The sequence below is a fragment of the Anopheles moucheti genome, chromosome 3, assembly GCF_943734755.1.
Source record: "Anopheles moucheti chromosome 3, idAnoMoucSN_F20_07, whole genome shotgun sequence".
Classification (NCBI taxonomy): Eukaryota; Metazoa; Arthropoda; class Insecta; order Diptera; family Culicidae; genus Anopheles; species Anopheles moucheti.
This window is the reverse complement of record NC_069141.1, coordinates 3160463-3415983: the sequence shown is the minus strand read 5'-3', so window position 1 is coordinate 3415983 and position 255521 is coordinate 3160463. Positions and strand designations below refer to the sequence as shown.

The 255521-nt window shown below is 44.3% G+C and overlaps 20 protein-coding genes across 23 annotated transcripts; 13 read left to right on the top strand and 7 right to left on the bottom strand.

Annotated features, from left to right (window-relative positions):
• Nucleotides 1-13898: 13898 nt before the first annotated feature.
• Nucleotides 13899-53782, top strand: LOC128300431 (polypeptide N-acetylgalactosaminyltransferase 5). Its single transcript, XM_053036477.1, has 10 exons — nt 13899-14383; nt 35992-36247; nt 39517-39646; nt 42703-42991; nt 43168-43364; nt 43440-43617; nt 43859-44039; nt 49361-49500; nt 49676-49909; nt 50023-53782. Exons 1-10 carry the CDS (start codon nt 14192-14194, stop codon nt 50194-50196), a joined length of 1971 nt encoding a protein of 656 aa, XP_052892437.1. The 5' UTR covers nt 13899-14191; the 3' UTR covers nt 50197-53782.
• Nucleotides 53783-57734: 3952 nt separating this feature from the next.
• Nucleotides 57735-58603, top strand: LOC128305243 (transcription initiation factor TFIID subunit 10-like). Its single transcript, XM_053042609.1, has 3 exons — nt 57735-57962; nt 58083-58147; nt 58222-58603. The coding sequence occupies exons 1-3, from the start codon at nt 57840-57842 to the stop codon at nt 58451-58453; spliced, it is 420 nt and encodes a 139-aa protein (XP_052898569.1). The 5' UTR covers nt 57735-57839; the 3' UTR covers nt 58454-58603.
• A 241-nt stretch (nt 58604-58844) lies between these two features.
• Nucleotides 58845-85812, bottom strand: LOC128305242 (uncharacterized). Its single transcript, XM_053042608.1, has 6 exons — nt 85401-85812; nt 68817-71069; nt 67380-67665; nt 67165-67305; nt 66800-67022; nt 58845-63059 (listed from the first exon to the last, which is right to left on the bottom strand). The coding sequence occupies exons 2-6, from the start codon at nt 70952-70954 to the stop codon at nt 60892-60894; spliced, it is 4956 nt and encodes a 1651-aa protein (XP_052898568.1). The 5' UTR covers nt 70955-71069; nt 85401-85812; the 3' UTR covers nt 58845-60891.
• Nucleotides 85813-87470: 1658 nt separating this feature from the next.
• On the top strand, nt 87471-90153 carry LOC128305611 (mitochondrial import receptor subunit TOM70). The gene is made up of 2 exons (XM_053043144.1): nt 87471-87690; nt 87948-90153. The coding sequence occupies exon 2, from the start codon at nt 87968-87970 to the stop codon at nt 89678-89680; it is 1713 nt and encodes a 570-aa protein (XP_052899104.1). The 5' UTR covers nt 87471-87690; nt 87948-87967; the 3' UTR covers nt 89681-90153.
• LOC128305610 (eukaryotic translation initiation factor 4E-binding protein Mextli) lies at nt 90153-96952 on the bottom strand. 2 transcript variants are annotated; one of them, XM_053043141.1, is made up of 10 exons: nt 96926-96952; nt 95615-96133; nt 95250-95548; nt 94998-95178; nt 94773-94844; nt 94208-94268; nt 93640-94129; nt 93149-93569; nt 92919-93034; nt 90153-92066 (listed from the first exon to the last, which is right to left on the bottom strand). In XM_053043141.1, exons 2-10 carry the CDS (start codon nt 95718-95720, stop codon nt 91851-91853), a joined length of 1962 nt encoding a protein of 653 aa, XP_052899101.1. In that variant the 5' UTR covers nt 95721-96133; nt 96926-96952; the 3' UTR covers nt 90153-91850. The 2 variants fall into 2 exon arrangements, with proteins under 2 accessions (XP_052899101.1, XP_052899102.1); XM_053043142.1 differs by lacking the exon at nt 94773-94844.
• A 446-nt stretch (nt 96953-97398) lies between these two features.
• Nucleotides 97399-99396, bottom strand: LOC128303184 (kelch domain-containing protein 3). Its single transcript, XM_053040050.1, has 4 exons — nt 98180-99396; nt 97913-98108; nt 97698-97838; nt 97399-97631 (listed from the first exon to the last, which is right to left on the bottom strand). Exons 1-4 carry the CDS (start codon nt 98910-98912, stop codon nt 97571-97573), a joined length of 1131 nt encoding a protein of 376 aa, XP_052896010.1. The 5' UTR covers nt 98913-99396; the 3' UTR covers nt 97399-97570.
• A 1173-nt stretch (nt 99397-100569) lies between these two features.
• On the top strand, nt 100570-105516 carry LOC128304236 (DNA-binding protein D-ETS-6-like). The gene is made up of 5 exons (XM_053041396.1): nt 100570-100936; nt 102940-102987; nt 103900-103986; nt 104055-104154; nt 104989-105516. Exons 1-5 carry the CDS (start codon nt 100570-100572, stop codon nt 105500-105502), a joined length of 1116 nt encoding a protein of 371 aa, XP_052897356.1. The 3' UTR covers nt 105503-105516.
• Nucleotides 105517-107056: 1540 nt separating this feature from the next.
• On the top strand, nt 107057-111626 carry LOC128301446 (acetylcholine receptor subunit alpha-like 1). Its single transcript, XM_053037933.1, has 5 exons — nt 107057-107294; nt 108169-108286; nt 108375-108444; nt 110503-110826; nt 110910-111626. The coding sequence occupies exons 1-5, from the start codon at nt 107210-107212 to the stop codon at nt 111531-111533; spliced, it is 1221 nt and encodes a 406-aa protein (XP_052893893.1). The 5' UTR covers nt 107057-107209; the 3' UTR covers nt 111534-111626.
• Nucleotides 111627-111976: 350 nt separating this feature from the next.
• LOC128300550 (uncharacterized) lies at nt 111977-112390 on the top strand. Its single transcript, XM_053036651.1, has 2 exons — nt 111977-112174; nt 112251-112390. The coding sequence occupies exons 1-2, from the start codon at nt 112045-112047 to the stop codon at nt 112388-112390; spliced, it is 270 nt and encodes an 89-aa protein (XP_052892611.1). The 5' UTR covers nt 111977-112044.
• A 19-nt stretch (nt 112391-112409) lies between these two features.
• Nucleotides 112410-112625, top strand: LOC128300551 (uncharacterized). Its single transcript, XM_053036652.1, has one exon. It carries the CDS (start codon nt 112410-112412, stop codon nt 112623-112625), a length of 216 nt encoding a protein of 71 aa, XP_052892612.1.
• Nucleotides 112491-113718, top strand: LOC128300548 (tubulin-specific chaperone C). The gene has a single exon (XM_053036648.1). It carries the CDS (start codon nt 112640-112642, stop codon nt 113687-113689), a length of 1050 nt encoding a protein of 349 aa, XP_052892608.1. The 5' UTR covers nt 112491-112639; the 3' UTR covers nt 113690-113718.
• LOC128300549 (ATP synthase subunit g, mitochondrial) lies at nt 113711-114412 on the bottom strand. Its single transcript, XM_053036650.1, has 3 exons — nt 114349-114412; nt 114225-114274; nt 113711-114089 (listed from the first exon to the last, which is right to left on the bottom strand). The coding sequence occupies exons 2-3, from the start codon at nt 114262-114264 to the stop codon at nt 113830-113832; spliced, it is 300 nt and encodes a 99-aa protein (XP_052892610.1). The 5' UTR covers nt 114265-114274; nt 114349-114412; the 3' UTR covers nt 113711-113829.
• Nucleotides 114413-114449: 37 nt separating this feature from the next.
• LOC128304244 (non-structural maintenance of chromosomes element 3 homolog) lies at nt 114450-115571 on the top strand. Its single transcript, XM_053041402.1, has 2 exons — nt 114450-114804; nt 114868-115571. Exons 1-2 carry the CDS (start codon nt 114577-114579, stop codon nt 115369-115371), a joined length of 732 nt encoding a protein of 243 aa, XP_052897362.1. The 5' UTR covers nt 114450-114576; the 3' UTR covers nt 115372-115571.
• Nucleotides 115572-115653: 82 nt separating this feature from the next.
• LOC128303454 (cytidine deaminase-like) lies at nt 115654-116643 on the top strand. The gene is made up of 3 exons (XM_053040407.1): nt 115654-115831; nt 115891-116099; nt 116183-116643. The coding sequence occupies exons 1-3, from the start codon at nt 115771-115773 to the stop codon at nt 116381-116383; spliced, it is 471 nt and encodes a 156-aa protein (XP_052896367.1). The 5' UTR covers nt 115654-115770; the 3' UTR covers nt 116384-116643.
• On the bottom strand, nt 116606-119889 carry LOC128303453 (protein HIRA homolog). The gene is made up of 5 exons (XM_053040406.1): nt 119648-119889; nt 117597-119584; nt 117417-117531; nt 117109-117358; nt 116606-117027 (listed from the first exon to the last, which is right to left on the bottom strand). The coding sequence occupies exons 1-5, from the start codon at nt 119682-119684 to the stop codon at nt 116652-116654; spliced, it is 2766 nt and encodes a 921-aa protein (XP_052896366.1). The 5' UTR covers nt 119685-119889; the 3' UTR covers nt 116606-116651.
• A 533-nt stretch (nt 119890-120422) lies between these two features.
• LOC128300922 (protein brunelleschi) lies at nt 120423-125876 on the top strand. Of its 2 annotated transcripts, XM_053037173.1 has the most exons (8): nt 120423-120754; nt 120827-121610; nt 121662-123356; nt 123423-123800; nt 123870-124070; nt 124188-124354; nt 124446-124653; nt 124729-125876. In XM_053037173.1, the coding sequence occupies exons 1-8, from the start codon at nt 120562-120564 to the stop codon at nt 124976-124978; spliced, it is 3876 nt and encodes a 1291-aa protein (XP_052893133.1). In that variant the 5' UTR covers nt 120423-120561; the 3' UTR covers nt 124979-125876. The 2 variants fall into 2 exon arrangements, with proteins under 2 accessions (XP_052893133.1, XP_052893132.1); XM_053037172.1 differs by having other exon boundaries at nt 120827-123800; nt 123870-124354.
• Nucleotides 125877-128629: 2753 nt separating this feature from the next.
• LOC128305690 (V-type proton ATPase subunit H) lies at nt 128630-132252 on the bottom strand. 2 transcript variants are annotated; one of them, XM_053043265.1, is made up of 8 exons: nt 132117-132252; nt 131751-131832; nt 131260-131665; nt 130571-130798; nt 130166-130300; nt 129534-130096; nt 129345-129458; nt 128630-129276 (listed from the first exon to the last, which is right to left on the bottom strand). In XM_053043265.1, the coding sequence occupies exons 1-8, from the start codon at nt 132163-132165 to the stop codon at nt 129198-129200; spliced, it is 1656 nt and encodes a 551-aa protein (XP_052899225.1). In that variant the 5' UTR covers nt 132166-132252; the 3' UTR covers nt 128630-129197. The 2 variants fall into 2 exon arrangements, with proteins under 2 accessions (XP_052899225.1, XP_052899226.1); XM_053043266.1 differs by lacking the exon at nt 130571-130798.
• Nucleotides 132253-133033: 781 nt separating this feature from the next.
• Nucleotides 133034-133664, top strand: LOC128305796 (tRNA-splicing endonuclease subunit Sen2). Its single transcript, XM_053043406.1, has 2 exons — nt 133034-133081; nt 133375-133664. The coding sequence occupies exons 1-2, from the start codon at nt 133051-133053 to the stop codon at nt 133662-133664; spliced, it is 321 nt and encodes a 106-aa protein (XP_052899366.1). The 5' UTR covers nt 133034-133050.
• A 3665-nt stretch (nt 133665-137329) lies between these two features.
• LOC128304430 (zinc finger protein 391-like) lies at nt 137330-155928 on the bottom strand. Its single transcript, XM_053041619.1, has 6 exons — nt 155703-155928; nt 147043-147325; nt 145549-146042; nt 142098-142263; nt 137687-137770; nt 137330-137603 (listed from the first exon to the last, which is right to left on the bottom strand). Exons 1-6 carry the CDS (start codon nt 155892-155894, stop codon nt 137446-137448), a joined length of 1377 nt encoding a protein of 458 aa, XP_052897579.1. The 5' UTR covers nt 155895-155928; the 3' UTR covers nt 137330-137445.
• Nucleotides 155929-190068: 34140 nt separating this feature from the next.
• On the top strand, nt 190069-203391 carry LOC128304126 (zinc finger protein 177-like). Its single transcript, XM_053041266.1, has 5 exons — nt 190069-190260; nt 198536-198818; nt 199819-200312; nt 200724-200889; nt 203099-203391. Exons 1-5 carry the CDS (start codon nt 190069-190071, stop codon nt 203389-203391), a joined length of 1428 nt encoding a protein of 475 aa, XP_052897226.1.
• The last annotated feature ends 52130 nt before the right edge of the window (nt 203392-255521 follow it).

The window sequence follows — 255521 nt, the reverse complement described above, 5'->3', positions numbered from 1 at the left end:
TTTTGTCGACTTATTTTCGCTCCATTTGAAAACTGATCCCATTTCGATTGCATTTTTACATTTTTCTCGCATTTCCTTCAACCCGTGCCCGTTTACGGGTTTGTTCTTACTTTCACAAACGGCACTGCTTTTAGTGGGTGGAAGTTGTGTAGAGAGCTGTCGGCGGCCGATTGGAACAAGGCCAATGAAAATGTTGAAAACTGATTTTATTTCATTAGTATGCTTTCGGTTCAGGCCGAGGGACAAAACAGTGAGTCTCGATTGTTTCGGGCCTCCAGAAATATTGTGCCTCCCCGTGGACTTGATGTTTATTGTGTAATGAGCGAAATGTCCGTCTATAAACCACTTGTCTGCATATTATTGTTTGAAAATCAATTTATTTTCCCATCAGCAGTCCGTATGGTAAATAAATAAAACGATATTCCCACAGTATGGTTTAGAACTGTACCATTAAAGCAACGAGTAAAAGTTAATAGAAGTACGCAAATAACTTATGCCGTCTAACCGGAACAAAGCCACAATGGTGCAGTCGGTTTTTGGCAGAGGGTTGGGCCTCGGTTTTGGGGTTTTGATTTTTTCTTTTCCATTCCTTTGCCCCGTGGTAGACCTTTTGGCCGGTCGGTGGTGATTGTAAAGCTATTTTTATATTTCTTCCACTTTTCCCGAGTGGGTTCCGGTCCATGCAGTTCCGGTTTTTCTTTCCGATCAAAGACGTCATTCGGTGGGGGGGGGGGGGGGGGGGGAATGTTGATGGTGGTTCCGTCTGGATCGTGTTGTCGATTTTCCTCGAACCTCTCACCACAGAAACCGGAAGCCGGAACGAAACCGAATACCGGTGCCTTAAGCTGTACGTAACGATTGCCTGTTGGTCGGGGCGCTTTAGAAATAAAGAAAGAAAAATAACTGCAAAAAGACAACACTTTCATTAATATACATTTTCTTCTACTGCCCTAGCGGGCCGTCCTCGGCCAAAATGGAATTATCTAAAAAAGGAAAAAGGAAAAGGACATGAGCACTACCTCCTGCAATATGTGTGCGCAAGTGGCGTTGGTGTTGGATATATCGAGTTAAAATAATGATATGCCGTTCATTGACGTCTTGGTTTAGTGTTGCCATTGTGTATCGTTCGCCTGTTAGTACTGTGTCCTCAGGTTTCCCGGGAGTTAAAAATGCTGCTAAAAAGACCGGAAAAATACTTTCAGAATCGTTTGGCTGTTTGTTGACGTGCGGAGTTCGCAATCGTCTATGATGCCGTTCGATAGGATTTCGGGGGACAATCATTACTATTCATTAGCAGCAAGAAGGTTGGACGTACATGCGTCGTTCCAATATGGAGAATACCGATGACGATTGTTACCGTTGCTTTGGGATGCATTTTCACATAGCATATATTGGGTGTTGATGTGTATCGACTAAATTAACATCTTCTGGCACTTATGAATACGACCTCCCACCGTGAAGGCTTTGGACATTAGTTCCATTAATTGAGTTCTTTGTTGGTAGATGCGTAAATATCTTCCGATGGTCTATACTGTCAATCGACATCTCTCTTTGCACGGCATTAGCATCCATCAGTTTTAGACATCAGTAGCTTTGCTGTTTTACCTTTAAGCTTGAGCGGTAATGTGTGTAACTGCGCATGTAACTTCCCATGCGTGTTTGAATAAACGGCTGCGTGTGCTGCGGCTTACCATACTCGTAGCCCGGTTTAAATCGTTCAAGTCAGTGGCTATTTTGTGAGTGCTAATGAACCATCAAAATGCTTTCTATCCACCTGTACGGTTGTGTGCATTGTAAACGTGTCATTGATTGTTAGTTCAGGAGAGCTAAAGGTATATCTTACTCCATGTTTAACTGTTCTTTTTGTCTTTGCTTAGTACCTATTGGTTGTCATAATTGAGTTACAGAGCATAATTTATTGCTTCAAGTTCAAATATATAGTGCATCATTGATTGCTGTTATAATTTCCATTTGAACGTCCGGAACGCCACGTAAGTACAACCACAGCTCCATTGCGCGTCCGCCTGGTGGTAGTGGTAGTGTGAATGTTTGTCTGACGTGTTGCCGTTTGACGTGTCTCGCCGGGTCGATGCGCATGGTTTTGACGCTCACGCTGAGTTCAGTTCGCACGTGCTTTGGTCCAAGCTGTGGCATGATGTTTTGCCTTTTGCGTATGGAGTTCTCGCGAGTTAAATTCCTTTGCAGCTGTAATGAATCTTTATGGTATGTCTTGTGTGTTGGCGTGTTCGTAGAGTAGCACGAACGATAATCCTATTGCAATATGGAGCGATGTTCTGAATTGTGTGTGGTGGAACAAAAAAAAAAAAGGACCTTTCTTCCTTCCCGCGGGACTTCGAGCGTTTACCGATGTTTTATGCAATTCTGCAGAAAAAAATAAGCAACCACCCCTTTTGATGGAGATTTGTACGCAGATTTGGACCGCCAACAATCGGGTCGTTCAGCGCGCAACCTAATGGTATGGAATGGTTGAACCGGTTGCGATCGGACTTGGTATCATTCTACATCGCTCCAGAGTCTAATGCACTATGCGATGGTTTAGGGCGGTCTTTGCTAAGGTCCATTTAGGTAAGAAGTACATTTTATTTTATCGGTATCGTCCCTTCGTACACCAGCCCAACCAATCCGTGGTGGTACTTATGTGAAAAACCCACACGGTATGGGCGAGTTCATAATGTTTTGCTACCGCACTGCTACACCTTTGCGGTGGCCATATCGAAACCGGCTCTCTTTTTCGACCGCGTGGCAGCACCGCACCATCCGGGTGCCTTCACAGTTTTGACGCTGGAATTGCCAACGAGCACGTATGAAACCTGTTTCGAAAGTGTGCTGCTGCCCCGGTTCCGAATCGAACGAACTTGCTTGCTGCCCGCGCGGCATTCGCGGTGTCTCGCGCGGTGGCACAATGTTGGCGAACTTTATTTATTTTAGCGAGCTTTCTTTCCCAACCGATCACACACACACACACACGGCTCGTGCCATTTTGTGTGTTGCTGTGTGTTAAGACAACCCCTTGTGCGTATTGTTTATCGTTCCATTTCCAGCCTTTGCTAGTTGGTGATCTCGTTCTAGTTCATAACTGTGTATTCAAATGCGCTGACAGTACGCAAACAACCACACATACACACTGTGCCGGTGACTGATAAGACCCCGGCACGGTTTAAACGGAGTGGAAGAATTTTTATGTCGCGCGCGATGTGTGTGTTTATCTTTGCCATGTTGGCCACACACTATGCGAGCAAAATACACACCATTAACTTCTGCCCGTTGTTATGCATGATGTTGTTGTGCGCATATGGTTCGTGGTATAAGGGCAGATAACAAAGGACACTATGCCTTCGCAACGTAACTTCGATGTTCTCTAACGTTGAAGTATTACTTTATTTATAATTTCTACCAGTTCCGTTAAAGCCAATGCTTATTGTTATCGCAGTCGACCATGTCCATAGCAAACGAGATTATTTCCACCATCTTAAACGCTAACACACATACACATAAGCCGCTGGTTCTAAACCACCCCTATTCAGACGAATGAACACGTTAGCAATAATGATTAGGAAAGATTCGAACCTTATCATCAATTCTTAATCTTTCACCATCCAGAAGTGATCGATTGCGGTGCATTGTGCTAATGATAATCTACGACCTGCCCGAGTAGTACCTTATTCGCTCCAAACAGTCCGCGTAGAAAACCTGCAAGTGGCAAGCGGGCATGGTTAAAGCCGAAGCATTGCGAAATGTGTCTTGTTTCATCGACAGCAGTTGGGTGCTGTGTCTGAAGCTTTTACTATTAAACCTTTCGGTGCCTAACGCGAATATGGAATGGTTTCAAAGTTGCCAACAAGTGTTTGAAGAATTTATAATCCAAAATCCAAAAAAGTTATCGAAACATTTTACTGCATAAATCCAAAAAAGTTATCGAAACATTTTACTGCATGATTGGGGCGGCCCGGTGGCATGATGGTAGCGGAGCCGGTCTTCACACGAACGGACCGGACCAAAATCCCATCCGGACCAATCCCCCGTAGCAAGGACTGACTATCCTGCTACGTGGTAAAATAAGTCGATACGGCCAGGCCGTTCTAACGAAACAAAAAAAAAAAAAAACATTTTACTGCATGCAACGGGCATTCCTTGCATTAGGGGTGGTTTGTTGCTTGCTCCGAATTGGAGGGCGCTCTGCTTGTATCTCGGAGTATCTCGGAGATTGTAAACTTTGTTATGGAGGTCCAACTCGAATGAATGTCCAACAATTTATCAAAATATAACCATTTCTGCATTAAATTATGACTGGTCATGTATGTTTTAGTGATGCATTTAATTCAAACTTATGGGAATGTATACCATTATCTAATGTTTTGTAAAATGTGCATTTTTTGAAAGGGTTCCTAGTTTCGAGACTAGGAACACTTAGCTACTTCTTGATTGTCACTGAAGGGTTATCTACGGTTAACCGTAGATAGGGCACTAATGCTATTGGGCGTGGAGAGTAACATTTCCGTTCCGCACGTTCGACGTGTACAGCACACGTCACGCAGCACTCGCCGCTGAACTAGAGCAACTGGTTATAAATTTTCCGCTCGCGCTGTATTGTCAGTATCAGCGCCAGCGATGATATGATGCCATCGGACGCCGTGAAATTACGACCACTACGGCTGACCCCCGCCGGAAAGTGAATCTTGCTTTCCGTAGCGCCATGGCGGGGGGACACAGAATGGGGTGGCTCGTTTGTAGTGATTTAATGTGAAAGGATGACGTCCAAGTGCGTCTTCGATTTTCCCTCTCCTGGCGAGCGTTTATCCTCGCGTAGGTTTAGATCGGCCCCGTCCCATGCCGATTCTAGCCAGCGAAGATTCGTGTTCGTTAAGGATAGAGGTGTTAAATGCGTAGATGTGTTACGCTTTTACGGGTCATGTTTGCTACTTAGCGATGAAGTTTTCCCCGCTCATGGTGGATTCGCGCGTGAACTGGAGAAGCGTGCGCAATAGTAGCCAAGCGTCATAAATCGCGCGAAAATGACGCTCGTCATTGATCGCGATACGTTGCGATTCGTTTTCTTTTGGGACGCTTTAGGCGCACTGACATTTATTTGCAGGATTTATGGTCTCGATGCTTGCAATCTAGCGGGATTCGATGTGCGGTTTGTGTTGCGTTGAGGGTGCTCAATTCACGCGATTTATAGCGCACCGAAAGCCCCAAGGATTTGGAGGATTGTGCGCCTGTTCGGGTTTCATTTTTGCTGCATAAAGCGACCAGTGTCATATGACGCTAACGAACAAATCAAAGCAATGCAATAGCTCGAAACAATTTGATGCAAAGTATAGCTTAATTATGTAATATCTGTTTGTTACACTTACCGTTTCGTTCACATACCAACAACTTCGATATTATGTAGAAATATTTGCAACCTCCAACTTTGACTCTATTTCCATAGCTCGGGAACGGGAAGAACGACAGGTATGAAAATGAAAAATTTATCGATTCATCTGCAGGGTTGATGGAGAAAAAGGAAAGGTCTATATCCTTCGAGCGATAAACGTTCCAGAAAATAGATATGCCGGTAATGCAAGTGTCCCTTTCCCCCTTGAATGAGTTCTTCAAGAATACTTCGTCCTGTTGTTGTGGACCTGTTTGATATGCGGGAACAGTCAAAGTTGGGCCCATTTTGATTATTGTTTTGCTTGTGTCCTTTAAGCCCTGGTAACCGTGATGAAAAGGTGATAGGCAATTCCTGCTTTAGGGGTTGTATAGTGCATATTGAAAGAGAAGGCAGCCATTCCGAAAAGTATCTGTTTGGGATGTGACTGATGGTTAGCATGTTTTCGAGGTCGGTTATTTGTAAATTTCGTGCATTACACATCTACGGGGGTTGCTATTTCGTAACTGCAACTAATAAAAGAACTAGATTAAATAGATTATGAGAAAATAAAACAATAAATTACTAACTATGAACTCTCAAAGATACAAACAATACAAACACAAATAGAAGTATAGGAAGATGCATAAAAACAACACAGAGACACAAAAGGAGTGACAGAAAGCTTATTTTATGATATGATGATGCAAACGTAACAGATATCCTTTCTATTGATATTAAGGCAATGTCTTGGTCACGCTTCACATATTGCAGAGAGGCTCACGTATTTTGCATAATATGAGGCACCTCTCGGATATCCCTTTTTGTTGAAGAATAATAAAAAAGGAGAAAAATAAATGTTGTTCTCTTTTGAATTGAATAAGTGAAGCCCAAGAAAGATAAAGATACTCTCGTCGTTTCATAGTTTAGATTATTTAGAACGTCAGGCAGTCCAACCATTCTTCGCATGCAAGCGGTGTAATTAATTTATGTCCCAGCTTCGCGTGCCTATGGAAACGCATTCTGTCGCGTTTTGTTGTAATTAAGCCTATAAGATGCGTGCTGCAATGCATTCGCCTCGAGGCTAAGTACGAGGACGACAGCATTACAAATGCCAGTCATGCCAAGCCGGCTTACGCGCTCTGTATGCTGTGGTGAAAATGTTGAATTATGAAGCTATTCCCAAGAAACCAGTCGGGGTAGGTAAAAGCATGCATAACGAAAAGCAGGGGAAAACCTGCCTCTTCAGTCCTTCCATAGTGCCCGGTTTCGAAAGAAAATCAAACTGTCGCACAGAACAATCCTGCCCGGCGCCGTCTGTAATGGAATGGAGATTTTTCAAATATGAGCATTCCTTACACGATTTTCTTTGCTGCTTTTCATCAGTTCCGCTACGTCCACGTGGCATTCCTGTATGAAGGCTTTGTTGCAAAGAAGCAGAATGGTTTTTGTGCTTCTTATGAGAGCTGTGCGGCCCTTGAATAGGAATACGAGCGTAAAGAAAATTGAAATGATTTTGCTGATAGTTCACAAGTGAAACACGGCAAAACTGCTGAATTGACCGATATTGGGCTTGATGGAAAGATTTGAATCTCTTTCAAAAGTAAAAAATATAAAGTTTTTCCATTGTTATTGTTTTCCTTTTGATAGGCCTGCTCTTTTATGCCATCTTTAAACCTATAACACGTTTTGTTGACTGCTTAGATGTGACTTTAAATTCTACGGACGAATTATAGAACAGAGAAGTTGGCGTTTCTGTTGACATGTTGAATGGATTTCTACTTGGTGTAGCATATATTCCTATTATAGGTTATGTAATCCTTGGGGTTTAGATCTAAAGTAAACAAGTATACTTTCTTATATTAAATATTCAGTGGTTAAAAACAGAAGAAACCTTTTATTAACCGGTGAATCAGGTTGTAGGACGTAAAAGAAGTTGATGTTCTGTACGGAAATGCAGTGTTTGCTGTGTGTTTTTTAAAACGACCGTAACGAATACCTTTTAGCAGACGTCCTCGAATCATGTTTCCGTAATGGAACAATCCGTTCGGATGCCATTCATCTGTCCGGTTTGAGGTACTCCTGTTTGAAGGCGGACAAGAAATATACCGGCAGTGCAAAATTTCTAGCTGAAATTGCTGCAGATGTACTAATCTCGTACTACTTCGCTTAGCGCGATGGACACGGGAATGGAAGTGGCATAAAGGAACAAAAAATCATATGACTGTTTCCATTACTTTTCACATCCTTATTTTTATCAAGTTCTCGATCAGCAACTAACCAGTAGTTTTGCTGCTAGCGCTGGACAATTGCTGAAGTGCACACTAATATATTGGCCTGAAACTGAAACGAACACGTTGTTCCGGAACGCCAAAGGTTGCATCGGAGAGGTGGCTTGGACGGTTTGTGTGTGAAATTTTCCTACCCAGCACCGGTAGAGATTCTTCCCTATTTTTTTTTGTTTCCATTCCAAAGAGTTGATTATGGTACTCTCGAATTTTCGGTTTCATAACAGCCTTTTGTGGCTATGGCACGCCTGCAGAATGCACTCTAAGTGCAGTAGTGGGCAGTAACGTGAAGCAGCTGTAGTAATTTATTAGATTTCGAACGGAAGCAATATCGTATCCGTGCTCCGGTTAGGAAGAGATGTAGCTGACAATGGGTTTTGGGTTTTTCGAAGTATTGTGAACGCGCACAGTAACATCTGTTGGTCTAAACCGGCCGAACCAATGTATGGCTCCGGAATATAGGAACATTGTTTGTATAACAGATTTTAAAACAAAAATCCCATTGCACTGTTCATCTTCAAAACGTTACATTGGTTTAGATTGTTTAATTAAATGGCTTTTGTTGGAGGGTTGTATACAAAAAACCCACAGTATGAGGAGGTTCAGCATACATTGCTTATCGCACATAATTTCACAGTGTAGCTGATAAGAAACTTTGCTAACAAACAGGCCACCACCGTCCATAGTTGTGTACAGGTTGATTAAAGTTTGTCCATGACTGTGCCCTGACTCGGTTGTGGTTTTTCCAACTATAAAACTTAATTTGTTTCATTTCATGTCCACGTCGTTAGAAGTAAGTGCACAAATGCGTTGTCAAGGACGTTGGGTTCCAATTCATCCTTGGTTAGAATGCGAAAGTAACATTCGTCTTTGTTTTTTTTTTCGTAAAGTTTATTTATCTTTCGGATAGAACTGCTGAGTGTGTCGAAGTTGATGAAGAAACGGTTTTAATTTACATACCACAGTAGATAAGTTTGCTTTTTACCGTCTTTGGCATGTGATGCGGTCCAGATAGAATGGGACAACCGGTAAACGTTGGAGCTCCGCTTTGGAGATTTTTTTGTTTCAACTTTTAAATTACATATGATAGTCGTAAAGCAAAGAACAGGACAGTCAGGGAACAGATAAAACAGCAAGGTATATCATTCTATGGTCATATAATGATAAACTTAGAACTTAATTTAAAACGGAAATATTAATGGGAAGACAGCTTTAAACGAGTTGTTTACTTAGTATTACATCAATGATTTAATTCGATAAGCTCATAATTTTACAGATTCTTTTATTGAAATCATCAATGAACAACATCAATGCTTCCAACAGTACAAAAACACAATACGTTTTGCGCTGTTGGTACGTGAGGTAGTTTAACATTATACAAAAAAAAACTCCGCTTAACTTGTTTTTTTATAGCACTTCGAAATGGTGCTACGTGGTATGATCAATATTTAATAACATGTAAAATATGTATTGCGCTATGTTGCTTTCCATGCCGTTAAATATGCATCGCACAAAGAACACTTCATACGCCTAACCGTATAGTGTTGCTATTTGATCCGATGTAGCCTTTAAGGTAAAATGTATCAATTTAATTCCCAGCGATTTAATGACAGCCAGCATTTTACACCTCGTAAACCACTTCGCAAACTGATATGATTACCACAACGTACATAAACACAACATTACTCCACAAAGCACAATAATCTCATCAAAACTTCACCGCAGGAGACCTGCGTAAAGAATAGGGGGCGAGTAGTACGTCTGTTTTAGACGTGTGTTACTCGGGTCTGTTGATTCGGTATGTTCAGTAAGTGTATTATTTAAGGCCCTCGTCAACTATTATGTTACTGTCATGCATGAATGAAAGATTGAACATGTGAATACCTCGGCTCTATATAAAATTTCTATTTTTTGGTCGGAGGATTGGTATTGGTATGGATCATATTTAAAAATATTTTTAACATCCACAATAGCACTACGGCTAGATCAGGGGTCCACTTTTCACGAATAGGGCCAACTAGTAGAAATCACTTTGAAGCTGCTGGCCAGACATTCCAAACGAGGTTTTAGACATATGATCTTTTCCAAAAAAAAATGATGATCAAAATACTTAGAATAACTGCGGAATGTGAAAAACTCGTTGCATTTCATTCGGATTTTAAAATCATTGGCAAAATTTTGCCATCCTCCAGCTCTGTCACATGTGTCCTCCTACCACACTGCCTTTACCCGAGCGTACTCGGTTATCGATCAAAATTAATTGGTTGAGAAAAGATGGCCAAAGAAGTTTGATTGAAAAATGTTGACAAATACGGCAAAGATATATTGCCTTATTGTTTGTGTTGTAAGGTCTTTCAAACATTTCTATTGCGCTGGGTAACATCTATTACCGGGCCGTATTTGGTCCGCTGGCCGCACTTTGCCGTTGCCTAATCCAGAAAATCAATTTATCTGAAATAAACAGCACTGTTAAACAGACAATTTTTTCAATAGAAAATCAACTATAATTAATTGAGACTATTTAGAATTATTGTGCCAGATTTCTGTCCCGATTTGACTAAACTCCCTTCTATGTTGTGGGAAACAGTAAGTCAATGTGCGGCTTTTTTGCTCGCGCTAGTGCATTTCTGCTTAAAAATTATCCGCCTTACTTGACCATCCAAACAAGTGCAGCGCTTTGGTTTGTAGAAAAAAACCCTCAAAGCTGAATAGACGTGCATTGAAACCGTGTACCGGTGCCTCGGCGTTTGTAACTATGCTTGCGCTCCGGTGGTCATGTATTTGCATAAAATTACAACCGTCGTCGCGCGGCTTTTATTTAAATATCTTCAATCTCCTGAATAATCGCATCGCATATCCAAACCCACAGGTAACGCAGCACACACTAGCACAAAAAAAAATCCCCGTTATTCGTTTTCCACGATGGATGTTTTATGTGCTTTGTGGCAGTTTTCTCCGGCCAAAATCGGCCCCCGGGAACACTGGCTCTCGTCGTTCGGTTCCACGTTGTTTTGGTCGCGCCGCTCGTCCGTACCGTTTGCACCGGGGTGATTATTTTTCCTGCTGACCTACCTGCCCGGATGAAACTGTTTTCTCTTACATTTGGAGCTTTTCTGGTCATAAAAACCACCCCCTCCCTGAACCGAGCTAAGCTGCACATTTGCTGTGGAATGCATTTTCTCAGCCGGTTGGGTGGGGGTTTTTTGTGAGCTTTCATCCGTCGGTACGGTATGCCGTTCTTTTCCCCTTCCCTTTTTTTTGTTGCCGGAAAATGGTTTCTAGGTTTAATGGTTTAGATTACCCGGTACCTTCATACCTGAACAGACTCAACGCGTAGTGGGATGCAGTTTTCTTTTGGTGTGATTCTGCTGTTTGGTAATTCTTGGCAGAACATTTTTTTGCTCTTGTGAAATAAAATAAACACGTAGAGTAAGTAAATTTACCTTTTCATTACATGTACAATAATGGAACAAAAAACTCTGTTCGTACTGTACTTTAGTGTGGCTACAATTGTCAAAGAATGCACACTTAATCACAATCTATCACGAACTGATCTTATGTTTAGAAATGCAATTATTTTTGTTTACAAATTTAACGACCTTCTGAAATTTGACTATTTTTTGCACCGCGTTGTTCTATTGCGAAGGATCTGTACAGATTAGCTAATGGATATAACGACTATTGTTAAGCTCAGTGCTGAACTTTACATCATGTGGCTGAAGTCATTTTCAGGCTCCAATTATGATTTTCTATATAAGGTTAAATAGATTTGTTGAACTCTTTTACTTATCTCTTTGGAATTACAACGGATGAAATTCAAATATCTCAAAAGTTGCCACCATCTTGAAAGTTAATAATCATTGTTTGGTATTACCTTGATTGCACAGAATGATAAAATTTGATAATTTCTCAGAAACATCTTTCATTAGTCCGTGTGCATTCCATTACGTATCGTTAGGAAATTAAGAAGATGACACGGAAAGATGTGTTGTCAGCAACTGGCAAATGATTTGCTTGGTATGGGTTCAAATAATGGTCCACATAGCACGATTAGACGATACGCTTTCATTCCTACCCTCAGTGCCTGATTACGACAGGTATAGTATTTATTTATTCGATGCCTGTGTAAATAACGATTAGGCCAGGAATTTTTGCTGATGAGGGATCCTTTTGCAGAGCACACGTTAGCGTTAGCGTGTTTTTGTTTGTAAAGGGTGAGGATGATGCTCAAAAGGTGATCTCTCTCCTTTCCTTATGTTTAGAGTAACTAGTAGATTATCTGACAGCGGCATTTGCCGTACATACTGATTTCTGTTGGTTGTGATTTGATTATTCTGGCGAATCGCATCTGCTAGCGTGATAAGCATTATAATCAGCTCAGAATGTTATTCATCAAGTGTAGTGCATCATTTAATAGATTGTGTTGAAAGGTCTGAGAAGCATAACTGCTCAATTTTTTTTGGAAATGAAAATTTTATAATGAAAACAAAGACTTGTTATGAATGTTTAAAATGAGTTCTTTAAACTCTCTCAATATAAACATGATTTTTAATGCTTTCTTTTGTTTAATTTATTTCCAGATTCGAGATACAAGAGCAATCTTACACTGCAATAATGCTATTGGACATCGGCAGAAAATGAGAATAACCAACTGTATTGTTTTCTACGCTCAGAAATGTGCAAACAAATCGTAAACATTCACGCGACACGATTTTATTCACGTTGGAGAAGTGTGATCATGTGATTATCACTGAAACAAAAGTTAATCAGACTTTAGAATGGCTGTGAATTAAAACCACGTTCATCATCATCACTTTTTGGACGATAATCATCATTAACGCCAGCGTCATCATCATCGTCGTCAGCAGAGCCAGCACCATCAACAGATATGAAACACGACCAACGTTGACCAACAGCGTGTGGGCGGTTACGGAAATCCTCCGCTACTAATTATTCATCGGAAACGCATTAAAATTCATTCGGGCGGCCACATGGTGCTGCTCTCAGTGGCCAAATATGTGTGCGTCTATGTACTCTTTGCTACTGGACATGCTATGTACTACCGCTTTCTTCGTAATGACTCGGCAACAAGTCGTTTAGTTGAAGCCATTCAAAACCAAAAACTGGGAGACCGGGGTGCATGACGGTTAGATTCAGATTAATTCACTTTGTATCATTCTCCATTGTTTCGATGTCGTAAAACGGCCTTTTGCATGGACGTTAGGTTTTGTGGCTTATTGCACATAGGCACATATCCATAAATATGGTAAAGGAAAACAAAAACATGCGTTGAAACATCGGAATTCATCTGTGATGAAAGCTTTGTTTCAGACATCACATGTACAAAATTGACAGGCGTCCATGAAACATCTTTTCCTTAGAGATTTTTTTTGCAATCAAGTATTTATTATCCAACAGCTTCGTTTACTCAGGCAAACGTGCTTTATGATACAGAATATGCATACGTATCTTTCATAATAGCAACACAATTTCTTAGCATTGCAATAATTCAACAATTAGTGTGTAGATGTGAACAATTAAGGAAGAACTGAAGCGAGGCTAACTAATGATACCAATTTTGCTATCTTTTTTAATTAACTTACAATTTTTCTATTCTGTAATGTAATTCTAAACGTAACGTGTAACATTGCATAGCTACCGATATGTATCATAACATATGATTTATAGCATTATTTGACTTGAACGATGGGTATGTTGCAAATACCATTCCGTACTCACTTCGATTGCAAGCACTTCATTTTTGTGAGTGCACTCCACTCACCGGAAGTGGCAAGAAACACTATATCGTTTGCGTGGGCATTGTTGGTGAAAGTGCAGTTTTTAAGTTTCGCCGCGGTATGTTGTGTTGTCTTGAGGTAAATATTTAACTTACCTTGTAAACTTTAAATTAACTTCCGGGGAAGAAAAACGAGCCAACTTATCACAAGCATGCCCGAACGATAGCTCGGCTCCGGCCGGCATACCGTGCTATTTTCGCTTAGATTAAATAAACATTTAATGTTACGCCTGTTGAAACTGGTTGAATAGGTGTACTGAACAATCAATAATGTTTCTCTTTCGTTTATCTACCAAACTATCCATTACCATAGCTTCCACAGTTTTTGAAAAGGTCGAAAATGTAATGAGCGAATGTTTGATCGTGCAGTGTGTTTATCTATAAGTGTGCCACAGCTGTGTTTATGGAGTATGCAAGGAGTGAGCAATGTGTAATTATGTTACTAATGAATGTGCAATAATGTTCAGCAGCAGTGATAAATTGTAACAGTAAAACCACCGAAGAGAAATTTGTACACTTCTCTTCCCGAGGAATCTTTTGTGCTTGTGCGACCGAAATTGTTGTGTTCCGTAGCAGTTAACAGGCGTGCACGCGTGCGGAGTGTTAATGTTGATGTCTATTTAGTGCTTGCGTATGTGTGAATCTGCGTGCCGTTTGCTTGCAGAGTTCATCACATCTCCGTTCGGTGGGATAAGTGAATAGCAGCGGCGGAGAGAAAGTGTGAAAATTAAAATGTCCGTTGTCAGCTTAAATAGAATGTTTCGGGGGAAGCTTCGCACGAATACCTGCCGAATTGTGGTGCTGACTTCGCTCGTGTGGCTGTTGATCGATGTGATACTGATAGTAAAATATGCCGACTGTCCCAGCACGGGCGGTGGTTCCAGCTGGCTTTGCAAACGAAACAGTGGAACTTATGACGTGGAGGTAAGTGACACAGTTTTTTTTATTAAATCCTTTTATGCATCAAAATTATACGATTGGTTAAGATGAAAGCAGTTTTTTTTGGTTATTATAACTATTTAAAGGTAATTTCTAGATTGCTTTTACTATACATATTAATCATGTCCCATATGTTGATGGAAAAGTTTTATCTGTAGCAGCAAAAACTTATTGTTGCTTTTACGAACAAGTTTATCGATTTATCATTTGTTCTATGCTAAATATGGATGTTAGAAAGATATTTTTGTCAAAAAGCAACAAATTTAACCGAACCGTACTAAAAAAAAAATACAGGAAAAACCAGATGGGACATCGTTGATTCGTTTTATCTTTTGGTCTGGGAAATGGATGTGATGCTATCGATCACCGTACCTTTCGAACCGGAAAGGATCATACCTTTGTGATAGGGGGTAGTGGACGCATCGCACGGGTGTGGATGTTGCATGTATTTTTAGGTCGCAATATCAGAATCGGAACGGTATCCGAATGTTAGTCCTTTTGCGTATTCAAGTTGCGGTACTGCTCAGCAACCGAGAAAATTACATAAATCAATAACTAAACCCTTTTATCACTGAACCTGAAGGTGGAGACTATTAATGTACGTGTGTATTGGTGTATGCACAATTCCGTTTTTCGAATCCTAGGACTCCTAGGAGCCATTTGATTAATCTAGGAAAGTTTCCCACTGACCTGGGTTTGATGTAGCATACGTCTGGGAATGGAGCTACAACGATCGATGGATAAACAAATCTCGAACTTTATATTTTAAGGTTTGATTGTTTTGTGTCGGGCGTTGTCGAATAATGCTTTATTCTATTAGTGGTTGAATGAACAAGATGCGTATTGATTTAATCAAATAACATGTAAATTTCACAATAGCAAATTGAATGTACACCAACGCTGTGATCTCATAGCACAAACTTTATCTAAAAACGGCCTGGCGTGGATGGAAGATTCTAAAACAAATTAATAACCCAACATCTTGTGCCTACAAAAGGATATGCTGGCAATGAATCTAATAATTGAAACAGCTGCACAGCAACTGACCCGGGATGTAAATTTACTTAAAGAGCATTTGTGTAAGCATAAAAGAGAATATAAAAGATAAAATGGGCAAGAATCGTAAGCAAAAGTGTCCTGCACATTGTCCTTGTTGTGCCAAGATCGGGTTGTTGTAGGGCGAAATCTCGTTGCGGTTACACCGGGCTACAAGTAATAATAATATTCTCTCTTGCACTAACTGTGTGCGGGACGAGCAGAAGCGACTGATGCAGTAAATGTTGATTTCACAGAGAGTTGTATGAGTGGGCTTCACGCGCCAAAGAAAGGTTACGGTTCAAAAGAAGTCCCTGACTTCATTAGCATAAATTATGAGTGGGAAGGATACGCCAGTTGGCTTCGTTCTTATGCGTTTTTTTATTTAACTTTATTTTATTAAGAAACCTTTTTATTGTGAACCGCTTATTTGCTGGTGGATGTTTTGCAACGATGTAGCTTCCTTCCTTCTAATAATATTGCATTTAATTTATGACGTTAACATGAAAATGGAAATGTTGAAGTTGCTTTTCAATAACTTAAGACTTTTGTTGTTCAGTTCGACGGATTGATTTCTTTGTACTGTACTACGAAATGACAAACAAACATTTCTATAAACACTTTTATAGTTTACGGGTTGTGCGAATTATGAGTGCACGCAGAGTAGAAATTAATTAAATTGTTAATCTTTTTATTATAAAACAAACGAAACACCCCGGAAAGGCGTTAGAAAGAACGTATAAAACGATAAGGTGAAGATGAATGAAGGTACAATTGCAACATTTCATGTTTTCACATTGCTTGTCGGTGCTCTGTTGTGTGTTTTGCCAGCGTTTCGCCCATTCAGCATATGCTCAATGGCACCTTTATGCTCGGAATTATGCACGTACCCGGGTAGCTGGAGGGATTTGGGCGTGCTAGTTCAAAAGGACACTCGAGAATGAACTGTTGCACCACCACCAGGCTGCTCCCGGTTTCGGTCGTGCTTTACTGGCCTCTGGTAATCAAGTTATTGCAACTGCACTCGACGCAAAATGCATCCCCCACGCATTAACGCACCTCCCCGCCACACACGGGTGTGGCAAATAGAGACGCAAATGTTTTGCCTTTTAATTAGTGCGGAAATAAAGGTACACATAAACGCACAGTGAATGCATAATTTTCCCGAAGTGTGCACACTGTTGAGCGTAGAGCAGTGTGTGCATTGGCCATTAGCGGTCGCCTGCAGGATGTTCACGCTCACCAACCCCGTTTGTGCTGGCTTGAGCTGACATGGCTTCTTAACGCACGAGCCCGTCGATTCGTGGAAGGATGTTGTGCGTCAAAAACACAGTCCTGCGGTGGCCGGACTGCAGGTGGAATGTTGAAAGTGCATAACAGTGATGGTAGTTATACGTCAGCTTAACTTTTGGTTTCAAAATCATAGCATTAAAATGGGTTTGTGTGTGTAACAACAGGAACAACAAGTGTTAAGCATAGCTCGGATTGTTATTAATAAGTAAACTGGAGTTAATTTACCGAGTTCCATTTGCTTCGCAGGCTTTCGTAGGATCGACATAAACGAAACAGAAAGACTAATTATATTCATTTGCTCTTGTGTTGTTCATATTGTCGCTTGTTGCTGGCATCCCAAATATACACTAATTTTTATATGGTAGATTATACCTTAAAATCAAAAGTACCAAAATTACTTAAAATGCTTTTAAAATGCGATTTATATTTAAAACCGTAGAGGTTTGTTGGAAATTTCTTGGGAAACATCGTCTATAAATCGTTATCTTAGCCATTAGCTGCTGGTCCGGTTGTAAATAAGAGGTAGTTTGAGGATTCTAGGCTCAAAACTGCGAAGTAACTAGGGGGAAGGCCAAGAAAGCTAAATTTCCCAGTCACCTCTCCCAGGATCGCAGAGAGAAGAAGAAAATGTAATCTAAAATAGCATATCAAGATATTTTCAATTTTATCATTTTCATAAGACAAAGTAACTGATGTTATTGTTTGTTCTTTTTTTTGTGTGTAAAATAAACATAATGTCAACCTCGCACTGTACATCTGCTGATAATGGTACTAATATTTCAATAATATCATAATTGCACCCTATTACTCACAGAAGATAAAACGGCCGAAGCTAGACAGCTAAAATGCTTCATCGGGAATGCTTTTCATCGTATTTATCTGTCTTTGTTCATAAGAAAACGGGCACAGCGAACAATTTGCTCTCTAGGGGCGTTCTTTATGCTGTATTCACAATTTAGACATGAAGTGACACTCTACTCGTATCTTCTAAACAGGCAGAGGATGCCTGAGAACGCTGAGGCTGGGTTATGGTTTCTTTGAGATAAAAAAATATATAAATTTCTGCTTGAAAAAGGCACTTTGAGATAAAATGACAAACTCGCATCCTTTACACCTGCGCGTTCCTTACCTCGAGAACAATCAGGCCACAAAACAACAACCACGAGTAGTAGTAGCAGTAGCGAGTGAATTATGATAATTTTTTCCACCCACCATAAAAGAACTCTACCCCACAGCTTTAAACCACGTCTGTTGTAAAACATTAAACGAGCAGATTAAAAAAAGGTAGACCGGTGAGAGAGCGGTGGATAAACAAGTACTACGAGGTAGGAACAGAAGGGCAAGCAGAGAGCAGTTCGTCCTTTGTCATACCGTTTCGGCAGGTGAGACAGCCGATCAAAATGAATCTCTGGCACCATCTTCCTTTCATCAATTATGAAGGTGGAAAATAAAGAAACACAGAAGGAATCAGTGGAGGATCAATCCCCTTGGAGGCCCACGGAGGAATTATAGTAGGGGCCTCTAATTTTAAAAACGATGCAGGAGGGACGGGGAACATTGAGGGGACTTGAAATGAGACAAGGCGAAAAGCGCAGTAAGAAAGGGCCTACTCCGCCTACCGTTTGATCCGCCGCTGGGCCGCCCCTAATCATCTTCTTCAAATGGTCCGCCAGGGCCATCACCATCTTCGAATACAATATCGGAACCGGCTATATCACCACCAACACCAGTTACCACTGTATCTGTACTCTTCTAAATGGAGCTACAATCATACGTGCGCCAATTTCGAGAAGCAGCACGTGGTGGAATTTACAACTACAGCATCCAAGAAGCACTTTGCCATCGAATTGGTTCGCTCGCAGTGCTTCCGGGAGGCCTATTTGTTGTGGCCCCCAACACGGCGAGGCCCTAGGCGACCGCCTACTCCGCCTACCGTTTGATCCGCCGCTGGGGGGAATTGTCGGTTACATAGTGCATTTATTGTTCACTTGTTGGAACTAGGTCCTGTTAGGTTGTTAAGTAACATTTTTTCACGATAATAATTAGAATTAGAACAGAGGCAAAAAGGTAAAATATTACAATGTGGTGCAAAAATTGTGAGAAAGATTACAACAGGATAAAATACGGGCACCGCTCCATTCGTATCGTGTCAACGTCCCTTACGTATGACTTTAAAGTTAAAAAAATGTTAAAAGTTGATGTTAAAGGCTCAACGTGTTTTGTTAGCTCTGATCAATCCTAACCTCATCGTTATCAGTCGGTCTATTATCGGGAAAGCAACTTTTTACGAGGAGGGAATGATTGATGTTCCACTGATTAAGCAATGTAGCAAGACTTATCTTGTCAAACGAACCTCCGTAAAGGATGGCATCAATTATTCGTTTGTCTTATGCCGGTATTGGTTGCGCTCGGTGGATGATAAGATTAAAAGTATTTTATTATGATAGGTTGGGCGCAGTATGGTTATTTTATGTGTTTTATATTTGAACCGATTCTGCGCCAATGCCCGTTTTCCTTGGCTGGAGAATTCTCATACCACTCATCATAAATTGATCGTAAATTGGTCGGTGCGATTACAGTAAGTCGGCTTTATCCGGCAAATAAAACGGCGCTGAGAGGTTTGCTTCGAGCGGAACAGTCTTCGGTCACAGTCTTTCATAGCTGTAGCAGTGATGCATGATTTAAAATCGTAATGAGCGTTGTAATGTGCGATGGATATCTCAGTCATGGGAGCTCTTAGCGGCAATGATACTGTCAACTTCAGCATATAGTCAATTAAAACGAAGATACGTAATGTAGAAACTGATTATTAAACTGCATGCGTGGTTAGTACTAAATATAAGTCCGTTTTTAGAGGACATCTTCTAGCAACTTCATCAAATGACCACACTGAATGTAATTTTTATTATCATTAAAGTTTAAGACACACCATATACATCATGCTGTGACTGTAGTCTAAAACACTTTTCTCAAAAACCCATTTTTAATAATCACAAAAAGCCAGCCACCGACTCGGGGCACCGTAAAGGCTACTTCTTAATTAACAAGATCGTATTCTTTAATTAGTAGCTATGCCTAGAATTGCGGGATGCGAAAAGTTTCGTATTCCTTCTCTTGTCCTTTAAACAGCATCACTTTTCGGGTACGTGTTCGTAGTGGCCAACAAACCAACAGCACTGCCACAGTTGCACACCCTATTACGGACAAATTTACTCTGAAATATCGTTCGGGTGATTGTCAATTACCATCAACGGGTTGCAAATTGGATTTGCTTCATAAAGTTCATCTTGTTTCTCATTGCAAACCCAGCCACCCACCCACCCAAGCTGCCGTTTCCGTCAAAGGCGAAATGGCAAATGGTGGTGGTGGTGTCGCGCGATCACACGAAATGAGTGAAGTTGCTCATGCCTTCCATCTTTTGTGCTGAAAATTGGGCAATGTGGACCTGGGTGATGCGGTCGGGGAAACAATGTTTCGTTTAATTCACCTTCTTTTCTTTTCCCATGATTGCCTTTTTTCCTGGTGTTTTAACTCCCACTGCACTGCAGGGTTCAGTTCATTTTTCCGCCAGATGTCACCAGCGTCTGGACCCATTGGTTGGCTTGATACAAGTGTGCTGGTGTTGCTACGAATAGACAAAAATTCAATCAAAACTTTTCCCTGCCGGGTCCTCTCGCTTGTGAAAGGCCATCAGTGAGGCGTGAAGTTGAGAAGAATACGGTGCTGTTGACCATTCAATGTGGGCAGCTATAGCTGATGAACAGTGGATGTGCGTTAACTAGGAATGGAGATCGAGTAGTGAAAGGCGAGGTGCTAAATCTTGTTTCGAGTACTTAAATTGCGATAGAAATTGCAATTCTCTGCTACCTATTCAAAAAAGTGAGGGCTTTATGCTTTCCTGAGCTGAACACATTTTGAAGCAGCTCGAAGGAAACCTGGGAGCGGATGTATGCCATTTTCAGATGTTGAATTGGAACTTTGGAAATGCAGATGTTGTTTATGCCAACTGATCGTTTAAAACTTTCTTCTACTAATTGACAACCGAAAATAGGATACCCGCACACAGGATTGATTTTCTAGATAGGGTTCAAAGAAGGTCTACCTCTTCATGGTAGACCTCTTGAGGTTGTTGTACCACTAAAGAAGAATAATACTAAGGATTTGTCGTTAAATTAATTATTGTTTCGTTCACTAAAAGTTAATACAAATTTTTCACTAGTCATAGAATAGTCATTGCAAGATCGTCAATAGTATTGGCCGTGTGTTTTCCAAGACTGCGATTGAACAACAGAGTGGAATTGCTCCAATTATTTTGCCCAATCGCCTGTTAACATGGGAGAGCAGCGATCTAATAAATGTTCCATTCAATACTCAAACAGCAAGAACAATCATCGCACAAACGATGGATGATCGGATGATAGAAAACAAAATGGTAAATGGTATTGTTGAGCTCTTTCATTTCTTCTTTTCAACCACCGACAAGCATCATCATCATGATCGTTGATTATTCCGCAGCATTAACTCGATTGACTTACAGCCGCCATGGCGTAAGAAGATGTGTACATGTTGAACAGTAATAAAAAAAAACTGTGGGTGGATTCTGATAGCGGTGTACGGCAGCATTGTAAAAAAAACTTTGCCATTCTTTTTGACCGGGATTTCCAATTCTACCATTGCACCTGATCGGATGGGCCGATTAATCTGCGTGATGAAAATGGATTTTAAATGGCATTAAATGGGCTATGCTTCGCTGAACTTGATTTTATGGCAGTTTTTTGTGTATAAATTGCCGTGCCAAAAGAGATATTATTTGGTATTGTTAAATATTTAGACGAAAACAAAATTGTTCTTTATTCTATACAGAAAACGATAATTGATAGAAAGAGTACTTTAATAGAATAGTATTTCACCTCCAGTTTTATATTATCAATAACAATACTTTTGAAATGAAATGCTCATTGACACAATTAACTCTGTGTCTTTTTATCTTATTGTTCGTTTAAGTTCTTAAGTGCAATTTAGTGCTTTAAGCGCTCATTTAAGAATGTGAAAATATACTTTACGATATTACAGTCATAGTTTATAAAGTTAGATTAAGATGAAGAAAATTACTCTTATAATATAATAAAGGAAACACTTTAAAGCATTTACAAAGGTTTAGGTAACAGATTGATGATAGAATTTAACCCTTGTTGGTAATACTAGGTGCGTTACGTGTCAAATGGGATTTAGTGGTTAGCAGTGTGGTTGGCGATTTATTATAAATGTATCACTTTTCTCCGCCCTCCCGGGGAAGCGTACTAGTTCGTGGTTACTTTATAGTGGCATAGGAATGCTTGTTTCATTAACTCCGTGTCGAGTTTGTTGCCCTTCGGCGATGTTTTGTGGATGAATTAATGATGCATTTTTGATGTTATGGACACTAATTTATTGCGTCCATTGCGGCGTGTGCACGATGCATTTTTAATTGCAATGTGTCGAACGATATGGACAAAGTACTTACAAAACCTCGCTGCATCGCATCATTCGCTGTCTCACATTAACACTACGGATGAATAATTGACGATGAGATTATGATGGTGGAAGGTACTTTTGTAAGATAGTATCATGTTAACATGTTCGTAAAAATCAAAATCTTCCTGAACACACTTGAATAAACACTTTGAGCACTGTTACAATTGTATACGTCTAAACCACATCGAACACATACACTACAACTTGGGCCTTAGTTAAGGATACATTTTAAAATGTTGAGCATTCTATATATTACGAATCCCCGAAAAGAAAAATTTATACCAATCACTAATCACGCAACAAACTTCTTAAATTTCACTTCTTCTTAAGATGAAGCACTGCTTGAACTGACGTGTCTCTTGCGGGCATAGGCAATGGTCTGAAGTCGTTTGCTTGAATTGGACGATTTAATGCACTTGTATAAATAATCTGTTACCACCAATACGATCTCGTACTGGGTCATATGTATGCAGGTTGTGTGATTTTTTTCTTTCCAATACGGTAAAGAGTTCATTACTCGGAGACTTGACTTGAAAAGCAGGTTGACGGCCATTTTATCGAAAGATACAGATCAGTTAACAATTGGCCCTTTAAGACATAGTGTGTTCGGTTGTGCGTGCTCGTTGCCATGTTTAGCCACCGGTTTATCATGCAGCGCCTAATTTTTCTGCTAGTGTTGCTTTGCTGCATAGAAGGCTATTACTGCGAGGAGCCACCTAAGGGAGGGAAAACGATTCCCGCTCCCGATATTTCGCCACTTACAGATGTATTAAAGGAACATATCGATAGGTTCAAACTGTTGCGTGATGATTTGAAGAACCTGCAGGAAAGACAGCAAGGCCAAAATCCGCTCGCATTCTTCCGCGAAACGATGCGCATCATGGAAGGGTTACAGACGTTGGGCAAAGATTGGAAGGATATCGATCGTATGCAAAAAGATCATAGCCGGAATTTCGAAATCGTTCTGGAAGAGATGGATCCAATGTGTGGCCAAGTAAAGCCCCGTGCGCCTTTCTTTGAAATTAAATTACGTTGCAAGTATGACAATTTGGGTGGCAATCCGTACTACATTATTGGGCCGCTTAAGCAAGAGCAGATGAATCGCGTACCGTTCGCGTTGGATATTTACCACGATTTTCTGACGACGGCCGAAGTTAAGCACGCAAACGAAACGCGCCAAGTCGAACCAAATGTGCGCCGCCGCCTAAATACGCTCGTTCCAAATTTGTTCAACGTGGCCGTGCGGGAAGCAAGCGAGAATGGTTACAATGGTTCGAACGTGAAACACCGTGGCTTCAGCATGATTGTCTACGTAAGCTATCACGCCGTAATGATCGGTTATCTAGAATTATCAAGTTAATTCTATTCGTTTTTGGTATTTTAGCTGGAATCGTACATCAATTCAGGCATAACAATATTTCCCGAAGGTATATTTACGGTGGCACCAACCAGCGGAAGTCTCGTTGTGACTAAGGCGCATCCCTCGATCTGTCCGTCCGGTAATCCTCTGAATGTTATTACCAATTTCAACGTTAACTCTAGGAAAACAACGATGTAAAATGCTTGTTGAACATTAGGTGCAAATAAAATCGTAATAATAATGATATTCGTAGCACGGTTTACATTTGGGTGTTTAACTAACACATCACCTTTTTGTAGAATAGGAGATGACCGTATCAGCATGATCAGTCTATGACTAGTCGTAAAAATTATGACCCAACAAACAAGGTTTTTAGAACGAAATCAAATCTAAATCTCGTTAAAATTAAGACGGCTCCACACAAGGTGAGCATAGTTTAAGCTGCATGCTTGAAAAGAATGCCATATGTTGATTAAATTTGACATTTATTGAATTTTACTTTATGGGAAAAACATGTCGCGCAAACGAAACTTTAATGAAATTTGGCTGTTGATAATCAAATTACCTTTTCCGACATTGTCCATGACCTTTCGAACTTACTTATCACTTCGCAAAAAAACAACTTCGCGGTCTTGGGCTTGCACCAGGAGTCCTCTAATACCGCTCCCGGTCGAGGGCAGTCATCTGCGTATCCCGGCAAAATGTGTCCCAAATACATGTACGTGTAAGTAACAGCTGTTCCGTGGTAATTATTCATTTAAATAGGATCTTAAATTATTTCCTACCGGTCGTATACGTACCATATGAAAGAAAAGAAACGTTTCAATGCACGATGGGACTATGGCAAACAATGCGTGCAACACAGAGCAAGCGCAAGCGAACATTACAATTCGAAATGATTTGAAAAATTGAAACATAAAACATTTGATTAAAGGAAAAAAGTTTGGCATAAAGCTTTTTACGGGCTTTTTTGTTGTTGGTTGGACATTCCTGTTAATTTATACTAATACTACGTAGAAAACTTGAATCAACCTGCTCAAGGATAAATTAAAAATGAAAAACGAACGCAAGTGAGGATGGTCTGTGGTGCAAGGAAAAAGCAAATTAAAGAGCAAAACGTTGTGAAATTCATTTTCGCACTCTCGAGCCCACGGCATCAACGGCATACCCCGGTATGAGGGGTTTTCCGTGTGATACACGTGGAAGTTGCTGGCGAAAGAAACACAACTGTTAATGCGAGTCAAGTTGTGTTGCGATGGTCTGAAAGCGAATGAAATCGCTGGAAGATGGGGGAACGGGGCAGAACGTTGTGTAAATCGTTTATTTTGCTCATTGCAATTTCTTTCAATTTCCCTCACACTAAACACTGAAGCCATATCTACGGAAATATCGTTTGGGATTGTCACGTCGGGGAGTGAGAGTACTCGTGCCACCTTAACGAATCAAATTGCGCATATAACGCTGTGCTTGCTTCGACTTTACGCGAGAAGTAAAATATATTGAAAAAGGTACTGTTTACTTATTTGTGGAATTCTAACATTCTAAAGTAAAGAGTGGGAAGTTAGTTACAAAACATTTACTTTACTGGTTTGATAAAAAATAGTGATCGAATTGATTTCATTCGCTATAGGAATTTTATCCAGATTGATAGTATTCCTGTTGTTAACATGTAATATATTACGTTGTGTAAATTAATCAAAGTGGGAAAAAAAAATCAATCGCGAAAATTCCGGCGACCATCACACCACACGTGACAATTCCGTAGCGTCCTCACGCATAAGCGACATCTTAACATGTACGGTACGGTGCATAAAACACGATCGGCTGTGTTGATTTTATGTTATTTTCACAGTAAGATTGAAAGCAAACATTAAAAATGTATTGGCATAAGCCTTTACGAGACCCCCGACTCTCGAAACATAGTAATAATTCCGTTCATCATTCTAAGCGACAGAAATGGCCCCTTCAGCCACGTTTTTGCTGCCTGTGTGGACCCCGAGGTTACACATGGCGTGGTGGGACCCGTTAAACATTTTTATTTGCATTTCACCAGCCGGCGGGCTGTAACAATTTTATTTCAATTTTTGCCTTCATTGATGAGTCGCGCTCTGGATGGCTCTGGAGCCTCAGAAAAATGGGAAGCGCCGCGCGTACGCAAAACCATTCATCTTTTTAAATAAAATTTATCACCATAAACTTCTGGCATCTCCAGGCGCAGTGCGCAGCCGAGTATAGCGCGCGCGTTTTTTTATTTGTTGCTCGATTGCTTTTCACTTGCGGGGGATGATTCGCGTTTGCCGCTGAGTAAATGTTTCCCGGTTTTGGTCGTGGATGCCGTTCGGCAGGAAGCCACGATACCGCCGTGGTGGAAGATTTATTTCGTTCGATTTTCATTTCATTCGACTATAAAAGATTCTTTACTTTCCACAGCCACCGCGCATCGTGAGTGAAATGTGGGGCCGTGGAAAAGTGAAAAGTGTTTTGTCAGATTCTTCGACGAGAGTTCTTTTTTTCCTGTTGGCCTCTTCCGTAAGCAATTTACCCAATGTGACTTTAGACTCGCAGGACGGCACATCAATTGCTGCACCGCTAGAAAGCGAGATAAAATGATGGCCGAAAAGCTCTTAGGCGTAAACGCGACAATTTCATTTTATCGTTCGTCAGCATTCGCCAAGTGCGCTGCGAATGTCATTGCGCTACCATTACAATAAACATTTATATAGTGATCGGGCCTATTAGAATGGATTTGGTGATGAAATAGCGGCTGAGAGGAATTGAAGCGCATCAGCATAATAAAGTTTCGAATATTTTGCCCTGGAACCGGGGGGATAACGTGGAGTAGCTTTAGGGAATGCGAATTGCTTCCGTTTGCTATTTTTGGTTATCAATACGGCTATTTATTCATGAAATGCCATAACTTGTGCAAATGTTAATATTTCAATTCATGCTTCAATTTTCGTTGCAAAGTTATTGTGACAACTTCTTGTTTACAGAACGAACACTGTAGATATATATTGTTCTATTTCTTGGAGAAAACTGAAGAACAGTTGTTTGTAGAAGAATGCCCCAGTTTTGTTAGAATTTTGTAGGTTTTCTGTTTATTTCCCACACCGACCGGCTGTGGAAATTTATGTTTCGAAGCGCACCAAATGTTTCATTCTTCCTGTCCATTATACGTCAATTGTTGTTTCTGGTTTCTTTTTCGCATTTCCCTTCGTGTGGGAGGTGTCATTTGGTTATGTTTTTTTTGTTTTTGTTTTCGAAATGAGCGAACTAAGCAAATCGCATAGATCCTTCCTGCAGCGTTATGATGTAATTTGGTCCGTTTTGAGAAAGTTTTTGGTTGGTAAATTACGTGGGAAATGTAGCTGTAAACCGTACCGTAGGTTGGCAGTTTCGGTGAAGTTTGCACATGGAAGATTGGGGAGAAAAGAACGTTGAAAATACATTAACGCCCATAAAGGTGGTACGAAGCCTAACTCGTATTATGCAAAACTCTTGCCGTTAATGAGTTCCGGAATTTTCCAACAGTGGTAATGTCAAGGTGGATTACGTTTAGGGTTTATGTTTTTTTTTAATTGTTTTTTTTTATGTAAAATGCATTGTGTTACAAGCGTAGTGAGCTGCAATTAACTTGATTAATGAATTAAACTTGAAGATTACCAAATTTCGCTGAAAATCCTTCGTCGAGGTCGCCCAAACGAGCTGGCCCTTAGTGTCTTTAGTGTATCACGCCTTCATCGACGGTAACGCCATCTATCGGAAACACGGCGAGCCTGATATGGTACAATATTATTTATACTTAAAGGTTTTCCAGTTAAATAACGCAAAGGATTGCGTAATGCATTCAGCATTTTAGGCGACTTAGAAACAAAACAGAATGTTACTCTATCTTCATACATCCAGCGATCCAGTTCTGGATCACCTCACTGAAACACAATACACGTATGCCGACTCAACAAAAAGGCACGTTTTGGCCATAATTAGATGATGTTTATTTAGTTCATTAATTAACGGTGCGTTTGGGTTACGCAGCTTCTTCCGTTGAACAAATTCATTTCGGCTAAGATTTTCATCTCTCGTTCGTGCTTGATATCGACTCGGCAGTAACACTTTAACGGTATAAGAATTTGTGATAGGTTTTACTCTGAGATGATGGTGATAAGATGGCTTATCGAGATTTTGGGCCCTTTGAGACTTTGAGTTCAACTTCAATCTTATTGTGCATTATACAAATGGATAAGAAAATTCTAGTCGTTGCTTAAAGCTAGCAACTCATTTCTATTGCCTTAACCATTTTTCATGGTATGTGAAGCATTGAGTGCAGATTAATCGTAGCAAAATGTACATTGCAATGCAATCAAAGATTCTTCACACTGTTTTTTCTGTACATGTTGCTAGCAGAAGTACGACGGGCTGCATTCGCGTCAGTTTATTAGGTTACGCACAACGACATTGAAGCAGAGGGAAACTAGAGCAAAACCAAGGCCCCCATAACCTTGGTTACAGTGTGCAGCAGCGTTGCGATGAAAACGCATCCTCTTGCATCGACATATTGCTTAACAGCCCTTGTACAAAAGTGTTAGCCGAAGAACGGGTAAATATGCAGAGCGTAATCATAGCGGGCAATAGGGAACACAGTGCTACGCGGTCATTATCGTGTGCTTTTGCTCTCTTTTCTCAGCAAATGAAAGCATTTCTTCTCACGGGCTTATTTTAGCTGATGGGTTGTGATTTCCACTGGCAACACGTTTCATGTTATCGCTGCTATCATCACGCTACTAGGAAACGTCATGCGAAAGTAGCCGGCTATCTAACGACAAAATGTATTGCATGATCATGCGCCACTATGCGCCTTCACGATCAGCGGGAATAGTATAAAATCGTTCATATTTCCAACCAGTATGACAACAATAAAATGCAGACCAGCACGTTCTGTGCTGTATACACTGTAAGCCAGGAGTGTGCTGCAACGCATCGGTTCATGCAGACAGCTTGGAAGCAGTAAAGAAGACACGAGAATCCTTTTATGTCCCAAATGAGGGTAGTTATCACCTAACCCGGTGCTCAAGAGTCGCAATGATGGAGCTTAAATTTGCAATATAGCCTCATACCTTTCACATGTTCTTTTTCGCTGCTTTCCCGCGATTCGAACAGGAGCATGGTGGTTTGGTGGTTTTTATCATTTTCCAACCCCTACAATGGCATTGTGGGCCGTTTTGTTTTGTTCACTTTCTTTTCTCCATTCTTTTGGGCTGAACTGGAGAAGAACTGTGGGTCTAAATTTCGAAGCTAAACCCACAACGAACGAAAACAAAAAATCCCAAAGCAGTAGGGATAATTCCCTAATGAGTGATAAAAAGCTGTACTTTATGCTTTGCTTTTACACTTTTCTCAACAAAGAAAAACTGCGGAAAAAAGGCTCGAAAAGTCGTTCGATGAGTGTGAGAATGGGATGAGCTGCTTCCGATCGTAATGGGGGAAGTTTTGTGTGGAATTAATGCTACCGTTGGGGATGATGATGCCTGGTGCTCCACTTGTGCGGTATGTGCTATGGTTCTAACCTTTGGCTACGGCGGAACAGGCATTTTCGCAGCCGGTACGTTTTGAGCTTTTTCGTGTATCCCGGCGGTTAATGCGGTTGATATGCTGCTTGTAAGGAGAGTGTGCGCCCGGTGCAACAGTGTGCAGGATGTCAGCCAACCCAACCGGTACATTAGGGATTATGCCGACATACGTGGTATGGCTTTGTTGTTCGTGCTGTACAGTGTATTATGGGTGCATAATTCTGATTGCTACCTTTTGTCCAGGATAATGCAAATCTTGCAAATTTATTTATATTTTAATGGAATTTTTTTTTAATAATGTTTTACAGTTCAATGAAGTGCATTAAAAGTTAAATAGGTAGTAGTTAAAGTGAAATAAACTAAGTTGTAGAATAGGAAGATCAATTTATTTAATCTCCGTTGTTCGGTGAACTGCGAATGGTATCAGCGAATTGTTCCCAACAATAAGCGAACAATAGGAAACGCACGAAGTTAATAAACAAATGGAAAGCATCAAACGATAATTGATGGGATTATAAACTTTGCAAGCGCGTACAATATTTCCGACTAATTAATTGCAGTACGAACGAACGCACAGCGGTATAATAGGCATCCGGTGCCTGATATCACATTCATTGCACAGCCGAAATTGGAAGAAGCGCACCGAAGGGATTAATATGGCACCATCCTCTTTTCGGGCGCTTCTCTTGTTTACTATGATGGACAACAGCTTGCGGCATCAATGACGGCACTGCAAAACCGGATGAAAAGATGCTCAATAGGATAAAAAGTCAACAATATGTCGGTGGTGCGTACCCCTTGGTGTGTACGCATGATGTGGTAAATGTGTGACACGGAAAGCCGATCGCAAATGTTGGAGTTTCGAGTGGGAAAGGTGCTTCTCTGCTAGCGGAAACGTTGCATGTGCGCCGATGTATCTATACATTCTATTTCATATGAGAAACATATTGGATCAACGCTAATGTACAGAGGTTTCGATCCAAAACAACAAAAAATTGATTCCGTACGAACAGTCAACAAACGAGCGTAAGCGTTTTTCCACAAGACGGATGCACCGGAATCACGAATTCAAAATGAATCAAACCGTCCCGTTCGCTATCTCCGACCGGGGGGCACTCTGATGCTGCGCTCTGATGCAACTGTTTATCATTGTCAATATTGTGGCTTGATGACTAAAGGACGCGCTGCTTGTTATGGCACGATGTGCATGTGCCGTGTAGAGCCGGCGGTTGTTGCGCTATCAAATAGGTGGAAAGGGATTGCTATGCACCGTGCCACTTGCTGGGGCAGTGGTAGTGGATAAAGCTGCATCTGATTCGACTGCACAAAGGAAGAGGAAGCCTTTTGTTTGTGTTAAGCGTTTCACAAAATTGAACTATTGTGTTTTGGTGGGGTTCGAATTTGCAATGATGATACTTAAAGAGCGAACCTTATGCAAAACGATGTGGCCTTTCCTTCACCCGGGGAAGATGAAACGTTCTCCGACAAGAAATGGCTGCATCTAAGCCTTTTGCTCTGTAAGATGTTGAATCGAGAAGAAGTCCTTTCCAGAGCACTTTGCATGCATAACGTCAGACGCTCGAGTAAAATTTCACATCTTCTGCTGTTTGTGGTTCTTACATTCCTTGAACTCGGCTTTTCAATCTAACCTTTTGTGCCCATGAATCGCATTATAAAGGATTGATTTTATATATTACTCACATTTCAATGTGTCTACTCAGAGGCGGTTTTTCCAGCAGATGAAGTACAAAAGTTTTAATTACCTGCACATCGCTTCAATGTTACAGTAATCCCCAGCGTGCATAAAATGGCAGTTGTGTGTTGTGTTGTATGGACAGCAGATGGATTGCGTACATCGTTTCGATTCGGAAACAATTACTCTGCCATGAACAGCTGCCGCATTGCAATCGATATTTGTGCTGGTCCAATACCAATGTGATGGTGGTTGGATATTGCCTCGCTTGCACACATGCAACACGCAATTTGATGTGCAATAAATAGTTTTATACGGTGCGAGTTGCTTAAACTTTCCGGTTGGAAAATTTCTTTATCACTAAAGCTCAAGAGATAATTTAAGCTTTTCACAATTTTTTATATTTCATAGATTTAGGCAAAAAATAAAATATACGGCCTGGCCGTTCTTCGGTTAAATAAATAAAAAAACAAAGATTTAGACAAAATCCTCGGAGATCTTCGCATGGTATACTTCATTTGATAATAACAATTTCATCATTAGTCAATAAGCTGCACATCACATCATGTTATACTCCTCTGTTGGGTAACAAAAGTGATATATACCACGATACCTTGAAGTATAACATTCTCCAACAATCTATTTCTACACAGAGCATAAAAGAACGAGGTTAGCTCCAAGAGTGCACTCTAATCTCATCAACTCTATGATGGTTGCACAAGGATCTGCACTGAGTAAACTAATTAATGAAGATTTACCAACCAATTTAGTCGGTACGTAACTGTTACGAAATTGTCCCTGCCAGCGAGCACTGCAACGACTTCTCATCGTTGGCATCACAGCGGAAGTGGCATTATTGTGACATTCTTCATACGCCGAAGATGTGTGCATTTTAACTAAGTAACGCCAGGTGAATATATCGGGCGTGGAAATACCCGTTATCTACTTCACAAAATTTGACCCGAAGCCGTAGACTGTGTATCTGATCTTTATCATCCCTGCCTGGAATATTTCAGAATAAACGTAGCTTCAATTTAACGCCACACAAATGCAAATGCTCCTGGGACGACGGGGTTGCACTGCGTGCTTTTACGTTAGAATCACATGCCTTCTTGCCTTCTAGCAGCAGCAACATGTGAACCGAACAGGTCGAGCCGTGTCATGCCTAGCTATCTCGAAGATTGGATTTATTAAATCAGCACAGTTTCGCCATCGCCGGTACACAGGGCTGACAGGATGCGTTAACGCCTCGTTTTCTTAGTAATTTCACGACACTGGTCTATTTCACACGTATGACCCGAAATGGCCCTTCACTGTTACGCCGTAATCTCTTCGCATCTCGATGTTGTGGTCGTTTTGGCATTGCATGAAGCAAAGACGATTAAGTATCGAATGTGAGCGACACGTTAGTCACATGTGAGAACTTTATTTTGTCGTCAAGAATAAAGATTATAGAGTGTGTGAAATTTAGTACTTTTGATTGCAGAATGATTTTGCGTTTATATGTGTTTCATTATAACAAAGATAAATTATATTTCATGATTATGTCCAACAAAATGTCTCTTATAGCTTGGTATACGACATTGTGTTAACTTTATGCTAAGCAATCATTATAAATGTAGATGCTCTATAGTAGGCTCTAGTCTCAAATTCATTGAAGTAATCTCATTCCGTGTTCACAAATTCTTACTGTAATTAAGGACGAATGGAAGTGATTGATTTTTTGCCCCAATTTGAACATTGACATGCAATCCGCTTGATGGTCATAGTACCGGGAAATTGAATCACTTACATTTAATTAATTGACCTGCAGCTGAAGCCAACGTGCCATGGTAGGGTTGCCATTTTAGTGATTTCAGAAATTTAATTTATTTCCACACTCGGCCTCCCATCGGCACATCGTGCCGGACCTTTACCCTGGCGGCTAGCAGCGGCACCCTGTTTGACTTTAAATATTGACCCATTTTGTTCCGCAAACACTCGTTTGTCTCATGATTCAAATGGATGCAAGCGGTTTCCGGATAGGCTAACAATGCAAGACCATGATTAAAGGGGCAGTGAAATGCGATTAAACAAATTGCTCATTATGTCGAATGGGCATTTTTGGTGCAACGAAATGAATCCGTCGGATAGAAAAGCGGAACCACAAAGGGTTTTGCATGTAGATTGCATTGCGCTTCCGGATAGACGGATGTGTGTTTGTGTTTGTCCGGATGCTACAGTGCGCCGTGCGGTGCCGTCTATTGGAATCCGGTACACTGGCTAACCCCACAGAGCGTTGAACAATTTTCGGCAATCATCCAATGAACTGAGAGCCATGTGATAGGTGTTGCTATTTGTCAATCTGGGCTGATGTGGAATGAGCTTGGGCGCGATCCTTTAATTAGGTTTTAATTATGATTTTGGGAAATTTTCTCCCGGTGGTGAGATTCGCGTCCATTTTAATGTTTATAGCTCATTAATATTAGTGAATGAGGAATGCAATTTATAAATTTACATTTGAGCCAATTATGCTCGAGCATTAAAATTTTTACAATGATATTTTAAAGTATTAGCACAACAACTACCGGATCAGTTGTTTTGACGGGAACACTTCGGTTTCGTTTCCCTAGTCTCTAGGATTAACCAATTCTGCCATTGTTGATACATAACTTTCACATGCCTTTTGTATAGTACGAACTCCAAAAAATATTTATAAACATAATCGATGTCTTTGAAGCTGTTTATAAAGTGACCATGAATGACATCAATAGAACACGCTTAAAATGCCTTCTAGCAGTTCTAAGGCTATAGAAAGCAATGATTTCCAAGACAGATTGCTTATGTCAGTCTTGGGAATTTTAACAATATATTCTGATACACACAGTACCTACTACTCGAGAGGACATACGTGAGAAATTACATATGTGTCTTGTGTAACCGCAAACCAAACCAGGAGGATTTATTGCCAAGCACAAGCACCATGAAACAAGCTCCATGAAAGGTAGGACGCCCCAATACAATTGAATCTCTTATCCCAGGAACTGCTTTGTAATTCCACGGCTGTGCGCAATGTTTGATTCTGTGATCATTGATTTATTTGCTGTAGGCTACACAAACTGTGACGAATCACGAGAGTAACTCAACGGCAAGCTTTCGGCACCTGTAGATGCTGTTGGATTACCATGAGAAATGTGAATAAATGCACGTGCATCGTGAGAACCACTTTGAGCACAACCCACCAATGGCACAAACCATTGAAATCGAAACGACAGGATATCGTGGCAAAGAAAATTAAATTTCCATGTGAATTTATTGCACCGGATAACCAGTCCGGTAAGTCTAGATGGGTCTGCAAGTCTAGAATCTAGGTGAAGAATATCTTTGCTGGTCTACCTCTATAGAACGCTCATGAAAAGAGGAAAGAAACTATTACAATTGCATCGCTATCAACCGAGATATATTCTATTTTCGGTGTACTGTTTCGTGCACTGTGGAGAAGAGCTGGGCTTATCCACATTTCAAAGTGTCTTCAGCTGGAACCTTTTTTTAAAGGCTTAAGCTTATTGGATTTGCTTTCCACTTAGTTGGGAAGGTGTTTCTGAAGCCGACAATGTATGGGATTATTGTGCTCTATCTCCTTTTCTTCTGTTGAGGTTCTGTCTTCGATTCTTCAATTTATTGGAACGAATGTTTCCCTTCTAAAAAACAACAAGACGAATTGTTAGGTAGCACAACTTGACGCAAACAATGCTTGCGATGTGTAATATGAATACAAAAAAGGAAAACTTATTCAAAACTTTACGATATGAGCTTTTTTTCCTCTTCATTGCACCCTCGACAGCTCGTACGATGAAGGCAAAACCTCAGAAATGTGCATTAAGTGCATCTCATCCGAGCGTAAAGTTGATGAATTATTTATTTATTCACTTACTGGGATTCTCGCAACGGAGCGGATGATAACCGGAGATGTAGAAAGTATCCCAATGGAAGAAGCTCACTGACGGAGCTGGTCATTTGGTCAAAGTTTCATACGTGTTGCTCGCCCTGTGCGTAGCCCGCTCAGGGAGAGTGGGTTATGCATCCCTCGATGCGTTTCAATTTATATCATCCGAGTGGAAATGGTTTGGAAGTAAAGTTTTAGTGAGCATGCTATGCAAAATTTGAATAAGCATCATTTTAAACTCAAGATCTTGCCTCGAATGATTGTAATCCAACAACGAGCGGAGCTCAGCACAAGGATCTTCCGCCATCAGGAGAAAATAGTTGGATAAAGTTTTGGTTTGCTTTCAGACGTTTATTTATTAACCGTAACAAAGATTCGCATCCTATCGGAAGTTTCTTGGTGGTTGCTATGGTTTCAGGATTCATTACTCGAAGTTTAACTTCAAACAAAGTTGGTAATAGGTTTAACGTTAATGTTCCAAACGGAGTACGAATACTTTAAACGTTTTTAATGCTTTTGTTTCTATTGCTATTCTAGCGATCTAGTCTTAAGCCAACGAATGTCAAATATCATGAGCCAACACTGAGAAGATGTGTTTATTGGTACCCATAGAACTATTTAACGCAATAATTGCCATCGTTGGTACGAAACCTCATTTACCACCGTGCTAATTACTTCATTAAAATTTCCTACGCACAGTTTTCCCAGCCAGGCAAGCAGTGGGAGTGTGAAGTACATTCAGCATTATGGTAAATTGTAGAATTTCATACTGCAGATGTTGATGATTCGGGTGTATGCTTCGATAGCGCAGCGTTCTTCGCTATTTGAAAAGCTTCTGGCACGATCGCTGGTGGTGCCGACAATATTTGGTCACATACACACACAAATAATTCCACCTGTGGCATCTACCTGTTAAGAGTTAAATAATACCCTCCGCCTTACAGTGGTTTCATCTTGCAACTTCAGAGCATTCATGCATGGAAGCCATGCCTCATGTGGTCTATGTTTCATTACGCAAACTATCTGTTGGTATTTATAAAGTCAGTTTTAATTAAACATTCCTCTGCCAGCCAAGAAATGTTTTAAATTCATCTTTAGCCAGTACTTGCCAGACAGTATCAGGCTAACATATAATATTCTTAACCCTTAAGCTTATCTTCGATTAATGTTCTTTAATTCCGTCTGTTTTCGTTGCATTTTGCACAGGTACCACATGCAGCAGGACAGTCGCAACAGCAACGGCGGGCGGCGGCCCCCGAGGACGACGATCCCATCGTGGACGTGGAGGAGATTGACACCAACTCGAACAACTTTGGTGACCCGGGTGGCTACGGTGGGGGTGGAGGTGGCGGTGGCCACGATGCCGACAGTTCAATGCCTCGCACGTACCGGCCACAGGAGCTGAAGAAATGGCGACCGGCACCAACGGTCGGCGAAAATTACGGTCGACCCGGTGAAATGGGTAAGTTCGGGGGCATGTGGAATGCGGTTCTGTTCCGCCACTTTGGTGTCTAGGGATATTAGAGGGATATTCGCTACAAATGATGTGATATGTAAGCGAAAGGAAAATAGAAGAGCAATGTAGTGTGACATTGGGGATTTGGTGGCGCACTGGTACACGGTGTGGTGTGGGTTTTGCGAATGAGTAAGCTTAACTTTTCCCGAACCCCCAGCGGGGACCAGATCATTCGGGCAAGTTTCGGTCATGGTTGGATCAGGGATATTTACGGGTCCGTTGTTTCGTTGTCTTGGAATTGGTTCTTTCCATTTTCATGTCTTTGTTACATGCAACAAAGAATATTGTACTTTGGTGAAGTGGTACACTTATTAGACGAAGAGTCGTTTAAAACGATTTGGCAACGCACAGGAAGCACAGTTTATCACAAATTGTGCTACCTTGTAGCGAGCTTGTGTGAAAAAAAAAACATCTTTTGTCTGTAGCTACGTATACCGCGTACTTTACTGTACCGGTGAACCTTACAAAGCCTGACAGAATTAACCCCTTCCACGCTCCAATCGCTAGGAGACGCATGTGATGTGCCGGTCACATTTTTCCGAATTTTCTCCTACACTAAGCGAACGAGATTTTCCATCAGCTCACAGGAACAAAAGGCCACCGGGGGAGACACACGTTCGGACAATATCAACCACAGCCAGCGAGTAACCAGAGCATTTGGGAGGGAGTTGCGCGCGGTGGTGTGAAAAAGTTTTCCCATTAATTCCGTCTCTTAACGTGCTCCGTTGGGCTTTTGTGTTTTCATCTTCCCATTCACTGCCAGATCAATCGGTGTGTGTGTGTGGCTCGGTAAAAGGTAGCCCCCATTTGGGAACCATCGTCGTCGGGTGTTGATGATGAGAGTTCGCATCCATCCCAAAAGCGATGCTGCGGTCCACTACCAGCAATGTCGCGCTAATTTTTCCACGATCCATTGTGTGGCGTCATGCGGCGGTAGTAATGGCTCAATGGTTGGATGGAAGAATCACTTGAAGTGTGTAAAATATGCTATGGCTTGTCCCCGTTGTGGACCATGGCATGTACGAGCCTGTATTTGGAAAATTGAAACCAAAGCTCCTCAACTTATCGCCATTCTAATGGAATGAAGAGTGTACTGGTAGAATTCCATAACAAAATATGGTTTCAGGCATAGCATGTGCAGTTCCATTTACATTATCACGCCTTATTACCTTTACACAAAGTTATTTCAAACTCAAATATATTTTCTTTATTGGTGCACTGTGCCTGTTGTAACGTCAGCAATTAACGTGCGCTTAAACACAAAACGACCCCAAAACTAGCTCCTTTAGAGGAACACAAGGCGGGCAACGGTTTGCTTAAGGCGAGCACTTTTATTTTATTTCTTCCAAGAAGGTCGACCGGGCCCATTTCGCAAGCTTATCTAGTTGACTAGTGCGACACTAACGTGGAAAAGCTATATTCTCGTGAGTGGCAAGCGAGCGAACGCCTCTAAAGCTTTGCCGTATGTCAAGCAGCAAGTGGGAAATGGATAGCCACTTCAGTAGTGGTGCCATCCCATCTATCTAGCTGTGCATTGTGCGTGAAGTGATAAAGTGATCATAATTTTGTGAAGGAAGTTATCCTTCTCCACACATTTCTGCTTTGTTTGTTTGTTCGTGTGTGTGAATGGGGGGATAGCTTACACCACAAATTCCTGCCGTTGGAAAATTTGTTCAGAGATAACCCCGGATGGCTTATGTGGCTGAGCAGGAGAATTAAGCAGGCAGGTTACTTACTATCCTTCATATCTCGCTGTCACATTATCGTCGGTAAACGAACGAGTTCGGGCAGAATTAGGAGTGTGTATTAGTTTTGGGAAATTCTTGGTCATAAAAACCACCATATTGTCACGACTTGAGGGAAAAGTGATGAATTTCCTTGAAGTTTCAGATACGTCTACCTATAAACGCAACTGCCTGCTTCTGAGGGTTGTTTAAAGTTAATTCCCAAACAGGAACCAGAGGCACAGGTTGACGAGTAGACCGATAATTGTGTGATGAAATGTGATACTACAGGTATTCTCCTGGGAGGAACTTTCTTATGTCCTATCGAAGATCGCTCCGAGCTCTTATGCATTCCCACCACCATGGTGGCGTCGATTGTTATCCTTTTAATGTGTAGTTCAGCTCTGTCCCAAGGCAGAGACTACCACTATGGAATATGCATTGATTTACCTGTTTTGTATCTTCTATCGAGCATAAAACCTCCCGCTCCTGTCGTGTGCAAAAAGCAAAGCAGATTGATTAAGAGCATAATTTATCGCTCACCTCCTGCGGGCATTTAAACACGCAACCTTCGAGCTCACACACATACCTTGCTCGGGCTGCCAGGTACGAGGATATCGAGTCCCGCATGTGTACGTTGATCCTTCTGCCATGACCCTGCGCTGTCAGTGGAAGACAGCCATGCACGACGCAACAAATCCACCCAACCTAGGGAACAGTCAGATGCCATAAGCATTCTTTCTTGCTGATTTCTCCCGATGCCCGTCCACCGTGTCACCATGGGACACGGGGTTTTTCGTATGGTTATTTTATGCTTGGCTGTGAGCTAAAATCAACATTTACCACAAAACCAAGTACCTTCAGTCCGTTGGGTACTACGCCCAGAGAATTCTAACCCTCCCCACGCTCCACGCCCCAACTGTGTGTGTGGCATTTTCCGTGGCCCCGAGAACATCAGTGCCAACAGCCGGGGTAGGAATTAATCTCGTCCTCGTGTGTTGGCTAGAGCAGACCCGCTTCATCTCTGTCCAGGCGGTGCTGTGCGGTTGGTGTTAGTCGATCGTACCAAAATGTCATTAATCACTCCTTCACTCTTTCCGTGGAGACGAAGTTTTTTTTATTTTCTTTTATTTCCCTCGTCCGGTTTCAATACAGCCAAAGACGACAAAAAAAAACAATGAACGCTAAAATGAAAATCGCATCGAACCGGAAAGAAAAGCATATCGGGAAAGCTCAGGCACCCGACGAGCGTGTAGCGTGAAGGAAACCGCGCGTTGCCCATGTCCTTGCGGTACCTTGGTTTTGCTGCGGGAGTCGGGAAAACATAGTCTTAATTTAAATCATGTTCTGCTCCAGCTTCCCCAATATCGGCTTCCCTTAACGCGCAAAGTTGTCCACGTTGTTAGATCGTCATTTTTCACTCACCTTTCACACAGTACTCGCTTTAAATTATGTGTCTTTTTTCACGATTTTTGTTCTCTATTTCCGCAGGTAAACCGGTTAAAATTCCGTCTAACCAGCAGGAGCTGATGAAGGAAAAGTTCAAAGAGAATCAATTCAATCTCCTCGCCAGTGACATGATCTGGCTGAATCGATCGCTCACCGATGTACGCCATCACGAGTAAGTATGGGGTGTTTGTGTTCCGTTGGATGGTGACCGGGCGGGGTAGAGGGAATTTAAAGCAGAACGACGAAGGCGTGCTTTAATTCGGCGTGTCCGTTTGCTGCAGTAATGTTACTGTCGAGCGGATGATACCATAACTTTAAGCGTGGAATGAACTTCGCCGCGCTGTTGGTCATGTCTTTTTGTTGGCTTGGCAATTTAGCTTTTCCCTGCAACCTGAAAGCGATTTCGTGCGTCATTAAATCGATTCAATGGTGGAATTCACCATCAATCTTGCATGATTTATTGTCACGTTTGGAAATAACTTTCTAGCTTTCCGGGGACAACTCATTTGTCTTATTAATAGTGCACTGTTATTGCACATTATTGCAGCGTGGGAACTAAAAATACTTCGTGGAACAAATTCCGTTTGCTTGTTCAAATAATTCCATCTGCGATTTAGACAATAACTGCAAAATATTCAATTTGGGAACTTTTGACAGACAACAATATATCGACTCAAGAGAAGGATCTGACAGCTCCCAATAATGTTGGCCAATTGAAAACCCCAAATAAAGTATATACATTCGTCATATTTACAATTTTCCATTGCAAAAAGAATAGGCACTTTGTTCCACACAGAACGGAATGGAAATGGATTGAATTCTGTAGGTAAATAAATCTACCTGCCTGTGCAACAAATGCGATACATTTGTCATTCTAATCGTGCCTAGCTATCGCTTTAGGTTTTTTTTTGTTACTTGTACGCTTTTGTACTTGAATGGTACAAAATAAATAGTAACATAACGAATGCAAATAATGGGTATCCCATACATGACAGATGGAGAAGAAAAAAGCGACCGAAAAAGCTTAACGGTGCTCCGTAAATAGATGTTGAAGCATCTAATAACCGTCCATCATTTCATCTGTTTCGGTGATGACACAAATTTTTCACCAAATGTGGAACCAGAACCCTTCAAGTTCACCATCCCTTTACCCCCCCCCCCCCCCTCCCTCTCCCTTCTCCACATAGATCCACGATACAAGCGCGTTTCCCAAGCGTCCTTCAGAAAACCAACTTGGTACGAAACAGATTTACCTCACTTGAAACCTATAGGTTACGGTCGGTGATGCTTCTTTCCAATTTAGCAAGGGAAGTGGAAATTGCTTGACTGCATTTTTTTTTTTCGGTTTTGATGTTCGTGTGTGTCCCTCCTCGCATAAAGGCACTTGTTAGTAGTTCTGCTAGCTGTAAATAGACACGACGAGTCGAAACTAGCCTGCCCAAGCACAAACTTCCATTTTTTTTTCTCTCTCTAGGCTGTAGCGTTGAGCGGATTTTGCAAACCTGGTTAAAAACCTATCCATTATTCAAACCGCTCAAATTGGAAGGCGGCATTGTACACGTGGACGTGCGAGTGCGCCGAAACGATCTGTAGTGCCACATCGGGCCAGATAGATACGGAGGATGGAGAGACACAGGGCGACGGTTTGATGCGCGTGTAGACAACCGCGTAGGAAGACCTAGTGCCGTACCCGAAACGTACCAAAGCGGCAACTCCACCGTGGCACTAGGAGGTATCGTCTTTACCTCCGTGACGTGCGATATATTTCGGTTGTCTAGCCGTACGACCAAGGACAGGACGGGCTTGCATCGCCACATGAGTTTCGTGACATTAATGCTAGCGTTGTTGCAGGCACGGCGCTCTAAAACATTCCACTTTCTAACGAGATGAAGGGAAAAGTCCGTAAAAGTTGACTTAACGAAGTCAATCTTTTGCTGTGCTCGTAACAAATCAGCAGTTTGCGATCCTGCCATGAAGATACGTACGTAAAGCTCTCAAGTGTATCAACAACAGGTCCCCGAGCATGAATTTGTTTTTTTGTCGCTCCCTTCTGTTCAGATTGCACGGGACCAAGAGCATCGGTCTTTGTTGGGTTATGTTAAATATTAGCTGCACGCTGGTATACGGTACCGGAAAATGACAGGTTTAGCTACAAAAAAAGCTACTTTTCCTTCCCCCGGGAGAGACGGTTGCAAGAACATTCTTATCACAAACGCGTATCGTCGTATAGGGAATCCCCTTTATACCACCCCATCAGGACTGTGGAAAAAGTGTCTCTATTCTCCATAGCATTGCGCCTTGTTCCTGGCACCTAAAGAATGCTAAATAATGTGCGATTTCCATTGCCCGGGTATGTGCGAGTGTGTGTTCGGTTGTGACGTTTCGACATGGGTCACCATCACCGTCCATCACCGCACACCAACAGTTGGCCAGTTGAAAGTCACCGTTGAAATCTTGTCCCGTGTACTCTCTGCAGGACCGACTCACCTTGCCTGGCGGAAGAATGTTTCACGAACCCTTTTGTCGATTTGTTTGCAAAGTGTTAACCCTATCGGGTGTAGTTTTCTCCGTGCTACGCTCCGGAGCGCGCTGGTGGCAATATCTGGCAGTCAGCAGATGGGCTGGTGCGTTGTTTAGGCATTCATCGTAGAGGGCTTTAGCACGAGATATCTCTAGAGATGGAGGTTTTCGCTTTTTTTTTTGGATGTCAGGAGGTGTAGCTAGTTCGGTTTTATTTATCGGTTTTAGTTACCAAACAGACATCGTACTGATGTTGGGCGCTGGATAGGATTACTGCATAGAACTAGGTTGATGATGGATGAACTGTACACGGTACGCGGCGCAGACCTGTTTTGCAGGGTTTGCTAGTTCTAGTTGAAAAGTTGGAGTATTCTGAACATTTTTGAAGTTGAAATCGAATGTGTCGACGTAGATATGGAATTCTCTGGCACTTTTACGATCTGAGATCGATCTTGCTCAAGGGTTTCATGTCTGAGACACCGAAAGCTTTACAAATATGTAAATTGAGACCGGAACGGCTTCAACTTGCAAAAGTTCCAGACAATAGAGAGTCCCTTAGGGTGTAAAACAATTATTCTTTATAGTTGCAATTTATAATTATTGCTAATTACAAGTTTTTTTTTTTTTGCATCCCTTGCAATAAAAGTAATTGATCTCATGCAAGGAACTGTGTGTTAACATTTTACGTCATCCCTTTTCTCCCATTAGCTGTAAAAAGAAGCACTATTCGGCGAAGCTGCCAACGACCTCGATTGTGATTGTGTTCCACAACGAAGCCTGGAGCACGCTGCTCCGTACGATATGGAGTGTAATAAATCGGTCACCCCGGCCATTGCTGAAGGAAATCATCCTCGTCGATGATGCCAGCGAACGGGGACATTTGGGCCGCCAGCTGGAAGAGTACGTCCGCACACTGCCCGTTACAACGTTCGTCCTGCGGACCGGCAAACGATCCGGTCTGATCCGTGCCAGACTGCTCGGTGCCAAACACGTCAAGGTAAGATTGGGGAAGAAAGGGGAAAGGGCAAAACGGTTCAGTTTGTTACCGTTCTGAAAGCATGCCAACACTTCAAACATTTCCAACGCCGTAGGGAAGTAATGTTTTGTCATGGATATAAAAAAAACATCGATTTTAAAATTCACTTGCTTCTCTTGGTCTTTTGGCACACACAGGGACAAGTGATCACATTCCTAGACGCGCACTGCGAATGTACGGAGGGCTGGCTGGAGCCACTGTTGGCGCGTATCGTACTGGACCGTAAGACGGTCGTTTGTCCCATCATCGACGTGATATCGGACGAAACGTTCGAGTACGTGACGGCGTCCGACCAGACGTGGGGTGGATTTAACTGGAAGCTAAACTTCCGATGGTAAGACCCACGATTTGATGCTTTCGGGCTGTGCTGACAAAATGCCATTAATGAATGATCATTTCCCCTGTGCAGGTATCGCGTCCCGGCACGGGAAATGCAGCGGCGCAATCACGACCGAACAGCGCCGCTTCGGACGCCAACGATGGCAGGTGGATTGTTTTCGATCGATCGGGACTATTTCTACGAAATCGGCTCGTACGACGAGGGTATGGACATTTGGGGCGGTGAAAATCTGGAAATGTCTTTCCGGGTAAGTATCTGTTCCGGGAGACACCCGTGTGTTTGGTACTGTTTTGTTTTTAGGTTTCCTGGAAATCTTGCCCCCTGAGACCGTTGTCTTATCGCACACGAATAGAAGCAGTAGCAGCAGTAGCAGCAGTAATAAAAGCATTTACTTATCCGCTTTTTTATGTAGAAAAAAAAACCATCCATCCATCCATTTGGGGACACACTGTGCAAAAAGATAATAATTAAATTGATTTACCCATCAGATATGGCAATGTGGTGGTATCCTCGAGATCGCACCCTGCTCGCACGTTGGCCATGTGTTCCGGGATAAATCACCGTATACTTTCCCCGGTGGTGTGGCAAATATTGTGCTGAAAAACGCGGCTCGCGTTGCCGAGGTGTGGCTAGATGAGTGGAAAGAGTTTTACTATCAAATGAGTCCAGGTTTGGCAAAAGTTTCTGTTTTTTTTAGTTTAGTTGTTGCGCTATTCTTCCTCCAATCTACTAAAATCAGTCGTTTTTTTAATCTAAATCATATCCTTCCTCACCCCTATTTGGAAATCATTTCATTCGTTAGACTCTACTTCATAACAGTTTTTCCTTCTAACTACCCGTCATACTTTAAAAGCAAAGCTTCTTTCTTCGTATCCTTATAATCTTTGCAAACATACGACAATGTTGGTGAAATTCGTAAAAATTCTTTATTCAAGACCTTGTGTAAACCCTTTTGAATGGGTTTCTGTGTAAAGATCTTGAATTTTTCATTTGTTTTGACTACTTTTAGTTATAAAGTCATAAACGCAGTAAACGCATAATTGTACTTGCGTGAAAGTTTAGGATGTAAGAATTCTTCAACAAATGTCACGACTGATTAGAAAGACATCGTTACGCAACGGAATTAACACATGAGTGTGAGTGTGTGTGCTGCTTAAGTTGGATAAATAACTCTTCTTGCTACGTGTGTAGCTGCGATTTTGTTAGCATGTTGGTTAACACTTTGAAAGATAGATAGATGTTTTTAACATAATGTAATATAAATTCACGCTGTGTGCCATTTACAGGATGGGTTAGTCCAAGTCCCCACTCGTCGCTGAAAACAAAGCTGCTCCAGTGATTTATTGTCCAACAAAATGGTTTAATCGTACCATTGACTATTTTAACTCTACTGTAGACTAACCTATTAACTCGTTTGATCTCGTTCTTTTTTTTTCTTTTCCCTCCTTACAAAATTGTCGTGTTTTTATTGCGTGCCTTATTGCTTCACCACTTAACTCCAATCGCGTTTTGCTACGTGTTTTCTAAAACAATCACAACTCCCCGGTTTGCATCACATTGAAACGCGCCTAATGCTGCAAAAATGGTTAATATAACAAAAAAAAAATCACTTACAAATGTTGCTTAAAAATTGTTAAACGCTCGCGGATATGTATTATTCCCTGCGCTTGGATTGTATTTCATCCTCGACCTGTCCACCGAAAACGGAACCAATCAATTGCATGTCGATGGAAAATATTGTGCACCATCCATCATATCTACCGATAAAACAAAAATACTTCAACTATAACATCCCCCGTCCTGTTACTGTGTCTCCGGTGACTGTGGGTTTCATCATTTCCCACCTTTTTTGTGTTATGCGAACGTCACAAAACACAATAATACCTCCTGGATACTTTATTGGACATTCCCGCTCATCACCATGCATCGGAAAACGTAATTCCAACTCACTCACCGTCCGCCGCCTGTTGGTGTATCTCTGCTGCTGCATCTCTGTGTGTGTATTAGGTCTGGATGTGCGGTGGAACGCTAGAGATTGCACCCTGTTCCCGCGTAGGACACGTCTTCCGGAAGTCAACACCGTACTCATTCCCGGGCGGTACCTCGCAGATAGTTAACAAAAACAATGCACGGCTGGCCGAAGTGTGGCTCGATGGTTGGAGTGAATTTTACTACAACATTAACCCAGGTTCTATTTCTCGTTACCGATACTATTTTTCGTCCCCCTTTCTTTTTTTAGTTCTATTAAACTGCTTGTTCGGTTTTCCGTTCACTTTTTGCCGTTGCTGGCTCGCACCGCACAGTGTTAGTCGAACAAACACTACAAAAAACCATCAACCAAATGCCACAAAATATGCCATACACCATTTTGTTTTGCACCATTGTAGCAAAGTTGTGTTTTCGTGTCGTGTTCAAATTCGTTGTTTTGTGTGCTTGCATGTGTATTTTTTCAATGTTGGTTGAAAAATGAATGTTTGTTTGTGTATATAAGTTTTTGTGTCACGTTTACCTGCATGTGCGTTTAAACAGCCTAACAAAACATACTTAATATATAAGCGATAGGATCTTAATGCTTTAATCTATAATAACAGCAAATTGACAAACTTTTTATTAAAATACGTATTGTGGATAAGTTTAGAATAATTTATTGGGAATAATTTGATTAACACAGCATAACATAAAACAAGACTGAACATACTTATTCAAGCTGTACATAGGTTACATTAAAGATTTATTTAAAATAGTAAAACAAATTGAAAATATAACTACAAGCAACTGTTTTTTAAACTGCCTTTCTAGCTCCGTTTTGTTCGCTTGTCTCAAACCCCGACTGTTGGATTTGTGCAAACTTTTCTTCCATCAGAAACTAAGCTGCACCGATATAAGCTTCTGCTTCGGTCGAAAAAGCTTACCGTGGGACTAAACGTTTGCGCCCGGATTGACATTTTTCGGTCCTTGAAAGGTTAGCCGCTAGCGAAACAAACTAGCAAAACCATGGACCGTAAAGCATTCGTTGGAATTTTTGACCTTTTTTTTGTGAAGTACTGTCACGCTGAGGTCGACGGGTGGCTAGTGCAACTTTTCTACAATGCCTTACACTATCTTTTGAATACGTGAGTGTTCGTATGATTTGTAGCGAAACGCGCGCCGTACCTTTGCGGAGGTTGTGTGAGTGGTATTTGCTGTACAAACAGCACGGTACCGATTACGTCCCGGCCCCGAGTGCATCTGGTGGCACTAATTGACTTTTGCACTCGAGGAAGCAGAAGCCAGTTGAGTTATGTAAAGAATGCACTAATACAATCGGCACTGTTTAGATTTTAGAAAGCAGCAGTATTGAAACAGCGAACGGCAAGAGAAAATTGTTTCCTGTGTGTGTGTGTATATATTTAAACTAGGATAGAAAACATTGGAAACATTTCATTCGGCGAGAACGAAGCGAAATAAGGCCCCTTAGCTATTTTCCCATAGGATAATCAAAACATACACATACCGTGCTTTATTTCATTGGAAAGTGGAGAACCGTATTGACGATGAAATACAGCATGGAAGAAAAAGCAAAAAAAAAACATACTCCAGAAAATCACGGATCGGCAAGTTGTCTGCTCCCGGTGGAATTCGAGAATGCCAATAGCTTAGAGGGAAAATGCCAAGTGAAACAAACAGAAACAAAAAAAAACACATACACTTTTCTGGCGCTTTTTTTCACTCTCACTCTTCCGGTGTGTGCGCTGTTTTGCTGAAAGTGTGTTTGACGTTGGTGAGAAAAAAAGCCCCTGCCCGGCATTGGAAATCTCGTTAAAAAATGTGTCGCGTTTCGATGACAAAATGTCACCAAACGAAACAGTATAGGACATGCACGTGGCAAATAGGACAAAGCGATGTAGAGTAGCTTTTTTCACAAATAAAAAACAAAAATGCACGATGTACGATAGAATGTCTTTCGATACATTGGTGGGGATGAATAATAAAGCAGAAATTTAACCACCTGCCCATATATGGCCTATATATAGCATGTGCGAAAGGGCAGGTGCCGCATGTCGGCGTGCCAAGGATAGTGCCAACTTCCAAAAATCCCGTCAACAGATGTCAACGCGAAGATAGACAGACAGAAATATTATCCTTAACTGATGAATTTTGCTGGAAGATTAATATGTCAATCAAATCGGTGTCTGGCCGTGTGAAATCATTAAGTGGCGCCGAGCCGAACGGCCAAGTGGAAATTATTGCACACAAATTTCAATCGCAACACTACAATTGGACCATCTGTTCCGTATCGATCTCTGTTCGGTCTGTTTGGCATACGGTTCTGCTGGTTGTGCATATTTTACCTGATAATGGGGTTTACCAGCACTGGTGGTAATTGTACAGGTTAAGTGCATCCATAGTATGGCACAATATTGTTTATTGGACCATGCATGAAAAGCACTGGTTCTCTGTATTTCTAATTTCAATGGAGACGCCTGGTGTTTTAAGGATTTTTGAATGCATTCGAATGCATAAGAACATTCACGATTTTCGGTGTCTGTCGATGTATAAATGTTACAAATAACGAGACAATAAATTATGTTTTTGCTTACCGTCTCTATCTTGCCAATACATCCATCAATCGTAATTGTAAATATTTAAATTTGCGTAGTGTGTGATAATCTAATGGAGACGCCTGGTACTGCTCAAATATTGAAGGAATCGGGTCTTTTGTTTTCCTTTCCCCGTGCTGTGCCGAATGGGCGTAAATTAATTCACCCTAATCATTTTACTACACACAAACACTCTTACTGCTGGTAACGACCAATACACTTGGAGTGCAAAATCCTTCCCGATAGCCAATGTCGTTAAGCGAGAGGAGACCCTTGGCCCTCATGTTCTTTTATCATGGTTAAGGAAAGGGGTTCGATTTTTCTGTAGATGCCCTCTGCCTTTTTTCACCCTGGGAGATGCAGCACACCCCTTCCAGCATCGTCACATCGGTTTACGAGATCTATTCGCCACCACTCGATGGTCCTTAAGAGTAATTGGATTTTCAAGCCAAATTGTATTTGATTGAGAGGTAACTCGACGCAAGACGCACCGTTACGTCCGTGCCATTCAAGGTGTTAGGATACAAAAAATGTGAATAATTCATTTGCTTTCCATTTTATCCCGATGGTGGCTGTGTAAGGGCCCAACCTTACCGGAAAACTGCACACAAAAGCAGCATTGATTCATTCGGTTTTTTGTCTGTTTTGTTAAATGTGTTGAAGGTGTTGGAAGCTCGTGGATTGTTTTGTTATTGGCTTTTGTATGTGGTAAATAAAATATTGTATACATTATTTGTGAACAACCCATTCTTCAGTGGTGCACCTTCATGGAGGATTGACATTATTTCTCAGCTCAAGTTTATTGTTAGGGAAACTTATTTTAAGTCACAATAAATTTCTTGTACCTGACACAGACATGTTAGTTTCATATTATTGTGTGCGTCAGTGACAGTACTTTGATAAATACATCGTATAAAGCAATATGAATTGTTATTTGTAGACGTGTGTACAAATGTATCATACAAATCAATGCAAAGGTTCACACTGTACATCATATCATATATGGCAAACAGTATGTTCGAATGATGTGCTTCTTGTGTTTGTTTTTTTTTATCTCAGTACGTGTGCATATTTTGTTGTATATTCTTTTTATATCGCCTCTTTCCTCTCCTACCTTCATTCCTTCCAATTCAAAGTTTCACCTTCCCATCCAATCTTTGCTGTCCATCGTATAAATATGTAACATCGATTCGTGTCCGAATGTGTTTATATATTCTTTGATATCTGTACTTTGCACCCTCAACCTCTTTCCTACTCTTTCTACCTTGTAACAGACATTCATAAACAACTATGCTGTAACATATCCATGCTAACATTTGCTAACAATAAACTGATAGAATGAGATATGTTTTATACTAATCTTTGCTTCCTTTTCCGCGTTCAATATTTTCCACCGTGACACGTTGACAGGTGCTCGTAAAGCATCTGCCGGGGATGTGAGCGAGAGGCGGGCCCTTCGGGAGCGGCTAAAGTGCAAAAGCTTCCGCTGGTACCTGGAAAACATTTATCCTGAAAGTCAGATGCCACTGGATTACTATTTCCTTGGAGAGGTAAGCTTCTAGCTGTCGTAAGGAATAAAATGCTTCTGTGTAATAAGCGTGAAAACCTTATATACCTTATTGTACTTTTATTGCAAATATTGAATATTTTGGTACTGTGCTTCGATAATCTAAAAGATGCATTTCAAATATCTTGATAACTGATTACTATTGTATTTTTTTTTAGATTCGCAATGCAGAGACTCGCAACTGTCTCGACACTATGGGACGTAAGTCAAACGAAAAGATTGGCAGCAGCTACTGTCACGGTTTGGGCGGCAATCAAGTATTTGCGTACACGAAACGACACCAGATCATGTCGGACGATAATTGTCTCGATGCATCGAATGCCCTCGGACCGGTTAATTTGGTCCGGTGTCACGGAATGGGCGGCAATCAGGAATGGATATACGATGACGAGGTAATAGATAAGTTTCATATGCTCCTTTTCCCCCTCATACGGTGAAAGATAATCCATATCAATATCAGATCAATTTGTGTCCGCGCTGCTAAATTCTCGACATCTTCTTCCAGGAAAAGACTATCAAGCACGTTAACAGTGGCAACTGTTTAACACGTGCCACTGTCGAGGACCCATCGACACCGCTGCTGCGACCATGTAACTATTCGCTGGGTCAACAGTGGCTAATGCAGTCCAAGTTCAAGTGGCAAGCACACAACGACAATCGCATCGGTGAGGACAGATAAAACGCACTGTACCGTGTTCGATCCGGTACCGTTGCTGTTGGTCTTACTGGTCCCCAGCGGCGGCAGCCCGGCATTATCGAACGCTACGGAACTGTCTTCGGTAGCAACAGTAGCATCAGTAGCAGTAGTAACCGCAAATATCAAGCAACTATCAAGCGTCTGCACATCGGTACCGGTATGATGCCAACACGTTAGATGCGGAAACCCATGCATCGCCAGACTGTCGGGTCTATCAATCGTAGCGTATCGTGTAAAATATTGAAAACGGAAAGATACGACGAACACGAACTCGTCTTGCCATTCGTATCGGTGTCCCTGATGCATCACGGGTACACTAGAGAGAAAGTCATCAAAGAATGACGGGAGTAGCATCCCGCTCCCTAAGAAATAGGCTCTAATAGTATTGAGCTCAACGCAATGCGGCACAAATATTTGTGGAATGGCGCACTAATGGGCTCTCCCCCACGGATATGCTTCTATCAGAATTCCATAATAATTGTAGCATAATTTTATCGTCTCCCTATCATAAAATATTTAGTTCATGGTTTACGTACAGTACTGGTTTTTTAATGGTCAAAATGTTATAAGTTTGTCACAGTAACTGTTTGTCACAGTAACTGTTTGTCACAGTAACGTGTTGTTTCATCCACAACCGGTGCGTTATGAGTTATTAGATCTTAACACCGATTTTGCAACAAAGAAAACAACATTTTTTTGTTAATTTTTTTTTTTCATCTCACTGACAGCTAGGATGAATGAGTGTATCTTTGAGCCATATTACGTGATGTTCCTGAAGAAACACATCTTTTTTTACGTCAAAATCAACTATAACTGTCGAGGCGCGGCTTGACAAAACTCACGAAACACGTGTTTAATGCTTTCAAATGTTGGTTAAATAATGGTTAAACAATTTAGTTCTCTAGAGTATGTTGACTGTTTATTATTCTCCGTAAAAAGCTGTACACCCTCCATAAGAAAACATATCAGTTGATATTGAAACAGAGAATGTGATCTCGAATCATTGTCTGAAAGATTAGATTAGAGCGTCATGTACGATTCAAACAAAAATCACACAGTTTTTAGTATAAACCAATTGAAATTTGTTCGTTTGTTTCTCAGTTGTCCGTTAAACATTGTGCAATGTCTGACAAAAACTAATACGGTTTTAATTTTGTTTCTATGTTAACAGTTTACTTGAAACACGTGAAAAACTGGAACAAAACCGGAAAAGTTGGACCATTTGCATTTAGAAAACTAAAAAAAAAAAAGAGAATGTTTATCGGTAACGATATTTCAATGCAAAAGAGGATGATGTCGATAATCGAAAGTGTAATCAGTGTTTTCTCTTTCGTTGCGTAAAGAAACATACACAAGAAAAAAAATGCAGAAACTGCATGTGGAATTGTTTAAATGCTGCTTTGGACACGCAATCGCTTCTTCATTAAACGATCACGCGCGCAGAGCTGTGTAAGTAAAAACAGTATCAATCAATGTACATAAAACATTAAATGAAGTAAAAAAAAGTGAAAGATAAAAGACGAATAGAAACAGGACAAACTAACATAGTAACATAAAGCGAAGGAGAAATAGAAAACACATCGCTATCGAGCGGGGAAAAGATATCATTTATTTGTAGTAAACTGGGGAGACAACGTTTGAAGAATAATCTGTAAACAATAACAAAACAAGAGAAATGGAGAATGATCGTAGAACTCGGTCTTGTTAACGTAAAAAGCAGAAAGTAGAAACAAACAAACGTGATCAAGACGCGTAAATGCATTAGTGTATAAGAGGTAAATGTGAAAGAAAGAGAACACATGGTCATGATGAAGCGTGACCGAATGATATATAGGAATAGTAATTTGTAAAAAGGAGATATTAAGCAAGACTTCTCGTGGAGCAAAACGTGTGTGTGTGTGTGAAAGCGCAAGTATCAAAGTGAAAGTAAACAAAATCAGCACACAAAGTGGCGCACAATCGATTCAACCATTTGATATGGGCAAGTGAAACGCGAACTTCAAAATACAGAGAGCGACAGAAAAAAAGGTTCCCTATCCCGAACCAAACTGCTGCCGGCTGAATATAGGATAGCAGGATAGCAAAATGAAGCGAGAACGCATAGCATTCACACTTTAGGGATTAAACAATCAATAAGTTGACGCGCGTCGGTTTTAATTCCTCAATTAGGGGAGGCTTTTTACGTTACACTTTGATTGCAAACAAAACGTTACGCAGCACAAATGTTTCATGCGAATGCATTTTATGCGATATTATATTGTACGTGTAATCTTATACCAGAAACTACCAAAATTTTCCGCACTATTCACAAAAGAGCAAACCCGGAATCGAGCCGTGATCGTTGATCGGTAAAAACAGTCCTAAAGTTAAGCAGGGTTAATACGGAAATGATCGTGAAACATACATGTGCTATCGTTAAGGTTACGGTTCGGCGTACAATCCACATGGATTGTGTAGTATCATTTTAATGTAGCGGATCACTCGCGCTCACTCGCTTTTTATATGGTTTGTGCTTTAGAGTTTATTAAGTGTTTTATTTTACGTTAATTGTCTGGAAGCGTTGCCAAGCAAGAGAAAATGATGCGCTTGTCAATCGGCTAGCGACTGCTTGTACTGCTTCAGTTTCACATTGTTTTGTTCTCAAGCCCTTCAAAGCGAAACAAAAAACCAACTACTGTTTGCTTTTATTTTGATTAAGCCTACGTCTAATTCTTCAGGGTGATGGTGTGCAATTTATTAATGTGTAAGTTGTTTTTTATTATAAACACAATTTCAACATACCCTTCATGCTTTGCTACTTGTGTGTACGTCTTGGTGTGAGGGGGTTTGCATGGCACTAGCATGCATGAAACTATTCTTTGTCTATTTTTAAGAACCGAACAATGCCCGTATAGCTCTTTACAACTTTACACGCTCCTCTTTTAAGTTAGTTGTGCTTATCATTTTGCAGCAACATAAATGTCTCTAAGGACACAGGAAATGCTTCTTGTTTTCAGTATTAAATGTTTAACTTAAAAAATAATTCCGATTCTGTTCGGGAAAGCTTAGCATATCTACGATGATACATTCCCTCTATGAAAATTGCAGTCAATACCGGACTACCTACGCAACGTACAGCATTTGCATTAACTATTATAATTCGTCTTTTTTGCATATTTAGTATCGCTTTTATTCCGCGGCGCCTTAACCAATCGCCAACCGTCAGATTTCCATTTCTCAGAGGCAACATTATGTGACTGTTTTCCACAACACACACTATGCAGCAGCTATACTGCAATAAATATATACCATGAAATGCAAAAAACCCGGTCCAAAATCATGTAGGAAACAAGAGGCCGAAGATGAAGAAGGGATAGTGCATTCCTCGTGAGCAGGAAATAGATGGAAATGGCATCATTAAAAAAAGACCAACTACTAATAGCGTAAAAAAATGAAAAGAGAGTAAAAACAAGAGAGATATAAAACAGTATCAATCACGGCATATCATCTAGAACGAGTTGATGTTGTTATATACAATCGGTTGGGATTTGATTGATAACAGCAGCGGATGTGATCAGGAGATGAATGTTAGGAAGGAATGATAGTAGCAAATTGCAAGAAAGTAGAACAAACTCTCCCGACCGTGCAGTGGGTCAAGATATCCATAAGATGAATGACCATTGTTGGTCAACTATCAACCTTCCAAACTGTGTTGCGCAACTGAAGTCCGAGGACCTTCCATTTTCTTTCCCTGTTCATAGTATGAAATAATTGCAAGGTTTACGTTTGTTTTTTTTTTTCAAATACAAGTCATTTTTATTATGACCATTTAGTTAAACATTAGTAGCACATTAGCAACAAACCCGAAAGGAACGCAAAACATTTTGTAAAACGCGACAGTGAACAGAACAGAACAAACAACAGAATGTGTAAAGACTATAAAATTGTACGCCCCGATAAAAAGAATCGTTTAAATCAGTCCCGAGATGCGAAACGATGCGAAAGCTGGTTCTGTCGTTAAAATAATGTATGCGTATGTTCCTGCAAGGAGTGTTTCGTATTTTTTTTTTGTTTATTATAAGACAACTAGAGACATGTGGGATGCGTGAACCAGGAAAGAGAAACTTTGCTTTCAAAGAGAGATGTGATCTAACAAATGGTTCGATTCGGGTGTGTGTTTTTGTATCCTTAATGATTTCACGATGATCGTGTCCGAAATTATCTTGCCAACTTTAATGTGCGTTTGATTTGAACTTTTTCATAAGTGCAAGAGCATCAGCATGTTGGTTTCCGTCCCGCGCAAGTATCAAGCATTGAATGTGCTTCAAAAGCACGATCGCATCCATTCCTTTAAGTGCCGAGCGAGCGATCAGTTCGTCTACCAGCGCGCCATACCCGAGCACTGGACGATGCTTGAAGTCAACCTTTTGCAGGAACATCAACACATCGGACGTTGTTTGTACGTTGCCTCTTTGAAACACCTTCTGGATGATGGCACCGTACGGATCGCTGTTGTATGTTACGAGTGTGTTAAACTGCGTAACGGCCATATGGATGCGACGATCGTGTATATAGTTCGCTACCAGCTGGATGTAATAGTTCACATTCTGTTGCCGCTGTTCGGCCAGTTTGGATACGGTTTCGCTCAGCTGCTTCTCCGCCGCGGTGATCTTGCGCCGTAAATCGGTCAGCTGGGACCGATGCTGCGGTTTGATTTGATTCGCTAGTTCCTCCAGTTGAGCAGTAAGATTCTCCTTGTTTTGTTTATAACGATTATCCATAATCTTGTACTGTCTTTCATCGATCGTAATCAGGCTTTGCTTGAGCTCAAGATAGCTACGTTGCAGATGGCCGACGGTATAACGAAGTCGCTTAAGCAGTCGGGTACACTGAGGATCGAGTTGTGGTGCAACACTTTCCATTGTTTCTTCTGACTCTTCCTCCAAGTCGTCTTCTGACGCTGACTGAGGTTCACGTTCGATATCTTCCACCAAGCTAGTCAACGAATCAAGCTCCTCTTCGGGCAGTGTGCATTTACGTGCCGGGGGTGTTCTTCGCCCTGCTTGTTGCGACTGCACGGGTACACTCGCCACCATCAGTAGACCAACCAAAACCAGGAAAATGTGTAGTATCCATTGCGATGTACGATCGTTTCGGTTAGAGTAACGCATTTTCCCAGAGCTTTGCAATCTTCCTTATTAACGCACGAAATTTCACGAAGAGACTATTTTACACCAACCAAACGCCGTTCGATTCGCGATGATAGATGGTCGTAATTGTGGTTTGCTGATAACCATTAAATGTAGCGATAGATTCAAGGGAAATCCCCGACCCCGGGATGATTGAAAGATGAGTAAAACATACGAGATTGATAAGGATTGAACGAATGAGACGCTATTATTGGGTATTAACGTTCTTGTCCAATCAAAAATGTCGCTTTTCCCATAAATATGTTTAAATAAGTAAGATTGAACAAATATATCCGAACGAAACAAATGCTTTGGCATATTGTCTCAATTAGCACAGGGAGTTTGAAGCTGATAATATCGTAATAGACTAATTTTAACTTGCTTAATTCGAGGTAAGATGCTTTTCGGTACAAATAAACTTCTTTTTCAGGTTTTCAAGTAGGCAACCGGGCAACACGGGTATTTTTTTAATTTAAAACTGCAATTCATTTTGATTCATTGCTTGTATTGACCTGAAATTTTCAGTAGTCTCCCAACTTTAATCGTTCTTTCGTCTTTCTAGCTGTTCTATTTAATTATAAACTCATGTATTCAGTGTTAATAAATCTCTGTTTTCTCAGAAAGAAGCTTTGTGGTAAGCATATGAAAGTATTTAAACGGTAGAAGTCAATTATGCATGATGAAACATGCTCAATTTGAGTTTTCGTTTTGCGCAATGAATATCACAATATTATTTAGGTTGATATAGTTATCAAAAACTCGCGTATTAATCTTTTGTATCCGGGACACCACAGGTGTACTTCAAGCCATCAGGTTAGGCGTGTGTTTCACCATCATACAGCGTATATATTGTCGAACTTGTAGATTAACTTTTAATACCATGCTTTAGGAAAACTTCTTAAAGCTTACTAGTAGGAAAATCATATCAATCATATCATAGTTTATAATACAGATCGTTTCTTATTGAAAAAGCAGAACCACTGCCGTGAACAAAACTCGTACTTGCTTTATGTGTTGTTTGTTTTGATTCGAGCGTGTGTATGTATGAGTACAAAAACGAGCGACGAAGCCACGGACTCTGCGAATTCAGCTTGCGAAATCCCATACAAAGCAGCCGTTTTCCGATCTCTGACACCAAGAGAGCATGTATTAGCTGGAGGTAACATGTATGTCTCACCAGCGTGCATTTTTTGGTACTTGGGTCATCACTATGGGCAATATCAAACTCATGACCGAACGTCTATCACTATGGGCAAACTATCAAACTAGTGACCGAACGTCTAGCCACAATTAATATTATTCTTAAAACTATCGTTCTGTCAAAAAGATCAATCGGATTAACCTTTGATTAACCCTTCTGTAAAAAGATTAATCGGTTTAAACTCTCTGATAGCACGATTGCGCTCTACGCACGATCCTAAAGCGAGTTTATAAAGGAAATTTGTGTCAATATTGTTTAATTTTCCGAAAAATCGTGTGCATTCAAAATAAAGCTATGGTGATTAATCCGTACTCTCCCGTGAAACGGAGTGCTGTGCAAAACCAAGTGAAACAAAATTCTCAAACAAACATCTTTTATCCCTTGTTGGTCCTAAAATCCTATCGTTTATAGCACGCACATACTTATCAACTTGGAGTAATTTCGTGCGGTGTTGATGTTTTCTATTGCTAAAAATTGAATAAACACATTCTTCTTCATAAATTTCGGATTATCACAGTATTTTGTCCGAAATTTACATACCGCTAATAAAATTTATCACTATGGTCGTATGTAAGTAAAAGATTAATAAGTACCACGGCCCTAATCGATTTGGAAAGTCGGCTGTGAATCTATCTGAAAAAGATTAATCCGATTTATCGTTTTGACAGAAAGATTAATTTTGAGAATAATAATAATCGTGTCGTTTGCCCATAGTGATGGCCCATGATGATATGCACACATGTTATCAACATGTCACCTCTTGCTAATACATGCTCTCTTGGTGTCGGAAATCTGAAAACAGCTGTTTTGTATGGGATTTCGAATCAGCGGACGGAGAGTTTAAGCGAGTTGATGAAGGATGCTTCCCATTTCATCCATCTCACTTGCGCTGGCGATCGCTCTCACTGGTTTGACAGTATGCAATGCAATAGGGATTGGCAAATTTATTCCACGCCTAGTTTAATTATTAGAGAGGTTTTGGAATTGGGTAAATTGGGTAACAAACTCTACGGTTAACAAAGTAAAACATTTTACGCGTAGAAAGGCATTTCGTTTTTCCAAAGAAAGGCAAAGGGGGTTTTCCATGTCCATATTTGACAACAATGTCCCTCAACTGTCATTTGGAATATTTGGTGAAGTGACTGACAGCAGCTTTATTTACCCACAAATAGAAACTGTTTGCAAGGAGCTAGGTGTCTGCGTTAACAAACTTTCGGTCGAATTTCAGTGGTAACCCCTAAACGAATCCAACCAAAATGGGTGATAATTTCGGTATACATCGTGGCCCGAACAAGAAGACGGCAGATATGGTGGAAGATCGCACGCAGGGGCAGATATTGAGCGATTTTATGATGCAGCTGGAAGATTACACACCGACGGTAAGATGATGGCCGCCGCACGGTGAACCAATAGCTTCAGGTTCACCGTCATGGAGGCGAATGTGCTCAAAACCATCGACAATACTCACCTCCGCTTGTTCTACCTTGTTTCCTCTATAGATTCCCGATGCAGTCACTTCTTACTATCTCAATTCGGCCGGTTTCGAGGGAGCGGATCCACGGATGTATGTCAAACAAACAACAGTGCTTCCTGGGTGTAGCAAAAAAATGGTCATCAATTGTGTTTTATCCATTTCAGTGTACGCCTCATTTCGATCGCTGCCCAAAAGTTTGTATCGGACGTCGCGAACGATGCGCTGCAGCATTGCAAGACACGCACGAACAGTGCACCCAGCTCCGGGCACGGCTCGTCCAAGAACCAGAACCAGAAATCGTCCAAGGATCGGAAGTACACGCTCACGATGGAAGATTTGCAACCGGCATTGAATGATTACGGTATAACTGTGCGTAAGGCGCACTATTTTGTCTAAAAAGCAACAATATGGTCGATTTGGGAATTCGTTGGGGCGCCATGTTGTTGTCATTCAGGAGATGATTTTTTGTTTTTAAAATACTTTTCTACTTTTCAATTCTTGAAAATTATCTGGATTCCAAATAAATAAACGAAATAAGACGATCAACCAGGTTGTAGTTTATTCGAATGTTGTGATATATGCTGTTCCATTTTTTCATTTCTTCTGCTACACGTCCACTACCAGCATTTACATCCGTTTCATAATTGTAGTTTTAATTTATTCATCTGGTTTTTTCCGTTTTGTAGTTTCTTGCGAATTTTCTTCCGGTCTATGTGTGTGTGTGTATAAGATGGATGTTTGCTTTTGCACTTGTTTGTAATTTTCCAGCATTTTGATACCGTCGTAATTTACGCTTTATTTAATTGTCCATCATTTTGCCATTTTGTTTTTTTTTCCTTTCACCCACGCTTGTTTCCGTTTTTCCAGCCAGGAATTAAGAATGTCCTTGCGCGTTCATCAAATCAGCAGCAGTAATGATAATATTCCAACATATTTTCACACAGTCAGTGAAGTAGTTTTTGGTAGTGTGGTAGTAGTAGTAATGGTAGTTAGTAACGGTCATATGCTAGTCTCATCAACAGTGCAAATTCTGATGCGTGTGTTTCTTAACATTTCCATTTTGTGTTACTCGTTTAGTTATCCGTATGTTTTTGCTTTCCGTAGTTCAACAATTTACCATCACTTGATTTAGTGTGCTTTTTTCGCTATCTGTTTTGTTTGTTTGTTTGTTTCCTTATTCTTTTCCTCTGTTCTCTGTGTGCTCTCTGTTATTACTTTATTAATGAACTATTTAGCAACATTAATGTTTCGTCCGCTTCTAAAACTTCTCTTTTTTGTAACAAATGTTTTCTTTTCGTTTTGCATTTTGTTGTTTAGCCAACCCGCCTGGGGGTGTGCCAGGGGCGTTTTAGAGGATTCTGTTTATAGCATCCGTTTGTAAAATTAATTTCAATAAGAATTGTTAAATTTTCTCATTTCAGTGTCCCTGCACAGATTTTGCTTGCACATTCGTTTCTTTCTTTCTTCTGTTTTTCAACTCTAACCTTGTGAAACAAAGGAAGAGTTAAATAGTTAAAGTATACACGCGAGCGCATCATCATTCCTGATAGTTTGGTGAATATGAATTTCAATTTGTGTGTGGGTGTTTGTCTAGTAATTTGCTTCATTTCTTCACCTCTGTTTTGTTTTCCTTTTATCTGCATTTGTCCACCTGGTAAGTGATAAAATGAGTTCTAATTAATATGAAAAGATTTAATACATATCTGCCTTTCTGCCTTGTCTTAATCCTTTTGACTTTTTTCCCTTTTCCCTCATTCGCTTTTCCCACTTTTCCACCTCTCTCTGCGCACAGCTTTCTTACTCTCCGGCGTTCCCTGTTTTTTTTTTGCATATCAACCTTACCCAGTGTAACGTTCCCATCTCGTCCGCACAAGGAAAAGTGTGTAATTTGTAATCTAATATTTTGTTAAACCCAGATCCCATTTGAAATTCTATCACGTTCAGCACGCATCTAACCCCCGTCGTGTGCCATTTTTTAACCCTTCTTTTCCTAGTTTATTATAAACAGAGATATAGATGTATATTTATATTTATGTATGTATATATAGGTATGTATATGTATAGAATCATAATCATAGTAATAATGATAGTATTATCTTTCACTTTCACGCAGTCGCATTTGCATGTAGCTGTGTGGGCATTGAGTGGGAGGGGGGTTAGGAGCACAACAATACATTCTTGTTTTTTTTTAAGGAAGCATTGTTTCTTCCCCTTTTTTGTTGTCTGGATATATGTGCATTTAAATTCTGTTCTTTGTTTTTAGTGATGCACGCCATCTTGAAAATATGTGATCCGTTTGTTTATAAAAGCGCTCTCTTTTGTTTCATTTTTTTCTTCTCACTAACACACACACATGCACGCCACGGATCTTGTTCACTGAACAAACACAATCCCCATATGCTGCAAAGCAATAATGTGTGATCTCATTGAGAGGGGATTGAGTGGTATGTTCGATTTTTTTAAGGTCCATCCAAGCAAACGGATCCTTCTCCTTCCGTATGACATTCTGAATCGGCCTTGGAGATTGGGAGTTTCTATTGTGTACCCTCGTACCCTTTCAATTTCGGTTGCCAAATGGGGTCTCCTTTAAGGCCGGTCCTTCGCTTTAAGCGACCCACATTGTTTGGTACGGTTTGGGAGAATGTTTGTTTTTGATAGGAATATTCAAATCTTCCATCTGAAATGCGTTACGCTACTACCCCCTATTTCCGTAGCTTGCTTGGATGCGATATGAAATAGTGTGAGCGTGTGATGCGCGTACATACAAACATACATCCACATTTCGAACTAATGCTCGGCGCTCCTGAGTGCGCTCCTACAATCATTTCCTACCACTAATGCTTGCATTTCGTACTGCTACAAATACTACTATTATCATTAGCATTGATATTTGACTCGATAGGCGACGCTGGTGGTGATGGGGACACGGACGATGATACCGATGATGGAGACGAGGACTTTGATGAGCTGCCACAACCTGTTCCGCCATTCGGTTCAGTCGACGACTGCCAGCTTTTGTTCGGTAGCGGCGCCTCAACACTACTACCACCGGTGGCACTTTCCTTGTTTTCTACTGCTAAAATCACATGTTTACCACCGTGCACTTTAGCTGGCTGCTGTTGTACCAGTGGACCACCCACCAACGGGGGTTCCTCCAGTTTTCCGCCACCGACTGAACCGGACGCGCTGGAAAATGTGGACGAAATGGTTGAACCGGTCTGGTTGGGGGAAATCGTCCCCGGGGCCGGTTCCGCCATCGAGGTCGTCCCGTTCATTCGGCCCGAAGTAACCGGCGAAACTGTGCGTGGCGGTAACGTATCGAAGTAGATCTCCGGAAGGCTAGTACTCTGCTGGATACGATTGGTGCTGGAATCGAAATGAAGCTTGTGGATCTTCTTCACCGGATGGTGATTGTTAGATCCTGCGCCACCTCCAGCCCCACCACATCCGCTCTGTGCCATTGCGAGAGACACTGTGGTCGGTGCACCGGTCGGTGGTGATCCGGACGATGAGCCTGCCGCGCGACCAAGCGTTACCATCGTGTCAGCTGTACGATGCGGTTTCTTGTAGCTGTCGCGACTTGCATTGGTGCTGGTGCTGCAACTGTTGTTACGACTGCTGCTGCTACTGCTACAACACAGATCATACTCATCGTTCACCGGAATGTTGCCACCGTGCGGTAAACCCACCATACTCTGTGCTCCTGCCGGACCACCGCCACCATTTGCGACGCCTCCACTAGTACTACCTGCGCCATCGATATTGTTGATGCTCTTGCTATTGTTCCCACCGCTGGCACTGTTTCGCCCGCGTCCACCCGACGTCCGTCTCGTTTCTCCACCAACAGTAGCTCCCGTATTGATCACCTCATTCATAATATCAATCTTCGAGTCATAGATCAACTGCCGTATCTTCTGATTGCTGTCCTGTATCATGTCCTCCAGCGAATAGTGATAATCGTTGTCTCCGGCGAGTGACGACGTGGTAACAGCTGCCGCTGCCGCCGCTGACATAACTGCCGTCGGTCGGTGATGGTGTCTGCGGCTAACGGCACGTCCGGCCATCCAGCCGCTACCACACGACGGCGCCGAACTCAGCATACCACCGAAGTAGCTGCTATTGCTCACACCATTATTCAGCTTGTTGATGTGTATGATTTTGTAGTGTGATTCGCGCGGATCGTGGCTTAAGTTTTTCATAAGCAGAGTCTCATACTCGCAGGCACTGGCTGAACCGGATCCACCACTTCCCGAACCGCCACCGCTACCGTTGTTGCCGTTCAGCGGTGCAGCCTTGCAACCGAGCAAAATTTTCCTCTTGCGTCGATGTTTCCGATTGTTCTTAAGGCTGTAGTTGTGATGATCGTCGTCGGCAGAGTCTCCGTCCAGTCCGTCGTTGTAGTGCAGTGACGTAGCACCATCGTACCCGGCACCATTCACCGCACCGACATCCATCAGCAGAGGGCTTCCGAGTATTCCGCCACCAAGGTCGGGTACGGGCAGATCGTCATCGTTCGCATAACCACCACTCAAACGGTTCGGTTGCTGATGGCAGAGGCGATATTTGCCGAGATGCTTATCGTACATAAACCTTGTGGTTGGTTTGATGATCGATTTCAACGGAATGTCGGCTCCACCGATCGAGCCACTACCACCGATGATGGATTTAAACGATTTCGGTGTATCTCCGGCGGCCATCAATGCCGCGCCGAAGGGCAGCTTGCTGGCCGTCATACCCTCCTCGTCATCTTCACCATCCTCCAGTGCGTGCCGCCCGTTAATGTAATTGATGTGGATGGGAGAAATCTGCGGTTCCGGGCTGGCATGATCATCATCGTTCGGCGTGAAGTACACCGACGCTTTGCTCTCGTCGACGCTCTTGGTGGAGAAGTTTTCGAGATACTTCAGCGCGTAGTCTGAACTTAACACCTTCGTTGGAGGATTTTCGTTGCCTTCCATCTGCGACAGCTTCTCGATCTTTGCCTTCAGATAAACTTCGAATCCTGCGTATTACAGAGAAGCAGACAATAGAGAGTGAGAGAGAGAAGATAACAACAGATACTATTAGCGTCTGGACTTAATTATGCACTACACCACAATATCATCGTATGTAAGCCGTTGGATTACTTGCACCGAACACTCTTCTGCAGCGACTGGGCTATGGAGAATAGGAGGAGGCTGATGAAATGATTTAATTTACATGTTTGCTAACACCAGTAGAGATTACTTCTCCTACCTTTCCAATATCTTACGTTGAAGTATTTTTTATGACAGCCACCACCATTATACTAGCATAGCTCAGGAGTACTATTACAATGGTAAGTAAACATGCCCAATGGAGCTCGTTGGTTCCACATGCAACTAGCAAAGAAATCGGTTATTGGCGTGCTCAATTATTTATATTATAAATGATGCGTCAAAATTTATTGGATAAAATTGTCTTGTTTTTTTCAACATTCATGAAATTTTTTTGTGTATTTGGCAGTTTTTAACCCCCGTAAGAAGATAAGGAATAGTGAATAAAGGGTGTCCTACTGCCAGCTTTACAATAGCCCAGTATTTCTCGGTGGGTTCTCAATTTGACTCCTTGAGGTAGATCTGGACTCCCGTTTACCAGCTCGTTTGCCAAATCATGTATTTCTAAGCAAATTTTGTAGAATTCTGTCACCTTAATTCCTACAGTTCGTCAAATTTATGCTCGGAGGCGAATAAAAGTAGCCTCGGATTCATGATGTGTCAATAAGGCTTCGTCAGCAGTTGATGCTGAGACGATTTTCCAAGGGAAAAAAGGGAGTTCGTGTTCGTGCACAAACTCTTTTCACGACGTTGTTTTTAAGGTGACGTCATTTTTTTCGATAAATTTGGCATAGGTCAGAAAACATTGTAAACAGTACTACGCTAGAAACTCTTCTACTCAGATTTTCAAAAGAAAATACGCAATAGGTAATATTCGATTATCTTTTTCTTTTAACCCTGTTGCAAGTATTTTATTTGGGACACCTTTTATACTAAATTATGTAAACATGGAACGATATTTATCAACTTATGAGGTCTTTCTAGCACATCCAGTGCTCTTGAAAAATGTATATATAAATTCAAAGAAAACAAAATCATACGAGACATAAACCTTGTACTGTTATTAGATATTGGAGTTTATATTGGATAGTAATTTCACAGGCAATTCCAAAGCCAAATTGGTAACTATATAGTCATTAAAAGAAAAACGTAAGTTAAAAAGCTCCCTGTACAAAAGAGTATCTCTATGCACTTGTCACATTTTAGGATGTTTTATACATATCCCTGAACAAGAAAAAATCACAGTTACGGTTCTTATAAAATATTACATAAATAAAAATAAATCTCGAACTACGCAACGAATGCAACTAAAGAAAACATGTACACTAATTGAACAATACATTATGCGCACTGAATAACTCATGCTATAAGAAAAGAAAAGAAATAAAAACAACCGTCCCAGAGTTTTGCCCGGGGACGACTATCCTTCAGGTGATAGATCAGCTGGTTATAGTGGTTGTGTCAGTGACGGTGAGAAGTTCAAGGATTTTTCCGTTCCTTGCTGAGTGTGCTAGCCAGTGAGCATTGAAGTGTAACGCAACCAGAAACCTGGTTGTGCAGAGCGCTATATTGATTGCCAACAGAGAAATGAGGAAATAGAAGTGAGGTGCGCGGGTGAACTAATACCACCCACCTCATAACAGCTGCAACTGGTTCGGCATGTAAGCTTTAACCCGTTGAATTTTCTTTATTATCCTTGTGGCAACATGAAATGGGTGGTTGAGCAACAGCGGAGAGAGAGTATAAACAGGACGTACTAGTACGACTGGAACGTTGCTTGATGTTCACGACCACCATTGTTGCTGCACAGTTTGTGAGACAGGAACGTGGGGAGGTCAAGGTTAATGGTTTCTGTTTTCGTAATCGAGCTGTTTATTGCGCCTTTCAAGTACCCGTCGAAAAGTGCGACAGTACACGGGGCACGAGGGAGAAATTGGCTCGGGAAAACTTTTCATACAAGCTATGGGACATGTGCTTATAACGGGCGTACTAGCGTACGGTACGGCTACCTGCGAGAAAACGTTTCCTTTCCGGTGCTGGGTACAGCTTGGTAAATCGCACGAAAAGGACATACATTCTACTGGTATCAAAACGTAAACTAATGGCCCGTCACAACCGTATGTCGTTTTTCCTGCGATTGGTGTAACCGTAATATATCGTAATAGCTGAGAAGTACGGCATGAATGAAGCAAAAGCGAAACATATTTCACAGCTGCACCTCGGCTACCCGCTTGCAAATGAGTCGAATGTATTGTACGAACCACATGGAAACACGGACCCGGTAGTAGGGATGTTAGCAACGATTGATTAAAGATGAAAGCATTGGTTAGAAAAGCATGATTCATGATACATGATTCATACATCACAAGTAATTGAACAATGTAGCAGATCGATTTTGCGTATGAGCATCTAAAACACGACGATTATAGATAATTTGTGACTCATCACAGGTTTTAAGCGATACTGACATATCTTACAGTTCCTATCCCCATCATGCGCTTCGACCTGGACCACACAAAGTGGCAAAAGCACATCACCGGCGTGTTTGTTAGATGATTTGATAATTATACACAAGAAGGTATGGTCACTGGACACACACACACAAACACACAGCCAAACATTAACAAACATCTCCAGCTTCGAAAGACTATGCATCCAGAGTAATTGAAGACCCGAAAAATATAAAGATGCAACATGATAGTTTAGAAATGAATTGTAGGATAAATATTATCGTCGTACGTTACCATGAAACATCTGCCAAACGGGGGGCTTTACTTTATAGTAATCCATAAGCCAGCAAACAGCAGACTTATTAGAACGTGGTTGTGGACGGATCCGATACGTTGATTCGTGGGAAGTATTGTTCGCGCGTACATGCTGCGGGTCGCATTTGGGTTGTGCTGCTGCTATCGGTCGGATTTGTGTGCTCACTGGTTTAATCGTAAACAAAATTGCGGTCCCCTCGCTCGGGTGGTATCTTTTCATTGTAAAGTTTTTCCTGGCGTGTGTTTTCTAGTGTTTACTGTATTATTGATTACTGCTTAATCAACCAACGAGAGCGACGACTCTGCGAAGTTACTTTTTGGGTAGTTTCATAACATAATAGCACCAAGTTAAAAATGTTGAATAAGGAAGTAATTCTAGAACTTGGTGATTTGTTGATTTCTTCCCAGATCGTAGTGTGATTCTTTGGTATGTTTTTTGTCCGACACATCGGATATCGCAGCAGTCCAACAAACAGAACCGAGCATTACAACATGGTTGTCAGTCGACCACCAGTAGTCAACCAATATTGAGCCGAGAGGATGTACACACACAGTTGCAGTGTTAAAAGAAAAAAGAAACGAAAACGAGAAAAACAAAAGAACAACCATTCCATTCAGCGCGAATGGGACATGGTAAGCGTGTCGGAATGGATAAAGGTTAATAAATGGGCACAATAATGTTACTGACAAATTCTATCTACGAGGCACTGTGTGTAGTGCGCTAGCTACGGGCTACGGGGCTAGTAAAAAGCGCTTATTACAATACAAGCTACCAAACAACGTAAAATCTTCAACTTTTAGCTTCTGCTCTTTCGAGCAAGAGATACCATCACACCAGAACTTTGGTGGTACACACAGCTCTGTGGTGGACGGTATATGGTTCCTTCGCGCTAAACACTCACCATCGAAATCTTCATCTTCTTCGTTGCGACCACGGCAGTTCTCGAAGTAGAAACTGGGCAAATTTTCCAGCACCTTGTTGAGCGTTTGCTGTTGGTACTTGTAACCTTCGCGCAATCGAAGCGCCTGGTGGGCGCTGAACTTTCGGATCTTGTTACGCTGGAACACGTAGTTTTCCCGTACCCAGGTCAGCTGACCGGTGGAATAGTCACGTACACGGCGTACCTGTGTGCGGAATACGTAATAAGCGTGAAAAGCATTCGGTAGAAACTAATGATGCAGTTGCTAGCCCTCGCAATAAGATGGATACGACTATTCGCTCCCTCCCGTTTTCCAAGTAACAATTTACAACAAATAGCCCACTTACCTGATCGTAGTACTGATCGCGCAGTGTAGTCAGATGGTGTGTTCCAATGTCACGAATTTCTCGCAGATGTTTCGCTTGCGTCGAGTAGCTGCCCTGTATCCAGTCAACCTGCTGCGCGCAGTTGTCCTTAATGCGATGCACCTGCAAAACGGAAAGCGTAACAAACCTATAAATAAAGAAAGATTCCTTTCGCAAATTTCGCCATCTGTACGGACCTGTTGCGTGTAGTTGTCGCGTAAGCGCTCCAGCTGCTGGCTCTTGTAGTGTTCGATGTTATCGAGCATGGCGTAGATCTGGCGCGCCTTCGAGGATGTTTTGTCGTTTTTGTAACAGTAACTGCAACAGTTCTGACAGATAAGATCGATGATGCGGAAGCGTATGAAAATGCGCCGAATGCCTTGGAAGATCAGCGTCAGTGCAAGGAAAGCGGCTGCCGAGATTGCACCGGTAATGATGCTACCTATCTTGACACGATAGAACACGATTGGATCGATGTAGAGACTAAAAATAGCATCCAACGTACAGAGTGACATCGACGTTTACATGTGGAAGAGAGGAAGAGAGAAAAGGCGATTTATTACAATTATCGAACACACACAAAAACACCATGCCAAGGCCACAAATCACCATCCTTCTTAAGCTTCTTCATGACCCAAACCGTGTAACATGCATACCCGGTATGCGAACACGATAGCATATAATGAATCAACCTCCTTTTCATTCGCCCCTGTGCGCGGTAGTAGATATAAATTATTCATTTTCACGATTGCAAAAATCAAAGTCAAATTGGGAGTGCAGACTATCGATAAAATTCTTGCAAGCGTTCCACATATCTGAAGTACGACACGCAGAGTACAAGTGGAAGAGCAGAGAATGCGAAGAAACACTGCAAAGCCATAATCGATTTCCATCCGCTGATGGGGCCTTGGAAAAGTGAATTGGATATTATATAAAAGAACTTCGGAAACGGCAAATTAGTTTTAGAAATTCAAGTTTTGTGAAAAGTTGCGTTAAATGAATCTGAATTTGTGTTGTGCTTAATATTTGGGAAGAGTCAATCATATTTTACTCAATTTTTACTCAGGAGTCGATGCTCAACAGAGTCATGAATCCTCAAGATGAGTATTTCAAAATATTGTGTTTATTGTACATTGTAAAACTTATTACAGTGTACAAAAATTCTTATTTCAGGATTTCATAGAAGTTCACTTCCAGACAGATTCATTAATCTTGGAGGAATCATTGAGGCTGCCGATTGTGTGTAGGTAGCGTAACGTCGGTGTTAACACGATAGGAAAGGTTCAAAATCTCATCGGAACGCTAATTAAGTCAAGTAAGAGGGATTCTTTGTGGATTCGTGAAGCTTGACGATCCAAAAATCTAATGGATTCATCAATAGAGAATAGAGGAATAGAGATTGAAATTGATTTATTTTCATGAAATTCCATCAGATTGACCCAACAACTAGTTTCATGTATAAGAAATTATAGAAAATATATTGGAGAAACTTGAGAAATAATTATCAGAAAAGAATGTTTCTTGAATTTCATTAATAACGGTGTTTTTATATAACCAATCAAATTACATTAATTTCCACATTATTGCTTGCAAACTCTACTAATAATTCAAAAGAACGGGAACAAATGACTTACCGAATATCAGCCGTGGCATTGCCCATGATATTAATAGCATAGCACGTGTACAGTCCACTATCGCGCCTGGAAATGTTGTGAATCCTCAGAAATCCATTCTCAAGCAGCGTTATCCCTTCGTGAAGCCCATCGCCCGTCACGTTGTCCATCGTAAGCATTTGAAATTCGACCGCTTGCTGATACTTCCGATTGCCACCACCATGGCCAGCATCGTCATCCGACTCAAACAATAGCGATTTTTGATCCTGCTCCTGGCTGTGGCGCAATATCTCGTTTTTGGGCGTTATCCAGATTATGTCAGGCGGTGGATTCCCGGTAAATACACACTCCAGCACGGCGTCGGACTTGAGCAGGTGCATTCTGCTTTCGGACGCTTGCAACAGCTCCGGCTTGAAACAGCTGATATGCTGCAGAACGCGCACAATATCACCTGGATACCCGTTGCGGCACTTCAGCTCGGACAGGCGCAACAGGTCGTAGATTTTCTGCGTGTTGTTCTCCGCCTGCAGTTCATCGATCCAGCTCAGTATCCAGTACATGTGGCAATCACAACCGTAATCGTTGTCGAGGAAGTTAGCGTACTGCAGCTCGTGCAGTGTGCGTATTTGCTCCGGGATGTACATGATGTCGTTGCTGCCAACGTCCAGGTAGCGCAGCCTTCGCAGCTCGCCAATTTCCTTCGGCAGGCTTGTCAGTCTATTGTTCGACAGGAGTAGCGTTTCCAGGTTCGGCACATTGCGGAACACGCACGCTTCGATCTCCTTCAGTCGGGTGTTGTTACGTATGGATAAATAGCGGAGGTTACGCAGAATTTCCTTGTTCACCGTGTGATTGTTGCGCGACACCCAGTTGCTGAGCGATTCCAGGTTGGTCGCGTCCAGGTGTAGCCGGACCAGGCCGCGCTGGTTTGCGAAGATCGAGTTCGGCAGCGAACGCATCAGGTTGTTGCTCAGATCCAGCGAACGGAGTGACCGGAGCGCCGAGAACACGGTCGACGGCAGGATGTAGATTTGGTTTTGATTTACATTTAGGTAGCGAAGCTCGTCCAGCGTATCGAACGCGTTCCGATCGATAAAAACCAGCTTGTTACCGGATAGATCGAGCGACTGCAGCCGCCGCAACCCGTACAGCGCGTTCTTGGAGATCTTTTCGATAATGTTACCGTTCAGCCGCAGCACACGCAGCTGCTTGTTGAGCAGGAAAAAGTTGTCCAGAAACGAGACGAGCATGTTGCTCGACAGGTCGAGCACTTCGAGCGAACGCAGCTCTTTGAACACCTGGAACGGTACCACGTACAGCCGGTTGTGCGCGAGATGCAGCTCTGTCAGGTTGCCCAGCCCGGCGAAACTGTTCCGCGGAAGATCATGGATCGTATTGTTCGCGAGATTCAGCACCCGCAGCTTGCCGAGCGGCCGGAACAGGTGCAGCGGTAGCTCACCCAGCCGATTGCCGTGCAGGTCCAGCTCGACCAGGCTTGACAGATCATTGAAAATATCACTCGGAAGATTGTGTAATTGATTCGCGGATAGCTGCAGCAGCTTCAGCCGCTCCAGTCTGCTAAAATGGTCTCTCCTTATCGTGCTAAGTAAGTTTGCGCTTAGGTCTAGTATCAGCAGGTTGCTGAACTTCCGCTCGTCCCGGGCAAATGTCAAGGCCACCTGCTGCTCGGTCACGTTGCTGTTGCGCCAGCGCACTATCTCCAGGTAGTTTTCGTTCTTTAGCGCCAAATGGTCCGCGGCCACGCTCTGGACCGGGACCCGCTCCAGCAGGATGCCCTTGTACGAGTCGACCGGCCGCAGGTACTCCTCGTTCACCGCCCGCAAGCTCGTATCGGAACAGCTCAGCACCTTCAGAAAGCTATTTACATCTTCGGTGTCATCATTGTAGGTTGGGTAGTCGGATTGAGACGGCGAGTCCGCCGTCGGCACCAGCGGCGTCAGATCGATCCGGTGGCGACCAACGTCGGCATCGACGTCTATGTCTTCCGCGTCCGTTTCCAGCGCGGACGGTAACGTCGCGAAATAGCTCACCGAGACGGTACCGTACGAGGACGTTAGGGCACATTTTGTCTGATCCGTCACGCGTACAATGAGGAACAGCTGGGTTAATATCAAGACGACTTGCGTATGCAGATGCATCTTGACTGTGGTGGCAATAGTTTGCAGTAGGAATCGCTGTCGTGCAGATGATTACTCGAAAGTCGTTGATTCCATTGAACTACCAGAAACCATTGAGGCATCTTTTAAACTCTGCCTGCAAAGAAACAATGTAATAAACAGAATCATTAGATCCAAACCGTAGGGAATAGTTTATTGATTTACTTATACTTTTAAAACGCGTTTAAATATTCTGCGCGGTGAAGTTAAGTCGACATTTTAGATATACGCAACAGCCATCTCCCAACTCACGAAAGATTACCGATATTTTTAGGAATACAACTCACGCACACTTTTCTTTCCTGCAAGCAATGTCCTAAACGTCTAAACAAAACACAATTTTCGTCACATGCAACGTGGAGCAAAACAAAATGGATTTGTTTTTCCCGACGCACGCACATAAAACGTTGTTTGCCACAACAAATAGAACTGCGGAAAAAAGCCCACACCCGCGGCAATCGTGCCACAGAAAAAGATTCAACACATTAGTATTCAAGCCTGACACACATAGGTCCTCACGTTCCACTCAAAAAGCAGCGAAGCATTTTTACGTTTAGAGTTTTGCGGTTCACTCCAAATCGCAGAGGGCATGGTGGCGGATGGCTATAACGATTCTCCATCTCCACACGTTGCATTAGCATTCTAGTTGAGATTGAAGGATATGTTGGCAAATTTAAATAGCTTCACTCTTTCACAAATCCCACGGTGCTGTAATATGTAGCTAAATTTGGAGCCATTTAGAAGTTGGAAGCATGCTTAATGCAGACATTAGACATTGCTGCGGTAGTTCCGCGCTAGTCTCACCACAATTATTTGTTTATTTTTCCAACCATACATTTCGACTGTGTCATAAAATATACAACAAGTTTTGATAATCACAACGTAACTCGGATTTCGGAGTAGAATAGCAAGAAAACTGTATTTATCTACATCCAAATATATGGATTACTATACTTTCACAAACCCCCCAACAAATATTGCCCAACTGTGTCAACAATGTAGCAGCAAACGTTCCGGCTACCCGTTGGTAAAACCAAAATCAAATAAAACACCATTCTTATCACGCCCGGTTAGTGTCAATTTTATGGTTGGCATAATAATTGGTTCATCTGTCACATCGCCCCGATCGTGGTTAATAAAATTCCAGCTCCCGAACGTCATTGCCAGCAATCGTCCAGAGCTAGCGCTCGAGACATTTAAATTGTCAACAATGGCAACATGGGCACTACTACCCGGCGGCAACAGTGGCAGAGAAAGCAATGAATTTCAATTTACCACACAAACCGAGACTATTTCGTAAAACATTCGATTCCCACGGCTGTGACGGTGGAGCGAACGAAACAGAGCGAACAGATGGTAATGGATACGATCCGAGCCTTCCGGGTGGATTTGTTCCGGAGTCCTTTCGCTACAGGAAAATCACCGAGTTCCACTTCGTTAGCATCTTTATTTTACTTTTCCTCCCACCGTTAAAGGTTCCGACCAACTGATGACATCGCGCCCAAGTGTGCTGGTGTGAATGTTGGGAAGGGGTGTTCTAGCCCCTAGTCGTATTCTTTCAGGGTTCAACGGACCGGATCCGTATGCGACAGGCAGAAAAGGAGATCGATCGATTTTTGGCATGCCTATTTTGCCGCAGGACAAAGTCAAGCGAAGGTGAAAAAGATCACACGAGGGCGATGTGTGCACGGCGCTCTCGGTGTGAAGTTATCACACTTTGCGGTTCGTTTAGAGACCCATATAGACACTATGACACGTAGCAGACACTTAATTTGTTACTGCGGTTGTAGAGAGAGAGAGAGAGAGAGAGAGAAAGAGGGAGAGAGAGAGAGAGTAAGAGATAGAGTCGGAAAATAGAGCAAAACAATCACCTAAATCGTATGAAAACGCACACGATTGGATCATTAATGGTTCTGTGGGCAGTAGCGTATGTGCATTTATTTGATTTGAGTAGAATTCAATTTGTCATTTAGCAACTCCTGGAGAGCATCAACACAGCGTGTTGCTCCTAGCGTTTAGATCAACCTCGAACACCCCGGATAATGGGAGTTCTGGCATGGAGCAATAAATAAATTAATGCCAATGGTGGGCGGTGTGTGCATTATAAATATTGAACCGAGACAAATCACTACATCGAAATGCGGAGAAATGCCTCCCGAGTTCCGAATGCCTGATGATGATGTATTTTCCCTTCAAATATTGTTTTTGTGTCATACAGACATTCCATATTGATAATTCCAACGAATTACGCACCATCCTTTCGCATCGGTCGGATACGGTAATGGCGGTGGACTGTAAACATTTCGTCAATCTTCTATGTAATAAACAATTCAATAAATGCCATTCCTTACGGGAATACGCTGGACTTTTTTTTTATCACACGTCATTAAACCTTGCACATGAATAGTCGCAGACAGAACGTTCGTGAGTTGTGGCAAAGTTTGGCATTTGTCACATCATATTACTTATATTTGATTTAAAATTTGAAATTGGACCTCAAGAAACAGCTCAGTATCTACAAAAACTACTAACATATGCATGAAAACATCATGAAGTCCTTCAGTGATGTGTTCACATTTTACAATCAATAAAGCCATTATGCCAATAAGCACGTAACACATAAAGGTCATGTGTTATAGACTTGCACAGTTTTATGTAATTAGTCTAGTATTAGTCAACTGTGTTTAAAAACGATCGAGAACATCGGGATAACAAATTACCAAAAAGAATATTATCAAATCAAGAACTTTCTACACGTGTATGTTCTTATTTCAAAATACTTTCGATGGCATATGTCACTTAAATGTCACGTAAATGTCACAAGGACTGATATGAGAATCAGTAGTGGCACAATTGTAACCGATGTACAACTCTAAAGAGAAAGAAAAAGTCACCAGAGTAAAAATAAAATAATTCTACTTCCTTTTAGAATTACGTGTACATGGTTCTTTAGATGTCTGTTACAATCAAAACTTGAGCGCCATACACTTAATTATGCGGAAAAACGTGGGACGATACACGAATGGAATGGAAGAATTTTCCTAATTTGTACTCTTGCTTGTGAATTATATCAAATCGGCATTAGGCAATTAATTTCCACGCAAATATATTCAATTAAAATAAATATTTCCCAGTGCGCTACTGAACCACCGTTTCAATTACCGCCAACCGGAACGAACAGGTATCGAGAATAATGAACGGAAATCATCCAATAGATGGCAGCACGGATGCCTTCCTGTATCAGAGATACCAGGCGTCCCCATATAAATCAGATTGCATGGTGAGCGTTGAGTCACGTAACGCCATCAGCTGGATGCAACCGGCAAAAGAATAACTTCCGCGAAAGAACCTGCACAATATCCAGAAGATGAAAATGTTTTGTCGCTTTATATATACACCTAGAACGACCAGTTGAAGGAAATAAAACCTTTTGCAAGTTTCCTCTCAATAATGGCTAGTCGTCTGGAAAAAATCACGTCCACAGCAAGTTCGAGGGGATGAAGGCCGTACTGATTATGAGACCTGATAGTTTTTAATTAAATGTATCTTCAAACTTTGGTACTGGAATCAATCTGTGCTTTTTCTTGTCCATGTTTTCACTCAGCAGCTGCCAGTGTCGCTTACTTAAAGAGAAACCTTTCGGTTGCTCCGCGGTACTTACTCTTATTTCACTCGGCAAACAAAAAACGCCGATACTTTCCGCTCATCAACCTAAGTGGAGGGCTAAACTAATCAAATAATAAGATGCGAATTTGCTAACACCATTAGCTGGGACTCATTAGTCGTGATTATGCTTTGATATCGGGTTTCGAAAGCGAATGTTATATCCCTCCGTGCGGTATCAACGCCACTGTTCAATAGGGTTTCATTTACGGGATGATTGATCAACCAGAAGCATAAAAAATACACGTTCGAACGCAATGCGATGTGCTTTAAAAATAGCAAACGAAAAAGAGCAAAATAAAATGAAATAGCAATTGTTTACTATGTAAGCACGACTACAACAAAACTGGCTCTACCGGTGGGCTATGATGTGATGTAAACGAAAACATGACCATGAAAAAGCATGTTTTTTGTTCCCATTTTATGATTCGCCCGTTGTAGAATGTTCCTGAAATCAGCAGGGAGCATAAGCACCGGGAATACACTTAACCATGACCCTTAAAATACAAAAGCCGCCTGAAACACTCCTCCGCACCGTGTCGGCGCAAACGAGTATCACTTTTTTTGTTTGCCTTCCAATGTCTTTTTTGCAACAGAAAGATGTTTAGATTGATCTGGAATGTGCTAGCGTAACGGGGATGTGTTAGTGACATGGAATGGTCATACACTTGTGATACACTCCAGCGCTCGTGCAAGAAAAGCTATCGTTCCTTTTTATCGTAAACGACCAGGCGCCTCCATAATTCGATAGTGCGCATGATTCTGTTGTGCGTCCTCCACCTTACTGCCACCGGTACCGGACGCGTGGGTGTTTAAAGTCAGCAAAGCGTGCCCTTCGGTTCGCCGTGTTGGCGGTACTGTGTATTAGAATGGCAGCAGCAGCTCCAACCTACCATCAAACACAATCGAATGCAGGTTCCACCATGGAAGCGCTATTTTCCCCTCTGGCTCACACACGGGTATTACAGCAAGGCGAAAAAAGAGAACCACTCTTGTAGCGGTGCAATGTACACTGGAAGCAAGTGCAATTGCGGAACAGGATGAAATCTTTTCGCTTCAGGTAGCAACAACATTGGCAGCAAGCGTTTCACAATCATACAGTACGGCCATGAAAACGAATGGACGAAAGCGCATCGTCGTATCCAATAACAGCGACAGGAAATTGTTCACACAACGTTTGATTATCACTGTTTTCTCCCATCGAGCTCTTTCCCTTTCATTTTCAAAAGATTTTATAGCTAATAAACTAATGGAATGTAATGGAAAATCAAGTTTTTTTTCCAATTCGCTGTTTTACACTTGAAAATATAAACACATTGATGATACGTATCATCATCAATGAAATAATGAAGAAATGAAAGAAAACTGAGCTACATGTTCGCAGACAAGACTAGAGAGCACGAAGTTAATGTTACTTTTTCCAACCGATATTATTTCAGAACATTAGAAAACCATGTAGATTAATTATCCTAAACACAATTGCATTATCTTCATTTGTGTTACTAATTAATGATGATGGTTATCAGTTACGATCCATTGCTATCAACAACTTGTCCATGTTAATTAACGTTTGTGTTGATACTGATCTTATGCAACGATATGAAAACATTAAACCTAGTGTGCAAACATTTCGTAGAACCATTATGTGCGGAACTCTGTACCAATATGACATGCATTGATATGGACATTACAGTCGTAATGTCGTTGCACATTACAGTCGTAAATGCTTTTGAACATATTGTTTCATCAAGCTAATTAGTTTTTGCTAGCACTGGACATATTTTATTTAAATTCAAGAACCAAAATGAATAAAAAAAAAGGAATACATTCTAGAAAACCATAAAAATTCCTGCTAACCTCCACTTGCTCAGGGAAATCGGCTACGTTCTATTTTAGCTATATTTCCAAACTATATTTTACAAGAACTGTGAGAATACCAGTTACCATTTCCGGTCATATGAATATGTCACGTTTCATTTGCAACATCAGGGACCCGTAAAACGAGGATGACAAACCACCAACAAAATAACACTGACGAGAAAGCTTTTACGGATGTTGGGTGACTGAAAATAGACTCATTCGCTACCTTATCGTGAGCAAATGACCGACGCAACATATTTATTTTATCAGCATGTAAAATAGCATAACATTTAAGTGCTTTACCACATTGCTGTCGTACATTATGCATGTATCGCACAGAGAATTTTTAACCTTTTCGTAACACAAAACACTTTATTTATATATCCGATATTCTTATGCATAGCGCTCGTCCAATACCTGCAATGCTCAATGCAAGAAGGGAACGAAATGTACCAGCATGATAAAAATAACACCTTTCAAGAACGGACAAACCATGTTCGGAGATTGATTCAGTGCATGTTGTGAATTCAGATATTCCACTGTTTACGCCACTGTATGGTTAATTCTCGAACCTTTCGCATCACCTTAGCAAAATGGTCCCACACCCGTCGTTCATGTATTCACAGTCACGTCTAAAGATTTTAGTGTCGCACCTCGTCATCCGGGGGAGAGCCAAAGGCCTTTAGAGTGGTTATTGATTGTACCATAACGTTATCAGCACAAGGCAAATAACAAATATAAAAGCATTATTGAATATAGTTTCTAAATAATGTTCTAATGGTCTAACTGAGGTAAAGCTGGAGAACATCCATGGGCATTTATCATTCTTGCATAGAGATATCAACATAATGTGTCGCTCCATCATTTTTGTGCAAGGCCACCACGTAATGTGTGGCGTCCTACTTTTACATTTCATAACATTCAACCTCCACAATTAGAGAAAGAAGCAATTGTGATAACATACCCCCGGGCATAATTTAAGCTAACGCCAATGGCCTCATCATCATCATCATCGTCATGATTACTAACGAGCGAACCCAATTTCACCGAGCAATTGACTAGGATCTTGCGGAAGACAAAAAGCGATACTATCTTTATTAAGCAGTTGAACTATTTTTGCCAACTACTCGCCCCAGGACTCAACACGCAACGCGAGCTAGACGACCCAGCATCAAACTTGTTCAACAATGGTCCAATACCACGGCTACAGTGCACCGTAGCGACTAGACTTCATAAACTCGCTCAACTGCGCCACCGGTTTAGCGCGACAACACGAGCGTAATTAAAATGGCACCGTAACGCAACTGTAACACGCACTTTGTGCCGTACAACGCATCACTTGACCGGAGTAGCAGCGCCGTCACATACCACATGACTACGCTCGGTACGTGATGCGTCGCTTTATTATTATTGCGGTATGAGTCGATCCGGGTGGCATATACGATACGGTACAAGTAAGGCTACGGGTGACATTCCCACCACCTCACCGCGGAGCGAAGATGTAAAGTTAGAGTGTTAGAAAGGGCAAATAAACAAACTACCAAAATAAACAACACCCCATCGCGGGGGCTTCACCATGTTGAAAGGTGCACACAAACACACTCAGAAGCGTGCGCTTCTCTCTCGTCGCGTATATTTATTTTTATTGGTCCACCTGAAAAAACTCCCTTTGCCGGGGTGGGGTTATTCGTTAGCAAATATGACGTTTTCCATTGCATGTCAAGTTGAAATCGACCAAACCCCCAAAAAAGGCAAAAGTACCGGCCGCGTTCGTTTTCGTTCGTTGAGGAATAAACTGAAATAAGCTATGAATAAAATCCACCTGAATGCTCACAAAACAGTTGAAAGAATTAATGCAACAACTTTTTAAAAGTTCCAATAAGAACACGACACTTCCACGAAAAGAATGCATCTTTTCAGATCAATCAATTCAATCCCAAACAGCAAAATAAATACATTTCGAATAACAAAAGCTCTCATGCCGTATTGAACGTAGTCGTCTCGAATATCGTCCAAGTAGTCTGGACAAACAAAGTCACTGATGCGTTGCGTTTCACTCACACGCCCAGAATTGACACAATAATGCACACGGCTGCAATCACGCTCGCCATTGATAATATCACCAGCAGATCGGCATAGCCTTGCATTTCCCGACACTCGGCGACTTCCGGCACTGGTCCCATAAAAGTCTCACTCAGTGCGCCAACTTCGTGCCGTGGTGCAGTAGTTTTGCTTTGTTGCTGTGGTTTAGAAAACATAAAGACCGAAGGGCGTAGATGTTTCGCTTGTTTTGTTTGATGAAACCCGTTGCAGACCGTGATTAATCAAGTGAAGATGCCACCACATTCGTCTTTGTGCGCCTCTCCCACACCGTTAACCCTGAAGGGGAAAGTGAAAACATTTCGGTCGGTCGGGTTTATGCTGTTTGCTTTCCGTTGATACCATTAAACTGGGCCTGATTTTGCTTAGATTAATGATGAGATAAGCGACATGCACGGCATAACAAGCGTTAGTGGATAAATCATGAATAAGCTTTTTGAGGTTTTACAGATAAATCTAAATAGTTAGCTTAAATGGTTGCAAAAAAGATGGTGCTATTAATTTAATTTAATTTGTTTCTTAAAGATTATGGAGATTTCTTCTATATATAATATTAAATAATTATTGAGCACCTTTTTTCGTTAATCTGCTTAACATGCTTGTTATTAATCGTTTTACCAAAATGTTACCGTTAGACAACATATTCCTCAAGTTTTTAAATGAAATTTTCCACTATAGAAGAACATATTTTTGCCGTTTTTAATTTAAAAAAAAATTACTTCTACTATGTCTTCATTATGAGCTTAATTGCTTTAGTGAAAAGGCAACCATCAGCGACCATGCGCCGGCAAACGGCCTTGAAAATATTCACTTCAACCGGCATATGGCCACAGCATCTGCTGCTTCTAAACCCAAAAGAAAGCCAACCTAACATTACATAACAAGCTTTTCCGCTACTGTTACCGACACAGGCAGGCAGAGGGAAAGTAGGAAAAACCAAGCAAAAAAAAACACTCGACAGGAAATATAGCCATGAAAGTATTCTACTCCATCACACGGTACAGTTCTTTGTTATGTTGGTGGTTGAAGAAGTTGAAGGAATTCTTCTACAGGCATAGCAAATTCGGTTCCCCGCCCAAACATCGGAATTTAAATGGCATTCTTCCTAGGACGTTAAAATGTATTATGCTACGAAGAAAAAAAAAGATGAAACGGAAAGAGATGAAACACAGGTGTGTATGAATATTGGTCTTATTACAACAGGTATTTTATCCGTTTGGTGGAAGTTGGTGCAAGTGTGCCACCTTAAGCAATTCATTCTCGAACTCACTAAAACAGGTTGGAAAAATGCCGGACTCGCTTTTATTATCATTTTTCGCCTATTTTTTCACTTCTCAACGGTGACGAAAAGCGTATCTAATTTACAGTAGGATGAAAAACAGTGTGTGGTTGAACAACGATTTGACTAAATAAAAAGGGTCTTATGTCCGAAAAATTTCGTCTTTTTTAAATCAATTTGTTCCGCAAAAAATATTTCTGTATTTTCAATGCAATGCAATGTGTTTTTGTGAAGACTGGCGCCGCTACGCATATAACAGGTGGGCTGATAATTGTTTGGCCTATGACAGTAAAACACTTTTTTTTGGCCAAATTATTTTTTTGTATTCAATATACGTCCCTTCAAGGGCGATACACCGATTTTGGCGGTCTTTCAATTTTTCGATACCCTTTTTGTAGTAATATTTGTCCCTTGCCTCAAAAAACGTGTTTGTTTTGGCGAACACCTCTTAATCCGACGAAAATTTCTTCTCAGAGGACATCCTTTTGGGATCTGAGAAATGGAGTTAGTCACTGAGAGCCAGATCTACGAAATACGGTGGGTGGCGAAGCATTTCGTGGCCTAATTCTTTAATTTTTGCCATTGTTTTCACTGAATTGTGGCACGATGCGTTTTCTTGAAGAAACAAAACTTTTTTTCTTCAAATGTGGCCGTTTTTTGACGATTTCGTCCTTCAAACGCTCCTATAATTTGATATAGTAGTCGCTATTAATGGTCTTTCCTTTCTCAAAATGGTCGATGAAGATTATTCCTCGCAAATCCCAAAAAAATTGACGCCATAACCTTGCCAGCTGATTGTTGCGTTTTCCCCCGCTTTGGAGCAAGTTCATCGCGTCCAGTCCACTCGGATGACTGTCTATTGGACTTTGGAGTGAAGTGGAGAAGTCAACACTCATCCACAGTAACATACTGACGCAAAAACTCGGATTTAATTCGCTTAAACAGCTCCAAACTCTGCTCCGAATCATCAACTCGTTGTTGTTTTCGGTCAAATGTGAGCTCGCGCGGCAGTCATTTTGCACAGGGCTATCTCATATCCAAATACTGGTGAACGATATGTCCAACACGTTCCTTAGACATCTTTAGGGTGTCAGCTATCTCGATCAGCTTCACATTATGGGTGTTCTTAATAATTTTGTAATTTTTTTTAATGTTTTATTCTGTAACCACCTCTTTTGGGCTTCCACTGTGTTCACCGTCCTTAGGGCTCATTTTACCACTTTTAAATTTAGCATACCAATATCTGATGGTTGATTTTGGTAGAGCAGTGTCCAAAGACTCTTCATCAAGTCAATTTTTGGCTTTAACTATATGTTTCCCCTTCAAAAACTAATATTTTATCATCACGCGAAATTCCTTCTTTTCCATGATTACTCAAAACACAAAAGTTGCGTCACACAAAATGTTCTAGCTCATTAGGTTGTGGCCCGAGTGCTGTCAAATTTGGACAGAACTTGTTTGAAGGTTGGTACAAACGAAATATGATATGGATAAAAATCTTCTAGCGCGATAAATGTGTTAGGCCAAACAATTATCAGCCCACCTGTTACCACAATCTTGTGTCTAATCCAATCTGGCCCCCATTTGTGTTATTACAGCTTATTTCAGTTGGTTGAAACATTTTAAAATTACACTCAAGTCTGTTGCTCGGCATAAAATAGATGACTAAATGTGCGAAACATAGACTTTTATGTATGAAATTCGATAACACTATGTCTAGATATAGTGACGATCCCATCTGTAGGAATTTATTGGATGTCAAACGCCTTCAGCTGTGTGCCGCAGAAGGTGCATATACTAATTTATATTCAATTTTAAATTGAAATCCAGAAAAGTCTCATAAGTCCCGTCTCATAAACCTATATCACCTGATAAGCTGTATCATCCATCATTTTTAGCCCAAAATTAGCCCACTAAAGTAGTCACGTAACCTATCTGACGTCAGAGCTCATTAATTACAGTAGCCATAATACAACACTATCGATTGAACTTCTGAACCAATGACGGATTAACGATTTTTTTTTTGTTTTTTGTCGGTAAAATGCGTAACATGCCGCATGAATGAACCTTCCCTCGCAACGAACCTTCTCTTTGTTGCCTTCAATTTCCACGCAAAGAACCCTGCAAAAGTTGACGCACGTAAAACACACACTGCACGCCAAAAATGCAAATTAAGCTTACGAAGTCTAAACCGTCGGTAGTTGGTTAAGGCATTGGGAAATAATCTTACACGAACTAGAATTGTTTGTTATTATTTCTGGGAGCGAGGCAAAACACCAGCGCGTCCTTGAAGCTAATTAAATTTGGCACACAGTAACAGACAGCGGACACACTTGTACACCCATTCGGACAATGTTCTGCATTAAAGTGATAGGAACGCGTTACGAGCCGGAATGGCTTTCCGCGTTCAAAAACCCTCTCCAATGTTGTAATTGAACAAGTGTTTCCACTTCCACTCAGTGACAAGTGTCCGAAGAGGGCTTTTGAAAAGATCATTGATACATTTTTACTTGCTAACACTCACAAACACACACTCCAGATGATTCTGCTACGGCAACGCAAACAAAACACATCAACAATTCACATTAGCAGGTGTGGAAGCGGTTACAAATTTCTTCAATTATCACCCATGCGTCTGTTGACGACAAATTCCTCTGCTTATCCCAGGAGATCACATGTTAAGTGTTTGTCCTTTACCATTATCATACTGTAGCAGACAGGCAGTCGTGTAGGGAACAGACAGAAACAGCCCAATTCGCACGCATTCCAGTTGCATAAAAAGATCCAAGAGTGGGTTGTTTATTGAACAATATTTGGAAACATCAATTGGAGATATCAACAAGTTCAAATATGGTACAATCTACGATGCGTTACATGCATAACAAGCAAGTTATTGAAAAAAATTCTTAACACTTTGACCTTGGAGAAATTAGAGCCTTACTTGAAATTCATAATATCCTTGAGTATTTAAGAAGTTTAATTACTTGTAGAGTATTGTTTATCATATGAGTGACAACTCAAAACGCTCAAATTCCTTACGTGTGTCTTTTGCATCTTGCTTTTAAAGTAATTCATATGCTTGAGCATCATTGCGAGCTATCAACAGAAGGAAGCAGTTTACAATTTCCATAAAATTTACCTTCTATTTGCTACCAAATGGTCGTTTGTTGCGAAATCTTTTGCTTCTAGAGCGAACACGAACATCGCTTACTCGTGCTATAATTGCTCGACCATTTCGCCGTTCATCTCATCTCTCGCAACCCAATACCCACCGCACAACTGCTGTGTCGGATTATTTACTGCGTACGCAGGTCAACAAGCGTGTCACCCGGCGCAACGTGGATTGTACCACCAACACCAATGGGAAGCGCTTCGCCGTGTATGCGGAAGAAATTGGCAAAGCGCTTGCTTATATGTGCGCACAAGGAGAGTGCGTTAGTAAGCGCTAGCTGTGTGTTGCTTTAGTATTGCAAGTCGAAAGTAAACGCTGAACGGGAGATAGCCCATCATGCGTGTCTTGCGGATGTTTCTTGTTATGGTTCGGATCCGGGAGTTTGAAGCATGAACCGTATATAGCCAGTGTTTATCAGCTGTAGGCACCATCTGGAACCTGCTTTCAGCTGGTTTATCAATTTCCAACCAGTTGCCGGACATTGGTGGCGTTATTTTATAAGCTTTGGGAAAAATACGTCATTGAAATTGTTATTGTATTGCATAGTTAAAGTCCTTACAATTGTCAATGTTCTTGGAGTAGAGTCTCAGGTAACTTTCTGATGGGTTGTAATAAGGCTGGCGAGAGGCTGGAGAATTATCTCGGGCGAATAAGCCCAACCCAATAAGAATTCAACTAGTCAAGGGGTAACACGAAAGCAAACCCAAGTTATGCTATTATCGTCTCCAGCCAGCTCGACGGTGACTAAGAAAAAGATTGAGAAATACTTCATGATTCGTTGCGTGCTAGAATCAAGATGGTTTTAGGTTTAAGCATTGAGGAAATAAATACACCATCCATAGTCAAATAAAGTAAAGAAAAGACTAACCAACTAAATCTCGTCTTTGTTGTCATTAAGTTGTGGTGGATAAACGTTTACTCATGAATTTTTAAATTTTTTTAAATTACTGTTTGAACGCTAATTTTCCCGTTGGTTGGGCGAAAAAAAATTCTTGGAAAACTACCAAATTTATAGTACCAGTAGAGCATCCACGGAAAAGGTAACACCTAGACAGCCATTTTGCTCGAAAACCGCCGAATGGTGTGCAACGTTTAAACACTAACTTCCCCGTCGATCGAGAAAAGTACAGGCAGTTCTCGAGATACGCGGATTCAGAAATAATCGATTTTTGGAAATTTAACAGCAGAGTTAATTTACATAACAAAATCTAAATAATGATATCGCGATATCAATCGTAGAAGCGCCGCTTGCGTGATAAAAGGTGGGTTGATGTTGTTTATTTCTAGCTAGACCGGAACAATGCAATGATGTTATATGAATCTAACATCTATTTCTTCCTCTTTTAAAACAAAAATTGTGGATTTTAGATATTCATCTTCAGCGACCAAATAGCAAGTTAGTGGTTGAAGATAACAAGGGCCGATGCATTCTCCCCTTCAAATAGTTGATCATTTCAACTACAACAGCAGTTATATTTACCATATATTGTATGTATTGCTAACTGCAATCGGGTACGCCATCATAATGATAATACATGCCTTCTTCTACCATTAATGTAAGTGGCAAAGGTCTACAAATGATCTAGTTTTTCCAACCATGACCGCCGTGAAAGGGAAATAAATCCAAACACACGTGACACACGTAAAACCTTCCCAAGCGCAAGTTCTTCGGTGGCCTACAAAGCGCAGAACTTCGTCAACGTATTGATGGGCATGCCGCGATATGGAGGGCTTTTAGCTGTGGCGACATAAAAAGGTACTCCGTGTGCTATCGCATTACAGTTGCCGAGTTTGTTTGAACAGGGCAGCTCACCACATCACCCATTGCCACCCGCGGCAATTGATACGGGCACGATGATCAGCGGGGGGGGGGGGGAGTTCTAAAAGTAGCTCGCTTGGCCACGTGACCTCGTCGGAACGCTTTCGGAGGGCAACCAACTATTACTTAGCTGCGCTACATCGATGGCTTTACGGCGGTAATGCATTTTTCCGAGTAGTTCTAAAATGGAAGAGCAAATATCTTGAGTAAATCCGTGTCCCCATCTGTACATAATCGAATACGAACCAAGCTACAATTTAAAAACAAATTAAATAATCCATAAAACATCCGTTCCTCCGTAAGCTACCATCCTCCAGGGTTCGTTACGGTCATTGATTACGAGTTACATTGCGAATTTTGCTACCGCCGTTCACGGTGTTGGATTGTTTAGCATTAGTAGCTTTTCCATCGATTGGCGTTTCGCGTTGTGGCGTATACAATTGACGTTGTTATGTCACGCAGCCGATCGACGGGCTGTTAAATCGTACGGGGCGGAAGAGAAAGAAGCCCGTTCCATGCAAGTTCTTCTAGTTACCTGAATAACGTTGCGGCTTCTCCTTTGCCGTCCTTCTCCCTGGGGACTGTTCCGGTTCCGTCCGCCGGGAAACTTTTACTGCATCGATGACCTGACTGTCCCCAGTATTGGAACAGGCAGCGACAACGATGATGGAAGTGGGGATGCTGACGAACGAACGGCCATATTTGATTCTGGCTCGCGCTGTCTTTTCGTACGCTGAAGTTGTTGTTTTTTGCACTCCTTTGTATCACCGCCGAATATGTTTACGAAAATGCGTAGATTTGGCCGGGTTGCCTTGATTGCTTGCAATAGTTATTTACCAATTTACACACACTTTGCTGAACGACACAATTCGTTGTTATCGCGATACGCTAAATTCTTCAAATATTTGTTTCTATGTTTTCGTATTCCTAGCTTCACAATCACTTGATTCACCGATCACTTAGATTCCAGAGTTGCACATGAAACGCATTAAGGGAAGAGCAATACGCACCATTAAAATTGTGTCGAAAGAAAAGATCACTTACTACATAAATATTTTGCTGTTTTACGAAGCGAATGTTGAAAATCAGCAAAAAATACCGTTTAGTTTCTTCCAACGTATGTTTCCTTCCTTTCCCTTAAAACATAGCGGAGGGCTAGCTTACACCAAAAATGCCTTTGGACTTATTTTCTTCGCGTAGTTTTTGACCCTTACACTGTACATTGCTTCTCTCGTTCGGTTTGGAGTACAGTTCGGAGAGAAGCTGAGAAAATTGTTGTTTCACAAAACGCGGCTATTGCTCAACTTCTTCTGCTCTCCAACTAACTAGCGCACACGTCGTCAATGCATAAAGACAGCTGTGGAACAGAAGACAGAGAGTAAAATTGGAAACATAAAAAACGACCCTTCCAGCGATCCACGGTGGAAAAAAATGGGTAATACACAAATTTCGCAATGCAGAAAAAATCGTGAGTACCATGTTTAGCTGATTGCGAAAATGACAAAACAGTTGGACATGTATGTCTTTTATCTAAACGACGATAAAACAGAAGAATCGTCCAACCTCCTCCCATAGATAAATGTTGTGTAATTTAGGTTTCTCTTCTGCGACAACCTCGGGACGTCAGCAGTAGCAGTGTCGACTGCTACACTTTTCTCCCATTATGTTGTTGAATTCTACTTAAAACAGGAACAATATCGGATGTAGTTTTCTTTTCGACAGATCCGTAGTTGTCGCAATTAACTCTATTTGCGGTGAAGATGTCAGTACACGGTATCTTGGTAGGAAGGCATCGGATAAATTGCCCATGTTGCCTACACAACGACTAGAATAGTGCTGCTTAAGGTTTTAGCTTAAGGTTGTAAGGCAACACATCTTATGAAAGCACCAGTTTTATTTCCCTACGTTACATAGCTAGACGGAAATACACCTTTCTTTAGGTCCACTGCACACGCACTTACTATCTGCTGTAGCAGATAGCAATTGAATAACAAGACATAATGCACCTACACACACGCTCCCACATATTCACAAACGCATTCAAATTCAGCGATTCCCTATGCATGGAATTGTCATCTTTACTGATTTTCTACACTATACTGCTGTTGCCCAATGTAAAACGGAGGAAGGTTGAGAAAATTTCCACATTTTCACTAGATTTTTAGACATAAATCGCAAGCCATGGACGCACTTTTCTCTTCTCGCGAGTGAATGGCAGCGACACTGAAAATGCACACAGTCGAAGTGTGTAGGCGAGAGGCTCTGTCATCTGCGACGATTTGACAGTCACTCAAGGTGTATGGGAGATTGAGTTATTCCAAGCAAAATCACATTTATTAACACTTTTGGGGAAATGATCGCTAGGATGAGATATTGGAGGTCAGGTGAAAGAGATAATTCAACCTCATAAAAAAGGCACTGTCTCGTTTTTCGCACTACTAAACTAGATTTTGCCGTTTGTACATTTTCTACAGGCGTGAACCATTCGGTCACTTGGGTAGCTGAAATTGTACTTCAGGGCAAGCGAAACCGAGGCGAAAAATTACCGTCAAAACAAAACGTCATGAGCACGTTTCGCCGCTTGCTGATAAAAGAAAAAAAACCCAAAGGTATCTTCTGTTTCCAGAGAGTGCGTGCGATTGTGGAAATGGTTTTTCTGTGCAGCGGCGAACAAAATTATATAATCGCTTAAAAGGCGGCCTAACCGAGAAACGGTTTGCGTCGAGTGGAATAAGCACGAAACGCTGTGCCCCGGCAGGTGATACTTCGTTGTATTGCCGAACCTGCCTTGATTCTATCGTTCATGTTGAGTTAAAAATTCTAAGGTAAAAAACTGTAGCAGTAATCGATAAACGACTCTTGTGCACATTTCTCACACGAGCAAGCTGCAGCTGTTAGGTGTTGATAGTTGTTCGAAGGCTGCAAAACACAGTCGATAGCACAGTTTGTGTTATTTGTTTCGCCAAGAACTCAGTGTTGCATATGGGGTTTCGTAATCGATTCAAAGCGTTCACACACACCCGCTAAGTGATAACACGGCAAGAGAAGTAAATGTTTCTCCCTTTTCCCCTTATCTTTGTAGAACAACCATTGCACAAGGCGATGACGACGGGTAGCACGGGATCAACATTCCCCCGATGGCAGCTGGCACTACTGATCGGTGCACCGGTGGCCATTGGCCTCGGCTACCTGTACTGGCGCAATTCGAGCGGTCAGGGCGAAGGTAGCGATAAGCTAACGAAGAAACGATTAGCAGACATCAAGGATAAAACCATTTCGCTCGATGGTGATTCGTCGGAAGCGGCCAAACAGCAGCAGGATGCGAAACCGTTGACCGGTCGCGAACTGGCCCTGAAACACAAAAACAATGGCAATGCACACTTCCGCGCGGGAAAGTACGATTTGGCCATCAGCGAGTACGATGCCGCCATCGAACACTGTCCGACGTACGAGGCGAACGATCGTTCCACGTACTACCAGAACCGAGCCGCGGCGTACGAGCAGCTGCAGAACTGGGGTGCCGTTATAAAGGACTGCACGAACGCGATCGAGTGCAACCCGTCGTATACCAAAGCGCTGGTACGGCGCGCCAAAGCGTACGAGCAGCAGAAAGACCTTACCAAAGCGCTGGAAGACATAACGGCCGCCTGCATAGTGGATCAATTCCAGAGCAAAACGACGCTGATGTTGGCGGACCGTATGTTGCGCGAGCTTGGCCAACAGCACGGAAAGGAAGCGATGAAGAACAAGAAAGAAATTTATCCTTCGAAGCAGTTCATCGATAGTTACTTCAGCTCGTTCACGAACGATCCAGTGCGGAAGCTGGTCGTGGCGAGCTCAGAACCGAAGGGTTTCATAAAGGCGAAGATGCTGTTCGACAAGGGCGATTACGAAGCCATCGTAGCGGCCTGTACGGAAGAGATCGAATCGAGCGAATCGGAATCGGAGTACAAGCTGGAAGCACTAGTTTTAAGAGGCACCATGTACAATCTGATCGCCTGCTACGATGAAGCGAAACAGGATCTGGATGCGGTCATTGAGCTTGAGACGGCCGACAAGCGGTTGCGCTCGAATGCGCTCATAAAGCGTGCCTCGTTGGCGATGCAAACGCAGCCGGAAACGCCTGGTGCGTGTTTCGAGTATTTTGGCCGAGCGGAAACCATCGATAGCACGAACGGGGACATCTATCACCATCGGGGCCAAGTGTACATTCTGTCGGATCGGATGAATGATGCGATTGCGGACTTTGAGCGGGCGTACGAGCTTTGTCCAACGTCCGGCATTATTGCGACGCACCTGTGCTACGCCAAGTATTGCCAGGCGGTCCAGAACAAAGATGAAAACGGAGTGGAACGCATGAAGAAGCGGTTCAACGAGCTGCTGGAGGAATACGCCGACTGTGTAGAGTGTTACAGCATCCTGGCGCAGGTGCTTACCGAGCAGCAAAATTTCGCCGAAGCGGACAGTTGCTTTGCCCGTGCGCTGAAGGTCGACCCGAACCAGGCCCAGATATATGTACATCGTGGTGTACTGCAGTTGCAGTGGAAGGGTGAGTTTGACGAGGGCGTCAAGCTGATCAAGAAAGCAATCGAGATGGACAGCAAGTGTGAGTTGGCGTACGAAACGCTCGGCACGATCGAGGTACAGCGGGGAAATCTAGCCGAAGCGGTGAAACTGTTCGAGCGTGCAATCGAGCTGGCCCGCACCGAAATGACACTAGTTCATCTGTACTCGCTGAAGGATGCGGCCGTTGCGCAGCTGAGCGTGGCGAAAAATATGGGATTGAGTATTAGCAACATTCAGCCGCAGTTCTAAGTTTCGTTACACGGTTGATGAGATTGGCACAGGGGAAGCACAACCAAATCAATATCCAATTGTCTCGTTTGGTTCCTTCCGTTTACGTTGCTGACTATCATATGGAAGTATATAATAGATTCCGACTCTTTCGTAAAATATCGCATTTCGCAAACCGCGCCCGTTCCTTTTGTTCCGTGCTTCACCAGAGGACGCCGTACTAAAATCCCGGTTTTATGCTTACCCGTTGTATAACAATCGAATAAAATAGAGCCCCCGGGAAAATTAATTTAGGTCACAAGATGCATAACTATACCTAAATGCGGCCCTGATTCTTCTACCGAGTGAAAGAAAACGAAACACCTACTCAACTTATCTTTAACGTGTTATCTTGTTTGTATTCCCGTTTCTTTCCCACACACCCAACTCTTTTCCGACTAGTATAGCGTTTGTAAGAGACATCAAAAGACACAAAAAGAACCTAGGGTTTAAGTACTAGATAAATGTGTGTTTTTATTATCCATGGTTTTCCGTTAGAATACATCGGTGTAGTGATAAGTTAAATGGTATAGCTAACTTCTCATGAAATTCATATTCGGCTGTTGGCTTTCCTTCGCCAAAGCAAAAAAAAAAACAACATCTAATCTGTATTTGGTGTTGTACGAAACCCAAGTTACAATGTTTTCATTAGTCCATTGGTTTAACAACTATTTTCCCCGGCGAATGAATTCTCTTCCCTTTAGCAGTCGTCAAAATACAAAAACAGTAATAATGCTTGTGTTATGCATGCATGATGAATGGTGGGAAGAACATTAATTCCCTCTCCCAAAGTACAGCAAACAAAACAAAACGAAAAACAAACAACATATTGCTTTATCAAATATTACTGCATAAATAATCAATAAATAAAGGGAAAACTTGCAAATGTCGTGACTCTGCGAATCACACCGCGAAGCGGAAAGAAACAAACAAAAACACATTGATTTACACATGGTTCGAGATAACACATTGCAAACAAAAAAACAACAAACAATAATATAAAAAAACAAAAAATCAATATCCATATCTAATGAGAGGGTACGTCGTGCGCGCGAACATGAGAACACAAAACCGCATTCCTATCGGTGTTTGGGTCATCGTCGTCGTCGTCGTGGGTATTATGAGATGCGAACGAAAAGTTTTGATTGCATTGAGAGTCGAACACGATGCGCTGGTTTTGTTCTTCCCTATTTCGCTGAGACTAGAAAGTTATTAATACACATTATGATTTTTTTGTTTGTTATTACTGCTAATCTGCTAATCGTATCAGCAGGGTTCTTGCTTGCTTGCATTAATGAATTGATAAATAAATGGTAAATATTAAAGGATGTCAGTACACGTATTCCCGTCCTCTCTGCGATCTTTTTATCACGGGTTTTCTGCGCCTCTGTATTGTTGTGTTTCTACTTCCACTTATGCTTTTCCGTTTTTTATTAATATTTGGCATATAAAACCACATTTTGAAAATATCACTGAATAGTACCACGCGCGGGGGTCTGTATCTTTTGCAAAAAGAAGAATAACTCCCCAGCGCCGTAATATCATCTTTCTCGGTGGTTAGCTTTAAGATTGCGAAGCAAAAAAGCTCGATTAAACACGTAACGCTATTCCAGCTCGTAAAGTGTTTGGTACACGTGTATTATTAGGGTGATTAGCTCTCGAAAATTCGTGTACAGTTTATATTTTGCTCTAGGCGCATAACTTTCAGCTAACAAAAAAAAAAACAAAACGATAAACCGATCAAACGGTCGAATGTCTTCACTGACATTTCACAAGAGAGATCGGGAAAATAATCTCGATCGGTGCTCGCCCCACAAAACGGGCTTCTCTTATAATATTGTGTGTAAAATAAAATGTAAAAAAAGTTATTAATCTCGTTCATGTTAGTAGAGGATTAGTTTATGCTTAATGTAAAAAGCTAGCAGCTAAATGATATTGTTGATTGGACGTAAAAACAGAAAGAGCGATTACCGCGCGATAAGATGAAGACCTAAACGTTTCGTAGGGTATTCGAATTCGTCGTCCTTGGTTCGATGTGCCGACAACGGACAGATTGTGAACTATTCTTCCCCGTGTTGTTGTTAATAATACGTTACACAATTGCACTGGGAAGCAGAGTCTATGTTTCGCATGCCACGGACTTATTCCATGTCTATGCACTGGCCTTTTCCATCTGTGTCGCATTAGCAACAGACCCTTTATCCCCGGTGTCGGTTGATCCATCACTGTTCGGTTGTTGTTGCTCACCAGCGGCATCGCCTGCATCCGGGAGCTGATTGCTTCCCTGCACACTACTGTCCTTTGCTGCTTGCTTTTTCATTTCCAGAAATTGGTCACCGTTAAAACGATTCTTTTGATCTTCGATATCCTTTAAAACAAAATTAGAAACAATTAGCAATACTATTGATAAGGCATTGTAAACCAAACACAATGCAGTAAAATAAGAAACATTCACCGTAAGCCTTATGGTTAGTCACAAAATCGTATCTTTACGTGGATGGGGTTAGAGAGAGGTTATGTGTTGTGATGATGTGTGTATAGTGTTGTCCCAATTTCAGTTATTTTTAGATCCGGTATCTTTCTTACTAATGGACTGGAAGCTCATATTTCGATATCAATATTACTACACCGTTTCCTACCCGATTTTAATCACATCCTGAGTGCTGATTGTATCAACGTTTAGATAATGGAATATTGTAATAAAAGTGTTTCGCGTAAGGCCTAATTCAGATCACTGTTGATCAAAGTAACGGATGGAATAGCTCCCCTTCAACTAGTCACTGGTTGATTTATATCGTATCAAATGTCGCCCAGAAGCGATAGGTCTGTTAATAACGGTCGATGAGCATGCGGTTAGATTAGTCGATGAGGAATATCGCAGTTGCAGCAGATGGTTGTTGTTAGTCAGTTTGGTCACGAACGCATGGGCCGGAGGTTTGTAGCTGCCAAGCAACGAACCACCCGACACCATATCGAAGCTGCTTACACTCATGGTGGAATTGCGTTGCAAGAAGTGTTTGTTGAGGTAGTACGACGATTTTCGATTAGTTTTACCGCAAACGTTGTTGTTGGCATCGTAACACTGTTGACTGTTTGCACCCTTGTTGTTAGTAGTGTGAAGCGCGGAACATTCGAGCGAATTGGTTTTAGTAACGTGGGGCTTTCCCTTCACCTCGGCCGCACCAACACCTTCCCCGGTAGTAGTGGCCGATCTTCTTACCTTATTTTTTACCAAATAAGGAAGAGTTTCACATATACGCTTCCAGTCAGCAGGCAAATCCCACGAATACGGTGACTTCGCGTAGTAAATCAGCCGTTCATATTCGATACGTTTCACTAGCACAACAAAAATGGAGGAAAATAAGGGTGAGAAACAACGAAAAAATAACAGTCTCCTTCATCCAGCACCACAGGAAAAAAGCACAATCCAAGCAGCATAAATCTGCGTACCTGCGTTCGTATCCAATTTGGCTGCCGTCGCTGTAGTCTCCTTCAGCCCATCGCCCGCGCTATCCTTGCGCGAAAAATGGCTCCGACGAGACCGGCTCAGGCCATTATTGCTGGCTGAAATCGTAGTATTGCTGCTGCTGGTTTGCACTTCGTTCGGCTTATAGCCGGTCGCACCCGCTTCGACGATAAACACATCATCGTCCAGCTCGATGCTGTTGCCTACCTCACCGACCGCGGTGCCAATGTTGTTCAAACCGACACCGCTGTCGACGAATGGTGTGCCGGTGATAAGCGAATGCTGGCCAGGCATCGTTCCCACCGGCGAAGAGAGTGTGTTCGGTAGATCGAAACTTGAGCACATGTCTACCGAAGCCAGAAATTCGTTGCTGCTAAAGTAATCATCGAGCACTAATTTGGCCACCTGCAAGACACCAACACAATTACCAATTAGCGATAAGCTCTGGTGAGATGAATCTTTCGCGATGACCTACCTTCACTAGCTCCAAACAGTCGCCAGTAATTTTCAGATTATGTTGACCCACGTTCACCGTGTACTTGTACTCGCCGAGTGACGCATCGTTCGTGGAGAAGCTGTGCAGCAGCAAGCCACCATTGCCGGCGCTGTTGCGCTGCGCATTGTTCTGTGATCCGTTACGTGACAGCTTCGGATGCGTGTATGATGGTGGTGTTTGTGAGTAGCCACTGAGATTCAGGCTGAGGGCCCCGGTTACCGTGCCCGATACCGACTGCTGGCTGGGTATGAAGCCACCCATACCGTGCGTACCATTGCTAGCTGCCATTTCTGCCATGGCCCCAACTAAGGCACTTCTTGCGCTTGCGTTCGATCCTGCCTCCTTTCTCGGGACTGTCTCATCCGAACCGGATGACGCTAGAGAACTGCAGGATCCATCCTGGGAATTGTCCAAACGTACCGGGGATGCGTTGCGACGAATAGTGTCTTCGATTAACTGTTTCGCATAACTGTCAACACAAAACAAGACAACACAAACATGTTTTATCATAGCAAGCATAACACTCACATACATCTCACACACTCACTTGATTTTTTCCTCATTGGGTCCTGTTATTTGAACCAGCCGTTCTTTTGCCCCGGTAGCCACTAAAAAATACACTCAACAAATCATTAATGCCGTATCCTAGACAACGTACGTTACGAACACGCACACACACAGGAAAAGATAAAGCAATATTAAAGACAGAAAAAGCTGGAGCGTGCTTTTACAATGTGTTTTTAATATACGAATGGTGCAAGATCCATCGAGCAAAGAAGAGTTATATGATAGCTTTGAGAGGACATCTTGTCGTATGTTAATTGGTATATTTCTTCACATTCCGCTGGTGGAAACAAACGGAACCGGTAAAACCCACTAGGAGCTAGCTATGTTGTTAAATGATCACAACCACACACACATACACAAGATGTAATGTACACACGAAATTGGCGTTTGAAGGAGCTTTGGTGAAATGTGAGTTTAGATGTTGGTGGTGCATTGGCGATTAAATACAAGACGCGCGCGCACGCATGTGCAGGGCTAGAACTGGGCTTGCGAGCCTGTGCCATATGTGAGATTGGTTATTGGCTAACGGATTAAGGAGCGTTTACCTCTTTGGAACGAAATAACAGTTTCCGACAGTTCTTCAATCATATGAACTCTACGTCCCTTGATCCCCATCACTTACGGACCAGATGAGATGGAAGTGTGTCCGTACGGCGGAAGAGTAAATATGGATACAAAAATCGTCAAGTGGCCAGTTTAACTAAGGACATCCTGTGACATATTTCGCGGAGCACGCGAGTGCCGGTGTCAAAGGAGGAAATTAGTCTTACCTTTTCCAGAATCGGCGTTGCGAATCACGATCTCGTCCTTGCAGTACGTTTTACCGGGTATCTTCGTAGGCTTCGGGAATTTGCCAGAGGTCCGAATCAGCTCACCCGGTGCCAGCGCGGGCACAGCTTGGCCCATCGGCGGGGAGGATCCCAGCAGGTTCGGGTCGGCCAAAATGTCAGGCTAAAAACAGAAATCCTTAACGTTATAAAAGAAATCCGATCGCTTTTCCACGTCATGACCGTCAATCGTACCTCCACATTTGTTGCCTTGTGTTTGTAGTAGGTGTTTGCACCATCAGAAACCTGCCAGGATTTGGCTCGCAGCTCGATTAATTGCAACAGATTCAATCGCGTCATTATGTTCAGCCGTTCGTCCTGTGACGCGTTGCGGAAAATGACCAACGCACGGTCCAGCGTATCTTTCGATACATTCTCCAGTTGTGGCCCGTGTAGCCGCAGATTCGCCAGTAGTGCATTCACACCATCCGCATTGTTGCAGCCATTTGCCAGGCTAGCGGCCACATTCTCCGTCAGCGTTATGAGCTCCTCGACTGCGAATGAATTATGAAGCATTAGCGCCCTACATCAAAAAGCTCGCGTATGAACTCAAACCTTACTTGATTGAACTTCATAAACCGGCAGATGGACGTGCGATTGCTTCAGCGTTGACTTCAGCGGACGTGGCGGTTCCAGGTTCTTTACGGCGCGGCCCATCTGCGACATGTTTGCGGTGCAAGAGCGATCGTCTGATCACAAGAGCACGTGAAACCGCCACCTGTGGACTGATGCTACCAACTATCGAACGCACTGAACCGTGTACCCAGAAAACTTCGCCAATGCTGGGGTAGCGCGCAGTGGCGGCTATTGATTTTCCACCTTCTTCTTGGCGAATTACGAAAAACGGAAAGCTTGCTGCACGTTTCGAAAGTACACACACAGGCGGTGTGTGTGCGCTGTGGTACTAATAATGGTAACGCAATTTCCTACGGACTCCAACGTTTCACGTTTACACCTCCTTCCAACGCGTACTGGACAGATAGGCGAAGGAGAGAAAAAAACGAAACACAACGTCCGGTGTAAGCTGAACGAAAACAAAAATATAAACGACGGAATTGTTCGCTGCTTGCCCTCCTCCCCTGAAACGAAATAGATAAGTAAAAGAAAATGGAAGATAAATACACACACTCGATTTGTTACAAGCAAATCTAATAAGTGAGAGGTTTGTCCACGCGACATCCGCCGTCGTCAAGTCACTAGTCTGGCTTACTACGTTCTAGGGGATCTATACTCGAGGGTATTATTCAAAAAAATCACGTAGAAAATTTTCCACGACACCACATGCCATCACGATGGCAGAGACAGCTTTCTTCCTCGCAGTTCTTGTTTGTACTTCACTTTTAGCCACATTGGAAAATTTCCAATCAGGTAAACGCATTTCGATCATCATTATTCACCGATGCAGCAAAACGGTACTTCTTGGTCAAAAAGTATATTTTTGTACACACAGTATATTACGCTAATTGTACCAACAAAAAACTGCTGACGACGGCGAAAACAAGTGCGAAATGTTCTGCATTTGCAGCGCATCCCTACACATCCCTACACTTAGAATCACGAAATCGGCGTTTTATTGAAACCCTTTTTTCATGCACGGAAAATATTCCAATATGAAAGGCTCCATTTATTGCACATTTTTTCGACGAATCGTGTATTTCCACTGCCTTCTTCCTTTCTTCCGTTCCAATCTTTTCCAAATGACTTTTTCTTCGGGTCGATCCACGCACCACAAATCGTAGCTTTAGGCGCTCGAATAACGCATTCCCAGTGCTGAATTCAATCGATACTGCTACAGAAGCCTGCCATTTATTGTATTTTAACACTTTTGCCGCTCGAAAGATTCTGATTCTCGTGAAAATTACGCATTTTACCTCTTTGCTCCCGAAACACTTTCCAAACCCGAACAATGGTAAATCGAAAACTGACTGTCAAGCGATGACTTCATTACGCACGAAGTATTTTGACAGCCAACGTCGTCCGGCCACACCATACGCGCCACCCCATATGTTTACCTGTGTATACATCTGGAAACAACCGACTTTTCAATACACCTAATTAACGCTGGTTGCGATTTTAAAATGTTGGTTCTAGTATGCACAATAATCAGAAGGATTTTATCATTGTTACTGTGCTGATGCAAAAGATTTTAAGTACAAATATGGCAACAATGTTAAGGGGACATAACACGGAAACATGAGCAAGAAAGGGGTTCGTGAAAGTTGTCTCAGCTCGGAAGCCGTTGTAAAATCGTGGACACATCTTCGTCCACAGAAATAATTTGCAATACTCAAAGGCATTCATGTGTTTAAACAATGAAAGCAATGGGCTAACCGTTACAATTTCAACAAATTTATTTGACCAGAAATAAATTCACTTAATGTACACTCGTGTATTTTACTTGCGCCAAATTCATTAATGACTTGATGGTATTTTCAATACAGAACGAACCAAATGTAATATTTCCTATAGTGTTTAGCTGGCAGTTCGTTATCGTCTTTTAGTATTTGCGTCCTCGTTCAACCTTTGTTAAGAGATCGTCCGATTTTGTTTGGTGTAGACATATTTCGTATTTCGATTCTAAAAGCAGAAAGTCTACTCTTTTAGTATGGCTCATTTAGCAAACATCTCACCTCACTGCAATACCTGATGTCCTGAGGTAAACTTGTAACGTCGAGTCTGTATTCCAGAACTTTTATGATGGCCAAAGTGCACAAGCTTGGTTCAAAATCAAGCACGTGCGTATCGCTATAATCAAATGATGATGGATCGCCATTGTTTGTGGGACTAAAATGAAAGGAATGGAAATTAATAGAGGATCGAATGAGTCCCTTTAAAGAGCAACAGTGCAACGGACGTACCAGGTGCCACCAAATAGATACATTCGTTTGCCAATCACCAAACATGATTGGCGCCGTCTGGCCCGCGGTGCTTGACCTTGTGGAGTCACCTGCCGCCAAACGTTTCGTTCGGGATCGAAACAGTAGAGATCGTTGAAATGTTTGTCTATATTGCCATTGTATCCCGCAAAGATGTAAATTTTGTTATTGTAGGTAACTGCAATGTACAAAGAAACGAATGAGGATCATCTTCACTATCCGCTCAGTTAAGGGCAAGTACACACTTACATGCAGAATGACTTCTTCGACCCACTGGAATTTCGCCAGTGGTTTTCGGTGTGTACCATCGATCTGCCCGCAGGTCCAGATACTTTATATTTGGACAATAGATTTCCTCCTGCGAGTGATATGGTGCTACAGCGTCGCTTCTCCCGCCAAACACGTACATCCGATGGTTGAGTACGGTGGCGGAATGAAAATCACGGTAAGACGGTGGTTCTCCAAGCGTATTTACGTACGTCCAGTGCATCGTGCGCAGATCGAGGTAGTAGACGTCACAGGAGAATTTGTCTATGCTCTCCTCAAAGCCGCCAAAAATGTACATGCGCTCATCGTAGATACAGGCCGAATGGCCATCGCGAGCACCGGGAACCGTGCCTGTTACCGAAGGTCGGGTCCACTTGCGTGTTTTCGTATCGAAGCAGAAGAGAATGTCGCAAACGATCTCATCGTTCCGTCCACCCCATAGGTACACTTTGCGCCCGAACGCAACCGCCGTGTGGCCGTATCGTTGGAACGGCACCTCCGGATACTTGCACGGCACACCATTCTCGTCTTCGACTGCCGGAATCGGTGCCCAGCGCATATTGTGCGTGTTGAGAACGTGTACGTCTATTGCGCTGTTCGAGTGATAATCCTCTCCCGTGCAATATCCACCGAAGGAATAGATAAATTCACCCACCGCCACGGAAGCATGGTTAACGCGCCTCGGTCCACCTTCGAGGTTGACGATCCAATGCATCGTTGTGTGTCTATTGCGCTTGTTTTTTGTTTCAATTGGGTTGCTCTTAATTTTAATCTCAACACCGTTCCACGAAAGCAGCTGATGACATCTTTACCATATTATGCAAAACATGGCCGACTCGTGAGATATTTCGCACCACACATCAACTAACGCGATAATGATGCTAGGCTAGGTGCGATGCTGCACAACACTCTCCCCAGCTGGTTCTGCCGTGGCAAACTTTCTGGGATGTGATAAATCTGTTGTTATGCAGTACGTGGTTCCTTAATTTTCCTTGTTTTGCATTTGCAGATTCATCTCCTTCTTCTTCTTTACGGGCTAGCACGATACGACATTTAGTCCGTTTACGGGCCTTCCTGGGCCTGTGCGGGATGGTGCGAAATTCTTGAATATTAAAACCAAATTATCGAAAATACTGTTCACTGTATAATTTCACCACTTTCATTGATTATTGTAAAAATTCATTAGATGATTTGCTAACCAGCAAAATACCAAAACAAGAACTCATTTGACAGCTACCCCACACAGGGACAGTCGTAGCACATTGGTTTTGGCATTTGCTTTTGCAATGGGGTATTTAAAAAAATAAGAACATGAATTATTGGCTACAAATTTTTACTACAAAGCTAGAGGACTGATGTTAGTTTTTCGAATAATGTAGATCTAACTGAGATAAAACAGAAACCCATAAAAACAAAACAAAAATATCCCAAGAGAAACAAGTTTATTATGTTTACTTCGTTTCTAGAATTCCAATCATTTCAAAAATTAAATTCGGGGTGTGCTTTGCATAATGGAATGAGATCAATTTCATGCTTAAATTGATTTTTAGTACAATAAAAGTGTTTTACACGATTTTACCAAAAATCTAACTTGATATTTTACCCACAGCCGATGTACAACACAGCCCCAGAATGTATCAGCGTTTCAATGCACCTTGCATTACACGCGCGTTACCTGTTTCCAGCCTGGGAAAACCCAATCAATCGATGAACAACACCTCCCCTTGGCTTGGCTTGATTAATATGCGCAGAGCGTAGTTATATAGTTGTCCAAGTCAAAATAATAATTCAACCTTCACACAGAACTTTTAGGTGGTTTTAGTTTGGCTTACGGTGTTGGTTTTGTGAGCAAAATTTTCCATATTGTTGCACACAAAAACCAACAGCGCTACACGTCATACACGGATTCCGCGAACCACCCTTCTGATCCGCGAGCTGATTTTGTCTTGCGTGCACACAGCTTCCATCATCTGTACGTCTCGTTTTGTCTTATGCGCTCGACGCTCACCGTGTGCGCAAAGCACGTGCTTCTCAGGGCGCGGGAATGAATCACGAATTTATGAATGAAACCGTGTAGTACGCGATGCGATGGTTAGCGCGTCTTCGGGACGCCACGCCGGTAACCAGTGGTGTGGGCGCCAAGCAGAAACGTTTTTAACGCACCGTCACTCTTGTTTCGATCGTTCGCTGATCAACATCGTTTAGTTAGGTGATCGCGTCGGATTGTTGTGTACCTCGTCCGTCACGGGGATAATTTGTGTGAAAGTTCATTGCAAGTGCATCACCTTTGATGTTCCTACCCAAACCGTGCCGGAAGGTGTTGTGCAATTCGCCCAAAAGCAAATGGAATGTAAAGTGTGTGGCAAAGAAAAATGCATCGAGATGAGGACGACCTCACTACAGAACGTGTCCAAGTGCGTGATTCATCGCCGGACAATGACGATGAGGAGGATAACGGGCAAACGTATGTGCCGAATAATCCGCACCAGTGGAATGCAGAACACGTGTCCGCGTGGATTTTGTGGGTATCGAAAAATTTCGACATTTATCCACCGCTCGAACCGGCACGGTTTCCACCGACCGGTGAAGAAATTGCCCAGTTTACGAAGGCGGACTTTTGGGTGTGTGCCGGTAGTGCAGCCGGTGGCAATACGCTGGCCAAACATTTCGCACATCTCATCCACACTGGCACGGGTGGTGGCTATGCTGGAACGAGGCTAGCAACCGACGTTGATCCAGGTAGGCGGAAATAGCAGTAACCCCAGTGGCCGATATCGAGAGGACGTAATCTATTAACTATTACCACTTTCTGTTTTGCAACACCCTTCTGCTGGTGCTGCCCGGTTGCGGATTTTCGGGGGACTTTTTTCCTATCACCTAATCTTGATAAATGACCCAACCCACTCTCGACACACACGGTCGTATCGTGATACAATTTTCCTCAAGTTTCACTCAAGTCTTATCTGATGGTAGGGTGAGAGCGAGGAAAACCTCGAAGGATATTTCTTTTGCTTACCTCTGCAAAGACTAAGGACGAAGAACAACACTCTCCTGGACGCTCGGGACTTTATCTGAAGTTTTGTATGTAATTAAGTGTACTCATATGAGGTTCCGTTCGGTTAATCGAATTCCCTGCACAAACGTTCGCTCTCCCATTCGCTTGGTAATTCCGGCGAAGGTTGCGAACTTATCTAGCCAGTAATTCATAACTTGCCAACATCTTCCCAGTCTTTCCACCCAGAGTCTCGCTCTCAAGATTGATGCTGCATTATGTTAATTTAAACAATAAAGTCACCTCTTAAGCCTCCGGCGACATTTATATCAATTTCGATCGAGACCGAACGCAGCAGGACATTCAGGCCCGGGTGGGGCATCCTTCTAAGCCAGGATGGGTAACAAAACCGTATACAGGAAGGAAGTGTTTACTTCGGGCATGTATGTAAGGAACCGTCGCTTTCTTCCGGCTGTTGGGTGCGCGCGTGCAGCAACCAAGAAAGCGAAACCGCAGCAGAGCGACGGACACCGTCGACAATTTTAAATCCCACTGAATAAATTACCCATAGAACAAACCGCAGGAAGTCTAAAGTTATTGAATTTTTATAAATGTGAACTCTCGCTCTCTCGGTGTGTTTGTGTGCCCAACCACACTCGAGGACGACTTTCTGCACTTTCTTTTTCCCGCTTTCACCACACAAAACCCGCGCGAAAGAGATACGATCTCAATTGCTCGAGCAAGTCTAAGTCCCCTTCCCTCCATAACCTCACAATCTTCTCAACTTAACCTCTTCCTGCCATTCATGCCTTTCGCTAATAGCAGGGGTGGGCAAGTTAGAACAAGGGGTGCCCGGTCCGAAATCCTTTCCGGATCTTCTCCTTTGTTGACTCAAGGATCAAGCGCCGTTGCGATTGGTATATACCAAACAAACAAACAAACAAAAGGACCCAACCGGGTAGCCAGGAAACACTCGCAGGACTTACCGTTTTTCCGCATCAGTGTCGCGTAAACAATTGTCGCGGAAGGCAGCAACTTCTTGCTCTGCTGATGGCGAGCGTGGAGCATGTGACCGTTGGGTTCGACCGTGCAGCAATGTGGCGCTTTTCCGGCAACTTTCCATCGGCCGTGCGAATGTATCCACACGCGGCCAGCCAGTACTATGGGCACCATACGCATCATCCGCGCCATCCGGCCGTGCACCATCACAGTCTGCAGTCGGCAGCAAGCCACACACATCGCACATTGCCACTACTTTGCGGCGGTAACTGAGTCACTAAAGACCACTGAAGTTATTCCACCAGATGATGTTGTGAATCATTTCGCTTCAAGCCAACAGCAGGCCGGCACTATGCAGAGGATTTAAATGTGCTTTATGCTTTTGGCCGCCACTTGTTATATTGGTGACGTGTTGTTTTTTTTTGGTGAAGAATCTGTTTTTATTGGCGCCAAAGTTTGGATAGTGAGACAACCGACACGAAGCGACATATTCATCGTGTTGCTGTTCGCGACTGAAGGTTGAAGAATTATTCACAAACGACCACCAACAATCGCTTCGATTACGCTTTGTGTGAATGTTTTGTGATCATGCAAAAAAAGCAAATCTGTGCTGTGGAATGTAGTGCTTTTCCGTTTGACATTAAAAGTGGATTTAAGAGAATAAACCAACATCTTCATCTTGTGTGGGATGTAATGTGTAAGTAAGGAATTCTAATTTCAATTTGTGTTTCTTTCCAACTTCTCTTTACAGAACCATATCAGTTGCTTAATGCAGCATCTCACAGACTAGTATCTCAAGGTAGTGTAATAGCTTTATCTTCTTTAAAAAACATGTAGTGTAGTGAGCGTTTTTATATGTTTTAATGTGGAAACATCGAATAATAGCAAAAAGGTTTTAATTTGTTTAGTTTATTATTAGTTTGATAAGTTGATGGACATAATATCCAATGAGAGTCGATTCCTGATTTGAATGAACTCCTCATTAACGATTCATATGAATGGTTCTTGTCAACAAATTTACTAAGCACAACACTACGAAGAACTAAAAACTTATGAATCATAACTTCAATATATCCTAACTGAGAGATCGTTCCGAATTTAATTGTATTTCAATCAGAAAATTCAAAGAAAATTATTTCTGTTTGTGAGTTTTGTTCTGCAGTATATAAAGCTCCGTTTAACAATTAATTTGCTTAAACGCAACCTGTTTGTAATATGTTTACAATATGTCTATGTAAACTTTGTTGTGTAACATTATTTGTGAATTTACAATAATTTAAAAGAGTGTGGTAACTCTTTTTAGATTCCTTGTCAAAGTTTACATCTTACAAAATGTTTATTAACATTAATATTATTAATATTATTAACATATATTTTATCCGTAATTTAAAAAGCTTGTATAAAGTGTTTTCAAAGTGTGTAACATTTTGTTTTCGAAACCACGTGTTTGATTAAATTTTGTCCGTTCGGCGTTCATAATTTAAGCGTTTTGCTGCCCTTTCGCTTCCCTCTGATACCTTTGCTATTCAACAGTTTAAAAAACAACACAAGCTCCGCCCACTTTGTCGAAACGCTTCGACTAAAAAAGCGCAAAACGCTTGCATTGTGGCAACGTGGCGGAACAAAATAATATAATTCTAAAATAAATCACTCCACTTTAAGTTTTGTAAACTAATAATCATTTTTCTGTGCGTGTGTGTGTGTAATTAAGGTGGCCAAATACAGCTGTGGCAGTTTCTTTTGGAACTGTTGGCCGACTCAACGAATGCGCCCTGTATCTCCTGGGAAGGAACCAATGGTAATGACATACAAATTCGTTCAACTTTATACAAAAGGCATCAAACAGCAAATGCTTTCCTTTTGCAGGCGAATTTAAATTATCCGACCCGGATGAAGTTGCCCGCCGGTGGGGGGAACGTAAGGCGAAGCCAAACATGAACTACGATAAGCTAAGCAGAGCGTTAAGGTAAGGAAAGCTGACCACTCTGTTTGGGTGGGCATTGGGAAAAGTCACGCCAATTCTCTTTTGTGCCCGCAGTTTAGCGAGCTCTTTTATGCCCCGTGCCAAAACAGGAAGCTGGCGGGTTGGCATCTCAGGAATGTGCCATCACCGGGTGATTGCGTGAATCATCACGCAAAAATGAGCCCACTGCTGCTGGGTTGGCGTGGGAATATTTCATTGATCCGTACTTGTTGTTGAAGGGGGTTGTACACAGTGCTTGTCGGAAGTTCGTGAAGAACTTCGAAAAGTTCCACTTCTTCAAAGTTACATAATTAAAGACCGAAAAGCGATATATTGGCTAAGGGTCTTTATCTTAAATCATATTTTCTCGTAAGTAAAAATTACATTATAACTTTACAATGAGTTTTAAGAACTTTAGTTCAACTTTAGTTCAAATTCGGTTATACTTTTGGAATAACGTTACATTTTCTGCATTACTGCAATCATTATAATAGCAAAGGGAAATCAAAGGGAATTCAACAGTTAACTTCGATTTTTAATAAGCATTAATTAACGCATAAATTAAGTATGAAGTCGTCGAGGATATATTACACATTTAAGGACGAAAACATTGTGTTAAATCCATAAAATAACAAAAAACAAACATATAGCCTCCTGGTTTGTCATACAGTTACAATTAAACAAAAAAGTCCACAACAACAACAAGCAACACCAATTTACAGCGCCAGAGTGTGCCACCCCCTTTGAGATATTGGAACTCACTTTCGCGTACGGGTTTTTTTTATCTCGAATTGCAATTCTAATAAAGCATTTATGTTTTCGTTTAATATCTTACAGATATTATTATGATAAGAATATAATGACAAAAGTGCAGGGTAAGCGGTATACGTACAAGTTCGATTTTCACGGTCTGATGACTGCATGTCAAGCACAAGCCCAGCTTACCGATACCGGCGCGAATGGTGCGAACATACTTTCCGGTTGCGGCTCATACGGATCCAGTCCGGCAACGTCCACCACGTCGTCCTCGATGAAATCGCCTGCCAATTCCAGCCCGCCGCAACCCCATTACGCCACGGTTTGTCATTCGGCCACCGCCAGTACACCGACGGCAACGAAAAGCACCACCAGCAGCACAACACTGTCGAACAGCTGGTTGCCTTACAGTGCCCCGTACTCTAATCTGCTTGTTCCCACCGCCTACCCTACCACTACCTCACCACCCTCAACCAGTGCATCCAGTGCGGTGCAATCGAACGCGATTGCAATTCCTACCACCGTTCCACCGTCCGCATCCAGCACGCCCGATACGATCAGCTTCGCGGATGCGGTGTCCTCGCATCTGCGCTAGTAACGGTGCGTCGAATCTAGCTCACAAGGTTAAGCGTCCTCATAGAAGCTATACGATGATATTACCGATAATACGACTAGAATTGTAATGTAAATGTAAAGACATGTTTCTAAACACAAGGATGTTTTTTTTTGTTTGTTTACAGAAAATATATGTTTTTTAGCGTCAGAATGTCGGAGAAGCCCCTCGCGAATTTCCTAATTTCCACAACTCCACGCATTTCCGAAAGCGCAGCTTTGTTTAGGAACTCGGTCCAGGCAGTGCACAGTGGACTAAGCCCATACAAATGCTGGAATGAAATAGGATGTCATGAAATTTGCACAGTTTCGTTAGCAAAGTGGTTTTATATCACACATCATCCGTTGTTTGATTGTTATTTTTATTTTATTTTTTACTGCAATTGGAAGCCTTTAATTATTTCATAAATTTAAACCAACTATTTTCTTAGTTTTATCTTTATTTCTACCTTTGATCAGATTCTGATTACAGAGAATCAGTATTGGCTTGCGCCATTTGTTATGTTTGGGACAAACATTATCAAATTATTAAAATTATTAAAAGCAACATAATGTTTTTCCTCGGTCTTCGTTCACTGTGCAATGCTATTAACATCTTCCGGGCAGTGCTGTTAGTGCAAAAAAAAAGAGAATAAAAACAACAACCCTCCGGGGGTAGTACACGAGCAACCCCTTTTTTACCGAAAAAACATCAAAGCAGGCGTGTTGTGACGGGCGTGCTAATCAAATCCAGTTCCAGTCAACACGTTCCACACGAGGATATAGCACGCGGCTAAATGGCCCTAAATGGCACCCATAATCCCCTGAGTCCTTCGATCCATCATTTTGTTTTTCCTCCCTCCCCGATGATCGAAGTGATAAAGGTCACACACCATTACAGTTAAGCGACAACCACGGATGTTTGTGATCGACGGCGATCGTGCGTGTCCCACACGACGAAGCACATTCTCCCTTTGGACGATTGTTTGTTTGTGTCGCTTTCCGTACGAGTCACTTTCCAAATCCAGACCCTTTTGTTAACCGCGTGGAGAGTGCTCCCGGTCCAACCAATATTCCAAGAGGCCCGTAAATCAATTACTTCGCACCCGATGGAATGGGAATGTCTCCGAATACCTTCGCTCAATTGCAGAAATCCCACGGCAGGCACGGACGGTTATTCTGGCATCTAATTGTTGCTAAACAGCGCATTCTAAGGTTTTCCGATTGTAGTAACCCGGGCACCGTCTCAAACCTGCACCATTCCCCAAAACGAAGCCGAAACCCACCCAGAACACAAATGGATGAAATGGTAACGGTTCCCCGAGCGATATGCTGCATGGTCAATGCGCGGCACTTTTATCAACTCGTCACAACACAAATGTACGGGGGGCCCTGTTGGTGGAATTGTGTATTATGTGATTTTAATGCTGCTCAGGGTGCTGTTGGGCCACTCGCGCGCGGATGGCATAAAAACATCCGTCCGACCGAGGCCGAAGCTCAGTTGCTTCCCAGTGTCCGGTCCGGTTAGCGTGTGACATCATCCAAGGCAGCAACCCAAGTGACGGTGGTGTGAACGTTTGTGCAAGACTGTGCCGTGATAACTGCTATTAATAGTGCTCGGTGATAAGCAAAATCCTGCAACCAAGTAGCCCTCGTGTTGGGGGCCCCCGATTTGTGGTCTTCAGTGACTGTGTGTTGGATAAAAAAAACGATGGTGCCAAGTGTGAAAAAGTGCATCTGCATCGCGTTGTTTGTGCTGGTGTCGACTGCATCCGGACAGGTGGCCGAACAAGGTGGTAAGTAAGGAAGAATGCAAGATCTATTACATGCATTATGCAAGTGTGTGCGATATACTTTACTAGTGTCCTCAGTTTAAACTACAAGATTTTCAAAGTGTCCCTGTTTTAGTCTTTTAAATAGAGCCATTCAAATGAACCTTGAGTGAGGGGTCGTTCGAATATTTGGAATGATTTGATGAAGAGAATGATTGATTTTATGAGATTCATAATTTCCTCAAAATGGATCATGCCCCTTAAAGCACCTAGACAGGGGGAGGTCATTAATCTTGTAAGATTAATGAATCTTACAGGATTCATCTTTGAAATAGAGATTCTGATTCTTGAACCTGAATCAGATTAATAAATCTGAATCAACTTCATGATTATGAATCAGAGAGATGAATCCCATCACTAGTTCAAAAAGATCGCTAATAATAATCACCAAACATAACTCAATTACCAGCACCCAACATGCTTTTTCGGGTGGGTCGTGCTTTGGATGATCTTATTGTTATCACAAAGAAAAGAGCAGGCGGATAATAGCACCGCACTTTAAGTGGACAAAATTGGACTCCAAATCATAAGTCATCGTTTGCAAGAGACATAAACGTGCGCATACCCACACACACACACACAGCCATTCAATCTGGATATAGGCAATATAGGAGACAGGCTGGATTAGTGTTCCTCTGTTGTGGCCGATTAATCCCGACCCAATTGTGATGCTTCAATAGGGACATTCATTGTCGGTGCTAGTTCATGCGCTGTTCCCGCTACGCGACAATATGCAAACGGGTTTGACCATGAGTGGTCGAATCGGATTGAAGGTCATGCACGGCGCACTGACGGCGTTAATAAGTTTCACCTTTCCTCCACAACCGTTTCGTTCCAGAGCGAGCTGCCGGGTGGGCACCCACGTGGGCGGATACGCTCAAAAAGGATCTGCTGAAGGGATACGATCCATCGATACGTCCATCGCAACACTACAATGTAACGACCGTCGAGACGGGGTTCGTGTGAAATGTTGCCAAAAGCGCAACCGTACGGTGGGAGGATTTCGATTGGTTGTGATATTAATCCGGCTGTCTTTCTTTACAGCATCACTATTACGCACGTGGAGATAAATGAAATCAAATCAACGCTTTCGGTGTACGGATGGATGAAGTTTGTAAGTATCTTTTAACATCTTGGAGGGATGCTGGGCAAGGGCAAGTGGGTTTAAAATTCGTGAAATATAGCAGAAGTTGAGAAGAATCTCCAGAGTTCCAGTTCCGGGGCCGGTAAATCAGGCCCCGGATAATCGCCGTCTACTGTAGCACATTTTTCCTGGCACCGTAACGTAGCCGTTTTTGTCTTCTGTACCGGCACAATTACCTCAAGAACTGTAAAGCCTGTCTTTTCTGGTTTTCTTCGACTTTATTCATCTGTAGCTGGATAGTCAATCTTGAGTACAGGGGATTAATCCGAATGGTGCCGCTATAAAATACACTAAGCGATATGTAGTGGCCTGTAGTGTCGCCCTGCTCGATACCAGGAGATTTATTATAGACACATTTTTAGTTGTCTTTAGAACAAATCTTTTTGAGGTGGCGTCAAATCTTTTTACCAAATACTAAAAGCTACTATCTTTTTACATGTAGTCGGATTCGTTATGTAGAATGGTGGAAGAATAATATTGTCCGTCGAATTTAGAAAGCAATTAAAATTCGCTCCAAAAATGTGTAAGTTTCCTTTTAAATACATAGGCATGTGTCTGCACACTTGCAAGCATGAGATCAAGCGCTTGGAAGCATGAGTATGTGAATTTTGGTTTGGAAGAGCTTTAACCAATGCTACGGCAACCAAATTCTAGTCTAAAACTCTTTGTAATGAGTGTTTTTCTTGTTCTAGAAATGGATGGACAGTCGTTTGGCATGGGAACCGCAGCTGTACAGTAACGGAACAAAACTGTTTCTCAATCAATCCTCCATCTGGAAACCGACCATAGCCAACAGTGGACCATTGGTGACGGTTACCAGCAACGGCATGCTGGAGTTCACGAAAGCATTGCGTCATGAATCCAAGTGTACCATCGAGTGGCAGAAGTGGCCATTCGATACGCAACGCTGCAGCATGTTTCTACTTCCTTGGGCCGAAATATATGATATGGAAATTAATGTCAAAATGCTTAAGGTGAGATACACTTCACTTACCCTAAAAATCCTTGCAGATCTGGTTTACTATTTGCTACTCATTACCTTTCCCTTCTTTTTGTGATTGCCGCAGAACGAAGTGCTGCCTGGAACGCTGTGGACTGTGATGAACATTACGCTGGCAACACACGAGATATTTAATGTGAGCGAAAGTCTGGAACATAGTGGTACGCATATTCGGCTCGAGCTGAAACGAAACAGTGCCATCTATAGAAGCACCCTCACGGCACCGGCCATTGTGCTGGTGTTGATGAATCTGGTCAACTTTTGGTTACCACCGAACTGTGCGGAAAAGCTCGTGCTGAATGCGATCAACGTGCTGATCTCGGGCATGTTTTTGATACACTTTAACGAACACCTATCCATCTTCACCAGCAGTACACCGTCCATTGGTGAGCACTGTCCGCCTTATACGGTTCGCATTTTGCAATAATTAATTCTTATCCTGTCTCTTCGAACAGTGTTATTTTACAGCATAAGTTTGTATCTAGCAGGGTTTTGTTTGCTGTTGACGGTTTTGCTAGACGGCATGGTAAAATCTGGTTCAAAGAGACCGTTGCATCCAGTACTGAAGAAAGTTATCACGCTCGAGCTGATCGCGGGAATGATCTCCATTACTAACAGCCACAAGGTGAGACGTTGCTGAGAACGTTACGTTTTGTGGAATATGTATCCAGTACTGGTTATTACAATTGCAGAAACATAACGACGAGATGTGTGACGTGTTAGAGGACGATCAGGAAACTAGTAACAATCTGGACGAAATTCAATCTAATAGACCGAATGGGATTGAAGCCCAGCAGGACTGGTTGATGTTCGCTACGCTGCTGGAACGGATTGCATTTGTCTTATACGTTATAATATTTTCCCTCATGTTGATTCTATATTTTTAAAGCGTCCTGTACACAATGATGTAAAATAAACGAGTACTTACAGCGAAGTAGTAGTATTATCATTCTGTCAAGCCGGGTCAAGCGGGTTCACATCGGGTAAAGCAAACCAAACCAAATTTCCATTTTGTAACTCTGTTTTAGAACTGGAATGATCCTAAGCTGACGTGGAATCCCGCGAACTACGGGAATCTGAACGTGGTCCGTTGGGATCCTACGATCGTATGGAGACCGGATGTGGTGCTGTACAACAATGCGGGTGGATCGGATCAGCATCATTATGGCGACACCAATGCGCTGGTGTACAGTGAGGGAAAAGTTCTGTGGGTTCCACCGACCGAGTACCATGCGTTCTGTGAGCTCAACATGCGCCTGTGGCCTTTCGATTATCAGAAATGTTTCGTCAAGGTCGGATCCTGGACGTTCGATGGGTACATGCTGAATCTGACCATTGGTAGTGAACCGCAGGTAATAAGGTCAAGAATGGAAGCTGGGAACCACACTCACTCCTACAATCTTCTTTGGATTCTCGCATGGTATTCCGTTTCCAGATCGAGACACTGGTCAGTAACTCTGAGTGGAAAATTGTCAAGATAGGCGTGGAGAGGAACACCAAATTCTACCCGTGCTGTACGGAACCGTACGTCGACATTACGTACAACATCACGCTGCAACGTCAATCCGATACGCATCGTGCCATCGTGATCATACCGGCGCTAGTGATCATCATACTGGCGCTCTCCGTTTTTTGGTTACCGTTGGAATCGGGCGAACGGATTATCACCAACGGCATCATTGCGCTGATGATTACGATCTACCTGGTTTATTTCGCCCAACAGCTTCCGGCAATTTCGGGCCATACGCCACTGATTGTGATCTTCTTCAGCAACACGCTACTGTTGACCGCGTTCAGCACCATCATCAGTGTAATTGTGCTGAACGTTGCGAAGGGGAAGCACCAGCGAAGTCTGCCGAATGTGCTGAAACGTTTGGCCGGATGTGTCGGACCGTTCGTGGGCGTAGGGAAGAAGCACTTTAGCTTTAGCGACAAGGGTAACGTGACCATCGAGAGCAGCATCGATCACGAGTGGAGCAAATTCGGGCTGGTGTTGAACCGCTTGTCGTTCATTGTATATTGTATCATTTTCGTCATTTGCGCATTCTATAGCTTCTAATTGTGCGACTTTTGCTCGACAGAAGATCAACAAATAATTCGTTTTCAATGTAACAGTATAATCATGATTAATAAACTGGAAAGGCAAAGCTAAACGTGAATGTTCCTACTTCTCTGACTTCTTTGTTATAATTTAGGGGCGATTGTAAAATACTGTATGGACTCGGGTAGTATGTTCAATTGCATTGTTTTATAACCTCTATTGTCGTTTGTGTCTGGAAAGTACAGGAAACACAAGAACAAATGGCTTTACACAGTGAGAATAGATGTTTTCACATCTCAGCAGTCCTTCACAGTGTTGGTCATATTTACGAGACCATGGATTGACCATTGTGCATAGCACGGGCGAAAAATGACGGTTGGGTCCGCGCATGTTCATCGCGCAAAAATATGAACCCACCTGTATTTTAGGCACTTTGGTCAAAATGACGTGAATCATCATTCGTTGTGTCCGATTTTGTGAAATAAACATCTGGTAAAAACTTTCACAATTTTGCTGTGCATTATCTAATATGCTACAAAGGAAAGCCCGACCAGGGTTCGTGAAATTTATCAAATCGTCCGCCAAAACGTTGATTGTTGTTGAAGCAATTCTGTTCGCTGTCTCGTACGCGGGCTGGCACCGATTGAACACGAATCGAGGTAGGTGGGCTGATGTTGAATTGCTAGCTGTGTTGATATTAAAACGACAAATCTTCCCTCCATCCCGGTGTAATAGAATTTCGGTACTACGTGAAGGAAAACTATCCCAGCATTTTGGAAGCCTACTATCAGCTTGGCGAATCGCTTGGTGGAGACAAATCGATACGCGTGTACGACGAAAACATTTGGCAGCAAGAGCAGCAGGCAGAAAAGTAGAATCGTGCCGTCTTGAGCGATGTATGTTTGGATTAAATCAGTAGTTTACCTAGCAGTCTTCGGCGGAATCGGATACGGTTTGCTGGAGCTGACCAAACCGAACGAGGAGAAGCTAAAACAACTGCGCTACTCAAGTTTGGGTAGTGAAGAAAAGAGCAAAAAGGCACTGTTTATGAAGAAGCTCCAGCAAGCCAGTTACGAAGAACCGATCTATCTGAAGAAAAAGAACGAATAATAACACCGTGCGCAATGGAGGAAATAATAGACAGTGGATCATTGAACGGAAAGGAGAAGATAACTGAAATACTGAATCGACGGCACAAGGAGCGAGAGCTGCACATTCAGGCGGCCAAGCTCGAAAGGCAAAAAGATGCAGAAAGCACAGAAGCGCTGCAATACTTTGAGATTTCTTTCGAGGAGAAAGTAAAGCAGATACGTAATATGCTTGATAATGTTACCAGCAGCGACCAGAAGGCACAGGTGTTTGCCGAAAGTCAGAACGAGATATACGACCTACAGCGATACCTGTCCTCGTCGACATTTTTTCTAAACGAATATCGCATCAAAGTTTGTCAGAATACGATCAACGAACTTAGCAAACTACTCGACACGCTGCGAAACGAACTGCTGCCGAAGAAAAAGTTTGGCTTCAAGAGCAAAAAAATTGTGAAAATGATCAACGAGAAGGACGCCAAAGAGCAAGACCTTAAGCAAAGCTCCGAATCGACCGGTTCCTCTGGCGAAAATCACATCAAATGGACTTTTTCGGAAAGGGAAGGACAGTTAATCGAACTCTCCGGCAGTGTAGTGAATGATCAAACTATAACGGCATCGAAGCTAAAAAACTGTCTCATACGCATCGAAGGCCATCCGGGATCGTTGCAATTTGCGCAACTGGATAACTGTGTGGTAGTGTGTGGTCCGACCGCGAGATCCATATTTCTAGACGATTGTACCGATTGCAAATTTGTTGTGGCATGCCAGCAGCTTCGTTGTCATCGTTCTCGAGCCTGCGATATGTATTTGTACGTCACTTCGAGGGCAATCATTGAGGATTGCAAAGGGATACGAGTGGCATGTTATAACCATCTTTACGGGAACATCGAGGAAGACTTCAGACAGTCGGGCCTTGATCTATCCTGCAACAACTGGAACATACTGGATGACTTCAACTGGCTTTCGACCGACAAACCGTCACCGAACTGGTCGTTGCTAGATCAGGAGCAAACTATTGCTGACTGGAATTCCTATTTACACAGCTTTCAGCAGATGCACAGTCTCACCGGCGTGGACCATTAAATAAAATGCTTAGACTTGTTCGGGATTAAGTATTACTGTGGTTTCATTATTTAGGACAAGATGTTCGATCCTCTGTTATCCGAAAGGTTCTACTGCACTGTAATCCCTGCAAAGCATAACACAACACGACGACCATCCGTTTAGACGTTGTAGCCAACTAGGTGACGCTTGCCAATGCACTCGCCGGCATAGAACCAGAAGCACACTTCCATCGTGACCAGGGTGTTGAGCCAGGCTTCGCGAACAGTAAGATTTTTCCAGGCTCCGGTGCGAGCACCCGAGATGATGCGGGCAATACCGTCACGGATGGCAGGAATGTCACCGGGGCTCGGTGGAGTCAGTTCCACCTTGGCGTACTTCATGAACACATTCAGCTTCGGACGAGCCTGGGTCATCAGCGCTGCCGAAAGCAAGCAAAACAATTAGACGACCGGTGGAAGTGATTATGGAATAATTATGTAACTTTTTTTGTCACTACGGGTGTTCGTTCAATGGAGGTTAAGGAATGGCGATGCTGTATTTAACAGGTACTTACTCGAAACAAGCGACGATCCCTTATTTGCCAACGAAGCCATTATGTGCAATCTACAAAGTGGAAGCAAAAGGGCGTTACGATTTTGTCGAAAGGTGGAAAATAAACGCAATTATTTATTGCGAACCTGAATGTACGTGCTTACGAATTGGGAGAAAAATTGACGGCATAAAAGGTAGCTTTGACAGTGATGACAGCTGCTGTCAAAACCATGGGGGGAAAGAAAAAACCACAGAAAATCAACCGACGCTGATTGCGCCAAAATTAGCCAACATTTGTTTCGATATCTATAAGATCAATAGGTAAAACAACCAGTTTTGTTTTATTTTTTAAGTACAGAATCACATTGAACAAAATGCCACGGCAACCGCAATCTCAAAGTCAACGCTCGCAAGTGGATAGGAACATTTCCACGCAACCCATGGATGAAAGCCATCTGGTCAGGAACATGGTGAAAACGATACTCAATCTGTCTATAAACAAATCGGCAATTAAAAGATCCGAAATCTGCAGCAACGCTTTGAAAGGAGATGGCCGACTTTACAACAGACTGATACCCGAGGTGGAAGAGATACTTGGCAAGGTAACACCCTGGAATGTTTGGGAAATTGTCAAACGCTTTAACATGCTTTTTGTCATTTTCTAGATATACGGCTACCGACTGGTAGAAGTGGAGAGCAAAGGGCAAAAAACGATGATCCTGTGCTCCACTATCGCCACAAGCTCGATGGCTGAAGTCAATGACAACTATCGTCGAAAGTACACATTTCTGTTTGTGATATTGGGCTACATTTTCATGAAAAATGGAACCATACCTGAAAGGATGTTGTGGGAGTTTTTGCAGACGATCGGTATCGATGAGCAGCAGGAGCATTCCTATTTTGGAGAGCCGAAGAAGCTGCTGGAATTGTTCGTAAAGCAGGCGTATGTGCTACGCTTCAAGCAGACGATGGAGGGAATGAACGAAGAAAGCGTATTCCTAAGCTGGGGCGTTCGGGCGAATCATGAAGTATCGAAGCGAGAGATATTCGAATCGATGTGCAAGCTAATGAAGCGGAAACCAAGTGACTTCAAATCGCAGTACATAGAAACGCAAGGCTTAACCGATACATCGATGGATGAGGATCTTGATTCTGATGAGCTCGAATAAAGGAGCCTGTTTAGAAAAGAATGAAATGGTTGGAATTTCCGATCGCAGCTGAGAACACGCCCTCGTTATCACGTCTCATTGTGGTCATTGCATATTATCGCACTATATGTATGATTATTACGTTTCTCCCGCGCCGCGTCATTGGCTGCATACAAACAGTCGGTTGATTTTCAAATAAACATTGCTCGTAATCTCTCGCGCACCGTGACGAACAGCTGATTCATGAGTGGTTTTTAAATAAAAGCTCGCCCTCCGACTAGAGCGCGCTTATTTGAGAACCTAACGCGGAGTCCTAAACGTCAGTGGTATTGTTTGTTGTTTGTCTATTCGTGGACAGTGTTGGTAGTACGTGCAAAAATAGAACGTCTCGGTTTAAAAGGACATAAAAGGACTTTCATAATGAACAACAACATCAATGGGCAAGTCGATGGACAGAATGTGGTCGAATATTCTACGTTAGGTGAGATCATGCTCCATCACTCAACGGAGCAATAATTCATGCTTGCCAACCATCCGTAGATAATTCCGTGAAGGAATTGATCCAGGCAGCTATACAGGTACGGAACAACGCATACTGCCCATACAGCAACTTCCCCGTGGGAGCAGCGTTAAGGACGACTACGGGTGAAATCGTAACCGGATGCAACGTGGAAAATGGCACGTTTGGACCGTCCGTCTGCGCGGAACGAACAGCCGTTTGCAAAGCCATTAGCGAGGGATATCGCGAGGTAGCGAAGATATCGTAAACAGTTACCACGAAATCAGTGATGGTTGATCAGGATTGTGATTTCTTTTGTATGTTTGTTTATAGTTCACCGCGGTGGCTGTGGCGGCTTATCAGGAGGCGGAATACACGGCACCCTGCGGCACCTGTCGTCAAACACTGTCGGAATTCAGTGCAAAAGATATACCCATCTATCTGGTCAAACCTTCGCCAGCGAGGGTTATGATAACATCGCTATTTAAACTGCTGCCACACGCCTTCTCGCCCACCTTTCTTAACCAAAAATAGTCCACAGTGTCGCGTGCTATGTTGAGTTCGGGAGACACAAACAAGCACACGAAATATCCAATAACTTAACTGTACTGGTGAATTGTGCACGCGTTATCTACCAACTGGAAGCCCAACGAGAAGCTATCTTATCCGAACCCGAGACTTATTTCGGCAAACATACACTCTCGCTAGTACAATCCTTAAGTGGTATATAGCAGTGCAATACATACATGCTTGGTGTGACAAGCTTTACCAAAGAAGCTTCGGTGGCAGGTTTTATTGCTTTCTACTCCATCAGTGGTTTGTCTCGGCCGTCTCGCTCCTTGAGGAATTTCAACTGGTCCAGATATTCTGTGTAGATGCGCTGCCATTTGGTTTGCATTTTCAGATGGTTCAACACGTCCTCCATGAACACATGCTTCGAGATGCCCAACACGGACGGATCATTATCGTCGCCCATCCGCGTGTCTAAGCTGTGCGATGCACCGAGCAGATCGTCCAACACTTGACGTATCTTTTCCTCACTTCCATTCAGTGCTAATTGGAAGCCTAGCATCGAGTACCAGTACTTGAGCTCGGCTGGCGATGTTATCATTTCGCAGATCTTTATTTGATTTTCGATAAATGCTATCGCCGCAGACGTTTGCCAGGAAGCGGAGTGTCTAAAATGGAAGGGGAAAAGATTATCTTTCACATTTACGCAAGCATTCGTGGAAGTGCCAATTGTTACGGCAAACGCGTACATTTCGGCGAAGCTGTTTGTTTTTGGACCGGAAAAATTCCCATAAGATTGTATCGTTGACAGTGGGTACGCTTTAATGTTTCTCACAGGTGCGTTGGCTTTGTTGCCAATCAACCCGTGGCGTATGACTGGATCGGACGAATTGATTAGCATCCAGCTGTCGAGCTTCCGGCAATAGGAGTAAGACGATCCATTCGAGAGCACTATGAATGGCATCCCCTGATCGGACACATGAAGTATTGTGACAAAACCTGAAACAAACAGACGTTACTACGGTAAAGGGATGGCCTTGGCCGTCATCATACATACTTCCACTCATGATTTCGGCACAGTTGGTCGACAGTAGAACGGATTTTTCGACCACATTCCAGATGCGAAGTATGCCACTTTCGGTAACTACCGCGGCCAGCTTTGAGTTCGAGCTCTAGAAAACGAAAATCATAATTCAATAATTGCACATAGGAAAGCCATTCCCATTCACATGCTTACGAAAACACTCTGTATGGCCGGGCTTGTAAGACTGAGTACCGGGAAAACAGGAGTACCCGTCTTAATGTCTACTATTCTTATGGAGTGATCCTGGCTGCAAACTATTGCACATTTCGCTCCAACTGCAAAGCAAACTACCGGTGATCCAACGACCGTTTCCCAGATCTTTCTCTCCATTCGTTGAGCGTTTACAACAAGGCCAACCACTCGGCCCAGCGTTCCGTATGCCGTTTTAACGCTATTGTTCTGTACCTGTACTCTCACTTCTCCAAAGGCTTTGAAGGAGTTACCTTGGATAACGGTCGCTTTCCCCGTCGAGTACGTGGTTGATCTTGTTCGATCAACCAGCTTCTGGTTCGATGCTGGTTGCTTTGAACTTGATCCAGCAGTCTGTTCTGTTACCGCCAATGGTTCGGCTTTCTGCGGTGGGGCCGTGGCAATTCGTTTCAGTCGATTATCCAGCTTGGACGTTGGTTCGGCAGTGAGAGGAATATTTGGCTCTTCGCTTGCGAGTTGTTTCGTCTCAACAGGTATCATAGTTTCGCTCGATTTGCTGCCAAATTCGATGGACGTCGGTATGTTGGCGGCATTTGACGCAATTCCATTATCATCGTTCAAGGGAATAAACATTGGCGTGATTCTACGCTTGCCGTCCGCCGTTTTCGTTTCGATTTGTTTGAGAATAGGTGTGGGGGTCGTTAGACTAGAAGACTGGATGCCCATGGGCATTTGCGCGACAGTTTGTGGCGGTTCATCCTTTTTCACACCAAGCAGCGGTTGCTGCTGCGAGATCAAGGTGGGTGGAACTGGGTTACTTTTCAACACGTTTAGAAAGTCTGAATTTTCCACAATCATTTCCTTTTCGGCCTGTGCTGTTAGATCGATGTTGGCATTTTTGCCGTACATACGCTGGTACAGAATGTTTTTGTCTTCCTCGGAGAGTGGCGTGCCAAGCTCTTGGGCGGTGAACTGCAGACAGGCAATGTGGCCGTCGCCACTACACGCAAGCAACGTGTACCCATCGCAACTCCACGAAAGATCGAGTATCGAATCCTGAAACAGGTCATGTATTACCACCAGCGGTCTTTGCAAAGCCGTCAGCCAGATGGACAAACTTTTATCGCGTGCTCCCACAGCTAGGCAACAGTATTGTTGCAGCTTGTTGGTCTTAGGTGCAGATCGCTTAAGAATAGAGTTGTGGAACCGCACGCACGTGACCGCTTTCCGATGACCGACAAAGTCTTTGTCACACTTCCAACCATCTCGTTCGATTATCTGAGCTGTCGGTCCCCCTCCGTTCATGGCATGTGCGGACACAAGATACTGGCCATCCGGTGACCACGACAGCCGAAGAATGTGCGTTGTACCGCCACACTCTTCAAACGGTTCCGTGATTGTCTTGAAACAGCTCCAGTCGGTGGTTTTCCACACCTTTAGCGACCGATCATCGCTCTGGGAAGCGATAAACTTCCCCACCGGATCCCACGTGACGCCTTTCACCAAACCGGTATGGCCCTTGAGCACGTGTACAATTTTTGGGAATTGTTGCGCATCCCAAATGATGATGGTGTTATCGACACTGCAACTTGCCATCCATCGGTCTTGCGGGGACCAGGCCAGATCGAGTACATCGCCCGCGTGCCCACGCAGTGTGGAAATGCAACGCCAATGTTCGACGGACTTACCACCACCGCCAAATGCGCCGATACCGCCGCTACCACTGATCGTCTTTTTCCATATCATTACGAGCTTATCGTCGCCACCGGAAGCTAGCATTAGACCGTTTCCCGACCACCGCACGCAGTTTACACAGGCCAGATGGTTGTCCATCTGGCACAGTATGCGCGGGACACTTTTGTTCGCCTCGGCCTGCTCATTCAGTACCGGAGCCATGTTCCAGATGACTACACGCCCGGAATCGCATCCTTGACCACCGGTGGCAAATCTTTCGCCGCTGGGGTGAATATCGATCGAGAAAATGGATTTCTCTGAGGAAAGAAACAAATGATAGAGCGATAATTTCTGGATGCATCATCTGCATCAATACGAACCATCGTGATGGACCCAGCTGGGTTGGAAAATCTTCATTTTACACTAGTCGTTTATTCGGTGCCAATAAACCATCAAAAACTACACATTGTAGATAAGCTAGTACAGTGTTAGCATGCAAAATGAAAAGCTTAAACTGTCGGTTGCTTTTATTATTGCACTGTTGAACTGCATCAACTGAAAAGCAGCTATTTTGGCTTTTAAAAAATGCGAAACTTGTTGTGTTTTCTGTACTGTGCGGCAAACACTTCTTCTCGCGGCGTTTGTAGTGTTGCTGTGCTTGTGTCGGTCTTTTCCCTCCGTTTCGAAAGTTGTTTAGATAAGGCGGTTCAGTTCTGTAATTTATTTTTACTTTATTTTACGAGCCGCACAGATTGGTTCAGTGAAGATAGCAAAAGAATCGAAAGAGAATTTATTAATTCTTCATTTATTAATTATTATTCTTTATGTATTGATTAATTAAAGAAACTGGGAACAAATATCGACTATGTCGACTCAGCTGGCTCTGTCAACGTCAGCTGTCAACAAACTGTGTTAACGTTATCAAAACATCTCGTCACTTTCCAACTTCTCCGATTCAATTAATTGGATGCGTGTATAATTATAGGTGAAATCCGTGCTGGCAATCGAAAACGATGGACTTCCGCTTTGGCTCGGTAAAGCGGTCCGTGTAGAGCGTGTGATCATGGCTAGTAGTAGCGAGACAATTGCAACCAGGGTGGCTGTAGTTATCGGTGGCAAGATGATGTGTCCTAAATGCTAGGAAGGGAAATCGCAAGTGCATCCACTACTGTGGCATCCAGAGCGGTTGGCATTTGGGGGGAGTATTGCTTTTTATCTGTCTAGCGAATAAAACGGGGTAAATAGCATTAACAAAAAAAGGATCAAAAAGGTAGGACGAGTAAATGAGGATTAAATGAGATCGTCCGTAAGTTACATGTTATCGCAAGCAGCTGGAGATCCGATTATGGCGCATCCAGACTATGAACAGCACCATTATCATCATGGTTGTTTGTTAATTCTGGTGCGAGGAATCGGCTCCTCCAAGCCACGGTCTTTGCAGCGCATCTTCGAACGAGTGCAGCGGGTGAACAATGTCAAAATACCTGGTAAGTACATACAGTAACTTTGCAATAGATCCTTTTGAAATTCAACTGAACCAATATTGCGTCTACTTTCAGCCGATTCGAAAGGCATTGCGAGGGATATCTGGGTGCGCTACATACGTGACCATCCGGTAGAGAACAATGATTGGGGTGACTTTCAAACCCATCGTCGGTTGCTGGGCCTGATCACTGTGGGTAAGTTCGAGGCCCAGAGCGAGCTGAACGAGCTGTGTCGAGTGCACGAATCGCTGAAGGTGAAGTACACGCACACGTTGTTCGATTCCCGCTGTTTGCTGTTCGGTCCGGGTACGGACGAACTGCAGCAGCTAAACGGTGGCGTTAGCGGGACGGACGGTGGCAAAGCCGCGATCGAAAAGTGCTTCCAGACGCCGAGCAATTTCAAGAGCCGCGCCTTCTTCTACCCCGAAAATGATCCTTGTAGCAACTTGGAAACAAAGATTTCGGAGTTCATAACCTCCATCTACTATATTCTGGAGCACAAGCGAATGGAAAAAACGAGCGAGAAGCTGGAGAAGGCACCGCTGCTGCTGGCGCCATTCGAAAAGAAAGATTTCGTCGGGCTGGACCTCGAGAGTAGAAACAACAAGAAGCGCTGCATCGGGCGCATGACGAAGCATCTCGGCGATCTGACGCTCCAGGCGGGTCTGGTCGCCGAGTCGCTAAATTTCTTTCATGCCGCCAGCGAAACTCTACGTGCCATAAGTGACTCGCTGTGGTTGGGCGCTGCCAACGAAGGGCTCTGTGCGGCATCCGCTATACTGCTCTACCCGAACTTTCGCTACACCATGTCTATACAAAGAAACTCTAGTCTGCAGGAGAACTCTTCCTCTCCCCAGAAGTTCAATCTTGCCCGCAACCAGCTGTACACCGGCAGCTACAATGGCGACAGCTCCACGCTGAAGCACAAAAAATCCGACATGGTCATTAACCTAAGCGCCTCCGATACGACCACGATTCTGAACGCGGACAAAACGTCCGCCTCGTCCAATTCTTCGGCATCGTCGATTAGCTCGAGCTTATCGTCCGGTTCGGCGGGCAGTGGTACGGCCAGCGGCAGTGGCTCCTCATCCGACTCAGGGACGTTAGTGAACAAGACGGGGACCGGTGTGTCACCGAAATTTCCGAGCAATATCTTGCAACCGGACGAAATTACGGTGCGCTATCGGGATGCCATCATAAATTACAGCAAGTACCGGAATGCTGGGATCATTGAAACCGAGGCAGCGCTAAAAGCAGCACGTATTTGTATTGAGCAGGGTAAGAATCTGGATGTGGCTATGTTTCTGCAGAACGTGCTTTATATTAATCTGAACATGACCGAGCAGCAACGGGTACGACGGTTCGAGGTACTGACGGATCTGTACCAAAAGATCGGTTACAATCGCAAGGCGGCATTCTGTCAGCGGTTGGCAGCCTGGCGTCATGTTGCCCAAAGCAACAGCAACCCCGACTGGGGCCAGAGCTATCGGTTGATGTTGGAAAGCTTCTCCGGCCACAAACTGTCGTTGGAACCGAACGAGGTGCTCGAGAATAATATGGGTTGGCCGGTGTTGCAGATTGATTTGCTGCAACAGCTAGTTGGAACCGCTCGACGATTAGGCCAATCCGCACTGGCAACGCGTCACATGACTTTTCTGCTGCAAACGATGTGGAAAAACTTATCCGCCCAGGAACAGCGCGAAATGGCACTGCAGCTACAAAATCTTAGCGCTCAGTGTGAGGGAGCACCGGTTCCGTTGGTGCTGGAAAACGGAATTGTAATACCGCCGGCTAATCTGACCGATCTGCCCCATTGCGGTCAGCTGCAGGTTAAGGATCTAGCGCCGCATCTTAAACCGGTCAAAATCGTCGTTAACAAGGTGGACAGTGGGCCTTTTCTCTTTACGCCAATCCACTTCAGTTCGCTTGATCGGCGCGGCGTCGAGAAGGATGATAGCAAAATCACGTTCAACTGGGTGCAGCACGATGTTTGCGAGGTGAGCTTGAGCCTGATGAACCCATTACCGTTCGAGCTGCAGGTGACAGATATGCGGCTGCTAACGACGGGCGTTGTGTTTGAAGCCTTCCCACAAACCGTCACTCTGCAACCCAACGTGTCAACGAATGTTTCCCTGCACGGCACATCGATCGAGTGCGGTGAGCTGGAAATTCAAGGCTACAGCACACACACGCTGGGTGTGAAGTCGAACTGCCGTCTGAAGCATATGCTCCATCGAAAGGAACGCCACTTGCCACCGTGCTACAAGGTGAAGGTAATACCGGCGCTACCGAAGTTGGAGACGAAAACGAGCCTACCGCAGACGGCCACGTTCAGCGGAATGCCAAACGCGGACTTTGTCACTACCTCGGCTAGCATCACGCTGTACAATGGCGAACGAGGCGAGTGTACGATCACACTGAAGAACGCAAGCAACATTCCGATTGAGTACGTGGACGCTACGTTCCATTCGACGTTGGAGGCTTCGTTACAGAATCGGATATTTCAGCTAGCGACGGACGAGCTGCACAGGAAGTTGCCCATCCAACCGAACGAAAGTATCGACTTTAAGCTGGTGATCTTCGGGGAGGCTGATTTTCTCGGTGCGCTCACTGCCGGACCGGGCCAGATAGCGGGTTATGCGCTCTCGAACCACCCGGATGGCATGAACAGTGCTGGACCGCAAAGTTTAACCGTTTCACATGGGGGAGGTGGCGGACCGTTACCGGGTGGGGGGTTGTTTTCGAGTGGTGGTAGTGGCAATCCGAGCATACCGAGCCGTATAAGCTCACCGACGAACACGCATCGACGCAATGAGTTGCTGACGTCGAGTTTTCGTTCGTCTCATTCGGGACACTCGTCGCTGGCCACGCTTAGCGTTGGCATATCGACCGGGCACATGCCGCGGCAGCTGGACGCACAGCTGCGGTTCAAATACTCCGGTGGAGAAGGCTTACAGGAAGGCTTCTGTCGACAGTGTGCAATCTCGTTCAATGTAGAGCTGCTTCCAAGCGCACAAATTACCAACTGGGATGTTTTGTCGGCGGAAATGTAAGTAAAGCTTGTCGCTTGGAACTTATGGTGGAATGATGCTGATATACTTTGCTTTCCCTTCTACAGACCGTCCCAGTTTTATCTGGTGCTGGACGTGGTGAATCTAACGGCGCAGGAAATGTCACTCAACTATACCTCCAACAAAACAATACTCATCGAGGCTAAGGAAAGCTGTCGTGTACCGGTGCCGGTGCAACGATGCCCGCTAGAGCGCATTTTTGCCGCTGTGGCCGAGCATCAACAGCACCAACATCACAACCACAATATGCACCATCATCACCATCACCATCAGCACCATCATCAGATTCACTCGCTGGGTAGCGGTTCGGCGGACCATCACAATATGCCTAGCATTCTGAGCGGTGTTGCCGGTACGAGCACGAGCGACAATTCCGATCTGACCGAGCGCGTCTGTTCCGAGCATATATCGGAAAATGTGAATCTGAAATGGTCTCTACCTGCAATCGATTGTCACGGTACGGCTTCGTTGCGCGGTATTACTCTCTCGCCAACGATGCTCGATTTGGTGACCGTCCCGCCGCTCGAGTGGGGTAAGTGGGGTGCAATGGGTGCATTCTCCTAAAAAATGGAGTTAACATATCAAAATCGTTTTTTTTTTTCTCTGAATATCCTTCCCTGCAGAGGTGAAAGTTGACGATCAGGTGGTGGCACCACAGTCCGAGGTATCCTGCGTTACAGGGCAATTTCTAAGCTTTAGCATTAGCATCTGCAATCTGTCCGCATCGGTACTGCACCAGGTGCAGCTTTCGGTGCAGTTTTATCAAGATTATCAAAACGGTGTTCAAAACTATCGCCTAGAAACGCGTGTCACAATGTCCGGCCCTAACCAGTGAGTGTTACCGTGGAGCGTGTTTGATTTTATCTTTTCGAATATGCTTCTAATTTCAATAATTCTCATTTTCAGCATACTCATTCCATCTCTTAATAAAGACGAAAAAGCGTTCCACAAGTGCTCGGTACTATTCTTCACCCCCGGTCGGTTTAAGGCGGATATTCAATGCAGGTCCCTTAGCTCGACATTGCAAACTGCACCGCTACAACGGCCGGACGAGTCCGGTGGGATGCCGCTTATAACGACACCGGGACCGGACAGTGCATCACACGTGTGGCGGTTTATTCCACCGATCGAAATAACCGTCCTAGATCAACAGTAGGTGCGGATGAACCTGACCATATTGACGTTATGATTGCGGATGATCGACTGGTGCGATCTGTACGAGAACAATAATTGGAAAATTACACAGGAAATACGCAATGCCCATACATACTTCAGAGAGGCATTCGAGCATATTGATTGTTGTTGTGCAAAACAAAAAAGAAAGCAAAACACATAACACGGCTTAAATAAGTACTACATTCTGTACCTTTTTCGAATGCAGACAGAAGGGGAGGCTTGTAGCAATGTTGTTGTGCGAAGACGAAAGCGTAGAGTGCATATATACATATATATATAGCGTTTACATTACTCTTTGTATTATTAATACTGCAGAACAGAAAACAAGCGCTACGAAAGATGATGTCAGGGTCGGCTCACTATAGACCGATGTTTAGCAATAGGCATTGTTCGTATATTTGCAGAATTTAAATTAACTGGAAGCAATATGTGTAGGAAATTATCTCGAAACAAGCATATTATTGTGCAGTATGACGGGTGATGTCTTGAGGGAAAGCTCGATTTGTCCGATGTGTCGATGTTGCTACGATCGATCAGTAACACTACCCATATTAGCCGGTCTTAGACCTAAGTTGAGTTGATGATATTATGGGATTTAAGCAGAGAACGAAGCGATCAAAACAAATGGTGGCCGGGGAAAAAACGATTTGACAGTGAATACTCTCACCCTACCCGCACATCATTATTGGCGAAGAATATATTAATAAAACATGCAAACAAGCAAGCAAGTAAAGGCGAATTAGTTATTATACTCGTTGAAGACGAAGCAGTGTGGTATATCGGTTAGTTTACATATTATTATACCCTATGTTTTCTTTTTTGCTCGAGGAAAACGTGAATGTTATTTATGAACAATTGATGAATACATGCCAGAAAAACTGATTATCAAATGATTTTTTATTCTTGCCCGAAAGGTCGTATAGTAATGGAACTGACGGAATGAAGTAATATGCCTGTTGATGTTGATTTAATTGTGTGCTTTATTTATGTTCGATCCTTTCGATTACGCGTACAAACTATACTTCGAGGATACTTCGAGGTTTCCAGCAGATGGACAATATACGCAACAGCTCGTACTGCTTCTCGTTCAAACGCTGAGCATTTTCACGCCAGAATTTGGCTCATTTATGCACTGGCGACCACTCCCGACGGGCACTCTTCACCTCCGTTGCGTACTCATCGAACAAACTCAGATCCTGTACCGAGTTCTGCAACTTTTCGATCGGGAACCCATCACCGGTGATATCTTCATCATCGAAACGGCGATGCTCCAGAATGGTCATCACCTTACACTGCACCATCGCAATGCAATGTTCCTTCGCTACCTGCGAATCTTCCGGCTTTTCGATCAAGTTGCGGAACACGGCTAGAATAATGCGGGTCACCTTTTCCTTCGCGCAGTCGCTCAGAATATCGGCTAGAATGGGGATCACGCAGCGGCGGATCAAACGGTAGGCGGAGTAGGCGGTCGCCTAGGGCCTCGCCGTGTTGGGGGCCCCAAAAAATTTGTGCCGATTGTGCGATTTTTGAAAATTTTACAACAAAGTTAATTTATAGCAAAAAAAATTAATTTACAAGGCAGAAAATTGATCACAAATATCTTCCTTGGTTATATAAAACATTTGTTTCTATGTGATAAATTAAATGCAGAGAAGAATATCGACTTTGTGACTTTAAAGTATAAACGAAATTGCACCAGTACCAGGACACTAATTTTCCCGTTGGTCGAGAAAAATTTCTTCGAAAACTACCTGTTTCCGAATGTATAATACCAGGAGAGCATCCACGGAAGAGGTAGCACCTAATACAGCAATTTTGGTCGAAAACCGCCGAAAAGTATGCAATGTTTAAACACTAACTTTCCCGTTGGTCGTGAAAAATTTCTTCGAAAACTACCAGTTTCCGAATTTAAAGTACCAGGAGAGCATGCACGGAAGAGGTAGCTCCTGGTACTGCGCCGTAAGGTATGCAATGTTTATACACTAACTTTGCAACCAACTTGCAATGCGCCGTCAGGTATGCAATGTTTATACACTAACCTTGCAACCAACTTGCAATGCAAGTTTGGTGCAAGCAAGAAACTTGCAGCAAGATGGCGCGCAAGATGGCGCCCAACTTCGTACTTGCATGCAAGTTTGTATGCAAGTTCTTGCATGCAAACTTGCATACAAACTTGCATGCAAACTTGCGTACAAACTTGCATGCAAACTTGCATGCAAGAACTTGCATACAAACTTGCATGCAAACTTGCATACAAACTTGCATGCAAACTTGCATACAAACTTGCATGCAAACTTGCATGCAAACTTGCATACAAACTTGCATGCAAACTTGCATGCAAGAACTTGCTTGCAAGTACTTGCATGCAAACTTGCATGCAAACTTGCATGCAAGTTTGCATGCAAGAATTTGCTTGCAAGAACTTGTATGCAAGCTTGCATGCAAGTTTGTTGCATGCAAGTACGAAGTTGGGCGCCATTTTGCGCGCCATCTTGCTGCAAGTTTCTTGCTTGCACCAAACTTGCATTGGAAGTTGGTTGCAAGGTTAGTGTATAAACATTGCATACCTGACGGCGCATTGCAAGTTGGTTGCAAAGTTAGTGTATAAACATTGCATACCTTACGGCGCAGTACCAGGAGCTACCTCTTCCGTGGATGCTCTCCTGGTACTTTAAATTCGGAAACTGGTAGTTTTCGAAGAAATTTTTCACGACCAACGGGAAAGTTAGTGTTTAAACATTGCATACTTTTCGGCGGTTTTCGACCAAAATTGCTGTACTAGGTGCTACCTCTTCTGTGGATGCTCTCTTGGTATCGGCAATCTGAAAACAGCTGGTTTTGTATGGAATTTCGTACCAGCTAATGGCGATCCAAGTAGTGGCGTTATGGTTCTCCTTAGCGCATACAAACGTTTATATATAGAGACTAGCTTACTAGGCCCGTTTACAGGGCTACGCAACAGCACTCTGAGATGTACGCAAGGGAGCTTTCTTTCCGAGACTTTGCTGGTGTTGTTACATCATGTTTGAAGTACATCTCCCTAACACCGATAATGCCGTAGCAAAATTATGGGCCCCCCTTGAAAAATTCCGCCTTGGGCCTCCAAGGGGATTGATCCTCCACTGGGATCACGTTAAACTTGTTCATCTTTTCGGCCAGGAGTGGATTGAATGTCAACACCCATAGACAGAACACCAGCTGGTACTGAACCTAGAGGGTAAAGATGCAAAAATAGCGATGTTAGGATAGAATTTCGCTAGCAAAAGTAGGTTGAATTACCTGGAAGTTGTTGCACTCGATATTTCACGGTACCGCACCTCGATGTGATGATGGTGGCTGTTGGGGTGGTGTGCCTCGCCATGATGCGACTGGTGCCCATGCCAAAGCAAGCAAGCAAGCAAAGGCGAATTAGTTATTATACTCGTTGGAGTCGAAGCAGTGTGGTATATCGGTTAGTTTACTTTATATTATACCCTATGTTTTCTTTTTTGCTCGAGGAAAACGTGAATGTTATTTATGAACAATTGATGAATACATGCCAGAAAAAAAGATTATCAAATGATTTTTTATTCTTGCCCGAAAGGTCGTATAGTAATGGAACTGACGGAATGAAGTAATATGCCTGTTGATGTTGATTTAATTGTGTGCTTTATTTATGTTCGATCCTTTCGATTACGCGTACAAACTATCTTTCGCGCCTTTCATGCGGCATTTGCTCTCTCATATATCTCTCTATGTATGTTGCACTTGAAATGATAACGATCTTCTTACAGCTAATAAAACCACCAGTGAAGCGTTTGCTGTTATCCTCACCGGGAGAAACAAAGAAACATAACATTTTTCACTATTAATACATTAAGCGGGTAGCGATGTTTGGCGCTTGAAAATGACGGGTACACAAAATAACTTCGCATTGTAACGCATCTTGGCCCATTTATCGCTTTAAGAGGACTCTGTACTCGCGCCACAAGGGGGAGTTTTTATATACACCAACACATCGTCATAGCATGGAGCTGTGGGGGAGCATGATCGCTCTGATCTGCAATACATCCTTCTGTTCCTTTAACTTTTTCTAAACTTTCTAGAATTTTGCCCATGGTATGGAATGCATTTTTTCTTCTCTTCTGTTGACTGCAGTGCCTGATCGGGGTCGTAAGTGATGACACGAAGTTTGTTCGATTGATCATGTCAAAAGGTAATTAAGCTTTTCCACTGATCGGTGCACTGCCCTGGGGAGCCTTCTCATTCTCCTTCTCCAGCTGCTTGCCGAGATACTCCCTGCAGAAAAGATCGACAAGCAGAAGATTTAGTGCTGCACATTAAAGCCAAACCCTTCGAAAACTTACCAGTTGTGCACCATCAGCTTCTGGACGGCCAACAACGCTTCGTAACGAACGTTCGGGTCTTCGTGGGCGAGCAACTGCATTACTAGCTGTTTGCCTCCCAGCTGCTCAATAACGCTGGAGTAGTGGAAAGGTCACGGATATTAATAACACATTTGATTTGGCACATTATACTTGCAGTGATATACTTACTGTTTGCCTCTTGGGTAGTGACGCACATACTCGCCGATGTCGTAGCTAGCCACCGACAGCACCAACGGATCCTTCGAGGTTTCCAGCAGATGGACAAGTATACGCAACAATTCGTACTGCTTCTCGTTCAAACGCTGAGCATTTTCACGCCAGAATTTGGCCGACTTATGCACTGGCGACCATTCCAGACGGGCACTCTTCACCTCCGTTGCGTACTCATCGAACGAACTCAGATCCTGTACCGAGTTCTGCAACTTTTCGGTCAGGAACTCAACATCGCCGGTGATATCTTCATCATCGAAACGGCGTTGCTCCAGAATGGTCAACTGCTTCATCACCTTACACTGCACCATCGCAATGCAATGTTCCTTCGCTACCTGCGAATCTTCCGGCTTTTCGATCAAGTTGCGGAACACGGCTAGAATAATGCGGGTCACCTTTTCCTTCGCGCAGTCGCTCAGAATATCGGCCAGAATGGGGATCACGTTAAACTTGTTCATCTTTTCGGCCAGGAGTGGATTAAATGTCAACACCCACAGACAGAACACCAGCTGGTACTGAACCTAGAGCGTAAAGATGCAAAAATAGCGATGTTAGGATAGAATTTTGCTAGTGAAAGTAGGTTGAATTACCTGGAAGTTCACCCTTGATGATAGGATACTGATGAGCGTACTGATGCCATCGACAGTGACAAAAGCAAAACGATACTCATCGACGCGCAGCATCATCTGCAGACAGCGACCCACCGATTGGATGTATTCGTTGTTCTTGAAACAAATCGAAAAAGATCCATTAGAATAGCGAATGCGTAAAAGGGATCAATCGCGACATGGATGAGCTGAGAGATGGTACACACATATGACGACTCACACAGTGGCGAATAAGGGTTTTAGTAAGGCATGAGTTTCCAGAGATTTCAACGTTAACATTGTGCCTAGATAATAGTGAATGTGTTCTGTTTCGACGCTACGCCAATACAGGAATTACGAGTTTGGGTGGAGTCATGAGGACGGTGCATGTTTCATCGTATCGACTACCGTTAGGGTCACGTGTAGATCTTCCTTCGAGGAACCTCTCTGAGGATCGTCGATCGCACTCGATATTTCACGGTACCGCTCCGCGATCTGATGATGGTGGCTGTTGGGGTGGTGTGCCTCGCCATGATGCGACTGGTGCCCATGCCCATGGTGACCATGGTGCGAGGCGGCCGCCTCCGCCAGTCGTTTCTTTTCCGCCTCCTCCATTTCATGCAACAATTTTTGAGCCTTCATCATTTTCGTGTTTCCAACCGGACGTAGATTATAGTTACAATAGATTGTAAAATAATAGCATCAATATCAGGGACTTCTATACAACGGTGTTTTTTTGTTTTCAAATTCATCCAAGCAACCACACGAACACGAACACGTCTATTTTGACCAATCACAATCACAAGCCGCTACCGCCAGGGCTGGTTAGAGAGCAAAAACGCAAATCAAACACCCGACTTGGAAGGCGCATATGGTTAGTGTGGGAACAAACAGTTAACACCTTCGTACTAATCGAAGCGTGCCAGTACAAGCAACCGGTCCATGTTTTAGTAGGCAACAGGATTAGAATATACTTAATTCGTACACGCGCAATACTTCACACACCGATCAATACCTGTTAGTAAGTATGTCTAGTAGCTCATGCCAAACGGGGGAACGGTAAACACTATATGCCGCACAGTCGTCCGGATACTTACAGCAACGGTCAGCTGATCCTTTAGCCATTGCAGATAGAAGTGCAGATCGGACTTGGGCATCTGCTCCTGGCCCCAGCAGGCAAGCTTACCAACGACCCGCGATGCCATGTTGACGATGAAGCCATCCTGGCGGTTGAGCAGATTCAGGAACGGTGCCCATACGCTCTCCTTCTTCTTGTTGGCATAATCGTGGAAGATCTGCACACGCGAACGGTCCTCCTGCAGCAGATCGTCAATCAGCACCAGTATGTACTGGATTGTTTGATCCTTCGACACGTGCGACAGCATGTTGAGCAGTGTTTTCGCACACTGCGACGCATTCTCTTGCAGGTATTGGGCCTGTGCCTTCTTATCCTTGTCCAGCGAGCTGACGCAAGCATAGTCTTCCTGCGAAATCATCTGCGACCTGCGGCAGAAGCATAACAAAGATACACATTATTTGTGTGGCGATTCGATTGTTCGTTTTGGAATTTCCAGGTGCGAATTCTTACTGCATGTAGGAGTACCAGTTCGGCTTGGTTTGCCGGATATCCCCAGCTTGCTGCTGCAAGACACTGGTCGCAGCAATCATATCTAAAGAAAAAGAACCACCATCACGTGATGAAAATTGAAACGACTTAGGTAATAATTGGAGAATCGGCCTCTGGATGACCGGGAAAATACGATTCTTCCTCAAACAGAATTGATATATTGAAATATTTTGTTAATGTGTGACTTTAAACATATAAAGTAATGCGTATCAAAGGATACAACATCGAGTATTGATTAGAGCACGACCATGGCCCTGGGGGTGGGGAACGAAGCTTATGTACGTAGCAGAATTTTGCAAAACAATAGTGTCCCTACTTGCTACTTACCAATTTTGTCGTCCGGAAGGGACGACATAATGTCCTGAACGTCGGTCATCTTGGTGGTAGAACAAGTCGAACAGGCAGCAGATCCTCGAACTAGAACGACTTCGGAACAGAGACCGTGGAACACTTTACTTTTCCGTACAAGTGAAAAGTACGAGAAAAATATTTGTGATCATATGACCTGAAGTGGATTTACATCAGGTGAGGCTATTTTCCATTTCTTGACAAACAACGTTAAAAAAAATAGACTTTATGTTTCAATATAAATCGTAGTTGCTTTTTCCCACTTTATGAATTTCGAGCATTGCGGAATCCCTTAAAATTCTTCTTTGCATATCAGTAGTATCTAATGTACAAAATGTTGGTGTTAAGTCCATAAAAATAGATTTTTAATATTGCACATTTAAACTCTGCTGCTGTCAGTTGATGTCGCGACTGTCATTGAAGAGAAATGAGTTCACCTCTTGCATTTTACCTTCATTTGAGAGAAACGCTTTAATCGAAGGGGCAGCAAGAAACGCTTCAGATGTAAACAATGATAAATTGTAAACAATTCACGCCACAGAAGTAGCAGTTCCGTGAAATGTGTCTTTTTATTGAAAAACTGTGAATAATTGGCTGTATAAAACCGGATCCCATTACCGATGGCTACCAAAGGAAGTTTATTTGGATCAAATCTAAGAGCAAAAAAGAAAATCCCACCCGAACTAGCACAAACTCTGCCTTTGCCGGTGCACGATAAAGCTGCAGCCGACTCCTTGCAGATAGAAGCCATTTTTACGGGTTTCTCAATCGATGTAACGCATTCCGATTCGATTCGTGTGTTATGCTTAAATGGAGGCTTTGGCCAGGGAATGCAGTCTCGGGCATTTCCGGCTTGTGTTACAAACTCACGGGAGCAGGTTCGCAAACGTAAACGAAACACGACTAAATCAGCATGTGTAGAGCCGAAATCAAGCCAAACGCTTGTGAGTGAACCTCTTTGCTTATTTTTAGAAGAAGCATTCTTTTTGATGCACACACTCGACATTTTGACGTTAAAAGACTTGTTAGATAATATTATAGGGCCCCTAGAAGCATTTAAAAAGTTTCGAAATATAAAGAAAAACTTCCTTGCGTGCTACTGTGCGTATTTGTACCTGAAATCGAAGAATTGGGTCATTAAGAGTGGAATTAAATTTGGTGGAGATTTCGGTACAGCATTACAAAACTACAACGTAAAATTCGGATGAGTAATAATTTCTATTTCCCTTTTTTGCAGTGATATACGTGAAAGGACCGCAGTTTTACCATGCATCGTACATCGTATTGGTACAGGAGATGTTTGAAGGAAAACAAATCGATTCACACGTTGTCGATGGTTTGGACTTTCAAGGTTTCAATCGGATTGCGGAAACTACAGCAAAGGATGTATTGTTCTTGGAGGTACATTATCCCTCAACGCTTGATCTAACGGACAGTGCCGCCTGTTTGGAAAGATTGAAAGATGTACGTGTTGCTGAACTGTTCACAAAGCACCATAACTATTTGGCTGCACGAAATCAATCATGATAAGCTGAGTATGTAGTAACATCGGGGCTCTACTGTTCAACAATCAACATAGCTAAATAGGGTGTCATGTGAAAAAAGGTGTACGACATCCGGGGCACGATTTCACGCGGAAATCGTGTTTACCACAGGCTCCATAAACTCATACGTTTCAGAAGACTCAAGGCAAGAAATGCAGCATATGACGCACTCGGATACATTCGGCAGTCCGCTGGCCGTAAGTCATCGAAGATGCGGGCCGAGGATCAATACATTCTCGGCATTTCGGGCAGCAGGTGCTGTGGACTATGCTTGGTGGTATTGTTGAGCAGAGCTTGTGACATCCTGACGGCGGCCAAGGTCGGAAGAATTCAATAGCAGGGCACGAGGTGGGGAGCTCGAAATCATACCCTACCCTACCCGGATGGTACATCCGAGTGTAGAGGAGGGCAGTCTTGGACCGAGTTTCCTGGAAACGAATTGGGGATCTGGCCATGTCAGTACGAAGTGCTCTCGACTGTGAGCGGGCCAAGAAGAAGAAGTAAAAGTAGGATCGTCGATAGGATCGCTTTCTGTGCTAGTGTAAAATAATTAAAGCTAAAAACAAAGGTTGGATGTGATATTATCTCAACTCATTAGCTCCGCAAAGCAGCGGCGGATCAAACGGTAGGCGGAGTAGGCGGTCGCCTTGGGCCTCGCGTGTTGGGGTCCCCAAAAAATTTGTACCGATTGTGCGATTTTTGAAAATTTTACAACAAAGTTAATTTATAGCAAAAAAAATTAATTTAAAAGGTAAAAATTGATTAAAAATATCTTCCTTGGTTATATAAAACATTTGTTTCTATGTGATAAATTAAATGCAGAGAAGAATATCGACTTTGTGACTTTAAAGTATAAACGAAATTGCACCAGGACCAGGACACTAATTTTCCCGTTGGCGGAGAAAAAATTCTTCGAAAACTACCTGTTTCCGAATGTATAATACCAGGAGAGCATCCACGGAAGAGGTAGCACCTAGTACAGCAAGTTTGGTCGAAAACCGCCGAAAGGTATGCAATGTTTAAACACTAACTTTCCCGTTGGTCGTGAAAAATTTCTTCGAAAACTACCAGTTTCCGAATTTAAAGTACCAGGAGAGCATGCACGGAAGAGGTAGCTCCTGGTACTGCGCCGTAAGGTATGCAATGTTTATACACTAACTTTGCAACCAACTTGCAACGCAATGCGCCGTAAGGTATGCAATGTTTATACACTAACCTTGCAACCAACTTGCAATGCAAGTTCGGTGCATGCAAGAAACTTGCAGCAAGATGGCGGCCAACTTCGTACTTGCATGCAACAAACTTGCATACAAACTTGCATGCAAACTTGCATACAAACTTGCATGCAAACTTGCATGCAAGTTCTTGCAAGCAAATTATTGCATACAAACTTGCATGCAAGTTTGCATGCAAGTTTGCATGCAAGTTTGCATGCAAGTTTGCATGCAAGTTTGCATGCAATAATTTGCTTGCAAGAACTTGCATGCAAGTTTGCATGCAAGCTTGCATGCAAGTTTGTTGCATGCAAGTACGAAGTTGGGCGCCATCTTGCGCGCCATCTTGCTGCAAGTTTCTTGCATGCACCAAACTTGCATTGCAAGTTGGTTGCAAGGTTAGTGTATAAACATTGCATAACTTACGGCGCATTGCGTTGCAAGTTGGTTGCAAAGTTAGTGTATAAACATTGCATACCTTACGGCGCAGTACCAGGAGCTACCTCTTCCGTGCATGCTCTCCTGGTACTTTAAATTCGGAAACTGGTAGTTTTCGAAGAAATTTTTCACGACCAACGGGAAAGTTAGTGTTTAAACATTGCATACCTTTCGGCGGTTTTCGACCAAAATTGCTGTACTAGGTGCTACCTCTTCCGTGGATGCTCTCCTGGTACTAAACATTCGAAAATTGGTAGTTTTTGAAACAGTTTTTTTCGGTGGTTTTCGAGCAAAATTGCTGTACTAGGTGCTACCTCTTCTGTGGTATGCTCTCCTGGTATCGGGAATCTGAAAACAGCTGGTTTTGTATGGAATTTCGTACCAGCTAATGGAAAGTTTCAGCGAGATGAAGAATGCCTTCCGTTTCATCCATCTTCCTTACACTAGCGATCGCTCTCACGAGTTTGATAGTATGCAATAGCAATAGTGATGGGCAAATTTATTCCACACTGCAGGTGTCACCTCTTGAAAAACATGCTTTCCTGATTTCGCAAATCTGAAAACAATTGTGTTGTTCATCGCCTAAATCTTCATCATGAGCGAAACAGGTTTCTAAGAAATTTCTCTGATAGTTACCGTAAAGTAAATCGATTGAAAACTGTACCTTAGGCGAAAAATCGTAGCAGGCGCTGGACTAATCAGGAATCGTAAATGTACGTAAATCGTAGAAAATGTGATCCAAGTAGTGGCGTTATGGTTCTCCTTAGCGCATACAAACGTTTATATATAGAGTAGCTTACTAGGCCCGTTTACAGGGCTACGCAACAGAACTCTGAGATGTACGCAAGGGAGCTTTCTTTCCGAGACTTTGCTGGTGTTGTTACATCATGTTTGAAGTACATCTCCCTAACACCGATAATGCCGTAGCAAAATTATGGGCCCCCCTTGAAAAATTCCGCCCTAGGCCTCCAAGGGGATTGATCCTCCACTGCCGCAAAGGTTATTCGATTCGATCGCGTTTTCCTTACCAATTACCATATCGGGAGCGGGATCGAGTAGTACACTTCACGGTGGTCCTGTCAATGACAGGGCCTCAAAACACTCAAGTACGCGGTACGGAAAAGAACACACACGTTTCTATCAATAAGCGTGATTGGTGTGTGCATACATTTGCTTCTAATTATCCCACCCAAAACCCCCACTGGACACTGTTTATCGATACGCCGTAAGGAAACGAGATCGGCAGATCGACAGCTTTCGATGGATGCAAGTTTGATCGGTTGATAGTTTTGTGTGAAAATTCCGGTTCAGTTTCTCCCGCCGGTTAGTAATAGAAGAAGGGTAACAGTGGAACTGAAACCGTATGCAAAGGGCTGACGATAGATCGTTGCGCGAGCGGATTAATATGCGCTTGAAATGCATACTTATCCCCACGCATTCATCAAAGACCCGTGGGCAATTGACACACACATGTACACAACCGAGAGATTTATAGATATCGACCAATTTGTCACCTAAGGTTTTTTAGTCTCGTGTACTGCAAAGTACCCCTTCTGCTGCGCCTTCCAACGAGCCCGAAGTTGTCTGTTACATTTCGGATCTGTTCAGTTTGATTTATGTAATTAGTGGAGCTTACTTTAATGGACTATCAAGTTGTAATAAGTTATTTTCACACTTGCTAAACACCGTACTCGGTGTGGGTTGGCATTAATGTGGTCCACACTGGGGAGTTTTGTGTTTGTTTTTTCTTCTTTATCGAATCATAGAAAGGTTTCACTGCATTTTTGTTATGCAGTTTTACAATAGTTTTGTGTAGTGTGTTAACATTAAAGGTTACTTTTGAAGCCTTTCCTATTTCTATTGAATAAATATTATTTACATCACTTCCACACATTCTACTCCTGGCAACGCATGAAATTAAATAGAAAATGAAATAAAGGATTTTCCGTTTGTGGGGATTTGCAGTGAAATATCAAAACATATTTCGTTGCGAGTCAGTCAATGTTTTAAATGTTATTGGTATGGACCATAATCTAACTAATGTTGTTGTACAGCCTTTATAATTCTTGATGGGCGGGACGCGTTGGGACCTTTTGTCCGCTGCTGGGAGGTTTAGCGACTCCTTGCAATTGGTTCCGCTTTCGAATGTCTCCAGTGATACCGGGGCAGCCTTTCGTCGGGTTTTTCATAGCCAAACAGTGGACCAATCTCCTCCCCATCGCTGCGCAGATCACTGTCCACGTCGATCTCCGATTCGGGTGAAGGGTTTTCTGATGAGATTGAAGATGGAATGAAACGGGTTAGAGTTGTAAAGTAAATTTTGGTATTTGAGTTTCGCAATGGTCTAACGTACCTTCGTGGGTTTTCATGTGGGCTTTCAAATTGCATGCAAGCGCGAAGGATTTTTTGCACACATCGCAAACGTGTGGCTTATCACCTGCGGCGGAGAAAGAGATGAAGTTTGTGGTTAGATAAACTCAAGTTATACATTTATTTTTATTTGAAAGAAAAGAAATAATATTTCTAGTTAGAAATAACTCAACTCAAGCACGAAAAGTGTCAACAAGCGATGCGATGTAAGAACCGTAACACCAATTTTCCTGTCCGATGCAACGATACTAACATCAAACTTGAACCCATTTATCGAAAAAAAAGAATGCAATAACAGAACGCTAAAGGCTGCTACCGAACTTTATCAATTCGTAGCCTGTTTTTGGCCGATCCTGCCGTCCCGTGTATAAATATTTCTCCGTTAATCGTTTTAGCTACTTCGCTTTGCTCCGATCCAACTTAACGGAGTGGGCTGACAAGGGGATATCTGGATGGAAAAGGGAGGATCGAAGTTAATTTTTATTCCCGTACCATCCTTAGGGGCAGTTTTGACGATGGTGGAGATGCATGGAAAGTGGATCCAATGTACGGACGTGAAGTATTCACGCTAGTCATCGAACGTTTTGGGTCTCTTTTGATGATGGGGGGAACGTTTGTGGTTTTGCCGATGCATAATGTTGCGGTGGGCTATCTTTGCGACATGAATGAAAAAAAAAATGTAATGAATCATCTTATGGAGCCTGTTTGTGACGATGGACATGGGACCGTGCCTGATTGTCACCTTGGCGATGCATGCGCTTATTTTATTCCCATTTAAAATGCTCCCCCCTATCGTGTCCACCACGGGGGGAAAAAAGGTAAAAAACGTAAAGCACGGCCATTTTTTGCCGCACAATATTCAATGATCTCCATCGTGCACCTTTCATGCACCACGAACCAAAACGGAACGCCCCTGGGATGTTCTCCTGCAGTTTCTTGCTCGCCCTGCGGTGATCGTCGTGCCGTGAGTTTGATTTAGTTTTCGGCAAACCCGGTGACGGCGGAACCCGGGTGGGCACCCGAAACGGCAGCATCATCGTCAGCATGATCATCATGCATCCTCATCACCACAAAACAGCGTCTCGCGTTTGCGCCCAAACGGTTCCATCGGTTACCGCGTGATTGCTGCTACCAACCATCGCGAATGAGATTGAATTGTGGTTTTGGGGGGTGCTCGGGAAGGGCAGATGAGAAGTGTGAGAAGGTGGGGAAGGCGTAGGGCGTTCGCCGGCAGCGCTGCCCGTCACAATCGCTGGGGCGAACGGGAAGGCCAGACAGATAAATCACGACATCCAGAGCACGGTGAAGACGCACGACGGTCCGACCATTCGAATACACCCCAGCGGCACAAAAGAGGATTCTGCCTTCTGCGTTCTCTCCACCGATTGACCTATATGGGAGCCGTGTGGCGCGCGCATTGTATGCGTGTGTGTGTATGTGTGTTTGTACCGGTGAAACAGGTGGTGGAGAGGTCAGGACGGTTGATCTATGGAAATGGAACCGTAGATCGCAGGCAACGAGGTGCAAATGGTGCTGGTATAGAGAAAACCAATTTAGTTTTAATTTCTTCTTCGGTCAGCTTCCTTACCAATGCCCCAACCATCCTTCGAGTCGGGTTTTTTTTTACGCCATCACCGGTGAGAGCTTTACTTAAAACAACAGAACCGTCGGGCACGACTTCGTCGGCTGCGGAGTAACTGGTTCCTGTGGTACCTGTGGTACTGCCGAAGCGCGCATTTGCTGCGTGTGTGGTGGCGCGTATTAAATTATTGTGTTTTCGTTATAATTTATATTAATCGTATTCTCGCACACCGTTCTCCAGCTAGAGATCAATCTCGTGCTCGTGGTGGTGTTGGTGGCGGTTTGTGGCAGATCGTGAATCTTTGACGGATCCCGCCTTCTAAGGTTGGCCCTTCGATGCCACGGGAAGAATATGAACTGTAATGCTTACGTTAGGTTTGTTGTAAAGTTCAGGTTAGATGGAACGTGCTGCTTTTTGTATGCTCTATCCTTTCATCTCTACTTGGATATTTGTCAATGCACAATTCTTGGTGGAACAATCACCTTGAAATATTTGAATGTTATAAGATCGACATCAGCTTCAGTGGTCTGGTCACATCATGAGAATGACACTGGAGTGTCATCAAAGACACTCAAAAAGTTCTTTGCGTAAGTTTCATTAATTTTCCTTTGCATAATTTGAAACTTAATTTAATACCTAATAATGAGACAAAAAAACAAATAAAACTAACTCTAAGATGACCACCACAACCTTTCTCGTCTAATCGCTCAACTGTACGGCGCCAATCGTGCGGGAGGATTGCCTTACGGATTGTCTATTATCCGTTCTAGAATCTGATCAGACCCCCGGGACACGATACGATACGGTAGGCAATTAATATCTCCCACCGTGGGGAACGAGTTTGCTAATACACACATACCATTGCTCGACTTTCCCTCGAGAGAGATGGAGAGTGCACATCATCTCGTGCCGCGGCCAGGATGTTGTTGGAGGGGGAACGGTAAAGTGAGGTTAAAAAAGGATTTACGGGTGTTCTCGCACCGAGAAACGCGCCGTTCGTTGGCTGATTAATTATGGCTTATGGTAATTAATGGAGGGGAAATTATCCAACCCGACCGATCGTGAAGCATTGGAGCTGTAGCATAAATATTCCTAAACCTCTTCATAGCTGTCCCGGTTGGGCTACTGTTTTGGGCTGAATGCAGATGATGATTTATAGAAAATTAAAAGCTTTTTTTTGCATCACCAGTGTACAGTGTCTAAGCATTAGTTGTAGTAGTTAAGAAGCGCATGATCAGGGGGTATAAGTCAAAAATCAGACTTCTGGTGTTTGGTACCAGATCACCTTCTAATCGTTGCGTGGTGATTATCGTGCGTTATTTGATTGTTTTACGTCATTCTTTTTCATCCAATCTTCCAGTCGAACCGTGAGAAAAGTGATCCTTCGTGCCGTGCTGGATTAATACCATCCTAGCAGGCGTTCTAATAGAGCTATCATAGCGTGCGTGCTCTCTCTAGAATACGTTCAAGATCCAGCCTCGATCAGGGGGCTAGTATTATACGCAAGGCTTTCTAGAAATTAATCTTAATCCTTCAAAGCTTATCGGAGGGAAACAACCGTCGACGAGATCCTGCCTGCTGCCACGTTAGAAATGGCCGCCATCAATCAAAACAATGGCGTGAAAGCTGTGTTTCTCGCAATGGACTATGATGGACAGGTTCGGGTCCTTTTTGCCCCGGGGGCTTCCTATCCCGACTAGCGGACTTCGTTACGTTTCGCTTTATCTCACGTTACTCATTTCCTCAATTAACTTGCACTGGTGGGAACTTCACTGCAGAGGAAATAGGATTCATATTAAGACCAGGACAAGAATAGCCCGTATCAACACCCTTCACCCACATCGAAATTCCAGCACTGCATTTATCGTGGATTATAAAAATATTATCTTGCGTGAAGATGGGGTTTTGAGTAGAGGAAGGAAAAGGGATCACAACGACAATCGACTGCAAACAGACCAGCATGGCACTACAGCACGTCAGGAAGTCAGGAAGCGGATGGCCGTTAAAGAGAAATTTGAACAAGGATGTGCGGGCTGCTCTGCCTGGTTCACACATATATAGGGACGGTCCTGTCCGTCCTTTACGTTTATCCCGTTTTTTATATGCATTGCGTGTACCTGCAACTGCACCGTTGCTGGTGGTGGTGATGATCTTCGATCACGCCAACAAATGAACCACTTGACTCTTCCGAGCTCGGGGTTTTTTTTTTGTTGCTGTTCCTGTTCCTTCCAAATCTATCCTTTTTATTTTGAACGTTTCCCCTTCAGCCCTGGAGGGGCTTTTTTGTCTTGTTTTTTTGTTTGGTGTCGAACCACACTCACCACAGCAACCTGACTGCATATGGCTGTCCGCGTCGACCAGCAGGACCCGAAATGCCCTCAATAAATTGGAGTTTAGTGTTGGTGGTTACCGGTTCCTTTCGAAGATCCGGCCCTAAATCAAGCATGTCGAAAGCCAAATGTTTCCGCCGCACACGCAAAACGTGCAACGGACGGAACGCAATGTGGCCCTTAACAATAACAATCGGCCAACGCCATGTGCATGTCCTTCAAGCGCTGCGAAAACGGAAGACTGCGCACACACACACTGGAGTTCCAAGTTCCTCTTTTCGTTTTGTTTTCCCGCTCCCTCCTCGGGGGCTTTTGTTAATGTTTTCACTAACGAACAGGTGAGTGAACCATTTGCCAGTCTTCTTTATCGTTTAAAAGTGAAACGTGGAGAACGTTCCCCGATCGGACAACGGAAATGTTTCTCGTAGCGTACTACCGTACTAGCCGGATGGGTAATAATGCTGGACACTCACTGTACTTACCGGTATGCAGGAAGAGATGATTCTTGAGATTGGTCTGCTTGGAGAAGCCCCGCGAACAGATGTGACACTTGAACGGCCAGGAACCGTTGTGGACGTAGGTGTGCGATTTGAGATCGCCCGGCGTGGGGAAGGATTTGGAGCAAAGGCTGCATTTGTGCGGTTTATCCTGTATTTGTAAAAGTTAAGATAGAAAGTACGAGAACACAAGGGCAGTTAGAATCAATTGCTTCATATAAGGGAGACAGGGGTAGATTCCCATTCCGGGGGGGAATGAAAACGCTTGTATTTAAACAGTATTGTAAAGCAGAATGATAAAAATCGATTCTAAAAGGTTTTATTTTGTATCATTCGGAATCATAGAGAGGAAAGAAACGACCGTCCCGAAACGGATGCAATACGAGCATTTTTTACGGCAGGTGTGGCCTGCTGTCGGTATGTTTCTGGACAGGAATTTCGGATAAAAATCTTCCCAGCCCGATTTTTGTTATGTCCTTTTCTCGCCGATCCACCCGACATGGATGGGTTTCAAATGCAGTTCGTGCGTTGGATCTTCCCGGTTTGATTATGGAAGGATTGTTTCAGTTTTTATTGGTTTATGATTACCGGCAATCAACCTGTCGACCGTTCGGGAACGGATGTATTTTTTTTGTGGTGTGCGTATGTGAGAAGGGTTGAGAAGGGGTGCTTTCTTGTATCTAACAAATGTTGCTGTTTTTTGTCGGGAAACGATCCCATAATCGTCCTTAAGTGCATTAACATCAGCTGTACGGATGCGGATATGCTGTTTCCACTGGTTGATGCGAACAGCTCAGAATCACAAGTTTTTTAATTTTGATCAACATCTGAGGAATGACTTCAATTATTGAGAATTGCAAGAGCTCTCTGGACTTCCCAATCCCAATACCAGGAGTGTAAAAGGTCCCCTAAAATTGCTCACTCCACTGTGGCCATTTATTTGCCAACAGTTTGTTAAATCTCCGGTGAAAAAAACTGCCACATATTTGCCGGCATCGCATCAAAGCATATCTCACTAATAGGCTCGTAACTCACGACGTTCTTAATCGTGCACCGCATTCGGCTTCATACCGTGCATGCGCGACTACCGATGGGGAGCACACACAGCAGTGGCATCACTTTCGATTATGTGCTTTCGCTACAGCTGGAGCGCAGCTTCTGGTGAGATTACTCCCCGGAAGCCGATACGGGGCAGTCGTACGCACCGAACAAATAATGCTCCTGCGCAAATGGATTGCCATGGCCAGCCGCTCGGTGAGTGAGCAATAATATCAAACAGGTACGGCCAAATGGCACTGAGCGTTGTGTTTCGGACGGTTGTGAGGTTTTGTTTCTTTTCATCCACCGCCGGTAAAATCACCGGTAAAGGTAAACCCATGCAGGATAAGGAAGGATGTTCGAGATTCGTTCCGGGTACGTGTTGGTGGAACTCCCGGGCGGAGGAACAAAAAAAAAAACACTCTCAGGTATATCCGTACGTGAAACTGTCGCGAAAAGTATATTGACACACACCGAAAATGCTACGGGGTCATAACGTAAATGGTGCATTATCGCCGAGGTCTCGATTCGGCCGTTCTGGTTGCCCCGTCTGTTGACTTTGTGTCACTGGCCCTCGCATTGGGTTGTAGCAATGCGGCACTTTTATGATTGTGTGTCTTTTTAACTTTGGGATATTTTTATGCCGTTGCCCCGATTGCCTTCCAAACATCCAGAAGCCAAGGATCCAGCGTTTAAGGGTGGAAGTTAAATCGTACGAAACAGCACCACCGGCTACCATCTCTGTTTTGCTTCCTTAATGAACTCTCTCCCTGCTCTTACTGCTCCTGATTGTGCAGTTTTTACAAAACCGGTCCATTACCGAAACGGAATGGCTTCATTCAGGATTGAGGGTTTTTTTGTCTTCTTCTGTGTTTATCAGGGAAATATGAATGTTTATATTGGAAATTAGTTTCACTTTGCTTTCCAACCATACGTCGCGAGATATTTTGCACCCGAAGGACACAACAAACTTCTCCTCACTGTATCAGTTTTCCTTTTATAATTGTTATTATTAAAACATTAGCAGAACGACATCTTCATGCAAGAAAGTGACGTTAAAGAAAGAATATATTTTATCATATTATATTAGTCCACCAGCAAAAGTCGACTCTAATCAGTTTTATCGGCCATCGAAAAAAAAAAAAAACAAGCATAATTAAGCACACAAATTGGCCAGCCCTTATCGGCCGGGTATGGCCCGTGTGTTTTCGTTATTGGGAATTCAAAACTGTCCGTCTGGATATAATATCTTATCGAGTCTCCGGTTTCATGCTTCCCATTGTGACAAAACTTCACCCGTGCGACGTTCGAGGTGACCTTTTGCGGTTTTTGGAACTCAGTGTCCCGAAACGGTGTTGAAGGTGTATGAACGTGTAGCAAAACAAGCTCAACAGCCCCCCAAAACTCCGTCTCGTTTGATATTGTACCAAGCTTTGAGCTGTATCTCGGGCTTGATCTCGGAAGATGACGGGAGATCTAAACCGTGGACACCGGATCCAGTACAACTCAATCGATCATGGGATGGGTATCGTAGCGCGGTGTGCGGGGGAACCGTGCCAGGAGGTAGAACATCGTACCGGGGTGACAACATTGAAGCTGACTTTGATTGATGGGATCGACGCAAGATTCGAACGGTTCGACCAGGAATGGACCGATCTGCGCTTGCATTCCCATCGTATCGCACTGCGAGTTGACTCGTATGGCACGGCAGTACGGCAGTTTCTCTACCCTGCAGAAACCAGTCTAATTATCTTTTTAATAAATTCTTTTTAATTAAGTTCCAAAAGACTTGCTTGCAAGCACTCTCACACACACACACACACACACACACACACACACACACACACACATAGCAGGGGACACCGGTTCGGTAGATGAAACTGACCGTTTGCCAGAGATATAAACGGGTTTTATGGGTTTCGCCCGGTGCGAATCATTCAGAATCGTCGCCTGACCGCATTCTGCCGTCTGTGTAGCGTCTTGACTTGCGAAAATTGAGAAATTTTCTTTGATTGCAAATGATGAGACCGTATGGCAAAACCGTATCCCCGGAGTGCATTCGGTTTATATCCCTACCGGATGGTTGCAACCGTCCGGTCCCCCGGGATAGCTTGCCGGGTGGTAATTAACGTGGCTAATAATCATAAAAAAACACGAACTGTTGTGCTGTTTCGAGAAATACGGGAGGCTCTTGACACAGACGGCATTGGTGATTTCGGGCAAAAGGCAAAAAGGGAATGTGGCGAATCTAAAGACGGCTCGTAAAAATCGATAAGGAGGGATAAATGTTTTAATTACTTGGACGATCGCTGAATGGTGCGACCTTTTATTCCGCTGGACTAAATTTTGCTGGATGGAGGAAAAACAAAACCTAAAATATGGTTTTTCGCTGCCTTACCTTGATGTGCGTCATCCGGTGGTAGTAGAGGTTGGAGCTGGCGGTGAACCGTTTGCCGCACACCTGACACTGGTGGGGCTTTTCGCCCGAATGTATCCGGACGTGTGTGTTGAGCGAGCTGGACGTACTGAAGCCCTTGCCGCACACACCGCACACGTGCGGCTTTTCGCCGGTGTGCGTGCGCATGTGACGCTTCAGTAGACTAGGACGATCGAACGCCTTTCCGCACACCTCGCACGGTAACATGGCCCGCTCGGAACGGGCCGTAGGACGCGCCTTGGGCGACGCGCGGGACCCGGGTCCGGTGGAGATCGCCGCCAGCTCGAGATCCAGCGCACCATCACACCGATCCCCACCGGTGCTCGCTCCGGACGAGATCGAGATCGATGAGTCGTCGCCCGACACCGACTTGTGTTCATCTTCGGCGCCCGATGACGGTGAGATCGGTAGCATCACCCTCGACAGGAGCGACGTCGAAAGGTCCAGCGGTGAGTCTGCAGTGAATTGGCGTTGGGAAGGAAAACAAACATCCGATAAGTGATCGCACAACGCTGATCGCAACATGCGTATTTGTTCACGACACACAAACTCTCTCGACACTCGGACACTCCGTAGGGCCTCGGAGATCCCGCAAGCTGCTACACTTAACGCCTCGTTTATTAATCGACGATCATTAGCGCTAATCTAGCTCATTCATTTCGCACCGCTTCATTAATTGTGCAGTCGGGAGTTTTATCATTTCGCTCACAAACACTCGCTGCAACCGGTAAGTTTCCTGGCCGTAAACCTGGTGACAGCAAATTAATTCCCACCCGGGTCTGTGCGATGCCAAAGTGTTATGGAAATCAGTTTCGGGCTTAATTACTCCCGATTCTCGCGGGTGCCTTGCTACGGCTGAGGCAACTCTCTTCCCAGAAGCAACTCCCCGGCTCCAGAAAGGAGATCATTATAAATGCCTTTGAGTTAGCACTGCGCCCAAGCGGAAAAGGTGCAACAAATGCAGCTGTAACTGCACAAAGGAAATGGCCATCAGACTGCGAAATTCTCCCGGACCTGAGCACCGAACGGGAATGCCAACGTCCCGCGATCGCGACCCAATAATCTCGAAGGGTAATCTACCGAATTATTTCAATTATTTTCTTGTTAAGAAACACAACACTCATTTGTGTGTATTAATTTAAGCTCTCTTTCGGGGCCGCGTCCTCCTGGACCTGGTGTGCTGGAGCCACAACTCACGACCTCCGAAACCCGCGATCCCGATTACACAAACGAGAGCCGGCTATTATTGATAAAATCACTATTTTATTTATTACGCAAAATCGCTCACCCCGGTACGAAGCGAGCGAGTGTGTGCGTGTGCTGGGAGCTGTACGTGTGATGGGTGAAATGAATGCTATCGCAGATAGTCTCGAGATGATCTCGAACGAGGGCTTTTGTTTCTACGGCGACTCGCCTTAAATGGAATCTGGGGGCCGTACAGAGGGCGCTGCTTACCTTCGAGAATCGAGTCCATCGTTTGGCGATACAGCTGGCTACGCATCCGGATGAAGAACAGTTCCTCGGGGCCCTCGGGCAGATAGTAGACGACCAGCTCCTGATGCGACGGGATCGCCTTCACGATTTCGTAGATCGGCTCACCTTTCACCTTGGCGCAGACCACGTTCACCTGTGGGCCGTACGTTTCCGACACTCGCAGGAACCGGATCCAGTTGCAGTGTCGTACCGTTCGTCCATTGACAGTGGTGATCTCGTCGTACAGTCCAAACCGGTGTCGAATCTGTAACGGAGGGAGTGTAAACGTACGGTTAATGTGCTGTACTAACAAGCATTGAGGCAATAACGAGACAACACGACTACAAATAGCTATTTCCTGTGTTAAATCGTACGCTTTCACTCAACACGTGTGATTTACCCCTTGACACGATGACGACATGCATCGTCAATGACAGCTCGTAATGTCTAAATTAATGACTCTTTAACGCCCCCTTTTTATTCTCTCCCCTACCTGCGGATACGCATCGTTCCACTCTGGTGAACTATCCGCTTCAAATGCCTCAGGTAAGGTTCCCCTCCTTGTGATTTATGAAAAATTACTCAACCATGTAACCACCGACACGTAAACCGACCATTCAGCACGGAGGGTGGCTAGACCCAATTGCCCTTCCTTGTTGCGAAGCGTTAAACTATTGTCACTTTACGATTCCACGCCCCAAGCACGCATCTTCCTCAAGCACGCATCCGCGACGGGACGACCAAGAAGACGCTTAACGAGTGTAAACATCCGTCGAACCCTGTCGAAGAGCCGTCTCATTGCCTCCGTACGCCCCTAGGCGATACATATCTAAGTGGACATCGGAATGAACGAGAAAGGCCCGCACCATTCATGATCCGATCGATACAGATCGAAATTACAAATGTTGGATAATATATTTCGAGGGCCACCTGCCGGGACAGGAAGGAAAAGATCGCAAAATGATACCAAATTGATGATCATAATTTGCAATTTCGCTGTAGCTGACCGTACACGGTTTTCGCGGTGGGAAGTGGCGTTTCGGGGCATGGAAAGACATTACCGATTCCTGGGAAGTCAACAAACCCTTCGAACGGGAAGATGAATTCCATAAAACGATGGGTCTTTCTCGCAGCTCTTTTTTTTGGTTGGATCGCACTGTGTCCCTACGAGACCTTGAACAAATGCCATCATTGGACCGAAAATGTTGGAGATGATTACTGATCCCTTCCTTCTCCACAAAGTATATGAGGACAAGGTTTTAAAACTCTTTGATCCATGCGACACTGGGCTGTAAAGGGATGAATTCGAGCAGTCTGATATTTAAGAATGGATAAATGAAAAATTTGTACCAAATAGCGATTCTGTGAAATGTTCTTAAATGAAATAGATCCCAAAATAACTCGCCTCTGAGAAAATATGCAAGACATTTGACCCTCTGACTCTGGCCCTCTCCATCCCTCCCTCTGATCCTCTCCACATAACAGACCATTCCTGAGTTAATCCATTTGTGCAAATCACATCCTGTCATCTCAAAAGGCCACTTAAATCACTTCAAAACACATAACACACAATTGAAGAGATGTGCTAGGGTCATTCCTCAACGATCACGAGTAGTGCTGCTGTTGAGTAGAAGAATTGTCGCTGCTGATTGTCCTCTGATTTATCAGTCCATAGCTCCCACTCGTCTGCATTCCAAGCCGTGGGTGATTTATTCTAGCTCAGACAACAACCCAACAGCACCGACCGCGATGCCTCGCCCAATTCCCGATCCGAGACTCTGAGCTCGAGCTGGTAGTGCAAAACAAATTGTGTGTTTGACAATTTATGCACAATTATCGCATTTGATTTATGAATATGAGACTGTCCGATGCTTTGCAGCGCGAATGTTGCGTTGGAAGCTGACCAACTCATGAACACTGTCCGTACCCGCGATGATGTGGGAAAGAGTTCTACGCTAGAAACTAGTTTTGCTTCCTGCGTTCTGAGGCCATTGGCCATCGTACGAAACGATGGTTTATTGATTTATTCGTTTATTATCAGATTTTCGGTGGAATAGGAAACGGCCGAACCGGGCTCCTATTAATTTCCGAAACAAACTACTCCCATACCGGCTGATCCACCCATCTCAGATCCTTCCGATTATCCAGAATAACCATAAAGATCGATAGCATCCTGGGCGAACGATCATCATTAAATGAGATACTTCAGGTGGATCAGAGTGCAAGGGAAGATACGAGTCGGAGATAGACATATTCGGTCCATCGACTTTCGGCAGTAAAATAACGGATTGCCATAAAAATGACTCCAATAAAGCACGGCATCGCTCGTCGATCTCGTTCGCCAGTGTACGGGATGCTCGTTTATGTGGTGGTTTCTTCTTACCGTTGGGTTATCATGGGTTTTGGAGTGGCTCGAGGTCAGCAGGAGATAGATTTTAACGCACATAAACTTCAATTTGTTCCGGAGCCATGGGAGACGCCATTCTACGGGTGGATTTCATCTTCCCGAACAACCTCAACACGTCGCTCAAATGCTTCAAAATGGACCCACGCTGGGATCGCAATCAGACTCTAGCATCTAGCTGAAATACGATCCAAGACGCACTACTGTATCAGAGGCTCAACAAGCGCAACGACGTTCATCATCCGAATTGAGCCATTTGTTCTGCAGCGAATGTACAAATATCTTCTACTCTTGTTTCAAACGCTCATTTTGTAGGCGATTCTTCATTTCGAAGCTTGCCTTCAAGCGCATATAGAATTTTCAACAAACATTCCCAGATTAGAATACTCCCTCGAAAAATTGAATGAGAATACGCGAGCGAGATGGAATGAGCAACCGAAACAAGGACTGCCTCGGCCGCTTTACAATTGCAACATGATCACGATTTTCCAATTTCCTTCCCCGGATGCTAACCACAACTCGAGTTAGAGCTTTTTTCATTATTTGCTTAGAATGAGCTCCTTGGCACGCGTCCCATTCACGTGAACAAACGCACAAAGGAACGAACGACAGGCACTCTTCGTAAAGATGAGCTCCAACATGGGAATTACCGATTTGGGCCAGAACAAAAGAAGCATAACTCCACCACAAAAGCCCTGACTCATTTTCGGTAATGAACGCAACCGAGAACATTATCGGATATTCTAGCCAGTTAGCTCTTCCGGCCTGGTTGGTCAGTCCGTCAGGTCGGGAAGGCCTCTGATTAGGCGGAATGAGCTTTCGGTTTTGTTTGTGGCGGCCTCCGTCGACCACCGGCCAAAGTCGTGATCAATTTATCTTCCAAATTAATATTTATTAGCTCTAAAACGATCACCCAACTGCTGGTTTCTACGACGCGGAAGAACAACAAGCCCCGAACCCGACAAATGACACTAATTTAGAGCTTCCTCACATGCGAGAGCCACCCTGCCCGGCTGGGAGCTTAAGCTTCTGTGTGACCCTCGTAAATCTCGTCGCGACGATCGCAACCGCCAATTCAACGCTCCAAACATAACAGCAAGCCCATACGCTGCCTCACGAGAATAGATTCCTCCGTTTCAATTAATTTACTCTACACAACCAGATTCCAGAGGTGCCTTTCGAGACTCGATGTCTCGAGCCACAGGGATCAGCTTCCAGGTACGAGGAAAGGCTTTCAGAAGGATTAAGAGCGACTGTCTGGTTGGTCGTGATGTACTCGGACCACGAAGAAGCCCACTGAGTCTTTTATGCAAATGAACGGTCGGCCTTTTTATCTCGGGATCACCGGGTGAGGAGCTCGCTACAAGAACAACTGAATTTGGATCCTAATGTCACGGCTTCCAGTCGGTCTGCAAGCCCGCGAGGTTCGGCTTCTACATCGTGAGACGACAAGCGATGGGAAGGTGTGAGAGAGGAAACTCAATTAAACCGTTGTAAGAGCACCTTCGAACAAAAGTTTGGGACCAACGCTTCGATCAGTGCGCTGATGTCTTTATTAGCGATTGAGTCGTTCGAGCGGTAGCCGAGCCGAAGATCCACGACCCAAACACAACTCGAACAACTAAACCAATGCTCCGAAGCTACTGAACGACTCTTGGAGAGATGTACGATATCGTTGCTCTTGGCAACAGGCTTGGCTCTATGGTTTCTGGTTTTCGCTGACGGGTCCGTATGTTACCCCAACTGAGAGCAGTATCTTCGCGCATTATGCATAATTAAGTAATTGTTTAATTACAAAACTCGAAACGTGTTTGCTTCTGGTGCATTGTCGCATGCACCGAGATGCACACGGAGAAAGTCCCGCTGTTCCGCAACAACTCAATCCGCACAGTCGTTCGCCGTGATTCACGCGACTCATTTGCATCTCGGGCCGAACACCGGAGAACCCGACCCCGGCTTGGCAATCCGGCCAGCCAAGGTAGCGGACGCTAAAATCCAATCTTTATTTGCACAATTATCATAAAGATCCCGAGTGTATTTGTGTGCGTGCGGCGGGGTCGGCTTACAACTCGCGATGGGTTGCCAATTCAATAACCATAACTGTCAGATGATCGAGTGAATGAGAATGGAGGGACCAGATCAAACAGAGTCGCAGGTCGGCGGCTCTTTGCTGCGCTCTCGGACGTTGCGTGTGCTGCATCTGCAAACCGGATGAGAACGATTATGATTGTGAAGTGGACACTTTGACATGCAACTGGCACTGACTTCTGTGTTTGCCCTTGATTTTCCACCATTTCCCTTCGATCGCATGTTCTTTACCATTGGCGACAGCTGACAGACGTCCGAGGATCGACGCATCGACGTTCTCACGCTCAATGTACTGCCGGAGGAGCTGGTTTGGGTTCTCAGGACACTGATCTTAAGTACAGAATTTATGGACCTTCCACCGTGCGACCTTCTCAAGGAAAGGGTATCGGTATGGCACCTGACCACGACCCAGAAGAGCAAACTGCCAGTATCAATAACAGTGACCATGATGCAAGACTGAGGGATATTCCTTCATTCCATCCATCCAAGGGGAAAGGAAAAGGATTCGGTTACGGAAACATAATCCAGAAAGTGAGGTTAAGACTTTCGCCCGATCCATAGTCGATCGATGTCATGCGATGTCAGTTTCTCCGATGATCGATGAAGCAGCATCAGGTGTCTTCCAAACCGTCGATCAACCTCCGAGCTCAGTTGCCCAGTAGCTCTGGGGCAACGAAAGTTCACACGGCTCGATCGCGGTGAAATAATTAAAAATCAATCAACCAAGTCTCGGTGGTCTTTGTTTTCGCTCTATCAGTAGGACTTTCTAAATAGCCGTGCGTCATAGTTGGTTTTGATTAATACATTCACACATTGCGACCTGGACATACGGCTTGATGGACTTCGTCTTGGGTGATCGCGTCCTAAGCTCTATCCCACGATCACATCACCAGAACCAGCGATACTTTTCAAGGCGACTGCAGCTCGCCGAAGCGGAGAAGATATTTATTATCATTGCAACTGTCTGCAGCTCGTATGGAACCCTTTATGGAGAGGTGTCCACACGTCTCAAAATGTACTTTAATGCATGCGTACAACTCGGAACTCCCTCTTGCCCGGCGTTGGCGGTATTCGGGCTCAGGGTTTACTAGAACGACACACTGGGAAGTGGACTGTTCGCCCGTACGCCCTCAGCCGAGCCGCGTTGTCTCAAGAGCAAGGTGTAGGCATATCGAGCACGTTGTCCAGGTGTCGAGTTGTCATTGATTAGGTTGTCACAGCGAAAAGCGACCCTGTCCACCGAGCCGAACGCGACTGTGGGAATTCGTACGACCAAACGCGCGATCAAATTGCAAGGCTTTCCGCTTCCTTCGCTCGACCAGTCTCAAGACAATCCATCGAAGCGATCATTTCTTTCTTCGCTGCCGACGAATTTATGACCCCAACCGGTAAGCCATAAATGCGGCACTCACATTCCTGCCCCTATCCTGCCGAAATCTTTCACACGCCTTCCTTCCCAAAAACCGAACTCGAGGATCGATCGACTGGTTGATGCAACGACCCGAAGCGTTTCCAAAGCGCATCGAAAAGTCATCAATTAGCGACCGTTCGCAGGAAATAGGAGCGCTATCAAATCCGATGCTGCACCTGCACCTGCAAAACACCGTTCTTAACGATCCTCCTTTACAACCATCCTGAGGCATCCCGATGCTACCTTCGCTTTTGTTACGGTTGGGTCGGATTCGTTTAGCCTCTTTTTCCGATCGATCACCGGGCGGAACCTTTTTTCGTTTTCGCTCACTCTTCTACTGCACTTCTGTCCCAAATCGTTATTATCGGCGCCATCTATCTCGAATTGGCCCGGTACCCATTCTTCTTGCGCTTTTAATGCCTTTTAATGCCGCTTCGCATCGTTCCGTTTGTGGTGCGCCTCGTGTCACAAAGTCGGACCTCGGGTTTCAAGTTCAAGTTTGTGAGACAATTTCCCGTCGTTTCGCTAATGCCACTATTGCCACCGGCTTAGGTCATTCACTGACACTCGAAGACGCAATCCGACTTAATTATGCTTCATTATGTGACGCTCGGCTGTGTTTTACACCCTCTGCCCGGGGTAGTTCACCCCTTCGCCGGGGAGGCAATTGCTTCAGAAATAAATTATGCAAAATCGTCATCCCTTCAACAGTCTCCCTCTCGTGCGTGTGCATCTGATCGATCAGTGAAAGTAATGCACCCGAAATAACAACATCCAACGCCACTAACAAGCTCTGGTTCATTGGCCGCTTATCAGGCCGCTGTGCTTTGATTATGGAAATTGTGCAAGTTGTGGATCGTGCTACCGATTCACACAGAGGTTATTGGCACCCGTTTGCGATGGGGTGCGATAAAGAGGGTTTGCCGCCCTAGCCCGCCACCAGCACGAGCCCATGAACTTGTCTTGTCGGGCCCCCGGTTTTGTTCGCCGGCTAATTGATGCAGTCATGTCTATTTCTGTGGGGATTGTGTGGAATTTTTGCTCTATTATTCAATTGCACAGCATCATCATTCTCTGCGTGGTACGCGGTTTCTCATAAAGCGGTACGCGCACACCGTAACAGAAAGAGAAATGGAACGGTTTTGTTGTTGTCTTCCTTCCAAAGTGGGAAAACTGTAGCATCACATCCAAAGGGGTGGTTTTGCCGTCATTGCAATCGGGTCATTGGCAGCATCAGGTGGACAGGTTGCTTCTACCAGCGGTGGACGTGATCTGCTACTCACTTGCGTGAGTTGTTTGCCGTTTGCGTCTTCAGATGATTTAATTGCTTTCGTTTGTTTGTGTGGAAAACTAGTCGGGTGGTTGTTGGGCTACCGGGGGAAACATATGGGTTCAGGTTGAAATTGAAAGTGCATCGAGTGTAGCAGCCGGACGCAGGGTGCCCGCTGACAAGTTGCATATGGAACGTTGCATTTTAATTGATTTGTGAGTGCACTGTTTTTTTTTTGTTTCGGTCGCTCCTTTCTCCGCGGTTGCAAGTTACCCGTGTGGAGAAAAAGTGTAAATGAACTGCTGATCGTTACGTTGATTAATTGTGGAACTGGTTTTGGCGCGGCACGGGAGGCTAGCTCTCAATAAGGAAGGCTGAGGGATGAAATGGGACATTATCGGTCTAATTAAAGTGAGATGGACGGGCCCTAATAGAGCGAACTCGATCGTTATGTGCGTTATCGTGCAGGGGAGAAGAGAAACGCCATGTTTTCTTTCTCCTCAAATTAGATCACACTTACAAAGTGATCATTCGACCAAATTGCGTTATGGTGGGGTAAACGCTGGCAGAGATTACACTCCCGCAATCATAAAGTAAATGAAGTTCCTGTTGTTGCAATGTTAATAGTTGCTTGTCGCTCTTAAACAAAAAAACAAAACCATCAATAGGCGTCTTTCGTTTGTTTTTCTTTAACAAAACAAACTGCACGGTACAAGTGATTCATTCAGAACTTAACTTCACATTCTCCCTGCTGATGGAAGTGTGGGAATATTTATCAAAAGCAGCTAGTTCCGCCTTGACCATGGTGGTTGTAGAATGAAAATAGGGGATGAAACACTCTGTTGCGCTAGGGAGTTTTTTTTGTTAGTTTGACCACAAAACTAAAACACGAATCAACACAACCACCACCTAGACACCCTCATAATTCTTGCATTTTAATTCGATCATAATTATAATTCTAGCTGCAACTCCGCACAAGAAGCAGCTGAGAGGTTGAAAAGAAGTTTCTTTGGAAAGAAGCAAACGGCAACAGTTCTAATTGTCGCGAACAAAAGTCGGTCCGATCCCTGTTTTGGTGTACGATTGTTCTTGAAAATGAACACCCCAGTGTGGGGGGAAGCGTCTTCAAGAAGTTTTTTCCCACCGTCATGGGAGGGTGGTCACCCCCGCGGTCATCGGGATCGTATAGGGTTTCTTTTCTTTTACGCCCGGCTGCGCACAATCGCTGCTCACACGCTGGTCAGCGAATCAAAACGCGGGCCCCCACTCCCCTACTCGACGAAGAAGTCTTAAGGCAAAAACAGAAAACATCACCATTTCGAGCTAAAATAGTGTGCAGCAAAGCATCACAAAATAGAGCGAATGGGGCAAACAAAAAAATCATGGAGTAAATCTGGCGTTTGGGAGCATTGCATTATGGCAGAGATTCAGTACGTGCGGTACTCAACTGTGAAGGATCAGCTACTTACATCATCCTCGGACAGGGCGGTATAGATGGCCAGCTTGTCGATCCGTACCGTGCCCTGGAATGGGTAGCACAGGCGTCCCTGGGGAATCGGCACGCTGGACCAAACGGTGGCCGTCTGTTCCGGCGAGTGACGAGCGCCGACACCTGTCACGGCGAGGGCAAATTCCTGCGGTATCAAAACACACGTCTCCATCGTGTCCACCGGGTGACACGGTCTACGGGCCCAGGAGGGGACACCTCGCAGCTCTCGAACTTCCCCTCGCTACGGTATCCCGCGCGCTTAATTAACCGGTTATCAATCACGATCCTTGACGTACGAACTACAAAACAGTGGCAGCTGTGGCACGTTGATACGCGTTGAATGTTTTTTTTTGTTTTTATTTAGCTCGATGCGGCCTGGTCGGTGAAGCTGCTTGCCTTTTTTCGTGTCGTTTTATGTTTCACTCTGTGTATTTTTTTTTCTTTCTGCACCTTTTTGTGTGCTATATGTTTATGTGGGGATCCGATTAATTTTAATTACAAGAAAGTATTAATTTCTTTTAACACACATACACATTCATAGGATAACATTACCAAAATCACATTACTCAGTTTCGTATGTTGACGTTCATTGCTGATCACGAAACGATCACTATAGGAACTACACGTTTTAGGACACATTGGTGAATCATATTGACATTTACATCGATCACCTTTTTTTCACGAAAATGTAACGAAAACTTCACACGCTCAACATCGTCCGGCTGCGAACGTACCCAAAACACACATCACCAAAACACCTTTCCGATCGCTCTATGCTAGTCAATACCTGTCCGCGGGGACCCACTTGTTTCAGCGTTCGCATCGATACTGGGCACGCGAGATGCTCGCGTTCCAGCCGTGACCTTCCGATCTCCACCGTAGAGCATGGGAGGAAAAATAAAGTCCCCCCCTCCCTGTCCCTTGTTTTCTCTCCTCAAAACCCCTTCCGAACCCTCATACGCGCGTTAGCAGATCGGTAGCGCAGCATCGGAAACCGATCACCTGAGCACGGTAGCAATGAACCACGGCAGAAGCGATCACCAAGCCCGCGAAAGCTCACACGTGTAAAAGTGTGCGTGTGGCTTTTCCAGCGGCTCTATCCGAACCAGAAACGAACTCGCTTCACATGTGTGCTCCGCAAAACCGATCGGAGCTTTTTCGTGCCGAGACCGTCGGGGGGTGAGAAGGTTCGTCGTCTCTGCTCCGCCTCGAATCGCGGCCAAGCTCTGGGGATGGAAAAGAAGCAAACAAACGGGCGCAAGATGCGAAGCGGACAGGTTCGGCATCGGACGGGTTTGTTTGAAACCGGAGACAAACAACAAACCCAAAAAAAAGCACCACAGTCACATGAAGCACTGTGAGGCGAAGCGACAAAACAAAAGACTTAAGCGACGAACCTTCGGAACTGCTCGAACTCGTCCGCTGTTCAGCTATGTGTTGAGGGGAGTACTTTTTCATGCCGGGGTGCCGGTTTATGTATGAAAAAAAGACACACACAATCGATTGCGAACCATACCGCTCAACATCGAAGGGCACTTTTGTTTATCTGTCGCGAGTATAAAGAGAGAACTGGGCCCTTTTTCATGTGCCGCGTCGCCAGCGAACGCTCCAATCGGTGGCGTCGTTAGCATGATCACGGCCGATCGCTATGATTTGTGCAACGGTCGTTAAATAGTTGGTGTTGGCCGTGGGTTCCGATTGGTTGGTGTCGTTTATTTTGGTCGTTCGTTTGCTTTCTGCGGTTGGATTGGGTTTGCACCGGCACCGGCCAATTGTTTTTTTGGAGGTGGTAACGTTGTTATTGTTTCGTCACGCGCTGCGCCAGGCACGGCGAACCCCTGAGTGGGGGTTGGGGGTGATGCGACTCTGTTTGGTTGTGGGGTTAAAGATATGTTTCCGTTTGTTTTTTTCCTTCGTTTGTGCAGGGTAACGGGATGACATTTAATATTGCTAATTGTGCTGCATTATAGGGTAATTATCATTTCGGTTGCTTTTTAATGGCAATAAAGTGAGTTGATAAGTGAAAGAGTAATTAGTACTTCATGTACAAACATCAACCGTGTAGCGGATCAATAATAAAAAAATAAAATGATTACGCGGAAGGCAGTGGATATAATTTTGATTGGATATTTTCACCACTTTCGCGATGCACTTGTACGGTACGCGGAAATGAGCGCTTGTTCCGTGCGCAATGCACTCATTGCCAGCGAAATGATCTGAATCCATAATCAGCTGCAGCAAGTGCGGCTGAAAAAAAAAATGTTCCTCATGCGTGAAACCATTTCGCCATCGACCATTAACAAAACCAGAAACGAAACGAAAATTCACATAATCGACCCGGTTTCGATCACGGCACTGCCATTGAGGTACCATATACAGGTGCGTGGGGGAAAGCTTGTGGACAATCTGACCCAACAGCCGAACCACCTTTAGCAGTCTGTGAATGGTCCCGAAAAGAATAAAGTGCGACAATTTACACCTCTCGCACAAGGCAACACGTTTTTTTTGCATTCTCACCCCACCGGCAGACGGCGCACAGTTCCCCGTTGGTGCGTACGACGGGGTCGGTTTTCCTACCCATGTTTGGGTGTTTGGGCACCCGTCCCGCTGATAATCGCGGTGGCCGAAGCGACGAACCCGATGCGTAAGACGACGTGCCACACAATCCATCAGCAACGTGCCGCAGTGCGTTTGTTGGGATTTGCGGACGCGCCGAAACGATCGAAACGATTGGAAATGCCGATTGATCTCCATTTTACACGTGCCGACACTGTGCGCGGTAACAAGGCACGGTACTTAGCGGGTACCGACCGGAACGGTACGGTTCGCGCTGTTTTTTGTTGTTGTCACCCAACCGGTGGGTGACACACACTTAACAAGCTGCTACTTATGTCGCCGTTACGCAGCAGCGCACCAAAACGGACATTTAATGGTTTTGCATTTATTTATGCACTGTTTTTAACGATGTCTTTCTATTTAAAGATGCTGTGCACAGCAGAAGCGAAGCATCCGACCCGGTAGGCATGTGGGTTGACCAAGGACCTGTGGTGGTTGGTTTTATAAAATTGCAGGTTGTAGTTCAAATCGGTCCAAATCACGGCGAACGATAAGCGTGGATTTAAGCATGTAAACCAGCACCCGATAGCGTTTATCGATGGGTGGTAAACAAAAAAACAATTGAATTATGGTTTTCAGCGCCAGCGCCTATTCTAGACACGATCGAATCACAACTGATATCGTTCAATTGTAAGTATGCAAGTGCATACCGTGCAAGACGCATCCTGCACACGCATCGTGCACACGCGATCGTATTTCGGTGGGGGAGAGTGCTTTTCCGTTGGCATTCACGTGGGCATCGATAAACAGAAGCACAAACGCAAACAATAGGCGGCACAATGTGTCTCATGCTACGGAGGTTTCGGTTGGTCTCGGTTTCGGATCAAAGCAGCTCGTACGGTCGTGGTTGTGACGGTCGAGGCACAATTGCGTGTAGATCACGGCTTGTAATTAGCAGCTCATCCCCAATCGAAACTACGAAACGACCTGTTACTGCGATACTGTTTTACGCATTGCTTTATCGCGTTGCTCGGGCCAATCGTTCGGCGCGGGTTTTGATGCGCGATGAAGTCACGCACACGCGCGTTGTTCGAGATTGATCAGAACATCTGCCGCTGCATCCGGATTTGATTGCGAGTGGGATGAGATCACGGATCCTGGTCCGTGGGTGGAAATGAGTGGTTCGGCTGGCGGCGGAATTAAACGCTGCATCTAATCAAACCATATTAGACAAATAGAGGGTTGTTCGTTTTATTGTGGCGCACCAATTAAGAGGAATGTAGTTGCTGGTTAGAAGTTGATGTGCACGCATATGTGAGAGAACATGTAAGAGCCTTTCGTCAGTGTGAAATTTGTGGTGCAATTCAACTTATGGGTACATAATGCAAGGAAAAGACGTCACGAGAAATATATCCAATAAACACGTTGGAGAAGTATTTAGCGAGCAAGTGGGTTTGTTGGGATGGAGAGAAGGAAGTTTCAACATCCAGACAGATGCTTAGCGACAGGTTAAAAATAGCTGGTCCTCATAATAGTACACCTGACGCTTCGCATCCCCTTCTCGATAGTGTATCTTGGGCTCAAAATCGATTATATTTATCCAAAGTTATTTGTAAGTCAATTTTCAACACATGCAAGAGGATCATTAACGAACGGACTTCAGCATCGAAGTGCATCAGTGGTCCGGTTTAGTGATAGCTCACAACAGATTATTAATGATCAAGAGCCGGGGTTGGATTAAAGAGGGCGATTGGTTTGTTCAACTTCAATCTGTTCTCTCGTTTTCGGTGGCCGTTAGCGTTAGCGAGCTGCGTGCCCGATGTGTTGATAGTTTGATTTAAGCCGCGAGACACCAGAAGCCGACCCGAGTTCAGAACTTACGGGAGGCGTGTACACTATCTCGGGTCAAACAAGAACAACCTACATCAACCCGGTGGGGGTTCGGTAATAGGTGAGACTTGGTGCCGAGACCGGGTTGTAATTAATTTTCGAATCAGTTTTTGCACTCGCCCGGGATCAAAGGGGGCACACCACTCTATCTACCCTTCAATATCTAATAATTAACCAAAGTCTCTTGTCTAAAATGGGCCATTGGTTTGGTCAGCGCACGCACCCGGGTGTGCTGTGGTTCGGTCGGTTGTTGGACTGTTTCATCAATTTGCCCTGCGGGCACTGACGATAGGCAAAAAAATTAAAGGTGGCACCGCTATTGTAGGGCAACAAAATGGGCAACATTTCAGCACGCAGCACACTTCCGTGGACGTGGGGAGAGACACAGCTAAAACCAGGGAGCATAAACAAAACATTAATCAGGTTCGTTTGCGTCCCGTTTTGCTTCGCATCTGCTATGCGCCGCAGCTATTGCGTACACCTTCACGAGAATCTTCTGCAGGGACGCTCGAGCCCCCCAGTCTCGGGAGCGTTTTTTAAATGGCAAAAATTTAATAGTCAAAGCCATTATTTTCTGTCGCTTCGTTCAGCGTTTGAGTTCGCTTGATACTACCAGGTTACCGGTGGCGACTCACGACTCGCGCACATCGAACACAGTTCGTGTCAAATCGCTCCAGTTTGGTGTGCGTGTATGTGCACCGAAGGATGTGTACGTGAAGAACGATAAGAGAATAAAGCGCAGACCGTACAAAGATAGCATTCACCAGCAGACTAGGGCTGGCACTGACTACCCAACACAACTAGTCTGTGAGGCGTCCTGGTGACGGGGACTCTAGCTCTATCATTCATCATCATGCGACATGGTTTCGAGCTGCTCAGCAAGCTCTCTATTTTTGCAGCAGAATTTAAGCTCCGAACGGGCCGAAGACAAACAGCGATGACCATAAATTATAACATCATTATAATTCCAGCATACCGTAGCTGCTGTCGGCTGTCGGGGGGCTAGAGCGCCAGAGTGGAGAAGATCCCTCCGGTTCGTGTCGTGAGGCTAGCGAATGACAACGAAACATACACACTGAACAAAAAAAAACGCGATCGTCAAAGTTGTTTCTACTGGAGGCGCGTTGTTTCGTGTGTATATTCATCCCCCCAGGTCTTGCTTACGTGTTCCATTCATGACTTGTGGCTTAGATATGAGAAAAAGCTCCCGACACAAACGAATGAATGGACCGTTGATCCGTTACTGTTCGGTTTGGTGCTGGCATGTTAAGCGAGAAAAAAAAAGATAAGAACAAAAACCCGAACAAAAGATTTAAGCGACGAACCCTAGAACGAGACCCCAAGATTCCACCGCTACATCATTCAGAGCAAGTCCAGACGGAACAACAAATTTGGAAGCAGCAGCCATAAAAATCGAATCAAAACAATCAAAATAAAATTTCATTATTGAAATTGATGTCTTTAACAAGATTTTCGATTACCCTCATCATTTAAATCGTGGATGATCGTGTTGGAGTTTCATTGGAGGGCACCACCAGTGTTGGGCGAGCGTTTGGGTTATTAAAACTGTACGAAGACTGTGTATGGTATAGGGAAATCAAGACAAGAAAAAGAGTGTTAGCCGTTTAAAGAATCACTGATGAGGTTAAGAAAAAAATGCATCTTTGTGATGTGCAAGTGATCGTTATTTTTTTCTGCTTGAAGGTCGGTTATCAGATGCTTAACTTAATGACTACTTCAACTTCTTTTTGTTTCAAAACAAGTGCTATTTCATACACAATTTCATATACATGCAAAAGATTTAATATTACCGAAAATAGGACTTACAGATGTCCAAATAACGTATACTTCTGTTCAAACTGCTCTGCACTGCGTTACTGGTAGGGTCATCTTAGGGACTCATCGCGAACTGCAGTAACATAATCTGACGAAGGAGGTTCGTTCGTTCAGTTAAAAGGACTGATCGAACTGTACAGGTTTAGTGCAGACGATTCAACTCTAATCGTGACACAATGGTAACATACCACAACGTAGTAATGAGATGTTAAGCAATCACCATCATCATCATCATCATCCTAATCATGTCCTTTGAGCTTCCTTTTTAGACTTCCTTTAGTGTGCTGTGACTTTCAAACAAGACTAGTATGGCACTGTGTTGAACCATGTATTAGAAGTGCTAAACATGAGCAACATGATCGGCGTGTCTTTTCTTTCGAATGTAGATTTCACTCCGCATGTTCGTGCGTTGTGTTGGGTTGATAGTTTTTTTTTCTTCTTCAGGGTAATCACGTTGTTTATTATTTTTGTGTACGTGTGCGTACAACTTGACCTCAACATCGTGCGTCTTATGGTTGGTACTTCTTTTTTTCCCTCGTGTTGGGCCCGCACTGTCGTGATGTTGCGGCCGGAAATGAAATTATCGTAATTAGGGACGATTTAGTTACACCCCGTGCATGGCATTCGGTTGTGCGTGCGTGTCGCTTCGATGGGTGCCATTCAGTGCAGAGCAGGTCCGAGATGTGGTTGGTAGCCTCGTTTTTTTTGTGAGGTGAGTTTTGTTTGTACCCGTCCACGGTTTGGAAGAGCGATGGAAAGATCAGCCGGATTTGATAGTTAAAACAGTGATTTATGAAGCGTCCTACCACCGGGGGGTTTGTACGTTGAGTTGGCCGCTTTGGAATAGGGGGAAGAAACATAATTATTTGCTCGCCCGAGGTGTTGAGATTGATGTATGACCGAGCTGTATGGATCTAGGGAAATGGGTCTGGTGTGGTGGTTTGAAAAGAAATTATTGAATGAACTATTGGAGAGAAACGATGTTACTGTATCTTGTCAATCTTTTCGTTATGGTTTTGTTTGAATGGCATGTGGGGAGTTCATGTCTGTAGATAATTCGATGATTATGCATGATAATGGTTGGAGTTGTAGAGAAACAAGAGGTACAACAGTAGATATTTAAATAGTCCCAGATAATGCTTCATATGATGGTTTTGTAACATTGTTTGATTGTCGCTTTAAACTAAACGTGTTTGAAAGCATAAATATAAAGGAATAAACATAAAAAGTGGAATGAAATGAACATCTTTACGCTAGGCAGTTTCTAAATGTTTGAATTCGAAGTAATGAACATTAAAATGGGAATAAAATAGGCACCTTTAAGCAACAACGCTCAACTCGTGATCGCGTAAAACTTACACCGAACTTATACACGTATACTCATAATCGCTTAACCCTAAGGCGAAGCGGAACGATCTGTAATCCGTCCATACGTACTCGGTTCGGTCATCATTTGATCATTTGTTTTTCGCCATGTCGACGGCAGTGGCAACGCTAAACAATTTCGGCAGCCGTAAAAGCATACCAACACTGCCCCAGGGGCGGCAGTCCAGTGTCTGGGCATTCCAATTTTGGAGTGACCGATCCGATACCCACGATACGTTCGTTTGGCATGTTGAAGAGCACAGTGAAGTAAGCCACCTTTGGCTTCAAAAAAAAAAACAACTAAGCGGATTTAGACCGCATCGAATATTGCTGCGACCAGTGTACCGGAGCTGATTCGTGCCGGAGGAGATATATGGGAGTGATAGCGCCGCCATCAGGCGTCGAACGTCTAAAGATTGGAAGGGGGAGTGCGTTTTGTTTAGATGGTCCAATGGAGCATGAGGGGTCTAGATGGGGGTGGGTCGAGGAGATTGGCTTTTTTATGGGCAGCTTCAGTTCGAGGGGGGGATCGATCGGGCCGAAACGGATGACTTTGCGCTACCTACCGTTGCTGTCACTGGTGTCGGCCGCACAATGACTTTCTAGTTTGGACGGCACCCTAACACAAACCTCAGAACGCCAAAAACGAGCCCTGCCTAATGGGAATGGTGACTTGATGAAAATGGTTATGACTTAACTGGATCCTTCGTGCAGGCGGTGCATACAGCCCACCAGAAGAAGGATGACGCCTGGGATTTATTAGAGATTTTAATATCGGGAACTATCTGGGGTGGTTTTTTTCTCTCTCCCTCTCTCGCTCTCTCTCTGGTTGCTTTGTTTTCGAACGTTCCGATATTGTTTCTAATGCGGTTCGGGAGTTTGCTTACAGTACTAACGAAATGAAACGATCTGTCGATCGGCATTATCGCGCCTCAAATGGGTTCCTCCAGCGAGGAGGCGAGTAGGCGACCGAAGGGAGTAAAAACCATTTGTATAGAGCTGTAATTATGCGATCGGGATCAATTCTGTTCCGAGTGTCTGGGTGTGCGTGCGTGCGTATGTGTGGTTAAGTTGTGTTTTTTAATGCTCCAAAGAGTTAACGATCGACGATGCGTTTTACGGTGGAAACATTTTCCCATGGTTCTACCAGGATCGATACATTAAAGCACCAGCGCAACTGCGGTTTGGTTTGCTACGTATGCGAACGAGGCGACATATATCATGACCGCAGCAACATGTCGTCGCAATTGCATCGAAAACAACAGTGCAGTAGCCGGGACCGAACATACGTTTAATTATTTTATTTCGTAGCATCCCGCAATGTCCTCGGGATACGGGTAAGTCGTTGCCGTTCGCATCCTGTGTGCGTGGTAAACGGGCTGGGAGTTATCCCGTAACTTCGCTGGAAGCGTTTAAAGTTCATCGTGATGGGTAGAAGGAGAAGTGGCAGAGAAACAAAAAGTGCAGGAAAGTCCCGAGATGGTAAAGAGAGTCGACATAAAAACAAAATCCCCGAGGGCATTTACTGCTGCTGACGCTGCTGCTGGAGAGATACACTAGCCAGGGGAGTTTAGTTATAGGTTTGCTGAAAGGGATGAACTATATCACTGCAGTGGAAAAAGTCCAACGCTCACGCACTGTTGCAAAGTATGGTGGGGAAAAACGGGCAAAGGTAAATAATAAAAATATGACAGTTTAGATGACAAATTGTATCGACGTGCTTCAAATGGAAGTAAAGTGGTGGCGAGAGAATAAGATCGTTAGTTCAGTTCTCGGACTCGATCACATGGTTATGTTCAGATAGCACGAGATATAATTTTGTTTTACATTTGTCTGAAAGTAATATAACTTACCAGAAGAAGAAAGAACCAAATAAAGTTGCTTTAGAGTGAAAATTTAGCGCCAATGACTGTAAAACACTGGAATAATAATCATCAAAATAGAGAGACTTCAACGCCACGGCAAGCAACAAACCTGCAGATTGTCAAAACCAATAATCCCCGAAAGGCAGTGCGCTATAACTGAACCGAAACGAATAGCATGATTGGAGCTAAAACCTGCTCCAATAGTAACATGATCACACCGATAATTATTAATCCTTAATGTCACACAACCCCCAAAACGTGCGTGCGTGGAAACAAAAACAAAAAAAGTGGAGCACCATTTATGCCACAATTCGAACGAACGTGGGGCGAAGATTAATTCAGGCAAGAATTGCAGATATATTTTATCACGCTATCAGATCGATTATCAGCTTCACGCAAAGTGTCGCGTGTTGCGTTGTTGCTTTGCGTGATGTGTTATGCGTCATGGGGGCTAGGGTGGAATTACACATCGCCCTTCTTGTCTACTTGTAGCCCACGATAAACCAGTACGGATTGAGGGTTGGGTTACTGGGGAACAGCTGGGGTGTTGCAATTTTGTAGCAAACGAACGATTGGAAGTACGGTTTCGCGCGTACGGGAATCTTCGACCGGAAATGGGATAACTATTTTGGCCGCTAGGGGCGGTGGGTTTTATGATTCAATTTTTAAGCGAGCGCCAGCATACGTTTTTTTAATTACGACCGCATAGCCATGGATACATGGCGCTAGCGAGGTTGCGTGGTTTCACTGCCAAGTGCGGTACGTACGTTGCTGTGCGTGGTTCCTTTTGCTGTTTAGTTGGCAAGTTTTCAGCTGCTCCGTTTCGTTCCACATGCAAATTAAAGTTCTCGCACTTGTTTACGGCTGTGTTTGACTGTAGAAGGTGAGTAAAGTAAGCGATGGGTGAAGAAGCGGAAGAAACAAACCTTATCCCGAGGGCAGTGATCTTCGGTCGTAAAGCTGAACGGTGCAGCGTCTCATTTCCTGTTCGTGATTAAAGAAGCTCGATCCACAAATCGGGTAGCAAGTGTTTATGGTCGTAGCTAACGGACGGTGTCTTCACCGGTGGTAGTTGCGCTTTTCCGCACGCATTTACCTAGCCATTTGCAGCGGTGAAGTCCGCTTGCTGCAGTGCGCTGTAAAGCCAACTTGAAACTGAGCTGAGTGCCAGAAGGCATTAGGTTCGAGTTTGAAGATTGCCACGAGAGAGAAAGAAAGAAAGAGAGGAGGGGGAAAGAGCGAGATCGAGAGTCATATTTACAAACGTCATTTGGCCGTTTACTGTATTATTAGTTTGTTTTAAAGGCAAAATTGCACCCAGGGCGATCCAGGCGTGTACGGATGCCAACTCGTTGCTGGCTGGTCAGAGGACGGAACATGAATGGAATGGATTTCGAACGGTTTTGCGCGGTACGAAAGGATATGGCCAAACCGGTGCGGCTCGTAGTTGGTGTGTCTAACTGTGGCGCGTCTCTCGTTAAGGGACCGTAAAGAAAGTGGACCACCACACCTGGCACCATTTCGTACCATAGCCGAAAAATGGGAAATCGTGAGTTGAACTTTAATTTTTGAGGGCAATAATGAATATTTTATTAGTGTCCCTATTTTATGTCCTACAATTATTGGAAGTTAAATGTTACAAACCATTACACAGCAGCCCATCAATGCATACCCACTCTGTTGGCAAGTTGGCCCCGATGCAGTTCGAAAACTAATTATTTTGGACCATTTTTAACGACTTCTGTACGACGCAACCGGAAGTATGGGCGGAGTAGCCAGGGAATTAACTCCATACCATTCGGACCAACCGAAAATCTTCAAGGACATTCGCGTAGGGAAGGCTTCGACCGTTAAAAGGACCTGGTGCCGGACGGGCAGAATTTATGAGCGAACCCGCGGGCTACGGTCCGATTCGTTTGGGGCCCGATTTTCACGGAATTTGAATGACCACGGGAAACGTTTAAATTATTCATAAACGCTGTTTGCGAACCATTGCACCGCGGTGCACCGGTGTGCATCTTTCGCAAGTTGTGATTTTCTCGTTAGCTGGCGTTACCTCCCTTTTTCACGAATCCGGGAGGCTTTCGTGTTTTAATTTAGCCGGATTACCTTTTGTCTCGATGTCTCTCCCCCCGTCTTAAACCGGTGCCACCGGTGGTTGCCAGAAGGTGTGGTCATATTTATTTTCTTATTTCTGGCTGCGTATTTTTTATCGTTGTGTGTGTGCGCGCGTACAATTATGGATTTTATTTCCCAAAAACAACCGTCAGGCCGAAAGTCAGGCAGCCGGAAATCGTTACCCGCGTATCGGTGGACTTGGCAAAGGCAAATCGCTGTTGGGCTTCAACCAAACAAAAAAAGTAGGACTGCAAATTAAAAACAAAACAAGAAGCCGGGGCAGTGAAAAGCCAAAAACAAAACCCCCCAAAAGGGCAGCAATTCGGAAGCACCCTACGGCTCAACAAACCGGCTAAAAATGAATCCGTACGAAACGTTATCCTGACGCCCGTTTCAACCCTTTTTGTTTTGGGGGAGCAGGTTGGCAAAAGGGATGCTTGAGGCAGCAGCAACAGCAGCAGCATCTCGTCGAGTAATTGCACAGTTCTTGGCGGACAGCTCTTTTTATTGCGGTTTGCGTTTTTACGTGAAATTATGCTTCCCTGCGTTTCTCTTGCTGCGCGAAATCTGTCTGTTCGGGGTTGGAATGCGTGTTCGTTTGCGTGCTGCACTCAATTCGGGGCGTGTGGAGTGAAGAATCCTTGCCTTCTGGATGGTGGTGCTTCTTCTGTCTGTGTTTTACCTCGTTGTTAGGCGTTGCTTGTCAGCAAAAGGTTTTGCTCGTCCTGCGCGGATCGATTTGCCGGTGCGGTGAAGCGAAAACCGTATTCTTACCGATCATATCGTCGATTGTTCGTGGGTAAGCTCATTTCATTGAGCCAATTTTACAAACGTGCTACCGAACGTGCGTCCTGTTTCGGTTTCGGCGCATTTTCCACCAGAACGAGCGCTGCGTGTCAGTACGGTCACGGCACCGAATCCGCGGGCCCCGTGAATGAGGTTGCCCGAGTCACGATAATAACCAATGATTGAGCAGCGGCCGCGCTGAGGTCAGGGCGGAAAATTGAGCTCCCCTGTGCCGTGCCTACCGTTGGATGCGGTGGGTTTTGGGACGATATGAAATTCATTGATGAAACTGGCCGTACTGGTTGGGCCTTGGAGTACTTTCTCTACTGGTGGTGGAACAAAAACAAAATCCCCAACAGTTACTTACTGACGGACTGACGCTCGAAGTACTCGTGAAGTTGGAAATCATCGTCAACTGTTCGTTACGCCGATGAAGGAAGGTAGCAGGTATTTTAATTATAATTGTAATATAATTTAAAACGCACCGAAAACGTGCTCGGCGGCAGAAATGGCTTATTTTTGAATGAGTTTGTCCGGTGCAGATGAATGAAATACTGTACACTGAAAGGGATGTTGTTTGTTTTTAGCAGGGTTAGCTATATTCTTCGTTACGGTCAAGTTACTTTAAGTGTTGAATGAATCTGATACAGATTTATGAATATGAGCGACTAAAAGAGTCCTAAAACAAATAAAATACATTTTTACAGTTCGGTATCGAACGTCGGAATCGAATCTAATGTTGGAGATATTATATCTGTATAGGAATTCTTATATCAGGAACAAACACAAATAATTCAAAAATTATGTTTCAAGAGAAATTCAAGAATTTTTGCGGGTTCTCTGTCGAATCTCTGACAATTCATGAATATCTGAGAATTCATAATCAATTCTTAATTTGCGTAACTCCTCACGAAAGATTAATATGAATGACTCTTTTTAAAACGAACGAAACAGGTAGTATACAGAACATATTTAGTTCTAGTACTCATATACGACTCTGAGACATGGACTTCATCCAAAACTTACGAAAGATCAAATTTTGTGTATGAATTATACAGTATATTTATAAATTGGAACAAAGTAGGTTTAATCATCAAGACTCCACTCTAAACTCCACCACATAACTAAGGGTTATGGCTTCGTACCGATATTGAATGATAGCCTGTTAAGAAAACACAACTCAAACCCATATCTGCAACACAAAGGACTGACATTAAAGGGCCAGCAATAATTACGACTGTGCGTCGAACGGTTTTCATTTAATATTCTCCCCGGTTTTACAAAAGCACGACAGACGGAGCTGTTATTTAGTCTCGAGCTACGAGAACGTTGCTTTTCCAGCCTGTTACCCCCGGTCTGGCTTTCGGTAGCGGTTATCGTGAAATTAGAAAATCAATCAAAGACCTTGAAGGCGTTTTGCGATTGATTGAAGCAAATTTAAATATTTATTAGGTGCGGTGCTGAAATATCGCCTCCCGGCCATACTGGCGGGAACCGACCGGGCTCCCGTATCTGTGACCGTCTTAGGATCGTTTCTAGTTCGGGACATTTTGGAATGTGAGGTAGAAAAGCGATACACGGGAAAAAAAGTGGGGACAACCTAAAATCAACCACAAAGCTTCCAAGTTACGCATGCTATTAGGCAGACGGTGGTAGACGACAGGCTTGCTTCTTGCATCGTGTCGCACTCAACGTCTGCTACGTACCGGTAAGGAGAAGAAAACGGTAGGTGGAAGAGGAGGATCGTGATTGATCTGCATAAATCAAACCCCGGGCAAGCAGACGAGTGGACTGTTTCGAGCAGTTCGGGTGTTCATTTTTGTTACAATTTATTCCGTTTTTTTCTGTTCGACTCAGCCTCCTCACGACGATTAGCCACCGATCATGATGGCTGTCAGACGTTACGGGGTTCGTAAATGGTGGCAGGCACCCCGAAAACGGCACCTGAAAACTTGTTCGGCATTTTTTGGCCGTCGATCGATTTGATCGATCGGCTCGATAGTGGTGGTGAGCATATTTTATCGAAATATATCAAAAGGCGACGACGACGACGACGACGACGAGGGATGGTGGGTTCTAGCCTAGCGAAACGCGTTCGGTGGTGCTCCCTAATCGGCGCACCGATCGAAACCGAAAGGGCTTAGGTCGGGGCCGTTGGCGGGCGGTCGGTTTCAACATGGTACCGAAAAGCCTATCCGACGCATACAGGGAGTCGAAGAAATCCCATTTGATTGAATGCAAATTAGTATAGAGGGGGTTTTGATTAGAGAAATGTATGCACTCGCTCCTGGACAGTACAGACCCGGCGCTGGAACATGATTGAATCGGATAGGGAAGGGAAAAAAGCGCCAAGTCACACGAAACATTAAGTAGCTAACGGGCTGTCGGTGGAGATTTGAATGCTTTGAATATGCCACCGTTGCCGATAATCGGGCTAGTTCGATCGGTATTTCGGGTTTGTTGTGCACGCAGACAGATTGAGCTCAAATTTTGGATGGATTTGGATAAATATGAGTAAACATGAGCGTTCGGTGCGGCTGTGAGCGTGAAGATCGGAAAGGAAGGGACTCACAAGAAACAATCACAGGACTTCAGAAGATCAACAAAATAATTGGGTGAGAGTCGCGTAAGATAGTGCTACAATTTTTTATATTGTTTTTGTCGATACAATAATTAACTGTAAGCTTCATTTAAAATTGAACACACAAAGAAACGAACCTCGATTTGAACAACATTGACAGCAGATATTAAGTAACTTGTATGCATGGTATCAAAACAACGATTTGGGGGCAAACGATCAAGGAGAGCAGAATAAAGACCCGAGAATAAAGACAGAGAATACCATTTAAATTTGAAACTGATAAATTATCGAACACACAGTAGCGACTTTCGTTTCGAGCTAAACGGTTTTGAATGTAAATGAGTTCATTCTGTCCCGTTTGGGGGGTGTTTCAATTTGGAGCGGCACCGATGGTGGCGCGCGACGGTTCTCGGTGCTCCCTTTTTATAGTTTGGGATGGTTTTTGGTCCATTCTTAATCGCCGAGGGACTTTGGAGGACAAAAGGAGTTTCGAATCGAACGCGCCGGAGAACGAACCTTCGCCGGACGGTAGGCATTTCGGTAGTTTCTGAGCATTCAATCGTTCGGCTGTCATGTAATTGGCTCAACCAAACCGGCTTCTTGCAGCGCATCGGAAGAATGGATTGGGAAATACTGTGGAAGAGCTGCGAATTACGAAACGCTGGACTCAGACGCAGAGGAGTATTTATAAGAAGCGAAAAACGATATTCGATCGCCGTGCAAAGGGAAGGATTTGCCGTGTTCGTCGCGGGTGTTTCGGGTGGGGCAGAGGAGTTCTTGCGGTGCTGACTGATGGGTTTCATTAATTCGAACATTTCTCCTACGGTGTTGGAAAATATTTCACAAACTCGCAATGGCGTGAGAAATTGATTTATAAACTGTTGATCAGCTGGGTGAGGAGACTAGTGGAGCCTGAGGATGATATGTGAAGAATTCGGTGGAAGCTTTGCTAAGAAAGAATATTTATTCTGATATTATTGGTTGTGTTTTTGTGTAACTTTTTGTTTCAATTTTAGATAATATGATCGAAAAGTAAATACTTCTATTGTTTCTATGCTTTAAATCACTTTTTTACATTCTAAAATAAATTATTAAATTTAAAAATGAGATAATTTTATTAGTGTGGTTTAATATTAGCAGAATTAAATTCAATTATGTCCCGGAATCTGGAACCAGCTGCTGGAAGCGCCGCAGGATTGACTTTATTTAGCAGGTTAATAGCAAGTTAGTACCACTAACCATTAAAGGTAAGTAAACGATAGTAAACATGTTAATTTCAACCCGAACACCCTGTACCTTTCAATTGGTCTACCCTTTACGAGGTTTAAATTTTCAGTTATTGATTTTCCATTTCCAATTACACGGCTGTGAGCTAACAAATTGCACAATTGGGCTGTCATATTAAATGTCAACACATTCTCATTACCTCCACCGAGTGTGTTTCCGTCTAAACTGATTCATTTTCTGCTCATTTTGTGTTTGTGCGTGTAACCATTTAAATAATTTATTCATCTTCGCTCAATAATTACGTTTCCCATTGCCCACAGCCACAGACGGTACGTGTGTGAACAGTCGCATAAATCGCAACTCGATACATCATCGACATACTTGACTCCGGCTCACCTTTAGGTCACGATCGTGTCGTACACATGCCGCGGTACAAATTGGCTCTTTAGTCCTACCCTTTTATAACACTCCCCCTGCTCTCCCTTTTCTATCCGCCATTCGCTACTCTTGCACCTTCCCACTATGATCTTGTTTGACCTCTGAACGATTCTACCGTTCGTTCAGCGGGTCGTTGATATCTTTCTTTTCCAAAAAGCATCGATCGATCGGCAATTCGTGGACATTCCCGGTGGAGTTGGTTTCTGCAGGAGGGGTGTGTTATTCTCGTCCGCTAAGAGCTCGTTGTCGGCTTGTTGTCGTAAAGCTGTACCCTACTGATAGCGTACGGCCATCGCACATTTACAACCATCCCGGCTATTACATACATTTCCATTTTGGTAAATGGCGGTATCCTGTTTGCGAATTGTTGCCTGGGCGGACGAGGCAAATCGCGACAATTTAAGTAAATTGTAGATAAATAGATTCTAATGAAGACATTACGATCGTGCGGGGAAATTTATGAAAATTTATAGATTCGATAAGCGTTTACATCGCGCCAGGGCATGTAACATAGTTCGTGTGCAGTTCGGTTCTGGTCGCATGCATCCAGGCAACTTTCGCAAAATGTCGAACCCGTAACATTCGCTTCCTTCGCCGCATTTGAATCTCTCGTTCGTACGATCCGGCATCCGCATGACGGTGATCGCACCCGATAGTGCATCCTTATCCTACGCGGTGCTCGCGCGTACACACGAAAAAAGCCCCACACAAGGGTAATAATAACATAACCTCAAATATATTGATCATCATAAATTCAATAAACAAACGTGCGCGCACCGTGCCGACGCGGGTGCCGATGAGTGGCGAAAGGGATCGTGGTGCGCCGGTGTGAACCGACGGGAAAACTCGGTCCGGAAAACATTGATGCATTCGAAAGGGATTGTGGCGGGGTTTGCGAAACCAAACAACGGGTTGGGAGGCAACGATTTTCGGATGATCACTCAAGTGGAGCAATGGAAAATGGTGTGCCATGGGGCAGAAGGGGAAGGTAGAAGGCGTATGAAAATCACAGAATTGTCGATTGCCGGGACCGGGAACGGTTAGCGTTTGACTTGAATACACCGAGCACGCCGACCGGCTGTGGTGGCTGTGCCGGGGTAAATAATGTCCAGAAATGGGGCAATAAATCTTGGAAGTGTGTTGTATAATAATACTTTTACACTCGATGCCGCCTCGTATGCCGCGGATGACGCCGCCGATTTGCCTGCGAGTGCTCTAAGCGGTCCCCTGAGATTGGCGGTTTTGCGTTGCACTTTCGGGGTGGAAAAACGTAGCGCGCGGACACTCGGCGGTTGTTTGTCCGCTGCGCTACAATGCCGGTGGATGAAAGCAACCCGATTGGGGTTGGTGTGTGTGTGTGTGTGTGTGCCTGCATGGGGCAACATAAATCTCGTACATATCCGTAATTTCACCATCGTTTGAGGACAAGGACGGGGCGACTTCAATTCGTCTATTCGTGGCCTCGCAGATCAATTGGCGAGGGTTGGTAGGTAGTTGCAGGCTAGAGATTTGGATTAAGTCTTCCACCATGCAGCGGACGTCAGTCGGTGTGTGCACCTGAAGGCACCGCGCTGAAGTTGTGAAGGCGAAAATGATAGTAAAATTTAGTGGTTGATTGTAAATTGACAAATATCACAATAAATCTTGCGGCGCTAGTAGTGTGCGATCCGCTCACTGCATTACCGGGTCGGGTTCGTCGCTTGTTTTTTGCGCAACAAGTCTTTCGAAACAATTTAATCAACCGGGACACATGCGGCGGTACGATCGCGGCCGCGTTTTGTCAAAGATGAGGTCGGGATGGTACAATCCAGACAGAGTAGAACTGCTCGTAAACTGGTCAACTCTGGTTGGTACAGAAAGCGATAAAAATAAAAATTAGACACATAATTTACTTAGTCTCGCGGTGTACGAGGGTGCAACCAAACATTTTGGGGTGATTGCGAACGAAGAAACGTTTACTTTATTACTTGGCGGGACAAGCACGATGGGTTTCCTTTCGCTTATGCGCCATTCAATTCGGATTGCAACACATCGTTGTGCACTTTGGGGGCTTTTGGGGACCATTCCACTCCGGCGATGGCGGCTAGAGAGTTTGCGTTATCAACGTGCGCACAGCGATGCACAAGGGAAGCGTCCGTGCAGCAGTGCCAAACACCGCAAAGGACGCTAATTTGGGGCGACAAAAAAGCGCTTAAAAATGTTGGACCGTCCCAACGCAATACCCCATAACGCGAGTGTGTTTGTGGGACGTTCTTTTTTAAAGTCTCCTTTAAGCTGCGTTTAATGGTGTCTGAAAGGGTTCGCCATAAATGTTTGAAAATGCAGTTTGATGATATTTTGTCGTTTTGCTGCCGCTGCTGTTACCATCTAATGATGCGTTTTGGTGCGTTTGAACTCATTTTTTGTGGCGCGCTGATACGGCTCCGTTCCCTTTTTTACAGGTAGCGCTGGTAATGTTTGATTGCGCCGGACAGAATTGTTGGCGGCAGACAAATTTTGGAGTCGCGTTTGAAGCTTCCGAAGCAACGTGTTTGCAGGAATTACTTTAGAACGTTTTATGACCCATGATGCTGCATGTGCTGGGAGTGTTTTTTTATTATTTTGAAGGATGTAACTGCGAGTCGAACTGATGATTTCCTAATATGGAAAGAGGCAAAGATTGGCAAAGAATAAAGTTTAATGTTCTTGGGAAACTTGTTACTCTGCATGTGTTTTTCAAAATAGCAACTTATTTTATTTATTTCTCGTTTTCATGTAGGTTGAAAGCAGTTGAGCATTGTGTAAATTTACGAAGATTAAGCAGAATCAACCCTTGTATAAAAGACTTCGATTTGTTAAAAAAAATAGACGTAGACTTGGGAGCCTCACAACGAGTCTCTTTGACACTTTGATTGCCGCTTCGTCAAAAATCCATATCCTTGAAAGCTTTCAAGAAATTTGAAAAAAGCTGGTAGTTGTATTTGTATTATATTACGTATTACGCTAGGAATAAATCCTTAGTATAATAAGAAGCCAACAGTTTTTGTACTCCCTTATCAGAAAACTGAATGATTCTAGGACTAAGGGAAAGTGAAATACTTATACAGCATTAATATCCTAGTATATTGCGATGGCTTTTGTTTGTACTACTCTGTCACGAAGCAGAAAGATTCTAGGATGAAGTAAAAACGAAAGACTTCAACAGTGATAAGCAACGAACGGAAGAAAAACAAACGGTTCGAACCGGTGTGCTACAGGTTAATCGATCGGTCACGGTGGAAACTGCTTCTGACATTGCATGCACAGTGCTAGCAAACACCGTAATGCGATTGATGCGCGAAACCAAAAAGGTACTCCCAATGAAACAGGGCAGGTTGTGCGTTAAGAACAAAAAAAAAAACCCCTGAGAAACGGAACCTAAATCATCAATGAACAAATGGAGCGTATTTAACATCGGGTAATGATGCGGAAAAAAGGGCAACTCCGACTGTCCGCAATCGGGGTATTCTGTTTTTTTGTTGTTGATGTCTTTCCATTTCTCCGTTTTGTTGCGATAAATCAGGAAGGCGATTGGTTCCTAACGGGTTTTTTTTAGTCTGGCAGCGTGTCGTGTGCTGTAGGAAGTGATGCTCATCACTCGATCGTACCCATGACGGATTGGATGGATCATGCGTTTAGGGTGGAGGTTTCCAGGCCAGGCAAGGATATGGGAATGGAAGATGACGATGCGGCACGGTAGCGTTTGAGTATGATTATTCCATTAGCTAGCGAATAAATTCACTCCCGAGGCAGACGGGGCGAATTCAGCATAGGGTGCAGAATAGTTTTCCAACTTATCTCGCAATCTAATCAGCGAGCTGTATTTGTAAATGAGTGAATATCAATCGACTTTGTTGGATTGTTAAAGCGACCAGCTCAGATGCCTATCGCAGTGAGGGGAAAAAATGCGACGATGAAATAACATTTAGCCGCCACTGGTTCCCTTCAGCTCTCATGCTCCACCCTGCCAACTACAGCAAAACATCATAATCGTTTAGTAGTTTGCCATGTTTTCCCCGACATCGGCATCCAGTTAATCGATTCTGCCGCCAGGCGTTTGGGTAATTAGCAACTTAATACGAACAAATGCTGCATACCCCGTTTTTCCATCGCCGTCGATTAATATCCCGAATTGGTTCGTGCTGTCCGTGCGTGTGTGCGCGAACTTGTGCTTGCTAATGGGGCGAAGGGGAAAACAGATAGGAAAATTAGATCGCAAGCGCACTAGAGTGGTGCGCGAATTTCGTGCGCGCAATAAAATGTTATGTCCCGTAAAAATCACATCGCAGCGTTGCGTTGTTTGTTGTATCTTTCTTTCGTACCAACACAGATTGTACTAATACGGAAAAGCTCGATCGATTACCGTTCGGTGCGATCACTGCGATTGCAGCGATTTGGTAGCGCAGTAGCAAACACTTCGATGAAATGCATCTCCGCGTGTGTTTAAGCGAAGGGAGAGGAATGCGCAGGGCGTAAAGTGGGTGCACCGATCTTGGATTAGCCAACGTACCAAACGAACCGACCGGTGAGGCAAATAAATTGAACCATAAATAAAATAAATGCAAATAAATAAACATTCCCACGCTGCGGGCGGATGTTGAAAGCCACCACCACCGCGACGAAGTATGGAGGCCGTTCCAGAAAGAAGAGGCGGTGTGTTCTGTTGTGTTTATGAGGCTCGTTTAGTTCGGTGCGCGTGCGCCCGTCTTGACCGCGCCACAAGTTGCGAGGGCGTTCGTTATGAATTTTGCAACCGAAACCGATATTAACGCTCTTCCCTGCTGCAACAAGCCAACCAAATCCATATGATCACATGTAGCTAAATGATTCGCTTTACTGGTCGGGATTTTTGTTCTGGATTCGGTTCGGGATGCGAGCGAGTGAGAGTAGGGTAAAACATGGTATCGGTACTTAAAAGAGCATTGCGTTGACTACCAAAAGGCACCCTCGAATGGTCGGCAATCTGTGTGTTTGCTCTTTAATCCGGTGCGGCTCGCTTACAGGGTAATGGGAGCGTGCGATAAGCAAATGTTTTTGCGACGATAGGTTAATAATCTCGAACAACTTCTGGTATGCTACCGTGCATCGGGTTGAGCCTAAATGGCAATAAGAAACAAAGCGAGTGAGGATAACAGAAACACACGCACACACAAACACACCGACACAATTATACATAAGTACGCAATAAAGCCGTGTTAAAGACTACATTGCTGGACAAAAAAAAACATACGAGAACGGTTGAAAAAATTGAAAAACCTTCCCAGTAGGCAATCGGGCAACGATTGAGCCCGCTGGGTTTGGGTTTTGGGTGGTGCTTGGAGCGCGATCCACTCTCATCCACTGTCAAACAATGCACCCCTTTTGCGCGATGCACTTGTGGCTGGGCGATACAAATAAAAAAAATGGGGTAAAGCAAAAGCGAGTGGCAAGCACGGCCGCCCCACAATCAAACGCATCTCCGGATGGGGATGGGGCAGCGTAAAAAAGCTTTTAAACCCATGCCGCCCAACCATAGCGCTGCGGTGGAGCATTATTGTATCCGAGGGTGTTGAGGAGGGTTATGGAAGGGGGGGGCGAGAAGGAGAACGGGGTGGAAAATCCTTGCGGAACGGAAGCATCCGGCTTCCAGCGCGGACCGTACGGCCATTGTTAATTCGCCGAGAATGGGTTGAATATTGATTTTATCGGAAGCGGATCTCTTTGAAGGTTTTAACGAAGAATTCGATCCCGACCCGATCGGACCGTTCTTCGCAGCAGCGAACCCTCGTGGGAGACTTTCGCAAATTGCAATGAAAAAAAAAACAGCAAAAACGACAACAACCAAGAGTGGAGAGTATGTTAAGAATTAAGCGCATCTTCCAGCACGGGGCACTGTGGAGAAATCACGGGAGTTTCATCGTTGGCGATAGATGGCTGTGAAGCTTTTATTCTTATTGCTCCTTAAAACTTCTGCAACGATCCTAGTTTTGTGCAGGTGGGTAATGTCGGTGTTCGATAGTGGTGGTCCAACCGTATGGCAGCGTGTTTACGAAGGCTCTAAGTGCAGTGGCATTGCAGTAATATCCTCCACCCGAATGCGTTTATTTGCGTACCTTCCTTGGTTGGTTCCTTGGTTGGGTGGCTGATGAGAAGTTAAGCATGCTGTAGCCATTTTTTGTTGCGTGTGTGTGCTCTTCAACTCTTTAACGTCGGATCGTTTCCATTTGGCGGCACCCTTTGGTGCTCTGCATTTTGATTGAAATCGTTGATGCGTACCCACGGTGGATGCATTTGCGTAACGCAGCCGGTCAGCAGGGAGATAAAAAAGTAAAACCAAACGAAAGCGCATAAGGGTTGTAAAACACATTTGAACGTTTTGCGATTAACGTATAGTGCACGCACGGTTGCCATGTGATGAAAGTGTCCATTCCCTGCCCTGTCCTCAAGCAGTCGAATCGAGTGAGTGCATCTCTTATAAATCACCGATGTGAGGTTTGGATTGTCAATGGGCAGGGTCGTTTAATGCCCATAATTAGTCGGTTGTCAATCTCGATGCGCTTGAGTGAAATAATGTCCGGTGCGTTTGCTATGTTTGGCCCCTCAGTTTAGAAGTTGGGGACAATTCTTCACGAGCACGTGCGTCGTTGTGGCACGCTTTCGTGCGAGGGGGTTAGAAATTTACTGACCGCTCGAATCGAGCATCTTGTCCCCGGGTTGATCGATCGATCATCGATAAAGTCTAATTTAAATCGTAACCTACCATTCCATCTTTGAGAAGAATAAACACTAGGATACCAATTAGTCTCTGGAGGTTAGAAGTAGATCTGGGCATGGGCTTAACGGGACGATATTTCAAACGGTAAGATATGTAGCACATGGTACAAATATCTTCCCCGCTTTGAAAGACAATGTATTGGCTTCGTTTCAGAAGCAAATGCGCACAATTTATGAGCCTATTCTATTGCGGTATCAAGTGACACACATGCCGTGCTCGATTACCCGAAAGATTAGCTTCCTCAAATAGCGATTGAAAAAAATCGATATAGATAAAAAACCAGCTTCTGCGTTGCCATGTTTTTATCTTCCCCAACTGGAAGTATCACTTACCGTCCAGTACACAGCATCGGGAGCTGACGAGGAAATTGGTAGCAAATAATAAAAGCAATTTGTGTGTTCGAACCGTGGGGTAAACCGGCTCAGTCATTCCTAGACGAGCAATGGGTCTTGGCAACGCGATGAAGGAAAGCGCACCCAGCGCGGGGCTGTGTAACGCGAAGCAATACCGTATTCATAAATAATATCATTAAATTGAATGATTATTTATAATTTATTATTACAGGTATCGATTTCACGATTTATTTTCACCTTCCGTTCGTTGCCTGCGTGCGCGCACAAGTCTCCTAAACACGCACGCTTTGTATGGGTGTGTGCGTGGTACAATGTACTGCTGCTGTGGGTATCGCTTCAAGCCCGCGGTGGAATCAGCATCGGAGGAATTAGATGGTATTAAAGTATTAGACAAATTTCGCGCCATGCTTTACGCTCGATCGGGTTATGATTGGGGTATCAATTTACCCACTGCCCGGCGTATTCGAATCGGTGGCTTGATTAGCGGTGGCGATAGTTGGCGAGTTTGTGAAAGAAAGATCATTATCGCTAATTCTAGCATATCGATGATTATGATTGTGATCTGGATAAAAGTGAAAGGAGCTACTGCAATTCGAATGTGGGTATGGGTATGTTGTGCGATTAGGCACAGATCAATCGTATCCTTTTTGTGCAGGCTGCATACACACTAACCTAATAATGCAGAAGAATGTACGACCACACGGCACGCAACCGGCCAGAGTAGGCTTAGTCGGGATGCTCGAGGCAATTGGTCGTCTAAAGATATGTCTGTGCGTTCTGGGGAATGCGTTCATCCTTCTGTTTGCATGGCGTGCAGTACAATTAGCCGCCGGGGGGTAGGCTTGAAATTCGTTGGAATTCAAACGTAATATAGCACACGATGCGAGGGTTTCAGGGAAGCGTTGCTGACCGGGGCGCTGAGTAAAGTAGCGCCCAAGGGTAGCAGGATTTTAGGAATTTTTTCCCCAACTCAACCACTGTACGGAGAAACCGGCTCAGGGACATCCGGCAAAGCGGACAGGCAGGGATGTAATAATCTGGTGCGATGTGGATCGATGTTCGCTGGGGATGAGATTTAAATATCACTTCAGTATGGTAAACCGGCAGGGAAACCGAACCTCCTCAACCGAAGAAGACCCACAGTGAAGAAGCGGTGCGTCGGTCGCGGGTAGCACGTGTTACACTTTCGTTTACCAACTTGTGCTGCCGTTCACCAGTCACGAACTGGTGGCGTTCGAGCGTTGATTATAGCCCTGGCGGAAGCGGACTTTAGTCCGAGAGATTTAATGCTTGTTTAAGACGCCGGCATCCATGCGGCTCGTTTACACTTCCTAAGAAAAATGCGAAAATGGGAAACGGTGGGGAGTGGTGATCTCAACCGTTCGCACACAGCTCGCGGGCGTTACGAGACGATCTCGAGAACGAATTTAGTGGTGATGTGGGGGTCCTTCACCAAATGCTCGAAACAAATCCCGTGCCGGTAAGGGTATTATTAGCGGAAAAAGGGAGTTTTTGGATGGTTGTGAAAGAATTTTTCCTCCCCCGGGCGGACGGACAGGGTGAGGAGGGCTGGGCAGGGTAATAGAAGAAACCGAAACTTGAAACGTCAGATGCTGCCGGAGCCGGTGGAATGCTGTCGGTTTTGCTGTCAGGTTAAGGGTGATGTAAGGTAAGTGCGATCAGTTAAGGCGTGTTATTAAAACACTACCGTTCTTGTTTATTTATAGACGATTTTATTATTTTTTATTATTAAAATGTATTGTAAATTTTTGAATGTTTCATAGACAATACATTTAACAAAGTTTATAATAATTGTCAACATATCTTCATACAAATTTGGTCATGTCACGACGCGATACTTTTAGAGAAAGAAATATTAATTTACAATTAAAATTGAAAACCTACCGTTGTGCACTGAAAGTGCAAAGTTAATTGTTGTATTCTGCTCCATCGGTTATAGTTCCATGCCTAATTGAAGTACCGTACGACCGTAGTTACACAATGCAATTTATAGTTTGTACTCCTGCAAGCTGATCTCCGGCTGTAAACAAAGAATAATTATTTTAAACAATAAACTGTTACGCATGGCACCACCAGCAAATACATCAAAGTGAATGCATAGTTTTGTAGTGGCATAAAATATTTTATAGCATTCATTACAAGAATGATTGGACAGATGCCTCCGGTACACCAAGGAAAAAGAGTCACCACGTTCACCGCTGATGGTGCGGCAACAATTAGCAAACAGACAAATAGGTTGCCAGCGTTGTACTCTAGCCAACAAATACGCACGTGGTAAGTTTATGCGTGTGTGTGTATGAGTGCTTTGTTTGTGGGTCACCCGTCGACTTTTGAACCATCTCGTCGTAAAGTGTGCCTTCAGCCGAAAGCATCAGTGGTGTCCATAAATAGATGATTTAATGATTGCTGCGCGCGTAAGAAGATTGTGGTGCGCGTGGTTTATACGGCCGCGTACCAGGACGATTCGATCGATCATTAGGCTCTCCCGGAGCCCGGTGAGTGCAGGAACTATAAAACCGTACTCCACACGGTTGATCCTTAATCATGTCCACCTGCAAACCGTTGCCGTCATCCCCGGTAAAGGAGCAGGTGATTTTTCAGGTGAGGAAGGTTAACCTGGAACAGAGCGGAGCGAGAAAGAAAAGCTGATAGAGAAGGCATGCTGTCCCTAAATTGCACCTTCGGAGTTTTCACTTTAGAGTGAGCGGTGGCCTTCGTTGGGAGTTTTTTTTCGTATTGTTAGAATTTTCTCGATCATTTCAGTGCGTTTGTGTTCCGTTAGATAAGCACCACGGGGATTAGACGGGAGGGTTTTAATTTCCATTAGAAAGGTGCTATGAGATGGATGATTTCCTGGAACGCGATCAGGGATCCGAACTGGATCGATCGGCCGGTGCAACATGAGAGGTTAATCGATAAATTTGTAACCTTAATTCACAAGGTGTGAATTGAGTGCTCTAGAAAAATGAAAATTTTGTAAGAAATACGAAGACTAACCGCAATGCTTAGAAATCAATACATGATATCAATGTATAAATAAGTTTTGTGCTTAGTGAATCTTTTCAGAAGAATAATTTTTATGAATCTTTGGTGAGGAGTCTTGAATCTGTTGGTATGAACTTTGAGGGATTCAAGATTCTAGAGGCTTCATGATTCTTTTGAGAATTGACTCCTGATTTACATCGTTATTCCCTAAAGATTCGTATGAATGACTTATTCATTCAGATTCATTCAATAGAGATAACGATTCAAACTGAATTACATTCGCCCAACTCTAGCATAAAATATTCTGAATAAAACGCCATTTTCACGCAACAATTGTTTTCGACCAAAACATGATAATGAACCTCGCCTAAGGGTGACAGAAAATGGAGGAGAATCCTTCAAAACGTTTTCATTAGCGCATAGTTGTGCCAGCAAATTTGGGTTATTTTGCAATGCATTCCGGGTGCAGTCGGCAGTCGGGACACGCAATGCAGAAATAATTCATTTAAGGATACTCTGAAAGACCAAGTTGAAATATGACGAGCTTCCTCTCGTATCGCTAATGATCAATTCGGAAAGAGTATTTTTTGTTTTTACTTCCATTCTAACAGCTCACCACTGGTACGTGCTGAACGTTAATGACGAATTTGCGTTTGTTGGTGATTTTGCTCCATTTGGTAGTATGATATGTTTGTTGCAAAAAAAAAAACCTGCTACATCTTCCCGTCTGGCCGGGTGAACAATATTAAATCGTTCGCTCGTGCACATGGGCCGGTTGGCCACTTCCAAAAGGGTTCTACCTCCGGTTTGCTCGAGGCACATCACGATCGTGGCACGCACTGCACGTCGGAAGGGGTAACGTGTAGCGAGCAGCGCATAAACGATCGGTTTAGAACGTTGCAATACACGGCGGAAGACCAGCCGCGTACCGGTAGCAGTACGCAACCATGGGACGAACAAGGCAAAAAGTGCATTTGCATGAACGTTTGATTTTCGTGCTGCACCGGATCCAGTGCAATGGTTGGCAGCAGGGAGCGAAAATTGCCGGGTTTGCAAATTACAAAATCGTGATTAGCGCACAAGCCGAGCGCACGATCGACAAAGTGTGATCGACCGAGAAAAAGGTCTATTAAAGAAGGTGGTTCGGAGCCGGTTGGAGTCGCGAGTAGCGGGAGAAGAAGGATACACAAAATTGAACCACAAGAATCGAACAGCAGCGAACACCTTTAGCGAATGACATGCAAAGGGTGCGGGAAGACGTTCGCGGGCCCTTCCAAGCCCGAATCGGTCAGCTGACAACACGCTTGAAGTACGCGTAATACGTCCCGGCATGGCGTAATACAAGTGGCACTGTCACATTTCAATTCATAATCTGTCCGTCCGACGGCTCGAGCCACGGAAACGTGCGACCGCGCGTTCGAGTGCCGCATCTTTGCGTGGCGTCTTTCAGAGTCCACCCTGTCCATTTTACAGTCCGCTTATCTGCAAACGGGTGCTTTTGGCCGCAGTTATGTCTCGTCCGTGTTCGCCGTTAAACGCGATCGAACGCAAAGGCGAACGTAAACGCAAACACGTCAATGGCAAAGGATCGGCGATTGCGATCGGCGAACAACGGCGAACATCGTCCCGGGGACGGGCCCAAATACGCCCGTCCTGATTGGGGAAGGGGGCTCAACATGGCACGAAGATGTTTATTATAATAAAACATTAGGGGCCAAAGTACGACGACGACGCGCGGTCATTTAATCGGAATCAATTTTATGTAAATCATTGGTTCGGTCAGACGATCAAGTGGATCGGACATGATGCAGCGACGGGCATGGGATGGACGGAGATTGAGCTTTTGCTACTGTTTTCGTGGTTGACTACGAGCGGCGAGATAGATGGACAGCGGCTGGAGTCTGTATTTCGACATTGGCTGAATAGGAAATGGTTCACGGAATTTGCAAAGAAGGGATTTGCAGCTGATCGGAACCACGTCTGTTCTGTTGTTTCAACCGATGGAAATATGGTAGTGGTAATTTAATAATTTACTTTGTATCTTAATATTTAAGATTAGATCCAGAACTCGACGTCAAACAGTTTATTAATAAAATAACAAAATAGGAGTAAACAGCAAATAACTCATAGAAGAACGGCAAGAACAAATCGAAATTAGACGACATTGAAATGCCTACATTTTATGAATTTCCATTAAATAAAACCACTGTTCATTTTATGGATCACCTCGACACCGTGTGACGCTTCTCGCACTGCTTCTAGACACACGGCTCTGTGGAAGGATTTGGATATTCCACTTTACCCTCCACCAGGATCCATTTAGACAATGTATGTGCATAAATTTACCATACATTAATGTTGTACAAACTGATTTGATAAATTTCTCATCGCGTCCAAGCGAGAAAGCGTTCACCCGTTTGGTCGGGCACTAAGGCGTTTGAAATTCGTCCACTTTGAACGTTTGAAAGTTCCCGTAAGCTGCCGTGGTCCGGTGGCTATCCGATGAAGTAACGCCAGACTGGACATGCACTAATAGAGAAGGAACGTTTGCGGGTTTTGGTAAGATTCGATCGATCGACCGAATCTTGGTGAGACGATCTTGAGCCCTATGAACGCAGCAACTCACCCCGTGGGCTACTGGGTAGCCGATCGAACGGTCGATCCTCCCCCTTCATTTTTTTTCTTATTTCGGGAACATCATCGAAAAGAAAGATCCATTAGTGGACGGGGAGCACTAGATCGTGCCAGTCCCCCGGTACAGGTCGGCTTTCCCATCAGAAGCAGGCGCTAGCCTAACTATAACATTAATTTTAAATAGATTGAAAAAGATTTATGTCTACCAGATCGTTATCTAGGCTGGGATGTAGCCTCGCCGCATGTACTGAAGACGAGATGGTTGGCTCTCCTCGCCACCGATCCCCCCCCCCCCTCCTCCCCCCCTTCCCATCACGGGACAGGAGTAAAAACATTGTCTCTAACGATGGTTACGATGATCAGAAGAATTCGTTTAGCGTGTGTTGTGCTACTGGCGGCGTGGTCTACTGCCGACCTGCTGGTTCACATGTCATGTACGGGAGACAGGGGGAAAACCCGACGCGTGAGGTGTAGTAAACATGTCCATCTAATAACCACAGGCCACCCATGATCTGCTTCCCAGCTGTCCGTTGTTGCGAGTCTCGTTTGATGTGGTCATCCTGTTCATCACGAAAAAACACCGCACGGAGAAAGGTTAACATTTGGCAAAATGCCACCGGATTGGTTGGTTCTGGACGAACAAAACTGGCAACAGTAAGAAGCACAGAAAACCCTAATCCGCGTACAGGAAATATTGTTTATCATTGCAGATTATGGAATGAATACAGAAGTGGTATGAAAGCGAAACGTTGAACGTATGATGAACAGGAAGATCTCTCCTGTTGTTATTTCTTTTTGTAAGCAATCAATTTTCGGTGCATTTTTATAAGGCGCATGTACGAATTCTTCGTTCGGGAGCTTTAGCTGGGCTGGACAGCTGTCTCAGACAGCAGCTCCATCTGAAGGCGAATAAAGGATAATTCAGGAAACCCGGCATGGGATGTTAATATTTCGTACGCGAGCAATATTTAAAAGCTCTCGAGGTCAAGGATTTGAATAAATGCTGAAACACTGGGCAAAGGATATCTCGAGAATAAAGGCAAACAAAACGAATGCTGCATAATCGGTCAAGTACGGGTGCAGCACGATCGATCGAGCCATACGTACGTCAATCATTGATTGTGTGAATCGCCAACTGCAACTGCCCGTAAAGATGCAAAGGTAGTGGGTATTGCGTGGTCGAAGGAATTGAATGAATTTTGAATAAATAATAAACATCCGGTGTCCGGAGATGGGCAAAAAAAAAAGGAAACTCCAGTGTACTGTGCAGAAGGTTTAAAAAACCATTGAATGGTGCAAGGCCACACTGTTCAGCTCACTGTTCCCAACGCTTCACCAGACGATCGGCGAAAAACTGGTCAAATCGTGGAACCGAGAATGAATGAAGCTTCTGCCTTGCACGTTGGCAAGCGAGGATATTCGCTGAAACCGATGGGCACCGGATGCGTGAAGGAGAGGTTCGGACGTACCATCGAAACCACCATGACACATGAAATTGACAGCCTTTTAATATTTCGAGTCGTATTTTATTGCGTTTAATTTCTTGGTTGCGAAAAAAGTTTTTCACGGGTGGATCGTGTGGTGGTTGTTCCCGGTGCATGGGCAGCTTTGTGGTTGATTCTCTCGCCAAAAAGGAAATGCACCAATGTGTGGAAGAAATCCGCCACACTGCTGTCTTGCTGTGAAGTCTTTCGCGGGAACGTCGAACTGCCATGTTTTCCGTCAAGCGCGGTCGTGCCGGCGTGATACGGAGTGATGTGTGACCGGGCGTGCGCTCTGCAACGAGTTTGAAGTTTGCGAAATGATCAAAAGTACAAAAAGGAAAAGAAGCAGAATCGGAACAAAAAAAGACAAAACACACACACACACACACACCCCAAATGGAGTGCACTTCGTCTGGGCCAGGACTCATCGTGGCAACTTGCAACCCCCGGAGATGGATGGATGCATCATTGTTTTTCCCACCCCGAGTTTGTGTGTGTGGGTTTTTTTTCGGGTGGAAATCAATGGTGGCGTCAGCAGAAAATCCACCAGCCAAACGTGCAGAGGATCGAGCGCACCCGAGTCCGCAATGGCTGACAGCTTCTCGGGTGAAGAATGAAAACGTTCGCAGTTTTGACAGCAATTCACTGACACCTTTTCGCGGTGGTGACGTGCTGACGGGCTGCCGTGGCTGATCATTGCCGTTCCGTCGCTGGCGGGACACCGCTGGTAGGGCTGGTGAATTGAGTGATAAAAGTCAAACGATCGCAATTGTTTGAATGAACGGTTTGATGGTTGACATGTTTCTGCGCGGCTCGCACCAGCAAAAGGTCGACCCGGGCGCAGTTGTTTTGTTAAGTAACTCGAAAGAATGTGGGCCGCGTGAGAGAGGGGATGGTAGATGAATGCGGTATGCATAGTAGGAGGCTTTGATTTACATTGTTCGTGTATGGTAATGAAGATCGTTTTGCGATATAAAATTCATATCACTGATCAACAATGTTGATGGGACTGATTATTTATTCACTTCCACAAGATGGAATATGGGGTTAAAAGAATGTATGACTAGTATAAGATGCGCGATGGTTGTACGAAGATTTTAAAATTTATTTAATCTGTAATGTTCAGTTATAGCCATCCCCATCTCAATGGTTCTGAGTTATGCTCTAAAGCCTTGTAATTTATTTACTGTAGTTATACATAAAGCACACTAAAACCGGAAATTGGCAACTTGGGCCTGGTGGTGTATTTAGAAGCGACGCCAATCTTCATGACAGGACCGGTTCAAATCCCATCCGGACCAACCCCTCGTATGCAGGACTAACTATCTAGCTACTTGTAAATAACAGCATAGAAAACTAAAAACCACAGGTACCTCAGGTACTATAGGTATACCTCTGTAGGATGTATTGTTGACAAAGAAAAGGATAAAAATATGTATAATGTATGAATGATAGTTAAGTTATTTAATTTGCAAATTTATTTAAAAAAATGTATGTAATGTTGTAGTTTATTATATTATAATATTAATAAACTACAACATTCATATTGTTGTACTACATCATTTAACTAATTTTAATATTTTTTCGAATATACATAAACTTGATTAAATGTTTTTATGCGATCAATTTGGCATTTAATTTTTGTAAATTCAAAGGTTCCTCGCCTTATTGAGCATTGAAATCTTTCCTTTTATCGTTGAGTGATGTTGGTTGATCACTGCTTCAGCAGGTATGATGCTCGAACTGTGCGCACGATCGATCGAGCGTGAAGCGTAATGCGAATCGGATCAATGGAACAGATCCATCCCACCATTCCGGCACATCGCGTTTCCAAGTTGCGGTGATTTAACCAATCAGAGCGCTGCCACTAGGTGACCGCTCCCACTGGTTCCCGATCGCGCGAGGCGACCGTGCGGCACACGAGAGCATACATCGCGAACGCGTGATCAAGCGCGGCCGAACAAAACCGCGTCTGGGTTGGGGCCAGCCAAAACACGAGAAAAGCTTTCGCGGAAAGCTTTTTCTGGTCAGAAGAAATCGGTCGGATCTTGCAGATCAGGTTGGGCTTTTTTTAACACTACGAAGAGTAGATCAGGATCTTGGTGTGTGCGTGCGAGTTGGCTGCTCGTCCACCTCGGGTTTCGATGTAGGGGAAGCTTTATTATGTTTCGCTGTTTCTTGTACCTTTGCTTCATCCGCTTGATCTTCTTACGCCAAAAGGGAGGAGACAGAAAAGGCAGCGCAAAGAAGAGGAGACGACTAAAGCATAGACCGCGAAGTAACAAAACCTCCTTGCGAAGAAAGCGAAGAAGTCTACGTTCGTTGTATGTTGGCGAGTGTTTCCTTTGTTGCTCTCGCGTTACGTTGGCACCCATGTGTGAAGACGTTCGTGTTTGCGACCGCTCCGGAAAGGAGTAGAATGAAGTAACCAGCAAAACCAGGCACCTTACTCGATTTCGAAGCCCAACGTGCCTTCGCTACCGAGCGGTCTCCAGGCGCGGCAGTGCGGCAGGTTACGCTCAGCAGCAGGTTTTCGGCGGCGAGCTTCGGCTTTCGGTTGTGTCAGTGTGTGCGTCGGTATGCGCAACATCATGCGCAATCGCCGCGCTGCTACAGTTAGGGCGAGCTTTATGCGCCTGCGGGCGATCTGTCCGGAGCGCTGTGCGCTGGAAAGGGATGCAGCGATTAAAGCACCGTCGCGACGGCCGGTATGTTTTTTTTCTCGATCGAATGCTGCCGTTACGGGAAGGTCACGGGCAGATCGCGACGATCACCGGTGGCCAGTATTTGTGCAAACGTCGTCGAAGCGGGTCGTACCACCGACTCGCTGCATTTCCGAAAGTGGATGGTGCCTGTTTGCTAAAATCGCGCGACTTCCACTGTTTCATCGGGTTCGTCGCTTATCGTGGCAAGTCTTTCGTATCGTCGAATGAACCGTTTCTTTCCTGGTGTGTTTTTGGTGTACGTTTTCGGCAATCAAACCGAATGCAGACTAATGAAGTGTGGTACGGATAAAAGGGAGGCTACTGTGCTATAGCACCCGGTAAACGATGGTGACTGACTCAGATTTCATGTGCTTTATTGAGCCGTCGGTGTGCGCTAGCGGTCGTTCGTAATGGAAGTAACGATAGTTGGTCGAATGATCGACACAAAACGGCAATGAAACGGCAATCGTACCTGTAGTTAGTAGTTATTTTCGCTTGAAGAGTCTATGGTAGTGATCGAAGATCATCCGCTGCGTGTTTTGTAACTATCGCGTAAATATTTGAGGAAAGTTGTGCTGGGGAGTCAAGTTGTGTGTTTGTAGTGATTTCGACTGTAACAGTGATTTCGTTAGCAAGTGAGTGTAAGAAGTGTGTGGTTTTAAATCGACTGTTGGTTGTTGAGGACATTGATTGTTCATCGAGAAAAGAAGCAGAGGGAAACTAAACGAACATGGAAACGTGTGTGTTAATACCGCAAGAATTTGCGCTGGCCGTGACTGGTGTGGGTGCACGGAATTCCCGGGACCAGACGGCAACGGTCTGGTCCAACACGGCCATCCCGCAAGGCACGCTGTGCTATCCTTTCCAAGGCACAGTGCGCATCGACAATTTGGACGTTTATTCCACCATCGAGGAGGACGATGTAAGTAACGGTTACGTTTTGGGCCTATGGTTATTTAAAAAGTAAAAATGCAAAAGACTGCTGAGCACCTGCAAAAGGTCCAGAGAAACAGTCCGTTAAAGACCGTTGGAAGTCCCTGGTGGTCGTGGGGTTGGCTTTGTTTTAAGTTGTGAAGGAACCCCTATTTCTGGAAGGAACTCCCTGCCCATCACTTAAACGATCGATACACTTGCTGAGCAACGTGTGAGCCGAAGGAAAGTCAACGGGGTGTGAAAGAAAACGCAACCTCCCATGACCGTGAGAAAAAGGAACGTCTTAAAGAAAAGCACTAACCACCACCACCACCACGAAAAGTGGAAAAAATAGAGAGGGGTAGAATTGCAAAGGAACGAAAATGATCTGACTTTCTTGAAGGCGCACCCACTGTAGGGTGTTCTGCATGACCGTTAGTGACATTAAGAATTTGGCCGAGAAGTCATAATTTACTGCGCCTTCTTCCTATCCGGAAGAGGGTTAGTCACAAGTGTTTTTGATCGGTGGTTGGGGGAAGATGCGATCCCTTTGAATATTCAACAAGAGCTTGCCCGCATCTTATCGCGATGTTCCCACGATACGGTAAGGGGAATGTTCTGGTAGTTCAACAAGCAATTAAGCTACAACCCTCACCTGTTTGTAGCTTCGTTTACCCGGTGGAAAAAAGGTAGCAAACCTGCAGTAGTACGGTAATGATGCCCTCTTATCATGGTTTTCTGATCGATTTATTAGAAGAAAAATGATAAAATCACTTAACGGAGCGTGTGATATATGATTGTTATGAGCACTTTTCAATCGTCTGATTTGTTGTTTAGTGTACCTAGATGTGTGAATCCGCGTCATGAATAAGAAACGTACAATCAAGCCTTAGAAGGGTGTGTACATATCCAGTTCTTCAATTAATCAACAAACCGTTCGATGGTTCATTTACACGATGTTGTATCATTTCTCTGCTGAAAGATCACGTACCAACGTGTCTGTCGGGACTGCTAAAAGCTGCTATTCCAATTAAGGAATGCATGGGAAACTCCCAGACCATTAAAGGTGTAGAAAAAATGGATTCACAAATCAATTAAAGATGCGCTAGCGTGCGTTATGTATGGTTCGTACTCACACCGAGACATCGAACGGTGTAGCAGCACTTTTAATTTCACTGTCACTTCTTATGTATGCTGGCACAATTGAAAAAATCACATAATAAATGGAAGGGAAAAACGTGTAATGCAGCTATGAAGGAAATCTGTGAACTATTGCAGCAAAGGGTAAACCACTTTTTTTCGCTTTCGGTGCAACATCAACATGAGCGCTCGGTTTAACAGTAAACGAATAACCGAGAAAAATGTGTGTAACTGTGAGGAGAATTATGGTACTGTACGATTGAATAATAGGGAAACATTCCACACAATGTTGAAGTAGAAATTAATTGCTGCATTAATTATCCGGCGAACAAAACCGGGGACCCGGTGCCGGTAGACAAGTTCATGGGCTCGTGCTGGTCCCGGGCTAGGGCGGCAAACCCTCTTTATCGCACCCCATCGCAAACGGGTGCCAATAACCTCTGTGTGAATCGGTAGCACGATCCACAGCTTGCACAATTTCCATAATCAAAGCACAGCGGCCTGATAAGCGGCCAATGAACCAGAGCTTGTTAGTGGCGTTGGTTGTTGTTATTTCGGGTGCATTACTTTCACTGATCGATCAGATGCACACGCACGAGAGGGAGGCTGTTGAAGGGATGACGATTTTGCATAATTTATTTCTGAAGCAATTGCCTTCCCGGCAAAGGGGTGAACTACCCCGGGCAGAGGGTGTAAAACACAGCCGAGCGTCACATAATGAAGCATAATTAAGTCGGATTGCGTCTTCGAGTGTCAGTGAATGACCTAAGCCGGGGGCAATAGTGGCATTAGCGAAACGACGGGAAATTGTCTCACAAACTTGAACTTGAAACCCGAGGTCCGACTTTGTGACACGAGGCGCACCACAAACGGAACGATGCGAAGCGGCATTAAAAGGCATTAAAAGCGCAAGAAGAATGGGTATCGGGCCAATTCGAGATAGATGGCGCCGATAATGACGATTTGGGACAGAAGTGCAGTAGAAGAGCGAGCGAAAACGAAAAAAGGTTCCGCCCGGTGATCGATCGGAAAAAGAGGCTAAACGAATCCGACCCAACCGTAACAAAAGCGAAGGTAGTATTGGGATGCCTCAGGATGGTTGTAAAGGAGGATCGTTAAGAACGTTGTTTTGCAGGTGCAGGTGCAGCATCGGATTTGATAGCGCTCCTATTTCCTGCGAACGATCGCTAATTGATGACCTTTCGATGCGCTTTGGAAACGCTTCGGGTCGTTGCATCAACCAGTCGATCGATCCTCGAGTTCGGTTTTTGGGAAGGAAGGCGTGTGAAAGATTTCGGCAGGATGGGGGCAGGAATGTGAGTGCCGCATTTATGGCTTACCGGTTGGGGTCATAAATTCGTCGGCAGCGAAGAAAGAAATGATCGCTTCGATGGATTGTCTCGAGACTGGTCGAGCGAAGGAAGCGGAAAGCCTTGCAATTTGATCGCGCGTTTGGTCGTACGAATTCCCACAGTCGCGTTCGGCTCGGTGCACAGGGTCGCTTTTCGCTGTGACAACCTAATCAATGACAACTCGACACCTGGACAACGTGCTCGATATGCCTACACCTTGCTCTTGAGACAACGCGGCTCGGCTGAGGGCGTACGGGCGAACAGTCCACTTCCCAGTGTGTCGTTCTAGTAAACCCTGAGTCCGAATACCACCAACGCCGGGCAATAGGGAGTTCCGAGTTGTACGCATGCATTAAAGTACATTTTGAGACGCGTGGACACCTCTCCATAAAGGGTTCGATACGAGATGCAGACAGTTGCAATGATAATAAATATCTTCTCCGCTTCGGCGAGCTGCAGTCGCCTTGAAAAGTATCGCTGGTTCTGGTGATGTGATCGTGGGATAGAGCTTAGGACTCGATCACCCAAGACGAAGTCCATCAAGCCGTATGTCCAGGTCGCAATGTGTGAATGTATTAATCAAAACCAACTATGACGCACGGCTATTTAGAAAGTCCTACTGATAGAGCGAAAACAAAGCCACCGAGACTTGGTTGATTGATTTTTAATTATTTCACCGCGATCGAGCCGTGTGGACTTTCGTTGCCCCAGAGCTACTGGGTAACTGAGCTCGGAGGTTGATCGACGGTTTGGAAGACACCTGATGCTGCTTCATCGATCATCGAAGAAACTGACATCGCATGACATCGATCGACTATGGATCGGGCGAAAGTCTTAACCTCACTTTCTGGATTATGTTTCCGTAACCGAATCCTTTTCCTTTCCCCCTGGATGGATGGAATGAAGGAATATCCCTCAGTGTTGCATCATGGTCACTGTTATTGATACTGGCAGTTTGCTCTTCTGGGTCGTGGTCAGGTGCCATACCGATACCCTTTCCTTGAGAAGGTCGCACGGTGGAAGGTCCATAAATTCTGTACTTAAGATCAGTGTCCTGAGAACCCAAACCAGCTCCTCCGGCAGTACATTGAGCGTGAGAACGTCGATGCGTCGATCCTCGGACGTCTGTCAGCTGTCGCCAATGGTAAAGAACATGCGATCGAAGGGAAATGGTGGAAAATCAAGGGCAAACACAGAAGTCAGTGCCAGTTGCATGTCAAAGTGTCCACTTCACAATCATAATCGTTCTCATCCGGTTTGCAGATGCAGCACACGCAACGTCCGAGAGCGCAGCAAAGAGCCGCCGACCTGCGACTCTGTTTGATCTGGTCCCTCCATTCTCATTCACTCGATCATCTGACAGTTATGGTTATTGAATTGGCAACCCATCGCGAGTTGTAAGCCGACCCCGCCGCACGCACACAAATACACTCGGGATCTTTATGATAATTGTGCAAATAAAGATTGGATTTTAGCGTCCGCTACCTTGGCTGGCCGGATTGCCAAGCCGGGGTCGGGTTCTCCGGTGTTCGGCCCGAGATGCAAATGAGTCGCGTGAATCACGGCGAACGACTGTGCGGATTGAGTTGTTGCGGAACAGCGGGACTTTCTCCGTGTGCATCTCGGTGCATGCGACAATGCACCAGAAGCAAACACGTTTCGAGTTTTGTAATTAAACAATTACTTAATTATGCATAATGCGCGAAGATACTGCTCTCAGTTGGGGTAACATACGGACCCGTCAGCGAAAACCAGAAACCATAGAGCCAAGCCTGTTGCCAAGAGCAACGATATCGTACATCTCTCCAAGAGTCGTTCAGTAGCTTCGGAGCATTGGTTTAGTTGTTCGAGTTGTGTTTGGGTCGTGGATCTTCGGCTCGGCTACCGCTCGAACGACTCAATCGCTAATAAAGACATCAGCGCACTGATCGAAGCGTTGGTCCCAAACTTTTGTTCGAAGGTGCTCTTACAACGGTTTAATTGAGTTTCCTCTCTCACACCTTCCCATCATCGTGTCGTCTCACGATGCAGAAGCCGAGCCTCGCGGGCTTGCAGACCGACTGGAAGCCGTGACATTAGGATCCAAATTCAGTTGTTCTTGTAGCGAGCTCCTCACCCGGTGATCCCGAGATAAAAAGGCCGACCGTTCATTTGCATAAAAGACTCAGTGGGCTTCTTCGTGGTCCGAGTACATCACGACCAACCAGACAGTCGCTCTTAATCCTTCTGAAAGCCTTTCCTCGTACCTGGAAGCTGATCCCTGTGGCTCGAGACGTCGAGTCTCGAAAGGCACCTCTGGAATCTGGTTGTGTAGAGTAAATTAATTGAAACGGAGGAATCTATTCTCGTGAGGCAGCGTATGGGCTTGCTGTTACGTTTGGAGCGTTGAATTGGCGGTTGCGATCGTCGCGACGAGATTTACGAGGGTCACACAGAAGCTTAAGCTCCCAGCCGGGCAGGGTGGCTCTCGCATGTGAGGAAGCTCTAAATTAGTGTCATTTGTCGGGTTCGGGGCTTGTTGTTCTTCCGCGTCGTAGAAACCAGCAGTTGGGTGATCGTTTTAGAGCTAATAAATATTAATTTGGAAGATAAATTGATCACGACTTTGGCCGGTGGTCGACGGAGGGCCGCCACAAACAAAACCGAAATCTCATTCCGCCTAATCAGAGGCCTTCCCGACCTGACGGACTGACCAACCAGGCCGGAAGAGCTAACTGGCAAGAATATCCGATAATGTTCTCGGTTGCGTTCATTACCGAAAATGAGTCAGGGCTTTTGTGGTGGAGTTATGTTTCTTTTGTTCTGGCCCAAATCGGTAATTCCCATGTTGGAGCTCATCTTTAAGAAGAGTGCCCGTCGTTCGTTCCTTTGTGCGTTTGATCACGTGAATGGGACGCGTGCCAAGGAGCTCATTCTAAGCAAATAATGAAAAAAGCTCTAACTCGAGTTGTGGTTAGCATCCGGGGAAGGAAATTGGAAAATCGTGATCATGTTGCAATTGTAAAGCGGCCGAGGCAGTCCTTGTTTCGGTCATTCCAGCTCATTCCATCTCGCTCGCGTATTCTCATTCAATTTTTCGAGGGAGTATTCAAATCTGGGAATGTTTGTTGAAAATTCTATATGCGCTTGAAGGCAAGCTTTGAAATGAAGAATCGCCTACAAAATGAGCGTTTGAAACAATAGTAGAAGATATTTGTACATTCGCTGCAGAACAAATGGCTCAATTCGGATGATGAACGTCGTTGCGCTTGTTGAGCCTCTGATACAGTAGTGTGTCTTGGATCGTATTTCAGCTAGATGCTAGAGTCTGATTGCGATCCCAGCGTGGGTCCATTTTGAAGCATTTGAGCGACGTGTTGAGGTAGTTCGGGAAGATGAAATCCACCCGTGGAATGGCGTCTCCCATGGCTCCGGAACAAATTGAAGTTTATGTGCGTTAAAATCTATCTCCTGCTGACCTCGAGCCACTCCAAAACCCATGCTAACCCAACGGTAAGAAGAAACCACGACATAAACGAGCATCCCGTACACTGGCGAACGAGATCGACGAGCGATGCCGTGCTTTATTGGAGTCATTTTTATGGCAATCCGTTATTTTACTGCCGAAAGTCGATGGACCGAATATGTCTATCTCCGGCTCGTATCTTCCCCTGCACTCTGATCCACCTGAAGTATCTCATTTAATGATGATCGTTCGCCCAGGATGCTATCGATCTTTATGGTTATTCTGGATAATCGGAAGGATCTGAGATGGGTGGATCAGCCGGTATGGGAGTAGTTTGTTTCGGAAATTAATAGGAGCCCGGTTCGGCCGTTTCCTATTCCACCGAAAATCTGATAATAAACGAATAAATCAATAAACCATCGTTTCGTACGATGGCCAATGGCCTCAGAACGCAGGAAGCAAAACTAGTTTCTAGCGTAGAACTCTTTCCCACATCATCGCGGGTACGGACAGTGTTCATGAGTTGGTCAGCTTCCAACGCAACATTCGCGCTGCAAAGCATCGGACAGTCTCATATTCATAAATCAAATGCGATAATTGTGCATAAATTGTCAAACACACAATTTGTTTTGCACTACCAGCTCGAGCTCAGTGTCTCGGATCGGGAATTGGGCGAGGCATCGCGATCGGTGCTGTTGGGTTGTTGTCTGAGCTAGAATAAATCACCCACGGCTTGGAATGCAGACGAGTGGGAGCTATGGACTGATAAATCAGAGGACAATCAGCAGCGACAATTCTTCTACTCAACAGCAGCTCTACTCGTGATCGTTGAGGAATGACCCTAGGACATCTCTTCAATTGTGTTTTATGTGTTGTGAAGTGTTTTAAGTGGCCTTTTCAGATGACAGGATGTGATTTGCACAAATGGATTAACTCAGGAATGGTCTGTTACGTGGATAAGATCTGTTAGAAGGTCAGAGTCAGAGGGTAAAATGTCTTGCATACTTTCGCAGAGGCGAGGTATTGTGGGATCTATTTCGTTTAAGAACATTTCACAGAATCGCTATTTGGTACGAATTTTTCATTTTCCCCATTTTTAAAATATCAGACTGCTCGAATTCATCCCTTTATAGCCCAGTGTCGCATGGATCAAAGAGTTTTAAAACCTTGTCCTCATATACCTTGTGGAGAAGGAAGGGATCAGTAATCATCTCCAACATTTTCGGTCCAATGATGGCATTTGTTCAAGGTCTCGTAGGGACACAGTGCGATCCAACAAAAAAAAAGAGCTTCGAGAAAGGCCCATCGTTTTATGGAATTCATCTTCCCGTTCGAAGGGTTTGTTGACTTCCCAGGAATCGGTAATGTCTTTCGATGCCCCGAAACGCCACTTCCCACCGCGAAAACCGTGTACGGTCAGCTACAGCGAAATTGCAAATTATGATCATCAATTTGGTATCATTTTGCGATCTTTTCCTTCCTGTCCCCGAGTGGCGATCACGGTCTGGATCCGACTGGACGCGAGTTTCAACGCAGCCTCCGCGACAACAAGTAGCGCGAAGCGGAAATTTATTTTATCTCCTCATATATATTCATAAACATCTCTGCAATCTTTGGCCGGGCAGTAATGGCGATTGGAAGATCCATCGACGGACGGGCACCAGGTCCACGATTCACAGGCAGGTGGCCCTCGAAATATATTATCCAACATTTGTAATTTCGATCTGTATCGATCGGATCATGAATGGTGCGGGCCTTTCTCGTTCATTCCGATGTCCACTTAGATATGTATCGCCTGAGGGCGTACGGAGGCGATGAGACGGCTCTTCGACAGGGTTCGACGGATGTTTACACTCGTTAAGCGTCTTCTTGGTCGTCCCGTCGCGGATGCGTGCTTGAGGAAGATGCGTGCTTGGGGCGTGGAATCGTAAAGTGACAATAGTTTAACGCTTCGCAACAAGGAAGGGCAATTGGGTCTAGCCACCCTCGGTGCTGAATGGTCGGTTTACGTGTCGGTGGTTACATGGTTGAGTAATTTTTCATAAATCACAAGGAGGGGAACCTTACCTGAGGCATTTGAAGCGGATAGTTCACCAGAGTGGAACGATGCGTATCCGCAGGTAGGGGAGAGAATAAAAAGGGGGCGTTAAAGAGTCATTAATTTAGACATTACGAGCTGTCATTGACGATGCATGTCGTCATCGTGTCAAGAGGTAAATCACACGTGTTGAGTGAAAGCGTACGATTTAACACAGGAAATAGCTATTTGTAGTCGTGTTGTCTCGTTATTGCCTCAATGCTTGTTAGTACAGCACATTATCCGTACGTTTACACTCCCTCCGTTACAGATTCGACACCGGTTTGGACTGTACGACGAGATCACCATTGTCAATGGACGAACGGTACGACACTGCAACTGGATCCGGTTCCTGCGAGTGTCGGAAACGTACGGCCCACAGGTGAACGTGGTCTGCGCCAAGGTGAAAGGTGAGCCGATCTACGAGATCGTGAAGGCGATCCCGTCGCATCAGGAGCTGGTCGTCTACTATCTGCCCGAGGGCCCCGAGGAACTGTTCTTCATCCGGATGCGTAGCCAGCTGTATCGCCAAACGATGGACTCGATTCTCGAAGGTAAGCAGCGCCCTCTGTACGGCCCCCAGATTCCATTTAAGGCGAGTCGCCGTAGAAACAAAAGCCCTCGTTCGAGATCATCTCGAGACTATCTGCGATAGCATTCATTTCACCCATCACACGTACAGCTCCCAGCACACGCACACACTCGCTCGCTTCGTACCGGGGTGAGCGATTTTGCGTAATAAATAAAATAGTGATTTTATCAATAATAGCCGGCTCTCGTTTGTGTAATCGGGATCGCGGGTTTCGGAGGTCGTGAGTTGTGGCTCCAGCACACCAGGTCCAGGAGGACGCGGTCCCGAAAGAGAGCTTAAATTAATACACACAAATGAGTGTTGTGTTTCTTAACAAGAAAATAATTGAAATAATTCGGTAGATTACCCTTCGAGATTATTGGGTCGCGATCGCGGGACGTTGGCATTCCCGTTCGGTGCTCAGGTCCGGGAGAATTTCGCAGTCTGATGGCCATTTCCTTTGTGCAGTTGCAGCTGCATTTGTTGCACCTTTTCCGCTTGGGCGCAGTGCTAACTCAAAGGCATTTATAATGATCTCCTTTCTGGAGCCGAGGAGTTGCTCCTGGGAAGAGAGTTGCCTCAGCCGTAGCAAGGCACCCGCGAGAATCGGGAGTAATTAAGCCCGAAACTGATTTCCATAACACTTTGGCATCGCACAGACCCGGGTGGGAATTAATTTGCTGTCACCAGGTTTACGGCCAGGAAGCTTACCGGTTGCAGCGAGTGTTTGTGTGCGAAATGATAAAACTCCCGACTGCACAATTAATGAAGCGGTGCGAAATGAATGAGCTAGATTAGCGCTAATGATCGTCGATTAATAAACGAGGCGTTAAGTGTAGCAGCTTGCGGGATCTCCGAGGCCCTACGGAGTGTCCGAGTGTCGAGAGAGTTTGTGTGTCGTGAACAAATACGCATGTTGCGATCAGCGTTGTGCGATCACTTATCGGACGTTTGTTTTCCTTCCCAACGCCAATTCACTGCAGACTCACCGCTGGACCTTTCGACGTCGCTCCTGTCGAGGGTGATGCTACCGATCTCACCGTCATCGGGCGCCGAAGATGAACACAAGTCGGTGTCGGGCGACGACTCATCGATCTCGATCTCGTCCGGAGCGAGCACCGGTGGGGATCGGTGTGATGGTGCGCTGGATCTCGAGCTGGCGGCGATCTCCACCGGACCCGGGTCCCGCGCATCGCCCAAGGCGCGTCCTACGGCCCGTTCCGAGCGGGCCATGTTACCGTGCGAGGTGTGCGGAAAGGCGTTCGATCGTCCTAGTCTACTGAAGCGTCACATGCGCACGCACACCGGCGAAAAGCCGCACGTGTGCGGTGTGTGCGGCAAGGGCTTCAGTACGTCCAGCTCGCTCAACACACACGTCCGGATACATTCGGGCGAAAAGCCCCACCAGTGTCAGGTGTGCGGCAAACGGTTCACCGCCAGCTCCAACCTCTACTACCACCGGATGACGCACATCAAGGTAAGGAATTCGATCGATCACCAAAACGGGAACCCACGGGGCGTGCAGCGTTTGCTGGAATTCAAATGTTCGGGCTGGATTTCTCGGGCACTACCGGCGTGCTCCAAATCTAGCCCGTTCGATCTTGGTTCCATCAATCAAAGTCAGGTTTAATGTTATCACTGTCTTGGTCCGACGAGCACTAAATTGAGCTGTCCTACGTTCGAACCGGTGATGAACTCAACGAACGTCTTGGAACCTCAGCGTGGGCGGTGGACCAAGATAGTGGTGATTTATTTCATGCGCTGTCCCGAAGACGGCATGACATTTAGCTTCTTAATTCCGTTTGATCTCCATCCGCTAGAGCTCGTTACTTATCGTTTCACGTCGTTACGTTTTCTTCTCTTCATTTCCCGTGTTCCGTATCTACAGGACAAACCGCACAAATGCAGTCTCTGCTCCAAGTCCTTCCCGACGCCGGGTGATCTCAAGTCGCACATGTACGTCCACAACGGTTCCTGGCCGTTCAAATGTCACATCTGCTCGCGGGGCTTTTCCAAGCAGACGAACCTGAAGAACCATCTCTTCCTGCACACAGGTAAGCGATCCATTCCGTGCTGTTTGCTTCTTTCCCATATCCTGTCGTCCATCCTGAGCTGTGGCTACTGATAACATACTGACGAAGGGTAGGATCACCTGTTTCAGATCGTTAGGGGTCTCTTGTTGCAACCTGTTACATCACGCAAGGTAGACGTCAAATATCCACTTAAGGAGAACATTTGGTACCCGACGGTCGGGCTAATGTCCTGCTTCAGTTTTATCCTGCGGCTATCACGCATCTTCCGATCTTACCGCAGGTTGATGCCATTTTGTTGTTGAGGCGATCGGAAGAGATAAACCATTTGAAATATCGATGAACTCGATGTCGAGTGGGCTCTTTTTGACTTTCTTTTCAATGTCTTCGGGTCATTTTTCGGGTACGTTTCCAGTGGGATGGGAATGATAGGAGCATATATAGGATGAACGAAAAAGGACCTCTGCTATAAAAAAAAACATTCTTTTAACGACCACAACAACTGATCGTTGGTGGTTTCGGTGTGTGAGTAGAGAAAGTAGATAATTCAAAGCGATCATGACTTAGTGAAATGGGATCATTGGAGATGCTTCTTTTTTCCCCGCGTGGAACCAACTATGCAGCACTTACAGCGAGCAGCTTGAGATCTATTCATGCAACATCTCAATCAATTGCTCAGGATAAATGAGAAGGCAGGTGATGGAAGTTTGAAAATCATCTCGATTAATAAATGCCAGGGTTGTTCTCTTTTTTTGTGTGTAAGTCACTGTTTCCTCACAGCACCTGTACTAGCGTTACATGTTTCCTAACATCTTTCTTATTCTCTTTACCAAGTTGGGGAGATTGTTTTTTTTTCGGTAATATTTCGTTCATTCATTGCCGGAAGAAAATTCACGCTTAATTAAAACGCTACGCTTTCATGTTTTTTTCACATTCAGACGCGGTCTGGGTGGCATAGAACACGGTAGATGAAGATGTTCTGCACCGTGCGGGTATGTTTGTTGGTGATGTATGCATGTAAAGAGGGAAGAGAAAAGTAAGAAGTGTTTTTTTGATCTCCAGGCGCACTGCGCACGATCAATTGATGATGTGGCAGAAAGATGCCGGAGACGATCAAACAGATTAAACTGCGGTAGCTGCTACCAGGTGGAATACACCACGGGGGAGAGATTGCGTCAACGTGGGAGAGGGTCACCGACAGCGTCTATGGTTACTTGTTGAGGGGAGGGAATCATGTAGGATAGGGTAAGATTGGTTGGTGATGATGTGTTAAAGGCGTGATTGATGCTGCGCTTCGACATTCTCACCGTGCAGTGGTCTAATAAGGTGGTGTAATTCGAAGCGGGTTAATGAGATTTTGTGCGCATAGATTGAATAAGGTTTGTATTCACTTGTTCGGTCATTGCGAAGAAGTGTCAATCTTCACACAAATTGTCTAATAAATTCACGTAATTCACTAAGCACATAAATTTAGCACATAAATTTTGAAGCGTATTAGTTAGATTGAAAGTTTATATTCAATTTTTAATATTGCTTTGTACAAATACATAATCGACATCCCGTGGAATCACATCTAAGCGGTAAACTTGTGAAGGCCGTGTCACATTTGTCTCTCTGTCTCACACATCCACAGTTGTTTAAGATTGAGTGCAAGATGCATCGGCGAGCGTGAAGAAGGTCAATCATTGCGCTAGCCATTCGTCATTGTGCAAAAGCGTCCGATGAATTGCAGCGAATTGTCAACGATCGTGTTCTAGTGCTTGTAAACATGTGCGCGCTATTCTTGTCTTTGCACCATGGGCTCACGCCGATGTTGTTGTTTCCTCACATCAATGGATCTTCTCCGTACCGACGCGAAACGGACGCGCCGTTTTATTAATGCGGTCATTGCTATGCGCCGCACCGTAGGGATGTTGTCGCGCGAAGGATAATTTATGATTACTGCTGCATTATGATGTCGTTATTGTTGCGCCTTATTGTACCTGGTAGGCACTGCGGGACCGCGTGTCTTTTATGGTGTACTTGATGTTTTCGCTTGCTTCACGATCAAAGGCAAAGTGGAAGGAGGAAGGCTATGGGGCGAGCGATCGGCAATTGTACTAATATCTGGGCCATTGTATCAGTTTTCTTTGAATTGGACAGGGATTCCTATCCAATGCTGCCACTCATCACTCAAGCTTTCGTTTCGTTTGTTATTAAGGTGTTCTTTCTTCTGCGCTCTGCTCCCGTACAGGTGATAAACCGCACGTGTGTGAAATCTGCAACAAATCGTTCGCGCTTGCCTGCAACCTGAAGGCCCACATGAAAACACACGAAGACACTGGTTCGAGCCACGAAGGTGAATCCAACCGGAGCACCCACAGCCACAGTGAAGGCGAAGAGTCGAATTCATCGCCATCCTCCCTGCAGGGCAGCTCCGTCAGTGCGGGTGCGTTCGAGAAAGCCGATGCGGACCGTTTGGCGAACTTCTCCAAGCACCTGCTGTTCTCCAGCTACACCAAACAGATGCTGTCCGGGGTGGGCTGATAAGGGTGCTGGGCTTGTTGCTGGGACATACCGTCCATCTCATGCTCGTCCTACAGGCGCTCACTGATGGTTCCGCCCTTCGGGACGCTTGGCGTACGCACGTAAGCACACAAGGTCGCACTCACTCGCACCCATCCCTTACTAGATTAGCACGGACTCTGACTCAGCTAATATATTAAACACACACAGAACAGATACAGAAAAAAGCCTACAAGGATTGGCAAGTAGCAGGAAGGATAGAAGGGTAGAAAATTGGTAACCAATTTCCTTGCTCCCGTAGTGTTCTCCGAAGATGCCAAACTCGGGGGGGAAGTTTTTATTGCTATTTTATATTTCGAGTTCCACGGGGTCCGCTGGCCAAAGACATAACGCTTACTATGAAGCACTTTTCCTACCTCTTGGTTCTCTGTTTTTCACGTTGACACTTAACGCACCTACCGCTAGACGAGGCCAATGCGTGGCAAAGGGCAGCGCATGTAAATGTAGAGAAAAGAGAGTGACAATTACGGCGCACGTGCCACTGCAAAGGATAGTGTAAATACGTCACTTATAGTTCTTGAGTTTTATCGAGACAGAATCGAATTGTACATACTATAATGGTCGTACATTGTACAGTGAGAAAATAAAATAACTTTATTGAAAAACTTATAAATGATTATGAGAGTCGATAACATATAATTTAACAAGTATATCAAATTGAAAGAAACCTAATTCAAGTGCTTCTAAGAACGTGTTGTTGGAGGTAAGTACAATTAATGCAACTGAAAGAAAAGTAATTAAACGCCTTATTTGAAAGTTACTTTGATTTATTATATTTCATATACGTCCTCTACTGAATTTCGGTGGGCTGCGACGTCGATCTTCACACGACAGGAGCGATCCAAAATTCCACCAGGACTAATCCCCACAGAATTGTATGTCTTGGTATGGGTAAATAAAGTCAAAGAAAGCCAAAAATGGCAGGCCTTCGACCTGTTGAGGTTATTGTGCCAATAAATAATAAGAACTGAATTTGGTGTAATATTCAATGGAATAAGTTGTACTCTCATATAACTCATAACTGCATGAAACAAGCTTAGATCCAGTTGCTCCACATAGTGAATGTTTATCATTTCTCTATTTGTGGCATGCGTTTTGCTTCTCAGAAGGAAATGGCCAGCCTTCATAGTATCATATCAAGTGGAATACAACGCCCACCGCAAACTTAGACCGCACGTCAATGCAGTATGTTTATCGGAGACGGTCCATTTCGCACCACCAGACGGCGACGATCAGGATTGGTCAAGTGCTAAAATGAGTTATTGCTGTGGCGCTAATAAATCTATCAAGCACCAGTGTTTGCCAAACGTAATGCGTAGTTTTCCGTGGAGGAAGTACTGCTAGACGATTAGTACGGATTTTGTTGAAGGGGGAACGCCGTTTTTGCATAAATCATCTCTGCAGACCGACGCCTGCTAGACGCTTATTATCGTCCTCGTATTGTGGTTAGGTTTTTTTCTACCGGACAGCGCGGAAAGTCCGTAGTTCGATAGTCACCGCTCACCAAAAGGGTGCTCGAGAACTTCCCGAGAAGGGGGGAAAAATGGTGGTCGCTTAGGCAGCGACCTTTCCCAACGTTGGTTGGTGTGCCGGTGGTAACATTTCACGAGCCAATTGCGCGGGTTGACAAATTATTTCGTGTCAATTGCGTGTCGCCGTCCGTGCGTGGTGTGGTGAATTACAACTTGTTTGCTTTCGGTTGTTGATTCGCTTTTTCCCTAACCCTTACACCTCACGCTGAGGGCGTGATGGTGAATTCTAATTACGGGCTGTACGGTTGCCCGGTTGCCTTTCCCCGAGTATGTCGCCCGGGTGACTTAGTAGCAAGAGCAACAAGTACGGTAATTTATGGAAGGATTATGCTAATGTTACACACGGAATGGGGACCGTGCAATGACAAAGGAGGTGTAAATATTAGTTTAATGTGTGTGATTAAATTGTAATAAAATGGCTTATTAGACAAAGATGATCGTTGGTTTACCCATGGATTTGGACGTAATGAAAGACTTAAATGCCGTTTAAAGAAGGAAACCAAAGCATCGCTACGCCGTTGTAAATTATTAACTTTTTGTTTGATTTTATGCATTTGTAAATAGATTTTAATGTCGAATAATTCTTCTTTTAATTATAAATTTCGTAATTCATCTCAAATCAACGCAAAAAGCGCAGAAAAACAAATCTCCTAATATACAGTAATTGTCGTTTGATTGTTGTACGAAACAAGACACGAACCTTTGGCCTCGTATTTCAACATGCTGTTGTATGTTTCGTGTTTCGAAGAAAACTGTCACCTTCCCGTACCAATTTAGAGCACCACACGCCACATGCGATATTTTGGGAATTATTTTGTGGCTGAACATGATCCGCCTGTCGAACGAACATTGCATCGAGACCGGTGCGGACATAACATAGAAAACCGTTTGAACGACACACGACCAACGAAACCTGATTTGATATTGATACCAATGGGTTTGCTTTTTTGTGCTGGATCTCTTTGGTTAATTCATCCACCGATCCTTTCACGTAGCGCCGCTCTAACCGTCCCTGCAGTAAAGGTTCGCGTTTACGTTTCACTTCGATGCGTCCGTTTGTATGGTTCCCCAAAAAGCCAATTCATGTCCACACCGGGCCCGTAATTGACATATTTTCGATTGATCGAATTTCTGATGTATCGATACGATCGGCGATCGATCGTGTACAGCTTATCGCGCTGTATGAAACGTAACCATCTTGATGCGACAGTGTTGTGTGTGTTTTTATTTCGTTCATCGTTGAGTACGACCTTCGTCGTCCTTCAGGAACTACGTGTTGACTGTTTCGAAGGTTTTGTTTTGTCGGAAAACATGATGGTTTGCATAGAATTAGTAGAAGTTTGTATGGGAATGGATGTATTTTGGATGTCTCTAATTTAAATATGACAATGTGGTATGTCCCGCTGTTGGACTAGGACTCTGTGGAAGGAACACAAAAGGGGAGGGTGATTGATAGGGCCGATCATCTTTCAGCGGTCCTTTGGTTCCGAACCCGTTTGTCACCTTCATTCCTTCGTGATTCGTGTTCGAGGGCATGGAAATCTTACAACCGCACCGACTAATTGCTTTCAACTGACAATGCGAACGATACGGCATTGCCTTCGCCCTACCGAGTGGGTACGATGGGTTCGGGAGATATTATGGTGCGAGTGACTGGAGAAGAGCTGAGGAATCGGTTGTCCCCGACGAAGCCAAAAACCGACAAGGGATCGAATTGTGGGAATTGGTACACGGGAATTGGCAGCACTGTTCAGATGTGGACCTCTCGAGAGTTGGAAGCGATCCGTTTTTGGGGTTTACCGAGGCCCGGTATCAGTTTTGCTTATCGGAGCTTATCGATCATTCCGACCCGGGCTACAATCGGCGCGGAACCAGTGCCGTGGATGTTCAACGATGATGACGAGTGGTATTTCTTGAGTGGTTTCGGGTTCGGGTCAGGTCACTTACCGTGCTAACGAGCCCCTCGGGGCCATGACGTAAACGAGCGGGCTGCAAAATCGCAAACCATATACATTTCATCGCACGGTTGATATGGGCCACGATCACGGCGAATGACAACAATTTCGGTACTGTGGTGATCCGTGGTCAACCACGAACGGAGATGAATTGGATTGGATAGGTGAATAAGTTGCGTTCTCAGCGCATTGGCGTTTGCCGATCGACCACGAACCAACATCATCTTTGGCTAAGATGTACCGCAAAAAAGTGATTTGACGTCGAATCCGTACAAACGACGCGAAAGTTAACGCCTAATGGATGAGGTGACAAGCGGGATTAGGGACTTTCGGCAAGTGTTGAGATTTACTGAGGCTGAATTGGTGACTCACGACGGACAAAGGGATGTGAGAGTTTCGTCGATCTTTTCTGTAATTGAAATAAAATTCAAGTAAGGACATGAAATGATCGCTTAAAATGAAGCACAATTATGCAGAGAATTCATGTATTGGTAACAATTTCCGGTCCAACACGATTGAGATGAATTTACTATCAGAACGTAATGAAATAATCAATTATTGATACTCGTCCCGGTCGTGACAGCTCGGCTATTGCACACAAAGACAGATCACCGTAATGAAGCATAATAAAAGGATGCTTCATTACAGAGAATGCCCTCCCAGCCCTTTAGCAGCATAATGCATCGAGCATAATGGTTGAGGTCGCTGTACGATGTCGGGCCATGCCATTCATTTGACGACGACCGGATCCGATACCACCACCGTTGATGCACCAATTAGAATTGTATTGTTTGCGATTTGAATAAAAGTGAAGCCGTTGCGGCTTCACGACGGAACAGGTCGCGCAAACGTCGCCCCGTCCTCCTCTCTCCCCCACTCCTCCGTCCAATGGTTGATACGAAGCGAAATCGCCGATAATCATGCAGAAATAAATGAGCGAAAATCAGGTGAGGTCCACCGAGATCAAGACGTCTTCGGGTCTTTTCCGCATGTGTGCGCACTTGTGCGGCGTTCTGTCGCGGCCTCACCAGCGCTCACTGCTATTTCCGCAACGGCTCGTTCCGCCTTGTCCGGTCCGTTGACAAGTTGTCAGGCTCACGATTCATATAAAAAGTCAATCATTATAATTGAGGAAAAATTTTACATTCATTATACATGGCAGTGACTGGGGCGACAGGCTGGGGTGGTTAAGAGGAGAGACGGGGAAAAACGGAAAGCTTTTTCCTTCTGCTTCGTGCACCATTAGCAGAAGCTTTCGTTGGATGATTGGCCACGGATGCGCATGGTGGGAGTGATAAAAAGCACCGATGTGTATACAATCTTGCACCTTCGAACACGAACTCGAATGGTCGAATATACAAATGAAGAAAAAAACAGGATTTACAGGGGTTTTCGTATTTCCATTATTGATCTTTTAACCCAACTTTAAAATTAGAATATCAGAATATCTCCCACACGAACATTTCGAACAGCTTGATTGCTTAAACTAATGAATTTACGCCTATTATATTCGGTCCAGTGGTTGTATGGTAGCAGCAACGATTCCAAACGACAAGACCCGTACCAATTCCCATTCGAACCTTTTCCCTGTAGCAAGGACTGACTAAACGGTTACGAGATAAAAATAAGTTGATGTGACCAGGCCGTCCTAGAAAAAGACCCCTTAATTTACCCATCCATAGATATAATCCGCTGAATTTACCCATAAATACCCGTTGTTTTACCTGTAATTGAAGAGAATTTTTTTAAGTTTAAGCTCTCATTTTTCAAGCGTGAATCCGGAAATGTAAGAAAACACCTGGAAAACCCTGTAAGATCTGTAAAAAATAACACTAAAGGGTGTGGTTGCGATCAATCTCGTCCTCGTCGATGTACACGGCAAGCATTATCTGATTTATGATTTTTTTGTGGTCTCGTGCGATCTTCCCGAAGGTGTTGTTCGTCTCGGGCTATCAAACGGGAACTACGATTAGACGATCGTTTCGCGATGCACACAATCAGACGGCTCGTCCGCTTATTTTTTTTTTGTGCCATTGCATTATTTGCCCTGGTACGATTCGCCGCGGTAGCACGGCGCATTTGGATGCATTGATCGTGGGCTCCATTTACTTAATTTAATAATGAACACCGGATGCTTTCAGCATCGGTTCTGTGCGGTCGAGTTGTTGCCAGTGCGCCAGTTTGTTGCAATTTTGTCGCACTGCTTTGAAGATCGAGCGCGCGGCACGGCGAGCGTAATGAGACAATTATGGACCCGGGAGCGAAGATATGCTTTACCGGGTGGAGGGAAAAATGGGGTTCTTTCTTTCGTTTTTGTTGAAGAAAAATTTCCTCAATGCGGTGGTGCTCAATCTTCCACCAACAAGCTATCATCAAGTGCATCCGTCGGCTGGCCGTAGACTTAATCCTTTGGGCAGATGAAGATGCATCGCAAATGAGCCACCAAATGGCGTCGGTTCCGGGAGTTGTGTCGTTGTGGAGCATTTTTTTAGTTGTTTTGTGTTGCTTAGCAATGCCAAAGCGCCCATTCCCGCAGTGTCGTTAAATGGTGGAATAAATATAAATTTCAATAATTCAAACGACACGATTGACTGGTGCTTCAATCGCGGCCAGGCTCGCGTCCTTGCTGCGGCGGTAATGGCTTAATTTGCAACCATAATTAATTGCTTCATTAGCGCGAAACTGGCGTCGGTTAAAATCGATCAGTGTTGTCGATGGTGGCGTTGATGATGATGGTTTTGGCCGTTTTTTTGTTGCTTCGGTGTAGGTTTGTATGCTTAATTCCTCGCTCAATACAGATGCAATGGTGGGTCGCTAATATACTGTCCGCATTGAAATGGGATGAAACGTTGATGGAAAAGGCTGTGCTTGCGTGCCAATATCAAGATATAATGAAAGACGTAAATTCACGAGCTCGTTACATTGAAACACACGTATAAAAATATGTTACCGTATCGAATGTTTTGGGGTGATAAACTTAAATATTTGCGGTAGGAGTACGTTGTTTTCTTGGGTCGGGAAAAAAGGAGTTGTTAGAAGAAATTGAACAGAAATGCTTAATTCACATCATTTGTCTTGTCCTTCATTTATCTTTCTTCCGCAGCCGCTCGTTTTTCCCTGCGCGAGAAAACAAATAAACGAAAGCAGTAAGAGCACACAAAAGCCACACACCACCGGCCAGCGAAGGGACCGGGGATTACGATGAATTTTCTGTCGCCGGCGGCACACTTGACTCTTGCGATGATACTCCAACTATTCCCAACACCAAACGGGGTGGATTCGTCTAGGAAGGGGAGTGGCGAGAGGGAGAGAGGGAGTGATCGACAAAACGATCAAGTGCATGAGTAAACATAAATTTCACGGCAACCCATAGCGTCGTCGCGCCGGGAGTAGTTTGCACCGGGAGCACCGGCACGGAAGCGGGATCGGAGTGAGATTGCGCGTGAACAATTCCCACCAGCAGGCTCCGTGTGTACGTGCGCGTACGTTTGGTTTTGCAGGCGGGCTCCTTCCGCGGGAGTCGTGAAGATGTGGAATGATTTTGTGTGTTTGTCCGTACCGAAGCCACGAACCCACGGAGGACCCACGGTGACGCTCCGGCGTTCACTCCCGAGCGATGATAAATTAAAAATCTAAACAATACAGGTGATTGTAATGTTTGATTAAATGAGGCACGCCGTAACGTGGTGCGATGGTTACGGCACGGGCTGCAGCGGGTCTGGGAGATCGAAGTGGGCGAGAACGAGGAAACTAATTTCATTTGACGCACGGCGGCGGCAGAATTCGATCCTGTAGCATGTCCGATTTAGGTGCTCTTGAGAAACGAAATGCTTTCGAAAGAAATGATAATCGAGAGCGGCGGGTTAAGGGTTTAGGGAGGGCTTCAATTTTTAATATCCCTTAGCCTTCAGAACTCTGCCTCCCAAGATCAACCAAAGGTTGGAGAGTGATTCTGTGGAAAGTTGTTCGGATTGCACAATTAAAATGTTGAATGTCTCTATTTGTATTGTGTACGCACGGGAAGATGCCACCGAAGACGTTCCGGCAGGAATCGATCGATATTGCCCTCACAGTCGGGATTTCGGGATTTCTGTCCAACGATGACTCTGGCGGCCCATGTTGGGCAGTAGAATAGACCATTAATTGCGGCACGGTGATGAAAGCCGATCGCTTACAGAGCCAACGGAACATTCCTTTGCTGAGCTTGGGACACAAAGTTGGAAAGGTGGAATAGCAGAAATAGTTGCAAGACACCCTACCCACAAACATGCACACACACACACGTGTGGTTTGTCGCAGGCATGTCCTGTGACACCCAAGGAAAACAACGAATGATTAATACCTGATCGTCACACAGCTCGCAAGCTCATGCAAAAACATCGCCACCGGTGCTTGGTGTTCGCGTTCTAGTATTGCACTGGCACATTGTTGTTTTATTTTCTCACGCATGCACTGTCTTTGCATGCCGGCTGCATCAGTGGGGGGAGCGCTCTGTTGTGTACTCCCGTGGATACCGCAGAACCCGCTGCTCAATATCATTCAACTGTATCATGCGCGACAACCAATCCAAACTCAATAAAAGTTCAATTTAACACCTCGGTGGCGGTCGTACACTCGAAGACACGACAAAAATACCGTACGTTGCGGGCACAAAGGGCACAGAGCTACCACGGGTCAACGGTAGGTCCATGCTGGTTTGTGGCCTTCCTTTTTTGCTGCTCGGCAGTGGAGTTCGTACCGTAACGGTGCAGTGTAACGAAATGACAATTTATATTTATTGTACGTATGATTTAAGTTAACCACCCGTTTTATCTGGTTGCACACGCGGTCACCTCAGTGAGCTCGTCAGTAAGCATTGACCCAGCTGACCGCACATATTGGTCGTGCTCTGGATTGGAGTGCCTTGTAAAATTTAACACAAACTGCACTCACAAGTCACAAGTCCGAGATAGGAGGTTAAGTGAAGCAGGGCGTAGAAGAAGGATAAATGAGTGGTTGCGAGGCAATAGGGGGGAAAACAGTAGTCATCCTCTTGGGTGAATGTACTTGGGAGACGTTAATCCAACCCGACACTAAAGTCATAAATAAAAGCGGGTACCAGCTGAACTGACCAGCTCCCATGTTTTAAGTGGCTTAGTATTATTTGGGAAATAAAAATGAGTATCATGTAGTTTTGTGCATAATTAATCTTTTGCGAAGAGTCATAAGAATTCACAGAGATTTATGTTAGTGTTGTGTTTAATGAATCTTTTGAGAAGAGTTCCAATTAAGAATCTTAGGAAAGTTAATTAAAGAAAAGATAAATATAATTGTGAAAAGCCTATACTCAAAGTACTATATGCAATATATGTATACTCAAAATTTAAACATTATACACTCAAATATGCTGTAACAGCATCTTCCTATTGCATAGTCGACTTATCGAAAAATAAATTTAACCTAAAACAAATGTTAGCTAGAAAATGGATCAGAGAAAGCATTGCATTCCATCGGAACAATAAGTACTCCTGATGTAAAACATTGCTCTGCGCTCGTGCGCTCACCGCAGTATGCCCTTAACGGGTCAGCAACACGGTATGGATTCCTGTTGTACGATAAGCACCCAGCAAAACAAAGTTACGAGGAAAGTGCACCAACCATCCGCCAACGACTTTCAAACGATCACAATCGGTGCCAACTAGTAGGAAACTTCTAGCGCTACTGCTCCGGGGCCACCGAAACAATAAAATTTAAATTAGCACCCAAATACGGCATAATTGAGTATTTGTTACAGCTCGCTGTTCAAAACCCGGTAGCTCGCACTGGAACACACGCGAGTAACTTCCTTCAGGGGGGGAACCCGGGGGATAATATTTATGTTTAATGTTTAAAATCAAAACATGCCCGATGCGATATGATCGTAGATTGTTCGCGGCAAGGGAAATCCGTTGCCGATGAAAAGCAACTAGAAACTATGAAGGGAGGCTGAGCGCATGAATGAAAAATAGCCCGGAAAGGAGTTTTGGTTCGTGGTTGGTGGTGCACTCTCGGTACGGCGCATTTTCTTAGCGTGCATAAATGCACCTTCGGGTCGAGTTTGTGTCTTACCTAGTCGCTCTGTACGGTGTATTGCTCTTGAATTGGCTTCCGGAAACGCGCGTAAGTTAGGAGTTGTTTAGGGAATTTCCTAAGCGCGTGTGTTGATTTACGCGAAGGCACCCGTTCGGTACGTTCGGTAGGCCCGGATCGTCGTACGGATTGACCTAATCTGTGTATGGAACCTTCGCCACCTTCACTGTGACCGATCCCGGCTAGCCGGTGTGTCGTTATGAATATGGAAAACAGGGAAGTTTTGCCGCCGTGCCCGCGCTGTGTCGATATGCAGATTTGGCAAAACAATTGTTTCGTAAGTTATAGTCAATTGGTTTTGGGCCCGCCGGTGGCCAAGTTGCACGGGTACGACAGGTCCAAACAAGGGAAGTTCCATCGGTTCGAAATGGCAGCAGAACAGGGCAAAGCCAGTCGCGGACCCGTTTGTTTCAGCCGCGACGAGTGCGATACGATCGGTCTAGGTGGTGTAGGAGTTTTGCAAAGCGACCAGGCACGGGTATGATTTGAATAAAAGAGTTGAACTATCCACTGTCAATGCCACTGCGCCATTATTGATTGTTACGCCGGATCGGGGCTAAAGTGTTGTTCATTACACGCTAATGTGTTGAAAAGGAGGCTGAGACTGGATTAAGCAATTGTAGTGGAAATTTAAAAGGAATACAATCATAGCCGAGAGAAATGTGCAAGCAGTTACAGCGTCTTATAATGAATAGCGTGTTTAAACAAGGTAAAATTCAAAATGTTTCTAACAGTACTAAGTAATTGAATTTATTCTCGTTAAAAAAAATGTACAAAAATATTGCCAACAATATATTCTTTTAAAACCAATTACGCAAATTCTTTTCTTGATGTTATGGCAAGATATTCCCTGCAACAATGTAGCTTTTTCCATCGTTGGTAGTTCGCATTTGGTACGCTATCCTCCCTTAGTGCACCATGTGCTATGGAAGCGAGGACGCAAAAGAACACAACGTTCGATAAAGCGACGAACGCCTTCCATTTATTTGACCGTGCCAGCACCTTGACCAGAAGATAAGGCTCTTGTGTGTGCGTGTGTGTGTGTGTCTGACGCACAGCTGACCAGCCCACAACCGGGCACGGTTTGATCAGGAGTGAAATTTCTCTTCTATTAACCGATGATTAATGATTTGTTTGTTGCGTTTGTTTGCAATCAATGCTTTCATTGTTTGATCGAAGTGTGCGAGAGGTTTGGTTCATGGGAGGAATGGGATCCAATCGAATGCGAACAATTTCGTGGGAGCCGATGTGGATGATGAGCCGACGATGATTGTGCGCCCACCTCTCATGACGTTTGAGGCGTTTATTGGTAGCATTCGATTGAGGTTCGTCGCTTATGCACTTGCAGAAAAATGTGTTTTGTTTTATATGATCGATTATTAAAATTATTCTGTTTTGCGGCTCCATTATTATTTTTTACAAAAGCTAGCTTTATTTGACGGTAAGTCATGCTAAACGGACGTATCGTAAGCTTAGCTCATAAAGTTCTATGGTTGGGGAGAGATTTGTATAAACAATATTAGGCATCATTTTAGTACGAGCTAAGCCTATAAGAACCAATAACTAATGGACAACAATCAGCGACGACAGATGGGAAAAAACGGACCATAAACGACTCATCAAGAATCGGTGGCGCAGCTGCCGTTGAGCCGAAGGGAGCCGGAGCTTGGTGTCATTATTATTCATTAACTGTCATCAAACTGAAACAGTCATCGCCACTGGGACGTCAAAAGCAGCCGGGTTGGTTTGGGCGGTGGAAGATAGTGTTTTTTCGGTTGTTTTATTTGTTTATCTACGCGCTAGCTACGGGATTAGTTTGGCGCTTTGCCCGCATAGATCATCTATCTAAAGCATATCCACAGGCGACGAACCTCCGGACGAACTGGGCACTAAAACGTTGCGTCTCTTCCCATCCTCTTTTCCAACATCGTTACAGGTCATCGAAGTCGTGTCAGATTGGAGTCGCTAGTCGCCAGCCGGGGGGCGCTCGTAAAATTGATTTGATTTGATTCCTATTGGCTTCTTCTTGTGAAAACGATCGAACAGTGTGTATTCAGGATTTCCAAAATCGAAATCCCTAAACAGCGCATGACAGCAACCGGTATGGTGGAGCAAAATCAATAAAGGCTCTCCGAAAAGGCTTCAGCCTCGTCGCACCGTGGTACGATTGTTCGATCGACAGGGGCGAGAAGATTCGAATCGGAAGATAGCGAATGGCATCGAACGTTTCGGGACAGGTAAGCACCGGCTGTCGAACCGTACGTATGAGAAGCGTATCAAGATCACCGACCAGCTAAGAAGTCGTCTGCCTTAAAAGCATTTTTATTAGAGTTCGAAAATTGTGTTTTGGGGTGCGATGGAATATGACAGGTATGCGTAGATGTTTGTAGCGAGTGGGCATGGCAGGTGGAATGCTGGGCAAGATTTGAAAGGGGGAAAGCATAAAGTAGACACGAATAGGCAAACGATCGATTGAGCTCGGGGTACTTATGAAGTTTCCGAACCGCCTGCGTGTTTTGTTGGCGATAAGCATCTGGGAAATTCGTTGTAAGCTCATCGGATTTATGATAATGTATCCATTTTCGGGCGTCCCCTTTGCCGGGCCGGTGCCTCACGGGCAGGAATGCCGTCAAAGGCGATAATTGGTGCTTCCATTTGACACCGGCAACGATTCGGGTGAATTTCAAGTGATCTTTCTTGACGTGCTTGGACGTAAAAGGATCAAGAAAGATACCCATGGATTGCAACGATTGCATTGACATTGGTAACAATACTTTTGTACGATTGGTGTTGGGTGAATCTGGTTCAGGTTCGTGAATCTAAAATAGTATTTGAAAGGAGTGATTAAATCTCCATGCATATTCTCATAATCATAGATAAATGAATTCTCATAGATTCATGATTCCTTAATTTTTCCTGTAGGATGTATCTCTGATGATTCAATAATATTTTAAGAGTCGAATCCTGATTTGAATGATCTCCATATAAAGGTTTATATGAATTACTCTTTGCAAAATATTCATTAAGCTACGAGTGAACTCGGTGGTACATTAGAAGAAATAATAATGGTGGAAAATTGCACACACGGTCATGCAATTGCAAACAGATTGTATCTAATGGGGGTGGGTTGTAATTTTCCAGATCGGAACAAAATAATCAAGCAAGTACTATTGGAAGCAGACGGCATAAGAAAAACAGATCAATCTCCCATATTTTCCTTTTGCTTCCCTTTTCGTTATGTGACCAGCAGCACAACAAAGTGCTACAATTCTAACATTTCCGCGGTGGAGAAAATTGTCTCGCGCTCCCGGTTCCACCGTACTGGAACGCTACTGGTCCGCAGTTCGGTAGCAGATCAGGTGAGAAGGAGTCACCGAACACCGCAGCACTATAATTCAAGCGTCTGATTATGCTGACCTTAATCATCCTGCAGCGCGCGCCTCCAACGCGGTAGGTGATAGGGACGATCATGTGTTGGCTTTTGAAGTGTTGTAACCCACCTATGCACACCCCAGTCGGCTACGTGGGATGGTACCCGGTATCGCCACACTGTAATCGATATCTTGACCGCGGGTATGTCCGGATGTAACCGTGCCGATCATGCCGACTCACGCCTGTGGAAGCAATGCGCATCATTGGCTGCGGTGCGGCACGGTTGAATTAGATCGCGCAATTACACTCTCTTATCTGTGGCGTGGCGTGTTACATCCACCACAACAACCACCCGGCATCGATCATCTACCGCGATCTGCCATTCGTCTTGATCAGAGACGGTACCGGAGGGGGGTCTCCCCCATGGGTCGGAGGTAGCGAGACGTCGCAGCGGATGCCGTCACAAGAGGCACGCGTTCGTTCGGAAGGCGTCGGGGGGTGTTTTTTCCTACCCTTTGTTGGACGACCGAACGACCGTGCGGTAAGATGTGGAGTGGCGAGGGGTGAGCCCTTTCTTTGAACGGGCGGCAAAGTGCAAAGAAATCAATAGAGCGCACCCGATCCGTGGCCCATGGAGCGATGCTAATAAAGTGAAAATTACAATTTATATTCATTCCCGGCCGTGGCCGGATCTTCAAGGACTTCAAGGTCTGTGTACGTGCCGATCGTTCGGATTGTGGCTTCTGTGTGTTTCATCGGGTCAAATCGCTTCACATCCTGTACCGTGAAGCGGAGCGCACAATAGAAGCGCTTGCGAGGAGCGCGGTGAGTTTGTGATCAGCACCATCATCATCATCATCCTCAACGGCAGCATCATCGTGCCGGTAAACTATTCCAACCATGCCGTTAATAATCCGCCTCGTATAGAGTTATTATTGAATCAAAATAGATTTCAATTACCCCTGCCCTCCGTGGGTCATGGAGCCCTCTTCAACTCGACCTGTGGCTTTCATGTACAAATGTAGTTACACTGTACGGTTGGGGTCTTTGAGAATGTAGCAGGAATGCGAATAGTTTTTGGAGGATTTTGGGGAATTGTTGCAATAAAATTATTTTCTAGCGCCGTAGTTCAGTTCCATTTATCGGTATTATGTACCGCACGCTGTACACACCGTGTAGCTATTGCAAGAGTTTTCGCACCCGTCACATCCAGTGGATGAATTTTCAATTACACCTCATCAATCAAGAACATCACCTCAATCGAAACGGAGATGACGAAGACGATCAGCGCGACAATGAAGGCGACGAAGACGCACCAGCACCCGCGGAAGTCGTAAAAGGTGAAGAAGCTTAGAATTCGAAAGCATTGATTTCATTGCGGGTCCGATCGGCAATGATGTAGCATAAGACACCGTGCTTGAGGGATGAACTTTTCGATACGATAAATCGATCCGTCGCCCAGACCACAGCGCGCGATGACGAAGCGAACCGATGGCTGTGTGTGTGTATGTTTTTTTTCTTCCTTTTTTTCTTCTTTTTAGCGAGATGAGAAGAAAATGAGACCTTCCGTCCAGACCATCGTCCGTTTTGGGCCGTACCGATGGAACAGAGGGCGCGTCTTTATTGTGCTATTGTTGTGTACCGATAATGGGATTTCAATAATAGCTGCCGTTGCGCAGAAGTTCGCTTGCTGGCGGCAAGAAAATAAGCTCCACGCCCGATCCGTGGCCACCAAAACGGGCTGACGGGCGATTGGAATCGTCCGGTTTCGCTACCCTCCGCCGGGAGCTAATAATCAACGGCCCATGGTGGCACCGTCTGGCCGGTGGCAACAATGAAGCAAAACGGGAAGGCATCAGGCGAGGTTAATTTAAGGAAAATTAATCAAACAACAGATTTTTCAGCTCATTTGAGCGATCGGATATCGCGATTGGTATGGGTTCGATAATGGCTTCAAGCGATACTACCAATTGCGCTCATACTGAACATTTTCGGACAGTACGATCGAAATGTGTGATGTTTTGATAAAATATTTCGAATTTGCATATTTGCACAGCAAATCAAATTGCATCGCAGGGAAAGCGTTGTGAAAAATTACCTGATTTACCGATCCTGTTCAAACTTTGAGAGAATAAATTGTAATCCTTTGGTGAGCTTTTGGCAAATTTATTTCATTTAACTTTATTTCCAAAACTATACACATTATGCATAATTCCTTTCATTTTGTTCTCTTCTACAACTACGGTACCAGTACAGTACTGGCTGTTCGCTGTACAGTTTTCGGGTCCATTACTTTCACCCATTATTTAACCGTTTGTTACTACTTGGAGACTTCTTCACTTTAAACTAGTGCAGTTCCTGCCCATTCTTGGCTCTCTTAACGAAACACTTGGAGAGATCCAACGTTTCTGTCACAACCCTGACTGAAGACAAGACACGATGGGATTCAAAAATTACCAAAAAAAAGGAGTCTAATGTTAGTAAACGAAAGTTAGTACTTTACAATAATAATTTACCAAATTTTCATCAATAAAACGTTAATATTAATCAATTGTATCAACTTATTTGCAATTTTACAACATTTTATTGTCATAAGTCAAGGAATTTCACATACATAAAATTTAGAGAAAAAACTGGTGCCTTAATTATTTACCTAGAAGCTATATACAATCTACATAAACGGATAGACTTAGAAGTCGCTCATTATGTCAGGATCCCTTGTGTACTAGAAACACTAGCAAAACCCGCTCAAATTGATTGGTGGATCTAACGATGGATTTGCGCTTTCCTGTTTGCACACTTTGCCGTAATAAAAATATCGCCATTTATCGTATGATCCCCGGCTCCAGTACGATCGCATCATACACGGGTGAACATCCTGCCACCGCAATTCGCACACAAACCACCGCAAAAGGCACCATGAATGAGCTGGCGCCATGTCGCAGCTGGTCGAACAGCACCCAAACGCCATCCCTTGGCGCACCGACGCCGTTCGTGAATGAATGGAACTTCCTTTCTGCCGGGTTTGCGATACGGGGGCAAGATACGGTTTTCGTACCGATCCGATCGAACTGATCGAAGTCAGATCGGCCACTGGTTCACGTTTTCCCGCTGATTATCCCTCGCTCTTTGACAGGGGCACTGACTGGGAATGACACTGATGATGATTACGATATTTTAAAATTTTAATCCATCAATGTTGAAGCTACGACTGGGGCTGGCCGATCGGGGAGTCGTTGTTTCTGGTTCGGTCGGGCGCCCCGATACAGATATGGTGCTGGAGAACAGAACCGAAAGCATAGATCGCAAATCACCGAACGCTGTGATGGGCGCGAGCGGTCGGATCATGTATTTTTTTATTTACTGTACCGTCTGTTTTCCATTCCATTCCCGTGTGGTTTCTTATGGGAAGGCTCGCATGGGTAGTAAAGAAAAGACAAGAAAAGGGCCTGTGGCATGGACGTAGCAAACGCTGTGACAGTTCAGGTCCGCTTCCTGATGGTAAAGTTGCGAAGTCTTAAGCCCAGATGACGACGACGACAAGAATTTGTCTCATTAGGGAGCGGAAAAAACGGAACCGCACGCTTCTTCTTCCTCTTTTGTTCCTCAATCGGTGATGCAGGCCGATTGTTCGGCTCGAGACTCGCGGGTAGAACATGCGGGACGACAGATCGGTTCTGACTCGCTTTTGGCGACGAGTGTACCGTGAGCCTTCAATCCGGATCCGATCCAATTTATTTATTTAAAATATAAATTCCACCCTCCCACCGCCCGGCGAGTGAGTACGTGCGTTTCCGGCAGGAGGAAGGTTCGGCAGAGCCTACGATAAAGTGCCCTGCTCCAGAATTCGCTCTCAATGTGACAGATTGTGGGGATAGAACTTTGCCTGGAACTGTACGCTTTTTAGGCGCATAAGGAAGAAAAGAGACCCGCCAAAGGAGCAGTTGTCTTGTCTCACTTTGCCTTGCTGCAGGAATTCTTTGGGATCGCGTTTAAAAAGTTGTGAACTTCCGAAGTTGTCTACCCGCGCTGATGAGAACGGTGGGTTGCATGTTTGCATGGTAAAAGAGGGGCGAGAGTTGGTGGTGGAGGTATTATGCTAATATCTATATTACCCTCGACCACGAAAGGAAACGAGAAATGACTTGGAGCCAGTCCCGAGGAGTTGGGAGCGTTATCGAGGCTCGATCGGGATCGGCTGCCTGCCGGGAAGCGGTGAGACACGAGTTCAGAATCCTTGCCGATTCGGGAGCACCCAATTGTCGATGTGATGTCGACGGGTGGCGGCGGGTGGAAAACAAAACAGAAGCACTGTAACACCGCAAACCCCGAAGACGATCGATGGGTCCCCGACTGCAGCAAGCGACGACGGGACCGTGCCGTGTTTGGAGCCCACGATCGACTGTGGGAACCGCGAAACGAACATTGCGAGGATATAATCTTAATCACTTAATTTCGTTAATCTTGTGCCGTTCCGTCGGTAATGGCGGGACGAAGGAAGCGCGTGGGAAGGGGTACCCGTGGCGGAGTTAAGTTCGGCGTACAGTACGGGCATTATTTATGTTTTATGTAGATCAAGTTTACGTACACGTAAAGGTTGCTGCTTGTAAACGTAGCCCTTGGGGAACTTGCCCTGGACAGTGTTGTACCGGGCGCTGCTCTTCTCGGGCACTCGAAGAGCCTTGTGCGGTGTTATCAAACGGATCCCGTACGAATGCCGCAGAGGACGGATGGGCTGGAACGGAATGGGGAGTGTTACATGCCGTACCGGATGGATGCGCTTTGCGGATGATCTACGACGGTTGAGGTTCGAACGCGTTCGAACTAACGCCTTCGGAAACTTCTGAGAGTGCCCACGGCGCATCGGCAGTTGGACCAAATTGGACCACGGCAACCAAGGATTGCGACCGATGGGCCCGGGAGTGTAAAAAGTATCGAATTATCGGCCATCTTCTCCGCGGCTGCTGTGCGTCGTAACGGCGGCAGGTAAGCGTTGTGTCGCGTTTCGCGTGTGCTTCTTGAATTTTTGTTCCGAACCGCTAAAAAGATCAACATCGGTACGAATGAGTTCAGCATGCGGGAGGACAGTCACTGGGACCGACTGGGAATGCGATATGGACGTGACTGGAAGGAAGGGAGAAAAACGCTTTATTTGCATATTAAAAACAATTAAGTCTTAATGCATTTTAAATCACCGTACTTGTAGTATGTAAATCAGGCTACGTGTTAGGATTGGAAGGGTAAGGTGTTGGACCCGTTGGATGGTAATCCCTGTCTGTTGCCGGTGCTTGGAGGAGTTTTCGGGATTTTGCCGTTCGTTTTTACACTTCTTTTCGCTATCGGTATCGCAGGCGGCTATTCTCGAAGGTTGCATGCCTACCCGCACACGGGACAACAACATCCTACCGGGGACGGTTATGGGCGTTTGAATGAAGTTGTTTATGGTAAATTGTTGTCGAATGGTACATGTCGGTGACAACGAATCTATGGTTGATTTGCATGTTTAATCGATAACATTTTAAATTGCAACGCAACACTGGATAAAGGCGATAAAGGAGTTTTGGAATAGTCTGCTGGAATCGTTGGTAATTCGGAAATATATTTCCTTTCTATGTGAAATTTTAAAATGGCGTTGCCTTAAAAGCGTTGTTTTAAAAAGAATGTTAGTTCAACACGTGGAAAATCGCCTTAGCACCGAAACATACTGCGCTATTATGAAGCAAGCACTACGAAAACATCCCAAGGTAGTCAAATTTTAAACAGAAACGAAGAAAATGTGAGTTTAGATGTAATCAGATCTTGTACAGAGCCTCATGAGTGGAGTTGAGCATAATTTATTTGGCTATAGTTTTAGCATTTAAGTTTAATGAAGTCAGTATTCCAAAAGCTTAATGAAGGGTTCGATTTCATTGCTTCATAGTTTGCAAATGATCGATCAACCAATTAATTTTCGAACGTTTCAACCGTTATGCAAATTGATGCGTGAGGCCTTTGAAATCTGAAACACCCTGTGAGATGCAGTACGATCCGCTGCTGATAACATACGATAGCATCAACGAGATAAAACGGGTGCTGGTATGCGTGTGTGGATAAGTGTGAGTTCTATCTTTTTGGGATAATGTTATGTTGCGTGTTACTCGGGAGATGATCACAGGTCATAGGTATGCTCTTTTGATACCAATACTTCTACATCACAAGAGATGCATCTAAGAATAATACAGAGGAGAGAGAAAGGGAGACATAATGTACTCATTGTTCTGTGTGCACATTAAGCCTTTTAAATTTCATATCGGACATTTATAAGCTCATAGATTCCCATAAATCCCCAACATAAAAGGCTTATTCTTAAAGCCTAGCAAAAACTAGCAGTCCGTAGTTATTTATTTACCTCTTTGTTCTTCCATCATTGCTCTCGCTTTTAACTTGGAGAAAGTCTTCATTATCACTCACTCATACACACGTACACACACCCAAAAAAGCACCTGCAATTAGCGTCAGAATAGCGTCTGCTCTCAGCCAGGCAACATCTCACGAAAGATCGCGGAACAGTTAAGAGTGCTCTTTTTGTTTTTTGTGCGTTGTGTAACTATTTGTGAAGTGCGTGTCATTCATAAATGATAGAGGAAACCCCAACCTTACTTCCTGTGGATAAACTTTAAAAGACCAAACATATATCCTACCCAAGCTGTACGCAGTTGTACCCACGCGGTACAACCCACGCCGTACGCAAAAGTTATCGCAGTGTAAGTAGTACGCGTACGCAAAGTACGCAAAAAAAGTGTCCATCGATCGATCGTTGTCCAACACTGGTTTTGTGAGTGTGCGTGCGGTCTATATTGGCGTGATTCTCCTTTCCATACCATGCGAGAGAAGAAAGCTGTACGCAATAGAAAAGCTACTCTCTTTGCTCTACAAATTCTATAGATCAATGCCGGAGCTTGAGGTCAAAGTGCAAAGCGTTTGCAGCGAGCATGCAAATAACATTGTCGTTTTTCACTATTCGTTTTATTTTAGCGTGTGTTTATCAGTGTTATCACGTTACGTGTCACAAGATAGAAAGCAATCATAAACGTTCATAAAAAGTTAAAGTTTTGTTTGCGAAAATTGGCCCCGGAAAGGGCGGTGTTTATGTGCGGTTATGTGAATCCTGTTGTTAGGGAAAGTAGTGCAATCAACATAATCAGTGACACGTGTTATCTAAGAAATGGTGAAAATTAGTGTGTTAGTGTGTTAGTGTCCTGCCAGTGTTAGTGTTAGTGACGCCTGCCAAAAGCTGATCGAAGCCGGATATGGTAAGTGGAGAATATTTGAATCTATATTATATTACACTTTATTATTATATTATTTTGATGTTCTATGTTATATTACACGTTGATGATTGAGACTAAGGAGGCGGTAGTGGATGATCTTTGTATTCAATCCATCTTTTGTTGTGTTATGTATTGATTGTGAATAGTGTAAACTTTATTTTACTTCTGCACCAGCACAACAACTTCAAGAGGACTAGGTCTGCCATTCCTAGCAGCCAGGTCCTAGCAGCTTACTTACTTAATTACTTGTGAAGCTCAGGTTTTGCCTTGCTGCAGTAGTCCACCATTTTGCTCACGGTAATACACCACTGACACGCCCCGAATTAATTACTAGGATTTATTACTTCTTCAATATTGAAAGATTTTTGTCCGGTGCAAGTCACCTGTTGCGTTTTGAAACTTTCGATGAAATCAAATAACACCCAGCTCCCAGTAATAATAGAAATCGAATCATGTAATCACCGTTAGTTACATAATCCATCAAACCAAATTCAACAAATGGTATTGAAAGGTCAGGCAGTGGAATTTCCGGAATATTAACCTAAATGATAAGAATATTATAGCACACGGTGGTAGGTCGCCCGGAGTGATTTAGTAATTGAAAAGTGTCCTCTGACAAAAAGAAAAGAAATAAAGTCCAAACCATCATCATTTTACGCGCTTTCCGGGTTTGCGAAAAAGGAAAATCATTCATCCGCGCGGAAGTAGCAAATGAAATAGGTGCAAAAAAACCTCCCCCATAAAGGTATGCAACAATCTCGACTTACTTATAGCACCTGTCCTGCTGTGTGGCAGGATAAATATCGCAGATAAGAATGGAGCACACATTGTCATATCGTAACCATCCATCTCATACCCTTATTTTTTACGATATACTGCTTCTGGAGGCCACCTTTTGTGGTTTTTGTAACTCCGTACGCTCACATCCTCCGGTGGGAAGAAATTGAGGTTAAAGGTGAACTTCCGGCGTATCGTGCAAGTACGCTAGAGATGCAAAATTTACCGGCAAAAAACACCCCCGAAGCGCTGGAAGAATGTGAACTATTCTTTTTTTCGCCCGTTCGTTTGCACACTCGAATTATATCAGTTAGAAAATAGCTCACCACTTACTACGGTACGCTTCGTCACGCGGCTTGATGCTTATCGGACACGACCTCATTTCGGATGCTGTGCCATGGTTTTGCGAGCGCAAACTATTCAAGTGAGCCACTTCCGTTTCAAAATACTTTCTACCGGGATGTGTTGGGTAGCTCTTCTGGAGCTAAACTTATCATATCGTTGGGTTACTATTTGGAAAATGGTTCAAGTTTGCGAAGGATAATCTTTTTCCCGAGCTTCGCAGAATATCTTTCATGACGAGAAGGAGATTTACGCGGAAATATACGACAGACAATAGAGCTTTAGCTGTGAGGCTAAGAGAGAAGATCTCCAACGGAACTGGGGTATGAACCATTGACGTCACAGAGCATTATCTTACGGATCCGTTACAGAAAAAGATTTGCTAGAAATAGCAAAATTTTCAAAGTACTCTATTTCAATGGTAATCTTTCCGAAAATCCTTCACTTATAAGTTAAAGTTCAACAATTGTAACAATGAATCTCAACGCCACTGAAGATTGCAGTTTAACCACACTGTAACGTTTTACACGACATATTTCTGATTCGTCGAGAGATTAGAAATTTACAATTATCTAAACATTCGCTAGGCATTTCTCGTTCACTTCATCTAATTTTCAAGTGAAGGAATATATACCTTCTTTAATTCCTTAACCAGGAAGTCTTTACTTTAATAAAATAAATTCCTACAAAATGGGAAAAACGATAACAGTATGAAAAACTCCTGGAATCGATGAATCACAACATTAAACGTTGATAGAGAGTGAGACAGAGTCGGTCATTCGTGAGAAGTTGTTGTCATCGACAAAGCATTGCGGAAATTCCTTTTGGACTGGTTCAGCGTTTCAAGTTACCGTTATTGATATTCGATACGAACAAATAATCTTCTAAAACAATGGATGCTGGAAGTTGATCAAGTTCGTAAAAAAGTGGCGAATGAAAACTGAACCATAATCGGCAAGTCAATTTTTGTGGTGTATTAAAAATATCTCACACACACACGCACGCACAAAACGACGCAACAGCATGCAGTAACGGATCTGGCAGTGTGATTTATCTTATTCATTCAGAATGCGGTCGCAGGCAAGATTCCTTGCAAGGAAAGGCAAAGCCCAAGATCCCCGCTTCGAACGGCTGGGCTGGGCCTGGCCGGGGAAGAAGGGTGTAAAATTAAAAAGTCCAATTTCATCTTCGTTCACATCGCGGCTGGATGACTCTTGGAGGGTTCTGGGGCCCAGTTGGAGGGCTTCCGCGTTTGGCAATTTCGGAAACGGATCCTTCGGTGGCAAGGCGTAGTGCGTCCCAAAAACAGTAGCAGTCGCCTGCTCGCGATATGACTCGGTCGTTCGGCATCGCATCGTTTTTGTCCATATTTTAGCGTTGAAAAGACGATCGAAGGAAACACATAAATTTCATCTTTCCACCTGCAAACATACACACACGCCCGGATAAATACATGAACAGGCAAATATGTTGGAGCTGGTGGCTGGAAGGATCCTATTCGGCGGGTTCAACGGTGAACGGTGAATGAAGCGAAAGAATTGTCCAGAAGGGAACCAACGGAACCCAGACACATTATTCAATGGAATAAATCACTGCCCAGTTTAGGGGTCCCAAGACTCGTTGGTTCGGTGCATACACACACACACCGGTGAGCAAGGGAGCTGGAAAGACAAAATACAGAAGCTACAGTATATATGCCGGGTAAGGCTCCATTTTTAACGTTGAATTCGGGCGTGGGCCGTGTTGCAGAAAACCTTGGGAACGCACAGCACAACGTTGCAACCAGAGGCAGACAAAAGAAACGAAAATCGCCCCATAGCACTACAAGGGCTCTGAACACAACCGGACCGGAAGGAGATGTCCTGAATTGTGAATTGATGTGCGGATAGGGGATCATTTCAAAGGAATAACTGTAGATTGGAAACGGTTTGGAGACGATCGACGCGATCAGGACAATAAAACAGAAAAAAAACCTGCCGAATATGTTACGATTGGAACGGCAGTCTTAGAAACTGATCCTTCCCCAGAGCAGATTCTTCGCCTTTCTAACCTTGATTGTCAGTTGAACGGTCGCGAAGCAATGGGAAAAATCAGGATCATTTCCGTCCCTGGTGCGCATTGTTTTGGGAAGACGAAAGTTCTGATTCCCCGCCCCAACAAAAAAAAACACGACCGATCGCAATCCTTATGATAATCACATCATTGTTCCGTCCGTTAGACGAAGGTTTTTAGAAGACGTCGGGGTAGAAACAGTTTTCCCTCTTTTTTGTTGCTGCAAAAAATGTATATTCCACAGTAAATTTCGCGAACGTTTGATGATCGAAAGGAAGCGCTGTTGCCTAACCTTTCGTTCGTTGCCGGTGCCCGGTGAAATACGGTTCAATTCATAAATATCAGCTCCCACGAACTGTGCCCGGGCAGGATAGCGGCAGTCTCCCGTTAGACCTTGAAACAGGTAACACAATCGTTCCTTTCGTTGGGCGATTGGCGACCGGCATTGCATTGAATGCAGCCGAAACAGTGTTCCGGGCATCTGGACCCGATCTGTCGCGGTGTCCTTTTCTCGGTCTGCCCGAAACAGGACGTAAAAAAGTCAATAATTTCTACTAAAATGCTACCGTTTTCGGAACGTACGCCGCTTTGAAGTTTGCCGATTGTTGACTTTATTGTTTTCGTCGTACCTAGGGCTGGATAAAGGCAGGTAAGATTTGGCCTTGCGCGGGGTTTCGGTACCGTCGGTCGAGCGGGAAGCATAATTGAGTACATATTGGTCGGCACGAGGTGGCGGTGGGCCGATTGTGCGCGGTTGCGATCTCTCGGCTGTGCAACAATCAGAAGGACGGTAACGATCGGACGGGTTCGAAGCGTTTCGGATGCTTCAAGTGCTTTGATAATGTGGCGCTGGTTGAATGCAACAGGAAGTTGCTACTCACCGTTAAGGATGGATTAAGTCGAGGAATAAAGCAACAAAAACATCCCCAATTACAAACACACACACACACACATACAACGACAACGGTATGATCTGGTCGCCGCTCGGTATCCGTTACGATAGTGTCTATTGATTTGCGATACGTTACATGCCGCATGCTACCGTTTTTTTTTTCGCGGTTGCTCCGTTTTGTTTGGAGGACATCCGACTGGACACCGTGGAGTTTTTTTTCGGCTTGTTTTGCTTTGAATGGAACAATGCGTTATTATTTTCATTCATCGATTCCGCAGCTTCCTGTTTTGGGTGAGATTGAGGAGAAGGTGTGTGTGTGACTTTTTTGCTGCTGCTGTTGCTGACTTCAATGGTGCGGAGGCACATTTGGTTGGGCCGTGATAGTTGGCCGTTTTGGCGTGTACATGTACCCTCATTATAAGTGCAGTTCTTAAATCTTTTTAGGACATCTCCTGCAATGATTCTGAGCTGGGAGTTAGTTGAGTAATTGTTGTTGATAATTTTATGTGAGATTTGAGATTTGAAGTAATACATGTGTAAAAATAATGCTCATATTTTGTCAAACTTCCTGGAAAGTTTTACTTATCGCACGGTGCCCCGCTTAAAGATTTTGTATTGCTGCCAACCTCTTCTATACAGTTCACAGTCCAGGCCCAAACCCTCAGGTGTGTAAAACTTAACCCTAGGTCCTCAGCATGTGCAAGGATGAAAAACTGTTTACTGAAGATGGTCCTCGTAGTTTGCTCTTATGAACATCTGATGATCCTGTCTAGAAGAGGGTTGTAGATGAACTTATATGAAATTGCTCATAGTCTTTCTACTAAATCTAGTAATTGGTCTAATTATTGTGGGAAGCTTGGTCGGAGTTCTGAGTGTGTTATTCATTAACTAGATAATTAAAATAAACTTAAATTGATTTATTGGTCCATCTGTTCATATTCAGAGGTTCTTTTCTTCCTTTCGACTGCTGTAACTCACATTTGACTTAACTTGTGTAAGTTGTAACTTCAAAATTGGCTGAAAATTAGATATTCTAAGATCTGTCACTTTCTTTATATTGAGAAGTCCGAGAAGTCTTCGGCACCAGGTTTTTTTTACGTTCAAGAAAATGTCTGCTAAGAAAATATTATTTATATAAATAACCGTTTCCGCTGAAAAGGAACATTGTGCTTTCATTAGCGTTTCCCTGAATGCAGTTATGAATAAATGCTACAGACATAACAGTGCACCGTGCAATCAGACCGCATCGTTCTCAATTATAATACAATCAAACCATCCCGCAACAAATCACCGCACCGGTGCGGAAAAGTGCCAAAAAACAAGCAGTGGACCAACAAGCGCCGAAAGCCAAACTAACTCCAGTGAAGGGCTTTTTTGACGAATTCGACAGAAAATATGGCACTTTCGGAACGGTAGATTATGGGCACAACTGCACATTATTGGTCATTTTTCTCCGATGGTGTGCTCATCTCGCTCATTTTCGTTGATGTATGGCGTTCGGTTGAAAGTGGCAAATTTCGTCACTGATGAGCGGTGAAACACGGGGGATTAATTTAATAATGCTAATGATGATGGCAAACTTGGTTGGTTGGCTGTTGGGCCTTTCTTCTGGGTGCTTCTCTGGTGCCGCCAGAAGGATCGGTGTAATCGCCGTGTAGCAAAACCCAATCCGATCTGGGATAGTTCTCACGGGCGAGAATACAGACGATCGGGTTTCGGAATCTGGTGGTGTCGGACGAAGCTAGAATGTGAAATAAACATAAACCCTCACTCCCAGCGAACGATATCACTTACGGGCCTGCTGACGAGCGACGGATGCTGAGAAAGTATCGATATCATTACTTCGCACAAATCGGGCACCCGCAAATCGGTTGCAAACCCATCGCCGGGTGAACCTGTCCCGGGCAGGCGATCAAACGGAAATATGTCGTCAACTCCAGAGCAATACGCCAACGATACTCCCAAGACGATCATGAGCCGATCCCCGGCCCCAAATGGTAGCGTAAATCCAGTGCCTTCGTTAGCGAAAACCGAATCAAGCGTAGCGTAGGGAAATATTGCACGGTTCCCTGCCGGGAAGGGTAACGATATCAACGACCGATGAAACTGCCACGATTTGTTGGACACAGTGTGCAGTGGAGGGCATTTGCGTTGCGCTTTCTTTACGATATTGAGTCCTTCTGGGGGAAGGGAGGGCCTTTTTTTGCATAATTTAATATAACTCTTCCCCATTTCCCTTTCCGCGACAGGATGCACTCGGTCGGGGCAGATGGGATCGCATGTTGATGATGTCTTTATAATGATCTATAAATCTCCACCCGGCAAACCGCCTGCACGGTATGCAGCGAAACGGATAAGTCTTCGGGGTGGATTAGGTGGCCGAATGTGCGAGGAAATGAGCCTCATGTGTTCATCAGCTTCAGTGATCTTTCGGTTCGGGGCTCGGATGCTAACGATGCACTTCGCCTGCTCCGCACTGCTGGATCTTCTTCTCTTGGCTAGCTATGGAGCTGAGGTAGGGCAGGATTAGGCACTGGTGGAGCAATCGGTGCGGATACTTGATTCCAATATCCGGGGCCAATTCTACGCTTCGATACGATATAGATGGAAACCTGCCGACCTGATTGCGATGCGTTTACATGATCTCGCTACGCAAGTTGCATCGGTTTTCATTCAGTTCTGATCGGGATTTGTGCGATTTCCAGTTTGTTTTCTCGTTTCATTGATCGGGCAGGTGAGATGAAGATGATTATTGGGCAGGGATGAGCAAACACTTTAATGTTCAATGTGCAAAATTCTGCAGCATCAAAAAGAACTCTTTAATCGTTTAGAATGTCTCAGTATAACGATAATTACTTGGATTTTCCTATGGCAAAATTTCGTTTTCAATAGTTGCCGCAAAATTTTGTCGCGAAGTCACCACGAAGATTTGAGAGTGTGACTGAATTTTTGTGTCTATAGGAACAATTTTTGACTGTGTCTTTAAGTCAGCAATTCTGGTCTCTTATTCATAAATGGTTGCCTCTACATGATGAAACGTTTATTCAAATTTATGAAATTAAACTAATTAATCCTAAAAAAAACCAGTACGTTAAAGACGTTAAATCGTTCTGTCAGAATCATATAATCAGAGAAAGAATTTATTCATCTGTTGTATAAAAGTATATTCACAAAGAATTTATTTGCTAGGAAGGTATAGCTTGCACACCCCTGAAAAGTAAAGTCTGTAATATTAAACTAACCCGAAAGTCTTGCTGATACAAGCAGTGAATGATCATCGCTCACTGGGGAGTGTCATCGGTAATCTTCGCATTCCCAATGATCTTACTGCTCAACTATAGAAGAAAAATGTTTCTAATTTTGTTATTCCTTCTCGTACGATCACCGGGGCGATGGAAATCCATACAATGTCACACACGCTATATACAAAAACCACCCGTTTTCTGTGCTGCAAATGTCTCCGGAAAGCCCATTCCCGTTTCGAGCCCGGAGCGTTTGGCGGGATTATTAGCTAATAAACTAAGCGCAATATTTTATTCAAACAGGAATCGGACCCGTGTTCCGGGGCGGGCCGTAGATTTTTTGTCGCTCGATCTCGTTGTTTTGCGGCGGAATGGCATGTTGGCTGTTAGGTGGCAGGTCGTTTGCTCGCCGGCAAAGGATGTCACGCAGAAAATCCGCATAGCAAATAACGCATTTATTTAAATAGATGCAGCATAAGTAATGTACCTCCCCCCAGATCGGGATGGTGACGGAATTTATGCACTACATGACGGTTGGACACGTAGGGCCAAAGCGCGCAGCGAAACGATGAACGGTTGTGCCGCGTCGTTTACGATCGATCAGGTCGACGACGACAGCAGACACTGTCGGATTGGCGGATGGAGAAGCGATATCTTTGGGACGGTCGTGTTGGATGGAACAGTATCGTATTTTAGCGTTGGCAGGCTACGATTTTAGGTTGTTCATTTAATCAAGCAGTTAAACAAATACCGTAACAAAATAATGACCGCAGAGTGAGCATTTTCACGAGACCATAAATGCGTCATACAACTTGATACCCGCCAGTACTGTTGTTTGATCAACCGTAGCGCGCTAATTGTTCTGTGGTATGAGATTTTAATAAAACAATCAAGCAATAATAGCCGAGCCGAGCAATGTTCTTCTAATGCCGTCAAACGTCGTTCACAACTTTTCACTACAGCGCGCATGCGTTTTATGCGTTTACAACCCACCATTGCCGATCATTAGCTTCGCAACTGCAAGCAGGTGCGAGAATGCTGATGGTGTGGTCCGTACGTTCGGGCTTGTTCTGCGATTTGAAAAATTGCGCACCCTGTGTCCCGGGTATCTGGTGAACCATTTTTATTGCCACCAGGACGGATCGAAATGGGTGGGTTGCACTGGAACGACCTTTTTGGACTTTGGGCCGCGCGGAGTAATTATGGAAGTTCGCTGTAACGACGATCATTACGGTGTACGGCTCCCTCTCTCCCCTCCACCACTCTCCTCCCACCGTTCAGTGCTAGAGTTTGATGGCCGTAACGAAATCGGTTGAGCCATTCGGAATTTTCGTGCAATTCTTGCACCGTGAGTTCGAGTGCCCCGGCCGTCGATCAATCGATCGATCACCGTTGCGAAGAACAAAAAGGGCTCAATCCGTTCGGTTTTGTGGTCCGTTCGCTTCTGCTGCACTTCTGCTTGGCCGTCGGGTGGACTGGAAAATGATGATAAATGGACCGTTTTCGGGTTAACACCTTCTGTGTTGGGATTTTTCTCCCGCACGCCGATAAATCGAACTCGGTGAGACAATTAATAACCGTTGGTGGAGGGTCGAGAGACCACGGGTGGGGACGGATAGGACCGGGAGTGTAAAAGGTGGATAATTAAAGCGTCCAGCAGTTGAGGTCGAGACACGTTTGGGGGATCATTTTTCATACCACAGTTGATAGAAAAGAACCCCATTACGGTAGGGCGTAAATGTGTACGTTTATGTGTTCTAGATCGATGATGTCCAGCGCTTTCTCGACTATAGCGATGTGTGATTGTTTCTCTGTTTTTTTTTTGTATGTGGCGAGTAAAGCTAAAGCGTCCGAGAGTGCGATCATTAGTGCGAAGAATTCGGGTCGTGTTGTGTATTCTTGTGGAAAATAATTACGCAAACGACGCAAAACTTACCCAGCACCGTTATGCGCGCATCAAGATGTGCTTAATGGGGTTTTCGTTCTGGTTGACCCGTTGTGGGGAAAACTAGCCGTGAAATCAATTGCGCACGGTTTCGAAAGGGTAGAAAATTCATCGGGAATTGAAAATTTTTCTCCCAAAGGGTAACGCGACCCGAAAACGATCGATCGATCCGGGTGATAATTCGCTGGAAAACGAGATCGTCAACATTTTACTTAATTGTTGGGGTTGGGGTTTTTTTGTTGTCGTTGCCGACCAAGGTTTAATTTTTTATCATTGTACTTTGCCATTCGCGCTGGAAGGAGGACGCTGATGGTGGTCCTAAAATGGGCAAGATTACGCGGATCAGCTAAGGGATAATTTCTCTCCATCTTTGCCTGACGGAAACACGCCTATGTTGAGCATTGAATCGGAAAAACTGGGCCATTGAGAGGGTGGCTGTGTATCACGATGTTCCATTTATCGGCAGGGACGATTCCATTCACAATCTTGTATTCTCCCTTCCGGTACCGTTCTACTTTCCGTGCGCTTGTTTGTACCACTAGACAATATTGGACTTGCATTGGTAAGATGGCTCGTGCCGAAACAACCGATCGCAGCGTTCGATCGCTTTGAAACGTGATCGTTATCTCACGTTTCCTAGCGCCACCCTTCAGACGACCAGGGTGCACGTACATTCCAACGGGGTAGCGCCTTTACTTACGCCAATTCCATCGGTTTCGCGTGCCTCCATTGTGGCGCCATTTCTAGGCTGAACCACTCACCACGAAACCGTCTCGGGCTATCTCGTCCGGTGACGGGTTGGGTTGCGAATTGCACTAATTAACGTTTTATTTCGTGTTTACGCTGCTGTTTGGACGTAAGCAGGTGAGAGCATGAGAGGTATAATACTCACTCGTATGACGTTTGAAAGAGTTGGTAGCAAGCACGTGTCTCCAGGAAAAGAAAATGGGTAAAGGAAAAGTCCGCCGTTCAATAGTTGTTCCAGATGGGTAGCAATTTTCACCTTTTCTTGCTTGTTTATATTTTACAAACAATGGGCTAGATCGTACTAAGAATTTAAATCTTACTTGTTTCATACTTAGGTCCTACAGTTTTTGTTCTGTAAAGATTTGTAAAGGAAACAGCTTATAGAGCAATTGATCCTATGGAAATGTGGAAATTGTAGAACAATTGATCCTAATGAAATGTGGAAAAAATGTTAATTAATATTCAAAACATTATTCAAAGCTCGTTTTATTTATTTAAAAATATTTTCTTGACAAGTTGAAATTAAGCGTTGGATAACCTTATCGTGAGGGGCGGGTTGGTGGTGTAATGGTATCGGTGACAGTCTTCACAGGACAGAACCGGTTCAAAATCCCATCCGAACCATCCGGCTATTTGGCTACGGGTAAATAAAGTCAAAGAAAGTTAGAAGTGGCACCTCGTGACATTATTGTGCCGATAAAGAAGAAGATCTTGTCACGAAGCGTTCGTAAATTAAACTTAATAAATTATAAACAATGCTCAGCTTAAAGCTTACACTATTTTATCATATTAAATTGTCAGTTAATTTGGGACGCTGATAGTGGATAATTTTCAAAGAAAAAATCATTTAAATCTTTGAGAAATTTACACAGACACATTTTTAATGGGATATTTTATGACTTTATTTCCTGAGGTCATTCCCTAGTGTGCCTCGTGTAGTACACACTACGCTCCAAAATGAACACCCAGGTTTGCTGGGCTAGCTTTATTAAAATAGTTTCATTGCGCGCCATTTTAACCAACAAAAAACTTCGGCTTCAAAACTCTAATACATCCTCGGAGGAGGAGGAAGCGATACATGTGAGCTATTCGAAAGAGTTGCAGGTGAAAATGTGACCATAATTGACATGGCCGGATCGTGGATCGTGTGGTTCGCAGTTAGCCAGAGAATCGTTACGGATTCGTCGCGTGTGCGGCACGTCCTCGGCATGGCAACCGGAGGTTTCTAATTGGGCCGTACTATTCTATGAATGCTTGGGCGACAGCACTTCAAAGACGTTGGTTGGGAAGGGGGCGAGAATTTCTTCAGAAATCATCCGGATGAATGGTGTCTATCATTAAAATGGAATTAGACGAGATCGAGCCGCGTACCATCGCGCCAACATCTATGATTAGCACGATGACCGCAAAAGTTTGTGGCTTCTTTGGCTTCAGCGATTTTTTCCTCTCTCAAATACGCTACAACGACAGGAGTTAAGCTAAAAATTCCGTCAAATTTCGTACGCTATTAGTCCGTTCCGCGCGCCAAAAAGGGCACCAGAATTGATGCGAGAAATCACCACTCGTACAGTTGATTCCTGAATTGCCCGTGCCGGTCGTGGTGTGATGTACCCGTCCGGGTAACGTGTGCAATAAACGTTGGTTGGGCGAAGAAGAAGCAATTCAATCAATAGCAGTTCGGGTTCGGTTTTTCTCCCCGGTCGCGGATATAATCCATTAAAAGACGACAATAATCTTAAACCCCCGCGCAGGGTCCAGCCAGCAGAATCAGCAAGAGTTCCAAGTTCCCGCTCCAGAGGTCCAGATCGGATCGAGGCCCCGTTTGCGGTCACGGCACATTCCCCACACACATTCCCATTTGGAAGCGGTTTTCACGTTCAAGGATTACAATCAGCGCTTCTGTTGCGCGCTTTGGCGCGCTGTTGCCGCCGCATGGGCCGTTGCGAATGACCGATCGAGCACGGTTCGCCCACCGCCTGTACCAAGGGGGCAGCCCATAGCGTTCCGATCTTTATGAAAATCACGAAACTTATGCTGTCATGTCACTCGCGTGAACCCGAAAGTCATTTATCATTTCATCGTTCCTGTGGCTTGTAGGTCTGCGCTGTTTTTTCGCCGCTCGTATTTCGATGCCCGGTGCTGGAGGTGTTTGGGGCAGGGCGTGGAGTTGACCGAGACGCAAATCCACCGAGAACTTCAGAACGAGAACGTTCAGCCGATTGTGCTCAATGCCGAAAGGAAGATCAAACGTCCGGCCCGGGTTCAGCCGGGTGATGGTGCCATAAAGCTGTGAGGGCAGTGCACGGTTGAAGTGCTGCGAAGTGATTCGATGCGCGCGGTTCTGATGCTCGCCGGCCGTGCCAGTGCTTTTGCTGCAAAAGTTTACAGGATACAGGCGTGCATTGAAGCATCGTGGTTCATGGGGCTGATTGAACCGTTTCTTCAAAGGTGGTAGCGTTATTCAATAAAAATTGAGAAATTTAGTGCTTTTGCAATTGAGGAAGAACGCCACAACACCGAAGTGGTGCTTCGAACAACCTGCATCGAGCATAAAAGCATTCCCGTTCGGTTTGGTTTCGTTTTGCAGCTGATGGTCGATGGTAATAGTACGCGTGAAAGAGATCACGATCGTGAAGAACATTTTTTCGACGGTGTTCGGTCGAAACCGTTCTACGATCGCGAGGGCAACGCTTGATCGCATGATCGACATTCCGACAATGTCCGAAATGTCGATCAGTCTTAACGTGAGCCACTCATTCGATTTGATATGTGAGCGAAGCTTATGGAATTATGCGCTAAGACCGATTAAGGGTGATTTATTTCGGGTCAGGCTGGGAACCAACGTCGCTAACACAAAGGGTGCCTACTGAGGTGCGCAACAACAACAACAACAACAACAACAACAGCAACAGCAAAATGGTTCGAAAATGTCGGCATTATGCGGCAGGTCGGAACCCAGTCGCACGGTGAAAGGTTTAAGATTGTTGCTGCTGCTGCTTGACCGGTTAAGATCACCCTTGTCTCTTTAATTTCGTACGCCGCGTATCCTTTTGGGATCAAACAAGATCCCGTATGGGGTCGGATGGGAAATGAAGGAGTTGGCTGAAGTCGTGCGGAGCGATAGATTGAGGGAATATCTTGATTTCTGGAGAGAGAAAAAAAGGTAACGTATTAGGCGACTCATAAAACCCAAAACTAGATCGATTTTAAAGAATGCTATTGACATACGACGGGACGGTGTTGGTACGACTCCGCATACTACCTGCATGTAGAGAAAACGCTTAAACGTAAAAGAGATGTACAGAACACAATGAAATAGGAATCAATATCTGACGTTTACAACTTTGAATTGGAGTACGAAGGTGAGTTATTTATGTGGAACAGTTTTATTTTTACACCACACACAAGAAAGTCAAAAGAAAGCATTTTACCGAAATCATTGTCTACAGCCGAAGATTCTTTCGAAAGTCTGATGTGTGTCCTTTGTTTAGAAATATCTTGGCATTAGGTCCTGTTTTTATGTGTTTTGTGTAGTTTTTGTTGAAAAATTCAAATTCTAACGGTTCAACATCGATTGCTAGCCCGAAACGGAATGAGAGAACAGAAATCCACCGTCCCTTCGACCAAAAATCGGCCAATTTCTTACCAAACAGGTGATATCCCTTAATGGCAGGTATGGTTCCAACGTTCGTTAGGGTGTCCCTTTATCTTTCGCTCCATTCTTCTGCCGGTTGTATCCGCACAAGGTGCGCTCGGTTCGATGGTACACGCGTGTGGTGAGGGGCCGTTCGACCCATCGTTCGGCCAAAAAATTCGTTGTGCTGCACCGCGGTGGTGTTACACCTGTCGTGACAGTCGTGTGGTTGAAGCCGTGGGTCGACGGTTTGGGTATCTTCCACCTTAAACGCACCGCATCGTATGGCACGATTTCAATCGGTTGCTTCCCTACTCTTCCGGCCACGGGTAGCATATTGCGTCGGTCGGTGCCGATAAGCAGAACCCCACACCAAAACTAACAAGGGGTTCGTCGCTTGAAGTCTTTCGTTTGCAGGAACTGCTTTTACCCTGACGGAAAGGGGACTGTGTTTGGTGCACGATGCGCAATATCTGCCACAAATAAGACGGTGCTGCACGAACCACAACATTTCGCTTTTCTATCGATCAGCGAAGGGTGCACGGGGTTACAAGGAAGCAACAACGAACGAAAAAACAAACGCATGGGGACACTTTTTGGCGCGAACGAACGCGTTGTTAATTTGTAACCGTCAACCTACGTTCGACACACGGTTTGGATGATTTAAACATTCGCCTCACTGAAGGTTATCCTTCTGAAGGGATTGTTCTTTATAAGGTTTAAGCATAGAGAGAGAGACAGAGGAAAAAACGCACCTTCTTAGCTCCTCTTTTCGCGGAGCAATACTAACCGACTGGATAAAGCTTCCGCCCAGCGAGTTTTGCGAGTGCTGGCTGGCAAGGTTTAATAAATTTATTAAGACATCAATAAATATACATTTAATAATGAAAGCACATACACGCCTCGGCTCCACCCTACCGCTCCCGTACCCATTGGGACAGCCCGGACGGGCGCGACCATTGGAAACCATGGAGCACGAAAAGCGAAGCACGGGAAAGCATGATGTTGGTGTAATAAATCATGCAGTGAATTACAATGAAATATCGACGTCCAATAACCCTGCTGGAAACGTTGATACAGGGCGAAAGGGGGCTATTTGCGTGTAGCTGTGTTCCGGAATGCGTGCCCTTTTTTTAACGCTCTCTATGTGTGTGTGTGGGTGTAGGCACGGTCTAACAATTTTCCTGTACGAGTGTACAGAATCGATAGTAAGGAGAAATTCATCTAAAGCACCGTACCTCCGGATAGAATGGTGGTGAACAATTTGTCCTCACGAAGATTTTTTTCTCTCGCACCGTCAGAAGCGGAGATGACCCTGCCCTAAAGACTATCTACAGAACGTCTTGTGAACCTTTTTCCCTTTCGACTTGAATGTCCTCCCGGTGAATGTGCAAGGGCATATAACTCTTCACGGAAGCATGTGCGCGACCGTTCATCGCACCGAAGGTCGAACGGCTTAATGCGCTTTAGTCAGGAAAGGTACACGCGTGTAATGTAATACCGCTGCCATTGCGATGGTCAAGGCTGCACAGGATGGAAGGCGCATACTTCTTCCCCTCCTTTTTGCTTTTTATCACCCAACACGGAAAAGGTTAAGTCAATATGTCCGGCCAGAGGCTTGTCCTCGGCGACTTCTCCACCGAGCGTTCCCGAGCGCACGTTAATCTTAGCGCTTTGATAGTAATGGTTCAGCTCGGCATCATCAAAGCGAAATATTGAGATGTTATGAGTTTGAAGATAAATCCGTAACATCGGTAACGATCGGTCCGGTACATGGTCCGGTGTAAACTTTTACCCTAGGTGAGGAATCTGTACGACTTTCTCCTTTGAATGCCGTGCGTTTCCGTAACCACAAGGTACATAAATAATGCACGTGATAAATGACCACTTATGGGGCTGTTTATCGCGAGTCTCAATATGCTAGAACGTCAAGCATGTAGAGTTCATATTTTTTTAAACGATATGACACGGCACAAAACAAGCGGATTTAGTAAACTGCAAAAAAGAGATGCAAGTGTTGAAGCGAATCTACTCACAATTACACTAATTTCCTTCCCTTTTTGTTAGAAGGTGGTACCACATCTCTCATTTGGTGACTTCTTTCGCTAATCGGTGAAAGTATGTGACGAAATGTGGAAAGAATCGTGAACGACGGAAATCGAATCCTACACTCACGCAGCACGAAACCGCTCCACCATAACCGACACGATGCCAACAGCAGAAGGAAAAAAGAGTGTTTGTGGCTCGTGGATCAGATGCGTTCTATTGCTAACCTCACCGCTGTAGCTTATGCCCGGGGAGGTACGATATCCGAGCAACCGAAGCTCATCGAATCTGGTTGGGTTCGACCAGACAAAAAGGAAAGGAAGGAAGGAAAGAATCGGGTGAACTTTTTTTTTCTAATTTTCTACTTGATTAGAAAATAGTCATGCGTTGATAATTTCATTGTAAACATAATTACGGTTGATATTCGCTCACCGGGTGTTCGCCCCTCGGTGGTGCCGGAAAATGAATTGCTTTATAATGGGTTTGGTACGGAGTGTTTGTGTGTCCCTTTCCCCTGTATCTCTTCGAGTGTGTGTGTGTGTGTTGTTAATTTTCGCTCTTCTTTTTTCACCCATTTTGCCATCCGGAGGTTCATTTCATTCCCGGTTCGTGCAACACCTGATCTTCACCCACTTCGCCACCTTTTTCACGGCCTCACTTTCCGAAGAAAGGAAACAGCCTTTCTCGGCAGCTTTTCGCCCTTTACTGAAGAGCCAAATCCTTCACACACAGCCATCAGGTTGCTCCCTTCGGGAAGATGATATTCCGTACCGTACTCTCGCTTTCTTGACTTGCCTTTCTTTCCAGGCACAACAAAACAAGAAAAAAGCGTTACAAAATCGACATTCCCCTTGATGAGGATTGTGTGGCTGTGGTGCAATTTGAGTTAATGACGGTCCACGCCGGAATCTGGGTGCTCCGAAAACGAGTGGCTTCCGAAGAAACCCATTTCATCACGCCATCGTCAACACGCTCAAAGTTGTCATTCGTTCGATGGAGCCGGGACGGGCTGGCACGAATGGTACGAATTCGACAAACTAATCAATTATTGCATGCTTATGATTGTGCAGCGGGATTAAACCACTAAATCACACGTAGTTTTGTGCCAGAGTTTGAAGCGAATTCGACGATTCGTTATGATTTGACGCAGGAATTCGATAGAAAAAGGGACGAGGTGTGTTCTGGGAAGCTGTTCCGTTTGCGGACCACACTCAGTCACGGAATAGACAGAGATTGCACTTGAGACAATCGCCTGGGATGCGGTAATTATCCCTCATTCTACACCACACGCACACGACGTCTTGAGGTGTGTTACCTTACGAATATGGGCTGGACGGTACCGTGAAGATAGTTCCATAAGAAAAGGAAGAATTAAAAAGAAATAATTCTTATAACGCTCCGCACTCATCAAAGTTCGTGTCAATATGGCTCCATTGTTTCATTGGCAGATCATCGATTAGACTCGATCTTCGCCCTTTCTGGGGAAGCGAACAGGTTGGGAATTATTAAAACATTAAAAATTAATTCACATCACCTTCACCGAGCCGCCGAGCTTTATGATCTCGTCCCATTTCGCGTACTGTCATCGTCCGTTGGATATACGGAAACGTCCGATTGCGATACCAGATGCCGACCGGGGTAGCAGCATAAAACCATAAAACGCTCATCCCGCCAGTGTGTGCGTGTGTGTCCGATAAAATTGTTCTAGTGGCATTGAGGATTGACCGGTTTGATGGAAGCCCCGGACACACATGGCACACCATCGGTTGTTTTACAGCCGCGTCACATACTCGGGATGTTATTCGCGATGGATGTAAAATATTCTAAAAGACATATACACACACACACATCAGCTCAAACGCAATGCGTTGCACTTTTGGTTTGCATCAGTGCAACGTTATTCTTTTATCGCACACGCAAACACACGCGCGACAGACAGGACGGTGGATCTTTACCTCCTTTCAACCCCGGTACGGGATCGAAAACGGATGCTGTAATAATAAATTTTATGCTTTTCACTGACAGTACCGGGCAAGTATCACATAAGCGTTGAGTGCGGTGTTGGTGCGTGGCGGTGAGATGGAGCCATATGTCGATGGCGATGATGATGATGAAACGCATAAAAATGCACTTAGTGGGGATATCTTTTTTAATAGAAGTTCGGACGCCACAGCGAGTTCCAGCCCCGGGGAACTGGTTTGCGCAGATAAAAGGCCACAAAACGGTGGGATGGGGTTGTGATGCGCGTAGCATTATGCGTACACGGTGCAGCTGCACATGGGTCGGAAAAAAAACAGGAACAATCTCACGCCTATATCCGCCGCACGTTGGTGACATTCTGAGCATGCTTGACAAACGGAAATGAAGGAGCGATAAAATATGATGGAGAAATAACACGCACATATTGAAGACTCATAGGTGTTTAGAGGAGGAAAAATTCAATCGCGGATTTATTGAGGAAGAACGGTGAATAACGAACGATCCAATGGATAAAGGGTAATGTTAGGAGATTCGGATTCAAATTCTCTCTAAAAAAGCTTCATATTTAAAGCCTTATTGATTCATGAGACTTTGAGGATTTCTGAGACTTTTCTTATTCATGAATCCTCATAAAGCTTCATGATAACTTTGATCTTTAAGGATTCGTGATTTTATGAGGATTCTTGAATCGCTGAGGATTCTTGATTCTCTGAGGATTTATGAATCTTTGAGCAATCTTGATTCGCTAAGAATTCATGAACCTTTGAGGATGTTTTATTCTTTGACGATTCATGAATGTTGCAACATTTCGAACCTTTCGTAATTCATAAAATGAAATAAACCTATTGAGAATCGACTTCTGATTTGAATGACGACTTACTAAGGATGCGTTAGAATTCATCTTTTGAAAAAAATTAGCAAGCACAGTTCTCGTTGTGCTCTAGACGTCAAGAATTTTAGATTGAAATTTACTTAGTTCTTGTGAATTTGATCATTTTTTAAAGATAATTATGGTGATTAATGTAATCATAGTTGCATAGTTAATGAAGTACCCTAATGAAATGACCCTTAATTTGCCCCAATCCGTGTAGTGTTTGTCAATGGAAATATTTTCCACCTTAACGACCGTCTTCGGAGATCGAAACAGCCTTCCGGTGCATTGGAAGATGATTTCTTTCCGGGCGTGTTCCGGTTGCAATGCACCATTCTGACTACCCGTCACCTTATATTTCTCTCTTTCCTCGCCTTTCGCTTCGTTCACTACGGTCCGTTTCAGGTGAGCATCGAAATTAAATCGTAATTTAGCTACCGTCCAAGAAACGCATCCATGCAACGCAATGCAGAAACGGGATGGGCAAAATACTTCCAGTCCGTAACCATTCTTCAATAAGTTCTTTCTCTTTGCCTTCTGGTAGAGCAGCGGACCCGGGACCAGGTCCTGGTTGGTGGGTAATATCTCCCGTGCCGAGCATGCGCATCACGGTGCCAGCCTGTAGTCTGCGGATTGGGCCCTCCGGGAAGGGCTACGAAATTTATCGTCCTGACGTGGCCGAAGGCTATAATTATTCCGCTCTTCGGTACCAATCTTTTAGCGATTTCCGATCTGGTTGCTGTGCCGGTGGTGGCAGTTGTTGCTGGGGATGGTGGTGGTGGTGAACCGCCCCATTCGCATGTCCCATATGCGCGGAACGGCTTCTGTTTGGTAGCTCGCGTCGTTGCAGGCACACACTGGGCCCGGGAGGGGGGAACTGGCGCTGATAAGACTGATGGAACTGCAACCAAGTGTAGATGCGTGGTGAGCTAGTGGTGCACAATCAGTTTTATGGCTTCTGTCCACTTGCATCGTTGGAACGGAACGCATCGGGTAACGCAAATGTGCGTTGAAGACACTGGGAGGAATCGGCCTTATGAACCGGTTCGCAGTGGTAGCGCCTTCTTATCTTTCTCTCTCTATCACTCTCTCTCTCTCTCTCACACACTTCCATTTTCATCCAGCACCATATGTGTGCGTGTGTATGGACAGGAGCAACTTATGAAAATCTGTGGCGCGTAGTTAATAACAATTTTCAATAATTTCCGTTCTTACTGCCGGCGGGACTGTTCTGGTGTTGGGTTCGATTCAATTCGATCCGATCACTGCCCTATGGCACCAGCGCCGGCACACAGACACACGTGAAGGCTGCGATTTTACGCGAAGCTTCGACCGGGTCCGAGACGATCGAGAACAATAAGCGACGATGGCAACCGGTAGCCGCCACCAGAAGATGTTGCACGTCGAACACATCCTCCATCCTGCAGATAATCACCGTGTCCCATTGTACCTGGCGCGGTACGGCTTGTGGCAATTTCCATGCCTCTGTCCACCGCGCGCTCACCGGCGAATGCGAACGTTTGCCCTGCGGGTCTGTTTTACTCCGAGGCACACTCGGTGCATTTTGTGGCATTTCATTCATCATTCTCTTCGGTCGGTTAGGGCTGGTTGCAAGCCGGCGACCGGCGATGGGGGGGTTCGTATGGTGCATCGCGTTGAAGTCACTGAGCGACGAAAGATTGCGAAGGCCGTTGCGAGAAGATGAACGCTCGGGGAAGGGGGAAGGAATGCAAGAATGGAAGGAACAGACACCCCAAAACCAATCATTACGTTTCCGAAGCTGTAGCAGTAGTTGCGGCGAGCTGCAAGTATATCATGGGCAGAAAACAGAGCCAAGCGTGTGAAGGCGGTCCCCTCGGTAGCCCTGTGGGTCGGGCTGTATCGTTCGCCTGGCGTAGTAATGAAAAGCGAATTGGCCTGAAATTAACATTTCTTATCATCGCGCGGGCATCACAGATGGTTTCGGGTGGTTGGTGTATTATGTTTTTTTTTATTCGATGTTGTTTTGAATTTCGATACTGCTGCAAGTAGGGCTTGCGTAGGCCTCCATCCGGCTACAACTATTTATCGCACCGTAACCCATAGTGTGCAGTGTAAGACGGTGTTCGAAACGCTTACGGCAATCGAAGGTCGTCCGAAAGAAAAACAGCTGCAGTAAAAGGGCGGCTAGGGCCGGCAACTGTTGGATACTGCCGTTGATAAGCACGACCTTTAAAAGTGGAGTGATCTGGCGGTGGATTGGAGATTGTGAAATATTACACGATTGGAAGTTTGGTCTTGAGGTAATGTTTAACGGCCATACACAAAGGAGTTACCGGAGCCTGATGCTGTTTCAAAGCATTTACGTTAATTTTATAATTGCCATACTGTTTACACCGAAGCCAGCATTCTAATTGAGTTAATATTGTTTGAGGAGGTGTTTTTCTCTCTCTCTATCTGCACACTGATTTCCATCCACTCAGTAATTCTTTCCAAAAGTACACCGCAAGGTATTAAGAGAAAAGACCCGCGTACCACACTGATCATGAAATTATGTTGTATTATGTGAGCTCATCATCCTATTTTGCTTTCGATCGGGAAAAAGCACTGATCCAAGAAGAACCCAAATAAAAAACCGTACCTTCCAAACCATCTTCGGCATCCGTAACTAATCGTGCCCATAATGCTCATGGTTCAGTATTGTCCGATCCGGGGCCACATTTACTTCACTGCTTTAAGGCTTCCGGGGTCGGAGATATTAAAAGCATCGAGATTGGTTCGCCTGTTCGTAGACTTACTTTGGGGTTTCAACACGGTTTGATGAATAATGAGCACCATTAGGGAAGGGTTTCATCCTTTCGTTACACACCGACCGACCGGCTAGGGACGGATCAAATTGAGACATTTTCCATCATCAGCACGACCACTCCATAGGAGGGGTGGGAGCGTATGAGCGTATGACCGTAGCGCGTAGTTCGTCTATTAATTTATTGTTATGACTTCCATTAATATATTCCAAGCCGAGGGGGGTTTTGCGTTTGAATCAAAGTGTTGAAATTAAAGCTGGTTTTATTATTTCACTCCGGATTGGAGCTCATTAGTGTGCGCGTTTGGTAGGGTAATGTGTGGGAATGTACTCGGAAAGGAGGTGTTTTATGAAAATAACGCTAGTATGTAAGCAATGAAGCTTTCGTCTGGTGGGTATATAGGTCCTGAAAAGGGTTTTTAGACATCTTTAGACCCACCATCACGTAATGGGTGATAATTGTCCAACGATGTTGCGGGGATTTTGGAAGGCGATATGTCCTCTGGATGGTCCACATCTTCGTTTAGAAGAAGCGTCAGGCGATGAAGGAACTCGCGAAGCGGTCTCTTTGAAGCAACTTCAACCATTAATAGCACCAAGCTTTCAGATGGTGATCATTAAGGTATTATCAGCAATTAAATGCAAACAAATGCGAATGGAGCGTTTCATTATTCTATGCGATTTTTGCTAGTTGTTGCAGCAAAATAACAGAAAAAGCAGGCACTCACCCAGCAACTGTGAAAGAAAAGTCGAAAACACATGTAGCTGTCAGCGTTGGCACTGCGGGGATTGGCATCGGAACGCACCTGACGTCGTAGATGTACGACTTCCCAGCACTTCCCAGCACTGATCCGTGTAGACATTTTACGCGCGAAAAGGTTGAAAGCTATTAAAATTTATGTGCCACTAGTGTAGTTGGCGAACGTAGCTGCGGCTAGGGGAAGATGTTGCGTACTTTCACGGCTTCAATCGATCGCGCTGCCAGGATCGATCCGTGTTGGTGAAGATGTGATCACCAAACATGAAGCACTTGCACTTGGTAGTGAGTAGCGTAGTACGTTTGTTTATAGGGAAGGCGTACTGAAAAATCAGACCTGAAATACACGTAAACGCAACGCAAAAACAAAACCCATTCGAACGAACCGGGTCCGAGTGGGCCCAGGCCATGGGTGAGCGGGTTGAGGGTTAAAATCCAATAAATAATAATACGAGAATATGTTAAAAAATAAAGATAATGATATATCATAAAATCTAGCTACTGCCATCCGCACCACCATCGATCAGCGCAATCGGGCGTACAACCCAGCCCCAGCCCGGTAGCGATCGAGAAGATCGAGTGTTGCAGAGCACGGCGTGGCTCACACACATACGTGGCTGCGCGAGTGTCTGTGCCCCGGTCCCGGCTGGATATGGGCAGCAAATGTGCAGAAGCTGCAGTTGAGAGCCGACGGGCAGCAATGTTTTGAAAAGATATTTATATTCATGAAGAAGGAGGAGTCGCATCGGGATTTTGAAAGCACCGGGGGAAGGTTGTGTGCAATCCAGTGCCTGGTGCTGCTGGTGATGGCGTTTGGAAAGACGAGCGAAACACAGAGCTGAAGAAAAATTATGATGCTGCAAAAGCTAATTTTCTCTTCATTCATGCTTTTTCATGTACGGTGGGGATGGGGTGGAAATGTGTGAGAGAAGCGGTGGGTTGAAGTTTGGTACAAACGAAGGACGTTAGCTTCTGCACAACATCAGGCATCCCTGCAGAAGCAAGAGTCGAGAGCAGTTGGTTGATGTTGGGCCGCTGTACGCACGTTTATGTGCTCTCGTTAGACCGGTGAAGGTTTCCCCTTTGTGGCCCTTGGGGCACTTCCTGAGGGAAGATGCACCGCTGTGCAAGAACATGTGGTACGGCAGGGCAGGTATTTTCGGACGAGTCCAAGCCGGTAGCCAGTTTTCGGGCTGCGGGCCCCCCCTCACCGATGAGGTTACCGCCTTCCGTAGTAAATCATCGTTGAAATATGGTATTTGGCTTCGACTGTAATCACGTGTATTGAAACGATCGCCAAACGAAAGTACTGCGCAGCCATTGCCACTGATAGTGACGGATGCTGTGTGCCTGTTGGTGCGCAATAGCAGTGCAGTTGGGTGCATCGTGAGCATGCGAATGAATTTTCCTGCAGGCTTCTGGTAGCTTCTGGTATTTGAGCTATTCCAGTCTCGATCCAAACGCTGCACGTGTTTCCTCGGGACCGAAGGGTCTAATAGAGACCTTCCACATGTTTACCGACTATCTCCCCATAAAGTGTTGTTAACGAAACTTTAATTTCTACACGACGGGATGTTGAAAAAAAAGGTGGCAAGCAAGCTTATAAACGTTACCGTACCATAATTGCACGGTGGTGGCTGTTTAGAAATATGATTTCATAACTGGTTCGCTAGTGAGTGCGATTCCCTTCTGCGAGAACGTGCAGCCGTACCAGCAAGAATTTTAATAGACAGCGTACCCAACGCAAACAAGCAAAAGGGGGAGGTGTTTGGAATGTAGCGCACCACGATACAATGTGGGTAATACTGTTTGGCGTCCACGTTTAAGATCGAGTCCCAGCACACCAAACTGTCCTCGTGGTGTAGTTTCTATTTTTTAATCATTCTGCTGTGCCATTTGGAGCTCGTTTTCCGGCTTGGCAGCGATGGAAACTGCATGAATCATGTGCAAAACGGTGGGTAATTCAATTGAACGCAGCTTCCCTTAATCAATTATCCCGCACAAGATCGTTAGTGAGGACAAACCAACGACGTGAAGGGGAAACTGTCAAACTACCGGATATGAATTATTTCGTACCGTTCGCCGGCGAGTATTTGCGAGCAGGAGACTGATTGGGTGTAAAAGCGACGAACCCCGTTAAAGGGGTAAAAAGGAAAATTAAGCGGGAACGTGATTAATTATGCGGTGCCATGTGCATTTGGTTTCTATGTGCAAAATGAAAAAGCAAGGAAAAAGGTTGAGAAATGCTTCCAGTGTTTATCAGCCGAACTGATCCTTTCACCTTCTCCGGTTGCAAATTATTATGAAAGCACATTTTGGGCTCCCCTCGGTACGCACACATTCCAGCCACATGTTCGGTTGCAAAACGTCAATCGATGGAAAGATTATTTATTGCACAATGCCGGTGCAAATCGGACTCCCTGGGCCAAATGGTGTGGGCCAGAAAACGTGGTCTCAAATTTGGGAAATGCCTTTTCGTTTTGAAAAAGCTACATTTGAACCGAATGTTGCTTACCGTTTCCTGGTGAATTGCCGTAGTGCAGATAACCCGTTCGTGCGGTTGCATCAACGGGCTGACGGCTGGTTGCATCGATCAACAGTTGTGGTCGTAAATAAAATGTAGGGGAGTAATTTTAAAGAAAACTACTATTAGTTTTATTATTATAGCTATTTATTAAATTAATTTTCACACGGTTTCGAAACATATTTCGATTTTTTTTTACTATTTCGAATAAATTTTGCAATTCATCCTCCCATGACTCCCCCTAACTGGTTCCCCTATATGATTCAATACCCGGAGGTATTAAATTTTATGATCAATATTATTAGTTCAAACATATTTTTATTACCGTTGCTAGTGTTATAATATTATTCCTCTTAATAGTTAAATTTACATCAACAATTATTTAACGTTGAGATGAATTTTTGTAATTATATTTGTGAATTCCTTATTTGTTCTGAAACGATCGACTGCTATAACATTACAAACCAGTGTAGGCTCCTGCTGCTACACTGCAGCGACCAGTCTGGTTGGCGAGACTCAAAAACAAATATCAACATTATAAGCAACAACAAAAAAGCACATACACAGAAACAGTTGTTCGGGAGGAAATAAAGCAAACATCCACCGAACAGCAACCGGCAGGGAAACGGTTCACGCGCAAAAAGGGCACCATAAACCATACGGAACACCTGCTGGAAATGGTTTCAGTTTCGAACTGGCATCGCACGCTGACTGCTGCTTGTGGAGGCAGTGAGGCAGGCGCGCTCACCCGAAAAGTGCTTACCGTCTGCCGGCTGTCTTAAGCCGGCGCGCCAAAACCAGCCTGCCACGAAAACGGTTGGATATCGAAAATGTTTCCCTGCGCTAGCGGTACCCCATACGAGCGGAATTTCATACGAGCGTAGCGAAGGGTGGCACATACACGCACGAACCAAAAAAATAATGAAATATAACAAAACACACATACACATTTAGTTTAGGTCTCCTGTGCTGTGGCAGTTTCGGAATTCGGCAGACGGTGAAAACGATAAGCAGCCGTGTATACTTTTCGAATGGATTATAATGATCGCGATAATGGCGAAACCTTCACCGTGGTGGTACGGTGGCAGCTTATTTGAACCGCGGTGGAAAAAGCTCACCGCGTCGCTCAGCAGGATGATTGTACGCAGGGGTTATTGTTGGATCGGGATGAGGGTTGGCTTGCGTAGCAAAGCATTACATCGTGTTGTTCTACTCGATTGTTCATAATTAACTATGCATGATTTATGGAACGAAAATTTGCCCGATCGATCTTGTGTGGTCCAACCGCAAGCTCGTTTGAGCGCTACGCTATCGAAACCTTTCCCAGCGCCAGTCTATCAATTAAATCGACACAAATTTCATCGAACCTGTGCGCCGATTATAAAACCTCCTCGGCAGTTATTATCAAAACGGCTAGACCATTTCAGCAGCGAATCTATTGATTGTGATCAATGATCGATACTGCACCGGGTGTATGTGATCAATCAATGCCGTCACAAATTGGAAAGCCACCCAAAATTCACTCGATGAGAAGCATCCAACATAGAAGCAAGACGAAAACAATCCGGGGCGTTGCGTTCCGGTTTCGGGGAGGCATGTGATCAACCCTGGACCCACGATCACGATACGTCACAGAACGTCGGCAAAGATCAGAAAGCATCATTTCCCCACCCCAAACCAAGTCCAACCCCATCCGGACCGGGACGGATCGGCCCATTTTGCGATGCGATCTGTGAATCGCGCAAGTATGCGACAAAATTCCGCCGCGACAATGGTTGTCGCGGATCCCAAACATCAAACGGTCCCGATCCCGATCTGCCGAAACGATCGAGATCCAGCTTCCCTGGGCCGGGTGCTGCCCAGGATCTGCGGGATAACGATGTGCAACTGCAGGAACCAATATCTATATTTATGTGTGTTTTGCTCCGCGCAACAAAAAGGACAGCAGAAGGACACCAAATCGATTTTCAATCTAATTTGTGAACATTTCTCGACGCGGAACGCACAGGAATTTCATTTCAACGCTGAAATCTCACTTCACGTCGAGGACGCCCAAGCAGGAGGATACCAGCGTGACGGTCGTGGCGAACGTGAAGGGTGCAGGGAGAAGGGTTTAGTGTGAAGTAGGTAACCCTACCCGTTGAGGAGTATGATTATTTTCATTAAAATACACGTGACGTCGATTGCGTGGATGTGGAGACCCGTGGGAGATTCCACGTCGGCGTAGGGTACGTGCGGTGAACGACCGCAGCGGAAGAATCCGTGGTGGAGGGATTTGACATTGTTGGCATTCTTTCGGTGACTTGAAGCCGGTAGCCCGGTGACGATGCGGTGTGACTGATATAAATATCGAAAGTGTTTTGTATTGGAGGCGAGTAATTGCATCTAACAGGCAGGAGAGCTGGAGGACATAAGTGAGGATGATGAGTTGTCGGTGAAAATCGCTCCCCTCCCTTTTAAGCTATTAGTGAGATATGCTTTGTTGGAGTGCGGCAACTCGCCTGCTTGGTTGATTGCGGTACTGATAAAAGGGATTCTTTGTGATGGTTTTGCGCGATGAGATATACGGTTGGATCGTTTTTTGGAGCTGTTTTGTGAGCTTTTATTGGGAATTGGGAAGATCCAAACGAGGATGCGCTTCTACTGGGATATAAATTCGTTAAAAGCCAAGCTGTTACAGCGAGCGATACATTGTTGGAAGTAATTGACGAGAACTACAGCGATCAAAGCAAGACCTCGACAGTAAGTTAAAGTCGCGATGAGAAGGTTCCAAAACGCACCATAAGGATATCCTACGGATATATACGGATATCCCGAGAACACAATGTCCTCAAGGGACAAGTTGTGATGTTATCAGATAAAAGCTCTCGGTAAGGATAACAGTCCTTTAAATCTGATAACCAACCAGCCAACAAAGAGAATCAATTAATATTCTTAGAGTCCCTTTTTCGATGTGTCACTTCCGCCACTTCCAACGACCATTTCTCCGCCGGACGGCTGGCGTTGAATTTCTCGCATTGTACCTTCACCAACTGCTCCGTTCTAGGTTTCCGTGGCAGCTTACCTGCAATGCCGGGTGGTCGATTGAGTGGCCAAACTAACGCCCGGCACTCTCGCCGGAAGAAAGCTTAAGTGTGCACACTCACTGTCAAATCGGGCAACAGGTGACACACGCTGACTGTGTACACCGGTGCATCCTTGGCAAAAGCCCGAGCAGAACATCCAATCCGGCTCGAACCGTGCAATTATAAGCCAATTAAACGATTCCATTTTCGGACTCAAGCACACGGTAAGTTTCTTCCGTTCGGATTGGATGTTCTCGGGAACAACGATCTTCAAGGACTAGTCGGTTTCAAGAGGCGTGCAAGAGTAGGGACGGAGCATGGGTGTCTTAGGAGCTAAAGCCCAGAGCCACTGTTGCCAAGAATGGTATGGAGTGGCAGGTAGTGTGCAATTGTACGGAGTTTGCAACAAGATCCTTACCCTTTGGGAGATCCGACAGATTGACCGTGGGTCTATTCGCGCCAAATGCAGACACCCGACGGTGTTCGATTGTCTGCGAAGGTCACCACAAACGGTGCGGGTTGGCATTGAACTGTCAGTGTGTGGTATACGCTGTAGAAGAAAGAAGGAGTCTCTGAGGAGTGCAAATGGAATTGTGACCGCTACCATTTCTATCGCAAATAGCTCGAGAATAGACCATCAACACAATTGTGGGTAGGTACCTCTTACAAAACAATATCATTAGAAATTATTGTCAGAAGTTTAAGAGATCCGGAGTTCAAACAACTCCACCAGACTAGCTTATGAACTCTTTCCAAACTGAGTAACAAAATGCGTACTGGGAATCATCAAATTGTTCAGCGTTGTCCAGTTAGAATTGTAAAACTGGGAAGTGTACGCGTGGGTCACTGCCAACTCAGCCACAAACAGAAAGACAACCGCCACACTTACGGAGACGGTTTCTTAAGATCGGGATCACCTCTGACCATTAGCAAACCGGTTCCACCAGCAGTTCCCACGCTTTACTACGAATAATTACATAAATCGCAAACTGTGCAAAGCTCACCAAAACGGTCCGGGTGTGCAAAAATGGGTAAAATCAACACCAGAACGAAGAAAAGAGTGATGTTCTAGGTCCGGGCCACATCATCGGTCCCAAGGTGGGACCCCCCTGCGTCTACCGGGTGCTATATGCAGCCAAGTATGTCCAGGTCTTTATGATGTCATGATGGGCATCGCCGGTCCATCTCGGGATGCAGCAAGAGGGCAAGACGCTGTGCCGAACCAATATATTTCCCCATCCGGAACACAATGGGCGGCTTTCATGTCGGCAGCAGCGTTCACACGCCTTAATCTTCACCAACTCCACGCACACACCACACCCATCGACACGGAAACAGATTTGTCGAGTGTTGCAACACACCCGCGGCGGCGCGGCCGTGTTCGGGGCGTTTTGCCGTGAGATTGTTTTACGCTTTGTAGATTTCGGGCTCCATTGTTGTGGCCATCGGTCCGGCACGGTGTCCGGAGATGTGTTCGGGTATCGGGGTTTGAGTTGTTTATATGTGCATACATTTTCCGGTCATTTCTCCCCGGTATGGGAATGGGTGGTCGCCCCCGGATCCGAACCGGACCAGCGTTACGGGATGGGATGCGACGCCATCTTGCGCGCCCGAGTGGGAGGAAGGTTTGGAAAGAAATTGACCCCCCCTCGACGCGGTGAAAAGCGTCCACCATTGAATGAATCTTCATGTGTGCGATGGTAAATTACGTGCTGGTAGTGGGCAATATCCCTACCCTGCTGCTGCCACGGCCCGTAACACTCTACTATAAACACATCCTACACACTTGAGTGGTAATTGTGGGAAGCTACGCATGGGTGAGTATCTTCAAGAAGAAACCCGTCCAGATCGCTTGTTGGTGCGAAGGTGAAGAAGCTCACCCAACCCTATTACACGAAGTTGTCTTTTCTTAGCAAAAGTGCATATTACCTTTTTCTATGCGTCGCAACTCCAACAGCCGGCGGAAGAATTTCGAAAACACCTGATGCATCGTAAAAAAAATATCCCAAAAATTCCAAAACATCCAATTTCGTGGTGCATCTTTGCTCACAGCCAAAGAATTAATGGTTCTGGTTTTCGTTTCGCAAAGATTATGCTCATTTCAAAACTAATAACCGATCGAACGCTCGGACACTCCCTTTTGTAGCCCCGTGATAATGGGGAAGAATCGAGCAAAAAACAAAACAAAAACAAGGTGGAGTGCAATAAAACCCCCAGTCGACGGCTTCCGATCCGGCCCGAGAGTAGTACGGGTGGTGGCAACGAAGCGAACGTTTCAAAATTAACCCCAAAAAGCACAGAAACGAACTAGAGCTCCAATTTTGCAACAGGGTTTCGGAACAGGCTTGACATAGCCTGCAGGAATCGGGAAAGCCTAAGAAAGGGAGTAAAAAAAACCAAGGGCTACCAAAAAAACCGAAAAGGCACATAAAACCGGGAGCATAATTCGTACCGATGACGCTTGGACAACCGGCACACAGATGGGTATAGAGTCCCGATGGTGACCAGACAGTGACCGGTGGCCGTTACAGCCTGATTGCTGTAACATCCTGTTTTTTTTTTGGGGATGATTGGAATTCCACACTTAAACGCACACCAGCACGCACCGGATGGGAATCGGCCCCGGACACAGATTCGCCTTCCCTGTTCTGGTGAATTCTCGTAAGATCAACGGTAAGAGCTCCCGCTCTCCGGGCGGATGGTTTACTACACACTGAAATGAGCAATTTTTATCTTATCTTCTGCGTTTTTCCTCTTCAACGGGTTACACCAAACCGCCCCGCAGCCTCTACTTCAGTCTACGGGCATGCAAGTTTCCAGTAGCCGCGCACCATAAGTGCAAACCGTAACGACCATAACGAAGACCAGCGACACCCGGCAGGACGGATGCAATTATGGCATCTTGCAGTGGGGTTTTGCTATTGGCAGCAAATGCAACAGAGAGAGAAAGAAAGAGAGAGCGAAACAAAAAAAAAAAGGTTCGCTGCCAGATACGCAAACCGGTGGCTTGATACTGGCCCAGAAGCCTCGGGAACCATTATCATTACAGGCATGTGATTAGAATTGGATTTTGTTGCTTCATCGCCAAAGGGTTGGGTTTGGCTTCGTTTTAACCATAAACCATGGATCGGTTCCACCCGATGGGACCCCATTCTATTGCAGGGTTATTTATGATTACATTGAGAGAACTGACTGCATTGCTGTATTAATTTATTAATAATTGCAATAATAGCGATTTTATTTACCAACCTACAAATAAATAGAATACAAATAAACAGAATATTTGTAAAAATCATTAAAATATTTAAATTATGTTGAATGAACTTTTCATTTTCTTACAATTTGTCAGAATGTTTGCATAATTAAAGTAGATCTTTAAATGTTGGCAGTATTCACAACAAACCTCTTTTATGCCAAAGTCCTAACTCGCAGAACTTGTGAATGAAAAATCCTTCGAAGTTGCTGTCGAACAGGAGAACCAGTTCGCATAAACCTTGCCCACCCCAGGGACGAACACGAGTAATTCCGGTGGCGTTTGTGATAATTCTCTTTTTATTAATAACGACATGGGGTTGTCGATATCGGTCAGCACACTGTACGGGCCCATCTTTGCATTAGAAAGCATAGGCAGTGCTGCCAGCCAAACCGATTCAGCTGATTGTGAGACTGGAACGTTCGCATACATCCACCCCATAATGCAATCCGATCCGTGCTCGTGCAGTCTCGTTACGATAAAGGTGTATCGATTGTGATCTTTCGATGGTGTGTGACGCCTGCCTTCCGGGACTGGGGGGTGTACGGGGTGCGGGGATTGCCAGCCGCTGGCTGGTATGTCCCGGAACATTAATCTAAACCAAGGATGGAGTTGAATTGTGGTACAAAAAATAGAGAAAAAAAAAACCTGCCCACAGGTCGCTGCCTGCATTGCTACCTACCTGGTACGGGAAAACAGGCTCGGTGCTCATTTGGTGCGTCCGATTTCGCCAGAAGGCACTAATCTAGTAATTGATTCTGGTGCTCTTATCTCGCACCGGTCGACCGATCGGCAGTTCGGTAGCAGTTATGTCGCGGTAATAAATACTGTCATTATACACCACCGAGCAAACGGGCGCAGGATGATAACGCCTGATGTTGGAGACTTTCATACGTCCTCTT

What these genes read in the sequence shown, in the direction of transcription:
- LOC128300431 (XM_053036477.1), top strand. Translation starts at nt 14,192, where the DNA reads ATGTCCGTTGTCAGCTTAAATAGAATGTTTCGGGGGAAGCTTCGCACG. An exon ending in TCGGTGCCAAACACGTCAAG is followed by an intron (nt 42,992 to 43,167) that starts GTAAGATTGGGG and finishes TGGCACACACAG; the next exon opens with GGACAAGTGATCACATTCCT. An exon ending in ATTACTATTTCCTTGGAGAG is followed by an intron (nt 49,501 to 49,675) that starts GTAAGCTTCTAG and finishes ATTTTTTTTTAG; the next exon opens with ATTCGCAATGCAGAGACTCG.
- LOC128305243 (XM_053042609.1), top strand. Translation starts at nt 57,840, where the DNA reads ATGGGTGATAATTTCGGTATACATCGTGGCCCGAACAAGAAGACGGCA. An exon ending in TGGAAGATTACACACCGACG is followed by an intron (nt 57,963 to 58,082) that starts GTAAGATGATGG and finishes TTTCCTCTATAG; the next exon opens with ATTCCCGATGCAGTCACTTC. An exon ending in GAGGGAGCGGATCCACGGAT is followed by an intron (nt 58,148 to 58,221) that starts GTATGTCAAACA and finishes TATCCATTTCAG; the next exon opens with TGTACGCCTCATTTCGATCG.
- LOC128305242 (XM_053042608.1), bottom strand. Translation starts at nt 70,954, where the DNA reads ATGCATCTGCATACGCAAGTCGTCTTGATATTAACCCAGCTGTTCCTC. An exon ending in GCGACAACTACACGCAACAG is followed by an intron (nt 67,306 to 67,379) that starts GTCCGTACAGAT and finishes TCCGTTTTGCAG; the next exon opens with GTGCATCGCATTAAGGACAA. An exon ending in AGAAGATGAAGATTTCGATG is followed by an intron (nt 63,060 to 66,799) that starts GTGAGTGTTTAG and finishes TGTAATACGCAG; the next exon opens with GATTCGAAGTTTATCTGAAG.
- LOC128305611 (XM_053043144.1), top strand. Translation starts at nt 87,968, where the DNA reads ATGACGACGGGTAGCACGGGATCAACATTCCCCCGATGGCAGCTGGCA.
- LOC128305610 (XM_053043141.1), bottom strand. Translation starts at nt 95,720, where the DNA reads ATGTCGCAGATGGGCCGCGCCGTAAAGAACCTGGAACCGCCACGTCCG. An exon ending in ACTGTTTGGAGCTAGTGAAG is followed by an intron (nt 93,570 to 93,639) that starts GTAGGTCATCGC and finishes GGTGTCTTGCAG; the next exon opens with GTGGCCAAATTAGTGCTCGA. An exon ending in CAAATTGGATACGAACGCAG is followed by an intron (nt 93,035 to 93,148) that starts GTACGCAGATTT and finishes TTGTTGTGCTAG; the next exon opens with TGAAACGTATCGAATATGAA.
- LOC128303184 (XM_053040050.1), bottom strand. Translation starts at nt 98,912, where the DNA reads ATGCATTGGATCGTCAACCTCGAAGGTGGACCGAGGCGCGTTAACCAT. An exon ending in TCGAAGAAGTCATTCTGCAT is followed by an intron (nt 98,109 to 98,179) that starts GTAAGTGTGTAC and finishes TGTACATTGCAG; the next exon opens with TTACCTACAATAACAAAATT. An exon ending in AGTTTACCTCAGGACATCAG is followed by an intron (nt 97,632 to 97,697) that starts GTATTGCAGTGA and finishes TTCTGCTTTTAG; the next exon opens with AATCGAAATACGAAATATGT.
- LOC128304236 (XM_053041396.1), top strand. Translation starts at nt 100,570, where the DNA reads ATGCATCGAGATGAGGACGACCTCACTACAGAACGTGTCCAAGTGCGT. An exon ending in AGCAACCGACGTTGATCCAG is followed by an intron (nt 100,937 to 102,939) that starts GTAGGCGGAAAT and finishes TTCTCTTTACAG; the next exon opens with AACCATATCAGTTGCTTAAT. An exon ending in CTCCTGGGAAGGAACCAATG is followed by an intron (nt 103,987 to 104,054) that starts GTAATGACATAC and finishes TTCCTTTTGCAG; the next exon opens with GCGAATTTAAATTATCCGAC.
- LOC128301446 (XM_053037933.1), top strand. Translation starts at nt 107,210, where the DNA reads ATGGTGCCAAGTGTGAAAAAGTGCATCTGCATCGCGTTGTTTGTGCTG. An exon ending in GTAACGACCGTCGAGACGGG is followed by an intron (nt 108,287 to 108,374) that starts GTTCGTGTGAAA and finishes CTTTCTTTACAG; the next exon opens with CATCACTATTACGCACGTGG. An exon ending in CCATTGGTAGTGAACCGCAG is followed by an intron (nt 110,827 to 110,909) that starts GTAATAAGGTCA and finishes TTCCGTTTCCAG; the next exon opens with ATCGAGACACTGGTCAGTAA.
- LOC128300550 (XM_053036651.1), top strand. Translation starts at nt 112,045, where the DNA reads ATGCTACAAAGGAAAGCCCGACCAGGGTTCGTGAAATTTATCAAATCG. An exon ending in CCGATTGAACACGAATCGAG is followed by an intron (nt 112,175 to 112,250) that starts GTAGGTGGGCTG and finishes CCGGTGTAATAG; the next exon opens with AATTTCGGTACTACGTGAAG.
- LOC128300551 (XM_053036652.1), top strand. Translation starts at nt 112,410, where the DNA reads ATGTATGTTTGGATTAAATCAGTAGTTTACCTAGCAGTCTTCGGCGGA.
- LOC128300548 (XM_053036648.1), top strand. Translation starts at nt 112,640, where the DNA reads ATGGAGGAAATAATAGACAGTGGATCATTGAACGGAAAGGAGAAGATA.
- LOC128300549 (XM_053036650.1), bottom strand. Translation starts at nt 114,264, where the DNA reads ATGGCTTCGTTGGCAAATAAGGGATCGTCGCTTGTTTCGA. An exon ending in GGGATCGTCGCTTGTTTCGA is followed by an intron (nt 114,090 to 114,224) that starts GTAAGTACCTGT and finishes TGCTTTCGGCAG; the next exon opens with CGCTGATGACCCAGGCTCGT.
- LOC128304244 (XM_053041402.1), top strand. Translation starts at nt 114,577, where the DNA reads ATGCCACGGCAACCGCAATCTCAAAGTCAACGCTCGCAAGTGGATAGG. An exon ending in TGGAAGAGATACTTGGCAAG is followed by an intron (nt 114,805 to 114,867) that starts GTAACACCCTGG and finishes GTCATTTTCTAG; the next exon opens with ATATACGGCTACCGACTGGT.
- LOC128303454 (XM_053040407.1), top strand. Translation starts at nt 115,771, where the DNA reads ATGAACAACAACATCAATGGGCAAGTCGATGGACAGAATGTGGTCGAA. An exon ending in GGTCGAATATTCTACGTTAG is followed by an intron (nt 115,832 to 115,890) that starts GTGAGATCATGC and finishes AACCATCCGTAG; the next exon opens with ATAATTCCGTGAAGGAATTG. An exon ending in TTAGCGAGGGATATCGCGAG is followed by an intron (nt 116,100 to 116,182) that starts GTAGCGAAGATA and finishes GTTTGTTTATAG; the next exon opens with TTCACCGCGGTGGCTGTGGC.
- LOC128303453 (XM_053040406.1), bottom strand. Translation starts at nt 119,684, where the DNA reads ATGAAGATTTTCCAACCCAGCTGGGTCCATCACGATG. An exon ending in TGCCGAAATCATGAGTGGAA is followed by an intron (nt 117,359 to 117,416) that starts GTATGTATGATG and finishes TGTTTGTTTCAG; the next exon opens with GTTTTGTCACAATACTTCAT. An exon ending in ACAAACAGCTTCGCCGAAAT is followed by an intron (nt 117,028 to 117,108) that starts GTACGCGTTTGC and finishes CTTCCATTTTAG; the next exon opens with ACACTCCGCTTCCTGGCAAA.
- LOC128300922 (XM_053037172.1), top strand. Translation starts at nt 120,562, where the DNA reads ATGAGATCGTCCGTAAGTTACATGTTATCGCAAGCAGCTGGAGATCCG. An exon ending in GATGTTTTGTCGGCGGAAAT is followed by an intron (nt 123,801 to 123,869) that starts GTAAGTAAAGCT and finishes TCCCTTCTACAG; the next exon opens with ACCGTCCCAGTTTTATCTGG. An exon ending in ACAATGTCCGGCCCTAACCA is followed by an intron (nt 124,654 to 124,728) that starts GTGAGTGTTACC and finishes TCTCATTTTCAG; the next exon opens with CATACTCATTCCATCTCTTA.
- LOC128305690 (XM_053043265.1), bottom strand. Translation starts at nt 132,165, where the DNA reads ATGACCGACGTTCAGGACATTATGTCGTCCCTTCCGGACGACAAAATT. An exon ending in CCTTCCGGACGACAAAATTG is followed by an intron (nt 131,833 to 132,116) that starts GTAAGTAGCAAG and finishes CTTTTTCTTTAG; the next exon opens with ATATGATTGCTGCGACCAGT. An exon ending in ATCTACACGTGACCCTAACG is followed by an intron (nt 130,301 to 130,570) that starts GTAGTCGATACG and finishes ATTTGTTTCAAG; the next exon opens with AACAACGAATACATCCAATC.
- LOC128305796 (XM_053043406.1), top strand. Translation starts at nt 133,051, where the DNA reads ATGTGTAGAGCCGAAATCAAGCCAAACGCTT. An exon ending in CGAAATCAAGCCAAACGCTT is followed by an intron (nt 133,082 to 133,374) that starts GTGAGTGAACCT and finishes CCTTTTTTGCAG; the next exon opens with TGATATACGTGAAAGGACCG.
- LOC128304430 (XM_053041619.1), bottom strand. Translation starts at nt 155,894, where the DNA reads ATGGAGACGTGTGTTTTGATACCGCAGGAATTTGCCCTCGCCGTGACA. An exon ending in GATGGACTCGATTCTCGAAG is followed by an intron (nt 146,043 to 147,042) that starts GTAAGCAGCGCC and finishes AATTCACTGCAG; the next exon opens with ACTCACCGCTGGACCTTTCG. An exon ending in TCATCTCTTCCTGCATACCG is followed by an intron (nt 137,771 to 142,097) that starts GTAAGTACAGTG and finishes TCTCCGCCGCAG; the next exon opens with GTGATAAGCCACACGTTTGC.
- LOC128304126 (XM_053041266.1), top strand. Translation starts at nt 190,069, where the DNA reads ATGGAAACGTGTGTGTTAATACCGCAAGAATTTGCGCTGGCCGTGACT. An exon ending in CCACCATCGAGGAGGACGAT is followed by an intron (nt 190,261 to 198,535) that starts GTAAGTAACGGT and finishes CCTCCGTTACAG; the next exon opens with ATTCGACACCGGTTTGGACT. An exon ending in GATGGACTCGATTCTCGAAG is followed by an intron (nt 198,819 to 199,818) that starts GTAAGCAGCGCC and finishes AATTCACTGCAG; the next exon opens with ACTCACCGCTGGACCTTTCG.